The following is a 268,961-nucleotide window of genomic DNA, read 5'->3' on the forward strand; positions in this document are numbered from 1 at the left end:
AGGCATGAGAACGGCTTGAACCCAGGAGGTGGAAGTTGCAGTGAGCTGAGATCGTGCCACTGCGCTCCAGCCTGGGCAACAGAGTGAGACTATGTCTCAAATAATAAATAAATAAATAAGTTGTGACTATGTGAGGGTGAGCTGAAAGCATGACAAAATTTATTATTACATTGATTTAAAGAAAACTGTCCTTAGAAAGGTGAGAGAGGAACTGAAGGGTTAACAGTGTAGACTACAGAACCAGGAAATGACCTGCCAGCAAGTCTTTTATGTGTGTGTGTTCTTTTCTATTTCTTTCTGTTTATTCCTCTTAGAGTTTGTTCTCTTATGCCTGTGGAAACCTCCTATATGCCAGTTTCCATGCGCTGGAGGAACCTGGATTCTCCCCTTCTTAAAAGTACCTCTTTCTTCTCCTCCTCCTTCACCTCCTCCTTCTCCTCCTCCTCCTCCTCTTCCTCCTCCTCCTCTTCCTCCTCCCTGAGGCCCTAAAGACAAGGTGGCCTTGGCTGCTGTACCAAAAGGAGGACGATTCAGAGGCTGTGAGGTTAAGGGATCACTTTTGGGGGATTGGAAGAAATCTCCATTATGAGGTTAAGGTACCTATGGGAGACTACCTGAGACAGGGTGCCAGTGATGCCCACTGGCCTCAATAAGACACCAGGGATGCCTGAGTGCAATGGTCAATATTGGTTTTGTGCACAGTAAGGAAAATTTAGAGCGTAAATGGTTAATCTGCTACTACAGAGTTAAGTAGAGTCTTCTAAAGCTCTGTATCTTCCTTATTTTCTTCTCTGCCAGCTTTGGATCTGCTGTTATTAAGTTGCTGGTGCTGAAATAACACTTATTATTTATGGTCTAACTGAAATGGCAATACTGGAAACTTGTCTGAAGCTGAAGAAAAAAATGAAAAAGAAGTTTTTACAATCAAAACTACCATGAAAACTGCTTTGCCCAAAATTTTGGTCCACAGCTTTCACTGAATTACTTATCAGGGCAAACAAAGTTCAGCCATGTGAACAGGTTCCAATTTTGTTAGAAATAATTTGGATGCAGCTATCTTTATACAATGGTGAGTTTGTATTGCTATCTCATGGCTAAAATTCTGAGGTAAAAGCTTTTGGATGTTTGTGTGTTGTGTGCGCATGTGACAAAAACAAGCAATGGGGAAAGGAGTCCCTATTTAATAAATGGTGTTGGGACAACTGGCTAGTCATATGAAGAAAGTTGAAACTAGAGCCCCTCCTTATACTATATACAAAAATCAACTCAAGATGGATTAAAGACTTAAATGTAAAAACCCAAACTATAAAAACCCTAGAAGAAAATCTAGGCAATACCATTCAGGACATGGGTACAAGCAAAGATTTCATGACAAAGATGCCAAAAGCAGTAGCAACAAAAGCAAAAATTGACAAATGGAATCTAATTAAACTAAAGAGCTTCTGTACAGCAAAAGAAACTATCATTAGAGTGAACAGACAACCTACAGCATGGGAGAAAAATTTTTGCAATATATCCATCTGCCAAAGGTCTAATATCCAGCGTCTACAAGGAACTTAAACAAATTTACAGGAAAAAAAACAAACAACGCCATTAAAAAGTGGGCAAAGGACATGGACAGACACTTCTCAAAAGAAGACATTTATGTAGGCAACGAACATTTTTTAAAACAAAAGCTCAACACCACTGATCATTAGAGAAATGCACATGAAAACCACAATGAGACAGCATCTCACACCAGTCAGAATAGCTATTACTTAAGGGTCATAAAACAACCGATGATAGCAAGGTTGTGAAGAAAAATGAACACTTTTATACTGTTGGTTGGAGTGTAAATTAGTTCTACCATTTTGGAAGACAGTGTGGTGATTCCTCAAAGACCTAGGGGAAGAAATACCATCTGACCCAGCACTCTTATTACTAGGTATATACCCAGAGGAATATAAATCATTCTATTATAAAGATACACGTGCATGTTCATTGCAAAATAGCAAAACCATGGAATCAACCTAAATGCCCATCAATGACAGACTTGATAAAGCAAATGTGGTACGTATACACCAAGGAATAACATGCAGCCATAAAAAGGATCAAGATCATGTCTTTTGCAGGGACCTGGATGGAACCAGAAGCCATTATCCTCAGCAAATTAATGCAGGAACAGAAAAGCAAATACCACATGTTCTCACTTATAAGTGGGAGCTGAATGATGAGAACACACGGACACATGGTGGGGAACAATACACACTGAGGCCTGTTGCAGGGTGTGGAGTGAGAGGGAGAGCATTGGGAAGAATAGCTAATGCCTGCTGGGCTTAATACCTACGGGATGGAATGATCTGTGCAGCAAACCACTATGGCACACATCTATGTAACAAACCTACACATCCTGACATGTAACCCTGACTTTAAAATAAAAGTTGGAAATAAAAAAAAACCCCTAAACATATACCTACTACATAATCCAGTGATTTCATTTTTAAGTATTTACCCAAGAGAAATAAAAACATATGGCCACATATGAAAACAACAACAACAAAAAACTTGTACATGAATGTTCTTAGCAGCTATAGTCATAATAGCCAAAAATCTGGAAACAGCCCAGGTGTCAATCAATAAGAGAAAAAATAACCAAAGTATGGTAGGTTCATGCGATGGAACACTCAGCAAAAAAGGAACAAACTGCCTATACATGCAATAAAATGGATGAATATAGAAAAACATGCTGAGTGAAAGAAGAGTTACACAAAGAATGTATGCTGTGTCATTCCATTCATGCTAATTCTACAACAAGCAAAATTAATGCGTGGTGAAAATAAATTGGTGGTTGCCTCTAATGAGACAGAGTTGGAGACTGATTGATGAGCAGCAGGAGGGAATTTTGGGATTGACAATATGGTTTTGTATATTAATAGAGATTTGAGTTACACAGGTGTACATATTTTCCAAAACTCATTGAATAATATTCTTAAGACTTGTATGTTTTGATGTATGTAAATTTGACCTCACAATAGAAAAGAAAGAATCCTTAAAAAAAATGAAAGAACTAAGTACATATAAATGGGAAAAGTGCTTGTAGACAAACTTTTCACATCATTTAAAATCTTATAATTATTTTGAATTGAATAATGAATACTCATTAGATGTTGGGGTGTTTTCCAATTAAAAATGGGTTATAATATGAAAAAAACATGTTTCTAAAAATTATAGAATGGTTTCAGCTATAAAATGCTAACATCTGATAAACAGTTCAAGATTTATTGCTTCCTGAGTTTTCACTAAAATTTAAGTTTACTAAAAGTAAGAATTGCAATAATATATAACTCTGTAACTTGTATTTATATTGAGAAAACAGTAATTTTATGTAGTTTGGAGGTTATTTAAAAGTTATTTATTTTAAAAGGTAGAAAGGAACGAGTAAGAGAGAGAAAGAGAGAGAGATAAAAGATCTGTAGACATAAAGATATATTTTTGGTAAGAAAAGAAAATAATTTTATATAAGAAAAGGATTTCATGTGGTAAAGTTTTGTCCTAAAATAAAATGACCAATTATTTTAAAAGAGGTATTATAGAACAAATCAAAAGGTCCAAGCATGTCATAGATGGTCTGTAAAAGTCATGATCAAGTCTGTGGAAGAAAATTTATAAAAGGAATTTTGTATATGATTAAGTTGGCTATAATTAATAAGAAATTATTCGTAAGTATTTCTGAGATCGGTGCCCTATGTTAAAACAAGGTTTCTTGATGGTATTACTTTTTTTTTTTTTTTTTAAGACAGAGTCTCGCTCTGTCACCCAGGCTGGAGTGCAGTGGTGTGATCTCGGCTCACTGCAACCTCCACCTCCTGGGTTCAAGAAATTCTCTGCCTCAGCCTCCCGAGTATCTGGGATTACAGGTGCCCACCACCAGGCCAGCTAATTTTTTGTGTGTTTTTAGTAGAGACAGGGCTTTCACCACATTGGCTAGGCTGGTCTTGAACTCCTGACCTCGTGATCTACCTGCCTTGGCCTCCCAAAGTGCTGGGATTACAGGTGTGAGCCACCTCTCTTGGCCCCTTTATGGTGTTAATTTACTATTAATGAAATTGTAAGAGTTTTTTATTTTTAATTCTATAATCTTTGACCTATAGCTCCCTTATTCTCAGTGGCCTCTGCAGGCAACACACTCCCTCCTTACCAATCACCTTCAGATTCCTCTCAGGGACCTAGCCCAACCACTACCTGGAGCAGGACATTTACCAGTCTTACTCTATGATGCCCCTTCCAGCAGGTCCCCAGTGGGGAAAGAGATGTTTGCTGTACATTTTCCCTTCACAACTTCAGAGCTTTATAACTGAAAGTCTCATTCTAAAGGACTAAGGGAAGATCTGAGGGGTTTCAAAACCTCATTCAGAATAGTTTTGGACCCATGACCTCAACTGGGCAGATGTTCAATCCCTTTTGATATTCTCCTCAGTGAAACAGAAAAATACCTCTGCCCTCAAAAGGGTAAGGGAGGAAGTGGACCAATCCCATAGAGAAGAGACAAACAATCCTATTTTAGCTCTCAGAGCACAGTGGACATTAGACATATACTCCAAAAAGTAAAATTAGGGCTCGATGCTCTCATCTCAAGACTAGTAGACCTGGCCAGTAAGGTGTCCAACAACTGGGATAGGGAGAAAGAACATAAAGAAGACAGACAGGACAAATGGCAAGCCCACTACTGGCTGTTACTCTCAAGTGCCAGCCGGAAAACTCACAGGATACCTATCCATAAAGTACCACAACTGAAGTGAGTGATCCCTGGTCCCCTAACTAACAGAAAGGATCCTAAAGACCTAAGGGACTAGGACAAAACCAACATGCCCTCTATAAGGGGGAGGATCACTGGAAAAGGGATTGTCTCCTTTATGTCTGAAGGGAGGGGGAAGAGGGTAGGTCCTACCAGGTGCCTCACAGAGGCAGATGGTCCAAGTAGAAAAAAAAGATTGACAGGTCCTGGGTACTCCTCAATTGGCCCTCCAGGTGTCCGTCCTGCTAGGAGCCCAGGCTGACACTGGGCATGGGGAACAAGCCTGTCGACTTCTTGGTCAACATAGGGGGCCACCTACTTGGTTTTGAACACCCCCAAGGATAAGGTTACCCACCAAAATTGCCTATGGAAATGTGAGGGAAGGCAAAAGATAGCCCCTTTATTGAGATCCTAAAATATAAACTAGATCAAATGAGACGCACTAAAAGGGATGGCCCCAATGATTAAAGAGCTTAGAAAACAGGGACTTCTGAGGGCCTGTCAATCCCCTTGCAATACTCCTATCCTACTTGTTAAGAAATCAAATGGAAAATACCAATTAGTGTAAGACTTAAGGACAATTAGTGAGGTCACAGAAAACATAAACCCAGTGTACCTAACCCTTATACTGTATGGTCCACTCTGCCTCCAAGTTGCACATGGTACTCAGACCTGGATCTAAAAGATGACTTTTTCTGCATCCCGCTGGCCACAGACTCCCAGCCCCTCTTCACTTTCAAATGGCAGGATCCTCAGACAGGCAGGAAACAGCAACTAACTTTGACTGTGTTGACCCAGGTGTTCAAAAACTCCCCCAAAATATCTGGAGAGTCCCTAGCCATGAAGCTGGAGGATCTGATGGCAGAATGTGATCAAGCATTCAAAAAGCTGAAAACCCAGCTCACGAGGGACCCAGAATTAGCCCTACCTGACTTAAGCAAACCTTTCCACGTTTACATTCATGAGAGGGGAAGAACTGCCCTAGGAATACATATTTAAAGATTGGACCCACTGACCTGGGTGATGATGTACTTTTCCAAGCAGCTGGACTCAGTTGCTAAGGGATGGCCACCTTGCCTTTGGTTGGGAATGGTCATGGCCATCCTTCCAAAAGAGACCGAAAAGTTAACTGTCTGGACTCCCCACCATACCCAGACTCTCCTAAAAGAAAGGGGGCAGAAGGACTGTCCCAAGGCAGGGCTCTCCAGTTACAGGTAATGCTTATTGATGACCCCCACATAACTTTGAAGGTGTGTAACAGCTTGAACCCTGCCACCCTCCTTCCATCTGAAGATGGCTACCTATCTCATAACTGCTTAGGGGTGACGGTGACATGTACTCCAGTAGCCCAGACCTTAAAAGTGAGCCTACTGAAAATGTGGAAGTCAAATGGTTCACCGATAGGAGCAGCAATCTGCAAGAGGTACAGAGAAGGGCAGGATGTGCTATGTTCTCTCCCACTGAAGTTATACAAGCCAGTGCTTTCTTGCCAGGATGCTCTTCACAGAAAGCAGAGCTTGTTGCTCTAACCCAGGCATTAGAGTTGGGTGAAGGGAAGGTCCTCACCATATACATTGATTCCAGGCACGTGTATTTCATTTTACACCCACATGGGGTTATTTGGAAGGAAAGGGACAGGTTAAACTCATAATAAACAGGTAGTGCCATCATTTTAAGATTATTGGAAGCTGGAAGAAAACCAGCCTACATGGCAATAGTCCATTGCTGCAGTCACCAGAAATGGGACGTTGAGGTAATTAAAGAAAATAATAAATCCAACCTAGCATCAAAGCAGGCAGCTTTAGGGAAGGTCACATTTCAAATGCCACTTTTGCCTTTCTTCTTGGGTCCTGCTCTTTTAACCCCCGTTTTCTCTCAAAAGGAATGGAAAAAGGCCACCAAATGGGCTTATACCAAGAATCCTGACCATCCAGGATGGCTAATAAACCGTCGTGGACAATTTCTTTTCCTAAAAACAGTTGCACTGCAGGCCATTAAAAAAGTTCACTCTAACACCCACTTTGGTGAGAAAATCCTTTATAACCGGTTTTGTGAAAGCATGACTGTCCCAAACTTCAGGGAGTCAATCAAAAAGGTGGTTGGGACTCATCCCACCTGCTATGTTAATAACCCCTGATACCCACCCCATGGGGGGATAGCAGGGGTGAGAGGAACTCAGAAGGCTCCTCAGCTGGTTCAGTTCCAAGGTAGATGTCCAGGGGAAGATGAGAAAGTTGATTTCATAGTTATGCCCAGAGCCTTGGGAAACTTTAAATACCTCCTGATCTTCATTGACACCTTTTCAGGGTGGGTAGAAACCTTTGCCACCTGCAGTGACCCTGCACATCAGGTGGCAAAGGTGCTACTAAAGAAAGTTGTTCCAAGATTTGGGCTGCCTCAGTCAATCCAACTGAGGGACCAGCATTCATATCTTCCATTACTGAAGCTACTTCTCAAAGCCTAGAAACAAGATGGCACCCACATGCTACCTGGAGACCACAGTCTTCAGGTAAGCAATGAGTAGGTGTAGCAATTTCTGTCAAGACTATTATTCCTATATGATGGTTGAGTATTTCCTTTTCTTTTTTTTTTTTTTTTTGAGACGGAGTCTCGCTCTGTCGCCCAGGCTGGAGTGCAGTGGCCGGATCTCAGCTCACTGCAAGCTCCACCTCCGGGGTTCACGCCATTCTCCTGCCTCAGCCTCCCGAGTAGCTGGGACTACAGGCGCCCGCCACCGCACCCGGCTAGTTTGTTGTATTTTTTTAGTAGAGACGGGGTTTCACCGTGTTAGCCAGGATGGTCTTGATCTCCTGACCTCGTGATCCACCCATCTCGGCCTCCCAAAGTGCTGGGATTACAGGCGTGAGCCACCGCGCCTGGCCCAAGTATTTCCTTTTCTACATGGTTGATGTGCTATGATCTCATGTAAACCTCACAAGGTAGCCTCTGTTGTTATTTCTCCATTTTACAGAAGAGGAAACTGAGACTACAAAGCTTCGGTAACTTGTCCCACTCAATATGATTAGAATGGGGCAGGCAGAGGGTTAGGATTAGAAGTGTGCATCTAACCTCCGAGGGTGGAAATTTCCAATCAGTTATGTCACAAACATTTATAAAATAGGCATGTCCCAAGAATGGTACAAGTAATGCACTCAAACCTTACAGTAACCCCGTAACAGGGGTACTAACATCAGTCCCATTTTACAGATGAGGAAACTGAGGCACAGAATAGTTAAGGAAATAACCCAAGATTCACAGCTTTTAGTGGCAGAGGCAATATTTGTGACCAGGCAGTTAAACCCCAGAGTCTGGGCTTTCAGCTTCACCAGGCTGGCATTTTCAGCTGGGAGGCATCAGAGTGGACAGGAGGGTTGGGTCTCTGCTCTGTGCCCCTTCCTTTGCAGAACCATCCTTCCTCTGCTCCAGGGGTTTTCAGCCTTGGCTCTACTGACATTTAGGGTCGGTTCATTCTGTGTCCTGGGGGTGGGGGCACTGTCGTGTGCATTATAGGGTATTGAGCAGCTTCCACCCATGAGATGCTGGTAGCATCACCCCTTCAGTTATGACAACCAGAAATGTTTCCAGACATTGCCACATGTCCCCTGGAGGGCAAATCGTTCAATCCCATTTGAGAACCACAGACTTACTCCACAATTTCATTGTTTCGTTTTAGGGAGCGTCTGGGACCTTCCAGTGGGAAGGGCTAGGCATGCAGCTCAGGCTGGGCCAATAAGAGTCCTACATCCCCCAGCTGTGGATTGGTTCAGCAGTAGACATGTGACCCATCATGGACCAATCGAAATATTCCCCAATCCTTCCTTATTTGCTTTATCTAAGTGTGTCCCACTGATGGTTTATTAGTTGCAAGGAGAGAAGCCAGAAAGTAATCAGTGGGTAAATCAGGCAACCACCTTGACTAGGTGGATCGAAACTAGCATCACCAGTGATGGCACATGGATCTCTTGTAGGTTAAAATGTGAGGTCCTGAGAGAACGCAGAATCCCTTATGTGGTATTCCAGGAACGACTGCATAAACTGAACCTAATTCATAGGAAAATGGCCCCCCAAACCCCAAAGTGTGTCAGAGTGTGACCTAGAAGCCAAAGAAAGGCTGAGGAGGTTTTCCAGATTAAAGGAGGCTACTTTACAACTGCTAAACACTGGCCTGGTCCTAGCCCTAGAAAGGATCCTGTACTGGAGAAAAAAAGAATGTTTAAATGGAGGGTATTCAGCAAGTTGATAAAATTAGAATATTGACAGATTTGATAAAAGCATTGTGTCAGTGTTAAATGTGCAAAGGTTGTAATAACACCTCAGTTATGTAAGAGAAAATAATTATTCTTAGGTGACACAGACTGAAGTATTTAGAGGTGAGCTTTGTGATGTGTGAAATCTATGCTCAGTGGTTATAAAAATAATGTATTTGGTTTATATAGAATAGTATGCAAATGACAAAACAAATAGGAGAAATGTTACCAAATCAGTGAAGATGGGTGATCTCTGTACTATTCTTGCAACGTTCCCATGAGCTTTAAATTATTTCCCAATATTTGTTTTATTGTTTCATTCCTGTAATGAAGAGTCCCCAATTAACAGATGCTTAAATATGACAGATATTTCTCATGTAAAAGCCTGGATAAGTAGTCAAGAATCATCAGACACAAGCTCTTATCTCATTACTCTGACATCTTCAATATATGGTTTCCATCTTTTGATCCAAGATGGCTACTCCAGTTCCTACCATTGTATCTACATTCCAGCCTGTGGGGAAGGGGGAGGAGAGAGTAGAAGGCTGGTTGTGACCTGGAAATGACACACACCTTTACTGTGCTCATCTCATGGACCAGACATTACTCACACGCCTACATCTAGCTGCAAGGGAAGCTGAGAAAATATTTACTTCTTCTAAATAGCCACATAACCAGTCAACATTTAGTAAGAGCAGGAGAATGTATATTAGGAGATATATTGCTACTGCCTTCCTCCCCATACATACTTCTGTGGTCGGAATGTTTGTGTCCCCACAAAATTCATATGTTGATGTTCAAACCCCAATCCAATAGTATTAAGATGTGGGCCCTTTAGGGGGAGATTAGGTCATGAGGACTAAGCCCTCATGAATGAGATTAGTGCCCTTATAAAAGATGTGCAAGGGAGCTACCTAGCCTCTTTTGCCATGTGAGGATGCAGCAAGAAGTCATCATCTTTGAAGCAGAAAGCAAGCCCTCATCAGACTCCATATTTGCTGGCACCTTGATCTTGGACTTCCCAGCCTCCAGAACTGTAAGCAATAAATTTCTGTTGTTTATAAATTCCCCAGTCTAAGAAATTTTGTTATGGCAGCCCAAATATACACATCTTCTTGGTTCCATGAGGGCAGGGACCATGTCTGATTTGCCCCCCACAGAATCCCAAATGCCCCAAACAGTACCTGACACTTACAAATGGCCCATCAATTATTGAGTGAATGAAGGTGGCTTGAGAGTTCAGAGTCAGAGAAATTTTAGGAAGACCTTGCATGGAGATGAGACCTCATGGTTCTTGAATAAAGGCAAAATATGGTTATAAACCAAAATGAAAGTTGACCTCTCTCACAGTGATCCCTGAAGACTAACCCTTCAGGATGACAGGCAAATGACCTATGTATTTCTTTATGTGCTTCCTCATGATGGGATGGGGGAAAAAAGAGAATAAAGAACTTAAATCAGAATTTTTTGAGAAAGTGAGTTCCCATTTGTATCATGTTATGATTATACAGATAGAAACTTTCCATCTGTTCAGCTGTGATAGGACAGATTCCCTTGAAAGGAAGTATTCTTGAGTATGGAATGGTCATCAATATCTCTGACAGGGCAACAGCAACAAAAAACATCTAGGCCAGGCACGGTGGCCCATGCCTGTAATCCCAGGATTTTGGGAGACCAGGGCAAGAGGGTCACTTAAGCCCTGGGAACCATATTGAGCTCCTGTCTCTACAAAAAATTAAAAAATTGGCTGGGTGTGGTGGCACCTGCCTGTGGATCCCAGCTGCATAGGAAGGTGAGGCCAGAGGATCACTCAAGCCCAGGAGGTCGAGGCTGCAGTGAGCTGTGTTTGTGCCACTGCACTTCAGGCTGGGCAACAGAGTGAGACCCGGTCTCAAGAAATAAATAAGAAAGAATGAAAATTAAAAAGAAACCACATCTGTGCTAGGATTCTCTGCTTGCAAGCAACATAAATTCATTCAAGTTAATTTAAGGGGGAAACTGAATCTTACTGGAATAATATTGTATGGCTTAAAATAGTGAGTAAAGAGTTAATAATCAGTCCTTCTAGTAGGACAGCAATCAGAGAAGACTCGTTAATCTCATTGGGGGAAATAATAGACTGTCTCTTCTCAGTGTGGCCATAAGAATGACTGGGCTTTGAACACCTTCAATCCATGTATTGCTCTGCTGAAGATTCAAATTCTTGGGTAAGGAAGTCTGATTGGTCTACCCCAAACCACATAATTATCCCTTTGCTGGCATGAGGGAGGGGCAGAGATGGTGATCAGAAGGAATGGGGTCAGGATAGTTCACCAAAACCATGCAGTGTGCTGTTATTTAGTGGGTGCTGGGCATACAGAAGAGCTATCCTGGACAATTCACCCTTTGGCTTTGTGGAAGAAACAATGCAATTATCCTGGGGAACCTTCTTGAACTACTTTGGTTCGAGAGTAGTCTCCCCAGATTTTTTCTGTACTCCTTGTTGCTGTATATGGTATGTAAGTGGTACGAGGCATGCAGTAAGTTGGCAGACATTCGTGAGAGGCTGGCGGGCAGGAAAAGAAAAATCTAAGCCCAGGATGAATCTCTATTCCATAAGGCTAGAAAACTGCCCTCTCTGTGGTTAAAAGGGACTGGTATGATCAATCTGCTGTCTGGCTGGTGGGGAGATATGGTACCAGTCCTGGCTTCTTTCTCACTCCTGCCTTTCTAGGGGAGGAGTGACTTAAACTCGAGAGCTGGCTAGCCTGCAGACAGCATATATTCATTGCTCTTCACCCTGCAATGTTCTGATCCCCAACAATTAGTGTTTAGATTCAACATCCATTAATCCTTGAGAGGTTTGTCAAAAAGTGGATTAACCATGTAAAAGAAACCCAAGGGCAGGCAGTTCAGCCAGACTCCATAAGGCACTGGGGTGGGTGAGGCACCAGGAACCAGGATTCCCTTTGGCTTTATGGCCTATTTCCTTCCAGGTCTGTTTGTTCATGAGTATACCCAGCCCCAACCCGTATGACCACCTAGGTAGCCCTCACTCTCTTTTGAGTCTGACTGAACACCAGGAACCTATGGGCACCAATCAACTGACACGAGGGAGAGGTCAAGTCTAACAGAATAAGCATAGCAGTAGGGAAGTTAGTTATCCCTTCAACTGGGTGTGGGGTGGAGGAAGGAATTGCCCCAGAGTATAAGGACTGGTCAAACAACCCCTAACGACACCTACTTCATTCCCTTCCTTTACAGCCTTTTGTAACGCATTATTTAGGGAATCCATCCTTAAAAAGTCCCGACCCTCCCACCCTGACCTATGCTGATGCCCCTTGTCACAGAATGACCATGGAAGCTGTGACCAAAATAGTCAGATGCCACAAGAGATAAAGTTCTAAGAACATGAAAGAATGCAGGACTCTGTCAAACCCTAGTTAGAATTAGTGGCAAGTACATTTTTATATCTTAAGAGCATAATCCAATCATGTGACATGAAGGACATGAATACAATCATCTCCTCTGACTTATGGAATCGGGGACACAGCAGTCGCAAATTGGGTATGGTGCCACCCACTGTGGTCGTCAACAGCGTTCCAGTTAGCAAGTTGGTTGAAAAGCTCTGATCACTATGGAATCACAGCCATGTTTAAAAATTACTATCAGGGATGACAACCTGCTGAATTGCATGGGATGTTTCTGGTGGGGAAGTCAGGTTAAAGTATGGTTAATGAACTTGGGGGAAAACCGGTACCAAAATGACCCACTCAGGATAATTACCTTTTAACCTCAGGCAAGAGTCAGGAATAAACACCTGAGATTATATAATATAGTATTAACACTTTTATGTTAAGGGTTTATTATTTTCTGTGATTTTTTTTATGTTTGAGACAATCTCACATTTCCAATTAAAAATGCCCACTCAAGTAACTAAGATGTACTTGTGCTCATTATCAAGTTTAAAAACATTGTTGGAACGTATGTTTTAGTTTCATAAGGGCAGTTACAAATGTGACATCAGACAGTATTTTTAAATCCCTTAGAAGTAATCATTGAAATAGATAATACTTAAAAATAGAATAAGATTTGTAAACCAAAACTTTTAGGCTTAAGGAGGGACTAAGTTTTTGGATTTATAACTCTAACAAAAGAACATATTTAACAACCCCAAACACAAAACAGACAAAAGAGACTGGCAAATATTTATTTTTAACTTTATTTTTATTGTTGACACTATTACAGATAGATAGAACGACCACAACCATATTAACAAACCAAAAACCTGTGCACAGAAACAAGATGAAGAAAATATATCAAGATGTTAACCACAGTCTTTGGATGGTGAAATCATGGGTGAGGTTCTCTTCTACATTTCTGTAACTTCGAAGTTTCTATAATGAACACATATTTCATATATAATGGAAATATATGTAATAAAGGCGGACTACCAAAACACTAGAATGATGAAGACCTTTCAAGAAAACCGAGACAAAATAACCATAATCCCACAACAACTACACAACTATTTCTTGTTTTCCATCTTTCTTCCCATCTTTGACACTTATGCATACTTATCATTAACACCCTAATAATCACAGACTAGTGCACAGATCAAGATGTTAACAGTAATTGTTGTTGGGTGTTGGGAATATGAGTGAATTTTCTTTACTGAATTTCCAAACTTTTCTATGAGTATGTATTATATTTGTAATGGAAAAATACATACATAAAATTTATTACCAAGACACCAAAGATTATTTAAGGAATTTGAGACAAAATATTTAACCAAGTTCCCACAACGACAACACTATTTTAGCTATTTTCCACATCTTTTCATTTTAGACTTTATGCACACATATTTAACAGTGTTATAATCACAAACTTGTGCACTGAAACAAGACGGAGGAAATAGATCAAGATGTTAGCAGTAGTTGTTGGGTGTTGGGAATATAGGTAATTTTTAAAAATAATTTACTGTATTTTCTAATTTTTCCTCTGGGTATGTATTATGCACACAATGGAGACATACATAATACACTGTTATCAGGACATTATTATAGGGAACATTTGAAAAAATTAAGGTGAAAGTATTTAACCATAATTCCACAAAGGTAACGTAACAAGCTATTTTGAATATACATTTTGACACAGTTATAATCATAAACCTGTGCACAGAAACAAGCATAAACAAGATAGAGGAGACTATATCTGTCTTTGGATGGTGGGAATATGATTTTTTTTCCTCCACTTTTCTGTAATTTCCAAGTGTGTGATAATGAGTTCAAATTATGTTCACAATGGAAATGTGATCATAAACTTTTTAGTAACACTACCATAAAGAACATTCAAGAAATTTAAGAAAATAATGCTCAACTATAAGCCTACAACACCACCACAACAGCTTTTGACTATAAGCATATATTTTTAAACAGTTATAACTGTAGTATAAATATACTTTCATGTCCTGCTCTCTCCACTTAATATTCTGTAAATATATTTCCACGTTGCTACATAACTCGTGATTATCATTTTTAAACAGCTGCATTAAGTGTCCACAGATAGGTTGAAGCAATCATTCTCTTGTTTACCATTTGTTACTACCTTTTCACTAACTTAAGGTTGGAACGGACACCCTTACTTATGGCAAGGTGCTTTCTGAAAAGGGTCTACCACTGCCAACAATGTTAACACCAAGTAACGAACCCACAAAGTTCACCCCGACATCAACATTGATTCTCGTTTCAAGAGTCCTCTTCCCATGTAGTACACCTCACTGCCCCTCAGCTTTCCCGATGTCCGTTCCAACCTCAGGTCTTCCTATGCAGCTAGCTCTCACCTATACCATACCATCAAAGGCTCCTTTTCCAAACTGCTCAGGACACCCCACTCAATTCCTTCTCAGCAACCTGGACTTCCACAGTTCTTGCCTCTGGTGTTTTCTTCTGTCTGTCTCCTCTCCCCTCCTAGATCTGGTGATATATTAGGACTCCCTTCTTTGGCTTACTCATTTCTGCTTCTAGCTCTCTGCTCTACAATCTTCCTAAATGTTGACACTCCCTGCATCTTTGACATACTTCCAAGCCCTAATCCTGCAGATCCAGAAGAGTAAGATTCAGACACATTTCCCCCAGTGGGTATTTTAATTTTGCTTGTTCAAATGATCTACACTTACATTTTGCAAATCTTTTTTTTTTTAATTTTTTAAATTTTAAATTTTTTTTTCCAGCCAACTCAAGGCCAAAAAAAAAAAAAAAAAAAAAATCTCTTAATATAGTTATTATGCAAGGGTAGGGGAAGCAAAGGAGCACAGGTAGTCCACAGAATAGGACACAGGAAACCTCAAGCTGTGAGGTCAATTTGTGATTAAAAGGAATACTAAGATTAGATGAACGCGACACTCAGAAATACTCTAGGAGAGCCGAAAAAGAAGGAACAGATGTTAACAAAACAAATTAAGGCTGCTGGGGAACCTGAGTCCATGTTAAGCTTGGGTTGACTGTAAAGAAAGCAATTTTTTTTTTTTTTAATGCAAGTTAGACATGGAGTTAGAGGGTCAGATAAATAACGAAGAGAATTAAGTTAGCGATAGAAAGATCTAAGGATACTAGCTCCTGGGCACCTAGGGTGCAAACTGACTTGTGGCAGCATAGGCTGGTGCTGCAAAGGGGACCCAAGCCATGTTGCTACTTGTCACTTAAGGCAGGAAGCGCACAAAGGAAGTGATGAAAGGTCATTAGCCTGCATCATTATTTACAGCATGAGAGCCTCTCCTACGGTTCTCAACCTTCATTAGGCACTACTGTGATCTAGTGATGGTTGTAACCCATTCTTTAAAGGCAAAGATGTAAGATTTACAGGGAAAAGCTTCGGGTTTTATCAATTCACTATCATCAAACACATACTGAGTTGGTTTAAAAAAAAAAAAAATCCAGAAAACAAACTTGTAATATTTTTGCATGACAACCACTTCAACAAACGTAACGATGTGGGAACCAATCAATTTGGGTCACAAAAAGTCAATCCGTATATTGTAAAGCCTTACACAGTATTAGGTTCCAAAGTGATGGTGCAGATGAAATGGCTGCAGAAAGAAGCTAAAGTACTTCTCTTTTCAAACAGCAAAGAGTAAAAGACATGTTATCTATCATGCCCACACCTTCACAAGACTGTTCAAGGGTAAGAAACAAAACAATTACTCGAAAAAGATACTGACAGGGTTCAAATAATGCACAATAAATCTTTCTTGGGATCTAAGACACTTACAAATATATTCAAATTTGTTGCTCTCTTCCTCCTCCAAAAAAAAAAAAAAAAAAAAAAAAAATTCAGAGTACCAGGTAAGGTACCTCTGTAAACTGTAACTGTATATCATATTAAATCCAAATCTATGTGATCACTGTTCTGCCATAATTTGCTATTTTATATACACCTCAGGAAACACTATATATACATTACACAAGTGTCATTTACAGTTGGTTTGGGCAACCTTTGTAGTATGGAATACTCATAGGGTTTTCTCAATCTGGTTACTTGGAAAGGTAAGATGTGTGCTGTGGCTTTCCCACATGCAGACACTGTCATCTGAAGGGGAAAGCTTAAGACTGGAATCTCCACATTCATTCTCTTTTCAATATGAGTTTGGAGATGTTAAGTCAGGTGTGTAACACACTAAGGTTAAGTCTCCTACTGACATTATCATGGATTGGTTTGAATTCTCTGTGGTTTGGTAAGGGTCAAGTCCTAGGTGAAGGTTTTCTAACCTTTACCCCATGCCCTCAGCCAGTATGGGTATTCTGGTGTCTGGCGAGGGACAGGCGGTCACTAAAGAGCTGCCCACAGACGTCACATTTGAAGTACTTCTCATCAGCTTGATTGGCACCACCTGTGCTGGTGCTGGCATGTTCGATGTAGCCTGAGCACTCCCCAAAGGCATTTGCAGGCTCAAATATGATCATGCTGGCATGAGTTTTCAGGTGCTCACCGAATGCTGTGCTGGAAGTGAAGGTTTCTGTGCATTCATGGCAATCATAGTATGGTTCTTCTACCTGAATCTCTTCATCTTCAGCTTCTTCTGGGTCTTCAATTCCCACACCGTCAGGCTCGTCGGCATCTCCCTCTGGCTCTTCAGCTCTTTCTTCTGGGTCTTCAATCCCTGCACCATCTGGTTCATCGGCATCCCCATTTGGCTGCTCGGCCTCTCCATTCGGCTGTTCAGCCTCTCCATTGGGCTCTGCAGCCTCTCCATCTGGCCCTTCAGCCTCTCCGTTTGGCTCAGCCGCCTCCACCTCTGGCTCGGCAGCCTCCACTTCCGGCTCGGCAGCCTCCACTTCTGGCTCGGCAGCCTCTACATTTGACCCCTGAATCCTCAGAACTACTTGTGGAACGTGGACATTGGCTTCAACTTCCTGGGCTGCTGCTGCTGCGGCTGCAGCTGCTGCTTCATCATCATCATCATCATCTTCCAGATGAAGCTCCTTATGTTTAGTGAGGACTGTGCTATGAATAAAGGACTTTCCACAATCCTTGCATTCATAGAATGGTATAGCTCCTTTGAGGGGCTCAGTAAGAAATGAGGTGTGAGTATAGGTGGTCCCATACTCATAAGGCTCATTCTTATGAAGAGTTACATGATCTGCAAGTTCTGCTGGGTTGATGAAAGCCTCTCCACAGATTGCACATTCAAAGACTCTCTCTTCGGTCTGACTTCTCTGAAACTCAGTGAGGGCTAAGCCTGGAATGATAGCTTCCTCAGCCATCTGGCTCTGCTCCAGTAAATCATCTTCCCTGTGAAGTCTCATATGCTCATTAAGGGCAGAGCTATGAATGAAGCCTTGTCCACACAAAAGGCATCGAATGGCCGACCCAGCAAGAGCAGGATTCCTCTCTGCGGCACGATTCCTCCGTGGCTTCATGGGCAAGAGGGCAATAAAACCATCATCACACCCCTTCATGGAATACAACTGGTCTTGTTCATGGATTCTCTGATGCTCGAAAAGGAATGAGCTATGAATAAAAGATTCCCCACACTTTGGACATTCATACAGCTGCTCTCCAGTGTAATCTCTCTGATACTCGCTGACGGAATGGGTGTGAATTACAGAATGTGTGTACTCCCGACTGTCAACCAGGCACTTCCTGCTGTGGACTTTCTGATGGTCTGTGAGGTCTGTGAGATCCACAAAGCCCAGGCCACAGTCCTCACATTCATAGATTGCGTTATCAGGGTCATCCTTCTGCAGGTCTTCCATGTCTGAGCCTTGAATGACAGGGTCTTCAATTGTCTCCTGACCATGGGTCTCCTCGCCGTAGGTCTCCTCGCCGTGGGTCTCCTCGCTATAGGTCTCCTCCCCACGGATCTTCTCACCTTGAGACTCCTTACCATGAGACTTCTCTTGGTCATAGATTTTCTGGTATGTGTTCAGGTCTTTGCTGGTAGCAAAAAATTGTCTGAATTCCTTAAATTTGTTCCACGCTTGCTCTTTAGCATACTGCTCTTGGGCATAACTTGTTTGAGGGTCAGTAGGGGCCAGGCTGCGAATGACAGACCATTCGTAGTTTCTGCTTCCAGAGGGCTTCTCTCTATCATGAATCTTCTGGTGCTCAGTGAGGTCAGAGATACGCCCAAAGCACTCCCCACACTCCTGACATTCATAGAGCATCCCTCGAGGGCGAAATGTTTGTTCACCAAAAGGTAGAGAGTGAATTACAGAGGTCTCATTGCTCCTATGCTCAATGTATTTCTTTTTAGCACGAGCCTTCTGGTATTCACGGACATTTGAGCTGGGAACAGAGAATTCACCATCCTTCTTAAATTCACCAGATCCCTCTCCAGGAACACTTTTCTGAGGTCTGGCATGGGATACACTCTGTATGACAGAGTCTCCATAGTTGTGATCCTTACTGCCCCCTTCACAAGGGTTCTCTCTGGCAGGAATCTTCTGTCGCTTATCATTAAGGTCTGAGATATAAATGGAGCATTCTCCCTTCTCATTAGATTCCACCAATTCATTTCCACTGTGACTTCTTGGAGGTTTGGAAGTCACTAAGCTATGGATAACAGACCTACTGTATTCCCTTCCTTCAGACGTGTTCCCTCCAGCACGAACTCTCTGATGGTTGATAGCATCGAAGCTCTGAATAGTAGACTCTGCCGTTACTTTTGGTTTACTGGGCCCCGCTACACTGTGACTTTTCTGAGCTTCCACAGAGGCTAAGCTATGAATAACAGACCTCTCATATGATTTCCTTTCATAGACATTTTCCTTAGTGGGAATCTTCTGGTTTTCATAGGGGTTAGAGCTAATGGTGAATGCCTTCTCATCCTCATCACTTTCAGGAGGTCGTGTTATAGTATGACTCTTCTGAGATTCAGTGAAGGGTCCACTATGAATGACAGATTTCTCGTACCCTCTGCCTTCAAAGAGGTTCTTTCGAGAATGAATTTTCTGATGCTCACTGAGCTCTGAGCTTTGCATGAAGGCATCCCGGCCATCTGTAAAGTCATAGAGCTTCTCCTTATTGTAAGTCTTCTGACGCCTTTTAAGGGACTGACCAGGAATAAAGGTTTCCTCACATACCTTACCCTTATTTTCAAATGGGTTCCCTCTAGTATGGATTTTCTGATGTTCTTTCAGGGATGAGCTATGAAGGAAAGTCTCCCCACACACCTTACATTCGTACATTTTCTCTTTACCATACATTTTCTGAAACTCATTAAGGGTTGGGCTGGGCCTAAAGGTTTCCCCGCGCTCACGATCACGTTCACGCTCATTATCTTTGTCATCCCCAAAGTGGATTTTCTGGTGCTCAATCAGGGCAGAACTATGAAGGAAGGTTTCCTTACACACCCTGCACTCATAGAATTTGTCTTTGCCATATATTTTCTGAAGCTCACTAAAGGTTGGGCTAGGCATGAAGGCCTCCTCACACTCCTGATTCTTACATTCCACAGGATATTCTCTAGCATGAATTTTCCGATGTTCAGCCAAGGCGGCACTCTTATTGAAGGTCTCTCCACAGTCCTTACATTCAAAACGTTTCCCTCCAACCTGACTTTTCTGAACTTCACTGACAGCCACACTGTGAATAAAGGACTCACCATACTCATAGAGGTTCTCTCTAGTATGCATGATCTGGTGCTCAACAAATTCTGAGATGACACTGAACGACCTCCCACACTCATCACATACATATGGCATTGCCCCAAAATCAATTGGCTGCGACTCAGTAAACGACGGGGAGCTGAGGCTGCTCAGGTTGCTCATGCTCACGGCTTTTCTCATCTCACTACCACATTCAAAGGGCTTCTTCCTGGGACAGCCTTTTTGATCATGAATCGAGCCCTTCCCATCCGTGTCAAAATGATAGCGCCTCTTTCTTTCCAGAACTCTCTTTCTGGAAACAAGGGTTGAATTAAACCTAAAGCCTCCCCTAAATGCATTCCCTTCATAAACCCTCTGCTGGATCACTGACTCCCTCTTGTGCAATGAAACGTCCTTCCAGTTAGCATCTGACATTCTGGGGAATCTCTGTGACTGGTCGCTTGACTCCCTTGCTCTTCCCGATTTGGAACTGCGCGACACATCCTTGATGAATTTTTCCATTATCACTCCGTGGGAAGACTCATCTTCACAAATCCCCCGCCGGTGGGTTGATTTTTTGGCTTCAGGCATAGTTTTTAGACCTGGAAAGAAACCCTAAATGTAAATACTCCCTAGTCCCCACAGGAAGGACAGTGGGACTTGGAGGGGTGCACCCTTCTGTGATGTTTACGAATGCAAAGTGTAGAAGGTTCCTTGATAGCATCTTACTGGCTGTGTGGCTCCTCTGTGGGATGTGACTCCTGCTTACCTCGACTGGTGCTTGGGTAGGCACTTCTCTTGGATCTTGATGAGTGGCCCTGCGTCATGTGGGAGTGGCCATCGTCTTCAGCAAGCTGCACTCCTGGTCACAAGGACAATATGGTGCCTCAAATTCAAGTTGAGGACCAAGACTCATCCCCATAAATTGATCTTCATCTTTCACTGAGCCTCTAAATATGAGGTGGCCCACATCTGATTCCTTGGATGTCAGAAGACATTTGCTGTCTCATTTCCCTACTATCTATTCCCTAATCCATTGTAATCTGCAAGTAATTCTTCTGACTCCACTCAGAAATGTGCACAAAGACCTCACATGTCCCTGAAATCAGTGCATTGTCTTTTAGTCTTCACCTTCTTGTAACCACTTTTTTTTTTTTTTTTTTTTGAGACGGAGTCTCGCTCTGTCACCCAGGCTGGGGTGCAGTGGCCAGATCTCAGCTCACTGCAAGCTCCACCTCCCAGGTTTACGCCATTCTCCTGCCTCAGCCTCCCAAGTAGCTGGGACCACAGGCGCCCGCCACCTCGCCCGGCTAGTATTTTGTATTTTTTAGTAGAGACGGGGTTTCACCATGTTAGCCAGGATGGTCTCAATCTCCTGACCTCGTGATCCGCCCGTCTCAGCCTCCCAAAGTGCTGGGATTACAGGCTTGAGCCACCGTGCCCGGCCCTTGTAACCACTTTTTAAGTCCTCTTTTTCACTGGCCTTCTTCCTCTTACCTCACGACTGCTCTTCCTCCACCCGCTCCCTCGAGGCCCCATGGCCTTATAGACCTGCAGGACAGCCAACTGCCCACTACCAACTTAGGCTAGATGTCTTCCAGGAAAGTCCACATGGGAACTCAGGATTCCATCCTGAATGTCTACTTAAAAACCTCCAGTGCTACCGCTCTGGAAAAAGGTATCAACTCTTGTGGCAAGAAGCATCTCCCTGCTTGTCCCCACCCTGTACAATATATCTTTACCCAAAGCCAGAGGCATTTCTTAAAAATACACATTTCATCATTTACTCCCTCATTTGAAATCTTTCATAGATTTCTTACTACCCTTGAAGTCCAAATATATTAATGTGTCGGACTCTAACATCCAGCTTAAAAAGGAGCAAGATGACAAAATGCTCCAATGACTGGACTGGGAGTGACTGAGAAGCAGCTGCTTACCCAGGGAGAGCAGCTTCCTGTAGTTTTCCATGTTGTCCTGGATTGTGTTGTGAGGTTTCCTGTCCTCAGTGAGGTCTACCACATTTTGGTATGATTCAGCATCCTAAAACAGCAAACACAGACCTCTCAATGGAGTCTGTCCCCACCGATATCCAAAGACAGAATAATGTTGGCGACATGGGAGCTACATATATGAAGTTATATAGTAAGTGCTCACGGTATTGGGGTTCTGAGTGATCCAAGTCAAGTGTTACTAGGGGCCTACGTCGTACCTACCTTGGTGCTACACTCTGAGGCAGATCCCAAAGACGCATGACACATATTCCTTGCCCTCATGCAGCTTATAATTTGGTTGGAGAGAAAAGACTCATGAAACAATTAGAGAACAATAAACAATAAATTGGGGTACAGATAATAAGTGCTAAACGGGTTTTGTAGAGGGACAGTTCAGGATGGGCCTGAACAGTGTGCAAAGGTTTGTGGAGGGCAGGTGGGGCCTTAAGTAGTGGGTAAGGTTATGATACATAGAGAAAGGGATTGGTGGGAAAACTTAAACAGACTAAATATCAAACAGGCATGGAGTACTCAGGGAACAGAAAGAAGACACACACATTCAGGCAGACATCTGGTCAGGATGTGACTTAAACCTCCCTCCTGGTTTCTCCATGGCATAGCACGGCTATACTGAGGGAGTTTCCAGTTTGCAGAATTTCCAAATAACCCAGGAATAACTGTAAGCCCTGAGGGCATTTTTATAATTGCCTTTTCTGTTTTAATGGACATTTACCTAAAAAGGAATTTAAAAATTCCTCGAATTACTCAGGAGAACCTTCTACCAGGATCCTAAAGGACCTTTGCTTATTGCCAGAGGGCCGACTAGAACACTACTGGTTTCAGGGAGTCATGGTTCCAGGAAGAATGGCACTGAGGCTGGAGAGAGACTTGAGGAGGGAGACGGTGCTATGGGAAGCCCACAGGCTTTGGAGCTGGACAGAGATCTGGGTCAAAGGAGGATCGCACCAATTATGAGCTGTGCAACCTTGGGAACAGAAATCTTTTTGAACCTTTCTTTCAGGTTCTTCACCTGTAAAATGGGGAGAAGTGCATTTATCTGCTTTGCAATACTGTGGGTGAGGATTTTCGGCAATGTGATGTGTTGCTTAAATATTAAGAAAAATTATGTAAAGGAAATACATATGTTTTGATATTAAATCCACCATAGTTCTATTGCTGGGAAAAGGCATGGAGCAACATGAAAAATGTAGCAAAAAAGAGGGTTTGCTGAATAAGGTATATATCAAGAAAACAAAGAGGTACGGGCATCTGGGTTTAAGAGGGAAGCCTTATTTATGCACTGCCTGTGTCCTGCCACAAAAAAGCAAAAACAACGACAAAAACTAAGTAGGGCAAGGAAACAAAGTAGAGCTTCACAGATAAAATTCTTTTCTCACATGAAAGAAAAAGCACACTTTGGTTTGAAATTAAAATCTAGGCAAGTAGGCAGCCCTACATTGGTTGTTCACTTTGTGTTTGTAATCAACAATGACATCTTAATGTATACAAACTGCAATCAAGTTCAACGGAAGAGATGCTGTTCTGAAAACAATGCTAGTATGGCACAATGTAATTTTCACAACATGATCCATACATGTGAACAATTAAGAGATTTACACATGATGCTAAAAGATGAGAGAATTTTCTGTTTTGTACACCTCCAAAACGTAATTTGTCATTTGCTGCTGGGGTTACTACTATACTGCATCAGTAGGAATCAGTAGCTTCCAGACTTTTGATTATGCAGACATGGGGCTTGGATGCCAATTCTTCACAGATTGTCAAGGAAGGGCATTTAAAAAGCAAAACAAGACAAAGCCCAACTACCAGGATACCAATGGCCAGGCCCACACATGCCTGCAGCCTTCTTCCTGTATCCCAGTCACTTGGCCCTTTGTTTAGTTCCTATCCCACAACTTTAGCTGAGCTCTCCCTAATGCCTGGGGTCCCCTCCCACAACACCTGACCCAGTCTGCTCCTTGCTCTAGACGGCAACTGTTAATGCCTCCAAGACATTTCCCTTCAATCCAAATCAAGGCCCTTGTTACAATTTCTTGTTAACTCTCTATTTTTCCTTGAGGGCACTGAGAACGATTAGCAGTTATATACAACATTTATGTCAATATTTATTTGTGCAACTGTCAAAAGCTTCTCAGGGCAGGGCCCCTCTCTGTGTTGCTCACTGCTGTGCCCCCCAGGGCCTAGGCCTGCTATCTGACATGGGGCAGGCACTGATACATAAAGGAAAGCAAGGTTCAGCCCAATGGCTCCTCCCTTCTTTGAGTCCAGTCAGTGCTGGGGTCTTCCTCCACACTCCACCATGTCTAAGTGACCCCTTTCCTCCTTCCTAAAAAACAAGCTCAAGTCCCACCTTTTTTTTCCCTTCATGAATCTCCCTGGCACATGCTGCCTCTTCAACCACAACTGCCATAACATTTAATGGTATGCCTACCATGTGCCAGGTACTTTATGTATGTGTATGAGTGACTTTTCACAGCAGCTCTGGGAGCAATCACCATACTCATTTTACAGATGAGGAAACGGAAATTCAGCTTAGTTGAGTAAATGGCCCAAGGCCAGCTAGCAAGTGGCAGAGCCAGGCTTTGAACCCAGCTCTTGTCAGCTCCAGAGCCTTTGCTCTCCCTGGCCAGTCTACTCTGCAGACCCACAGCTTTCCTGGCTCCCTCTTGAGGACCAGAAACATCTCCAGAGTCACTCTGCTTCCCCGGCCCTGTAGGGAACGGCAATGTGACCAACCTACCAAGTGACACACATGCTGAGGGGCAGTAGCTCCTCTGACCACATGAACGACACCGACAGCCAGCAGCAGCCTGGGCTACTTGTCACCTATGGGATGGGCCTGGGCTCTTCCTGGAGGGCTGGGGCTGTCACCCCAGGTGGGACTCTAGGGGCAGATAAATAAACACACCATCCGAGGAAAGAAAGGCATCTCTGCCACGAAATGAAGATGGCCTTTCTAGAAAGAGAGGAAACCTGAGCATACCTGAGATCGGGACTCGTAAGCCCTGGAGTCCCTGTCATCATCTCTTTCCATTTCAAAGCTTGTTTTCGCCATCACAGGAAGGGAAAGATCCCGCTGAGGCATCCCTGGGAAGAGAAAAGGCATCAACAAGAAGCAGGGCCCAGTCCATCCTGCAGGTCCCAGGTTTGTCCTACTCAACTGTGAAGCCGGCTGGGGTGTGAGTGTATAACAGCAAGTGCCTTTCTCTTCTCTGTACTCTGTGGCAGCCTCTGAGGAGTCCCATAAAACCAGTGGCCCTACAAAAACCCAGACCCAGAGCAGGGCCAGGGACCCTGCCTCATCCTTCTGCTCCCAGTCTCGCAGGTGGTTCAGATTGTGCCCAAGCTGTGTGGGTCCAGTGCAGTGTCCACTAGCCTCATCCTTCGGGCACAACCTCTGGGTCTCCCCAGCTGCAATGTGTGACAGGGAGATGGCATCAAGAGACCGTCCCACAGGGTCATGTCTCTGAACAATGCCTAATGTGTTGTGAACCATCACTAAATGTCACTCACTCCTGATATCCTTCTCCTGATCAATTTTAGGGGTGCCCTGCTGCCCAGAGCAGTGCTCTTCAAGTCCAGGAAGAAGAGGAAATGATTTCCAGCAGTATGGACACCAACACCACATTGGTGTGATGATTGATTCCCTTTCAAATCTCAGGCCTGGTGCTCAGATGTGGCACTGCACTTTCCTAACACTGCAAGAAGTCATTGCAGACATTCCTAGTTAACAACATTGTTAAAATGTGTTTTTCATTCTGCTTTCTGCCTATGGCACTTTATACTAGTTTTCAATTTTTTTTTTTTTTTTTTTTTGGAGACGGAGTCTCGCTCTATTGCTCAGGCTGGAGTGCAGTGGTGTGATCTCGGCTCACTGCAAACTCCACCTCCTGGGTTCACGCCATTCTCCTGCCTCAGCCTCCTGGGTAGCTGGGACTACAGGGGCCCGCCACTGCGCCCAGCTAATTTTTTTGTATTTTTTGTAGAGACGGCGTTTCACCATGTTAGCCAGGATGGTCTTGATCTCCTGACCTCGTGATCTGCCTGCCTCAGCCTCCCAAAGTGCTGGGATTACAGGCGTGAGCCACTGCGCCTGGCCTAGTTTTCAATTTTTAGAGTAGCATAATCTTTCATATAGAAACTTCTAGCTTTTTTTAAAAAATGCACCAGCTTAAGAACACTGAGCAAATAGTTCAGATGGCAACAGGTCTATGTGGTGAAACCTGTGCTGGTGTCACTGAGTGGAACTTCACAAATAGGAGGCTCAGACTAAACTTTTGGGGAAGCAGAATATACTCCAAATGGAGCAGCAGAAACTTTTGAGGCCCTGGCACTTTCCCCTTCAACCTATGCACAGCACATGCTCTATATCTCCTACTGAGAAAGAAAGTGGTTAAGACTCACTGCTTCTTGGGTTCCTGGTGTAGGACCAGCGGTCTCGTGGCTCCATGTCTCTGCTTCTGCCCCTCCGGTCCCAGTCCCGGTCACCTGAGCGGGTGAGACATTCCAGTGGTTAACAAAGCACTTCGACACACCTGTTTTCCCTGCATGTGCACAAACACCCCTCTGGAAAGAGATGCTACCCTCTTCCCACAAGGAATGTATCCAAAACAGAGAGCTCCAGATTCCCAGGCTCATCTGGCCCCTTCTTTATCATATACCCACAACATGGTTTCTGCAGGCTTTGCGCAAGTGGGGCTTGCTTCCAAGCAAGTTCCAAAGCTCAGTCCAGTAGCTAACCCCCACTTCAAACTCTTTGCTGGCTTCCCACTTCCTAAGGGGCTGAGTCCACATTCAGGAGAATGGATTGCAGACCGTCTACTGTCTGGCAGCCAATCTTAAAGTGCATGTCATTCTACCACAAAAAAACACAAAACCCAAGAAAACAACACACACACCCTCCCTGAAAGCAGTGCTCCCTATAAAAGCTCACTGAAGCATCTTTAATGAACCTTCCTGGGGAGGCTGGGGTACAGCTGGAAGCAGCCTGTTGCAAATTCCAAATAGCTTTAAATATTTTATCGTTGAATAAAATGAAACTAAGTATTTAAGGTGTCTGTTTAGATATAAAAATATCTCATTATGCCATCAATTACTTTACCCTCTCCTCAGATCTCTGAGTGAAGCTGACCACCTGGGGATGGCGGGGCATCTTCATGGAGGCCCCGACCCACCGTGTCTCCACCTGGAAGCATCTGGCAGCGCCTGCCCACAGCTGACCCAGGGGATGAGTACTCACCACTGAAAGAACGGACTGAGTGAGGTGGTGAGGACTCTCCTCTGTCCCGGGCCATGTCGTCGTCACTGGTCATGTCACTGCTGTTGTCGTCTGAGAGGACACCCATCACCTGGTTACTATCGACCTGGTTACTATCTCTGGCCCATATTCTCACAGTAGTTCCCCCCAATCCCTGAGCTGCATCTCCCTGTCACACACACACACGGTTGGAGTGACCTGATCCTAACATTGTTGAGCTCAAAACCCTTTAGTGGCTTCCAACCACTCCTGACATACTAAAAACTGTGGGCTGTGAGCACCCCGACCTCACCCCCAGACACAAAAAGCCAGAAGGCAATCTCCTAGCATGCCACACCAAAAGGGCAGGAGCCGTAAGACGTTTTCTCCCTTCCACAGAGGTGTCTCCTTTCCCTCTCCCGACTCAGGATGGTGGTTCTGCGCCAGGGCAGTTTTGGCTGCCAGGGGATACCTGGGCATGTGCGGGGACAATTGTGGTGGTCACACCCAGAAAATCATGATGCGGTTCAATTCCACAGTACACGGGACACCCCCACCGCTGCCCAGGACGGAGAACAATCCAGCCCAGACCATGTTGGAAGTGTGGAGGCTGAGAGCCGCAGGGCGCGCCTGAGGCCTGCACTGACCACCATCACCCCATGGAGACTCTTACCTTCCGGTTGGTACATCTCCTTGTAATTCTCCAGCAGAGTGATGAGTTTCTCACAGTTCTCTGGCTTTTTTGCTCGCACCCAAGGCTTGAGCTTTTCAGGGATGATGGTCAGGCACTGCTCAAGGACCAAGGGCTCGATGGTCTCCTTAGTGCGAGTCTCCGGCTGCAACCAATCAAGGCAGAGGTTTCGGAGTTTGACCAGGGTCTTCCGAGGCCCAACAAATTCCACGTAGATTATGTTCCGAAACCTCTGATGAAAAAACTGAGAGTCAGTTGGACCTTCTCCTATGACGACATCCGGCTCCTTAGTCAAGTCACTGTCTAGCTCATACAGATTTGGGGCCCAGGACTTCTTAGGTGTGGTGGCAGACAAGTGCTTTGGAGGCAGCGTTTCTCTAAGTAAAATTTTCACTGGAGGAACCAAACATGAGTCAACGGGAAAGACGCGGCAGCCCCTGACCGTCAGTGCTCAGGGACCTGTAGATCGTAAGGAGATATACACATGTCCCAGAAGTTGAGGACCAGGCAGCAGTGAAGGCCACCCTACCAGGGGCATCAACAATGCTTTGGGATATGGGAGTCGCCAGGAAATAGACAAACAACTGCACAAAGTTGGCCTCAGCACAGCACTTAAAAGCACGACCCCTGGGCTTCACATAGACCTACTCTTGAGGAGTTAGGTCTGCTACTAACTTGTTAGGTGACTGTGGGCAACTTGTCTAATGCCCTAGAGTCTGTCTCTGTAATCTGAGAAATGAGAATAACAGCACCTCCATCCCCTTCAGAATTGTGAAGCTGAAATAAACTAAGATACCTAAAAAGACTTAACTGCCCAATGCAAGGCACAAGAGAAGTGTTCAAGGCCCTAGCCAGTACTACAATCAGATGTCAGCACATTTATTAGCAAAAATGAAAAGGGAAGTAGGAGCTGGGGCAAATCCTCCCCTAACATTTCTTCCCTTAACACAATCATTAAAACACAGTATACAACATGTAAAAAATGGAAGACCACTCAAAAATATTAAAAGTACTCAACTCTAAGTAACATGACATTATTCGCTCAGACAGTGACAAGTGACCACTGAGCCTCTTGATGCTACTGCATGTTCTTTTGCCCTTCATCAATCTCATCAAAGATCTCATCTGTCTAAAAGAATCGGCTTTCTGTTTTGACATTCCTTTCTTACTGTTTCTTTACCTAGTTCATTTATTTCCTTGTCTTTATTTTATTATCTGCCTCCTTCCATTTTTTAAACTTTTGAGATTGGATATAAACGTAAAGATTTTCAATCTCTCCTCTTTTTTACGTAACCAAGTAAAGCTATACGTTTCCCTTAAAGCATTTTTGCTATCATTTACGTTTTATTACGTATTTTTATGACTTGTCAGCACAACTGGTGCAACTAAGTAGGGCAATATGGGAAAGAAATCGAGGTCTGGGAGCATAAACTACCTACTGGCTTTACTTCCAGAGAAGAAAAAAAAAACATATGCAACAAAAATTTTCTCCCTTTGTTTTAAAAGGAAAGCAAGTTTAAATTTTTTAATTTAAAAAAGTCTAAAGGAAAACTGAAGGTGTTTCCATTATTCAGAGTCTCAATTAGACATTATCACTTGGAAATTAATGTGGTAACTGAGGTAAACTCATGTTTACTCGTCTCAGTGATGGGCTCCCACTTCCCTCACTATGCAAACTGCCTTCCCGCGCTCTCTCTTGTAAGTTATCCCATGGAGCTTGGGCACCATCCAGTGCAAATGCCTTGATCCTGAAGACCTTAGCGACTGGACTATATTCCCTTGCTGCCCTTCTCCATAGGACTGAGACACCACAGACAGCACAACATAGATAATGCTCTGCTGGGCAGAAGAATCCCAAAGCAAGGGAAGGCAGCAGGCCAGAGAGTCCAGGCTCCAGATGATTGGTGTGACATTTCAGACATGGTCTCTCTAACCCAGGAAAGGCCAAGAGCAGAGGTCTGTGCCTGTGAGGGAGACAGGCAAGGACACACGGCCCAACTCTGCTACGTGGCAGACAGGCTCAGGAGAACACTCTGGTACCTGAGATGATACTAGCCCTCATCCTCAGGCAACAAAACAGCCTCAGATGATATGTAATCACCTGTCTGGGAACAGGATCCTTTCTGGAACTTCAGACCAAGCAGTTATCCACAGGAAGAGAGTCAAAACACAGGTACCTGCAGACGTTTTAAAGGAAGAAATACATAGACTAAGAATATGAAAGACATATAGAAGGAGTGTCAGAGAATTAACTCCCCAGATGACTGGGGACTCAAATAGCACTGGGGTGATGCCTTCTATACCTTCAGGGAAAGGTCATTCCCATGCTATACCAACCATGCCAGACAGGAGAAATAAAACGCTTTCAAACTGTCTTTATGAAACCAGAACAAGTCAAAAACGCAAGGCAAAGATATCACTAAGAAACCACGAACTAAACTCACGAAAGCAGAAATAAAAGTCTTAATGCTGCTATTTTTGAACATTATTCTATGGAGTTCTACCCAATTACAATAAGACAAGAAAAACACATCTGAGGCACAAAGAGATAAAACTAACATTCCCTTACGTAAGATCTATATACGTATATATGCTTCTATATTATGTGAATTTCTCTCCCCAAAAGACATGAATTGAAGCATAAAGTATTCTAGGTAAAAGCTATATATCAGAATGGTAGACTTATAGAGTTCAACAGGAAATCAACATTTTTTTTTTTTGAAGAAAATACAAATAGCTGAATCTGACTCAAGAAGCAGAGAAAAATATGACCACTAGGGAAGAAATCTAAAAAGCTGAAATAATGTAAAGAGCAACTTCCCAAATAAACTTTCTGTGAATAAAATATTTACCATGCTATAAAAACCATTCCAGAGCACAGAAAAGAGATGGAGGACTTCCTACAATTAATTATGTGACCACTTGAATGCCCACATGAATCTTGTCACAAGGTGGATGCCAACTTCTGTGCCAAAACAACAACAACAACAACAAAAAAACACATTGCTTTTCCTCAAGAAATTCAGGATTAGAGTAAACATACACAATCTTCATTTAACATGCTCAAGATTTTCAGACCAGGCCAATAGAACTTGGCCCTCGGTTAACAGAGCCATTGAAAAATTGAAGTTATTTTTTTAACAGAAAAACCTAAAAAAAAAAAAAAAAATCAGACCTGAGCAACTTCCCACCATGGCAGCAGAAATTCATTTGGGAGTAAAGAAAGGGCTTTGGAAACAAAACAATCAATCATAAAGCTGGGCAACATATGTTTGTATGCGCGGGAAGACATAGGCACTCATATACTGCTTGTGGCAATGCAGATTTTAACAAAATTAGAAGTGCACATATCCTCCCTCTCCTATAAATTCTACTTCTACGCATTTACCTCAGAGATATGTAATGGCCTATGTGCAAGAATATATTCACTGAAGTGTTGTTAATAGACAAGATATGTTATGTTCATACAATGAATTACTGTAAAACCCTTTAAAACAAGGCAACCTTAAATAAATGAATATGAGATGATCTCTAACATAGTTAAGTGCAAAACCGGACACAGTGCTGTATATAGCATTCCAGGAAACTAAAAACAGATGTGCTTACACAGACGGTTTCTAGAAGGATATATAAGATGTATATAGCATTCTAAGAAACTAAAAACAGATGTACTTACACAGATGGTTTCTAGAAGGATATATAAAATGTATATAGCATTCCAAGAAACTAAAAACAGATGTGCTTACACAGACGGTTTCTAGAAGGATATATAAGAGACTATTAATGATGACTAATAGCAGTTGCCTCTGGGTAAGGGAACTAGGGGCCAGGAAAGGGAGGGCAACTTACTTTTTCACTGTATATTCTCCCTTTGTTTTTTGTTTTTATTTTTATTTTACCATGAGCATGTATTACCTAGTCAAAAAAATAAATTCAAAGTTAAAACAATAAACAAAACTATTAGTAGAGGCCTTTAGAGGTTGTGCTACCCACGGAGTGGGTGCAGGCAGCCGTAACATCTTTACACTGGTGCCGAGCCCAGGCTCTTCTCCCCTCCCCTCCCCTTCACCATCCATCCGCAGCTTGAATCCATGGTCATACCCTAACCTGGCCATTTGCAGGGGACATGAGAAAGTCAATTTAGAAAACCCCAAAGAATCAACTTTGAAACCTCTTAGATCCAATAAATACTTATGATATTGCAGTTGCAATCTGAATATACCCCTCAATTATACCCATCAACTGTCAGTACATAAATACAATGCCATCCCCTATCTTGGCAATTCCACTTCTGAAATCTAACTCACAGACCCATCTGCCCATGTGCACAAAGACATACGGTTCAAAAGTGTGTTCACAGAAGCACTGTTTACAACAGCAGAGAACAGGAACAGTCAGGTAAATGCTCAAGCATAATTCCAGTGGCAGAGACCACTGAAAGGCCACCACGTGGGACACAGGAAAATAAAGATGGGCCCAACTTTTCTGCACTATAAAAACCAAAGTAAAAACAAAGCAAAAAGTGAGGGGGAAAGTATTTTATAACATAGATGACAGTTAATATTTGAAATGTAAAAGGTTTTTGGCATTAGGGAAAATAGCCCAATATGAAAATAAACAACACTAATACACAGAGTTCATAAAATTAGTGATAATAAAGGCCGCTTACTTAACATCAGAAATCAAAGAAATGTAAAATATTACAATAAACATTTTCTTGACCTGTCGAATGGGCACATGTTTAAAAGATGAAAATTTTTGCTAGTGAGGGTGTAGAGAAGCTGGCTGGTGCAGGCATGAACCACATTTCTGGACCCCATTTTGGCCACTGTTTAAAGCTACTAAAAAAACCACCTACTTCTTTTGAACCAGCAATTCTCCATTTAAGAACAAATATAGCCAAGTAGATAAAATGTTAATAAGAAAAAAAAAAAAAGCTAAAACGTCAGCTGCAGCTGGGTGCGGTGGCTCACGCCTGTAATCCCAGCACTTTGGGAGGCTGAGGCGGGTGGATCACCTGAGGTCAGGAGTTCGAGAACAGCCTGGCCAACATGGTGAAACCCCGTCTCTACTAAAAATACAAAAATTAGCTGGGCGTGGTGGCAGTAATCCCAGCTACTCGGGAGGCTGAGGCAGGAGAATCACTTGGACCCAGGAGGTGGAGGTTGCAGTGAGCCAAAATTGCACCATTGCGCTCCAGCCTGCACAACAGAGCTAGACTCCATCTCAAAAAACAACAACAACAACAACAACAACAAACAAAGTCAGCTGCACACTATGTTTTAACCTTTGTATGTACAGCTAATTTCTGGTTTGTAAAAGGTAAAACCTCGAGCACAAAATAATGGCAGGTAACACATTTTATACATGGAATGGTGGGAAGGGACGAGCACGACTGACAGGGAAACAAACGTGTTCTGTTGTGTTACTGCTATGTAACCACAGTCCTAACACAAGTCACATTAGAGCAACCCAGAGCCAAAGGCAGGAAGAGGAAGTGCTGGTCAGCCTTCTCCTGCAGGGCCACCTGACACAAGGTGGGCCATATGCAATTAGGTTAGCTGCCTTCCTGGCCGCGTGACCCAACCCTTAGCTTTGGATTCACCCCATCCTCTACTTGCCGCCCAAAGGGCAACTAGCAATGGGGCCAGATGCTGAATTTGCACCTGCCAGGGCCACATACTTACCTTACCCTGCCTGGGGAAGATCAGATCCCAGGTGACCTTCTGTGACAGCGAGTCTGGCCATCAAAAGCATAACTGCTCTACCCACTCGGCCCCCACTTCCCCAGGCCAGCTTCTCCATGGCAACAGCCACGCCTACCACTGAAGAAAACAGAAGATATGTGTTTGCAGGTGCTGAGAGGAAGAAAGGTCTAAAGGCTTGTCTGATGCTATCAAATGAAACATTAAGGCTGAGGAGTTAGTCTGCCCGAGGATGGCCTAAACGGGCCATCAGTAAAAATGTAGCCTATTAATCAGAGCTGTGCTTGAAAATGTATGAATCCAACAGAACAACAGAGCACCTGTATTTATACCCCACTGCAAGGCCCCATGGGCAAGGACTCTGCTACCTTTTTCATCTCTGTATTTTTATAGGTGTTCAATAAACATTTGCACATAGATGCAAAAACATTTGATAAACCCAATCTAACAAAGTCCAAATAATAGCCCATGATCTTGAAAGGCTATTCCAGGAATACAAGGAGGATGTCCCATAAGGGTAAACTGTTATACAAAGGATGAAAGGGGAAGGGGAGCCCATGAGCAGTATTTCAAGTTAAAAAAATTTGCAAACTTCAACAGCCTTTCCTCATAAGTTCTTAGCAGAGTAAACGCAGGAGACCATCTAAGCATAATACTTATCTCAAAGAAATGCAAACAAGCATGTTATTAAACCCTAAAGGTGTTCCTCTGGAAGTGGGGACAAGGAAGGGACAGCTACATCACAACTACAATTTAACATGACTCTGGAAGTCCTAGCTAGTGCAACTGAAGAAAAAAGTATAAATATGGGGACAGCATTATTTTGAACTACAAAACCTTATGAGTAAATACAGCAAGAGAAATAATTCCCATTAATAGCAAAACAAATAAATAAATCTCCATAAATCAGTTTAACAAAGTTATCTGCAACTTCAAACAAAATTTCAAAAGTTTACAGAGGAACACAAAAATTAGCCAGGGGTGGTGGCATGCGCCTGTAATCCAAACTACTCGAGAGGTTGATGCAGGGGGAGCCCTGGGAGCAGGAGGGTGCAGTGGGCTAAGATCATGCCCCTGCATTCCAGCCTGGGTGACAGAACTAGACCACATCACCAAAAAAAAAAAAAAAAATTACAGAAGGGCAATAAGTCTGAAATAAATACATGAAGACATGTGTATCACATTTTAAAAGTTCCTTTTTATTTTGAGGTGGGGAGTTTTGACAAACCGATAATCCAGTTCTTCTGGAAGAATACATGTACACGAATATCAAGACAACCGTGCATAAGGCCTATATGGAGTGGGAGGTGGTTTGTCTGTAAAATGACTCCAACACATGAAAATAAAGTGTTTTTTCCCACAAGGATATAAGCACAAGGACAAATATACCACTGGGACATAACAGAGTCCAGAATTCAACTGTGTGAAAGTCTATAGACACATGGGGACTTAATGTATAATAAAGGACTGGAAAATGACTCCTTATTTAAATACAAACTAGGAACTTTCTTACAACTACATGGCAAAGGGTAACTTTAACAAAAAGGCCATGACAGGACCGCTGACACTTCAGTGTTTGGTTACTCAAGCATGCATTTCTAGAATTAGAGTTGGCCTTTGACGTTAGGAAAGGCCAATATAACCACTGCTGGCACAGAGCATCCCCTAAGAAATTAGGTATTTCAACTACACATTTCTGGAAAGCTAAGGCCACTAGGGCCAATGACAAACATACTTTGTTCTAAGTAAGTTACTGCACCCAAAAAACCAGCATCCCTCCTGAGTTTTCATTAAACAAGGAATGAAAACAAAGTATTTAGCAAAATGTTACATAACCATTAAGTCGTGTTGTCAAGAAATGTTACAGCTTTATTTTCTGATTATAAAAATAAAACACAGCACTACATTCAGGTTTTGACAAACCTGAATTGCAAATATGGTGAATTGCAAAACATTCACCATAGAAACTGCAAGCCACACCTTCTGATTAAGTTTGTTGCTATTAATAAATCTTAAAATCTATACATATGTTGTTCTTACTGCAAACATTCCCACTTATGTGTACACAGAGAATGATAGTGTCCACACAATGGAATATAATGCAATTTTCAGAAAGCAAAGCTATAGATGGAGACCTTGAGTGTGAAATGTTTGATAAATGGCATGATCTCATGTATGTAAAAAAGAGTTAAACATATGGTAGTACATACAAACTAAACTACATACAAACTAAACTGGAAGAAAACTCACATACACTTGTACTGACTATTTATAAAATAGGGGAAATCTATCGGAATAAATGATTAACAATAACAAGTCTCTGTTTCTTTTTCCAGCTCTATTTAAAATGTTATTTTAACTTCCCAATCAGGAAAAAAACTAAATATAAAAATGAAGTAAATTCAATGACTGTTTCCTAGGGGGTTTGTTTTCCTTCCTGCCCAGCTTGTTGCAGCACATCAGGCCCTCCCCTTTCCCTGCTGGGGTCCCCATAATACAATCTCCCTCTGACCCTTAAGCACTCCCACCGAGGGTACCCTGTGGTCACCATCTGTACCTCCCCTCTCCAGTGACTGTACCATGGAGGGGCTAGTAGGCATTAGGCTCCACACCCAAATCCTCACTTCACTGACAGCTGTCTAGCCATCATATGGCTCAAGACTGAACTCTGGCCACAGGGCAAATCCATCTCCTTCCTGACTTGAAGGTGGGCTCCCACACACCCCTCATTACTAAAGCTTCCACATCTCCCTCTGCTCTCTCTTCAGAGCAGGACTCAGTGTTAAGTAGTAGCCAACTGCAGTTAGCAGCACACAAGGGCTAGCTGACTCTGGGCCAGGGGACAAAGAAAGGTCACCAACTTCAAGGGGAGGGAGGAGAGGCGCCAAGTGATGGGGCCACTGATAGAGGATCCCTCTACACAGCCAGGCAGGAAGAGTGCTTCTGGGAATCTCGCATTCTTTGATCTCCAAAGGATCTGTTCTTTAGATATCTACACATGAAACCTCTCTGTATACAGAATAAGCTTGGCGCTGCCTGCTGTAAGACAGCACTGCCAATTGAAGTCTGGATGGTGGTACTGATGCCATTCTTTGGATATTTTATGACACTTTACTTCTATTCCATTAAAATGAGTAGAAATTAAAAGCATGGATCTCACAATTAATATAATACATAATAAAGATGAAACTCATCAGGCATCCTTGCCATTAAGTCGGGGAAGATCTATGGCTTTAATCAGAGAAATGATGGGTCAGTGTTCAACTGAGCAGGGAAGAGCTTAATTAAAGAACACATCATGCACTAGAAAGCATCTGGGACCATGTGTGAGAAGAAATCCTGTGACTCCAGTTTGGCCTCAGGCTCCCACATCCCATCTGACGCAGGAGAAAATCCACCAAGTCTCCTTCAGTCTCATTTCCATTTACTTACTTTGGTCCCTCACCATAGTACACCTTGATTCAGCCCCCTAACTCGTTCTACCTACCTCATTAAAAGGGGGCTGGAATTGAGAACTTTAAAGTCAGGAACCGAGGAGGTTACTCTCTTCGTCTCTCAGGGACAGCGTGGTGTGTGGTCGCCTCTCTCTTCTTGTTTGCTCCATTCTCCTGCCTCTCTCTGCAGACCGACATTCTCTACTTCAGCATGCACATGGAGTAAGATGCTATCCCAGCCCAGGCCTACCTCACCTCCCAGTTTAAATGCCTGACACGCAAGTGTCTTTTCATCCAAATTCTCAGTATGAAAGTGCATGCTACAGCCTGATTCCTTCTAGGGCAGTGGTTCTCAAACTCAGACGTGCAGAAGAGTTGCCTAGGGTGCTTATGAAACACGAAGCTACGTTTCCAGGTGGGATGACTCAGGAGGTCTGTGGTTCCCCAGGAAAGAAGCATTCCTACCACCACTCCAGGAGCTGTTCTTTGAGAACCACTGCTCTAAGGTATCCAGTCTGGTCCCATCACCTATGAATAAGGTACATGTGGGACACAGGGGCTTTAGAGGGAACAATTTTATATGGGAGCAAGGAGTAAATGACCACCAACTCCATCTCAAAGGCCACAACCTCCACCCTCTGGTCTGTTGGCTGGCTTCTCTCAGATAATCTCAACATCCTGGGCTTACTTCTACCACATTAAGCTTAGCACTTACCACACTGCAGCAAAATCTCCTTGTCGTTGTCCATCCTTGAGAGATTTCCCCAAAAGTTTAGAAAAAGAGGAAATAATATCTAAGAGTTCAGTCTTACGACCAGCACAAAATGGTTCGAGACAAATAAAGCTACTTTAAAGAGACAAAATGTCTTCCAGAACAGTATGAAATTATTTGACTATATTCTAATAACAATAATTGGCTGATCTTATTTTTTTTAAGGGGAGGGAGTACTAAAAAGTAGGCCACAAAGCATGGTCCATCCAACCATCCACAGGATAGTGAACAACTCTCATCAGACCTAACTCGAATGGAGTTTGGGGAGGGCAAGGATGTTAGATAAGGGGCTTGTGGTGTCTTGGTAACCCTAAGCAAGGGTTTCACTGTGACTACATGGCTGCACCAGGCTGTGTTACAAACCAGTGCTATGAAAGCTCACCCACATCCTCTTGGTTCTGATTCCACACTCACCAAGCAACCTTCTCACTATGGCTGTGTTTCCCATGTAGGTCTGCCCACAGGGAGAGAATCTGCTGATCATACACACTGCTGAGTACCTGGGTCCCTGCTACTGTTGATCTCCTACCATAAATTAATAAACCAGAATTGTGGGAAAAAGAACCTCCTGTTACAAGCCATGTTAGTACGGGTTTAAGTCTCTCGAGCTTAGTTAAATGTGGATCTACCAACATGAGCTCTCAGGCAAAGTAGGTTTCCAAGTCTCCACAGGGTTAAGCACCATAATGGATATCTTGAGCATTCACTGAGGCCAGGAATACACCAACCCATCCCAAGGGCCCACCTGGTCATGTTAGCTTCTCCCCAAGCAGTATTCCACCACCACCTTAGCCACCTATTTTGGTAAACACATCCTTACTCTTCTTGTGATGGGAGTAGTTTCCACTCAGTAGACACTGAGGCCAGGGATTATGCCTCTCACTTCTAGAGACTCCAAGCCTGGCATGATCCTGTCCTGGATCAGGCCCAGCATCAATGCTTGCTAACAAATAAATAGACAACCCCTGGCTATGTGCTTGCTTCCCTGTACCATGTGACTCACTGTGTCTGCTCTGAATCAGTCCGCAGGCCATGAACAGAGAAAGTGAGTCTTGTGGAGTCTCCCTCCTATCACCTCTCAAATAATCTACCCACTTCGCTCCTCCCTGTGATATGACCACAAGCCAAGCCACCATCTCTCACCCAGGCCCAAGGTGGCCTCCTCACACCCACTGCGTCCACCCTCCCCTTCTGCACCCTGTAACCAGATGATCTTTTTAAAACCACAAATCTGATTATGATACTCCCATGGTTAAAAGGGCTTCCTGATGCACTTTAGGTCAAGCCCAGTTACTTACCACGATTACAAGTCTTTTCACAATGAAGCCGCAACTTACCTTCTTCCTACCTCAGTCAGATGCCACTTAATGACTCCCTTGCTCTAGGAATCCTGGATTTTCAGTTCCTCTCTCTCTGCATCTCTCAAGAACATCCCTGTCCCCTCTGCTGAGGCTACTCTCCCCATGACACACACCATTCACACTCCTTCAGGGCTCAGCTTTAATGTTCTTGACCATCTCCGGGAGGCCCCTATGTGGCCTCTCCAAGATTAAGTCGGCTGTTGCTAGCAGATGTTCTCTTGCAAAAGTATAAATCAAACAATTATGTTTTCCACAGCTTTAATTCCCAAATAGACTAAAAACTCTGTGAAAACACTTCCTTTCCCCCATGGGGGCTATGTCCCAGTACCTGGCACAAAGTACACACTTGGTCAATATTCACAGACGAGTGGATGAATCTCTCATGCTTCTTTAATCACCAGGTAAGAGAAAAAGAGTAGGCCTGAAGCAGTAGCTGAGTATGAGAAAAAGAGGGAGAATATTGAAATGGATGGTGTGAGGCCAAGGAGAATTTCTAGGGAATACAAAATCCACCAGAAGAGTCTGGGTATTCTCAGAGGGCACAAATGGTGCTGGGGTGGCTATGTGGAACACGTGTGCAGTAGGAAAGTGTCAGAGTAAGGAAGTGCGGTGGTCACTTCAAAGATGGATGTGGCACTGTGAGGAGGAAATTCAACTCACCTGGACCCAGTCACCTAGCGTTTGGACCTAGTCCCTCTTCCTCTCGCCAGTTGTCTCCAAGAAGGATGGAAGATCAAGAAGGCAAAGCTGTAGAGGAAAAGAAAATGTGATTCACCATGTTTATTTTGCAGTTGCTGGGTTCCTCAGGGGGGAACAACAGCACAACAGTTCCACATTTATCTTCTATGATGGCACAGGTCAAACGAGACCATAAATAGCATCCCATCCAGGATGAATGGCCATGGGTATAGCCCCCTTAGGCCATGTCACACCCTGGGATGTACTCATAGACTTTCTCCAACAAGGGTACATCAAAAGCATTCAAGTCAGTTTCTGGGGTGTCTTACAACCTTCCCTGCGGCTCTAGATTAAGGAATCAATTCAAGAACCCCATTTATGGCGCTGGCCATCCCTATGTTAGGACTGCTATCCTATCATTATTATTACGTAATGATACTCTTAATCATGTGAAATATTTTAGGGTTTATCAACATGCTCTCAGTGGACTAGTAGGACATAGTTCAAGTCCCACTGCACCTCAGAGTATGTGTTCAATCAATTAGAGGTCGCTGGGGGAAGGACCTTCATGATTACGGGGCTGGTTTATATTCCAAGAGTCAGGTGAGCATATTTTGGTGAGGTTAAAGAGCTTATTAAAAACTATTCAAAGGATGGGTGCAGTGACTCACGCCTGTAATCAGCACTTTGGGAGGCCAAGGCGGGCAGATCACCTGAGGTCAGGAGTTCGAGACCATCCTGGCCAACATGGTGAAACCCCTGCTCTACTAAAAATTTAAAATTAGCTGGGCAGGGTGGTGCGCGTCTGTATTCCCAGCTACTCAAGAGAGGTTGAGGTGGGAGAATCACTTGAACCCGGGAGGCAGAGGCTGCAGCAAGCCGAGATCGCGCTACCGCACTACTTGCCTGGGTGACAGGGCGAGACTTTGTCTGAAAAAAAAAAAAAAAAGAAAAGAAATGATGACAGGCTAGGAAGGCGTCATATGTGTCACTTTCCCTACCTCAAATAAAACAAAAGGGCTAACTTAAGATCTCCTTGGGTGGAGCCAGGGCTAGGTAAGTGAGCTCTAGGACTCTGTAGGAGAGCTAGGGCTGGGAGGTCCCCACCCAAACTAAGCTTTGGAAGCTGTGCAGCCCTCTAGCGGCTCTGCTCATGAACAGTTTCTCCCAAGGACCCACCCTACCTTTGGGGCAGCCCCTTCAAACACACCCCCACCTGCCCAGGGCAGCCTCCTAGTTCCAAGGCACTGCCCCTCCCTTCAGGACCACCTGCAGCCCTGAATTTTTCCAGCTCCACTTGTAGGATTTTGAGAGAAAATCCTTCACCACCAGAGTCTCCAAATCACCTAGACCCCAAATCTTAACCCACAGTGCACCTCCTCCATTTTCTCACTTAAAATCCCACCCTTCCCCAAATCTTTTAAAACTTCTGAGTTTGGCCTTGGACCTCACTGTCCCAAGGCTGCGCAGCTGAACTCGCCGGCTTCCCGAGGCCTGACTTTGGCGCCCCCTGGAGGAACTACGGCGCCACCAGCCATGAAGGCGCGCTGCCCAAGACGGTAGGGGCAGGGCTCAGCTGGCGGGGCAGGGCTCAGCTGGCACGCCAGTGCAGCCCGCGGTCACTCAGGAAGGCTCCCGCGCAGGCCCTACCCCGAGCCGGCAAAGATGGCACAGAATGAATGAACTAGGCTCTACGGCCCCGCCTACCTTGAAATCCCCTCAGCCCCCTCCAACAGCCCTGCTGTCACTCAAGATGGCGCCTGCGCAGTACGCTTCTGCTGCCCCCGCCAACGTCCCACACACACGGTACTAGGGTGGGCGGGGCTCACGCCCACTCCTACAGCCAACACAGTTGTCATTCAAAAATGGCGCCTCTGCAGTGCACCCGTCACACTGAATGAAGGCTGCTCCATCAGACAAGACACACATGCTATGGCCCCCCCTCAATCACTCAAGACAAAGCAGCTCCTCCCTCAGGCCCGCACCTGCAGCCAGCCTGTCATTCAGGATGGTACCTGCACAGTACACCTTGGCTGCCACCTAATGGCCAGCCACGATGATGCCACAGGGTGGGCGGGGCCATGCAGCCCCCGGGTCACTCCTCTGCACCGGGCCCTACAGCCAACCCAGCAGTCATTCAAACCAGTGCCTGTGTAACTGCCCTCACGTGCCCCACTGTAGCCAAACACTGCGCCAGAGTGGACCAGGCTCGGCAGCTCCCAGTCACTGAGACAGCCCTCCCTCATGCCCGCCCTCGGGCCGACCCAGGTGTCACTCAAGATGGCGCCTGCGCAATCAACCTCGGGCGCCCCCCTGCGGCTAGCACAGACAGTACCGTGGAAGCGGCGGGGGGCAGTGGAGGTAGGGGTGCTCTCAGCCCTATCAGTCCCGAAGAACGGTCCTGGGCCCCCGCCCCTAGCCCTGCCAGCAGGGCGCCTGCGCAACCCGCCACGCAGCTCCCCCGCCAAGCCGCCCCCAGACACAAAATGGAGCCACACACATCCTGAAGTGAACAAAGTCTTGGTCAGACAACAACAGGGGAAGGGGTGAGCCTCTGCCACCGTTAGCCAAAAACACAGCCAGCACGCTGACAACCGTCGCCGTGTCCTTGAGGACAAATGGCTCCGCGGCCGCTACGGCAAACTCTCTAGGCAGGTCTCCTGGCTCCCCCAGATGCGGGGACCCAGCCAGTCCCACTGGCAGAACAGCTCGGCGACCAGCACACACAACCCAACGGGCGTGGCACTCCACAGCTTTCCACCACCGCAGAGAAGGCAGCACAGCAGCCGCGGCCCCGCCCCTCCCTGTGGACAACCCCACACCTAGGCGGCAAACCGCAGCCACCCCCATCAACAATGGCGCCCGGGTGGGCGGGGCTTGAGACCATCATGCCCATGCCACCCGCAGCCACTTCAGCCTTGCCCGGCCACATCTGCCGCCAACCAATCTGGGCAACACCTGCACAGCAAACCTCAGCTGCCCCCATCAAAGATGGTGCCCAGGCGGGCGGGCCTTGCCTCGCCCAACCAACCAGGACAGTGCCTGTGCAACAAATCTCAGGCGCTTCCATTAAAGATGGCGCCCAGGTGGGTGGGGCTTGAACAAACCACTAGGTCCAATGCCACCCTGTCACTTCAGCCTTGCCCCGCCCCATCTGCCACCAACCAATCAGAGCACCTGCGCAGTAAACCCAAGCAGCCCCCATCAAACATGGCACCTAGGTGGGCGGGGCCTGAGCAGATCTTCACATCCAATGCTACCCAGCACTTCAGCCTTGTCCCGCCCCATGTGTCACTAACCAACCAGGGCGGCACCTGCGCAATAAACCTCAGCAGCCCCCATCAAACATGGCATCTAGGTGGGAGGGGCCTGAGATCGTCACATCCAATGCTACCCAGTCACTTCAGCCTTGCCCCGCCCCATCTGCTACCAACCAACCAGGGCGGCGCCTGCACAGCAAACCTCATCAGCCCCCATCAAACATGGCATCTAGGTGGGCGGGGCCTGAGATCTTCACATCCAATGCTACCCAGTCACTTCAGCCTTGCCCCGCCCCATGTGCCACCAACCAACCAGGGCGGCGCCTGCGCGGCAAACCTCAACAGCCCCCATCAAACATGGCACCTAGGTGGGCGGGACCTGAGATCGTCACATCCAATGTTATCCAGTCACTTCAGCCTTGCCCCACCCCATCTCCTACCAACCAACCAGCGCAGCGCCTGCGCAGCAAACCTCAACAGCCCCCATCAAACATGGCGTCCGAGAGAGTGGGGCCCGCAGCCCCCATCAAACATGGCGTCCAAGCGGGTGGGGCGTGAACAGATCGTCACATCCAATGCTACCCAGTCACTTCAACCTTGCCCCGCCCCATGTGCCACCAACCAACCAGGGAATCGCCTGCGCAGCAAACCTCAGCAGCCCTCATCAAACATGGCGTCCAACTGGGCGGGGCCTGAGCGGATGATTACATCTAATGCTACCCAGTCACTTCAGCCTTGCCCCGCCCCATTTGCTGCCAATCAACAGGAACAGCGCCTGCTCGGCAAACCTCAACCACCCTTATAAAAGATGGCACCCAGTGGGTGGGGCTGCAACAGACCATTACAGCCAATGCAACCCAGTCATTTCAGCTTTGCCTCGCCCCATCTGCCGCCAACCAACCAGAACAGCGCCTGCGCGGCAAATCTCAGCCACCCTCAGAAAAGATGTCACCCAGTGGGTGGGGCTTGAGCAGACAATTACATCCAACGCCACCCACAGTCACTTTAGCCTTGCCCCGCCCCATCTGCCGCCAACCAACCAGGGCAGCGCTTGCGCCGCAAGCTTCAGCCGCCCTCCTTTAAGATAGCGCCCGAGAGGGCGGGGAAAGAAAACCCCTCACAGGCAGGACAGCCCTCAGCCCCGCCACCTTGGCGGCCTTCGCCCCTCCCACCACCACTGCGGCAAACAGGCCCCGCCCCCAGAGGGTAGCCGGGCACGCCAGCGCCGTGAGGCCGATGAGAGCCCGCAGGAAGGGGCATTCTTGCAGCCCCCAGACCCAGTCCAGGCAGCCCAGGGCTCCCGAGAGCCGCACTCCACCGCGGCAACAGGGATGGCACTGGTGTCCACCTTGCTGGACTCGCCGTGACAGAGCCCCTGGCTGTCTGCCCTAATGCCCCCGGGTTGCTGCGGTGGACCCCGGCCAGTCAGGAAGGCGCGGAGGACCCGCAGCAGCCCCTTAGACCCCGGCCCGCAAGATGGCGGCACCAACGCAGCAGCCCAGGCTGCGCCCACCCCTGCCCCAAAAACGCACCAACCATCCACAGCCCGGCCGCCACTGTGCCCACTCCCGGACTGGGCAGTGGGCGGCCATGTACCAGGTCCGCCGGACCGCCCTGCCACAAGGGTCGCTGGCTTGCCGCGGGGGTCTTGGGCTTGCGGCAAGACGGCCACTCCGGCACAGCACCGTCGTTACACCAAGGTCCGGCGGACAGGAGGTGCACCGGGCGGCCGAGGGCGCACTCACCTCACCTCAGTGCAGCGCAGCCTCGGGCGCGAACAGCCGCCTAGCGCACCCACATGGCGCCTGGCGCCCGGCGGCGCCACCAGCCCAGGGTGGACATCTCTCGCGCCTCCCAAACCTCTCCACCCGCAGCTCCCAGGCTTCTGCACCGAGGTGCCGCTCGACGCCTCCTTGTCAGGGCTTCTCTGCAGAGGCGGGGCTTCTGTGCTAGCCAATCAGCAGCCTCGCCGCCCTCTCCGGGCCCCCTCACCACGGCCCTGTGGTGTGCCAATCAGGCTGCGGTTGCCACAGCAACGGCTTGGCGCGAAGGCTGGGGGCTGACGTCAGGGAGTGGCCGTGAGGGACCCCAAAGCCGGGTCTGGAAAAGGGGGGTGGGTTGGGTGGTGGGGGTGCAGCCCCCAAACAAAGAAATGGGGGTCGAAATGGAGGAAACCCTACTGAGATGCTCAAATGTAAAACCGCCGGAGAATAAAGGGACAAATGTACACAACTGTCTAAATGAAAAAAATGAAAATCCTGGCCGCAAAAACATATACATTAACGTCTAAAGACCAACAGGGAAGACAAGACTTCTCCGCCTGGGACACATGAAAGACAGCGAGCTAATTTCCTTAATAAATGAAGAGCTCTTGGAAACCAACGAGATAAAGACTAAACCAAGCCAGAAAAAATGGGCAAAGGGGACAAAACTGGCAATTCTCAAGAAAATCCAAACGGCTGGCCGACCTGCGAAGGAAACATCACGACCTATTTGCATAAAGAAATGCAAACCTGAAACACCGGGCACGTGCGGTTTATGGGAGCGGGCAGTCTCACACACTACTGACTTGTTTCCCACCAGCCGTCAATACAGACCTTCCACTGCGTGAGCCCACTACATTGCCATTTAGTAAAACAGCGAGAAAATGAGAGATAAAAATAATGAGGTAGAGTTGGATGGGATTATTAAGGACCGAATTCTCAATAGATTTAGTGAAATATACAAGTTACTGAAGTTTGTAGAAACGAACTGGTAAGTAAGTGTTTTCTCATATATTTGTTTTTTAAGGATAAACCCAACTACAGGTAAAACTGCTGGAAGGGTAGGCAAGAAATTGTTAATGGGTTACTTCTAGGGACAAGGAATGTGGGGTGGAAGAGGGATTCTTCCCTTCTGCCATCCATACTGTGAATTTCCTTGGCAGAAATACTTATCTCTTCTCTGGCAGTAAAATCAATGAATTACTAAAAGTTCACTAATATACTCTTTGGTCCAACTATTCCACTTTCAAGGAACTAAAAAAGCAAAGGAAATACAGAGATATACAGAAGATTCTATACAGAGATATTCACGGAGCATCATTTTTATCACCAAAACTGTGCTCCATAGAAAAGAATTAAACTGTATTCTGGTAAATTTACACACAGCGATTTTAAGTGGCTAATAAAAATGCTGTATGATTTTAACTTTAAAGGAAAAAATCTGCAAGATGTGGTTAATTACCAAAAGGTGTTTACCTAAGGAGCACACAGACTTTAATACCCCAAATTAAACTTTGATTATACTCAAGGAGTTATCAGTGATTGCTTGCTACACTGAGAAGCTGCTTTACGTGTTTTAGATTCCCTAGACCATCAACAGTCTCTTTTCGCCCGGCAGTGCAACATAAACATAATATACGAATGAAAACACTGTGTTTATGAAAATACACATTCAAAACAAGTTCCCAGCAGGAAGACTGAAGGTGACTGTGGCAGTACCCTGACTTAGGTTAGAGATTTTCAAATCTGGCTCACCTGGAGAGCCGTTAAACAATGCGGGTTCCCAGTGTCCCACAGAGATCTTTGTTTTTCAGGTTCCCAAGGGATCCTAATGTCTGGTTTAGGTTTTGTAGGTGATTTTAACATATTTTAAGGATTCCGTCATCCCCCTCTCTCCTCAAAGGCCTCTATCTGCAATACCAGTTTCTCTCTGGATCCTGAATCGTTAATTTCCACCAGACACCACATGCTCTCAGAGCTCCTGCAGTTACCACTCCTTTGCTCAGCACCTCTTGGCCCTGAAAATGCCTCCTGATAGAGCAGTCTACTGTCGCTGACTCAATGGTCTTACCATACATTCTCTCCTGCTAACATATATGCCCCAAAGGCTTCCATCCCTTCCAAACCCACTGAAATTGCTTGACAAATTTCAGCAATTCCTTATGTGACCAAGAAACTTGCTCTTAATCTCACTTTATCTCTCAGTAATACTCAACATCCTCATTAAAACAAGCAAACAAAAACAAAATCGCACGCTATCTTATTTTTGGTGACAATTACATGGTCCTGGTTTCCGCCCCCCTATCAGTGGTCTCTTCTCAGTCATAAATGGCTTCTGCTCTGCTCACCATCTATACACTGGAGGGTCTTGCCTCAGAACTTAGTCACTAGTCTTCTCCATCAATGTCCACTCCCTAGGTAACAACCCTTCCCTCCTCACCTAGTCACATAATTTAAATGCCACCTGCATACCAATGGTTTCCAAATTCCAATCCTCTGTCACAGGACGGTCCACAAAAGTGCAGTCTTTTGCTTGGAAACTGACTGATCCCCTTAGATGTCTATCAGGTAACTCAAAGCATTTCAAACAAATATTAATTTCCCCTTTCCCCATTTCTATAAACAGTACCAGTTGCTGAAGCCAAAAACAAAAACCAACAAAAATAAAAACAAACAAACAAAAAAGCCTCACGATTGTTCTCGTTCCTTTTTTCCTTACCACCAGCATCCAATTTATCAGCAAGTCTTGCTGACCCTATCTAAGGCAAATCCCAAATTTGTCCCATGATTTCCCTTTCCATGGTAGTCCTAAGGAACATTATCTTCCTACAAAAACCCTTCTTCCATTCCAAACCCTTCCTCCAGTATTAAGGGTGATCTTGCAAAGCAAAAAAGATGTCATGTTTCAGCTTGAATGACCTCCTGCCCCCCATCCCAACTGCATTTAAAGTCCAAAAGCCCAAAATTAGAAGAGCCAACATTATCTTTTGTCTTAGAGGACAATTAAATAGGTGCTGTAAAATTTCACAATCTTTTCCTTCAATGCCTAATTTAAGAAATTCTTCCCCACACTGATGTCATAAAGATACTCAAATAGCTGTGCATTTTAGTTTTCTTTATGGTTATTTTTGCCTATGTTCTGTGTTAGGGATCTAATTTTCCCCTGACTTTGTATCATATTTCTGTATATGAGCAGGTCTGTGCTTGAACTCTCTATCTCTGTGCATTAAGGCACCATATTATTACAGCTTTACAGTATCTCGGTATCTGAAAGGGTGACTGCCCTGCCTTGTTTTTCAAAGTGTCTGGCCCTACCTTGTCTTTCAAAATTATCTGACTCTTAGCCCACCATCTTTCAAATGATTTTTAGAAGCAGCTTTTAAAGTCTGATGATCTATCCTATTGAGATTCTGACATTTTATTAAATCCACACAGCAATTTAGAGAAACTGAAAACGTTATATCAAGATCTCTCATCTTTGACCATCCTCTATATCAGTATTTACTCGTATCTCTTATGGCCATCAACGATACACTGTAATTTTTTTTTCCTATAAAGGCCTTATTTGACTTTAGGAGGTCCTTTTTTCCCCCCATTAATTGTATAATTGGTTATTTAATAGTTTCAGAATTACAAAAAAGTTGCAAAGATAGTACAAAACTTCCCCACCCCATTTTCCCTGATGTTAATACCTTCCGTAACCTTGCTACTTTGTCAAAAAGAAGAGATAATTAGCAGAAAACAAACTACAGACTTTATTTTGATTTCACCCATTTTTCCATTACTATCTTCCTTCTGTTCCAGGATCTCAGTCTGGACACAGCATTACACTTAGTGATTAAATCTCCTTAGGCTCCCCAAGGCTGTGACAGCTTCTCAGTATTTTGTAGAATACTCAGTTTGTTTGATATTTTCTCACAACTTGATTTGGGTTATGAATTTTTAAGAAGAGTATCTGCTATTGCCTTTTTTTTTTTTTTTTTTTTTTTTTGAGACATAGTCCGGCTCTGTCACCCAAGCTAGCAATGCAATGGCTCAATCTCAGCTCACTGCAACTTCCACCTCCCGGGTTCAAACAATTCTCCTGCCTCAGCCTCCTGAGTAACTGGGATTACAGGCATGTGCCATCATGCTCGGCTAATTTTTGTATTTTTAGTAGAGACAGAGTTTCACTATGTTGGCCAGGCTGGTCTCGAACTCCTGACCTTGTGATCAGCCTACCCTGCCCTCCCAAAGTGCTGGGATTACATGCATAAGCCACTGCACCTGGCCTGCTATTGCTTTTTATATGCTGACTTTGGATCCAGTGAACTTGTTGATTTTTTTTTTTCTACAGAAAAAAATGTTCCTATATCTTTAAAATATTAACATGCTAATTAATGACTTCATTTTTACTTTCATTGACAATCGTATCTCACTTCATTAACATAATGCATTGGCTAGGACTTCTGGGGTGATATTGAACAAGTTTTGTCCTATATTTGAAAGGGGATACTCATCTTTACTAAGAAGTAAAAACGTTCATTGCAAACTTGTTTTGTACAGTCTCTTTATTGGGGGTTAAGGAAATTCCCTTAAGTTCTAGGTTTTAAAATTTTTATCATAAGTTTAATTTTATATAATGACTTCTCTGCATCCACTGGGAAGATTATATTATTTAACATCATCTGATGATATGGTGAATAAAGCAGGTTTTATGTTGAAAACTGTATTCCTAAACCCTGCTTGATCTTGATTATGAGGATCTGATTAATATACACATGCAGCTGGGTACTACTGAGTTATACTTTTCCATTACACTATCCTTGTCTGGTTTTGCTACCAAGGTTATAACAGCCTTATAGAATGATTTGGATTGTTATCCTACTTCTTATATTCTCTACCATAGTTTATAATCTCCTCTCCATTGAGAATTATGCCCCTTTTTCTATTACTAATATTATTAATCTATCCATGGTTTCTCCATCAGTTTTGCTAAAGATTTGCCAGTTCTGTCTTTTGAAAATGACTTGATTTTGTTGACTATGTTCTTCCTTCTTTTCCATGTAATTAATTTCCGTTCTTTTTCTAGTTCTTTCTTGTTCAGTTCTGTATTTCACTGTTTCCGTTTCCATTAGATTTCCTCTTTGCGACATGAAGAAATGTGTTTAGGGGTCAAAGATCTTGGGGGAAAAAAACTATCTTTTGAATACAGATTTCCAAATTAACTGCATTATACTCATATAGTATGGCCCATATGCTACTATTTCACATTTGTCAAAGCATCCTTGGTGACCTTAAGATATGGTAAATTTTAATTGTTCAATATATTAGAAAAGAATGAGTATTCTCTAATTGTTAGGTATCAATTTCTATTTATGTTCATAGGATCAACTTGTTAACTGTGTTCAGATTTTTAGTATTCTTGGTAATTTTTTGTCTGCCTGATCTATCTGTTCTAGATATAATAAAATCTCCCAATATTCCTATGGTTTTTATCCACCACTCGTTATAATTAATAGTTTTTGCTTTATATATATTTCAAGGCTATGTTTTTAGGTGCAAACAAGGCCATGACTCTGTTGAGAAACACAGGAAAGTTAATCTGTTTACATTTTTAATTATTGATGTATTTGTTTAATATGCTTTTTGTCACTTATTTTCTCCTTTCCTGCATTCTACGGAATTGATCAAGTTTTGTTTTCCTTCTGCTTATTTGGGAGGTTTCAATTATATTTATTACTTCACTGTCTATCTTTAAGTTCCTAATTTCTACACAAGCATATATATTTTAACAGACTATAAAGTACTAAAGCAAACATGCTGGCACATGTCAGCAATTCACTGGATTTCCCATTCCCACCTTCATTAATATTGTCTAGAATTTTAATTATACCTTTTTTATAAACAAAGGAAAACCATTTTTACAGTTAATGATTAATTATATTTACTGGCTTAGTTCAAGAATTGATTCACTCATTCTTGTTTCTTGAATCTCAGTTCTCGTTCCTCTAGGTTTACTTTTTCTCATTGCAATAAATCCTTAAATGTATCTTTCAGGAAGTGTATAAGGTAGTCTATTTGTATTTCTAAAAATGTCTTTATAAGACATTTTTGAATGACATTTTAGCCAGGTATGGAATTCTTAGGTAACCTTTATCTTCTCTCCTAAGATATTATTCCATTCTCTTCTAACAAACCTGATGAGGAGGTCTGCATCAACATAACGTTCCTTTATAATAACACCTAGTTTTCGCCCCGGTAGCTTTCAGAATAGATGTTATGTATAGATTTTTGTTTATCCTGCTCAGGATTTATGTGAAAACGAAGGTCTTTCTTCCACTCTGGAGAATTCTTGGGCTAGTGTGTCTTTAAATATAACTTTTCTGCCATTCCATTTCTACTCTTTTCAACCTATAAAGTATAATGACCCATCTTAATCCATCCTCCATTTGTCTCAATCTTTCTATTTTTCACATTGTTTTCTGTGCTGAGTAACTCCTCTTTTTAACGGCATCTGGTAATAGCATTTCCCCAGATGTTTTAAATACAATAACTACATTTTCTGTTCTATAATTTCTAATTGGTACCTTTTTTTAATATCTACCTTTCTCAAATGGATGAACATTTCATGGACACTATTCTTTATTGCTTCAAAAATCGTAAAGTCACACTAACACTATTTTGAATTGCATTTTGAAAGGACTGAATTCATGTCTCGATTGCTGGTTTTGCTGTCTTGTTCATTTTAAGATTTCCTAACTTTAACCCAGTGCTTTGCAAGTTTAGTTTCTAAGTGTTTTTCCTATGGGTTATCCTTTCCCCTCCTCTCTGAACTTTTCTTCCCTCCACGTCTTTTTGACTGTCTCTACCTCACCCATGAGAAGCATAGTCCAGAGACAATCATGTATTGTCAACTGGGGATTTTGTGCCATGTGAAAAAAGGGGCGTATTAGTCACTGAGCAAGATTAAAGCTTAGGCTGGATCCTCTCTGCATGGCTCTGTTTTTTCACGCCCCTGCCACCACTCGTAAGTAAAAAACCTGGGTAACCATCACTGATTTTTGTTGTTGTTGTTTTTCCAGGTTCCTTTTATGTCAGGAGAGTCCCAATCTGGTGCCTGTTTGCCACAATGAGCCTGGGACCTCAATATGCATGGGGTGCTTCTGGACTTCATTACCCAAGAGCAGTCAGATTCCTAATTTCCTCTGCCTTTTTCAAGATCATTAGTTCAGAAGGTTTATGTTTTCAATTCCACATATCCTTGCATTTTGCTGTTCAAGTTTTGACCCATATGGATATCTTAAATATTCCTATTATTGCAAGTTTATATTAAAAGGAGGGTAAATTGTGAACTCACAAACTCATAGCATCATAGTACCATCTCAATCAAAAGTATTATCTTCTATGAACTACAACAGTTTTCACTTGTTTCCCAAGTGTGGAGTGGAGTTTGCCTGAGGCTGTATGACCTGTGATATCATGACAAATTGAAGGCCGAAGCAGATGAGAATCCAGCTGTTTTGTATTAAGTCAGATGCTAAGGAGATTTACAAAGATCTGAAACAATGCCCTTCTTCTCAGTAACCTTTGGTTTTGAAAATTGTTATTTTTCATTAAAAATGTTGCTTCCATTAACCTGTAAGTTTACTACTGTTATTTTAAATAAAATACACATTTTAAATATTTAATTTTTTCTTAAGATATAATTGATAAAAATTGTATATATTTATAGTGTACAACATGGTGTTTCAATATACATATACATTGAAAAAGGATATCAAGCTAATTAACATATCACCTCACATATTACTTTTGTGTGTGAAGAACACTTAAGATCTACCCTGTTAGCAATTTTCAAGTATATATTAACTATAGTCACTATACTGTACAACAGATCACCAGGACTTTTTAATCCCATCTAACCGAAACTTTGCATCCTTTGGCCAACATCAGCTCATCTTCTCTGGCCCCTGACAACCACCACTCTACTCTCTACTTGTATGAGTTCAACTTTTTTAGATTCCACATATAAATGAGATCATGCAGTGTTTGTCTTACCATTATGTCCTCCAGGTTTACCCATGTTGTCATAAGTGACAGCATTTCCTTTTTAAAGGCTGAAAAAGTATGCCATTATACATAGATACATTTTATTTATCCATTCATCAATCCATGGACAGTTAGGTTGATTCCACATCTTGGCTAATGTGAATAATGCTGCAATGAACATGGAAATATATACTGATTTTCTTTAGATATATAACCAGAAGTGAGATTGCTGGGTCATACAGTAGTTTTAATTTTTTAAATGAATTTCCATACTGTTTTCCATAATGGCAATATTAATTAATGTTTCCACCAACAATGTACACAGGTTCCTTTTCTCCATATCTTTGCCAACACTTGAAGCTTTTTAGTTTTGATTCAATCCCTTCTATTTTTTGCTTTTTCTGCCTGTGCTTTTAAAGTCTTATCCAAAAATCATTGGTCAGACCAATGACAAGAAGTTTCTTCCGTTATGCTTTCTCCCAGTAGTTTTACAGTTTCAGGTCTTAAGTCTTTAATCCATTTTGAGTTGAGTTTGTAATATGGGGTGTCTAATTTCATTCCTTTATATATGGATATCTAGTTTTCCCCACTCACTTATTTAAAAAAAAAAAAAAAAAAAAAAAAGTCCTTTCCCTGTTGTGTGTTTTTGACACTTTTGTCAAAGATTGACTGACTATAAATTACGGATATATTTCTGGCTATTTTGTTCTACTGGTCTCTATGTCTGGTTTTATGCCAGTATCATGCTGTTTTTATTACTGTAGCTTTATACTCAATTTTGAAATCAGGTAGTGTGATGCCTCTCCAGTTTTGTTCTTTTTGTTGAAAGTTTCCTTGGTTATTTGGGGTATTCTATGGTTTCATATGAGTTTTAGGAGTATTTTTCTATTTCTGTGAAAAATCACATTGGAATTTTTAAAGGAAATTGCACTGAATCTACACATCACTTTTGGTAGTATGGAGATTTTAACAATATTTTCCAATCCATGAACACCAGATATTTTCCTTTTTGTGTCTTCAACTTCTTTCATCGAAGTCTTATAGTTTTCAGTGAACAGGTCCTTCATCTTTCTGGTTAAATTTATTCCTAAATAATTTGATGGTATTGTGAATGGAATTGTTTCCTTGATTACTTTTTTGGATAGTTTATTGGTAGTAGTACCTGGAAACAATATTGGTTTTAACTGCAACTTTACTGAATTTATTAGTTTAACAAGTTTTTGGCGGCATCTTTAGGGTCTTTTATATATAAGACCACATCATCAGCAAAGACAATTTCACTTCTTCTGTTCGAATTTGTAGGCCTTCTGTTTTTCCTTATCTTGCTCCTGATCTTAAAGGAAAACGTCTCTGCCTTCTACCACTGATAATGATGTTAGCTGTGGGCCTGTCATATATGACCTTTAATATTTTGAGGTACGTTCCTTCTATACATAATTTGTTGAGTTTTTATCATGAAAGGAAGTTGAATTTTGTCAGATGCTTTTCTGCATCAGTTGAAATTATCACGATTTCTATGGTTCATTTTGTTAATGTGGTGTATCACATTTACTTATTTGTGTACATTGAACCATCCTTATATCCCAGTGATTAATCTCACTTAACCATAGTGTATGATCCTTTCAATGAGCTGTTAAATTTAGTTTGCTAGTTATTTTGTTAAGGATTTTTGCATGTATGTTCATCAGAGATATTGGCCTGTAATTTTCTATTTTTGTAGTGTCTCTGCCTGGCTGTGGTATCAGGGTAATGCTGACCTCATAAAATGAGTTTAAAAGTTTTCCCTCCTCTTTAATTTTTGGAAGAGCTTGAGATGGCTGTGTGTTAATTCTTCCTTAAATATTTGGTAGAATTCACCAGTGAAGCAATCACGTATCAGGCTTTTCTTTGTTGGGAGGTTTTTGATTATAGATTCAATCTCCTTACTCTTTATTGATCTGCTCAGAACTTCTATTTCTTCATGATTCAGTCTTGGTAGGTTGCATGTTTCTAATAATTTTTTCACTTCTAGGTTATCCAATTTGTCGGTGCATACTTGTTCATAGTAGTATCTTATGATCCTTTGTATTTCTGTGGTATCAGTTGTAATGTCTCCTCTTCCATTTATAATTTTGAGTCTTCCTTTTTTCTTAGCCTAGCTAAAGGTTTGTCAATTTTATTTTTTCAAAAAAACAGATTTCACTATTACGATCATAGTTTTGTTGATCTTTTCTATTGTTTTTCTATTCTCTATTTTGTTTATTTCTGCTCTGATCTTTATCTTTCCTTCTTTCTCTAGATTTTGGTCTTAATTTGTTCATCTTTTTCTAGTTTCTTGAGGTGCAAAGTTAGGTTCTTTGAGATCTTTGTTTTTCTTAATATAGTATTTAACACTATAAACTTCCCTTTTAGAATTGCTTTCTCTGCATCCCAAGTTCTGGCATGTTGTGTTTCCATTTTCATTTGTCTCAAAATATTTTTTATTTCCCTTATGATTTTTTCTTTGACCTACTGGTTGTTCAGGAGTGAGTGTGTTAATTTCCACATATGTGTTGTTTTCCAATATTCTTCATTATTGATTTCTAGTTTCATACTGTTATAGTCAGAAAAGATACTTCATATAGATATCAATCTTCTTAAATTTGTTAAGGCTTGTTTTGTGGCCTAATATATGATTTGTCCTGGAGAATGTTCCTTGTGTGCTTGAAAAGAATGTATATTCTTCTGCAGTTAGATGGAATGTTCTGTATATGTGTCAGGTCCATTTGGCCTACAGTATTGTTCAAATCTACTCTATCCTTATTGTTTTCTGTTTGGATAATTTACACATTACTAAAAATGAGGTACTGATGTGGTTTCGCTCTGTGTCCCCAACCAAATTTCATCTTGTGGCTCCTACAATTTCCATGTGTTGTGGGAGGGAGATAGTTGAATCATGGGAGCAGGTCTTTTCTGTGCTGTTTTCATGATGGTAAATAAGTCTCACAAGATTTGATGGTTTTGAAAATGGTAGTTTCCCTGCACAAGTTCTCTTTGCCTGCCGCCATCCACATAAGACTTGACTTGTTCCTCCTTGCCTTCTGCCATGATTGTGAGGCCTCCCCAGCCACGTGGAACTGTAAGTCCATTAAACCTCTTTTTCTTCCCAGTCTTGGGTATGTCTTTATCAGCAGCTTGAATACAGACTAATACAATAAATTGGTACCAGTAGAGTGGGGCATTGCTGAAGAGATACCCAAAGATGTGAAAGCAACTTTGGAACTGGGTTAACAGGCAGAGGTTGGAATTGTTTGGAGGGATCAGAAGAAGACGGGAAAATGTGGGCAAGTTTGGAACTTCCTAGAGACTTGTTGAATGGCTTTGACAGAAATGCTGGTAAGTGATATGAACAATAAGGTCCAGGCTAAGGTGGTCTCAGATGGAGATGAGGAACATGTTGGGAACTGGAGCAAAGGTGACTCTTCTTACATTTTAGCAAAGAGACTGGCAGAATTTTTCCCCTGCCCCAGAGATCTGTAGAACTTTGAACTTGAAAGAGATGATTTAGAGTATCTGGTGGAAGAAATTTCTAAGCAGCAAAGCATTCAAGAGGTGACTTGGGTGCTGTTAAAGGCATTCAATTTTATAAGGGAAGCAGAGCATAAAAGTTCAAAAAATTTGCAGCCTGACAACACAATAGAAAATAAAATCCCATTTTCTGAGAAGAAATTCAAGCCTGCTGCAGAAATGTGCATAAGTAAGGAGGAGCCGAATTTTAATCCCCAAGACAAGGGGGAAAATGTCTCCAGGGCATATCAGAGGTCATCACAGCAGCTCCTCCCATCACAGGCCTGGAAGCGTAGGAAGAAAAAATGGTTTTGTGGGCTGGGCCCAGGGTCCCTGTGCTATGTGCAGCCTAGGGACTTGGTGTCCTGCATCCCAGCTGCTCCAGCCATGACTAAAAGGGGCCAAGGTACAGCTTGGCCCATGGCTTCAGAGGGTGCAAGTCCCAAGCCTTGGCAGCTTCCACGTAGTGTTGAGCCTGTGGGTGCACAGAAGTCAAGAACTGAGGTTTGGGAACCTCCACCTAGATTTCAAAGGATGTATGGAAACACCTGAATGTCCAGGCAGAAGTTTGCTGCAGGGTTGGGGCTCTCATGAAGAACCTCTGCTAGGGCAGTGCAGATGGGAAATGTGGGGTCGGAGCCCCCATACAGAGTCCCTACTGGGGCACTGCCTAGTGGAGCTGTGAGAAGAGGGCCACCATCCTGCAGACCCTGGTATGGCAGATCCACCTACAGCTTGCACTGTGCACCTGGAAAAGCTGCAGACACTCAATGCCAGCCCATGAAAGCAGCCAGGAAAGAGGCTATACCCTGGCAAAGCCACAGGGGCAGAGCTGCCCAAGACCATGGGAACCCACCTCTTACATCAGCATGACCTGAATGTGAGACATGGAGTCAAAGAAGACCATTTTGGAGATTTAAGATTTGATTGCCCAGCTGGATTTTGGACTTGCATGGGTCCTGCAGCCCCTTTGTTTTAGCCAATTTCTCCCATTTGGAACAGCTCTATTTACCCAATACCTGTACTCCCATTGTATCTAGGAAGTAACTTATTTTTGATTTTACAGGCTCATAGGCAGAAGTGACTTGCCTTGTCTCAGATGAGACTTTGGACTGTGGACTTCTGAGTTAATCCTGATATGAGTTAAGACTTTGGGGGACTTTGGCATGATTGGTTTTGAAATGTGAAAACATGAGATTTGGGAGGGGCCATGGGAGGAATGATGTGGTTTGGCTCTGTGTCCCCATCCAAATCTCATCTTGTGGATCCCATAATTCCCACATGTTGTGGGAGGGACTCAGTGGGAGATAGCTGAATCATGGGGGCGGGTCTTTCCCATGCTGTTCTCATAATGGTGCACAAGTCTTATGAGATCTGATGGCTTTGAAAATGGTAGTTTCCCTGCACAAGCTCTCTCTTTGCTTGGCGCCATCCATGTAAGACTTAACTTGCTCCTCCTTGCCTTCTGCCATGACTGTGAGGCCCCCCAGCCATGTGGAACAGTAAGTCCATTAAACCTCTTTTTCTTCCCAGTCTTGGGTATGTCTTTATCAGCAGTATGAAATCAGACTAATGCAAGTACTGAAGTCCTCTGACTTTACTTCTAGCTTTGTTTTATTTTTTGTTTTGTTTTGTTTTTTGAGATAGAGTCTCGCTCTGTAGCACAGGCTGGAGTGCAGTGGTGTGATCTCAGCTCACTGCAACCTCTGCCTCCCAGGTCCCGTTTAAGCAATTCTCTTGCCTCAGCCTCCCAAGTAGCTGGAATTACAGGCACGTGCCACCATGCCCAGGTAATTTTTGTATTTTTAGTAGGGATGGTGTTCTACCATGTTGGCCAGACTGGTCTTGAACTCCTGACCTCATGATCTGCCACCTCGGCCTCCCAAAGTGCTGGGATTACAGGTGTGAGCCACCATGCCTGGCCATATTTCTAGTTTTTAAAATATCTAAAACTATGCATATCAATAGGTATAAGCTACGTAAGCAAAAGTTCTTTAGGGTACTCATTTTCATGAGTGTAAGTAGGTTTTGAGACCAAAAAGCTTGAGAATCTCTGGTCTACAATAAATCTGTAATAGTCTGGGTTATTTGAGCAGATTGGATGGAAATCTGTCTTTTTCACTACTATGATCTCAAGGCCTAGCACAAAGCTTAGTACACAGAAGTCTCTCGATAAGTGCTTATTCAGCTATTGTTTCAGCAAATATTTGAGTGCCTACTATCTTATTAGGTTGGTGCAAAAGTAATAGTGGTTTTTGCAATTACTTTTAATATAAGACCCAATGCTAGGTCAAGTTCATGGTTCATTGTAAATCAATCTGAAATGGCCCCTGCCATAACTTATTTATTTAATATGTCTTTGGAGTTTCAGTCCAGCTGGGAGGAGACATTCAACAAACCTTTGAAGATTATGGTAAATGATTTAAACAAACAAACAAACAAAAACCAGGATGCCGAGATGAGGATGGTTGTGTTTGTATGGTAGATACAGAATGGTCAGGGATCTCTGAGGAAGAGAAACTAAGACTAAATTTTGAAAAAGCCAGCCTGGGGAAGAGGAAGGGAAGAACATTTCAAAAAGACAAAACAGGCAGGGCGTGGTGACTCACACCTGTAATCCCAGCACTTTGGGAGGCTGAGGTGGAAGATCATCCGAGGTCAGGAGCTTGAGACCAGCCTGGCCAACATGGTGAAACCCCATCTCTACCAAAAACACATAAATTAGCCAGGCATGGTAGTGCATACCTGTAATCCCAGCTACTACTCAGGAAGCTGAGGTAGGAGAATCGCTTGAACCCAGGAGGTGGAAGTTGCAGTGAGCCAAGATCGTGCCACTGAACTCCAGCCTGGGCAACAGAGAGAGACTCCATCTCAAAAAAAAAAAAAGAAAAGAAAAAAAAAGAAAAAAACAGCAATATACAAAGACAATAAAGGAAAAAAACAGAAAAGACATCAGAGTGGCTAGAGGATAATGAGGGGTGTAAAATGAGGTTGTACAGGTATTCAAAAGCCAGCTCTTTAGGAACTGTAGATTAAGAGGAAGAGCTTGAACTTAATCCTAAATGTAATGGCGGCCATTAAAGATTTTTAAATAAGACCTGACACCGTGCATTTTAAGATGATTCATGTTGCTCTGTGGAAAACTAGGGGACTGGAGATACTTAACAGAGGAGGCAAGAAGACCAGTTAAGGGGTAGCAAAGGATGGCAGGGCTCTGAACTAGTATGGTGGCAGTAGAGACAGGGAGAAGTGAACAAATACAAGATATACTTTGGAAACAATAGAGACAGATCTTGCTGATGATCTGTGTATGTGTGGCAAAGAAAAAAGAATCAGGAATGAGTTCCACATTTCTGGTTTGGACAACTGGGTGCACAGAAGTGTTATTTGGTGAGTATCTGAGACACAGGTTTCAGGGGAAGAGCACAATATCAAGAGCTATGTGGGACATGTAATATTTAAAATGCTTACACTAAAGCAAGTAGAGACACTGAGCAGGGATTCTGGAGAGGTCTCTGCTAGAGCTCTAAAGTCCTCCACACATAGCTGATTTGTTACATGAATAGTCAGATTAAAATAAACACTACTTTACAAGATAAAGAAACCAGTTCTTCAGTATTTAGAACTCGTGTGTATATATTCAGTGCTGCTGGATAAATATCTTCATATTCAAATTTGTACACCGTTCCTCAGTAATGCAAATCTAACAAATTTTCCTTAAGGAAAACTTTTATTTTTTTAACTCTCTCAAGTAGGAGTTTCAGGACAATATAAAGCCAAACATTCATATTAAAGTAACCAACCCTTTCACAGAAAGTACTACTAAGTTCAAATATTAAAAGAACAGCTCCTAAAAGCAATGAATTACATACAGGATTTGAGACAGGCAAAAGCCCACTCCCATCATGAATCAGATATGATAAAGGGAAAATATGTCAAGTCTGGCAGACAGCATTAAGGTTCAGAACTAAAGTTCAGCTTATATGTCCCTGTCCAAAAGGGCACTGGGCACCATTTCTCATAAGAAGCTAAAACATTCAGAAATCAAGCTATAACATGGTAACCAAAGTAGTACACGTAGAAAACGCAGGGTTACTCATCCGCTTTTTGCTCAAGTTGGTTTACCAGCCAGAAAGCTCTAACCCTGAACTGGCAAAATGGTAGACGTTCATTTATCCGACCACCTAATAAACAGGTAATGAGTATCAACTACATTCAGACACTAGAGACACAGTGATAAACAATGGAGACATAGTCTTCTGCCGTCATGGGGCTTATAGCTCACTGATGAAGCCAAACAATCAAATAAGTATATAAATAACATAAGTAACAAGCAATAAATGTGATGAAACAAACATTGTACTATAACACATATATCAGAGAGCCTGACCCAGTCTAGGTAGTAAGGAAAGACATTCTATGCCTAATTAACAGTGTGCACAAGGGTTATGAGGCTGCAGGAATACAGAAACCTGTGTAGCTAGAATACAGAATGGCATAAGATAAAGGCTACAGAAGCAGAGAAGAGTCAGACCTTGTAAGACCCTGTAGGCCATTTAATGACTGGAGATCCCAGACAACCCACAACTGTAGCACACTACAAGAATTTCTCCCAGGTGAGATCGGCACTCACATCTCAACCACGTCCCCTGAAAAACAGCATGATTTCCACACATACTCACATGTCAATGCCTGAGAACATGACCAGAATGATAAGGAGAGCTACTCTGGCTTCCACAATGCAGATCATCGTGCAGATAGAGAAAATGCATTTTTATCTGGTTGGTTTTTAAGGCCCATCATGAGATAAACCTAAGAAGAATGGAGAAAAAGGCAATAATTGATATAAACGTAAAACATGAATCAGAAAGCAGAAAAACAGCTGGAGGTAAGAGATACAGATTTAACAGTCTAACAATAAGTAAAATGTTCACAAAGAGGAGACTGGATGAATAAATTATGGCACATACATTTAACAGAAAAATCTACAATGATAAAAAAGCAAGCAAAAAATCTTATGGAACAACCGCCAAGATACACTGTTAAATGAAAAGCCAAGGTGTTAAACAGTAAACACAGTATACTTCATTTATTAAATAAAAAGAGAAACACACTGTATACATATTTGCTTCTATATGCATGGAATAACACTGGAAAGATATTCACAAAACTATTGACGTTGGTTATCTTTTTTTTTTTTCTTTTTCTGACTCAAACACATCTGAGACACTGGTTATGTACAGAGAGGGAAACTGATGGCTAGAAGATGGGATGTGGGGAGCAGGAATTTTCTCCTTTTTGAATTTCAAACCACACAAATATATTACCTATTAAAAGTTTTAAAAAGTTAATATTCAGTATGATTTTAGATGAGTACTTATGAAAATTTTAATGAAAAGGAACATTTTCAAGGAAAATAAAAATTAGCAAACTGACTGCCAAAGGAATGGGGGGGAAAAAAGGTAAGAAAAGCCTTCTTACAAAGAATCCTGTATGTTAAAACTTTCTAGTACATTTTAATAATCTAGCCCCTACAGGCTCCATGAGATAAAACTAATATTTATTGAATATTTCCTATGTGCTATATACTGCATCAAGCATTACATGTATTTGCAGCTCATCCTCACAATTCCTGAGATAGGTGACCTCATCACCTCTATTTTACATATAAGGAAACTGAAGCATACCCAGTAAGTAACTCCAGAAGTCAGACTCTGCAACCACTATCCTACATTAATTCTGTATTAATAAGCTGGAAAACTTTAAAGAAATGCATCATTTTCTAGGGAAACAGAAATTACTTGAAATCTATTTGACCGGCAGTGTTCTTCCAATGCCTAAGGAACAAATTATTCTTAGTCTGCACAGATAGTTCCCAGGACATTAAGAAGAAAAAGACAAGTGCTTGCCAATTCATTGAACTAAATTAGAAGAGTGGCTTTCAAGAACATATTTCTTACAATGAAAATGTGTTACAAGAATAGCTATCTTGTATGGGACACTCACCCTGTGCCAGGCACTGGAGTAAGTGCTTTATAAAAGATCTGGGTGCCACTTAGAAAACAATCTGGCAGTTCTTCAAAATGTTAGAGTTACCACATGACCCAGTAATTCTACTAGTAGGTAGAAAACTTGCACATGTTCACACAAAACCTTGCACATCAATGTTCTTAACACCATTATTCATAATATAGTCAAAAAGGGGAAAAAACCCAAACGGTCATTAGCTGAATGGATAAATTATGTATATCCAAACAACAGAATATTATTTGGCAATAGAAAAGAACAACGTTCTAATACATGCTACAGCATAGATGAACTTTGAAAACAGTATGCTAAGTAAAAAAAGTCAGTCACAAAAGCTCACATCTTGTATGATTCCATTTATATGAAATGTCCAGAACAGGCAAATCTATAGACAGAAAATAGGTGAATGGTTCCCTACGGTTGGAGGAAGAAGGGAATGAGGAGTGAAGGTTTTTTTTTAGGGTAATGAAAATGTTCTCAGATTGATGGCAGTGATGGCCATACAGCTCTGAATATACTAAATACCACTGAACTGTATACACTGTAAACAGGTGAATTGTAAGGCAGATGAATTATATCTTGATAAGGCTGTTATTAAAAATATGTATCTAGGTGTATTGTCCCAACAACCTTAATGAAACTGAAACTAATATACTTATTTTGTAGATGAGAAATCTGCAGCTCAGAGAGGATGCTATCTACTCACGGTCATAATCTAAGTAGTTGAGAAAGCCAGAATTCAAATATGAGTTTTTCTGTCTATATTGCTTACTATCTCCCAACACAATCCTATGCAAATACACTGAAAATCTTCAATAAATGGCCCCCTTTTTTCTTAGAAAACAAACTTATGACTAACAGGTTCATGAAGGCAGCCTCCTAAGAACAAATAATTCATATATAGTTGAAAATCCTAAATCCAAAAAAATCAGAAATCCCAAACATTTCTGGTGTCAAGCATTTCAGATAAGGAATACTCAACCTATAATGCTATTAAGCATTTCAAACCTAAAGTAAGAGGGAAGCTGTCCATTTAAGAAGCTAGCAGATGGCTTCCAAGTGCATCTGAATTCAAGAGTGCCCCGGAGAATAATAAAAATAATAGCTATAATTTATTAAACTTTTACAGTGGGTAAGGCCTGGCACCAAGCACTTTATGTGAATTATTATGTTTAATTATCATAACAACTTAATAAGGTAGATGCTATTATCATCCAGGTTTTACAGATGAGAGGCAAGCCTTAAGAGGTATCTTTTCCCAGGTTACAAGCTAAAGGGTGGCAGAGCTAGAAATCAAGCCCAAATCTGTTAGATTCCTGAGCCTCGGCCCTCAACCACCACTAGGTACATTTCTAGGCTATTACATTTGAAAGCCATAATGAAATGGATCATTCTTGAAAGGAAGGGAGATAATAAAAACTTGGCAAATGTCAGGGGAGTACTTTCCTCAAAAAGTTCTCCAAGCCTTTGCCATTTATAGGCAACTTTCTTCACATTTCCAAAGAACAAATAATTGTTATGCTTTATAAATTGTGTAATTTCCGCAAAAAGAGACAAAAGTGTTTCATTTGAAGAAAGCACACGGATTTTCAACCCCAAATGTACCTTATTTTGACATAAGAATGTGTATGTACCAGGAATGTGTCTGAGCACTTTGTAATTGTTAGCTTCTTAAATCTTCATGACAACTATCTAAGGTAGGTACTATTAATAATCCCTATTTTACAGATGAGGAAGGGGAGGCACAGAGAGGGTAGATGACTGGCACAAAGTCACATGGCTAGAAAGTGGCCAGGATTAAAAACCAAGTCATCTAGCTCTACTCTCCAGCACTTAAATCTACACAACCAACTCTCAAAAAAGAATATGCTATAGCTAATATATGAGTCACTGGACTCCTAGCACTGTGGATTATCACACTGACTCCCTTCATATGTATTATTCCAACTGACAACCAAAAAGGTAGGTAAGTTTACTGCCTATTGTAAGATGAAGACCATGAGGCTGAGTGATGTGCTAATTTGCCCAAATACACCCAATTAACACATATCAGACCCAAAATTGTATTAAACCCATGTCTTTCTGACTCTACATCACACCACTAGTCACTATGTCATGAAATACTATGGTAGGGGTCAGCAAACTACAGCAAGCAGGCCAAGTCCAGTCTGCTGTATTTTTATACAGTTCACACAGCCTACACACAAAAATTCGGTTGAATCAAAAATAGATGGGCCGGGCGCAGTGGCTCACGCCTGTAATCCCAGCATTTTGGGAGGCCGAGGTGGGTGGATCACAAGGTCAGGAGATCGAGACCATCCTGGCTAAGATGGTGAAACACTGTCTCTACTAAAAATACAAAAAATTAGCCAGGCGTGGTGGCTCACACCTATAGTCCCAGGTATTCATGAGGCTGAGGCAGGAGAATCACATGAACCTGGGAGGCGGAGGTTGCAGTGAGCGGACATGGCGCCACTGCACTGCAACCTGGGCTACAGAGCGAGACTCCGTCTCCAAAAAAAAAAAAAAAAAAATTGATGGCTGGAAAAAAAGTATTTCATGAGAAAATTAAATGAAACCTAAATTTCAATGTTCATAAATAACACTGGCTGTATTTTATTGGACCCAGACACACCCATTTATTTACAGCCGCTTTCACACTACAAGGACAGAGCTGAGTAATTTTGACAAGACATCAGTATATCGCACAAAGCCTGAAATATTTGCTGTTTGGCTCTTTACAGAAAAGATTTGCTGACCCTCTTTGTTATCATATTTAAAACTCTTATTAAAATGGAGGAGTAGTACACAGAAAGTACCGTCCCCCCCTCCACCCCCTCCCCGGGAAAAAGCAAGAGAAAGCATGGCCTCAAAAGGTGACTGGAGTAGGAATGGAAACTAACCTCCAACTTTCAAGGAACAAATAATGTCTCCGTTCCATAAAGTGTTCCAAGGCCTAGAAAACAGTGGAGGGCTTCCCAGTTCATTTTAATTAACTGGTTCACAGAGGTTTACAATCCCTAAGCTGTTTTAATTGGAAAGAACTCTGCAGAATGGAAATAACAACAGCTGGCAGTTATGGAACTTTCCCTATGCTGCCAGGTGCTGTGGTTAAGTAGAAGATTTCTATTTAATCTTCCTGACAACCAGGAAGGTAGGGTGCCATTGTTTTCCAATTCCACGGATGAAACTGGGTCCTCGGGATGTTAAACAAATTGCCCAATGCTCCACATAGAGCTCAGCATTCTAACCCTCATTTCTGCCCTCCAGAGATTAGTCTTAACACCACACCATTTACTTTTATCTAATACATCTGCAAATATAAGGAAATACATAATTTACTGAAAATATATAAAGTACCAAAAGTAACTATCAAAATAATCTTGGTGAGCTGTATAAATTTCCTACCAACTCCCAGGAAGCAAATAAATATGTGCCACAAATTGATCTGGGTCATAAGAAAACAGACTTAGCAAGTTTTAATACCCTAGCCCACTGGGTTGCAATAGCACTCATCTCTAACTCATCACCATTAAAAAAAACAAAAAACACACCATTAAAAATAAAAAAACCATGCAAAATAATGATAGCTAACATTTTTAGCTGAACTATGTGCCAGACACTAAACATTTCCCATGCAATAACTCATTTAAACTAGGAATAAGTATCCCCTGTAGACTAAGACCATAAGGAGGTTGAACGGTTGTCCAAAATCACACAAGCAAGAGGGCCTGGATCCAAATCCAAGCTAGCAAGGGAACAAACCCGGCATCCGTAACAGACTTTCAGCTAATAAGTCTGAAAATCCTAATTATACATGCTCAATCCAGGGAAAAAAGAAATTGACAAAACTCAGTCAAACTTAAGGGGATAAAGGGGTGCGTGGTATACCTACAGCTTTCAAACAATGTCAACAGTCTCCACGATTCACTCAGCAAAGCAGTTCTGAACCAAAACTATCTTCCTCTAAAAGAGGCAAGACCAAACTCCACATAAACGTTACAGTATGGATGAACTTCAGAAGTGTTATGCTAAAGGTAAGAAGCCAGCCGCAAAAGATCATAAATTGTACAATTCAGTTTTCATGGAACGTCCAGAAAAGGGAAATCTCAAGAGGCATCAAGTGGATTAGTGCTTGCCTGGGGCCGATCCTCAAATGGGCTCGAGGGAACTGGGGATGGTGGGATTGGTTGACGTAAACATTCTAAAAGTGGACTGCGGTGATGGCTGTACAACTCACAAATTTACTAAAAAATACTCAGTTGTGTACTGCGTACATTTTGACGTAAACTGCATCTCCACAAAACTGTCTAAAAGAGGCTGGGTACCCCAGCTACCGCTTCTTGTCGAAAGCCATTTCCTATACTCCGTGCTAGCCGTCTCACAGGTTTTTTCCCAGTCAAATCAATGCTAATAATCGGACATAGCAAGTTCTGAGAAACGCTAGCGTAGAATGGGCCCCAGACTTCAGCAGCCGTTCCGGGAAGTTGCTCGCCTTTCTCGAAGCCTCTAGCGGCGAAGCTGGAAGCCGTTGGTGGGGACCGGCAGAGAAGAGACCACGTCTGGCGAATGAGGCCTGTGATGGTCAGGTCACCTGGGTAACGCCTCATCACGACGGGCTGGGTCTCAGCGCGAGGCCTGCAGCCTGGCGCAGACTGGAAGCCCCAGCACTTCCGTCTGGAGGACATCGGAGGTATCTCCCCGAGAGGGGAAGTCTGTGTGTCGAAGAGGCGCGGGGCGCGAGCCCACGAACCTGGCTGACCTCAGGAAGACGCCGAGCCTCCAGCCCTCAGCGGCCCAGTTGCGCCAGAGTCCCAGGCCCTCTGCGCATGCACCCCACCCGCCTTCGAATCTCGCCCGTTCACCGTCGTGGTTTGTTCTCCCGGTTGCTCTGAAGGAGTTGGTCAGTAGAACCATGACCTCCATTGACTATGTCCTCAGAGTCGCAGCTCTCTTCAGTCGAGCTCCGGTCACAGAGGACTGTTGTGGTGAGACCCAGGCGGAAGCATTTCCGGTCAACGAGGCCGCGGGTATTGCGCATGCGCGCCGTGCAGGGCCGTGAGCAAGGACGCCTGGGGAAACCGTGTGTGAGGTGACACACGCCCTGCCCTCAGGGAGCTCACGGCCGACTGGGAAACAGGAGAACGCGTCAAACGGGTCAAACGTGGGACGTCTGTCAGCTATACCCAAAGGTCTGTGATAGAGCTTGGAGAAATCTGCATTTGGACACGTTATTTTTACATTGTGATCTAGACAGTGAGGTAATCTTTTAAAAAACAAGTTTTAGAATTCTATTAAGTTTCAATTTTAGAATTATATTTCATTATATTTTTAATATTTTGAAATATTTTGAAATTTCATAATATTTTTGTTTTTTTCGGTTTTTTTGAGACAGGGAGGTCTCGCTCTATCAACCAGGCTGGAGTGTAGTAGTGTGATCACGGCTTCACTTAGCCTCAACTTCCCAGGCTCAAGTGATCCTCCCTCCTCAGTCTCCTGAGTAGCTGGGACTACAGGCAAGCGCCATTGCGCGCAGCTAATGTTTTATTTTATTTTATTTTTTGTATTTGTGTAGAAATGGAGTTTCACCATGTTGCCCAGCCTGATCTCAAACTCCTGGGCTCAAGTGATCCGTCTGCCTCGGCCTCCAAGATTTCGTTATGTTGTGGGGAAAAGATGCATGATTCTATGACCAGAATGAAAGCTCTGAGAGAGCAGCCAGTGATGAGTGTAGGTGCTGTATCCTCTGTGCCTTGCATGGTAATTGGCATGGAACGGATGCTCCTCGAGTATTTCTCAAATGACTGACTGGAGTCTTTGAAAAAGGCACCCTGAGTTACTGTTAACGGATAGATTCGCTAATAATTAGCTACTGTTAAACGAATAGATTAGCTAATAACAAGCAGCTTTTGATTTGTCTCAGAGTGACCTAGTGTGAAAAGTAGGGTTGCCAGATTTAGTAAATAAAAAATACAGGATAACCCTGTCAAATGTGATTTTCAGATAAACTAAACAAATAATTTGTTAGCATAAGTTCTGTCCCGTTTGGATACGCTGGGTGTCCTATATTTTATTTAGCAACTTAGAAGACATGTTAAGGTGGGGAGGAAAAATGATTGTGTGCCTCTTAGAAAAAGAACTGGAGGAGAAAAGAATTTGTATATAAGTACTTCCAAACAATTCTAAAGCAGGTCAGAAAACTACACTTGAGAAACTGTGTTTTATAAAGTGTGTGGTAAGTGTTATATTTACATCATCTTAACTGAAACCTCCTACACGGTAGGGTGATTATTTTTATTTTATAAGTGCAGAAAGAAGCTCAGAGATAGGAGTTTACTTGTCCAAGTTCTAATATTTTCACTGTCACCCCAAAAAATATGTATTATGGCCTCTTGGTGGCTCACGCCTGTAATCCTAGCACTTTGGGAGGCTGAGACAGGCAGATTGCCTGAGCTCAGGAGTTTGAGACCAGCCTGGCCAACATGGTGAAACCCTGCCACTACTAAAAGTACAAACCATTAGCCAGGTGTGGTGACACTACCCTGTAGTCCCAGCTACTTGGGAGGCTGAGGCAGGATGATCACTTGAACCCGGGAGGGGGTGGTTGCAGGGAGCAGAGATCACACCACTTCACTCCAGCCTGGGTAACAGAGTGAGTCTCTGTGCCAAAAAAATAAATACATAAATAAAATAATTATTATTTATTGAGAACTGACTGTGTGCTGCTGGTCTCGGATTTCTATTCCATATAATCTGCTTCCAGAGCTGGAAAATTCCAGTGTCTGACCATTCCTCAGCCTCCCTCCCCTTCCCCACTCCAGCTGCAGTTTCTATGGTAACAAACTGAACCTGCCTCTGTAGCTAACAAGAGCTAAGGGTTTTTGAAAGGGAATAAGCCAGAACAATTGACGTCAGCCTACCCTGGCTGGGGGATGGGAAGGACTGCTCGAAGCCCTAAAGCCTTCTATTCCTTCATCAATGGTTTATGCAAGAATTTTGTCTGTGTCAACATCTGTCCTTGGATGGAGTCTCTGCAAAAGAACAAAAGCTGTCTACGTAAACCTCTGCAGACCCCATGAATTCATAAGTTTTCACTTCAGAAACTGCTTCAAACACTGGTGACATAAACTTTATGCATACTTACCATTTATTGAAATGTATTTAGTCATTATTCAACTAATAATGATTGGGGGCACTTCTGCATCTCAAACAGTGCTAGATCCCAAAGATGTAATTACTATCAAAACAGACACAGTTGGCCGGGCACAGTGGCTCACAACTGTAATCCCAGCAATTTGGGAGGCCGAGGTGGGCGGGTCACAAGGTCAGGAGATCAAGACCATCCTGGCTAACATGGTGAAACCCTGTCTCTACTAAAAATACAAAAAATTAGCCAGGCGTAGTGGTGGGTGCCTGTAGTCCCAGCTAGTCGGGAGGCTGAAGCAGGAGAATGGTGTGAACCTGGGAGGTGGAGCTTGCAGTGAGCCGAGATCGCGCCACTGCACTCCAGCCTGGGGGACAGAGCGAGACTCCGTCTCAAAAAAAAAAAAAAAAAGGAAAAAAAACAAACAAACCAGAGTCTCTATTTTCCTGTTTCTTAGAATTCAGTGGAAGAGACATTTGTTTATTCTTCAATATACTCTGAGGTCCCATATGTGTGAGACATGTATTAGGGACTCACAGATGAGTTCAAAACAAATCGTTGAGCTGCATGGAAATGATCCTGGTGGGATTGAGGTCAGACATTAAATAGATAATCACAAAACAGCAAATATTTACTGAGCAGCTACTGTGGTGCCAGGCACTATTTTAGGCAAGGGGATGACAGCAGGGAACAAAATAGACTTGGTATCTGTTCTCATGGAACTTACATTCTGATGGAAAGAGAGGGAAAATATATAAATGAATTCATTTGCTTTTAGTTAGAAGAAAAAGGATATTAAACTCAAATTGACTTAAAAAGAAGAATTTATTGGCCTAAGTAACTGAAAATGCCAGAGATATAATTGATCTCATCAGATATAATTGATCTCATCAACAATTTATGTTGTTGCAGATCTCTGTAATTTTTCTGCCCAACACGCCTTCCACAGGCTTCCTGCCACAGAAGCCTTCTTTCCTACGGAGAACTGGTTAGCCTCTGACCTAGGCCTGGTCACTTCGTGCTGTTGCTATGCCCACAGTGATTGGTTCAGGAATGGGTGCATGACTCCAATGGGCCAGTCAGAGACTTACTTACCTGGGACTTTTCCTTGGGAATTATGAGAAATAACATTCCCTTTGCTGGGATGCTAAACTGGTCTGAAGTGTGTCTGGCCTATAGCCATCTTTTTTGCCTATCTGAATAAATCAAGAAAGAGCATCCCACTGTGTGTTTTAAGCTTCTACTAGATAATGCATGTAATGTGCTCAGCACATAGTAAATTCTCAATAAATGTTAGCCAGCGTTGTTAGTGATTTACAAAGGAATGAGTGAGAAGAAATTATTTGCAGGAACTGAAAGATTGTGGATTTGTTAACTGCTTCAAAATGAAGGTAAATCAGGAGAGTTTTTGGAGAGCATGGAATGAAAACATGGAGGTCCACAGTATAGAGGAATGTTTCCTCTGAGCCACAGCGAGGTTTTATGAGCTCTCCAGGGTTCACTGAAGAATATACTTGCCTGGATTCAAAATGCTTGGACCAACCCATTCAGACATTCACTGACCCCTTCCCTGGGTAAGATTCTGTAGAAGAGAAGGTGCACAAGGCATGATCATAGCCATTAAGGACCTTGTACTCAACTAGGGTAGCAGAGAAGTGAAGAACCAGTAACAGTAAGGCCAGAGGAGTATGGGGCAAGCTTCAGATCCACATTCATTTACATAAGAAATACACAGGAACGTATATAACATGTCAGGCATGGTGCGAGGTATAAGAGATACTGTATTGAACTAAATTGATGCCTTTTGTATTGGAACTTATAATCAAGTGCAGTGGTTAGCAAAACTTCAGGAACAGACCAGACAATGACTATTTTAGGCTTGTGGGCTGTACAGTCTCTGTCGTAACTCTGCAGCTCTACCATTTTGTGTAAAACCTGCCATAGACAATATGTACATGAATGAACATGGCTATGTTCCACATTATTTTGGGACGCTGAAATTTGAATTTCAGATGATTTTGTCACATCAACAATATTCTTCTTTGGATTTGTTTTCAACCATTTAAAAATACTAAAACCATTATTAGCTCTTGAGCCATACAAAAACAGGCCGTGAGGCCAGGTGTAGTTGCTCATGCCTATAACCCCAGCACTTTATGAGGCCAAGGCAGCAGGATCGCTTGAGCCCAGGAGTTCCAGACCAGCCTGTGCAACATAGGGAGACCCTGTCTCTACTAAAAATGGAAAAATTAGCTAGGCATGGTGGCACATGTCTATAATCCTAGCACTTTGGGAGGCCAAGGGGATAGGATCACTTTAGCCCAGGAGTTCAAGATCAGCTTGTGCAACGTATCAAAACTTCATCTCTACATAAGTATTTTTAAAAGTTAACCAGGTATGGTGGCATAAGCCTGTAAGCAACTAGCAAGGCAAAAGCAACAGGATCCTTTGAGCACAGGAAGTCAAGGCTGCAGTGAACTATGATTGTATCACTGCTCTTCAGCCTTGGCAACAGAGCAAGACTCTGTCTCTTTTTTTTTTTTTTTTTTTTTGAGACGGAGTCTTGCTCTGTCACCCAGGCTGGAGTGCAGTGGCCGGATCTCAGCTCACTGCAAGCTCCGCCTCCCGGGTTTACGCCGTTCTCCTGCCTCAGCCTCCCGAGTAGCTGGGACTACAGGCGCCCGCCACCTCGCCCGGCTAGTTTTTTTGTATTTTTTAGTAGAGACGGGGTTTCACTGTGTTAGCCGGGATCGTCTCTCGATCTCCTGGCCTCGTGATCCGCCCGTCTCGGCCTCCCAAAGTGCTGGGATTACAGGCTTGAGCCACCGCGCCCGGCCGACTCTGTCTCTTAAAAAAAAAAAAAACAAGAAAAAAAAAAAAAACAGGCAGTGGGCAGAGCGTGGTAGTTCATGTCTGTAATCCCAGCATTTTGGGAGGCCCAGGCGGGCTGATCATTTGAAGTCAGGACTTTGAGACCAGTCTGACCAACATGGTGAAACCCTGTCTCTACTAAATACAAAAAAATTAGCTGGGCATGGTGGCTCTTGCCTGTAATCCCAGCTGCTTGGGAGGCTGAGGCAGGAGAATCGCTTGAACTTGGGAGGCAGAGGTTGCAGTGAGTCGAGATTGCACCACTGTACTCCAGCCTGGACGACAGAGCAAGACTCCGTCTCAAAAAAAAAAAAAAAAACAAAAAACCACACACACACACACACAAGAAAACAAAAAACAAAAACTACATCAGACTCTTTCTAGGGATTAGGAATGTATTGGTTAAAAACCAGGTGAGGCAATTGTCTCTGGAGATGATGTCTTGAAATTAAAACATGAATGGAAACCCAGTGTGGTCTACCCATACAATGGAATATTGTCCAGCCTTAAAAAGGAAGAAAACTCGGACACTTGTTACAACATCGATGAGCATTATGATGTTATGTGAGGTGAAAGAAGCCAGTCACAAAAGGACAAGTACTGTATGATTCCACATGAGGTACTTAGAGTAGTCAAATTAATAGAGATAGAAAGTAGAATGGTAAGTGCCAGGGACTGAGCTGCAGGAAATGGGGAGCTGTTGTTTAATGGGTTCAAAGTTTCAGTTTTTCAAGTTGAAAGAGTTCTGGGGCTGGATGGTGGTGATGGTTGCACAAAGATGTGAGTGTATTTAATGTCACTGAACTTGAGGATTAAGCTCTGATTTTTTTTATCTTGCCCAAATTCCTATCTAAGGGGTCTGGAAAGTCACGCCCTACAAACTATAAATTCTCATCAGATAGGTTTTGTTTAACCCTATATATCGTAACGTACTTTCTCATCTGACTCTGGCATAACGAAGAAGAAAGTCAAAATATTTTACTCCAAACATGTTTCTTTGCCATATTTTGAAATGGCCATTGAAAGCTGCCCTTTGTGGGAGAAAATTCGCATCTGTAAAGAATCTCTAAAAACATAGCTAGATCTTTTTCTTCTAGGCCCTCCCAATCCTGAGGAGATTAACTAAGACTCTAGCACCTTTTAAAGGTCTGAATATGAAACATTTGTCATCTATTGTCTCTAAGGGCAGCCACTATAAGGCTTCAGAAGAACCTTGGGGCTGGGCGTAGTGGCTCACGCCTGTAATTCCAGCACTTTGGGAGGCCGAGGCAGGCGGATCACCTGAGGTCGGGAGTTCGAGACCAGCCTGACCAACATGGAGAAACCCCGTCTCTACTAAAAACACAAAAATTAGCTGGGTGTGGTAGCACATGCCTGTAATCCCAGCTACTTGAGGGGCTGAGGCAGGAGAATCACTTGAACTTGGGAGGCAGAGGTTGCGATGAGCCAAGGTCACACCATTGCACTCCAGCCTGGGCAACAAGAGCCAAACTCCATAAAAAAAAAAAAAAAAAAAAAAAAAAAAAAAAAAAAAAAAAAAAAAACTTGTCCACAATCTTGTATCTTAACCTGAACATTTTATTTCTGTAGATTCCAGGTATTTAGACAAAGTCAACCAGAAAATATTTAAATTTACCTGTAGCCTGGAAGCCACCCCCCCATCTCATGCCTCCCTAAAATGTGTAAAACCAAGCCGCACCCCGACCACCTTGAGCACATGTTCTCAGGACCTCCTGGGGGCTGTGTCACGGGTCATGGTCACTCAGATTTGGCTGAGAATAAATCTCTTCAACTATTTCATAGTGTTTGACTCTTTGTGTAGACAAACCGTACACTTAAAAATGGTTAAGACAGGGCCAGGCACGGTGGCTCATGCCTGGAATCCCAGCACTTTGAGAGACTGAGGCAGGAGGATCACTTGAGCCCAGGAGTTCAAGACCAGCCTGGGCAACATAGTGAGGCCCCAACTCTACAGAAAATTGAAACCAGAGCCAATTATGATGGTGTGTGCCTCTCTAGTCCCAGCTACAGTCAGAGGCCACGAGAAGATTGCTTGAGCACAGGAGTTTGAGGCTACAGTGAGCTATGAGCATACCACTGAACTCCAGCCTGAGTAACAGAGGGAGATCCTGTCTCCAACACTTTTTAAAAGCAAGGGTTAAGATGGTAAATTTTATGTTACATATATATATATATATATATATATTTTTTTTTTTTTTTTTTTTTTGAGACAGAGTCTTGCTCTGTTGCCCAGGCTGGAGTGCAGTGGCGTAATCTCAGCTCACTGCAACCTCCACCTCCCGGGTTTAAGCAATTCTCCTGTCTCAGCCTCCCAAGTAGCTGGGATTACAGGCACTCACCACCACACCTGGCTAATTTTTGTATTTTTAGTAGAGACGGTGTTTCACAATGTTGGCCAGGCTGGTCTTGAACTTCTGACCTCAGGTGACCTGCCCACCTTTGCCTCCCAAAGTGCTGGATTATAGGCATGAGCCACTGTGCCCAGCCTGTGTTATATATCTTTTGCCACAGTTAAAAATAATTTTTAAACATTAACACATAAATAAGCCGGGCATAATGGCTCACACCTGTAATCCCAGCACTTTGGGAGGTCGAGATAGATAGATCACCTGAAGTCAGGAGTTCGAGACCAGCCCATTCAACATGGTGAAACCCCATCTCTACTAAAAATACAAAACTTTAGCCAGGTGTGGTGGCGGGTGCCTGTAATCCCAGCTACTCGGGAGGCTGAGACAGGAGAATCGCTTGAACCTGGGAGGCGGAGGTTGCAGCGAGCCAAGATCGCGCCATTGCACTCCAGCCTGGGCAACAAGAGCAAAACTCTGTCTCAAAACAAAAAACAAAAAACGGGAAAAAAAACCACATAAATAAATGACACCTACCTTGTAAGCTCATCCTCCATGCCAGGAACACATTTTTGCCTCTTGGCTTCCCAAGGAGTATATTACCCCAGAGTTTCAGAGATATACACATTCATGTCCTCACCTAAGCTAATTCCATTCCAGTCCAACTCTTCCAGTTTTAAATGGCCCCCTTGTAGGAACACCCACATCACTCATCTGGGAATATCATGATTTGGCAATTTAAAGAGCTCTAGGCAAAGACACTGTAGAGATTTTACCCGCTGGTGTGGCTTGGAATGCTGCCTGTGGTGGCTCAGTGCTGTGCTCAACTTGGCAGAACCAGAGTGATGTTTCACAGAGTCCGCTTTCTGTTACGGTTCTTGGCTGGGCTTGGCCACCAGAGGTGTTTGCCTGGGATGGAGAACGCATGGGTGGAGTGGCAGCTGTGTGTGCTTTGTGTGTGTGTGTGTGTGTGTGTTTAGAGGTTACAGTAGAACCAGGTGCTGTATGTGTGTGTGTGTGTTTAGAGGTTACAGTTGGACGAGGTGCTGTGTGTGTGTGTGTGTGTGTGTGTGTAGAGGTTACAGTTGGACCAGGTGCTATGCAGCTCATGCATGTCCCTGCCAGCTGCCAGCTCACTGTGTATGTGTGTATGTATGGGGGTGTGTGTGTTTAGAGGCTACAGTTGGACCAGGTGCTCTGTGTGTGTGTGTGTGTGTGTGTGTGTGTGTGTGTTTAGAGGTTACAGTTGGACCAGGTGCTATGCAGCTCATGCATGTCCCTGCCAGCTGCCAGCTCACTGTGTATGTGTGTATGTGTGGGGGTGTATGTGTTTAGAGGTTACAGTTGGACCAGGTGCCGTGTGTGTGTGTGGGGGCGGGGGGTGTGTGTTTAGAGGCTACAGTTGGACCAGGTGCTGTGTGGGTGGGTGGGTGTGTTTAGAGGTTACAGTTGGACCAGGTGCCATGTGTGTGTATGTGTGTGGGGGGGAGGTGTGTGTGTTTAGAGGTTACAGTTGGACCAGGTACCGTGTGTGTGTGTGTGTAGGGGGGTGTGTGTGTTTAGAGGTTACAGTTGGACCAGGTACTGTGCAGCTCATGCATGTCCCTGCTAGCTACCGGCTCACCTTGTGGCCCGTGGGGACATTCCTGGCTCCCACTGAAACTGCCTTTGCAAAAATTATATCAGTGAGAAAATGTTGGCAGTGGAGGAGATCTGATCTAGCCAACCCTCCTCTTGCCTTTAGTTTTCAAGTTACCTTAATTATCACTGGGCTTAGGCTGAGCTAACTTTGAGAGGCATTTAGGTTATAGTTTAAGTAATAACAGCCCTTCTCCAAAACTCGACCACCTTTGTAAAGCTAATGAGAGACCACCAGAGTAGGGGAGGGGAGAAGACTGAATTCTGCTAAGGTGTAGACTTAAAGATTGCCAGCCATTATTCTGGAGGTCCTGCAGGTAACATTGCTATTGTGGACTGGCCTTTTGACGTATCTTTTCAGGTTTTTTGCATGTCTGACACCCCTGGCTCCACCTAGACCCATCCACAATGGCTCCTGTGGCCATACCCAGAACCAACTCAATGTAAGAGGATGGTTTCAACTCCCTATGATTTCACCTCTGACCCAACTAATCAGCAGCAACCACCCATTGCATAACCACCCCCGCCCCTTATCCCAAACTACTTTTGAAAAACCCCCAACCTACAAACCTTTGATGAGACTGATTTGAGTAATAACTCCATCTTTTGTATGGTGCGGCTGGCCTCACATTAATTAAATTGTTTCTTTACTGCAATACCATGATCTTTATTTGTGCAGCAGATGGGAAGAAACTTTTGGGTGGTTACACCACTAGCTTCTCCTGGGCTGTTTGCATGTTTTTAGCTCACACTGAAGGACTCCAGGGTCTCCTGCAAAATGCCGCATCCTCACAGGCCATGAGAGACTGATGGAGGTTCCAATTCATCTCCATGGGTGCTGGCAAGACCTCCCAGATCCATTTGCACTTGTTCTTCTTCGCTTTCCTTTCTCAACGGCAGCACCAGCGCCAAACACAGGCTCCAGGGCTAAGCTCGACTGCTGAGCCACCTCCCACAGTTGCAGAAGGTTAAGTCCCTATTTTAAAGCAAAAGCAGAAGAAATCCTAGTGCCACATCACTCCTAGTGATTCCAGCACCTTAGATTGGACCCTGTGCAGATCTGCCATCTTTTTCTCAATGTCTCCTGTTCCTCTAGTCCGGGTCCCTCTTCCAGCCTCTGGTCACGCATGAATCCTGCTTTCACTGGACATTTCCACTTTGGTCTGGTTCCAGTTGGTCTCAGTCCTTCGACTCCAAACTCTGAATTGTTTCTTTTTCAGTGTTAATCAGATGTGCTCAGGGTGCCAGCACCCACCCACTCACCAGGTCAGAAGACTGGGGACATCTCGGGTCCTTCTGCCCCCTCAAATCCATCACTTGCATCTCCAACAGAAGCCTTGGTTTGTCCACACCTGTCTCCCACTGCCTCCTTCCCCATGCCACCTTCCTTAGCTACCAAGCTTCTGTTATCTCTTCCCTCTTCAAGAATGACCATTTCCTTGTATCTGCTTCCTCACTGCCCCTTTCCCATATGTTCATCACATACAGCCAAGGTCACCTTTCCAAAAAACATACTGGTCATGGGTACATTGGGTTGCCTGGGAAGAACCAGACCCCAGCAGGAAGCTGCAGAAACTGTCAAGGCAGGCAGGACACAGACCTCCTCTGTCTCCACTCTGAGTAGGGGCAAGGAGGGGGGCCATAGAAGGTGAGTCAGGATGCTGCCAGGGGAGGCTGTATCTGCTCATCCCCCTCTTTCTCCTCTGCCTCTCTAGAGACTTCATAGTTCTCAGGGTGGGCAGCAAGGGGAGAAGGCCCCGAGATGCTCGTGACCCTGACCTGCTTGGTCAGCCTTTCTTCCCTCTCCAGAATTGCCTTTTTTCTTCTCAGAGGGTGGAGGCCATTGGCTTTGCCTGAAATTCTTTGCTTGCTGAACAAACCTGTTCCCTGTCAGTCGCCCCAGGCAGAGATAAAGCTGGAGTTCTTAAGTGCTCCTGTCTGCCCCAAGTTCAGCCAATCCGTTTCCTGTGGCTGCCAATTTTACCTCCTTTTTCTTTTTTCGTTTTTATTTCTTTATTTTATTTTTATTTTTTTTGCGACGGAGTCTCACTCTTTCACCCAGGCTGGAGTGCAGTGGCCCAATCTCAGCTCACTGCAAGCTCCGCCTCCCTGGTTCAAGCGATTCTCCTGCCTCAGCCTCCCAAGTAGCTGGGACTACAGGTGCCTGCCACCATGCCCAGCTAATTTTTATATTTTTAGTAGAGATGGGGTTTGACTATGTTAGCCAGGCTGGTCTCAAACTCCTGATCTTGTGATCCGCCCGCCTCAGCCTCCCAAAGTGCTGGGATTCCAGGCGTGAGCCACCACGCCTGGTGCAAAAACGCTTCTTCTTGTCCCTTCGTAGACCCTCTATCCTCATTGTCCTGGCCCCACCTTCTTCCAGCTCTCCTTCTTCTGCTTGCAGGTACTAAAGCTGAAAGCGTGCACACCCTTTGACCCCGCCATTCTTATTCAGGGAGCCCAGATGACCACTCCCCAGATGTGCACCCAGCGAGGAACAATACTAATTCCCCATATGTATGGAGTGCCCACATTAGGCCAGTCACACGCCCTGTCCAGGAATGCACCTAGACGAACAATTTATATCTCCTTCACGTTTCCCAGAGCTCACAGTCTCGTGGGGGCCCCAATTGCCAAAAACGTGGAGAATAAGCAAGTTCTCCCAAGCTTAGGAGAAGATAGATTAGTCAGCAGCCAGGGAAACAGGGAGCTATCAGAATCAGTTTTAAGGTCGTACAACTGACCCATGGCAGCCCGCCTCAGTGAACGCGCCTTTGCAGGCCAAACAATCATTTGGTTGGAGGGACTCCCTCTGATACACACGTCTGTGAGTGCCAGCCAGTCCACAAGGGTCCCACTCGAGAGATCACCGTCCTGCAGATGATGTCAACCCTTTGATGTCTATGGAAGCCCCACAACCTCTGAACTTCACATTGCCCCGACACCCTCCATCAAACCAGACCGTTCTGCCCAGAGACTGCCGGTTTAGCATAGCTCTCCCTTCCTTATTATGGTAAGAAATCGATTCAGCATTGTTCTTTTATTTCAGATATTGAATTGTGTTAGCTCGGGCTGCTGTGACAAAGGACCACAGACGGAGTAGCTTAAACAACAGAAATGTATTTTCTGACGGTTCTGTAGGCAAAAAGTCCAAGATCCAGGTGTTGCTGGAGTTGGTTCCTGCTGAGGCCTCTCTTTGGCTGATACCCGGCTGCCTTTGCCCCATGTCCTTACAGGGTTGTTCCTCTGTGTGTGTCTGTGTCCTGGTCTCCTCTTCTTAAAAGGATAGCAGCATATGGATTAGGATTCACCCGAATGACCACATTTTATTTCCCTCTTTAAAGACCCTATCATCGGCCAGGCACAGTGGCTCACGCCTGTAATCTCAGCACTTTGGGAGGCCGAGATGGGCGGATCACCTGAGGCCAGGAGTTCGAGACCAGCCTGGCCAACATGGTAGAAGCCCGTCTCTACTAAAAATACTAAAATTAGCCGGGTGTGGTGTTGGGCGCCTGTAATCCCAGTTACTCAGGAGGCTGAGGCAGGAGAATCGCTTGAACCCGGGAGGTGGAGGTTGCAGTGAGCCGAGATCGTGCCACTGCACTCCAGCCTGAGTGACAAGAGCAAAACTACATATCAAAATAATAATAATAATAATAATAATAACAACAACAACAACAACCCTGTCTCCAAATACAGCCACATTCTGAAAAACTGGGGGTTAGAACTTTCAATATATGAAGGTGGGGGTGGGAGGTGTGCCACAATTCAGGCCATAATGGAACACTAGTATCATTGTGCTTTGGCAAAGTAAATACGCCACCTTTATGGTTACAGATGACTCCTGCATTGGTAGGCTTTCTATGCTTTCCCGGGAAGATGTTTCTTTCCTCCACTGTGAGAGTTGAAGTCCTTACACCTGGCTTTTGGGCACATGCCGTGTGTTCTCTGTAGGACCTGAATCTGTCCCATGTGAATCCTCCGCGTTCTGGGTTTCCCACACACTGCTTGCCTGACCCTCCCGCCTAGGGTAGTAGCTACTGGTAAGATTTAATGTTCTTGAGCAAAGACAGTGGAGAATATTGAACCGATGGGTAAATCGTGCTCTGGCCTTCGCCTTGGGATGCTGTTAGCTCCAGGGACTTGGGGTCATGTCTTCCTAGCGTCCTGTCCTCCTAGTTAGAACATGGAGAACCACCCTGTGCATCCACAAGCTGAGAACAAGCTCTCTGCCCCAGCAGAGGCCTGGTGGGGGTCCCAGGTTGTTCAAATCCAGGCAGGCTGGTAGCAGGTGCCCTCGTCCCCCCTGGCAACTGGGGAATGGAGGGCACTCCCGGCTCTCACCTCCAGGAGAGATTGGTTCTTACAGCCGCCTCCCCAGCTCGCCTCCTGGGGCCCCACTTCCCCAGAGGAGAGTAGAGATGGCCTCATGCTGTTCCCAGGCCTGTCCTACTTGAGCTGGTCTTCCTGCTTTGTAAGGATTTGATTTCTTGTTTTCAGATGATAACCTTGGCTGGTCACTCACCTCAAAAGTCTCTGGAGATCCAAAGTCCCACCTGCATGTCTTGGGGAAAGGAAGTGCCTGGGAAGACTCAGGGATGCACTCAGTGCTCTCCACATCCAGGCTCCACATCCCACCACCCAGAGAATCCTGTCTCTCATGCCTCAAAATAGCTCCTTCTCCAGACCAGTTCTTGTCATTTCCTCTGAGCCTGGTGGCAAATGCCTGTAATCTCAGCTACTCAGGAGGCTGAGACAGGAGGATCGCTTGAACCCGGGAGGTAGAGGTTGTAGTGAGCTGAGATCAAGCCATTGCACTCCAGCCTGGTAACAAAAGCAAGGATCTGTCTCAACAACAACAAAAAAGTTTAAGATGGTAAATTTTATGTTACCTGTATTATTCCACCATTAAAAAACAAAACGGGCTGTGTCTCTGCTGTCATGCTCTTGTTTTTCTGCACTTCTTGGAGGCTGCGCTTTTAGTAGCCAGACTTCAAGCTGTGGACCTCTTGGCTTGAAACACTTCCCCCTTGCCATTCCTTCCTGTTCTGCCTGCACTTTTCAGGACACTTCCTCCCAGGAGACCTCTGACGCCTCCCTCCCATCCCCTTCAGAATAGGGGTAGCCCCAGTGGTGGCTTCCCCAGCCTCATGAGATCCAATTTTGTTCATCTCTTCCCAACTGCACGTTCGGTGATATCACATTGTTAGCTTGAAGTCAACCACAGCGGGAATATTTGCACCATGGAAATGGGCAGACTCTACAGAGCATGGTTTTGTTCCCCTGAGAGCTAGTTGTTAAACATTTACCAGCCCACCATGGAATGGTCACCTCTTCCGTGCTGCTCAAACATCCTGTCCTCTCTGATGTGGTGTTTGTCTTCCCTGTTAGACGATAAGCTTCACCAAGGCGGGGGCCAGGCCTGTAGCTGGTGAGTGGTGGAACCAGGGTTTGGAGGCTCAGGGGATACAGGTTGAATATCCCTTATCCAAAATGCTTGAGACCAGAAGTGTTTCAGATTTCAGATTTTTTCAGATTTTGGAACATTTGCATTTATATAATGAGATATATCTTGGGGATATAACCTGAATCTCTACATGAAATTTATTTATTTATTTATTTTTGAGACGGAGTCGTTTTGCTCTGTCTCCCAGGCTGGAGTGCAGTGGCGCGATCTCAGTTCACTGGAACCTCCACCTCCCAGGTTCAAGCGATTCTCCTGCCTCAGCCTCCCGAGTAGCTGGGATTACAGGCACCCACCACCATGCCCGGCTAATTTTTTTTTTAATTTTTAGTGGAGATGGATTTCGTCATGTTGGCCAGACTGGTTTCAAACTCCTGATCTCAGGTGATCTGCCCGCCTTGGACTCCCAAAGTGCTGGGTTTACAGGTATGAGTCACCATGCTCGGCCTTATTTATGTTTCATAGGCATCTTATACACATAGACCGGAGGTAATTTTATGCAATAATTTTAATAATTTTATGCATGAAAACAAAGTTTTGACTGTTTTTTTGACTGTAACCCTTTGCAATTTTCCACTTGTGGCATCATGCTGGCACTCAAGAAGTTTCAGATTTTGGAGTATTTCTGATTTCAGATTTTCCCGTTAGATATGCTCAACCTGTAATGGCCACCCTAATTTCAGTCTGTCTCCCTGGAAATCAACAAGACAATAATAATGATAGAAATAATAGTCAGCCAGGCGCGGTGGCTCATGCTGTAATTTCAGCACTTTGGGAGGCCAAGGCGGGCAGATCACAAGGTCAGGAGTTCAAAACCAGCCTGGCCAACACGGTGAAACCCTGTCTCTACTAAAAATACAAAAGTCAGCTGGGCGTGGTGGCACATGCCTGTAGCCCCAGCTACTCTGGAGGCTGAGGCAGGAGAATCGCTTGAACCTGGGAGGTGGATGTTGCAGTGAGCTAAGATCATGACACTGCACTCCAGCCTGGGCGACAAAGTGAGACTCTTAAAAAAAAAAAAAAAGAAAGAAAGAAAAGAAATAATAGTCATAGCTGTTACTATGAATTGCAGCATTCCTGTATTCCTGTGGACCTTTTACCTTTACGAAAACCTTACCCTAGCTCAGAGTCACCTCCTCCCACCTCTCCACTGGCTTATTCAGCCACACAGGGTTTCTTTCTCCCTCTCCAACATTTTTCTCTCCATTGTCTTCTCACTTCTCGGTATGTTATTCCCTCAGATCTTTGCTTGACTGATCATTTAGGCTTCCTTCAACTTAAATGTCACTTCCTTGAAGGGAACTTTTCTGAGACCTGAGCCGAAATAGCCTCGGTCACCCTCCAGCAATGTCTGTCGTGCTGTAGGTGGCCTCATCCCCGTAATTAACCCCCACTCTTTCGCGTGGACAACTTGTGTCTCCTCAAAGTTATTTATAAAGCAATATACAAACCAGCTTCACCTTCCCTTCTCTTTACCCTCTGAAGTCCTTCCTGTGTAGAAACTCCTGAGGAAACAGCAAGTTCCCCAGTTTTATGATCTTCGTTAATTATTTTATTGTGGTAAAAACCACATAACATAAAATTTACCATCCTAATTATTTTAAGTGTAGAATTTAGTAATGTTAAGTATTTTCACGTTATTGTGAAACAGGTCTCCAGAACTCTTTCATCTTGCAAATCGGAAACTCTTTAACCATGAAAAAGCAACTCCCCATTGCTTCCTACCCCAGTCCCTGGTAACCACCATTTTACTTTTTGTTTTTATGAATTTGATTCGTAAGTAACTTTGTATAAGTGAGATAATGACATTTATCTTTTTGTGACTGCCTTATTTCACTTAGCATAATGTCCTCAGGGTTCAGTCCTGTTATCTCACAACACTTCCTTTTTTATCGTGAATAATAATGTTCCGTTGTATGCACATACCACATTCCCATTGTCCATTTATCTGTTGATGGGCATTTGGTCTGCTTCAACCTCTTGGCTATTGTGAATAGTGCTGTTAGGAACATGGCTGTACACATGTCTCTTTGAGTCCATGTTTTCTTTTGGGTAAATACCTGGAATTGGAATTGCTGGATCATAAGGTAATTCTACTTTTAATTTTTTTAGGAACTGCCATACCATTTTCCAAAGTGACTGTACCACTTTTATATTCCCACCAATGGTGCCCCAGGGTTCCAATTTCTCCACATTGCCGCCTTTTTTTTTTTTTTTTTTTTCGAGACAGAGTCTTGCTGTATCACCCAGGCTGGAGTGCAATGGCCGGATCTTGGCTCACTAGAACCTCCACCTCCTGTGTTCAAGGGATTCTCCTGCCTCAGCCTCTTGAATAGCTGGGATTACAGGCACCCACTACCACGAATAGCTAATTTTTTGTATTTTTACTAGAGATGGGGTTTCACCATGTTGGCCAGGCTGGTCTCGAACTCCTGACCTCATGATCCGCCCACCTCGGCTTCCAGAGTGCTGCGATTACAGGCGGCTTAAATACTTTCCTTTTTTTTTTTTTTTTTTTTGGATAGTAGCCATCCCGATAGGTATGAGTTGGTATCTCATTGTGGTTTTGAATTGCTTTTCTTTAATGGTTAATAATGGACATGTGCTTGTTTGTCATTTGTATATCTTCTTTGGAGACATGTCTATTCAAGCTCTTTGCCCATTTTTGAATTGTGTTATTTGATTTTTTTTGTTAAGTTGTTGTAGTTCTGTATATATTTTCTTTTTTTTTTTTTTTTTTGAGACGGAGTCTCGCTTTGTCGCCCAGGCTGGAGTGCAGTGGCCGGATCTCAGCGCACTGCAAGCTCCACCTCCCTGGTTTACGCCATTCTCCTGCCTCAGCCTCCCGAGTAGCTGGGACTACAGGCGCCCACCACCTCGCCCGGCTAGTTTTTTGTATTTTTAGTAGAGACGGGGTTTCACCATATTAGCCAGGATGATCTCGATCTCCTGACCTCGTGATCCGCCCGTCTCGGCCTCCCAAAGTGCTGGGATTACAGGCTTGAGCCACCGCGCCCGGCCTATATTTTCAATATTAACCACATATCAGATGTATCATTTGCAAATATTTTCTCTTATTCCATAGGCTGTCTTTGCATTCTGTCAATTGTTGAGTTATTTAAGGCACAAACATTTTACATCTGATATAGTCCCATTTGCCTATTTTCACTTTTGTTGCCTGTGCTTGGTGTCAGATCCTAAAGCATGTCATTGCCTAACCCCATTTATTTTAAAAATTTTCTTGTCGGGCACGGTGGCTCACGCCTGCCATCCCAGCACTTTGGGAGGCTGAGGTGGGTGGATCACCTGAGATCAAGAGTTCAAGACCAGCCTGGCCAACATAGCAAAACCCTGTCTCTACTAAAAATTTAAAAATTAGCTATTCGTGGTAGTGGGTGCCTGTAATCCCAGCTATTCAAGAGGCTGAGGCAGGAGAATCCCTTGAACACAGGAGGTGGACGTTCTAGTGAGCCAAGATCCGGCCATTGCACTCCAGCCTGGGTGACAGAGTGAGATTCTGTCTCGGGAAAAAAAAAAAAAAAAAAATTCTTGATTCTGTTTGTCAGTTTCCACACCCCATTCCATCCACTCCAGGAGAAAACAGACATGTCTCCGGCTCCCCTGGACTTCCTAGAATTTAACACAGTGCCCAGGGCACAAACATGAAACATACTTGTTGAATGAGTGGATTCTCTGTTGCTGATGTCTAACAGAATATTATTATTTATGGCTTACACCTGACTGTCCCTAGGCAAGGTCTCTGAATTCTTCTGGTCGGCACCAGAAGGGAGGGACGAAGCTTCCAGAGGAGACCTGCCTGCCACTGTCCTGTGATGGGGCACCTACGGGACAGGCAGACCTTGTCTCTTGGTCCCTCAGAGGGCTGGCTCTGTACTGGGGCTGGGAATCTCCCTGATCTTTGATTTGCAGGGTGAATGGGGTGGAACCTTCTGCTTCTCCCTCCATTCCCCCTCCTCTGGTGTGCAGGAAGCTGAGGCCTTCTAGGCGACTGGGGATACTGAGGCTGAGGGAGGTAGGGAGGAGTTAGGAGGTTTTTGATTCTCACTTGAATCCTTCCCACTGCAGCTGGAAATGGGGTTTTTGGGTCACCTGCCCCAGCAGGGGATGGGAGTGTAGGCGGGGTCTGCATCTGCAACCCCCTCCTGAATGTGGAAACCTTAATGGGGCCAACACCTCCCCCGTTGCTGGATATGGAAGCAATGATTCTTTCTCCCCTTTCCAGCTCTGCACTCCCTGTACCCCACTGGGATAGAAATCCCGTCTCTTGGTGTCAGGCAGGGGTCTCAGGCTACCCCTCCTCTGCTGGGGTGGAAGATGGAGAGGTCAAAGGAGCAAACCTCCTTCCTGAGCCTTGCAAGGGCCTCCGGCCCGGCAGCCAGAGGGATTAAGGACAAGAGGCTCCTGGCGTCCCTGAGTCTGGTGTGGCAGCCCAGGAGCCTCCCAGGAGAGCCGGAGTAGGCCAGAGGGCTGGAGGCTCCCAAATCAATCAGAGGTCTGAAGGTCGCTGGAGCTGTGACCTTCAAATTAAGATACTTGTAACCCAGGAGGCTGGCACATCCCCACGGGGGATGGAGCACACAGTTTAAGAGAATCCATCTCCCAGAGAGGTGCCCTAGGGCCCCCCTTTGCCATGACCCTGCTAACACTTTACAGATGAATAGCATATACCTCTCTCTCACCCCCTAATCTTATCGCGGTGAATTACCCTGGGGTGAAAGAAAAGCCTCTGGATCTCAAACCTGGAATCGCTTTGAAATACTGCTGTCCCCAACAGCTCCCCTTATAGAGGCCCTGGGTTGCCTTTGAGGTGCGTATTTGGCAAGGTTGAAAGCAGGAGGGAGTGAAAAATGCCTGCATTTGCTTCTGAGGTGCTAAAGGAAAAAAACGGCTCAATGACACGGGCAGACTTTAATTTTATTTGGGAAAAAACGGCTCAGTGACAATGGGCGGACTCTATTTGGGATCACCGCAGTGGGTACGGGGACTGCTGCCACAGGGGCTTGCGGTTGGTAACAGAGGTTGGGTTAATTCCCGAATACAGCAGGGAAAGTGGGAATTCACAGCCAAGGAGCAGGGTCGGGAGCGGTGGCTAGAAAATTACTAAGAGGAAACTTCAGAGATAAGGGCGATGCTGGTTAAACTGACCTTTCAGGATTCCTGCTGAAGGCAGTCCCGGGTGACAGGAGGAATCCAGTCAGATATCAAAGGGGATGAGATGTCAACAGTGGAGGGTTCCTGCTAAACTCACTTAGCAGGGTTCTTCCCTGAAACTGGGTCTTAGATGGGCCTAGCACAAGATTCAGGAGCCTGTCTAAAGTGTGGCCAAGCCTGGGCATGGTGGCTCACGCCTATAATCCCAGCACTTTGGGAGGCCGAGGTGGGCAGATTGCCTGAGGTCAGGAGTTTGAGACCAGCCTGGCCAACATGGTGAAACCCCATCTCTACTAAAAATACAAAAATTAGCCCGGCATGGTGGTGGGTGCCTGTAATCCCAGCTACTCAGGAGGCTGAGGCAGGAGAATGGCTTCAACCTGGGAGGTGGAGGTTGCAGTGAGCTGAGATCACACCATTGCACTCCAGCCTGGGCGACAGAGCAAGATTCTGTTTCAAAAACAAAACAAAACAAAACAAACAAAATAACATATGGCCAAGCAAAGAATCTTTGTCAGCAGATCAATGTCCATGTGTCAAGTCAAAGGAATACACTGCAGATAATATAGTATCTTCTGTTTTTCTGAATGTTGATTTGGATGTGTAGGAGAAAGGCTTTCACCAGCTGTGGCTGAAGGGTGGTTGTGTATTGCAACTCTGTCTTCGACATTCAATAAATACTGAATTCACTGTCAGTCAGTCAATGACTTGTTGGCTAGTCTCTTGCTAGTTTATCCCTAACAAGCCTTACTTCACTCAGGTAAACTGCAGTGAGGACTGTGTTGTTGATTCTCTGGCAAGGGATGGAAATCTACAATAAATTTATTATAGATTGTCTCTTTACTTACTTGTCATAAATAAGATTATTACATAATTATTGCATTACATATTTAATTATATGTTATGGATAAGATTATTGTAATACAATAGTAATAACCTGTAATAAATGAGAAATGTACCCCTTTTGTAAGCCCTGCACTTACTTGTCCGATACCTTTCCTCTTGAATTTCATGGAATACTGTCTCATTCCAGCAATAAGTAACATTCACAGAAGATACAGGCATGACCTAAGTGTTCTCACAAAACATTTTCAGAGTGTTCTCACAATAACCCTTCGACTAGATACTTTCAGAGATCCTTTTCATCTTCCACATAGGGAGAGATAATTTGTCTAACAGCTGCTGAATAAACAGATCCAAGATTTGAACCCTCATAGTTTGGTTGGGAGTCTGAGTTCTTTCGTTTCTTTTTTGTGTGTTTGTTTAGACAGGCTCTTGCCGTGTTGCCCAGGATGGAGTGCGGTGGCACAACCACGACTCACTGACACCTTGACCTCCTGGGCTCAAACAGTCTTCCCTTCTCAGCCTCCCAAGTCTCAGCACACCCGGGACTACAGGTATGCATCGCCACGCCCAGCTAATTTTAAATTTTTTGTTAGAGATGGGTACTTCCTATGTTGCTTAGGCTGACCTTGAACTCCTGGGCTGAAGTGATCCTCCCACCTCAGTGCCTTCCAAAGTGTTGGGATTACAGGCCTGAGCCACCGTGCTTGGCCAACCCACATTTCATTCGGCTCCTTCACCATTTCTCTTCTCCCCCTTAGAACTAACTCTATAGCCCCATCTCTACTTTTGTATTTCTGTCTCTCTCTTAACCTCATTCCAATCAAGCTTTCATCTATACCATTTTACTAAAAGGCCACCAATAATCTCCACATTGACAAATCCAGTAATTGAGTTCCAGCTGTCATTAAGACTTGACAATTTGTCATCTCTCCTCCTCCTCTCTTCTTCTTCTCCTTCTTCTTCCCTCCTCCTCCTCCTCCTCCTCCTCTTCCTCCTCCTCCTCCTTCTTCTTCTTCTTCTTCTTTCTTCTTCTTCTTCTTCTTTCTTTGAGACAGAGTCTCACTCTATTGCCTAGGCTGGAGTGCAGTGGTACGATCTTGGCTCACTGCAACCTCCACATCCCGGGTTCAAGTGATTCTCCTGCCTCGGCCTCCCAAGTAGCTAGGATTACAGGCACCCACCACCAAGCCCAGCTAATTTTTGTATTTTTAGTAGAGACAGGGTTTCACCATGTTGGCTGGTCTCAAACTCCCAACCTCAGGTAATCCACCCGCCTTGGCCTCCCAAAGTGCTGGGATTACAGGCGTGAGCCACTGCACCTGCCCCACCCCATCCTTCTTAGAAGACTCAAGTCCACACTGAATTGGGTTCACCAGACCTCCCTGACAATTCTCTCTTCTGGCTTTCTTCCTACCTCCCCCATTGCTGGATATAGAAGCAATGATACTTTCTCCCTTTCCAGCTCTGCACTCCCTGTACCCCACTGGGATAGAAATCCCGTCTCTTGGTGTCAGGCAGGGGTCTCAGGCTACCCCTCCTCTGCTGGGGTGGAAGACGGAGAGGTGAAAGGAGTAAGCCTCCTTCCTGGCCCTGGCAAGGGCCTCCAGCCCGGCAGCCAGAGGGATTAAGGACCAAAGGCTCCTGATGTCCCTGAGTCTGACCAGATTGTAGTAGCCAGCCTCCACGGTGGCCCCCGATAATCCTCACTCCCTAGTAGTGCTCATAGACTTGTAGTCTCTTCTGACACTGACCCAGAGCTGGTTCATGACCAGCGGAGGCTGAGGGAGGTGGGAAGGGAAGATCTAGGAAGTTTTGGGTTCTCTCTTGAACCCTTCCCACTGCAGCTGGAAACAGTAGAATATGGAGGAAGTGATAGAACATGTACACCCATAGCAGCATTATACCCAATAACCGAAACACAGACATGATCCAATGTCCATTGACAGGTGCATGGCCTTACTTAGATCCTGTGGCCATCCCTGGACAAATCACTGAGACCAAGAGGACGTGCTGATCTCCTGGGCTAGACCTGTTCCTTTTCCCTTTCCTGGAGTCAGGAGGGTGGGCTTGGCCCTGCCGGAACCATATGAAAAGAGAGCTGAGGCAGGAGTCTCAGAAGAAGCCCAGTGAAAACTTGGCAGGCAAAATGGCACATGGGGCTGGGAACATGGTAGCTATGGTAAGAAAAGCAAGGGACGCGCATGTGTTCTGATAGTGAGATACGCGCATCAGCTGAATTCACATCCACGTTTGTGTTTTCCCTCTTCTCTCATTCACATCCACGTTTGTGTTTTCCCTCTTCTCTCACATATGTCTAGCACAGTAGCAAATATTTTTGCCTGCTTCTTTCTAGTCAATATTCAGCAAATGAGGCTAATCTTAGCTCACTCTTATTTGAGGCTTTCGAAACATGAGACACAATTTTGTGTATTTTGCATAGATTTTCTTACTTTACCCTGACCACAATCCTATAAGGCCATATGTTTTTATTTTTATGTTTTATTTTATTTTTAGGTTTTAGAGACGGGGGTCTGGCTCTGTTGCCCATGCTGGAGCGCAGGTGTGATCACAGCTTACTGCAGCCTTGAATTCCTGGGTTCAAGTGATCCTCCAACTACAGGTGTGTGCTAACATACCTGGCTAATTTTAAAAAATATTTGTAGAGACAGGGTCTTGCCCAGCCTGGTCTTGAACTCCTGGCCTCGAGCTTCTGGCCTCAAGCAATCCTCCCATCTCAGCCTCCCTAAGTGCTGGGATTACAGGCATGAGTCACCTAACATGAGTCACCCAGCAGGTCATACATTTCAATCATCATTTTCACTTCACTGATGAAAGAAACTGAGGTGCAGAAATTAAATAACTTGTTTACAGGCACACAGAAGTTAATTATGGAGCTGTAATTGGAATTGAGGCAGTACGATTCCAGATCCCATCCCTTAACTGCCGTAGTCTGTGCTGTGTCTCTGGAATTCAATTCATTTTGAAGATAACTCTCATCCAGCAATGCATGATGATGTGGAAATATCTCCTCAGAAGTAACTCCCTTTGACCGGCGCAGTGGCTCACGCCTGTAATCCCAGCACTTTGGGAGGCCAAGGCGGGCAGATCACGAGGTCAGGAGACCAAGAGCAGCCTGGCCAACATGGTGAAACTCGTCTCTATTAAAAATACAAAAATCAGCTGAGTGTGGTGGTGCGTGCCTGTAATCCCAGCTACTCTGGAGGCTGAGGCAGGAGAATCACTTAAACCAGGGAGTTGTGGGTTGCAGTGAACAGAGATCACGCCACTGCACTTCAGCCTGGTGATAGAGTGAGACTCTGTCTCAAAAAAAAAAAAAAAAAGCAGTTCCCTTAAATGGTACCAATTTGCACGTTAGAATCCATTTGTTCAGTGTGTACGAAGCTCGTGACTTTAATGGTGGTTCCCTCTGGGTGGTCCTAGAAGACTATCCTGGTTGCGAAAGAAAGAAGTCCCGTTTGCTTCACCTCATACCCCATGACCACCCCCAGCCATCAGGGTTTTCAGCCAGCAGTCATGGCCACTCCATGGAGCGGCTGGGGCACCGCTGGTCTCAGACGGTTGAGGATGACAGAAACAACTCGAACTGGTTTCGGCAAAGGGGTGGACTTTTTGGTTCAGGTAACCAAATCTCAGGGAGGGAAGGGGTGTAGTTGTCCTCGGGGTGATGGAATGCAGCCAGAAGCTGTCTCAGCACCATTTGAGTCTGCATGTTGGCAGCGACCTGTCACACAAGGCTTCCCCGTGAGGTCAGAATGGCGCTATTCTCAGGTTATCCATCTGCAAGGAGAAGACCTGCCTCCCTTGTCCTTGGCAGGCTCTTCACTGGCCTGGTTTGGGTCACGTGCCTACTCCCGTGGCCAAGGCACCCAGCAAACTACAATATGGGACCTTTGTGGGGATACGCGTGGAGGAGAAGCAAGTCCCTAAAATAAGGGCCAGGGTGAGTTTTCCCGCAGCAGCAGGGAGGAGCGCCACACAGGTGAAACCATTCATATCCACCTTGCGCACCACATCCTGTGCTGTGGGGTCTTAGGAACTCCTTCCTGGAAGAAATAGCTTGTGTGGCGGGGCCTTGAAGCTAAACAGGAGCTTGCTTAAAAGAGGAATGAGAGGGGCTGGGCGCGGTGGCTCACACCTGTAATCCCAGCACTTTGGGAGGATGAGGCGGGCGGATCATGAGGTCAGGAGTTCAAGACCAGCCTGGCCAACATGGTGAAACCCTATCTGTACTAAAAATACAAAAGAATTAACCGGGCATGGTGGCGCATGCCTGTAATCCCAGCTACTCGGGAGGCTGAGTCAGAAGAACTGCTTGTACCGGTACCCAGGAGGTGGAAGTTGCAGTGAGCAGAGATTGCGCCACTGTATTCCGGCCTGGGCTACAGAGCGAGACTCCTCCCCCCCACCACCAAAAAAAAAAAAAAGGAATGAGAGCAGCGAGCATTTGGCAGACATGTAGAAGTCTGTGGATGAGTAGTTTATTCTGACTGGCGCGTGGAGGCGTGGTGGTGGGGGTGGGTAAGGTGAAGCATGGCTACAGAGGAGGCCACAGAGAACTCCACGAGGCCTGAACGTGACTTCAAAGGTGCAGGTGTACCTTGGATGGGCACAATGGATATAAAGTTTTGCTCACCCAGTGTTCAGTTTTTTATAACAAAATCCCCTTTTCCTTTTGAAGAGCACCCTCTCCCACCCTCTCAGTCCACGGAGCCTATGTGGCCTCACTCTCCAGCTCCTGTGACCTCTACCTGGTCAATAGAAGTCACTGTTATTGGCTCAGGGATGGACATGTGACCCAATCTGGGCCAATGAGGGGCAGCCCTAGAGTTTTGCTAGAAGGATTGTGGACTATTCCTGCTAGGAAAATACGACCGATAGATCTCTAATACTACTTTTTTTTTTTTTTTTGAGACAGGGTCTCACTCTGTCACCCAGTCTGAGTACAGTGGTGCGATCTCGGCTCACTGCAACCTCCTCTCAGGTTCAAATTATGCTTGTGCCTCAGTCTCCCGAGTAGCTGGGATTACAGTAATGCACCACCATGCCTGGCTAATTTTTTTTGTATTTTTGATAGAGGTGAGGTTTTGCCATGTTGGCCAGGCTGGTCTTAAACTCCTGGCCTCAAGTGATCCGCCCTCTTCAGCCTCTCGAAGTGCTGAGATTACAGGCGTGAGCCACCGTGCCCAGCCTCTGATAAAAATGTTTGGGGGGTGGAGTCCAGGTATGCATGAAGCCAGCTACCCTGGACTTTTCAACTACATGAGTCAGTAAACAACTTTTATTGTTGTTTGTTTGATTTGGCTTTAGCAATCAGCGTTTCTGTCGCTTGTCATGGAAGAGATGTCTCTAAACAGGAGACTGATGGAGTTAGACTTGTGTTTTGGAAGGATGTCCTTCTTGGGATCGGAGAATGGTATGGAAAGAGCAAGCAAGAGTAGAGACAGCCAAGCAGTGAAGAATCAAGGGCAGGGGGTACTAGAGCTGTGTCACCTGGAGGATGCATCAGTGTGAGAGATGAGAAACGGACGCACAAAAATGGAAAACAAGAGAGATGTGAGGACTCGTGTATGGGCAGACGCTGATCTCCATGAGACATGGTGACTGTTTGGATATGGAGAATAGAGAAGAGGGATGAATCAGGGGTGACTTGACAAGGGCCCAGGAGAGGGGTTTTATCTGTCATGCCTATTTCAGATGTAAGTGACAGAAAAATAAACTCAAATTGGCTTAAACAAAATAAATAGGAATGTAATAGGCTCGACATCTGTCAAGTTCAAGGAGCTTCAAGTACAGTTGGATCCAGAACTTCTAATGATTTTATCAAGACATGACCTTTATGTCTGTGTTTCCTTTTTTTTTTTTTTTTCTTGAGACAGAGTTTCACTCTTGTTGCCCAGGCTGGAGTATAATGGTGCGATCTCAGCTCACCACAACCTCTGCCTTCCGGGTTCAAGGGATTCTCCTGCCTCAGCCTCCTGAGTACCAGGGATTACGGGTCCCACCACCGTGCCAAGCTGATTTTTTTGCATTTTTAGTAGAGACAAGGTTTCACCATTTTGGTTAGGCTAGTCTCAAGCTCCTGACCTCAGGGGATCCACCTGCTTCGGCTTCCCAAAGTGCTGGGATTATAGGCGTGAGCCACTGCGACCGGCCATGTCTGTGTTTCTGAGACCTGCTTTCCTCTGATCTGGTTTCATACTGCCACACAGTCTCCCCCCAGAAAGGTAAAGATGGCTGACAACATCTCAGCACCTGGGTGCTACCAGCTAAGAGACCCAGAGGAAACAGAGCACCTCTATCTCAGTGTTCCACCAAAGTTCCAGGCCCACCCATGAGTCAATTTCTGAAACACTGATTGGCCAGACCTGGGACATGTGTCTGTTCCCACATCAGGAAGTGATGTGATCTCCACTTACACTGCACAGGCTGAGAGTGGGGTTGGGCTGGATCCCCAAGGAAAATAGAAAGTGCTAGAATCAGAATAAAGGGGGAATAGATGTGGGGTGAGAAAACCAACAGAGGCTCACTTCAGTGTGCATGGGATACATTTCTGAGTAATATGGGAGGGTAGTTTTTGTCTAGGGATCTACAGAATGTGTGTTTGTGTGTTGGGGGTGGGGGTGGAGGGATGACTTTAAGGAGCCCAGCAGCATTGAGGATTGGTCTGGGACAGAGGCCCAGGGTTTGGAGACCTGGATTTGGCTGCTATTTTTTATTTTATTTTATTTTATTTTATTTTATTTTATTTTTTGAGACAGAGTTTTGCTCTTTCACCCAGGCTGGAGTGAAGTGGCGTAATCTTGGCTCACTGCAACCTCTGCCTCCTGGGTTCAAGTGATTCTCCTGCCTCAGCCTCCCCAGTAGCTGGGACTACAGATATCCGCCACCATGCCCTGCTAAATTTTGTATTTTTAGTAGAGACAGGGTTTCGCCATGTTGGCCAGGCTGGTCTTGAACTCCTGAGGTGATCCACCTGCCTTGGCCTCCCAGAGTGCTGGGATTACAGGCGTGAGCCACTGCTCCTGGCATTGGCTACTATTTTAGATAAGGCAGTTGGGAAAAGTCTCTTTGAGGAGATGACATTTAACCTGAGCCCCGCAGGGTGAAAAGAGCTTGTCTTCATCTTCTTGAGGGTGCAGGGGATGATTTAGACGTAGGAATTATCTTGGGATGATCAAAGAACAAACTGATGACGGGCGAGACAAGAACATGGTGCATAGTGGGGAGCCGGGAGGCAGGATCTTGTGGACTTAGTAAATTCCTCGTTGAACACTAGAATGGAAAGCCATGATAAAGTCTTAAGCAGAATCAGTAGAGTACTGTGTCACTCAAGCTTTGAGATTTACCAGGAGGACAGGTCATTCGTAAGCCTGCTCAAGAGAAGGGAAGGAGGAAGAAGAAGGGGGAATTTTCTCTGTCACCTTCCTGCCCTGTCGACGTAGTTTTCATATGTTGGATGTTTAACACAACCAACTAAGACTGGGGCCTGGTTTTTTGGTGCAGTGGCTCACACCTAGAATCCCAGCACTTTGAGAGGCCGAGGCGAAAGGCTTGAGTGCAGGAGTTCAACACTAGCCTGGGCAACACAGTGAGACCCAGTTTCTACAAAAAAAAAAAAAAAAAAGAAAAAGAAAAATAGAAAAATTAGCCAGGCATGGTGGTGCATGCCTATAGTCCCAGCAACTCAAGGAGCTGAGGTGGGATGAGGGCTTGAGCCCAGGAGGTCAAGGCTGCAGTGAGCCGTGATCACGCTGCTGCATCCCAGCTTGGCGACAGAGCAAGACCCTGTTTCACACACACGACACACACACAAAGATTGGTATGGTCACCCTTACTTTACTGATAAGAAACCTGCACACAGAGGAGCTAAACCGCCATCCCAAGGCCACGAAACTACCGAGTGTCTAAGCCAGGATATGTCTGAATATGAAGCCTCCTCTGAGTGCTGGGTCCTAGAAGCACTAAGCTTGGTTATGAACCTCATGAGCTCTACGTGGCTTCTCACCAACTCGGGTCCTGTTGAGCCTATTTTGCAAAGAAGGAGACCAAACGCCCTGGAGGTTTGCTCACCTGGCCTGAGTTACCTGGCCGTGGAAGACCCCTGGGCTCAAGTTCCCCGAGAGGCACGGGTTAAACCATGTGTCCTAGAACCTCAGCTTGCATCCCACCCTGGAATTTTCCTCTGAGTTGCAAAATCAGGCAAGCTGCCAAGCCATATATACATTGCCGGGTAGCCAGGCAACACTGTGCTTTTTCTGGGAAGGAGCACAATGTGGTCACTGTGCTGCCGACACCAGGTTCCAGATGGAAGAAAGACTTTAATCCCCGGCTTCACGGCTGTTTGGCACATTTCGCTCCTGAAAGCCGGCTTGGGCCAGTTTTCACTCTGACTCTCCAGTGAGGCCATTTTGTCTCATTCCATTTCTGATGTGTAAATGTTAATCCTTTACAAGTTGGTTTTAGTGGAGTAGGAAATGGCGGAAAAGGCTGGAGTGGATTCAGATGCAACAGGGATGGCACTTACACCTTTCGACGAAGAAGACGTGTGATTCCGCGATTTTGCAGTTGTGAATTATGCTGCTGTACGCATGTGTGTGAAAGTGTCTTTTTTGCGTAATGACTTCTTTTCCTCTGGGTAGATACCCAGTAGTGGGATTGCTGCATTAAATGGTAGTTCTACTTTGAGTTCTTTAAGGAATCTCCACACCGTTTTCCATGGTGGCTGTACTAGTTTACATTCCCACCAGCAGCGTAGAAGTATTCCCTGATCACAATGTCCACACTAACATCTACTGTTTTTGATTTTTTGATTATGGCCATTATTGCAGGAACAAGGGGGTATCGCACTGTGGTTTTGATTTGCATATCCCTGATCATTAGTGATGTTGAGCATTTTTTCATACGTTTGTTGGCCATTTGTAGATCTTCTTTTGAGAATTGTCTGTTCATGTCCTCAGCCCACTTTTTGAGGGGATTGTTTGTTTTTTTTGTTACTGATTTGTTTGAGTTCATTGTAGATTCTGGATATTAGTCCTTTGTCAAATGTATAGACTGAAGATTTTCTGCTACTCTGTGGGTTGTCTGTTTACTCTGCTGACTGTTCCTTTTGCCGTGCAAAAGCTCTTTAGTTTAATTAGGTCCCAGCTATTTATCTTTGTTTTTATTGCATTTGCTTTTGGGTTTTCGGTCATGAAATCCTTGCCTAAGCCAGTGACTAGAAAGGTTTTTCCAAAGTTATCTTCTAGAATTTTTATAGTTTCAGGTCTTAGATCAATCAACAAGTGGATAAACAAACTGTGGTGTATATAAACAATGGAATACTACTCAGCCATAAAAAGGAATGAATTAACAGCATTTGCAATGACCTGGATGAGATTGGAGACTGTTATTCTAAGTGAGGCAGCTCAGGAATGGAAAACTAAACACTGTGTGTTCTCACTGATACGTGCGGGCTAAGCTATGAGGGTGCAAAGGCATAAGAATGATACAATGGACTTTGGGGACTTAGGGGGAAGGGTGGCAGAGGGGCAAGGGATAAAAGACTACAAATATGGTGCGGTGCAAATATGGTGATGGGTGCACCAAAATCTCACAAATCACCACCAAAGAACTTACTCATGTAACCAAATACCACTTGTACCCCAATAAATAATAAAAAAGAAAAAATGTGTGAGCAAAATGATTAATAGGTAAATGATAGAAGAAAAAGAGAAGACCCATGAAGTTAGAAAGTGAAGGTGTCACTTCTTGAGTGATCAGGGAATGGAAGTCAGAACTACATAATGTCAAGTCTAACTCTCAGAGTGATCAAAAATGAAAATCCTGGGGCCGGGCGTGGTGGTTCATGACTGTAATCCCAGAACTTTGGGAGGTCGAGGCAGGCGGATCACGAGGTCAGGAGTTCGAGGCCAGCCTGTCCAATATGGTGAAACCCTGTCTCTACTAATAATACAAAAATTAGCCAGGCATGGTGGCAGGCGTCTGTCATCACAGCTACTTGGGAGGCTGAGGGAGGAGAATCACTTGAACGCGGGAGGCGGAGGTTGCAGTGAGCCGAGATCACTCCACTGCACTCCAGCCTGGGCGACAGAGTGAGACTCCTTCTCAAAAAAAAAAAAAAAAAAAAAATTCCTGATAAGGTCCGGGGTTGGTGAGGGTGTGTGGAGTAAGTGTGTGCTCTCATACATGGTAACGAGGGACATTTAGGGTATGACCTCTCAGAGGTGATTTTATGGGACTTGCCAACATTTGAATATGTATGACTCCCCCAGCACAGCAAATGTGTTTTCACTAATTAATCTTGCAGAAATACTCGGAGAAGTGCACATTTTAGTTGAGAGTTGCAAAATACTGGAGATTCTCTGTCTATCAATATAGAAATGGTAAAATAAATGGTGGTGCATCCATACCATTGAATCTTTTGCAGAAAAGCTTGGTGTAGAGATGTGTGTTTGGGCATAGGAGGTTGCCTTGCTGGGGACATCTGTTGGGTCAAATAGGGAAAAAAATTAAGTTAGTGAACAACATATAGAGTCTGAATTCAATTCTGTTGGAAGAGTATGTATGTATATATTTGTTTGTATTTACTTATATTTTTAAATACACCAAGAACATTTCTGGACTTTTTGTTTTTTATTTTTTTTGAGACTGGGTCTTGTTCTGTCACACAGGCTGGAGTGCAGTGGCACAATCACGGCCTCTGGTCTCAAGTGATCCTCCTACCTCAGCCGCTCCACCTGTGGAGTAGCTGGGACCTCAGGCGTGCACCACCACACCTGTTTTTTGTTTTTTTTTTTTAATGATGGAGTCTCACTATGTTGCCCAGGCTGGTGTCAAACTCCTGGGACCAAGCGATCCTCCTGCCTTGGCCTCTCAGCATGCTGGGATTGGAGGCGTAAGCAGCCATGCTCATCCAGAAAAATAAAATATGAATACTGGCCATCACTTTACGATTAAAAAGTTGTCAAAAATGCACTGTTGGTTCAAAAAACAACAAAGGGGCCGGGCGCAGTGGCTCACGCCTGTAATCCCAGCACTTTGGGAGGCCGAGGCGGGTGGATCACAAGGTCAGGAGATCGAGACCACGGTGAAACCCCGTCTCTACTAAAAATACAAAAAATTAGCCGGGCGCGGTGGCGGGCGCCTGTAGTCCCAGCTACTCAGGAGGCTGAGGCAGGAGAATGGCGTAAACCCAGGAGGCGGAGCTTGCAGTGGGCCGAGATCACGCCACTGCACTCCAGCCTGGGCGACAGAGCGAGACTCCGTCTCAAAAAACAAAAAACAAAAAACAAAACAAAACAAACAACAACAACAACAAAAAAAACAAAAAACAACAAAGGGCAAGTTGCCACACAGTACGTAGAATATTATTTTATGTCTATAGAAAAGAACACCATGTGTGAGCATGCGTGTGTACGCACAAACACTGATACTATATACACATCCTTTGTACAAAAATTCAGAGAAGGTAAAAGCAAGAAAACTTGCTAGTGATTGACCCTGTGGGATTGGGAAAATATTTTTGCTTTTTTGCTTTCTATATTTCTATATAATTTGAAGTTTCTCAAAGGTTGCATTTTTTTAATTTAAAAAAATTATTAAAAATACCTTTAAGAAACTACCATAGTCCTACTACCCTAACAGGAGTAATTTTAGCAATTTTCTATATGAATCTCTCCCTCTCTGTATATATTTTTCTTTTTCTATCCCCCCATCTATATACACACATACACACAAACCCCTATGTTTTATATGGTTATGTGTATATATATATATATTTGAGACAGAGTCTTGCTCTGTCACCTAGGCTGGAGTGCAGTGGTATGATCTCAGCTCAGTGCAACCTCCGCCTCCCGAGTACAAGCAATTCTCCTGCCTCAGCCTCCTAAGTATCTGGGATTACAGGTGCCTGCTACCACGCCCAGGTAGTTTTTTGTATTTTTAGTAGAGATGAGGATTCACCATGTTGGCCAGGATGGTCTCAAACTCCTGACCTCAAGTGATCTGCCCACCTTGGCCTCCCAAAGTGCTGGGATTACAGGCATGTGCCACCATGCCAGGCCATATATATATATATATATATAAAACAGGTTTGTATACACATAATAGCATGTGTATATATTATATTGTTAAAGAATATGTTATATACACATAGATACTAACACTAAATAGTATATGTATTAACATTATATAGGTACATACACATCCGTTATGTTAATTTTATATCCATATCCATAACAATGATAATAATAAATGTTTGGAGCCTTGCTATGTGGCAGGCAGTGTGCCCATGGGCCTCCTTGTGTGCTCCCGAGGAGAGCGGGTTTGTGGTCATAGCTGGAGGTTTGGGAAGGCACTTGAGAAGCTACCGGCTATTGCTGTTACCCAGGAGCCAGAGGCGTGTGGCTGGAACCAAACTGGAGACAAGAAGAGCTGAACAGATCCGAGAGAGATTCCCACCAGAAGTCAGGGCACGGCTCTGAAGAGGACTAGACAAAAGGGGAGAAAGACATTTCAAGTCAGAAGCAAGGAGACTTGGTTGCTGGCTGGATGAGGGGTAAGGGGACAGACAGCCACCTGATGACATCACCCCGTGATTAAGGAGAAAACACTGGAAAAGCTGTCCTGGGTCGGGGAAGGTGTGGAGAATCAGCCACTCTCACACCTGGTTGGATTGGGGTAGGGGGAGTGGATGAGGCCTGGGATTGGTGCAAAGTCCGAAAAGCAATTTGGTAATATTTATTAAAATAACTAACTCATATACACTTTGACACAATGGTTCCTCTTCTGAGTTTTCATATTGCACACACACTTGTCCAAAAGGACTTGTATACAAGGTTTCACTCTGCAGCATTGCTTGTAATTGCAAAAGATTGGAAACTCCTATAAGGAAAAATGGAATATCCAGCCATAAAAACTAGAAACAAGCTATATGTGAAGATGCTTTGTGATGTGCCGTTTCCTATCACAGAACACAACCTGTCCTTCCCCGACGAGGCTCCTGACCACATTTTCATCTCTGCCTCACTGCTGAGTGGAAAGTGGTACTTGGAGGTTTTATTGTATGTTTCTTTGACTATGGCTGAGGTTGACCTCAGGAACGTTACTTGCAATTGTTCTGATTGTTATCACTTTTTTTTTTTTTGAGACGGGGTCTCTCTCTGTCACCCAGGCTGGAGTGCAGTGGCATGATCTTGGCTCACTGCAACCTCTGCCTCCCAGGTTCACGCCATTCTCCTGAGTAAATGGGACTTCAGGCGTCCGCCACCACGCCTGGATAATTTTTGTATTTTTAGTAGAGACGAGCTTTCACCATGTTGGTCAGGCTGGTCTCGAACTCCTGAGCTCAGGTGATCCACTTGCTTTGGCCTCCCAAAGTGCTAGGATTATAGGTGTGAGCCACCGCACCCGACACTGTTATCACTATTTTAACGCTAACTTGTACACCACCAGGAGTTCCAGTGGCAGCTGGCTTTGTGACCAGTTTCTGTCTTTCACAGTCACCATAGTCTATGGATCCCTGGATATCTTTCTAGTCCCTGGCAATTTCTCTCTTCCAGTACCAATCCATAGGCATTCCATCTTGCTCAGGGTGAAAGCACCATCCAGTTAATTCCCCTTCTTGCAGGACTTGGCATTATAGCCCATAGGGGAACTGGAATTACCTCCTTAGTCTGTAGCCAGCTCTCAAAGGAAATAGCCAACGACATTGATGCCACGTCTTAAACCTTCACAATTGTGCAAGAACAAATAGACCCTCTAGCAGCTGTAGGCCTCAGACATCACTGAGGACTAGATATGTTAACAGCAGTCCAGGGAGGAATTTGTTTAGCCTGAAAAGTGTTCCTTTTGGGTAAGTCAATCGGGAAAAGTACAAGACAACATCAGACCCGGACGGATTCGCTGCCGGTAACGTACTTGGCCCACACTTTGCCCATAACAGCCTGGCCCAGGGCTGGGTGGTGGAGTGGACAGGCCTCGGGTGGCAAACTGCAGTGCTGGGAATCGGACCGGTGGGCCTGATTCCCGGAGGGCTGCCTTTGGGATTCTGAACACACCGCCAGGCACAAAGTGCTGGATGTTCGGTGTCTCGTTCACCTCTCACTGCCTTTTATGGATCTCAACGCGTGGCATCATGACAAGACCACGGCTGTGAGAATGACAGAAAGCACGGATCTCCGTATCACATGACTCCTGCGTAGAGGAAAATGGATCTGAGCTAAGGGCAGGTGAATTAGAAAGTTGGTGCAAATCAAGACAAAGCAGTTTCATTGTTAACACACGGCCCCGTTTCCAAAGGCAAAACAGCTCATCAGTCTACTGTGGGATCTTCCCCTAGGCTGAAAAGCCAAGTTTGATTCCAACAAATATATACATTGCAGTGTAATTAGGCAAGGGAACCGGGTTCTTGGAGCCACAAAGCCCCATGGTCAGTATCTGGGAGACAGCTACTTCCTGACTGTAAACAGATTTAAATACACCATCTGTTTTGCAGATATTTCTCAGAACCTGTTTTTAGTCAGTTTTTCTCTCCAGTTTTCGGATACTAACAATCTTGTTTTCTTTTTATGTTTTTTTAAAAATGACATAAACCAGGGTTGCTTTTATTTTCTTCATGTGCTTGGCTTGATTATTTGAAGCTGATTTATATACCTTCTTTTGTTCCATGAAAGTAAAAAGTGAACCTTTTTTTTTTCCTGTTTCTTTTGTCATCAAGGCACAAAGAATAAGAGCTTTCAAAATAGTCTTTGGTTTTGTCCTCAACTGTTAGAAGGTCACCGTTTTGTTTTTGCTTTTGTATTTCTATTTCTGATAGATAAATAGACATAGAAAAAATGATGTACAGAAGATGGCTAAATTGTGATAATATGCTCTTTAATTTCTGTTAACTTTGGATAATTCTAATAATGTTTCTTCTTGTTTTGAGGGTTTTTGCTGTGTGTGTGTGTCTGTTTGTTTCTGAGACAAAGTCTCTACAGACTGAAGGTTTGCTCTGTCACTCCCGGGAGGGCGGTGGTGCAGCCACACACAGCTCACTGCAGCCTCAACTTCCTGGGTTCCAGTGATTCTCTCACTTCAGCCTCCCAAGTAGCTGGGACTATAATCATGCACCACCATGACCAGTTAATTTTTTGCATTTCTTTGTAGAGACGGGGTTTTGCCACGTTGCCTCAGCTAGTCTTGAACTCCTGGGCTCAAGTGATCCACTGCTGGCCTCGGCCTCCCAAAGTGCGGGGATTTCAGGCTTGCACCACTGAGCCCAGCCTGGGCAAATTCTTATGTGGGGGTCATTTATTACCATGTCTGTTATGGGATCACCACTATTTGACAATTTAGGGCAGAAATGTCAGAAAATAGGAGACCTTGGAAGCTACCTCTTATTCGTGCTGTGAACTCTTGGGTGTGTGCTCACAAATTCCAAATGAGGATGGAATCAATTAGCTCAGTTTTGGGATGCCATTCGAAGCTGCTTTATAAAACTTGGAAAGTTGATTTAAAAGATATTTCTTTTTTATTGTTTTATTTTTAATTACAAAAGCAGATTTTTTTTGTATAAAGAAAATTAATTTCCCTTTCACATTCCAAACCGACGTTCAAAGATTTGCTGGTTTCTGCCTCCTTCTTTCTGCTTCTAGAGCTGCCTCATGATCCAAAGTGGTTTTTCTAATTATTTGCTTAAAAATGCTCTTAATCTTTTCTGCCTAACCAGCTTATTTTTAATTTTGCACACCCTTTCCCAGTCCTTACCCCCAAGCCCGTACGTCTTTGCCCAGTTGCTATTGGGGTGCACATACTTTTAGCAGCCTGTGCCATTTCACAGGCACCATGAGAAGGCGGGCGTTGGCCTCCTTCATTGATGCCATCAGTCACTTTTTATTACCTGCCTATGTTCCAGAACAGGTTTCCTCTATTTCCGGAAGATTAGAATCCTCTGTGTGTCAATCTGCCCTGCTAAATCAGTTCCACTCATAATCATCTGCTTAGAAATTTCTCCGGGGGGATTGGGTTGCAACCTCCACCACCATCTGACAGCTGTGACAACTCAGTACCCAACCTATGCTTTTCACTAAACGCTTCTTTAGGGGAAACCAAGGACCTCCCCCCAGCCCTGCCAAATTAACTCATGGAATACCCATTCGCCAAAAGCTAATTATCCAAATGATCACGTTTTTAAAACTTCCCAATTTGCTGGTTTATTCCAAGTTGTTTTTCTAAAACACCCACACACATGAGAAACATTTAATTTCACTTATTTAACAAATATTTGTGGGCTTTTTACTATACAAAAGGTACCAACCTAAGTGTTGGGGTTCAAGGAGTGAGTAAGAGAGCAAATGTTCTCATCCTCACGGAGCTCCCAGGCCGGTGGAGGAAACAGGCAAGAAGGACACAAATAAGTACGTAACACAGGTGGTCATGGAAACATGTAGAGCACCCTGAGGCAGCAAGAAGAGGTGGACATCAAATAGTAAAATAAAATATATGATGTAGTACTATATGGTAGATAGTATAATACTATGTGATGCAATATAATGTCCAATGTAATAATATAGTATAAAAATTACCATTTGCAGCCATGAAAAAGAATGAGTTCATGTCCTTTGCAGGGACATGGATGAACCTGAAAGCCATCATTCTCAGCAAACTAACACAGGAACAGAAAACCAAACACCGCATGTTCTCACTCAAGTGGAAGTTGAACAATGAGAACACATGGACACAGGGAGGGGAACATCACACACCGGGGCCTGTTGGGTGTAGGGGAAGGGGAGGGAGAGCATTAGGATAAATACTTAATGCATGCAGGGCTTAAACCTAGATGACAGGTTGATAGGTGCAGCAAACCACCATGGCCCGTGTATACCTATGGAACAAACCTGCACATTCTGCACATGTATCCCAGAACTTAAAGTAAAATTAAAAAAAAAAAAAAAAGATAGTTGACTCTTGAACAACGTGGGGAGTTAGGAGTGCTGAGTGCTGTACAGTTAAAAATCTACAGATAGGCTGGGGTGCAGTGGCTCACACCTGTGAATCCAGCACTTTGGAAGGCCAAAGTAGGTGGATCACTTGAGCCCAGGAGCCTGAGACCAGCCTGAACATAGCGAGACCCTGTCTTTACAAAAAACACAAAACAATTAGCCAGGCATGGTAGTGAGTGCCCATAGTCTCAGCTATTCAGGAGACTGAGGTAGGATAATTGCCTGAGCCTGAAAAGTCGAGGCTGCAGTGAGCTGAGATCCTCACACCACAGCGCTCCAGCCTGGGTGACAGGCAGAGTGAGACCTGTATCAAAAAAGAAAAAGGAAATTCATGGATAACTTTGGACTCTCCCCAGACTTAGCTACTAATAGCCTACTATAGACCAGAAGCCTTACCAATAACACAATCAATTAACACATATTTTGTATGTTACATGTATTATATACTATACTCCTGAAGTAAAGTAAGCCGCAGAAAAGAAGATGTTATTAAGATAATCATAATGAAGAAAAAATATGTTCACTATTCACTAAGTGGAAGTGGATCATCTTAAAAGTCTTCATCCTCGTCATCTTCCATTAAGTAGGCAGCGGAGAAGGAGGAAGAGGAGGGGTTGGTCTTGCTGTGGCAGGGGTGGCAGAGGCAAAGAAAATCTGTGTATAAGTGAACCCTCACATTTCAAACCGGTGTTGTTTGAGAGTCAACTGTATCGTATATAATGTAATATAATATGTAATATAGGCCGGGCGTGGTGGCTCACACCTGTAATCCCATCACATTGGGAGGCCAAAGTGGGTGGATTACTTGAGGTCGGAAGTTGGAGACCAGCCTGACCAATATGGAGAAAACCCGTCTCTACTAAAAATGCAAAAAATTAGCTGGGCGTGGTGGCGCATGCCTGTAATCTCAGCTACTTGAGAGGCTGAGGCAGGAGAATCGCTTGAACCCGGGAGGAGGAGGTTGCAGTGAGCTGAGATCATGCCATTACACTCCAGGCATGGGCAACAAGGGCGAACCTCTCCGTCTCAAAAAAAAAAAAAAAAAAAAAAAAAAATATATATATATATATATATATAAATACATATGATACAATGTGATATGTAATGTAGTACTATATAATACTATAATATGTAATAATATAGCATATAATAATATTGCTTGGGGAGTAGACTTTTAGTGTTCTTACCGCAAAAGCAAAAGTATGTGAGATAATGCATATGTTAACTAGCTCAATTTAGCCACTTCACAATGTATAGATTTTACAAAACACACACACAATAAGTACATCTAATTTTTATTTGTCCATTTAAAAATAAAATGTTAAAAGAAAAATATGCTATAAAACAGAACAGAATGTAATATCATCTAATATGTGACATGATGATATGGTATGGTCATGTGTTATGTAATGCAGTAATGTGTATGTAACATGGTTTACATACATGACCTGACCGGGCTCGGTGGCTCATGCCTGTAATCCCAGCACTTTGAGGGACCATGGCAGGCGGATCATGAGGTCAAGAGATCGAGACCATCCTGGCCAACATGGTGAAACCTGTCTCTACTAAAAATACAAAAATTAGCCAGGTGTGGTGGGGGCACCTGTAGTCCCAGCTATGCAGCTACTTGAGAGGCTGAGGCAGGAGAATTGCTTGAACCTGGGAGGCAGAGGTTGCAGTGAGCCGAGATCCTGCCACTGCACTTCAGCCTGGATTACAGAGGGGGACTCCATCTCAAAAATAAATAAATAAATAAATATAATACAATGACTTAATGTAATTTGTTGGGTGGTGGAAAAAGTAGAGCAGGTGGAGGGAATGGTGCAGAGGCAGCTGATGTGGATAATCAGGAAGGCTACTCCAGGCAGGGGATAACTGCCCCAAGACCCGAAGGATGCACTCATTCTACCACAGCAAGATTCTGGGGAAGTGCAGAGGGAACCGCAAGGGCACAGGCTCCCTGCAGAGGCACAGAACATGCTCAGGGAATGGAGGGAAGCTTGGTGTGGTTGGAATGGAATGAACAAAGGGGAGATGGGAGAAGGTAAGAGTAGGCTGAAGAAGAGCAATGGATCTCATGGGACCTCGTGGGTCCTCGCAGGCACAAGGGAGCCATCTGGGTCTTGTTCCCAGCATGATAAGACCCTTGAATCTTCTTCAACGTTGTGACGTCTGGCTTCTGGATCTGGTTGCCTCTGATCCTCAGTGTCCCTTGGTTTGCAGCCGCAGTGCTCCAAGTTCCACCTCCAACATCACAAGGCATGCTTCTCCCTGCGTCTCTGCGTGTCCTCTTCTCTTCTTATTGGGACATGAGTTATTGGATGTAGGACCTGCCCTAATCTGCTGTGACCTCATCTAAAATAATGATATCTGCAAAGACTCGATTTCCAAATGAGGCCACATTCTGGGTTCTGTGTGGACATGAATTTTGGGGGACCCTGTTCTACCTAGCACGGCTAGTAATTGGCATGGGCTGAATGGAGTGAGTGTGGGTAGAAATGGGAAAATGCTCATTGACATGGCAGGAAAACCCGGAGAGTTTGGGGTGTGCCAACCAAATGAGGAAAGATTTTAGTAGAGAGGACGAGGTCTAAGTTGTCATTTGTGGTCAACAATTGGATCCGATGAAGACTAAGAACTGGATTGTTTCTGGCAAAGTGGAGGATCCTGGTGAACTTGACAAGAGTAGGTCAGTTTGGGTTGGGAATGGAAGCCAAATACCCATGGGCTCAGGAGAGAGGGAGAGGAGAAAGTTGAGGGGAAGGAGCAGAGAGATGCCTTGGATGTGTTTTGCCTATAAAGGGGCAGTGGCTAGGGAGGAACTTAAGATCTAAAAAGAATTTGTTTTTTTTTTTTTTTTTTTTTTTGAGACGGAGTCTCGCTCTGTCGCCCAGGCTGGAGTGCAGTGGCCAGATCTCAGCTCACTGCAAGCTCCGCCTCCCGGGTTCCCACCATTCTCCTGCCTCAGCCTCCCGAGTAGCTGGGACTACAGGCGCCGCCACCTCGCCCGGCTAATTTTTTGTGTTTTTAGTAGAGACGGGTTTTCGCCGTGTTAGCCAGGATGGTCTCGATCTCCTGACCTTGTGATCCGCCCGTCTCGGCCTCCCAAAGTGCTGGGATTACAGGCTTGAGCCACCGCGCCCGGCCAAGAATTTGTTTTTTAAGATGGAAGACAACACAGTATGTGGGAATGTTGATGGGAAGATCTCATGCAGAGAAGAAAATGGATCAGTGGATGCCGGCAAGAGAAGATGACAAACTAACTTTCCGATGAGCCACAAGTGATGGGATGCACTGTTCAGGGGGAGGAGTTGGAAAGAGGATTTGCCAAATGGACAATTTGCCAAATTATGGATCCACTGTAAATGAATTTCTACTAAATATTTGTAAACATTACACAAAATCATGCCACCATGGGATGGTGTTAATGGACTTCAAGGGTAACTCTTCTCTTTCTTTTCTTTTCCTTTCCTTTCTTTCTCCCTCTCTCCCTCCCTTCCTTTCTTCCTTCTTTTCCCTCCCTCCCTCCCTCCCTTCCTTCCTTCCTTTCCCTCCCTTCCCCCCTTTCTCTCTTTCTTTCTTTTTTCTAAGACAGAGTCTTGCTCTGTTGCTCAGGTTGGAGTACAGTGGTATGATCATGGCTCCTGCAGCCTTCACCTTCTGGGCTCAGGCAATCCTCCCATCTCAGCCTCCCCAGTAGCTGGGACCACAGTTGCACACCACCACGCCCAGCAATTTTTTGTAGAGATGGGGTTTCTTCATGTTGCCCAGACTAGTCTTGAACTCCTGGGCTCAAGCAATCCTCCTGCCTCAGCTTCCCACAGTGCTGGGATTACAGGCATGAGTCACTGCACCCAGCCAAGTAATTTTTTTTCTTCGATGTTTTCGTTTCATTTTAGCTGAAATTAAACTTGGTTTCACTGCAGTTTTTGTTTCACTTTGGCAAATTTATCTCAGCTCTGTCGTTGATTTGCAAACCAGGCTCAAAGACAATCAGATTTAGGTGTAATTCTCATTATAGGCGCTGAGCATTTCTCAGATGTCTTACCCATGTTGAAAACATTTGTGTGATCACACTGGGTAACATATCGTTAAGAGAATTTCAAAAGACAGGAGTGAAAATGAGTTGGATAATAGAAACGTGTTCTACCTTTGGTAACATCCTTGACATTCAAGACCTACAGAGTACACTTGGAAACGTCCGGAAATTCTCATTTTAAGATATAAAAGTCCTCAGAACACGCTGAACTTCAGTTTGGCTACAGTGAAGCAGCTACAGCCAATGTAAATCTAAACTAAAATCTGCCAAAAAACGAAAGGAAAATTTCAAGTCAAATCATTCAAACAGCACAGACATTTCCAGGAACTCCCTTACAATTGGGATCTCTGTAACTGTCACAAGGAGTTAAAAGAAACATGCGTTTGACGCTGTTAACCAGATGCATCCAGTGAATTTGGCAGATCTGGTCATTCAGGGAATTAACCATCAGCAATAAATAAATAAATAAATAAACCAGTCATTTGAAGAACTGACTCTCAGGGAATTTATTTCGCGTTGATAACGTCTAAAAGTTACATGCATGGTTGTTGGTTTTATGATTATCTTTAATGCATTCCGATGTATCTTTATACATACGATCTTCTCCGTGCCTGACATATTTCACGGTAAGATAAAGAAATTCACATGGCTTATAAGGAACGGAGACTGCATTTGAATTCAAGTTGTTTAGAAAGAAATGGATGAGCATTGAAACCACATATTTGAATTTTTAAAAAGTCCAGCTGACAGATGTGGAATCGGCTCATCCCTCTGCTGTGGAAGTTTGCCCCAAGGTAAAAGCAAGCTTTGATTTCAATACCATATGCATCGCAGTGAAGTTGGGCAAATGAATGGTGTCTTCCATACACAGCACTACGTGTTTGGCATACGGAATCCCTCCCTTGCCCAGCGGTAAACAGACTTGAATACACCAACTGTTTGCAAGGAAGCTCTTTTTTTCCTTGTTTTTTTTTTTCTCTGTAATGTTGATGTTGTGACAACTTTATATTTTCTTTCTTTTTTAAAAACAGAAATCTGTGTTTGTGTTTACTTAGACCTGGGCTACCTTAGACGATTCTCAGGCTCATTTATACACTTTCATGTGCTCCCTCGAAAAATGTGATCGCTTTCTTTTTCTTCCGATTTTGGTTGCAAAGGCTGAGAACTCTCAGAGCAGAATTTTGTTTCAGTCTTAAATAAGGAGACGTTTCATGTTGTTCTCTGGTTTTTCAGATGGATGGACACAGAAAAGACAACTAATACCCTGAAATTGGTTAAAACTTAATTATTCCTTCTTAAAGTCTGATAATTATAACTCTCCAGTAACTTGATAATTCCAGTTCTGTTTTCCTGTTTAGAACCTCTACTTTCTTATTTGAGAAACATGTTTGAGGATGTTATCTCAGTATATATTTACTTATCTCAGTACACATTCCCTTGACCTTCTCGCTTATCATGACCGTTGAAATATTTTGGAATGTCAGTGTTAGAAAAGCAGGAAGAACATGGAAACTCCCCCTGTGTGCACGGTGGGCCCCTCTGTGAACTGCACCAAACAAATTCCGAATGAAGTGATGGAGAAAACCCCCGAAGAAAATTAGCAGTCTTTTTAATTCAAACCCAGTTGGCTCTAGGTAGATGTATTCCTATTCTAAACTTTTCTGTTTTAAAAAAAAATCAAAGTAAATATGCAGTGTGTCAACAGCTCTCTGGAGACCACCGTGTGCCCCTCCCGTTCCACAATGTAACTGTTAAATTTCTTTTGTGGGCTGGGTGCAGTGGCTCATGCCTGTAATCCCAACAGTTTGGGAGGCCGAGGCAGGCGGATCACCTGAGGTCAGGAGTTTGAGACCAGCCTGGCCGACATGGTGAAACCCTGTCTCGACTAAAAATACAATAATTAGCTGGATGTGGTGGCGGGCACCTATAATCCCACCTACTTGGGAGGTTGAGGCAGGAGAATCGCTCGAACCCAGGAGGGGGAGGTTGCAGTGAGCTGAGATTGGGCCATTGAACTCCAGCCTGGGCAACAAGAGTGAAACTCCCTCTCAAAAAAAAAAAAAAAAAAAAAGAAAAGAGAAAAAGAAAGGAGAAGAAGAAGAGGAAGAAGGAGGAGGAGGAGAAGGAGAAGGAGAAAGAAGAAGAGCTACCCTGACAGGAACGTCCACCTTGGAAGGTGACATGCTTTGGGTGAAAAGGAAAGTTAGTTTTATTTCAGAAGCGGCACCCCCGGGGAGGCCGTGAACAGTGGACACACGTTCCAAGACCACCTCTCCACGTGTGCCTCCGGATCAGGGAAATTAGGGGAGCTTAAACGACGGTCAAAGTGCTTTTGGGAAACGTGCACGGGTTCAGGCGGACAGTTAATCGCGGCTTCTTTGTCAATGTCCCTGGCCTTCTGCAGGAATGCTCGAGCTGTTCTTATCGGGGCGGTCAGCAAATTCCCAGGGCGGCTGGTCAGCGGCTCTCTTTTATCTCTGTTGAAGGCCCTGTTCTCTGGAGGCTGTTTTTAATAAAGAATCTACAAACTCGAGCAAAGCAAGGATTCTATGCAGGCAAGCAAGCTTTTCTCTAACACGAAGTCGGAACTGTGACACAACCTCGCTGCCTTCATCCTGTCCAACTTCCCACCTTTGAAAGCCTCCCCCGCTCCCCCATTGTTTAACAACCACAAAACCCTCTACACAGTTTTCCTCCCTGAGTCCTCCTGGTGATTCTGCACCTCCTGGGTCTTCTCCTTAACCCACCTGGGCTGATTCCTTCTCGAAACCTGACCTTTAAATACAGACATTTCTGAAGGACTCTGTCCAGGGCTCCTTCCCTTCCCTCTCCACAGCCTCTCCTTGGTGGATTTCACAGGCCCCTTGGCTTTATATGCCGTCCATATGCCCCAGACTCCCTGCTGTAGACTGAGTGTGCAGGCCCATTCCCCATTCTTGTGTTGAACTCTTACCTTCACTGTTTTCCACAATGGCTGAACTAATCTACACTCCCACCAACGGTCTGTAGGCATGCCCTTTTCTCGGCCACCTTGCCAGGATCTATTATTTTTTAATGTTTTCACTTTTTAGCAATAGCCATTCTGACTGGTGTGAGATAGTAGCTCATTGTGGTTTTGATTTGCATTTTTCTTAATGATCACTGATACTGAGCATATATATATATATATATATACACATATATATACTTCTTGACCCAGCAATCCCATTACCGGGTGTACGCCCAGAGGAATATAAATCATTCTATTGTAAAGACACGTGCACTCGTATGTTCATTGCAGCACTATTCATGGTGGCAAAGACATGGAATCAGCCTAAATGCTGGAAAGACATGGAATCAGCCTAAATCAACAGTAGATGGGATAAAGAAAACATGGTACATATATACATGGAATACTATGCAGCCATAAAAAGAGACAAAATCATGTCTTTCACAGGAATATGGATGGCCGTTAACCTTAGCAAAGTAACACGGGAACAGAAACCAAATACCACATGTTCTCACTTGTAAGCGGGAGCTAAGTGATGAGAACACATGGACACATAGAGGGGGAACAACACACACTGGGGCCTATGGTGGAGGATGGGAGAAGAAAGACAATCAGGAAAAAATAAATAATGGGTACTAGGCTTAATACTTGGGTGATGAAATAATCTGTACAACAAACTCCTGGGACGTGCATTTACCTATATCACAAACTGTACATGTACCCCAAACTTAAAAGTTAATAAAAAAGAGAAAGAAATGTTGCCCTCTAGGGTGATGGTGTTAGGAGGCGCCTTTCATGACCATCTAATCTAAGAGGATCTCCTGGGTTATTTGCTGTGTCTGCTTCTGTGGTTTGGCCTTCACCATATTAGTACAATTCTTACTTATTTTATTTACTGGCCTCTTTCCTGTTTTTTGTTTCTCTCTATGACATAATATGAAATGGCCGAGCCCAGTGGCTCACACCTGTAATCCCAGCACTTTAGGAGGCCGAGATGGGCAGATTGCCTGAGGTCAGGAGTTCAAGACCAGCTTAGGCAACATGGTGAAACCCCGTCTCTACTAAAACACAAAAAGAAAATCAGCCGGGCGTGGTGGCAGGCACCTGTAATCCCAGCTATGCAGGAGGCTGAGGCATGAGAATTGCTTGAACCTGGGAGGTGGAAGTTGCAGTGAGCCGAGACTGTGCCACTGCACTCCAGCCTGGGCAACAAAGTGAAACTCTGTCTCAAAAAAAAAAAACAAAAACATATTTGGTTTCTGCTCATGTTTCTGGCACACAGGTTAAAATTGAAAAGTGTCTTTTGTTTGCTAGTGGTGACTGCTTGCTAGGGGCTCCCGGAGAGCCTCAGGTTGGGGGTGGTTGCCAGGGGAATCAACCATGTGATTAGAGGGTTGGAACTTTCAGGCCGCTCCCCGCCACCTTGAGGAGTAAAGAGGAGAGGGGCTGAAGGTTGTTGATCACTAATGGCCAGGGATGTAATCGGTTGTTGATCACCAATGACTAGGGATGTAATCAATCATGCCTACATAAGGAAGCCTCCGTACACCCCAAAAAGGACAGGGTTTGGAGAGCTTCCAGGCTGCTGAACACGCAACGCAGACGTGCGGGTGGGGTGGTTCGCCCAGAGAGGACGTGGAAACGTCTCAGCCCGTACCTTCGTAACTGCAGCCTCATTTTCCTGATCCAGTTTCACTATTACTCTTATAGGACTTAACATATTAATCTCAGCCCTTTACTCTCTGTACATACGAATCACCACACAGCAAGGAATATTTACGTACCACATCAACAATATTAAATCCTCCTTCATGCAAGAAAATACCCCAATACTGATACACTGAACACCCCTTCTCCTATTATCCTTAAACCCCAAAATGATTTTGGGGTTTTATATGCTGTTGTTATGGTTTAACCAAAACATTAGATTGTGGATCTAATAATAGGCGTCTACAATTTCTTATCTGCTGAGAAAGTATGTAAGAACTGCTAACTCGTGCCCCGATAATCTAACAACATGGCTTTCTCCACTTTTAAAGGATTAGAGTTAACTGTTGGTCTGAGGAACCAAAAACATTGGTGCAACTCCAAATAAAAGTAATAAATACATTTTTGTCCCATAGTATAACACCCCTAATATCACTAATTTTACCAATTGCTGCTACCTTAACGTCTACTAAAGTGATTTGTATCCCAATTACGTAAAATCATTCATCACGTGCACCTTTGCCATTAGCCTCATCCCCACAACCATATTCATATGCACAAGCCAGGAAGCTGTCATCTCTTTATAACAAATGGATCATCTAAGGAATGTGGTTTCCTGAGTTCTGTGAGCCTCTGCAGCAATGATCACACCCAAGCAGGGCATCATGGGAACTTTGACTTATAGGCAGTAGGTCGAAAGTACGGGTCCCAACTGGGGACTTGCAGTTGGCTTCTGAAATGAGGGCAGACTTGGGCTGAGTTCTGACCTGTGGGATCTGACTCTAACTCCAGGTAGTATCAGAACTGAATTTAGGCTGGGTGTGGTAGCTCATGCCTGTATTGCTGGCATTTTGAGAGGCCAAGGCGGGAGGATTGCTTGAGCTCAGGAATTTGAAACCAACCTGGGCAAGAAGGTAAGACCCCGTCTCTACAGAGAATTTAAACTAAAAATTTAGTTTAATTTTTTTAAACTAAAAAAATTAGCCGAGTGTGGTAGCACATGCCTATAATTCCATCTACTTGGGAGGCTGAGGCAGAAGGATCCCTTGAGCCCAAGAGTTTGAGGCTGCAGTGAGCTGTGATGCTGCCACTGCACTCCAGCCTGGGGGACAGAATGAGACTCTGTCTCAAAAAAAAAAAAAAAATAAGAATGGAATTGAATTATGGGACACCCAGTTGATGTCTGCTGGAAAATATGAGTAGAAAAATAAAAAACCCACACGTTTGGTGTTAGAAGTGTTCTGTGCTGAGAGTGTAATAGGAGAATAAACAGTCGTACATGTTCCCTTCCTAGAAAGTTATTTCCCTGCACCGAGGGCCTATATCAACTAGGATAGGCTGATAGCACTGCGGTACAAACAATCCCCAAACTTCAGCGACTTAAATCACAGAGGTTGATTTCTTATTCACTCTATGTTCATCTTGGGTCAACAGAGAGCTCTCTTCATTATAGTCACTCAGGGTCCCAGGTTGTGGGCACATCCACCGTCTCAGTGTCTACTTTATGGAGGATCCAGCCTGCCACCCTAGACTTGCCAACCAGAGCATCTACCATGGTCTTTCCGTGTGGCTTGGGCTTCCTCACAGCATGGCGGCCTCAAGGTTGTCAAACTTGTTACATGGTGGCTGCAGATTCCGAGTATGAGCGTCCTGGTAAACAAGATGGGGATGCATGGATGTCTATGAAGCAACTCAGAGGTCACATAGCATTACTTCCTACCCTGTGGGTGAAGGTAGTCAGGAACCCACCCAGAGCAGGTGCAGAGACCCCACTTCTCCATGGGAGGAACGTCACATAGCATTACTTCCTACCCTGTGGGTGAAGGTAGTCAGGAGCCCACCCAGAGCGGGTGCAGAGACCCTACTTCTCCACGGGAGGAACGTCACATAGCATTACTTCCTACCCTGTGGGTGAAGGTAGTCAGGAGCCCACCCAGAGTAGGTGCGGAGACTCCACTTCTCCATGAGAGGAACGTCAAAGTCACATTATAGCAGAGAATACAGAATGAAAGATATTGTCGTGGTTGTTTTTGTAAAACCGTCTGCCGTGACCTCTGTCTCTCCTGCTCTCTCCCTCAGCTTCACTGGCCTTTTTTTTTTTTTTCTTTTCACTTCCTTAAATGCCCTAAGTGCTTTTTTACCTCCAGGCCTTTGCTCCTGCTGCTTGTTTTGTCTTGTGTTGTTTTTATCCGGGAGCACTTCTCCCCAACACCTAAAGCACTCAGATTCCTCATCCTCCTTCAGTCTTTTCATCATCGGAGAAGACTTCCCTGACAGCCATAGTTAGGCCTCTTTCTCCTGATATTATCTTTCTCGGGCACTGATTTGTTTCCATTGTAACACTTAGCATAATTTGTAACTTTTTAAAATTGATTATTTGCTTTTCTTTATTTCCAACACGCAGAAAAAAAAAATAGGGAATAATATAGTAAGCAAGGTGCCCAGATTTATCAAATCTTTACATTTTGCCATATTTGTTTCAGAGCATTTTTTAAAATTAGGCACAAAAGTAGGTGAAGGTCCTTGTGCTCTCCTTGAAATACCACCCAACTTCCTCCAACACCCACATTTGGAATCGATCATTCCCATGTCTGTTCTTCCTATATTGCTGCTAAAAATAACAAAGAGTGTTTTAACATGTTCCAAACCTGTGTGAGTGGCATTGTTCTGCAAGTAGGTTGTAATGTTCTACCCTTTTATTTTTAGCATTGTGTTATGTTGTGTGGCTCCGTTCACGGCAGGTGCAGCGCCATATTCCAATTTAGGAATTCACCCTGTTTTACACATCCGTCTCCTCCTGAGCACATTTAGGTTGGTTCTTGGTTTCACTAGTGCAAATGAAGCCACACACCCCCACAGCCTCGCACCGTCCCTGGCACGCAGTCGGCACTCAAATAAGATTTGTCACATACATGAATATCATCATGAACATTCTACTCCATATCTTTTTGCCCAGATGTGGGGAATTTCTCTAGGAAACATTTCCCAGCACAGAACTGCTGAGGGGTTGAGAATGTGCTTCTCCACCTGCCTCGATATTGTCAAATTACATTCTCAAGTGAAAGTCTCTTTATGTCTTTCTCTCATCAAAAAGAAATTTCCGGAATTCAGAAAACTCGTCTTTCTCCCCGCCCCCTGCCATATTTCTGGGTCTCACAGTGTTCTTGATGAGTAGAGTTGCCCAGTAAGATTTCTAGTCCTGTGTTGTCCAATATGGTATCCACCAGCCATATGCAGCTATTGAACCCTCAAAATGTGGCCAATGCCATATGTTGAAATAATATTTTGCATATATTGGGTTAAATGGAATAGATCATTAAAATTATCTTCCCCCTTTTTTGCATTTTTAAGTGTGACTACTAGAAAATTTAAAGTTACATATGTAGCTTGCATTACATTTCTATTGGACGTCTCTACAGTATGTATAAAGGAATGGATGAGTGTATTATTTTGACTCAACATTGGGATTAGAATATGTTTTTGAGGTCTTTAACCATGGAAGGTTTTGTCTCCCCGTGGGACATTGGGCCATGTCTACAGAAATTTGTGATTGTCACAGCTGGGAAGAGGACTGCTGTCAGCATTTGGTGGGTAGAGACCAGAGATGCGGCAGAACATTCTGCAATGCACAGGGTGGCCCCCCCAGCAAAGAATGATCTGCCCCTCGGTGTCCACAATGCACAGGCTGAGGCACTCTGGTCTATATCAAGGCTTATATTCTTATTCTTCTCCCATTAAATAGATCATGATTTTAAATGTTCTTTGAAAACCAAATTCATTTGTAAAGGAATACACTTACTTTTTTTTAACAGTAAAATGCTATCCCATCTTGGCCATTAATGTTCTTGTGCAGGCATTGTATATATATTTTTTTTCACATTTTCTTAATTCACATTGCAACGGTGCTCTACAGATGCGTGTGATTTTGTATGTATTTATGTAGACCAGAAGTGGGCTTGTATGTGTTTAATTCTTCTGTGTCTTTAGCTCTGAAGCCTTCCTAGTTCTCTGGACAGGCTGTGTCACCACATACCCGCTGTTAACTCATGGAAGTGTCTGTTTCTTCACCTCTTCAACCACCCTGGATATTTCATCATCAGATTTTTCATCTTTCTGAGTCTTGTGGAAATAGATTTCATCACATTTTGGTTGTTATACCAAGCTTTTGTTTTTGTTGTTGTTATTTTGTTGTTTGGTTTTTTTTTTTTTTTTTTTTTGAGACAGAGTCTTACTCTGTCACCCAGGCTGGAGTGCAGTGGCACAATCTCGGCTCACTGCAACCTCCGCCTCCTGGGTTCAAGTGATTCTCTTGCCTCAGTCTCCCAAGTTGCTGGATTACAGGTGCATACCACCACGCCCAGCTAATTTTTGTAGTTTTAGTAGAGGTGGGGTTTCACTGTGTTGGCCAGGCTGGTCTCGAACTCCTGACCTCAAGTGATTCACCCACCTTGGCCTCCCAAAGTGCTGGGATTAGAGGCGTGAGTCACTGCACCTGGCCTATATCTAGCTTTTGGAGCTCAAACATTATGGTGCATTTTTTTTTCAACATTTGTATTTTATTTTCTTTTAGTTTCTTTCATTTTGTGTGTGTGTGCGCCTGTGCATGTACACATTCTTTGTCTGCATTTCTATTTTGAAGTTCTTTTTTATTTTCCTTTGTGACCTATTGACACTCTTTGTGTAGTGCCTGACTTTCTTTGAATATATATTTTGTATTTTTACTCAGCTGTCCATCAAGTCTTATTCACAATGGGGTTTCCCCTGTAACCTAACTTTTTAGTATTTATGGAGATGGATTCAGTATTTTCTTTTATATCCACTGGCTTTTTAATTTTAATGGAAAATTTCCCACCATGTGATTATAGAAATATCCACCTATGTTATCTTATGGTGAGGTGAGCAAAAAAGTCCTCTACCTGCTCTGAGTACTTCCTTCTGTCCTCAACTCAAATGCATCCTCGGTGTCCATCAGCAACCAATTTCAGCTGCTAAAACCAAGATCTGGACCAAAACCGAACACAACAGAGGGTTCTGCCGGAGCTGATTATTTCTGAGAAAAAGCAAACGATCTCTGAAAACTAGCTGTTAGGATGTTTGGCTTGGTCCAGTTGCCAAACAAAACCCCAGGGCAACTACCCACCGTGGAATTTTCCCCTGATTAATAACCTACGAATGCCCGGCTTGAGTCCAAGCTCCATATACATTGACATCCAACTCAGGAAGGGAACAGTTTTCCCAGAAACAGCACAACATAGCCAGTATTTGGGAGACAACCATTTCTAAACCATAAAAAGGACTTCCTCGTAGCTCTCTGTTTATAGATGGTGTTCCTGGGTCACGGCCATAACTGGGTTTTCTCTGGTGTTCTGGGGCAAAACTCTTCTGTCCTCTTTTTGAGATGAGTTGAGTGTTCCAACTGTCCTTCATGGCCCCAGCCCACCGTTCTCTTTATGTAGGAAGGTTTTAGATGTTGGCACACGTTGACACCTACTTGCAGACAGGTTTGTTGAATTACATTACATAAACGTTGAAATAATAACTCAAACAGTGAGTACATTTTCACCCTTATTCCCCTGCACCTAGCTTTATAAATCTCTAAATACATGCATTCAGAGAATCTGTGTGCTTTTCCCAACAGCTATGTTGTGTAATGGTGAACATCATTATGCAAACACAGCTGCAAGGCAAGTCCCCTAGCTCCAGGCCTCAGACCAGACCTTCATTCCCAAGTCCCTTCTACGTGGAAATTCCGGAGTCCACCTGCTCGCAGATGCTCGGAAAGTACTGGCGGTGCATCTAAAGAGTAACAGGAACCCACGCCGATGTTCTAAGCAAGGATGGGATGTAGCCAGAGTTTCCTTTGATAAATCTACTCAGACTCCCGTGAGAAAAATTAAGTGAAGACCGAGAACGATGAAGGAGGAGCCCAATGCAGAGATAGATGGTTGCAGGACACAGGAGAGAGATGATGGAGACAGGGATGAGGTGGGGCAGTCAGGGAGAGGGAGAGATGCATCCACGAATAAAGTTTTATTGGAACACAGCCCCGTTCGTTCATTCTATATTGCATCCACGAATAAAGTTTTATTGGAACACAGCCCCGTTCATTCATTGTATATTGCATATGGCTGCCTTCACACGAAAGAGCAGCACTGAGTAATTGAGTCAGGTGCCGTATGGCCCACAAAGACTGATACTTACTACGTGCCTCTTTACAGGAACCTTTGCTCACACCTGGCAAAATTGCTCTGCATAATGATTCAGAAAAGCCTAATGATTCAGAAACTTGTGTTGACCCAGCTTCGAGGAAAATTCCACAGAGCTCACTTCCTACATAGCTGGCACTCTCTTGGGTCATCATCACCGGCAGGGTCCTGTGAGAACAGTGGAATTTATCCTAGGGGCAACAGGAATGGCCGCAAGAGTCAGCAGCGGGTGGCTTGACTCCTTGACCTGTATTTTCCTTCAGGGAGGAAGAGTAGTCAGAGTTGTTTTTGCAGTAACTTGAACAGGAGATCAACAGGGCAGGCTGATGAAAAACCGATTTCTGAGGCTGAACGGACAAGGCTTGGAAAATTGACTGGCTACAGGGCTGTGGAGGGGAATCTAGCATGGGTTTCATGTTTTTTTTTGTTTTTTTTTTTTTTCGAGACAGAGTCTAAGCTCTGTCATCCAGGTGGGAGTGCAGTGGCACAATCTTGGCCCACTGCAACCTCCACCTCCTGGTTCAAGTGATTCTCCTGCCTCAGCCACCTGAGTAGCTGGGATTACAGGTGCACGCCACCACATCTGGCTACTTTTTGTATTTTTAGTAGAGACAGGGTTTCACCATGTTGGCCAGGCTGATCTCAAACTCCTGACCTCAAGCGATTCACCTGCCTCGGCCTTCCAACGTGCTGGGATTACAGGTGTGAGCCACTGTGCCCAGCCAGGTTTCATGTTTTATGCAAGAGCAAATGAGGAACAACTCTTAAGCATGGGTGGTAGTCCTATCTCTGGGAAAAGAGACCCTGTGGATGTGGATGGACAAAGATTTTCTAGAAAGAGGATGAGTGAAGGGTGCTGACCTCCAATGGAGGAAAAACACAATTCCAAAAGGAAAGAAAGGCTGACCAGGCCTAGGCAGGGCATCTCTCCTTTCCTTTCCCCTCGGATTCCTTTAACGGGGAGGGCAGAGTCCCCAGGAAGCAACTCTTAGGGAGGAAGAAGGACAAAGTACCCAGGCAGCTTTCTAACCACTCACCGGACTCCACCTGTCCCCTGGGAGGAGTCCTCGTCTCCATCCCCTAAATGGAGAACAGAAAAACCTACGGCTAGGCTGGGCGCAGTGGCTCACACCTGTAACCTCAGCATTTTGGGAGGCTGAGGTGGGTGGATCACTTGAGGTCAGGAGTTCAAAACCACCCTGGCCAACATGGTGATACCCCACCTCTATTAAAAACACACAGGGCGTGGTGTTGGGCGCCTGTAGTCCCAGCTACATGGGAGGCTGAGGCAGGAGAATTGCTTGAACCTGGGAGACGGAGGTTGCAGTGAGCCGAGATCGCACCACTGCACTCCAGCCTGGGTGACAGAGCGAGACTTCATCAAAAACAACTAAAAATAAAATGACCGTATAATCCAACAATGCCATTGCTGGGGATACACCCAAAAGAATTGTAAGCCGAGTTTTGAAGAGAGATTTGCACACCTGCATTCACGACAGCAATATTCACAATAGCCAAATGGTAAAAGCAACCCAGTGTCCACTCATGGATCGATGGATAAACAAAGATGCGGTATAGCCATGCAATAGAATATTATTCAGCCTTCAAAAGGAAAATTCTGAAACATGCTACAATGTGGATGAACCTTGAGGACATTATGCTATGTGAAACAAATCAGTCACAAAAAGACAAATACTGTATGATTCCACTTACAGGAGGCACCTAGAGTAGTCAAATTCATAAAGACAGAGAGTGGAATGCTGGTTGCCAGGGGATGGGAGGAGGGAAAACAGGGAGTTGTAGTTTAATGGATACAACATTTCAGTTTTGCTAGAAAAGAGTTCTGAAGCTGAATGGTGGTGATGGTTGCACAACATTGTGAATGTCCTCAACACTCCTGAGTTACATATTTAAAAGTAGTTGTGATGGTAAATTTTAGGTTATGTGTATTTTACCACAATTTTTTTTTTTTTTTTTTTGACGGAGTCTCACTCCATCGCCTGGCCAGGCTGGAGTCCAGTGGCATGATCTTGGTTTGCTGCTGTCTCTGTCTCTCGGGTTCAAGTGATTCTCCTGCCTTGGCCTCCCAAGTAGCTGGGATTACTGGCATTCACCACCACACCCAGCTAATTTTTGTATTTTCAGTAGAGACGGGGTTTTGCCATGTTGACCTGGCTGGTCTCGAACTCCTGACCTCACGTGATCCACCCACCTCGGCCTCCCAAAGTACTGGGATCGCAGGTGTGAGCCACCATGCCCGGTCCAAGAATTGTTTTAAATGTTGAAAAAAAAAAAAAGAAAAAAAAAAGAACTGCATCCATGAGATGAACTGAAAACATCTGTTGCAATACACAAAGGCAGTCAACACTCTTAGATACTGTGGAAGCAGCTTTTTCTCTGCTGAAATTAAGGGAATGAGTGTCATGGAGAATTCTCAAAGATGTGTCGACGATTCTAACACGAGTTGTGGCATTTTGCCTCAAATTTAAGGACAGCTGCATCGTCAAACCCTGACCATTAATGTTTAGGGTGGGTTACAGTTGCCCAGTATTCTGGGGTTTGACTCTGTTGACTGACATCTCAGATAGATGGTTTTCAACAGGCAGAAGAGTTGTTTTTTTTTTTTTTTTTTTTAATCTCTTGTAGATTTTTCCATAATAACAAACCCAAGTAAGTCAGCATCCAACCAGTGACTGGCAAATTTAGTGCAAACTCTCCAATGCTCGTGCCACATTTGGCACCTGGCTTGGATTGATTTGCCACTGAGTTTTGTAAATATTTCCCTCAGCTTTTAATTCATTCTTTATAAACAATGTTGTTTAAATAAAGGATATTTGTTTTTCTCATTCTGACATTTTCTTTTCAACGTGCACTTGATGAGTATAATGTCCCCCATGAAATTTTTATTTGTAGAATAAATATTCTCTTTTGTCTGGTCTAGCACATTTTTATTTGAATAATGTATCATCTGAGTAAACATAGCCTTCTGTGCTCTCTAAAGTCTTCATCACGTGGGAGGGCCCTTAATATATTTATTCAGTTTAAAAACTTGTCTGATGTAAGTAATGTCATTCTGGTTGAAAAGCATTTACAAACAAAACAATGATATGCCAAGCTTTAGGGTTTACAAAGATTAACCTGGATCTCATAATAGATTATTTATTGTCATTGCATATTCAGCGGGGTTTTTTTTTCTGTAAATATTATTGAGATTACACTTTGGAAAAGAAAATAATACTAGTTTTTTTAGTGCTGAGTGAAATATTGCCCAGCTCAGCAGACCACAATGAAACCTCATGGTTCTTATCAAAATCAACAAATCTGTTGAAATGAATTTAATGCTGATGACTTTGTATGTGATTTGGTAAACTACAAAATGTGCTTTTAGTTGCTTTTTTATTTCTATTTTCTTTCTGCTTGTAATTTCTTATTTGGAGAAGTCTTGGTTCTTTTTTTTTTTTTTTTTTTTTTTTGAGACAGAGTCTCATTCTGTCAGCCAGGCTGGAATGCAGTGGCACAATCCTGGTTCACTGCAACCTCTGCCTTCCGGGCTCAAGCAATTCTCCTGCTTCAGCCTCCCAAGTAGCTAGGATAACAGGCGTGTGCCACCATGGCCAGCTAATTTTTGTATTTTTGGTAGAGACGGGGTTTCACCGTGTTGGCCAGGCTGGTCTTGAACTCTTGACCTCATGGTCCGCCCACCTCGGCCTCCCAAAGTGCTGGGATTACAGGTGTGAGCCACCGTGCCCAGCTGAGTCTTGGTTCTTACAATTAAAAAAAAAAGTCTTCTACAGCTGTTTTCATTTTCTATATCTTAATTTTTTTGATGGTCATAATTGTTTTTCTTATCATGACTTTGTTTGACAGCAATTTTGATTATTTCTATATTTTGAAGCTCCTACCATTCTTCTTTCAGACTGAAATTTAGCTTCCTAGGATACTTCCTTTTTGGCACATTTGAATTCTGATGTGATTCATAATTTTGAAAAAAAAAAAAAAAAGACCCAGAAAACAAATATCTGAAATTAGATCATACACAAATGCTTTTTGAAATTGCCGTGACATTGTGTTGGGTGGTGCTGAAAAATTGTGTGATTGGAGTACACTTTTGCGATCATGATTGATGAATTGATGGGTTGAACGAATGTGTACAGGAATTTAGTCATTGGAGCATCTGCTTCTTGTTCCACTCTTCAGCATCAGAGGGAAATTTTTATGTGACATTTTGCCTGGAAGCACCAGACTCCCTCAGGACCGGCCACCTTGTGACATCTTCATCAGCAGGTGTCAGTCTTTGTAGAACTCCACCAAGTTGGCCTCAAGTGAAACAGGGATGCAGCTAAACTCGAGATTATAGTTTTCCTGGGATGTTATCATCACAAACACCAAAGCAGTGAGTTCGTTGCTAACAGAGGGAGAATGTGCATCTTGACTAAGCATTAGTGGTTACCAAATCCTCTGCTTATGAATTTTAAACTTCTGATCTTCCGAACATTTTTGCACAAGCTAGCTCTGGCTTTGTGCATCTCAAACCTTGTTTCTCTCCCATGGCTCTGATACTTCTGGTGCCCTGAGCTGCAGGACTTATTCCTACTTGATACACACCTTTGTGTATTGATGTAGGGTTAGTACAGTAGGTAGGTAGGTAAAGAATTTCTGGAGCCTCCCTCCCTCCCTTCATTCCGACCTTTCCTGAGTCATATCATCCTAGAAAGATCTTCCCTGGCTTCGTCTAAAGCATGGCCTCTCATTTCATTCTCTCCCTGACAACCCTGATGTAGTTTTCATTTCAGGACTCACCACCCCAACATCCTCTTCTGTTTACAGCCCGCCTCCCCTGCTAGAACACAAGCTCTGAGAGGTGGAAGACCTCTTTTGTGGGTTTTGGCCAATCCCCAATCTCTAGCATGGTGTCTGGCACGTGATAGAGGTTCAACAAATACTTCAACAAATAATGAATAAAGTTAAATTTTTCCGAGTGCAATCATGGCTCCCCCTTCCTCTGCCAGGGCGGAGGCTGTGCCTGGTTTGCATGGCTTCTGCAGCTTCAGCTCCTTGTACTGAGTCTGGCGAATGACGGAGCTCAGTCCATTTTAATCGCATGAACAAATGCATGGATGTGTGGATGCTGGGATGGATGGATGACGCTCCGAGCATGGGAGCTTGCAGGGAATTGGTGATTTCCAGTAAGGTGTGCTAAGACTCCAGGAAGCCCATTGTCTCTTCATTTGCAAGGACCCTGTCTGATAATTCAGTTTTTCACACATCAATGCTGTGCATGAGGTGTTGACGGGGTGGCCGTCTACTGGGTCCTTCCCCCAGCCCATCCCATCCTCCAGACAGAGTATTTTGTTGTTAGTTACTCTGCTCTGTTCATCCCTCAAGAGCTCTTGCCCTCTGCCATTGCAGAGGCTGTCTCCATGGAAACTGTAGCCAGCGTTTCCATGGAGAAAGGGCCGCAGAATCTGGAATTTTCCAGGCTCTAAAGGTGTTTGCAAAAACATCTCTGCACACTCCAGACCTGGGCTGCCCAACATGGCAGCCACTGGCCACGGGTGGAGACTGACCATTTGAAATGTGGCCGGTCCCTGCAGAGACATGATGTCATGGCAAAGCACACAGTGAATTTTGAGGACTTGGTATAAAATAACACTATTTTATTGAAATATTGCTAATAATTTTTATATTGATTAGTTTCACCTATCTTATTATTTTTTTGAACAGTGGTTGCTAGAAAACTTAGATTTACTTACATGGTTCACATTTGTGGCTGAAATTTTATTTCTGTTGGGTGGCACTCTTCTAGAGTTTGCATAACTGAATACATGAATGAATTAATGACTTTTGATCGAACTGGGATCATTATCCATAAACCATCATTTTCTAGCTTTTCTTCTTAGATGATTTGTTTTTTAAACAGTTCATTAAGTATCTTAGTTGAAAGATTTTTTTGTTTTTGCTTTTTGTTTTTTGTTTTTTGTTTGAGACGGAGTCTCACTCTGTCAGCCTCTGTCAGCCAGGCTGGAGTGCAGTGTCGTGATCTCGGCTCACGACAACCTCTACCTCCCGGGTTCAAGTGAGTCTTCTGCCTCAGCCTCCCGAGTAACTGGGATTGCAGGCACGTGCCACCACGCCCGGCTAATTTTTGTATTTTTAGTAGAGATGGGGTTTCACTATTTTGGCCAGGCTGGTCTCGAACTCCTGACCTCAGGTGATCCACCAGCCTCAGCCTCCTAAAGTGCTGGGATTACAGGCGTGAGCCACCACGCCCGGCTGAAAGGTTTATAGATATAATTTTCAATATTGAATTAGGCTAGGAGTTCATTACAATGCTTTGAACAGGCATTAAAACACCTTTAATTTTTTTAAAAACGAACCACCTCCTCCTGAGTATAAGATGCTGCATTATACTGCAGATGACGTCTTGTACGTAGATTGTACCCATCGGCCTCCAACATCTTGCTGTCACTCATAGTGTCGTGATGGCTGCCATGTAGACAGGCAAATCTTCCTGATTTTCATGTTGACCAGATGCCCAGAAACAGGGTCGCAGAGTCAAAGGGTGTGTCTCTACACTCGGTGCTTTGATACCTGTGACTCAAATACTTACCAGAAAGACTGTGTCTGCCTCCCTTCCCACTGTCTTCTCGAGAGAGCTCTCTGGGGTCTTGCTAAAGATTAATCAATTAGATTTTAAATTGACAAGTAAAATGGTGTATGTTTATGGTGACGACATGACGTTTTTGAAATATGGATACATTGTGGAATGGTTACGTTGAGCTAATTGATATATGCCTTTCTACCTCCCATACTTTTTTATGGTGAGAACACTTAAAATCTACTTTTTTAGCAATTTTTACATTGTCACGAACTATAGTCACCATGTTGTACAGTAGACCTTGTGAGTTCTAGGGCCTCTTGTCTAGGGCAATAATCCCATGGTGAGCCTCCACCCTCATCATCTAATCCGCTCCCAAAGGTCCCACTTCCTAATACTACCTCACTGGTATATGTTAAATTGATATTTAACATATAAATTGTGGGGGGAGGTGGGGACGCAAACATTCCATCTATAGCAATCATCCTTCATTTGCTCCATCTCCTCTTGAGGGGTGTTCTGGATGCTCCCCAACCTGATTTTTTATTTTGGGGATCAGAGTCACTCTGAATGTCTCAGACAGTGCCTCACATGTCACGCTCACCTTATCAATACTTACTGATTGGTCGAAGGTTGCAATGGACAACCTTGTGTATGTTCCCTTGCCCACATGATGGAGAATTTCTTCAGGTGATATAGGTAGGGGTGGAGCCATGAGCCACGGAGAAAGCACAATTCTTTTTTTTTTTTTTTTTGAGGTGGAGTCTCTCTCTGTTGCCCAGGCTGGAGTGCAGTGGCTCAGTCTCAGCTCACTGCAACCTCCACCTCCCAGGTTCAAGCAATTCTGCTGCCTCAGCCTCCCAAGTAGCTGAGATTACAGGCGTGCACCACCACGCCCAGCTAATTTTTTGTATTTTTAGTAGAGATGGGTTTCACCCTGTTGGCCAGATTGGTCTCGAACTCTTGACCTCAAGGGATCTACCAGCCTCAGCCTCCTAAAGTGCAGGGATTACAGGCGTGAGCCACCATATTTGTTTTCAAATAGTGCAGAACGTCTTTCTAAAGAGGCATTTTCCTTGTTTTCTCTTGGCAGCTCTGTAAGCAAGGACCTGCTTTACTTTTGCTTTCTGCCATCTCCCTAGCACCTCACACCAAGTCTGATGCATACAAAGTTCTCTATTAGTCTGTCTCAAATATACATGAGTGAATGAATGAATTACTTTATGTTCCAAATTGGCATTGAAGTGGATAGACATGTATTTAGCCTGTCTTTCTCACAGACTATGTTATCATGACATTAAATGTTCCTCCAAAAATGTTTGTTTTGGGAAGAATTCGGTTTGTGCATCAAGATTACAGGATGAAAGGATACTCATTGTATACACTTGTTGCTAATTTCTTGCTAATGTAGACAAAGATGTGCTAACTCCTCTCCTTCCTGAATGTTTGCGAATGTCTGCAGACAGCAGATTCCCAGAAGTAGACTGGCTAAGTCAAAGCACACACACTTTTTAAATTTTGGCACCTATCCCCAAAGTTTGGTCACTAGCCTTTGAGAATGTGTATTTTCCTACAACCTTCCTTACTCTGATATTTTTCTTGTTTTCAATTTCATTAGTCTGAAATGACTTCTTTTTACTTTGAGTGTCTGTTTTGGAATGAGAAGCAGGGTGGGCTCACGCCTGTAATCTCAGCACTTTGGGAGGCCAAGGTGGGCAGATCACTTGAGCCCAGGAGTTTGAGATTAGCCTGGGCAACATGGTGAAGTCCCTCTCTACAAAAATATGTATATATTTTTTTTATTTTACTGGGGGGTGGTGGCACGTGCCTGTAGTCCCTGCTACTTGGGAGGCTGAGGTGGGAGAATTGCTGGACCACAGGAGGTCAAAGCTGCAGTGGGGCTGTGATCATGCCACTGCACACTCCAGCCTGGGCGAAGAGCGAGACTCAGTCTAAAAAAAAAAAAAGTAGTAGTAGGGTGGAATATCTCTTTTATGTTTATCGCACCTATAAATACTCTCTGGTAAATATTCTACTCGTATTCTTTGCCCATGTTTCTGTCTTGGTGTTCAACTTTTCCTGACTTTCTATACATTTATTTATGTATATAATTTCTATGTATCTCATATGTTTATATTAGTGATATAAAGTTCTGGATCATCATCTCTATTTTTACATATTTGACCTAGGCTTGCCATTTAAGTCTTGTTTATGGTGGACGTTTTCCCTACACACAACACACACATTTTCAATTTTTGTGAAGTATAGATTTATTATTTTACATTTGTTAACTTTTGTATCATGTTTAGTACATCTTTCTTCACCCTATAGCTTCAAAAGTATTCTCTTTGGTTTTCTTGCCATGACTGCAGAATGGAGGCCATGAGCCCACTTCCTTGCCCCAAGCACTGCCTTCCCTACTCAGACGGCACTCTAGGACTGGAATGTCCCACAGAGCAGCCACAAACCACAAGTGACTGTTAAGCACTTAATATGCGGCTTCTGTGAATTAAGCCATGCCACATAGTGGATTTCAAAGACTTAGTATTAAAAAAGAATGTAAAATATATTATTACAATTTTTCTATTGATTACATGTTGAAATGATAATGTTTTTGAAACATGGGGTTAAACAAAATATATTATTAAAATGAATCCCATCTATTTCTTTTAAAAGCTGATAGAAAATAAAAATAGTGAATTGTAATAAAGACTTCCAAAAAATAGAAATATCTGCCTGGGCACGGTGGCTCACGCCTGTAACCCCAGCACTTTGGGAGGCCGAGGTGGGTGGATCACGAGGTCAGGAGATCAAGACAATTCTGGCCAACGTGGTGAAACCCCGTCTCTACTAAAAATACAAAAATTAGCCAGGCGTTGCAGCGCACACCTGTAATCCCAGCTACTCGGGAGGCTGAGGCAGGAGAATCACTGGAATCCAAGGGGGGATGTTGCAGTGAGGCAAAATCACACAACTGCACTCCAGCCTGGGCAACAGAGCAAGACTCCGTCTCAAAAAACCAAAACAAACAAACAACAACAACAACAAAATATATATACACATATAACTAATAGAAAACTTAAAATGATAAAAATGGTTCACATCATAATCTATCAGATTAAAGTCCTTCAAGAAGACTTTGGTTACTGCAGGAAGAATTTGGGCTCAAATAAATAGAAGTTCAGATGGTAGAAATCTTTCTAACTGGAGACTCTTGGTCTTTGAGAAATAGTTTGAATGTCAACATCTCGCCCAGTTGCCAGATAAAACCTCGGTTCAACAACCCACCATGGAATTTTTCCCTGATTAACGAGCTAAATTCTGTACTGGAATCCAAGCAATATATATGTTGCCATCCAACTCAGGAAGACACTGGCTTTCTCGGAAAGAGCACAACCCACCCAGTGTTCTGGAGACCTCTGTTTCCAAACCATAAAAATATTAAATACTAGCCATCTGTTTTGCAGATCGTGTCCCTGATTTCCATCATTCGTCAGTTTCTTTTTCCTCCCTCTCATTTCCTGGGGTGAACATCCTGCCCCCTCATTTTCTGGGTTCCCATCATGAGGGTCTGTTAAGGGACCTGGCATGAAGCTGGTGGCTGTGTGTGATGCGTAATGCCAGCCTACTTCCACTGGACAAAATTCTGTTATACATTCAGAGCAAAACTAAACAAATGATAATTCACTTAAAATTTAATAACAGCTTTGTTGAGATAGTCACATACTCTACAATTCATCCATTTAAAGAATTTATAATTCAACGGGTTTTAGTGTAGTCACAGAGTTGTGAAATCATCACCATAATCAGATTTAGAACATTTAGGATTTTAGAATATCTAGATCACCCCCTATCAAAAAAATCCCATGCCCTTAGCCATAAGGGCATTTTCTCCCAATGTTCCCTAGCCCCAGGCAGTACATGAATCTGTAGATTTTAATTTTATTATTTTATTTTATTTTTATAGATACAGCACATCATGTATCTATAGATTTTTCTATTTTGAATCATATGATACATGACTTTTGGGTAAGGTTTTTTCACTTAGCTTAATGTTTTTGAGCTCATCCATGCTGTAACATGAATCAGTACTTAATTCTTGTTTATGGCCAAATAATATTTCATTGTATGGATGTGCCACATTTTATTTATGCATTTGTAAGTTAATAGACATTTGGGCTGTTTTCACTTTTTGGCTATTATGACTAATGCTGCTATGAACATTTGTATAGAAGTTTTGGTTTGTGTGGATGTATGTTTTCATTTCTTTGGGGTATCTATCTAGGAGTAGAATTATTGGGCCTCAGGATAATGCTATATTTAACCTTCTGAGGAACTGCTTTCCAAAACAGCTGGACCAGTTTACATCCCCACCAGCATTTATGAGGATTCCAATTTCTCTGTCCTCACCAACACTTGTTATAGTCTATGGTTTTTGACTATAGCCATCATAATGGGTGTAAAGTGACATCTCATTGTGGTTTTGATTCGCATTTCCTTAGTGGCTAATGATAGTGAATATCTTTTCATGTGCTTATTGGGCATTCATGTATCTTATTGCCATAGTATCCACTGAGAACCTTTGCTCCTTGGTCACCCTACAACCAGCCATTTTCAAAACAGCTGGTCTATCCATGATAGTTTGGATACTGAGTTTATGTGGGTACAGTGAAATCAGAAAAAAAAAAAAAAGATACAAGAGAATTTAGTCGGTAGCTGGAGAGAGCCTTGACAGGACTTTGGAGAGAGCCTTGACAGGACTTGCTAACGGACAACATTTGCAGTATCTGATCAGGTCAACTTTGAAGTTAACGGAGGCTGAAGTGCCGGAATCAATCCATCCCAGAATGGTTTCTAATTAAGGGTGCAATATAAGATCACTCTGGCTACAGGGAAGGAGGCAGAAGAAGGGAAAGGGAAAGGCAGGGAGATGCCAGGAGCTGGTCACTCACTAAATCTAGATAGAATTAGTTAATTCTTCCAATGTACTTTCATTAATTTATTTATAAATTATATACACAGAAAAATGTTAGGGGCAAAATAAAACAAGGAAAATTTTTCAGAGGATAAGATAAAAAATAAATGAAAATGGAAGCTCCAATAATTTATTTCCACACATGACCTCTTTTGAGACCTCAAAGGGGTCGCAGTATGCAATGAGGTTGGGCCAGGGTAATGACAGAAGATGGGAAGGGTCGGGGAGTTATGTGGGGTGAGTGGAATGGCTGAAGGTAGACTCTGGAGAAGGATTTGATCTAATGCGCTGATGCACTTGGTTTCTCATTGTTGGAAATGATGTGAGACCCATTAATGGCTGTAGTTGGGAAATGATTTGGAATGCTCAGGAGGGAGGTCTGGGCTGTTGGTGGAGGGGGAGAAAATCATGGAGAAGTGAGTTGGTGAGTGTGGCCAGGGGACTGGAGGAGACGTCAGTGGGGATAAAGAAAAGCCAAGAGCTAACACGGAGTCCCGAAAGCTCAACCTGGAGACCTGATATGACAGAAGAGCCCCCAGGCCTCGGTCTGCAGCTTTCTCTGAGAGCCTGAGATCTACCCAGCACCCTTTCAGCAATACTTCTTGTGGTTGCCAGCCACCGCTAGTTTCTCTTGATGCAACTAAGAATTCCAACGCAAACAAAAGGCAGCGGCTCACATGCCCTGCTGTGCTCCCCTCTCTGAGGACCTCATCCAAGAACATATTTTAAGATACACAGGACTCATTATCTAAGCATGGATGGAGAAAACTGCAGGCTTCAGCCCCCCCGCTTGCTGCCTCAGGAGCACTGATTTTCTGTGAAGGACAGATGCAGCCTCCAGCGGTTGCCATGGAAACCAAGGCTGCAGAGAATGTTTTCCAGTCTCTGGAGTCCGTTGTGTGTGGGTGGATGCAAGATCCCAGCCTGGCATACAGCAGGCAACTAATAAATGTCTGTAGAAGGACTAAATGATTGTCTCCTCCACTCCCACCACGCCTCGGCATTCTGTGCTAGAACAATAATCTTCTGGTGGGCCTGAAATCTGCGAAGTTGAAATTTTGTAAAAACTCCCTAGATTTTTTGAGTTATAATTTACATATAATATGATTTACCTATTTTAAATATACAGTTTGATGCATTTTGGTGGTTGTATACACTCATGAAGCCACCACCACAATCAATATACAGAACATTCAATTAGTCTAAAAAGTTTCTCGGCCAGGCAAGGTGGCTCACACCTGTAATCCCAATGCTTTGGAAGTCTGAGGTGGGAGGATTGTTTGAGGCTAGGTGTTCAAGACCAGCCTTGGCACAAAGCAAGACCTTGTCTTTACAAAAAAAAAAAAAAAATTAGCTGGGTGGGGTGACACCTGCCTGTAATTTCAGCTACTTGGGAGGCTGAGATGGAAGGATCACTTAAGTGTGGGAGGTCAAGGCTTCAGTGAGCTATGATCATGCCACTGCACTCCAGCCTAGGCTACAGAGCGAGACCCTGTCTCAAAAAAAATGTATAATATATATAATGTGTATATATATATATATATATAAATTTAAAAAACAAAAAGTTATTATATTAGTCTATTCTCACATTGGTATAAACAACTACCTGAGACTGGGTAATTTATAAAGAAAAGAGGTTTAATTGACTCACAGTTCCACCGGTTGTACAGGGAGCAGGGCTGGGGAGACCTCAAGAAACTTACAATCATGGCGGAAGACAAAGGGGGACCAGGCATGTTTTACGTGGCCAAGACAGGAGGAAGAGATGGGGGGAGGTGATACACAGTTTTAAACAACCAGATCTCGTGAGAACTCATTCATTATTATGAGAACAGCAAGGGGGACATTCCACGGCCATGATCCAATCACCTCCCACCAGTCCCCACCTCCAACAGTGAGGATTACAATTTGACATGAGATGTAGGGAGTGGGGTGGACACAGACCCAAACCGCAGCAGGTTTTTCTGTGCTAATTTGCCTTAGAGTCCTCCCCTCCCTCCATCCCAGCACCACACCATTCCAATCTACTTCCAGTCTCTATTGTTTTGTGACTTCCTAGAATTTCATGTAAATGGACTTATGCAATCTTTTGTTCAACTTTTTTCTCCTAATGTTTTGAGATACATCCATGTTGTTACATGTATTAAGATTTTACTGATTAATATTAATTATTAAATAATTATACTCTGTTCCTTTTATTGCTCAGTGGTATTCCATAATATGGATATATCAGTTCATCTATTTTCCTGTTGGTGGCTATTTAAACTGTTTCCAATTTGAGGGGCAGGGGACAGTTACAGCATTATACAGCTATCAACATCCCTTTCTAGCAACATTTTAAGATTTCTCCCAGGTATTTGCAAACCTAAAGTGTTGCACTTTTTTCACAAAAACAATAGACGTCCATGTGGATGTGGTGAAAAAGGATCTCTATACACTGCTGATGGGAATGTCAATTAGTACAACCTCTGTGGAAAGCACCATGGAGGTTTCCCAAGTAACTAAAAGCAGATCTGCCATTCCTTCCAGCAAGCCCATGACCGGGTATGTACCCAAAGGTGTCTCTCATATAAAAGAGACACCTGCATTCATATGTTTATTACAGCTAATTCACAATTGCAGAGATATGATATCAACCTAAGTGTCCATCCAACAGATGAGTGGATAAAGAAAATATGGTACATATACAGCATGGAACACTGCTCAGCCATTGAAAAAGAATGAAATCATGTCTTTTGCAACAATTTGGATGGAACTGAAGGCCCTTATTCTTTTTTTTCCCCCTGAGACAGGGTCTTGCTCTGTCACCCAGGCTGGAGTGCAGTGGTGTGATCTCAGCTCACTGCAACCTCCACCTCCCCGGTTCAATTGATTCTCTTGCCTCAGCCTCCCGAATAGCTGGGACTACAGGCGTGCACCACCACGCCCAGCTAATTTTTTGTAATTTTTAGTAGAGATAGGGTTTCACCATGTTGTCCAGGTTAGTCTCGAACTTCTTGACCTCATGTGATCCACTTGCCTTGGCCTCCTGCTGTGCTGGGATTACAGGCGTGAGCCCACCGCTAAAGGCCCTTATTCTAAGTGAAGTAACTCAGCAATGGAAAACCAAATACCACATGTTCTCACTTATAAGTGGGAGCTAAGCTGTGGGTACACAGAGGCAGACAGAGTGGTATAATGGACAGTGGAGACTCGGAAAGGCGGCAGGAAGGGAGAAAGGGAGGGATACAAAAACTATATATTGGGTACAATGTACATTACTTGGGTGATGGGTGCACTGAAAGCCCAGACACCACCACTATCCAATTCATCCATGTCATCAAAAATCACTGGTACTTATAAAGCTACTCAAATAAAAAGATTTTAAAAAAAGAAACATAGACTGGCACACACACAAAATAACGTCTTGTACTTTTTGTTTCGTTCTTGCCAATTGGATAGAAGGAAAATGGTCTCCCTGTTGACATGTCCAATTTTTGGATTACAAATGAGATGAAGAATCTGTCATCTTTCCTTGAATTGACTTCCTCTCTCTCTCTCTCTCTCTCTCTCTCTCTCTCTCTCTCGTGTTTTTTTTTTTCCCCCCGAAGCCTTGCTCTGTTGCCAGGCTGGAGTACAGCAGCGCGATCTCGGCTCACTGCAACCTCCACCTTCCGGGTTCACACCATTCTCCTGCCTCAGCCTCCCGAGTAGCTGGGACTACAGGCACCTGCCACCACACCAGGCTAATTTTTGTATTTTTAGTAGAGACAGGGTTTCACCGTGTTAGCTGGGATGGTCGCAATCTCTTGACCTCATGATCTGCCCACCTCGGCCTCCCAAAGTGTTGGGATTACAGGCGTGAGCCACCGTGCCTGGCCTCTTTTAGTTATTTTTAAATGTACAAATAAATTATTATTGACTGTAGTCACCCAGTTGTGCTATCAGATACTAGGTCTTATTCACCCTTTCTAACTATTTTTCTGTGCCCATTTACCGTCCCCACTTGCCCCCCAACCCCCAGCACATACTGCCTTGTGCTGAAGAAGAAGATGAGACCATTAGCCCCTTCCTGGCCCAAACACTGTCCCCTCATCATCCCCAGATGGAAGCTCCGAGACCTACAGGGAGGCTTTCAGCTCGCGGTGCTGCATGAGGAATTTGGACCAAATCCAAATAGAAAACGGGGTCAGAAGGGAATGACATTTCTAACTGAATAGCCACGGTCCCTGAGAAGAAGCAGTTACAATGTCAGCTGCCAGATAAGACGTCAGGTCAAGGACCCGCCGTGGAACGCACCCTTGGTTCCTAAGCCAAATGCCCAGCTGGAATCCCAGCAGTACACATGTTGCCTTCAGCAAGGGAATGATTTTCTCATAAACAGCACAGCCTGGCCAAGGTTCTGGAGACCTCTAAGCCATGGAAGTATTTTATTCTGGGCCAGGCGCCATGGTTCATGCCTGTAGTCCCAGCACTTTTGGGGGCCAAGGTGGTTGGATCGCTTGAGCCCTGGGCAACTTAGAAAGACCTCATTGCTACAAAAAAATACAAAAATTATCAGGGCTTGGTGGGACACCACTGTGGTCCCAGGGACTCTGGAAGCTGAGGCCAGAGGATCACTTGAGCCTGGTAGGTCAAGGCTGCCGTGAACTGAGATTGCACCCCTCACTCCAGACTGGGTAACGGGGAGACACTGTCTCTAAAAATATATATAAAATAATGAAACAAACAAATATTGTATCTGGTTGTCATTTTGCAGATTATATCCCCTGGTCCTGTCAGTCATCATTTTGGGACAGTTGTTGTTGTTGTTGTTGTTTGGGGGGTGGATGTAAAAATCTTTCTGCTTCATAATATTCCAGGCATCACTGATGCTCAGCCATAACGCCCCCCACCCCTGGATATGCTCATGGAACTAAATTTCCATCACTTGTTGGATTCCGTGAATTACCAAAATCAGTAAGAATGGACTCTTTTTTTTTTTTTTTAGGTATGTAAACTATTTATTAACAGACAAGGCTTACAGACTTACTTCTTCTTGGACACACCCACGGTGAGGCCACGGCGGCCAGTGGTCTTGGTGTGCTGGCCTCGGACACGAAGGCCCCAGAAGTGGCACAGCCCTCTATGGGCCCGAATCTTCTTCAGTCGCTCCAGGTCTTCACGGAGCTTGTTGTCCAGACCATTGGCTAGGACCTGGCTATATTTTCCATCCTTTACGTCCTTCTGTCTGTTCAAGAACCAGTCTGGGATCTTGTACTGGCGTGGGTTCTGCGTAAGCGTGATCACACGTTCCACCTCCTCCTCAGTGAGTTCTCCCGCCCTCTTGGCGAGGTCAATGTCTGCTTTCCTCAACACCACATGAGCATATCTTCCACCCACACCCTTAATGGCAGTGATGGCAAAGGCTGTTTTCCGCTGCCCGTCGATGTTGGTGTTGAGTACTCGCAAAATATGCTGGAACTTTTCAGGGATCACTAGAGACATGGCGGCAGCACAAGCGGGGGCATGTAGGCCTCCTGTGGAAGAGCAAGAATGGACTTTTAACACTTCCTCTTAGTCTGAATGAAGTTCACACACATCGCTGTCTTCACAAGGTTCGTCTGCCTTTTCCCATAAGAATTATGTCAACACGACCCCACAGCAAAGACCACATTGCTTCCTGTTATGGGCTGAAATGTGTGCCCCTGAACTCACGCTGGAGCCCTACCTTCCAGCACCTCAGAATGGGAGCATATTTGAAGATGGGGTCTTTACAGAGGTGATCCAGTTAGAACAAGATCATTAGTATCATCCGTGTCTCCTGATTCAATGTGGCTGGAGCAGCCGGGTGCGGTGGCTCACACCTGTAATCCCAGCACTTTGGGAGGCCAAGGCGGGCAGATCACCTGACGTCAGGAATTCGAGACCAGCCTGGCCACCATGGTGAAACCCTCTCTCTATTTAAAAGAACACAAAATTTAGCCAGGCGTGATAGTGGGCACCTGTAATCCCAGCTACTTGGGAGGCTGAGGCAGGAGAATCACTTGAACCTGGAAGGTGGAGGTTGCAGTGAGCTGAAATTGCACCACTGCACTCCAGCCTGGGTGACAGAGCAAGACTCCATCTCAAAAAATAAAATAAAATAAAATAAAATAATAAAAAAATAAAAAATAAAAATTGGCCAGAGCCCTGATCAGGAGAGGAGATGAGGACAGAGGCACATATAAAGTGATGTCCACGTAAGGACACTGGGAGAAGATGGCCATCTCTACACTGAGAAAAGAGGCCTAAAGAGAAACCAACCCTGCTGGCACCTTGATCTCAGACTTCCAGCCTCCAGAACGGTAAGAAAATAGATGTCTGTTGTTGAAGCCACCCCGTCTGTGATGTTCTCTTGTGGCAGTCCTGGCAGGTTAATGCACTTACCCAACCAGAGTGCCCCAAACCCTTCCCACGTAGCAATTCTGGAGCGTAGACAGTCTGTGGATCGTAGTAAGGAACTAGATCTTTATCTGACAGCGACATGAATCTATTGACATGTTTTAGCCCAGGCAGTGGGCACGGACGCCTTTTCTTTTAAGATAGTCCAAGTTGGCTGCACAATGGGTAAAAGCCAGGGCTGGTGCATGGCAGAGACACACACAGAGGAGACTCGAGGGACACAGGACAGAGAGGATGGGTGCCCAGATGAGGTGGGGCAGTGGGAATGACGGAGACAGACCTGGCTCAGGGGATGTCCAGGAGGCAGAACAGATGAGCCCTGGACACTGGTGGGATTCGGTGTGTGGCTCATTTCGTGTGTCCACCTGGCCAGGCTCTAATCCCCACGGGTTCCATCAAACCCTCATCCAGTTGTGGCTGTGAGGGTATTTTACAGATGGAGTTAACATCTGTGATAGCTGACTTTCGGTGAAGGAGATGATCCTGGATAATGTGGGTGGGCCTCATCTCATCAGTTGAAGGCCTTATGAGCAAAAACGGAGTTTTCCCTGAGGAAAAATAAATTCCACCTCAAGGTTGCAGCATTAACTCCTCCCTGAGTTTCCAGTCCATCGTCAGTCAGCCCCACGGATGCCACACCTCCCAGACTTCAAAATCGTGTGAGCCATTGCCTTACCATGAGTCTCTTAAAACAGTGGCTCCCAACCTTTTTGGCACCAGGTACCGGTTTTGTGGAAGACAATTCTTCCGCAGACCAGGGTGGGGAGATGACTTTAGGATGATTCAAGCACATTACATTTGTTACGCACTTTATTTCTATTATTATTACACTGTAATATGTAATGAAATAATTATACAACTCACCAGAATACAGAATTGGTGGGAGCTCTGAGCTCATTTTCCTGCATGCTCCCATCTGGGAATGATGCGAGTCAGTGACACATCTTCAGGCATTAGATTCTCATAAGGAGTGTGCAACCTGGATCCCTCGCACACACAGTTCACAACAGGGTTCGTGCTCCTATGAGAATCTAATGCGGCTGCTGATCCGACAGGAGGTGGAGCTCAGGTGGTGATGTGGGCAGTGGGGAGCGGCTGGAAATATAGATGAAACTTTGCTCACTCACTCGCTCACCCACCCACCCTCACCTCCTGCTGTGTGGCCCAGTTCCTAACAGGCCATAGACCAGTATGGGTCCATGGCCTGGGGGTTGGGGACCCCCGTCTTTAAAGACAAAAATTATATATATGATATATGTGATATATAGATATATATACACATGTGCGTGTATAGACCTATTATCAATATCCCACACACACAAATATACATATAAATATGCATGTATTTCCCCCACACGTATATACATATATCCCACACACATATGTATACATATAAATGTGCATATATTTCCCCATACACATATATACATGTATCCCTCACACACAAATATATATATAAAAATATGCATGTATTCCCCCACATATATACATGTATCCCCCCACACAAATATACATATAAATATGCATGTATTTCCACCCCAAACAACATGTATCCCCTCTAAACAAATATACATGTAAATATGCATGTATTTCCCCCACACATTAACATGTATCCCCCACACACAAATATACATATAAGTATGCATGTAATTCCCCCCACACATATATACATGTATCCCACACACAAATACGCACATAAATATGCATGTATTTCCCCCACATGTATATACATATATCCCACACACATATACACATATAAATATGCATGTATTTCCCCCACACGCATATATACATATAAATATGCATGTGTTCCCCCACATATATACATGTATCCCACACACAAATATACATATAAATATGCATGTATTTCCCCCCACACATAACATGTATCCCACACACACAAATATGCATATAAGTATGCATGTAATTCCCCACACACGTATACATGTATCCCACACACACAAATATACATATAAATATGCATGTATTTCCCCACACACATATAACATGTATCCCATGCACACAAATATGCATATAAGTATGCATGTAATTCCCCACACACATATACATGTATCCCACACACACAAATATACATATAAATATGCATATGTTTCCACCCACACATGTAACACGTATCCCACACACATAAATACACACATAAATATGCATGTATTTCCTCACCACACACATATATACATGTATCCCATACACACAAAGATACATATAAATATGCATGTTATATCCTACTTAGTCTGTTAGGGCTGCCATAACAAAGCTCCACGTACCAAGTGGCTGAAACAACAGAAATGTGTTTTTTCACAATTCTGGAGGTTGGAAGTTTGCGATCAGGTGTGAGCAGGGCTGGTTTCCTGGGAGGCCTTTCTATGTGGCGACCAGACGGCCGCCGTCCCTGTGTCCTCATACGGGCTTTCCTCGGTATATGTCTGTATCCACATTTCCTCTTCTTTTGAGGAAACTAGTCTTATTAGATCAAGGTCCATCCTGCTGACCTCGTTTTAGCTCAGGCGCCTCTGTGAAGACCCTATCCCCAAATACAGTCACATTCTGAGGTACTGGGGGTTAGGACATCAACATATGACTTTGGGGAGTCTGCAGTTCAGCCCATAGCACTACTGGTTTCGTTTCTCTGGTGATGGTTACAGAAACGGGCACCGTTTCTGCCTTAAGGAACTAAGTGGGCGACCTCCCTCCCTCAGAAAGGGAAGGATTTTTGAAAGCACAATGGGTTCAACTTAGCTGGGTAGAGACCTCCTAAGAAGAGGTAAGAGTCTTGTTCCGTCTCTGTAAAAGGAAAATGGTTTTCTAACGTGTTACTGTTCCAGAGAAAGACAAAACGCCCAACCTCCATTAGATCTGTCTCAGTGCGCCTCATTAATTCCCTAGAAAGAACTGCTGGAAGTTGAATTACTGGGTCAAAGAGGATAAAAGGTCCTCATGATTTGGTTATATTACTGAGTTTTGTTCCAAGTCAGGCAGCTTGGCCATAATCCCTGTTTATTTATCACTGCATTTCTGTTTAATCATTTTCACTGCACAGATAGCATATCAATTTTTACTTGGAAATTGAAACTATATATATTTTTACAATTTATCATCTTGTGTTTTCCCTCGTGACACTGTCCCCATGATGTAAAATGATCCAAAATTTTGACTGCATTGTCCAGAGGAAAGGCATTTGTTATTTTCTCTTAATCATTTTAGTACTGAGTTTTCATATGCTATTCTTGTGCTTTACAGTCTTGTTTCCAAGTACTTCGTTTTACAAACATGCTGTAATGTTTCCCTTCTATCTGCACCCTGCACCTTTGTGTACTGGGGCTCATTTTTTGCGGGGAGACAGGGTCTCAATCTATTGCCTAGGCTGATCCTGACTGCTGGCCTCAAACAATCTTCTTGCCTCAGCCTCCCAAATTTGGGGATTACAGGCATGAGCCACAGTGCCCAGCTTGAGCTACATTCTTTAAAAATCAATTCATTGCATTTGGCCTTAATGGGAAGACCAAAGCTAGATGTGTCATGAACTTGAAAACTACAGTATTGACAACCTGTTTACCAGAAAGATTCAGAAAACTTCCTCTCCCTCTATCAGTATCTCAAACCATCCCCACCTCAACTTTGCTTCCTGGTGGTAATTAGCAAATTCAAAGGCGGTGAACATGAAAGACACATGAAATGTTCATTGCTGTGGAGATACGGTATCACTAGTCATGTATTAATCCACCTACCATCATTCATCCATTCCACCCATCCACCCACTAGCCATCCATCCATTATCCATTCATCCATCCTCCATCCATTATCCATTCATCCATCCATCCATCTATCCATCCATCCTCCATCCATTATCCATCCACTCCATCCATCCATCCTGCATCTATGTACCCATCCACTCAACTACCCATCCATCCACCGTCCTCCAACTATCTACTATCCATCCATCCACCCATCAACAGAGGAGCCACAGAGGGAAGTACTGGAGCTGGTCAGGAAGCAGAGGGATAGAGGGGAAAATGTGGGCAGGAGCCTTTTTGTTATTTCCACGGGAGGGAATGGGTGAAGCAGGGTAGGCAGGCTTAGGACCGACTCCTCTGAGTAATTTAGCAGTTCTGGGGCACAGGCACTGTCCTGGTTGTCTGGTTCCCAGCCCCGGGTGATAAGGGCAGGCACACAGAGGCCCTGAGTGTGGGAGCCCAGTCGAGGGGGTGCTGGGTGTGGGCTCTGGATTGGGTAGTCTGCATGTGAAAGCCACGCTCTCGGGGGGGGTGTTATCATCTCTAGGAAATGTAAAGAATCAGAGTACAGAAATGTACACAGGCATGGCTGATGCACCGGGGAGCGGAATGGTTCAGCCCAGGCGAGGATGGGGCATCTTGGACAGACGCAGCTGGGTGTGGAGGCAGAACACTGTCAGAAAAGGCTTCTTCTCTCCTTAGCGGCCCTCACTTCAGCTTCTCAATCTTTAGTGTGCATTCCACTTCCCCTCTGGGTCTGATTTAGCAGGTCTGGGCGGTGCCTGTTATTCTGCATTTCCATTTTTTTTTTTCCTTGAGACAGAATCTCGCTCTGTCACCCAGCCTGGAGTGCAGTGGCGCGATCTCGGCTCACTGCAGCCTCTACCTCCCAGGTTCAAGTGATCCCCCTGCCTCAGCCTCCCAAGTAGCTGGAATTACAGGTGCCCGCCACCACGCCCTGCTAATTTTTGTATTTTTAGTAGAGACAGGGTTTCACCATGTTGGCCAGGCTGGTCTCAAACTCCTGATCTCAAGTGATCTGCCTGCCTCAGCCTCCCAAAGTGCTGGGATTACAGGCATGAGCCACCGCACCTGGCCATTTTGCATTTCTAGAAATTTCCTGGGTGTTGAGAATGACAAACTTTGCTGGTTTGCCTGAGATGCTCTCCATTTTAGCAGGGACTCAGGGAGCCCCCAGCCCTGGGCAAACCAGGATGGTTGGTGGCTCCACTGGTGGTGCCACTGGTACCGGTACTGGACCACACTTTGAGCAGAAATGTTCTGTTGGAGTCTGCCCGTCCCAAGGCAGGAGCTCAGAGAAAAAGGAGAACATTTTCACTCTGTTCCCAGCCCTGCTCGGCTTGGGCTGACCTTTCCTCCTGGTAAACATTGTGTTTTCTCCTTTACGCAACATGCTCTCAACCCACCTGAGGCCATGTCCAGTGTCTGGACATGCTTGGATTCTTTTCCCTCTGGACAGCTCCTGACCTTCTAGATACATTTCAACATGACCTCTGTCTCAGCTCCGGGCTCGCCAACCGTGCATGTGAAGGCATGTGCTGTCTCTCGGCTGCCCAAGGCATGGTCTTTGCATTCTGTCCGTAGCCTAAACAATAATTAACCATGCAATTGCCCTCCTTTCTGTTCATGATGGGCCCCAAACCCCTCTGTGTCAATTTACTCTGAATGTAAAGAATCAGAGTACAGATTCTTTTTACACTGGAGCCCATCGCTCTCTGCTCTCCACAAGGCAAAAGGGTGAAATTTTTTTCTATTATACTTTAAGTTCTAGGGTACGTGTGCACAAGTGCAGGTTTGTTACATATGTATACATGTGCCATGTTGGTGTGCTGCACCCATCAACTCGTCATTTACATTAGGTATATCTCCTAATGCTATCCCTCCCCGCTCTGCCCACCCCACAACAGGCCCTGGTGTGTGATGTTCCCAAAAAGGTGAAATATTTTAATAACATATTAAATGTGAGTGTGAAACATCTCACCGAAAAAAACACAGCAACAACCAATACATATAAACGACAAGACTGATGAACCTGACTCTATATGTACAGAAAACATTAACAGCTGGAAAAAATATACCACCAGGAAAAAAAAAAATTGACCAGAGAAACTGGCAAAAGCAGATATCACAGAGTTGAACTTTACAGGTTAATATATACAGTGTATTGAGAGGTAAAAAAGACAAAAGCGGAAGACCAAAAGCAAAGAGTGGACACAGGATGACAACAGGCTGCTAATAAAAGGGAACATTTAAATGTTTAGGGAAGATGAAAAGATATTCCACTTTATTTATAGTCTAATAAACTTGGCATCAAAAATCAAAATGAGGTATCGGTTTCTACCTCTCAGACAGAACAAGGTTGATAAAATAGCATATGGAGTGGGCAAGGTGTGGCATGGGGAAACGGGGTCATCTGCAGGCTGGCAGTGAAGGCACGATTGGCACATTTCTGTTACGTATTTTAGCAATAAATCTGCAAAAAAGTCAGTCAACAGAGTCCCTTCCAGCAGAACAAACGTAGGGAAGCTCCCTTCCTACTGGGCACTTCAGGTCAGTAATCGGAGAAAAGCAAACAAGCACGAAAGAAATAGAAGAGCAATTGGGCATTATCTAGAAAAGCTACAATCGGTGGCTCTCTATTGTGGGATGATTTTGCCCCCTCCACTCCAGGAAATATTCAGAAATATGTAGAGACATTTTTTACTGTCACATTTGGGGTGTGAGTAGGGAGTGAGCTACTCGCATCCAGTGGGTAGAGACCAGAGAGGCTGCTAAGCATCCTGCAATGCACAGCACAGCCCTCCCCAACAATAGTTACCAGCCCAAAATGTCAATTACATCAAACCTGAGGAGGTTGCTCTATTGCTCAGCAATTCTGCTCCAAGATATATGCCCCGGGGGAGCTCCCTCCATTCCCGCAAAGACCCGAGCATAATTGTGCTCATTGCAGTACTCACTCAGTGCAGATCTGTTGAATGTCAACTGTAGCCCAGTCACTTTGCGGTGATGGGGGATTTTTTTTTTTTTTTTTTTTTTTGAGACAGGGTCTTGCAATGTCACCCTGGGTGGAGTGCAGTGGTGCAATCCTGGCTCACAGCAGCCTCCACCTCTGAGCTCAAGTGATTCCCCCCACCTCAGCTTCCCAAGTACCTAAGATTACAGGCATGTGCCACCATGCCCGGCCAATTTTTGTCTATCTTTTTAGAGATGAGGTCTTGCTGTGTTGCTCAGGCTGGTCTCAAACTCCTGGGCTCAAGTATTCCTCCTGTTCTTGGCCTCCTGGAGTGCTGGGATTACAGGTGTGAGCCACTGCACCCAACCTATTCATGTTCTTTGTAGTGAAAAAAAGTGGGGTGGTGGGAGAGGAACAACAGAAATGTCTATTGACAAGATAGTGGATAAATAAATTGTGGTGTATTTGTAAAGTGGGCTGCCACACAGAAGGTTAAAGAATGCGAGGTACGTGTTTCCCTGTGGATAGAGCTCAACGGATGGGAGCAAGTTGTGTTGACAGAACACCCACCCTTTAGCCTGGCGTGGTGGGGCTTGCCTGTGCTCCCCGCTGCTCGGGACGCTGAGGTGGAAGCATCACTTGAGCCCAGGAGGTGGAGGCCACAGTGAGCCAGGATCGCATCACTGCACTCCTCCCTGCATGACAGAGTGAGACCCTATCTCAAACAAACAAACAAATTGACAAGAAAAGAAGGAAGGGAGGGAGGGAGGGAGGGGGAAGGAAGGAAGGAAGGAGAGAAAGAAAAAAGAAAAGAAAAGACAAGAAAGGAGGAAAGGAAAGGAGGAAAGGGAAGGAAAGGAAAGGAGAAAAGGAAAGGAAAGGAAAGGAAAGGAAGAAAGGAGGAAAGGAAAGGAAAGGAGGAAAGGGAAGGAAAGGAAAGGAGAAAAGGAAAGGAAAGGAAGAAAGGAAGAAAGGAGGAAAGGAAAGGAAAGGAAAAAGGAAAGGAAAAAGGAAGAAAGACACCCACCCTGTTACCAGCCACCCCTCCCAGATCCGTCTGTTGGGTTGCACTGATCCCTTGCAGGGAATCGTCGTGTTACTTTGTGAGTTCACAGCTCTGTGTTGTTACTCGGAGTTACTGTAATAATGCAATTCACGAGAAGCCCTGAATGAATGCAGTTGTGGCTACCATCAAATGTTGGCACACAGCGTTCAACCCCATCGAGAGGGGATGCATTTCTCAAGACATCTGTAGACAGGGATGGAGGGCTGGAAGAGTGAATGAAGTCATTCATTCTTTCAACAAACTAACGAACTTGAAGCACCTGAGGGGTGCTTGCCTGGCACTTTGAACTCCCTGCTTTCCACTCCCAAACACACACACACACACAAAAACACTGATATCAGAGCCTGGAAAATTCCAGTCTCCGCAGCTCCTTCTTCAGCCCTCCCCTTCCAGCCTCCAGCTGCTGTGTCCATGGTGACGGTCTGAGCAGGCCTAGGTTGCCGCCGAACGGTGATCGCTCTCGAAGGAAAACAACACCAAGGCACTGGGGGGATGAGAGGCAGCGGAGATGGTTCAAACCCTGGCCCCACAGCAGTGGCCTGTGCACGACTCATGTGTCCCTGAACATGCATCCTTGAGAGCTTTGCAAAAGATCACGAAATCGACCACGAGGGCCTCCCCGACCCCGTCAGGGATCATACATCTCTTTTAGGCACCAGTGACATTGGCATTAGCTTTTTTTCTACTTGTTCATGTATTCATATATTCAACAACGATGAACTGACTGTCCTGGGAGCTGTTAATACAAGAAAATAACAAATAAACAAACAAGAGGCACACTCTGGTCTGACAGAGACATTTGTTGCTTCAAAAAAGATTTTTTTCACTCATTCTGGATGGGCTTACGGAAGAGCCGTTGCATGCCAGGGCCATGCTGGACACAGGGGATGCATCACAAAGTGAGAGGGGTTGGGGGCAGAGAGAGAGAGAGAGAGAGAGAAAGGGAGGAAGGGAGGAAGGGAGGAAGAGAGGAAGGAAGGAAGGAGGGAGGGAGGGAAGGAAGGGAGGAAGGGAGGGAGGGAGGGAGGGAGGGAGGAAGGAAGTCAAACAAAATCCCTGCTTTCTGTTAAAGAACAAAGCATTCGATGAGACTTGTTAAAGCATGGGAAGGAACACGATTTAGGACCATAGTGATGGGCACAGACAGACTGCCACAAAGGGGTTTGCAGTGGGGGAGAGAAACAGGGCGCTCGGCTCTGAACGCAGCATGGGCAAGAGAGAATCTGTAGCCAAAGAGCAAGGTGGGGGTCAGTGGATGGAAAATTACTGAGAGGAACACCTGGGGTTTCCTCTGGCTGAGAACTGACCTAACAAGATGCTTGTTGAAGACAGGCTCAGGGTGAGTGGCCTGGGGGAGGTTGAGGATGACGGACACGAAAGAACCTGTCACCCCACAGGGCTTGTCGTCTAGTTGGGGAGAGACATGGTAAATCAGTATATACTTTTGTTTTCTTCTGTATCCTCACCGCCTAGCAGAATGCTTGGGATCTAGTAGGATCTTCACAATCATTTGTCAGATTGTGAATGAATGAGCAAATAAATGGGTTCTGTGGAGTTCACAATTCAAATTCTGGTGCCTTTATTCAAGTACCATGTTCACAGCATCCTTTCCCCGGAGAGTATCCATGGTTCCTTTCTCGGGTGGATGAGGAGTTGGCTGGATATTGGGCATCCTGGACAAAGATGCAACTGCCTTTGCAAAAACTGTATCAGTGAGAAAATTCTGACAGTGAAAGAGATCTGAGCTCATCCCCCTCCCATCTTGCCTTTCCCTTAATTATTCCTGGGCTCTTGGGCCAAGCTGACTTTGGAAGACATTTGGGCTATAGTGTAAAAGGATAATAGGCTTTGCCCAAAACTCACCTGCTTTTGTAAAGCTAATGGGAGGCTGGCCAGTGCAGTGGCTCATCCCAACGCTTTGGGAGGCTGAGGCAGGAGGATTGCTTGAGCCCAGGAGTTGGAGACCAGCTTGGGCAACATAGTAAGACTTTGTCTCTACAAAAAAATATAAAAATTAACCAGACATGGTGGTGCGCCCCTGTGGTCCCAGATACGCAGGAAGCTGAGGTGGGAGGATTGCTTGAGCCCAGGAGGTTGGAGGTTGCAGTGAGCTGAGATCACGCCACTGCACTGCAGCCTGAGCAACAGAGTGAGACCTTGTCATAAATAAATAAATGAAGCTAATAACAGGTCATCCGGTCTCACTGTGTTGCCCAAGCTGGTCTCTAACTCCTGGACTCAAGGAATCTTCCTGCCTCAGCTTCCCAAACTGCCGAGATTATAGGCATGAACCACTGCTCGCAGCCCCAGGCAGAAAATTCTTAAAGTAATATCTGACCATTCATCCCTCTTTCTTAAAAAACCTCAACCGGCCTGGCACGGTGCCTCATGCCTGTAATCCCAGCACTTTGGGAGGCCGAGGCGGGCGGATCACCTGAGATCAGGAGTTTGAGACCCACCTGGCCGACATGGTGAAACCCTGTCTCTACTAAAAATACAAAAATTAGCCGGGCATGGTGGTGGGCGCCTATAATCCCAGCTACTCAGGAGGCTGAGGCAGGACAATCACTTGAACCCGGGAGGCAGAAGTTGCAGTAAGCTGAGATGACACCACTGCATTCCAGCCTGGGCAACAGAGTGAAACTCTGTCTCAAAAAAAAAAAAGAAAAAGAAAAAAAAATACCTCAACATATTCCATTGCTCTTTAGATTAAAAACTTAATTCTTAATTAAGACCTACCGGAAGTTGCAGCTCCGGAATTCTCACATGGAAGGGACTTGGAGGGAAGTTTTAGGTCAGAGTGGAGGCCACTGTGGGGTTTGCTGTGTTCACAATGCCATTCATTTGAATCAATGCTGTCTGCTATGAAACGTGTACAAGAAAGTGAAGGCATGAAGAAACCAATGTCCAACTGGCATTGACTTCTTTTTATTTCAAATTAGTATAAGAAATAAGCCAAGAAGCACGTTAGGAAGCGGAGGATATGGTGGTTAATTTTAGATATCCACTTGGCCAGGCCGTGATGCCATGTGGTTTGATCAGGCACCAGTCTGGATGCTGGAGGTACTGTGTCGATGTAATTAACATTTACAGTCAGTTGACTTCAAGTAAAGATTAGCCTCCCTCGCTTTGATGGGCCTTAGGCAATCAGTTGGAGATGGATTGGTTTTCCCAAGAAGAAAGAATTCTGTCTCAAGACTTTAACATAAAAAACCTGCCTGAAGTTCCAGCTTGCTGGCCTGCCCTACAGATTTCAGACCCAGGCGTCAACATCCACTTTTCCCTCAGTTCCCAGCCTGCTTCCCTGCCCATCAGGCTTGCCGGGCCCAGCAACTGCAGGAGTTTATTCCCTAAAATAGATTCCTCCCCTCCCCTCCCCTCCCCTCCCCTCCCCTCTTCCCTCGCCTCCTCTCTTCCCTCCCTTCCCCTCTCCTCTCCTGTTCTTTCCTCTCCTCTCCTCCTGTCTTCTCCTCTCCTCTTCTCCTTTCTTCTCCTCTCCTCTCCTCCTCTCTTCTCCTGTCCTCTTCTCCCCTCTCCTCTCCTCTCCTCCTCTCCTTTCTCCTCTCCTCTACCCTCCTCTCCTTCCCTCCCCTCTCCTCTCCTCCTCTCTCCTCTTCTCCTCTCTCCTCATCTCCTCTCCTCCTCTCTTCTCCTCTCCTCACCTCTCCCCTCCCCTCTCTTCTCTTCTCTCTCTCCCATGTATGTCTCTCCTTCTCTCCATACTTCTCCATCTCCCTGTGTCTCTGTCCCTGTCCCTCCCTACCTTCGTCCGTATCTCTGTGACTCTGTCTTTCTATCCCCTCTCTGTCTCTCTGTCTCTCTGTCTTTCTCTCACACCCACACACACACACACACACACACACACACACACAGCTGGTTCTGCTTCTCTGAAGAATCCTAGCACAGAGGACCATTGTGCACACAAGCTGACAACATAGACACACCAACATCTGCTGCCTGCCAGGCCCTCAGGACAGGAGACCAGACCAGTCTGTAGATATCAAGGGAGTGAGACCCACCCCAAAATGTGAAGAAAATTGGTTAACAACCTGATACACGGACGTGGATGTCAGCAGAATGACTGGTAGTCAATATTCTTAAGCTCTTTGTATGGTTCGTAAACAAACATCTCTAAAGCTCGGTCCATATTGTGCTGTTTCTGAGAAAATGGTTCCTTCTTTGTACCCTGGGCTCTCGTGGAACATACCACGGTGAATTTTGAGCTGAAGCTTTGTTTGGGTCCTAGGCCAGATATGAGCATTGTAGCCACACATTTTAGGAGACTTCACCACCAAGAGCACGCCCGTGGCAATATCTGTCCCATCCAAACCCTCTTTGGCCCTCATCCCTCCCTTGGCATTGGTGCTGTGGTCCCCGGATGGCTTAGAATCTATCAGAGGAGGAGAAGGGGGCACATCCTTAGGACAGGGAGACAGCTGGTGGCCTCGACTTCCCTCCCACACCAGGACACTCAGGAGAATAGTTTCATACTTTGGGTGGAGAAAGGCTTAGTAAGCACAATTCTTAAAACTTACAACCTCTAAAGAAAAGATGAATTAAACTGACTCCATAAGAGCTGAAAAAGGCCGGGTGCGGTGGCTCACACCTGCAATCCCAGCAATTTGGGAGGCCAAGGCGGGTGGATCACCTGAGGTCAGGAGTTCGAGACCAGCCTGACCAATATGGTGAAACCCTGTCTCTACCAAAAATACAAAAATTACCTGGGTGTGGTGGTGGGCAACTGTAGTCCCAGCTACTCAGGAAGATAAAGACAGGAGAATCGCTTGAACCCGGGAGGCGGAGGTTGCGGTGAGCCGAGATCATGCCACTGCACTCCAGCCTGGGCGACAGAGCGAGACTCTGTTGGGAAAAAAAACAAAAACAAACAAACAAAAAACAACAACAACAAAAAAAAAACAGCTGAAAAAGTAGGCACAGAAGAACAAAAATGTAAATTAGAAGAAACGATAAAAGATGGGTAAAACTATTTGCAACCTAATGAGACTCAAAGAATTTAAAATATGGGGTAACATAAACTTTAAAATCCATCAAAGGAGCAACAGGTAGGAATAGAAAAGCCTTAAAAGATAAAATAAAATGTGCCAAATAAGGAAAATTATGTTTTGACCTTTCTTATACTGCAAAAAAATGAACATGCAAACCAAACTGGGAAGCCATTCTTTCTATTGTCAGATGGACAATAAGGAAAACAGACAAGCAGAGTTGGCTGTGGAGTGAGAGTGGACGTCTTCTCAGGCTGCTGGGGAGAACGAGCTGCTGTGATCTTTCTGGCAAGCTCTTTTGGCAGTAGACATTGAAGTTTAATATCTGCATGCCCTTTGACCCAGCAAATCCACTTCTGGGAATCCACCTCCCCACAGACATACACAAAAGCCCACCCCACACATACACATACATGGTCATGGCAGCCTTGCCAGGGCACAGTCAGCTGAAAAGTCCATAGAATGTGCGTCTGGGTTGTGTGAAGCTCAACACTGAGGCAGAATTTTACAGTCCAAAGACATCAGCCCCTTGTTAGACAAATAAGCTGTGTTTTGAAGGTTATCGAATGTTAAGATGTATATTACATAAGCAAAAGCTGGATTAAAAAACAAAAACGCATCATTATCCAAGTCGGAGCAACTGTAATACATGTATGCATCCATTTATTTATTTAGCTTCTAAAAACCATTGATGCTGGGCGTGGTGGCTCATGCCTGTAATCCCAGTACTTTAGGGGGGTAGGTGTGCAAATCTCTTGAACCCAGGAGTTTGAGACCAGCCTGGGCAACATGGCGAAATCCCGTCTCTACAGGAAAAAAAAAAAAAAAATTAGCCGGGCATGGTGGCACTTGTCATCCCAGGTACTTGGGGAGGCTGCGGTGGGAGGATCACCTGAGCCCAGGAAGGTTGAGGCTGCAGTTGGAGGTTGAGGATCACCTGAGCCTGGGAGGTTGAGGCTCCAGTGAGCCATGGGGGCACCACTGCACTCCAGCCTGGGCGACAGAGTGAGACCCCGTCTCAATTAAACACACACACACACACACACACACACACACACACAAACAGAAAAACCATTGAACACTATGTGCCAGATATTCTATCAGGGAGAGAGGATGCAGTGGAGCTAAAAGAAAACAGAGTGTGCCTGCTTTCACACAACGTCCCTTTCACTGGGTGAAAACCACAGAAGTATATAAGTACACGACCATTGTGGAGAGCAATCTGCCGATATCTAAGAACGCTGACCCTGTGTGTTCCCCTATCGCCCAGAAATTCCAGTTTGAGATTTGTGCCCTAGAGAAACTCTCACACATAGGGAAGGGAGGCAACTTCAGAAATGTCCACTGTGACTTTCATTCATTTGGAGATACTGACTGGGCAGGAACTGTGGACTGGGCACTGCTCTGGGCTCTGGGGAGACCTAGCATTGCTTGTAACAGCCAGGAAAGCAGGAGGAGAGGTTACATCCCAAGTGCCTACCAACGTGAGAATGGGTGAATAAACGGAGTGGAAGATGAAGAGCAAGGGGAGACTGGGATCAAGTTGCGGAAGGATCAGTCGATAGAACAGTCCGGCCCAGACACTCTCAGAGACCTGGTTGACGTGCTTTGTGGACCACTCGAGTCTCTGAAATTATTTCTGTTCTCTCCTTTTTTCCCAGTTTTTAAAACTGTGGTAAAACACACATAAGCAGGCCGGGTGCAGTGACTCATACCTGTAATCCCAGCATTTTGGGAAGGAGAGGCAGGAGGATCATTTGGGCCCAGGAGTTCAAGACCAGCCTGGGCAACATAGTGAGACCGTATCTCTAAACAAAAAAAATTTTTTTAATTAGCCAGGCAGGGTGGCACGTGCCTGTAGTCCCAGCTACTCAGAAGGCTGAGGCAGGAGGATTGATTAAGCCCGGGAGTTTGAGGCTGCAGTGAGCTATGATCACACCACACACTCCAGCTTGGGCAACACAGCAAGACCTTGTCTCAAAAAAAAAAAAAAAAATATATATATATATATATAAAATATAAACTTTGCCATTTTAACCATTTATTAGTGTACAATTCAGTGGTATTAAATACATTTATAATGTTGTGCTACCATCACCACCATCCATCCCCAGAGCTTCTTTCATCTGTAAAAATGGAAGCTCTGTCCCTGTTAAACACTAACTCCCCCGTCCCCCTTCCCCAGCCTCTGGCAACCACTGTTCTGCTTTCTATCTCTATGTTATTTGCCTACTCCAGGTACCTCACAGAAGTGAAATCCTACAGGATTTGCCCGTTTTTTTTTTTGTTGTTGTTGTTGTTGTTTTGTGGCAGGGACTCACTCTGTCACCCAGGCTGGAGTACAGTGGTGCAATCTTGGCTCACTGCAACCTCCACTTCCCAGGTGCAAGCGATTCTCCCACCTCAGCCTCCTGAGTAGCTGGAATTACAGGCACGCGCCACCATGCCTGGCTAATTTTTGTATTTTTAGTAGAGATGGGGTTTCCCAAGTTGGCCAGGCTGGTCTCAAACTCCTGACCTCGGGTGATCTGCCCGTCTCAGCCTCCCAACGTGCTGGGATAAGAAGCGTGAACTACCGCGCCCAGGCGGATTTTCCCTTGTGTGACTGGCTTATTTCACTTAGCCTAATGTCCTCAAGCTTCATCCACGTTGCAGCATGTGTCAGAACTTCTTTCCTTTTTAAGGCTGAATAATAGCCCTCTTTCCATTTGCCCATCGTTCGTTCGCGGACACGGGGGCTGTTGCCACGTTTTAGCAGTTGTGACTATGACTGCTGCAGGTGGGGGCAGAGCGGTCTCTCTGAGACTCTGGTTTCAACTCTTGGGGGTACGTGGTGACTCCAGTTTTAATTTTTTCCTGCTCTCCTTTCTCCTTGTGCCTTCAGATGGAGTCATTTTGGATTCAACTAGGATAACTCATCTGAGCAGGTGGACTGACTGTGTGTGGCTCCCACGGGCACAGCCACAAGGAGAAAGTTCTCTTGGCTCAGATAGAGGTGGGGAGGGGGTGCAGAGCCGTTCGTTTCCTTGGAAGACTTGCAGGAAGCACCTGCGTTGCACTAGGCGGGCATTTTGATCTCAACACAGTTCCAACTCCAGACCTGGACATTGGCAGCCTCCTGGGCCTTCACTCTGGTTCCTCGGCCCCTCCCCTCCTCTTTGGCTATGGTTTCCTTGGCAACAGCCTTGGCCGGGGCCTGCCTGGGGCCTGCATACCAGAGGACAGTGCTTGAGGGAAAACATATAACAACCGCCCAGCTTCCGAAGACCGAGACCGGCTGGGGAGGCGTGGACTTGCGGGGCAGGGGTCTCACACGGCAGCTCTGACTCCCCCATCCCCCGTCGCTGGGTCAGTCTGACCCTGTTAGCTCTTTCTTGTGAATCCTGAGAGGTGGTCCCCGCAGAAGCAAAAGCCTCCTGAAAGAGCCGGTGATGTCAGTCTCAGCTTTTCAACACCCCTTGGTTCATTCCACACATCCACTGAGCGCCACTGAGTACCTGACGCTGGTCCTGAAAACAGGGGCGCCATGTTGGGGTGTTCTCAGCCTGAGGCTTTCACATCCCAGACGTTGGCCCACCAGAAACACGCATTGAATCCCTCGACCAATATGGACTGAGGGCTCAGCACGCGAGGGTGGGTGCCACAGGAACCAGCCCTAGGCAGAGATCCCGGCCTCCTTGGGGCTTCCATTCTGGTGGGCAGTACACATGGTGAGCACAGAGCACATCAAGTCACAGCACGATGAGCGTGGCCAAGAAACATCAATCAGGCGGAGAGTGACCGGGGCAGGCTGTTTTAGCTAGGCGTCCGGGAGGGCCTGGAGACCATGATGAGAAGGGAGGGAAGGGAGCGGAGGGACAAGCATTCCAGGAGAGGAGCCAGCAAGGCCAAGAGCCTGGAGGTGGGAGTTTGTGGGGACGTGCTTGTGTGTGTGTGAGGGCATCCAGTGGCCCCTGGCAGCAAGGGCTCACAGGAGGGGAGGGCTGAGTCAGCAAGGGGCAAAGGGCATCCTTCTCCTCCTCCTCCTCTTCCTCCTCTCTCTCTTCCTCCCCCTCCCTTCCTCCTCATTTTCCTACTCCACATCCTAATCTTTCTCCCCTTCCCCCTTTTCCTCCTCCCCTCCTCTTCCTCCTCCTTCTCCTCCCCCTCCTCCTCATTTTCCTTCACCTCCTCCTAATCTTCTTCCCCCTTCTGCCCCCTTCCTCCTCCTGATCTTCCTCTTCCTCCTCTCTCTCCTCCTTTGCTCTTCCTCCTCCTTCTCTTCTTATTCTTCCCCCTCTTCCTTTTCTTCCTCTTCCTCCTCTTCCTCCTTCTCCTCCCTCTTCATCCTCTTCTTTGTCCTCTCCTTTCTCTAAAAAACCTTTTAACTTGCCTGGCCAGCATGGTGAAAACCTGTCTTTACTGAAACTACAAAAATACAAAAATTAACTGGGCGTGTTGTCGGGCGCCTGTAATCCCAGCTACTCGGGAGGCTGAGGCAAGAGAATCGCTTGAACCCGGGAGGCAGAGTTTGCGGTGAGCCAGGTTCACTCCACTGCACTCTAACCTGGGTGACAGAGAGAGACTCTGTCTCGAAACAATAAATATAAATAAATAAATAAATAAATAATCTTTTAAAATGTAATAAGCATTCTTAGCACTCTAACTCTAACTGCCATGGTTTTCACACTCCTGAACTACAGTATGATTCCATTAGCAGGTAGCACATTTTGTGTATGCTTATATGCATATTTACAAGGCCGAGAAAATAAACAGCAAAATAAAAATATAATTACTTCCAGACTGAGTATGAAGTAAAAACTGGTCTTTTAAATTCAAAACCTTAACACCTTTTATTCTCTTGGATCCAATAATTCTACATCCAATCTTTTTATCTTTTTCGTTCCTCTCTGAGGATTTCATATGACGTGGTCAGGTTAGTGTATAAGGCTGTCGTACCACCTTTCTGTAGAACAGTGAAATCCTGACAACCTTATTCTCTCTTCCCAGAGAGACACCGTGACTTAATAAAAAAATTCTTGGCCGGGTACAGTGGCTCACGCCTGTAATCCCAGTACTTTGGGAGGCCGAGGTGGGTGGATCACGAAGTCAGGAGTTCAAGACCAGCCTAACGAACATAGTGAAACCCCGTCTCTACCAAAAATAAAAAAAATTAGCGGGGCGTGGTGGCAGGCACCTGTAATGCCAGCTACTCGGGAAGCTGAGGCAGGAGAATTGCCTGAACCCAGGAGGTGGAGGTTGCAATGAGCCAAGATCGTGCCATTGTGCACTTCAGCCGGGGCGACAGTGTGAGACTCCGTCTCAAAAAAAAAAAAAAAATATATATATATATATATATATGTATTCTTTCATAGAAGGAACTTCCAGAAAACCAACACCCAGTGTACATTTAAATATTCCTCCCAGCTGGGCACAGAGGCTCATACCTGTAACCCCAGCACTTTGGGAGGCCAAGGTGGGCGGATCACCTGACGTCAGGAGTTCAAGACCAGCCTGGCCAACATGGTGAAATCCGATCTCTACTAAATTCAAAAAATTAGTCAGGTGTGGTGGCGGGCGCCTGTCATCCCAGCTACTCAGGAGGCTGAGGCAGGAGAATCGCTTGAACCTGGGAGGCAGAGGTTGCAGTGAGCTGAGATAGAGCCACTGCACTCCAGACTGGGCAACAAGAGTGAAACTCTGCCTCAAAAACAAACAAACAAAATATATGTATATTCGTCTTCTCAGGGAAAGAAGCCCCCCCTACCCAGTTCCCTGAGACAGAAACTGGGGAATCCCTGACTCTCGCTATCACGCCTTGGACATCCGGCCCCCAGGGCTGCCAGGTGCTTCTCCAGGTGGCGCCTGAGTCAGCTGAGACTCAGGAGTGTGGTTCTCCTTCTGCCCGCCCTGCATGCTCTTCCCCTCCAGGACCCACTTCTCGCCACCTGCACCCACTATGCTTGACTTTCATCAATTGTCCACACAACACAGACTGGAATTTCTTACAGGAAAATCTGAACCGTGGCCCTCCCTTGCCTAAAACACCTCAAAGAATTCCCTTTGCATTTTGTAGAAATACTCAAATTCTTCTCAAGATTCACAAGCTGTTGGAGCTGTAAAATTTCTACGTGGGAGGGAGTTAGAGTAGCAATTGAGTCAGAATAGGGATGCTTGGAGGCTTGCCTTGAAGCTGTGTTTGCAAAACGTTGTCACTAGTTGTGGAAGGAAGGGAGGGAGGGAGGGAGGGAGGGAGGGAGGGAGGGAGGGAGGAAGGAAGGAAGGAAGGAAGGAAGGAAGGAAGGAAGGAAGGAAGGAAGGAAGGAAGGATAAAATAAAGTAAAAAAAGAAAAGGAAGGAAGGAAGGAAAGGAGGTGGAAGGAGAGAAAACGGGGCTCCTTTTTCAGTGTGTTTCTGTGGGTACACACACAGAAAGCGAGGTTATGAAATCATAAAGGTTATTCTTACATGTTATATCTCACTTATTATACATATGTTATACATTTCATTTATTTTAATCCTCATTCATTTTTACTTTAATTCAACACTCTGTAGAATTTTGGAAATGGATTTGCAAGGCCCTCGTAAAGTCACTTAGTACAGGAACTAAAACCAATAGAAATTAGAGCCAAGGTTTTTAACCGCGGGAAAGGAGAGAGAAACTCGTTTGCAGCCGGAGCCAGGGACATAATGTAGGAAACAGACACCTAGTATTAAATATGTTTATGAACATATTGAAAATGAACATGCCCAGAGTCCTGGCCACGTTTGACTCTTTCCGAGAAAGCCCATCCCCTTCCTGAGTGAGAAGGCGAGAGAGAGAGATTGAGAGAGACTTTGGGCTTCACCCTGGTATTCGGGTCGTTAATCAGGACAATTTCCAAGTAGGCTGACTTATCTGGCACTTGGCTGCGTGTTGACATTCTTACAGCCTCGTCCAAAAAGCCGTGAGACTCCGCGAGAAACTTCCCTCTCATGGGAACCCTCCTTTCCGTTCAAGTCTGGCCCAGATTCCTCTGTGAACAACTGGAGCCAGGACCCTGCCGAACAGAGTTTCTCTGTGAGCACAAAGGGCACTCGCTGTCGCCTTTTCTCAGCTTGGTGTGAGAGGGTGTAAGTGTTCTTATCTTCACTGACAGGTAAGACATTCCATTTTTAAAATGTAAAAAGCACTCTCAGCATGCTGACTGCCACGGTTTTCACACTCCTACACTACAGTATCATTCCAACAGCACGTACATTTTGTGTGTGCCTATATGCATATTTATAAGGCCGAGAAAATAAATAGCAAAATAAAAATATGATGACTTCCAGACTGAATAGGAAGTAAAAACTGATATTTTAAATTAAAAGCCTTAACACCTTTTATTCTCTTGGATCCAGTAATTCTACATCCAATCAAGCAGGAAAGAAAAAGTACATGCACCTTACCACATAGAGACAATGAGGTACCACCTCGGGGACCCCTTGGCATGGCTACTGTCAAAACAAACTACAACAGACAAACCCAGAACATAGCAAGCGTTGGTGAGGGTGTGGAGAACCTGGAACCCTGTGCCTGGCAGGTGGGACTGCAAGATGGGGCAGCCATATGGAAAGCTTCTGAGAGGGTGTTCCTAAAGCAGAAAGATTCCATTGCTTGGTCAACATCCACAGAGGTCTCACCTCACTTGTAATCCAAAAACTGGATGCCAGACCAGGTGTGGTGGCTCATACCTGTAATCCCAGCACTTTGGGTGGGAGGCTGAGGCAGGCAGATTGCTTAAGCAGAGGAGTTGGAGACCAGCCTGGGCAATATAGTGAAGCCCCCATTGCTACAAAAATTACAAAACTTAGCCGGGCATGATGGTGCTCCCCTGTGGTCCCAGCTACTTAGGAGGCTGAGGTGGGAGGATCGGGCTTGGAGTTTGAGACTGCAGTGAGCCAAGATTGTACCACTGCACTCCAGCCTGGGCAACTGAGTGAGACCCTATCTCAAAAAAAAAAAAAAAAAAGAAAGAAAGAAAGAAAAGAAAAGAAAACAGGATGCCCAAACCGAATTGAACCACAGTTTCCACTGTATCTGATGGGTGAAGATGAAAATGCAGTTGGCAGGGGCTGGGGCAGGCACGTGTGTGACATACCCCGTCTGTTCAGCATTTGGGGGAATGAGTTCAGAGTTTAAAATATATTCACTCTTTGACCCAGCGGTTCTGCCTCTGGAATTCGCAGGACCCCTGGTCCCTGCCTTGTGGTCATTACAGCGATGTTTATGAGGCGACTCATTAAAAGAGGGGATGTCGTAGCTGGCAGTCAACAGAAGAAAGCACTTTTGTATAAACGTGTATTTCTTCAGCATCCTGAATGCCATGGGTCGGGGTCGCCAGGGGCACCCCCAAGTTTCATGACTCACTAGAAGGAGTCACAGCAAAAGAATGAAAAGCAAAGTCAGCAAGGGGGAAAGGCACCGAGAGACCTCTTCCCGGGAGTCACCCAGGAGGCGCCAATTCCTCCAGCAAGGAGTTACAACGACACCTGTGAAATGTCATCTGCTGTGGAACTCGTTAGAGACTCGATGCCCGGGGCACTTACTGGCGGCTGGTCACACAGGCACCTACTGCCTGGCATGTACCAGAATTCCAGATGCCCAGTAGGAAGGCAACTATTTAGCATAAACCATGCTATCTGCATCAACAGTGTAGACACAGTGAGACACAGGCCAAGGGCCAACCTGCTACATAAACTCTTTCACTGCCCACCTTAACAGCAAGATAAACCAGGATAAAGACTTATGTATAGACTTATATCCCAACGCTGAGCAAAAATATTCCATTTACTCATTTTTTTCTTCACAGTCTAGTGATGCTTGATGATGGTAACATGAAGAAGAGCAAACATAGTGGATGCCCCTGCCTTCCTGAAACCTCCTTTAATTACTTATTATTTATTTATTTATTTATTTATTTATTTATTTATTTAGAAACAGAGTCTCGCTCTGTCACCAGGCTGGAGTGCAGTGGGGCAATCTCAGCTCACTGCAACCTCTGCCTCCCAGGTTCAAGCGATTCTCCCTCCTCAGCCACCTGAGTAGCTGGGACTACAGGCGCCTGCCACCTCGCCTGGCTAATTTTTGTATTTTTAGTAGAGACGGGGTTTCACCATGTTGGCCAGGATGGTCTCGATCTCTTGACCTTGTGATCCATCCACCTCAGTCTCCCAACGTGCTGGGGGTGACAGATGTGAGCCACCGTGCCCCGCGTGAAACTTCCCTTTTAAAACAAATAAACTACAACTTGGGAGAGCAGTTTGGTCCCATCTAGAAAATGTTCTGGTTTGAAAACGCACATGCCCAGAATCCTGGCCACATTTCACTCTTTCCGAGAAAGCCACTCCCTCCTTGAGTTAGAAGACGAGAGGGAGAAATTGAGAGAGACTTTGGGCTTCACTCTGGCATTCGGGCCATTAATCAGGAAAATTCCAAGTAGGTTATAAATCTGTGCTTTTCCTCTCCCCGAGCAACTCCATTCCTAGAAGTTTCACCAGAGCAAAGTCTCCCACCTTTGGGTGAAGGAGAGAAGTACACGTAGCAAGCACCAGCTCTGTGCTGTTTCAGGGTTGTTTGTAACAGCAGAAAATCCTGGGGCCGTGGACAGGAGAAGAGAGGAGTGGATGGTGCTGTGTTCCCCTAGTGGGATACGCTGTAGCCATTTAAATGGACGACTGAGCACCGTGTGCACCTGCACGGATAAGCGTCAAGGCAGCGATGATGTTCGAGGATGACAAGTCTCAATGCTGCGCAGCTGGTCTCACTCACCACCCAGTCACTCTCTGCCTCAGTCGACTCAGGCTGGGTCTCAGTCTGTTTGTGCTAACAAAATACCACCGCGTGGGTAATTTATGAAGAACAGGGATTTATTTCTCAGTTCTAGAGGCTGGAAGTCCCAGATCAAGGTGCCAGTGGTTCAGTCCCTGGTGGGGGCTCCCCTTCTGGCTTGTGGATGGCCTCTTTCTCCCTGTGTCCTCACGTGGTGGGAGAGACGTAGTGTCTGGAGGTCTCGCTTCCCCTTCTCATAGAGACATGAACCCTATTATGGGCCCTAACCTGGCGGCCTCATCTAAATCTAATCATTGGCCAGGCATGGTGGCTCACGCCTATAATCCCAGCACTTTGGGAGGCCAAGGTGGGTGGATCACCTGAGGTCTGGAGTTCGAGACTGGCCTGGTTGAGATGGGGAAACCCTATCTCTACTAAAAATACAAAAATTAGCCAGGCGTGATGGCGGGTGCCTGTAATCCCAGCTACTCAGGAGGATGAGGCAGGAGAATCACTTGAACCCGGGAGGTGGAGGTTGCAGTGAGCTGAGATCATGCCACTGCACTCCAGCCTGGGCAACAGAGCAAGACTCTGAAAATAAAAAAAAATAAAAAAAGAAAAAAAGAGGAGGAGGAGGAAGAGGAGAAGGAGAAAAATCTAATCACCTCCCAAAGGCCCTGCTTCCAAGCACCATCACACTGGGGCTTTGGGCTTCAATGTATGATTTTGGGGGGTGCACAAATGCAATCCATAGCACTATTTTCCTCATTGTATGAAGAACTGAAATTGTTTCCTGACAGCTTTGCAATTTGTGTTTTGAGCTTTATCCACCAAAATCTACCTGGCAAGGAGAGCTAGGTGCATGCCATTCTCCCTAGAATCGAACACTGATCAGTTCTGGTTTTGCCTTGCAAGGAAGAAACATTCCTTATGACACAGAGAGTGGGGGTAGGGATGGGAAACATGTTTTGTTCTTTTCCTGAGCTCATATTGTGTCCCTTGTGTGCCGGGACATTTTCAAACCCACGTTTTCAAACCCACGCACGCTCACCTCTGGAGCCTGGACATCGCCCAGCCCTGAGCCTCTCTCCGCAGCCCCTTCCCAGCTCCCACACAAGCTGCAGTTTCCATGGCAACAGGCAGAGCCGGCCTTTGTCCTTGGAGCCTCCCGGTGAGAGGTCTTTAGGGAAAACAGGCTGGAGCAATGGACAACAAAATTAAACAGCATGGGGCCCGAGGCGTGTTCTTGCCTGTAATTAAACTGCACCCTCGGACATTTGTAGAATGCCGTAAATTGGCTGTACCCTGCTCAGCATTCCAAGTCGCCTGCAAGCATCATAATCAACCATTATCTGCTGTCGTCATCTGTTTCTTCATCTGTCCATGCATTAACAATTGATTTTACCCCAACAAGAATAGCAGACATGCTTCTAGAAAACAGAGATCTTGCAGAGGTTTCTAACGGGGGCCATTTTGCTTACAAAGAGGCATTTGGAAATACTTTCAGTTGGCACAACTGGAAGGGGTGGGCTCTATTGGCATTGAGTGAGTAGAGGCCAGGGATGCTGCTAAACATCCCATAACGTACAGAAGAGCCAACCCCTCCCCACCCCGACACACACGGAGGAATGCTCTGGCCCCACAAGTCAGGAGTGCCCTGGCTGAGGAACCCTGGGATACAGTGATTTGCAAGAACCCACAATGAAAACCCTTGAGGCATGTATGCTCTAGGGAAGAAGACAGCTCATGAAATATAACGCATGTCCATAATGAAGAATCAGAGATAGTAGGAGAGAAAGCAACTGGGACGAAGATGATGGAGCAGCCAGGGCCGTCTTCTCCCAGGCTGTGATAAGTGAAGAGAGACGAGTAAGAGGAGGAAGCAGATAGGGGAAAGAACACTGGGGAGCAGGCACAGCAGGTGCCAAGGCCCTGGGGTAGAAACACACAGAGTGCATTCTGGGAAGGATGAGGAGACCAAGATGGCTGAAGACCTGTTAGGGAGAGTCAGGGTGAGAAAGAAGGGATGTTGGATCAAGAAGGTCCTTGTAGGTGGTAAGGACTTGGGATTTATAATTTAGCTGTTAAAATTATGAATTAAGAACATCATCAATATTAACTGACCGTTGACTCCATGCCGGGCTTTCTGTAGAGCAGAGATTCCTAGGACCTGGATGCCGGCTTAGCTAATGGGAGAGAGTGGAGGAGGTCAAACAAACAGTCACGTAGAGATAAACTTCAAAGAGAACAAATACTTTGTCCAGGGACACTCTGGGCTGTGTGACCACTAGGGCAGGGGTGGACATGAAAGGAGGCTGCAATTAGGGCACTAGCCAGGGAGAGAGGCAGCGGTGGACATGTTTTCGATAGTGGAACTGTTAACGAGATGGATTTTTGTATTTTTAGAATCAGCAGTTTCAAATTTGGGATGGGGCCAGGGGTTGCCAGTAGATACACCATCAACATTATCATTACAATCATCACTTATTTTTATTTTATTTATTTATTTATTAGAGGCAGGGTCTCTCTCTGTCACCCAGGCTGGAGTGCAGGGCTGTGATCATAGCTCACTGCAGCCTCGAACTCCTGGGCTCAAGGCACCCTCCCAGCTCATCGAGACTATGATAATGAAGTAATTAATATGTATTATGCTTGTTCTGCACTTAGCTTTCTACTGAATGCCTGTGGCATGGCATATCTGCAGGGCAGATGTGATCACCTTCCCATGTTCCTGAGGCCTCTGAGGCACAGAGAGGGAAGGGGTGGCCTCCTCTCATCCCGTCTCACCGTGGAATCAGACTAGCCTGGACAGAATCCATCACAGCACGGCCACCTAATCTTCTGAGCCACGGCTTCCTCATTTGTAAAAAACAAAGAAGACCTCGCTCCCAGGGTCGGCGTGAGAATTAAATGAACAAAGGAAGAATGGCCACACAGCAAGCTCAATAAACAACAGCACAGAACACTCGCTCATCAAGATAAGCAATATTTTCATGCGGTATTTGAAAATAAGAAACATTCATGTAAAAAAAAAAAACTATGATAAACAAAATACTAAAAATTTAAATAAAGACAGGACCCTATGAGACTGTGCAGAGCTACATCAGACCCTGAGGCAAAAGGCAAAGTGCATATGACTCTAGGCATGTTGTGACTTTTTTTTTTTTTTTTTGAGACGAAATCTCTGTCGCCAGGCTGGAGTGCAGTGGCGCGATCTCGGCTCACTGCAAACTCCGCCTCCCTGATTCAGGTGTTTCTCCTGCCTCAGCCTCCCTGTTATGTATTTTTTAATGGTTAATTATTTTCCAGAAATAGATTTTGGAAATATTATTGATGAGCCTGCTTCCACTGAGGCCAGGAAAATAAAATTATAATAAATTCTATTTTTAATACATAAAATTAACATAAGATAATGTGAGTTTAATATAGCTATTTTTCCTTGTTTTCAACATTTTTAAAACTAATATTCTGTGGGGGAGGAGAATGAACCATTAAGTAATTACAGGCTGCGTGAGATAGCTCACACCTGTAATACCAGCACGTTGGAAGACAGGTGGGTGGATTACTTGAGACCAGGAGTTCAAGACCAGACTAAGCAAGATAGAAGGACTCTATCTCCACAAAAAATAAAAAAAAATTAGCCAGACACGGTGTTGCACGTCTGTGGTCCCAGCTACTTTGGAAGCTGAAATGGGAGGATTGCTTGAGGCCAGGAGATCAAGGCTGAAGCGAGCTTCAAGAACAAATATTTGCTCAGGGACTTCTCTGGGCTGCGTGGCCACTAGGCCGAGAGTGGGCTGTGGACATGATAGGAGGCTACGATTAGGGTACTAGCCAAGGACAGAGGCAGGAAAAGGTGAATTTTGGATGGTAACACTATTAACTGAGTCACTGCGGTACTCCAGCCTGGGCAACAGAACGAAACCCAGCCTCTACCAAAAAAAAAAAAAAAAAAAAAATTGCGCAAACACACATATATACGGAATCACTTTTTTTTTTTTTTTTTTTTTGGCCTCAGGCTTCAGTACGGCTCAGCACACACTGGGTTTTATTTAAATTTTGGTTATTGGTTCATCCATTATGGAGGGTTGCTTTCTGCCTTCATTTTGGTTTTCAAAACCATTGTGTTAAATAGTATTTATCTTAAACAAAATTAACCATAGTCACCATCTGGTACAATCCCTGGAACATATTCCTCCTTCATGACTGAAATTTTGTGTCTTTGGACCAACATCTCCCGTCCCTGAGCCCCTCATCTTTCTTGATGACTGTGTACCTCCGTAAGCCTCTCCCTAATCCCCAGGTCTGCCTTTGAGGATATGACCTTTGAGCTGAAACGTGAAGATTGGGAAAGAAGCAGCCATGGGGACTGTGGGGAAAGGAAATTCCAATTAGAGGAAAGGCAAGAGTGAAGGTCTTGGGACAGGAAAAAATTTTCAGGGACAGTGAGGACAGCATGGCCGGGGGTGGTGGGTAACGAAAGCAGCAGACAGGGGCCAGGTTGCCACCGACCTTGTGGGCCAACCGCAGGTAGCTTTTCTTTCCATCCGTGTGTTCTAGAGCCGCCGATCTAGGCTCAGTTGGCATGGAAGGTGGGTGGGAGAATGACATTATCTGACGCATTTGGAGAAGGTCTGGAGCTTGATTTTTTTGGAGGATAGACTTATCAGGGGGACAGGAGTGACCCTCATCGTCAAGATGTCATAGTTATCTAGGGAGAGGTGTTGGTACCTGGATGAAGGTGAACAGAAGTGGATTGAATCTCATTATGTCATGAGCATGAGAAGAACACATTATGACGTCTATGTTTTGAGTTTGGGCTCTTGGGTGGAGGGTGGTGCCTTTTTTAGAGACTGGGGAGACTTGGGGGTGAGGAGTAGAATTTTGAGGTGGACTGACAATTTTGATGTGAACGCATTGGCTGAAGATGCCAATTTGACATCCATGGAGAGATGTCAAGGAGGCAGGAGTTCGATCAAACATCAAGGCTGGAGATATAAATTCGCTTAGAGATGGTTTTGGTAAAAGTGGTACTGGACCCGGGCACCGTAGCTCATGCCTGTCATCCCAGCACTTTGGGAGGCTGAGGTGGGTAAATCACTTGAGGTCAGGAGTTCGAGACCAGCCTGGCCAACATGGTGGAACCGCTTCTCTACTAAAAGTACAAAAATTCCCCAGGCATAGTGGCACACGCCTATAATCCAAGCTACTCGGGAGGTTGAGGCAGGAGAATTGCTTGAACCTGGGAGGCAGAGGTTGCAGTGAGCTGAGACTGCACCACTGTACTCCAGCCTGGGCAACAGAGCAAGACTCCATCTCAAAAACAAAAAAATGGTATTGGAGGAGGTCAGGACAGGAGAGAGTAGAGGTGATGTGCTGGGTGCTACTGGAGCCTGCTGGGCCAAGAGGACAGCAGAGAGCAATAGGGTCAAAGCTGGGCAGGGCTCAGCCCCTGAAGGACCTTTTAGGCCACTGTAGGGATCCCAGATTTTATCCTGAGGGCAGTGGAAGAGTTTTAAGTAGGGAAAGAAAAATGTCATGACCAAATCTGCCTTTTATAAAAATCACAGTGAGTTCTGAGTATGGAACGCATGGAGGATGGCAAGCTTCAAAGCAGGAAGATTCTTTATTAGTTAGTAAAAGAAGTTAATCAGAGAAGGGAGAGAAGATGCTGGCCAGAAATGGAGACAGAGCCCTGGGGGCAGAGAAGCTTGACATAGAGAGGGTCTTAGATGGCAGGAATATTGATGATGGGGACGGAAGTAGATGTGAAGAGGACAGGATGGGAGAGGTCCTTCTGACTGGTATTTCTGCCGAAGGAGTTAAAAAAAAAAAGTAATCAGGCCGGGCGTGTTGGCTCAGCACTTTGGGAGACCAAGGTGGGCGGATCACCTGAGGTCAGGAGTTTGAGACCAGCCTGACCAACATAGAAAAACCCCATCTCTACTAAAGATACAAAATTAGCTGAGTGTGGTGGCGCGTGCCTGTAATCCCAGCTACTCAGGAGGCTGAGGCAGGAGAATCGCTTGAATCCGGGAGGCAGAGGTTGCGGTGAACCAAGAACACACCATTGCACTCCAGCCTGGGCAACAAGAGCAAAACTCCATCTCAATAATAATTAATAATAATAATAATAATAATAATGTTATCACTGAGACAAAGGTCAACATGGTACCTGTGCCCACTCTCCCATGAAACATTCTCCTGATTCAAGGGCCAAATGCCTGCTGGAGACCAAGTTCCACCTTCCTCAGCACCGAACTCATGGAGCAGGTGTCCTCAGAACGGGACCTGTCCCGAAGCCTCACATTGCTAAACCCCAGAAAATATTAGTTTTGCCAGCCCAATAGATAACATCAGGGGATTCTGTTTTTTGCATGTTTTCTCCTCAAGAGTCCAGGGAGAAGCCACTGAGTCTGCTCCTGATCTGAACCTCTAAGGTATCGCCAGGCCTGGTGTCCTAAACATCAGCCCACGAGGAAATCAGCCCTGGGCCCTGTGCCACGAACACAACGTCATGTCCTGTATCCCCAAAACATGTCAAAGTCTCATGAATACACGCATCCTCTGTGCTTCCCTCCCCCGAACCACCCTCATCTTCCCTTCTAGATCCTTACTGCCACGCACGCATGCAGTCTCATGAAAAAGGGGAATACTGTGACCGCCCCTGTTTCCAGACGGATATTTGGCCTCTTTTCAAATGTACGTTTTCAGTTGACACTTTCAGAGTTTGTTGATTTGTGAGTTCAGGGCCCTCTCCGCCCTGCAGAGAGCACGGCAATTCCTGGACCTGGGGGCGTGTGTGAAGGGGAACATTGTCAACGCGAGGACAGAGAAGAAAGCCGCTCATTTGGATGTGTCAGAGCGGTGGGGAGTGGGGCTTCCAGCCCCTGGCATCTCAGCCCTATCCTTCCTTCCTGCACGGTGCTTCTCACAAACAGCAGGGGCTTGTGTTACTTGGAGTCGACGGCCTCGTTCACGACACTCTCACAGAATAGCGCCCGTCTGTGCTCAGCACAGTCCCGTAAAGCAGGATTCCCCAAACACGTCCATAGGTCACTGTAAATCATTTAGAAGAATCTAAAGTGCGAATTTTGTAAACTGAAGCTATGTGCATGTATACATATGTGTGTCTTTGTGTGTATAATATATACACATTAATAGTGATTATTATTATTTGCAATACGCAGCATTGCATAATAGATGAGATTAATGCAGATGCCACTCCAAGCCAGATCTCCTGGCCTCATCAGTCATCAGCTTACCTCTGTAGGGAAGAGAAAGTTTCTTTTTGGCAGTGGTTGGTTGGTTGGTTTTGAGACAGGGTCTTATCCTGTGGCACATGTTGGAATGCAGTGGTGCCATCACTGAAGCCTCGACCTCCTGGGCTCAAGTGATTGTCTCACCTCAGTCTCCCAAGTAGCTGGGACTACAGAAACACACCACTACACCCAGTTAATGTTTGTATTTTTCCTAGAGATGGGGTTTCGCCATATTGCCTAGGCTGGTCTGTAACTCCTGAGCTCAAGCGATCTGCCTGCCTCGGCCTCCCAAAGTGCTGGGATTACAGGAATGGGCCACCTGTAAAAGTGCCTGGCCTCTTTTTCCTCACCAGTTGCTAGCTTCGTGACTGAGGTCCCTGTAACACAAGACAGATTAACCAAAAAAAAAAGCATACAGATTTATTTACTTTAAGTTTTATGTGACACAGGGGCCTTCCATAAGGAAATAAAGACCCAAAGAAACAGGGAAACGTGTGTATTTGATGCTAGGTTTGATGAAGAAGTGGATGGCTGTGGAGAAGTAGTAGTCGACAAAGGCAGTGTGCTCTCATGCTACAAGAGTGGAGGGAGCTTTTCAAGGCCTGTTTGTTCAGATTCGTGTCTTCAGAGACAAGGACTCTCCTCTCCTCCGGGTACAGGGAGAGCATGCTGGAATGACGGTCTTACGATTGCTTCAGAGAGAAGGACGAGGAAAGCCGAGAGAGATTTTTCTGCTCGTGCTGTTTTCTCAAATGCCAACATGCCGTATTTGAGGGTACCATGTCCTGAGCCCCACCATCTCCTAGGCGGGAATTCAGGATTTTGGTGTTTGCCCCGCTAGCAATGGGAACCCAACAGGAAGGGAATTCCAAGTGTGAGAAGTCCAGCCAAAGCCCAGGGGATTCCAGGGACCTCTCGTAAAGGCAGGACCAAGGGATTCACCAGGTTGGCCAGGCTGCTCTCAAACTCCTGACCTCAGGTGATTCACCCGCCTTGGCCTCCCAGAGTGCTGGGATTACAGGTGTGAGCCACCGTGCCCGGCCTGAAATGCATTTTATAGCCTATAAGAGTGTCTCATTTCAAGCACAGACCACAGGCCTGGTATACAGTAGGTGCTTACTATAGCCTTGTCGATCTGAATTCTACTAGCTCCTCTCAACAGTTCTGTAAAGGTCCTCTGTTGACCTCTGTTACAACACTTGGATCCAGGAGATGCTGGTGGCCGGTACGGGGTGGAGGCCACGACCTCAGACGGATGGGCCACCCTCAGGAGAGGTCCTGTAGGCCACCTCGTAGGACTCCATGACAGACGTTAAGCATGGAGCCTGGAGAGGAGGACCCCAGGTGGAGGCCTTGGTCCTGCCTTTACGAATGGGTAGAAGGGGCTTCCCTCTCCTGGGACAGGAGTCTTGCTCAATCTCACTCACATGGACGCTCTAGGAAGAAGGAGTCCACCCTTCCCACAAAGAAAAGAAAGATGGCTGGGCCTGGTGGCTCACGCCTGTAATCCCAGTACTGAGGGAGGCCGAGGTGGGAGGATCACCTGAGGTCAGGAGTTCGAGACGAGCCTGGCCAACATGGTGAAACCACATCTCTACTAAAAATACAAAAATTAGCCGGGCGTGGTGGTGGGGGCCTGTAATTCTCCTGTCTCAGCCTCCCACGTAGCTGGGATTACAGGCGCCCACCACCACCCCCAGCTAATTTTTGTATTTTTAGTAGAGACGGGGTTTCACCAGGTTGGCCAGGCTGCTCTCAAACTCCTGACCTCAGGAGATTCACCCGCCTCAGCCTCCCAAAGTGCTAGGATTACAGGTGTGAGCTACCGTGCCTGGCCTAAAATACATTTTATAGCCTATAAGAGTATCTCATTTCAAGCACAGACCACAGGCCTGGTATGCAGTAGGTGCTTACTATAACCTTGTGGATGTGAATTCTATCAGCTTCTCTCAACAGTTGTATAGAGCAAGAACAACGGGTGTTCAGGACTCTAAGCCTCCACACAAATTATCCGGACGTCCCCTTCCAGCAAGGCTGCTGTTCCCGCCCCTCCGGAAAAACATTCTGTAACTACCACTGATTATGGGCCATGAGAAGGACTGGGAGTTTTATTCTGAGAAAATAATCATAACTGATTGCAGAGTGAGGCACGGGAGACGGATGCTCTGATTTTCCTTTGAAAAGGATCAGGGCCTTTTGAAAAGCAATTGAGGACTTTGAAGGGCAGACATTCTCTGGTCGCAGGGTTGTTTGCGCAGCGGGGCCTTCAGGACGAGATGGATGGGAAGTGTGGGCTGCGGGGCAAGGCCGAGCCAGGCTGACATCGCGGAAAGCAGAGAGCTGATGAATGGAGGCTGGCTCTCTTCCTTGAGACCGGGATCGTATTTTCAAGTGTTTGGGTGGGCAGAGGCGTTTTAGAGGGAGAGAACGCCAAACATAACCAGTCCATGGGCAGAGAAAAAGGTTCCAGAAAGGGAGGAATAACAAGCTCACACACACAGAGCTGGGCTTGGTGCCCAGACGCCTCTCCCGCCCTGGACCCTTAGTTGTCTTTTATTTTTTATTTATTTTTTTTGAGACAAAGTCTTGCTCTGTTGCTCAGGCTGGAGTAGTGGTGCAATCACAGCTCACTGCAGCCTCTGCTGCCCAGGCTTGAGCGATCCTCCCACCTCAGCCTCCTGCGTAGCCGGGACCGCAGACACATGCTGCCACACCCGGTTAACTCTTTTGCATTTTGTTGGTGGACACATGGTCTCACCATGTCACCCAGAGTGGTCTCTAACTCCTGGACTCAAAAGTGATCCTCTTGCCTTGGCCTCACAAAGAGCTGGGGTACAGGTGTGAGTCACCCACAGGCCCTCTATTGTCTCATCCATCTCGTCCTGAAGGACCCGCTGCGCAAACAACCCTATGACCAGAGAACATCTGTCCTTGAAATTCCGCAGTTGTTCTTCAAAAGTCCCTGATCCTTTTCAAAGGAAAATCGAAGCATCCGCCTCCCGTGCCTAACTCTGCAATCAGTTATGATTATTTTCTCAGAATAAAACTCCCAGTCCTTCTCATGGCCCATAATCAGTAGTAGCTACAGAATGTTTTTCTGGAGGGGCTTGGAACAGCAGCCTTGCTGGAAAGGGACGTCCAGAGAATTGGTATGGAAGCTTAGAGTCCTGAACACCCGTTGTTCTTGCTTCATAGAACCGTTGAGAAGAGCTGATAGAATTCAGATCGACAAGGCTGTAGTAAGCACCTCCTGTATACTAGGTGGGAATGTAAAATGATGCAGCTACTGTGCAAAACAGTTGGCAGTTCCTAAAAAATTAAGTAGAGAATTGCCATATGACCCAGGAACCCTGCCTCTGCATATAGACCCCAAACAGCTGGCAGCAAGGACTCAGACTGATATGTGTACACCCATGTCCACAACAGCGTCATTTACAAGAGCCAAAAGGTGGGGGCAACTCAAATGTCCATCCATGGACGAAGAGAAACAAAATGTGGTCTGTACACAGCAGAATGTACAGGCATCCCTCATCAGAGAATCTAAAATCCTTAACGCTCCAAAGTCTGAAAACTTTTGAGTGCAGACGTGCAGCTCAAAGCTCATGCTCAAAGGAAATGCTCCTTGAAGCGTTTTGGATTTTGGATTTTCAGATTAGGGATGTTCCACCAGTAAGAATAAATGTAAATAATCTGGCCAGGGGCGGTGGCTCACGCCTGTAATCCCAGCACTTTGGGAGGCCGAGGTGGGTGGATCACTTGAGGTCAGGGGTTTGAGACCAGCCTGGCCAACATAGTGAAACCCTGTCTCTACTAAAAATACAAAAATTAGCTGGGCGTGGTGGCGCACGCCTGTAATCCCAGCTACTCAGGAGGCTGAGGCAGGAGAATCACTTGAACCAGGGAGGTGGTGGTTGCAGTGAGCCAAGATCGCACCACTGCACTCTAGCCTGGGCGACAGAGCGAGGCCAACGCCATCTCAAAATAAATAAATAAATGTAAATAATCTGAAACCTGAAAAAATCTGAAATCCAAAACACTCCTGGCCCTGAACATTTTAAATAAGGGATACTCAACCTGTAGTTCAGCTGTAAAAAGGAAGGAAATTCTGACCCATGCTACGGCGTGGGGGAACCTCGAGGACATCATGCTACCTTAAATAAGGCAGTCACAAAAATACAAAGACTATATGATCCCAGTTATATGAGGTCCTCGAGGACATCATGCTACCTTAAATAAGGCAGTCACAAAAATACAAAGACTATATGATCCCAGTTATATGAGGTCCTCGAGGACATCATGCTACCTTAAACAAGGCAGTCACAAAAATGCAAAGACTATATGATCCCAGTTGTATGAAGTCCCTAGAGGAGGCAGCTTCACAGAGACAGAAAGAAGGTGGCATGGTGGCGGCCAGGGGCTTGGGGGAGAGGGGATGGAGAGTTTGTGTTTGATGGATACAGAGTTTCAGCTGGGAAAATGAAGGCGTTCTGGGGAATGGATTCACTCACCCATGTGAATGTATTTAACCCCACAGAACTCTACACTTCAAAATGGTTCATTTTACGTTACATATATTTTACCATAATGAAAAAGTTTTAAAAAATGATGTGCATGAACCAGTGGTGAGGTCTCTGCAGTGTTAATCGTCTTCATCTCCGCTTCCCTGTAGGTCTGACATCAGTAGCGCTTCCATTTCCACTCAGCAACATTTACCTGGTTTTTCATCGCAGAGGGTTTAGGTTGTTGCCATGGAAACTGCAAGACTGGGAAAGGGGAGGGGGCTGCGAGGGAGCAAGGAGAGAGCTTGGAGACTGGAATTTTCCAGGCTCTGAGCTCACACTGTATGCTTCCTCTGTGATAAGTCGCCGAGTAGAAATGCGGGTCTTTGTCCACAATAGCGTGGTCGCTCTTCCTTCCTCAGTGTGCCTCTGTCATAGAGGTGATACACGCACAGCAGTCAGCCCAGTGCCAAATCTCCTAAGAGCCAGGTTTTTCCACGGGCCCCCTCTAGATTGACACTTGCCTACAGACCTTGGGAAAGAGATTCTCATTTCTTTTTTTTTTTTTTTTTTTACTTTTATTTTAGGTTCAGGGGTACATGTGCTGGTTTGTTATAGAAGTAAATTATACTTCGTGTGTCGTGGGGGCTTGGTGTACAGATAGTTTCATCACCCAGGTAATGAGCATCGTACCTGACAGGTAGCTGTTTAACCCACTCCCTCCTCCCATCTTCCAACCTCAAACAGGCCCTGATATCTTCTGTTCCCTTCTCTGTGTCCGTACGTACTCACTGTTTAGCCCTCGCGTATAAGTGAGAACATGTGGTGTTTGGTTTTCTGTGTCTGTGTTAGTTCGATAAGGATAATGACCTCCAGTTCTATCCATGCTACTGCAAAGGACACAATCTCTTTTTCATGGCTGTGTAGTATTCCATGGTGTATACATACCACATTTTCTTTCTCCAATCCACCATTGATGGGCATCTAAGTTGATTCCATGTCTTTGCTATTGTTAATAGTACTGTGATGAACCTGCACGTGTACGTGTCTTTATGATGGAATGATTTATATTCCTTTGGGTATATACCACGTAATGGGATTGCTGGGCCAAATAGTACTTCCGTTTTAATTTCTTTGAGAAATCTCCAAACTGTTTTCCACAATGGCTGAACTAATTTACATTCCCACCAGCAGTGTGTAAGTGCTCCTTTTTCTCCCCAGCCTCACCAGCGTCTGTTATTTTTTGACTTTTTTTAATAATAGTCACTCTGACTGGAGTGAGATGGTGTGTCATTGTGGCTTTGATTTGCATCTAACAAACAACCCCGTTCAGAAGTGCCTAAAGGATATGAACAGATATTTTTCAAAAGAAGACACACAGAGCCGGGCGCGGTGGCTCAGGCCTGTAATCCCAGCACTCTGGGAGGCTGAGGCAGGAGTTCAAGACCAGCCTGGCCAACATGATGAAACCCCGTCTCTACTAAAAATACAAAATTAGCCGGGCATGGTGGTGGGCCCCTGTAATCCCAGATACTCAGGAGGCTGAAGCAGGAGAATCACTTGGAATCACTTGAACCCGGGACACGGAGGTTGCAGTGAGCCGAGATCCTGCCATTGCACTCCAGCCTGGGCAAAAAGAGCAAAACTTCATCTCAAAAAAAAAAAAAAGAAGAAGAAGACACACTTATGACCAACAAGCACATGAAAAAGACATCCTTGTTCAAGGTAGATTTTCTCCAGTTATTTTCTTTGAGTTTGAAAGTCTTTAGAAAAGGAGCAAAACCATTTCCACTCTCCTCCTTAGCATGTTGACTTCTAAAAACAGGCTTTGTGCCACTGAAACGTGAGTCAAGTACAGTTTTTGACTAATTGCCTACTAGTTGGCTTATATAACGGTAACTCTAACTGTGGACCAGCAACAATAACAAAAAAAGCACTTGCTGAGCATAATGGCTCACACTTACAATCCCAGGTCTTTAGGAGGCCGAGACAGGCAGATTGCTAGAGCTCCAGAGTTTGAGACCAGCCCGGGCAACATGGTGAAACCCTGTCTTTACAAAAAAAAAATGCAAAAAAAAAAACTAACCAGGCATAGTGGCACGCACCTGTAGTCCCAGCTACTTAGGAGGCTGAGGTGGGAGGATGGCTTGAACCCAGGAGACAGGTTGCAGTGAGCTGAGATTGTGTGATCATCCTCCAGTGCAGGTAACACGGTGAGAGCCTGTTTCGAAAAAACAAAAAGGAATTATTTATTCAACCAGCCCCTTGATGTATGAGTTACCCATTGCTCTACAACCAATCATCTGAACTGAGTGGTGGAAACCACACCTATTAACTGAGACTCTGTAGGTCTCATGAGGCTGGAGTCAAGACCTCAGCTGGGCAGTTCCTTTCAGGAGCTCAGAGTCCTCCTCCAAGTTCACCATGTTGTTGGCAGAATTCAGGCATTTAAGGTTGTAGGACTGAGGTCCCACATTTTTGCAGTAGTTTTCTGCTGTGTGGCATCCTCGCAACATGGCGGTTCGCTTCGTCATGTGCTGATCATTGCCTTTAAAAAAATCATTTGTAGCCTGCACAATGGTTTACACCTGCAGTCCCACAAACTCCCACATAGGCTGAGGTTGGAGGAGGGCTTGAGCCCAGGAGTTCTAGGTTGCTGTGAGCTGTGATCGCATCTGTGAATAGCCATTGCACTATAGCCTGGCCAACATAGTGAGACCTCTGCTTCAAAATGATTACTTAAATAATTAAAAAACCGTTTGTGGAGATTCTTTTTGGTACAGGATGAAGTTGCTTTTTCATGGTGGAATTTGCATTGACTTCTGCCATGGACCTGTGGGCACTGAGATGGGGCCACTCTAGACAAAATTCAGGGCATGGGTTTTCTTGGTCTCCCCAAAGTCCACATATCCAAGTTTCAAATCTGAGAAAGGAGTGATCTATGGCCCTATATGTACAACCTTTTTAAGTTTTTCCATTTCTTTTTTTCCCGTTCCCCTAAGGGCAACGCTAATTTTCCTGCCATGCTCTGGGATTTTAAGAGGAGTGTGTGTGCCTGTGAGTCGTGGGTTTATTTCTGGTTCTCAGTTATGCTGAAGGTCTGGCCTTTTGGGGTCCCCAGGCAATGAGTGAAGCTCTCCTCAAGGACTGGCACGTTAGTGGCTCCATGTCACCTCTGATCCTCTAACCTGACTGGTCACTATAGTCGAGCCCTAATAATCTGGTATCACCATGTCCCCTGTGACAGAAGCCTTTTAGGCCCTCCAGAATTGTACTTCCTCCTCTGGCCCCAAGAATTTTCTCGGAACTTCTTTGTCATCTCTTTATTGTTTTAAAATTATTTTATTTGTATTTTGTCCAAAATTTTAAAGGGTTGTTTAAAAACTATTTATAATTTTTTAAAAGGGTTTTAAAACCCCTAATTTTTTTAAAGGGTTGTTGGTCCAATTGGTGTAGGCTGCCATTTTCCAAAACGGAACTCTCTGTTTTGATTTGTTTTTTGTTTTGTTTTGTTTTGGTGGCTTGGTCTCATCCCATCTTCATACCTTAGCTATTTCTTTCCTTCCTTCCTTCCTTCCTTCCTTCCTTCCTTCCTTCCTTCCTTCCTTTCTTCCTTTAAGACAGGGTTTCTCACTGCAGCCTTGAACTTCCAGGCTCAAGTGATCCTCCTACCTCAACCTCTCACATAGCTGGGACTACCAGCACGCACCACCACACCCAGCTAATTTTGTCAAAATGTTTTGTAGAGAAGCAGTCTTGCTATGTTGCCCAGGCTGGTCTCAAACTCCTGGGCTCAAGTGATCCTCCCTTCTTGGCCTCCCAAACTACTGGGATTATAGGAGTGAGCCATTGCACTTGGCCCTTAGTTCTTATACAGGTTTTGTGTCAACTTTTAAGTAAAATCAGATTTATTGGCAACTAAGTGACAAACCAGCAACTGATTTATTCACCAATTCCCATGCAGTCAAAAATCTGTGTATCACTTTGTTTCCCCCTAACTTTAATTACTGGTAGCCTATGGTTAACTGGACACGTTACTGATAACATAGACGATTAATACATATTTCATATGTTACATGTGTTATGCACTGTATTCTTACAATAAAGTAAGCTAGAGAAAAAATATTATTAAAATCATAAGGAAGAGAAAATACGTTTACTATTCATTATGTGGAAGTGGACCATCTTAAACCTCTTCATTCTCCTCATCTTTTGTTAAGTAGGCTTCGGAGAAGCAAGAAGGGGAGGTGTTGATTTTGCTGTCTCAGGGGTGGCAGAGGCAAAGAAAATCTGCATATAAGTGACCTACACGTTTTAAACCGGTGGTGTTCAAAGGTCAACATGGAGTTCTGATAAGTAAGGAAGGGGTCGTAGGTGGGGGAAGGCCCAAGGTGGGGAAGAACAACGAACAGTTGTTCTGAGAGATGGCTAATCACAAACAAGCCATGGGCACAATGACCTCTCTCCTCAAGTAGCCCCGTCAAGCATGACCTCATATTCTGCAGGTAGTCCCAGCAACACAACCTTGTAAAACTTCCCCGCAGCCCCCGCCTCTTTGCAGATAGACCCTTCCTTCTGTGCTGTGCTGCCCATTGCAATCTTGCAATGCATTTTCATTCTTTCTCTAATACATCTGTCTTTCTTTACCTACGGCTGTCTTGGTAAATTCCTTTACCACCTACGACACTGTCCCTGGACAGTCGCTACCTGTGACCGTCAACTGCAATTCAAAACTCAAAGAGGGTGCCTTTTTTAAAAAAAGACTCCATCAGTGTTGGTCTTGTAGTGAGCCTGCACTTCTTCTTCAGGACAATGGGGAGGCAGAGGGTGATTTTCAAGGTGTGGGAAATGGTGGCCATGAGGGAAGTTTCCTTTTCTAAGTAGCATTTGGATTTTTTCCTGTGAAATGAATGGAAGGCTGTCATATTGGAGAAGGGAGCGGTGTTGTATGTCTTTTTTTTGTTTCTCTAGACCCATTCATTGTTTGCCCTTCTCCACCCTGTTCTGAGCCCAGCATGCTAATCCATAGAGACCCCATCTGTGGGCGACTGGCCTCCAGCTGGGTTCAGCCAATGGAGCTGGGGCCCATCAGGAGATCAGAAGGAGAGAAGAGCATGAGAAGGAAATGCCTGCTCACGTGGAGGTCCCTCCCTTTGCCTTAGCAGCTATGTCTGTTCTCCTCCTGGTTTCCAGGTGGCCATCCCACATTCTGTCTCTCTCCAGGAGCTACCACCTTCCCTCCACCCTTTGGGGGCTCCAGCCTGGGGTGGGGGCTCCTCTGCTGCTACACCCCTGGGGGTGCCCTCATACTCCACCCACACCTTTATAAATAGTCCCTTTTGAAAATAAACTCTCTTCCAGCTGATTTTGAAATATGCCATCTGATTCTTTTCTTTTCTTATTGTAACAAAATATACATAATATCCACAATTTTGACCATTTTTCAGGGTACAATTCAGTGGCATTAGGTACAGTCACATCACTGTGCAACCATCACCTCCATCCATCTCCAAAACTTTTTCATCCTCCCAAATGGAAACTCTGTCCCTGTTAAACACTCACTCCCCATTCCCCCTCCCCCATATCTTGGCAACCACCTTTCTACTTTCCCTCTATGAATTCAGCAACTCCAGATACCTCGTTTCAGCAGAATCATAAGATGTTTGATTTTTGGTGTGTCTGGTTTACGCCACTTGGCATAGTGTCCTCAAGGTTCCTGACTGACACAGGAGCCTAATTTCTGGCCAATGTCCTTCTCCAGGGGAGGACGGCAGCTATTGGATCTAGAATAGACTATGGATGAAGAGAACTAGAATGACTTAAGATTGATCCGGATGGTGGGAGATGCTCAAAACTTTGGTGAGAACAAGAAGGAAAGCACAGAGAGGAGGAATACTCTAACTGAAGCTGGTGCACTCTGAAGACAAGAGTCACAATGTGAGCATAGCGCCTGCCCTGCCAAATGCTCTCCTGATTCATGAATAAAATGCCCAGCTAAGCCCAAGAGCTATGAACTGAACCATCAATCAGAGGGACTTAATGGTTTTCTTGGAAGCAGCTCAGCATAGCCAATGATGTTGAGACACCCATTTCCAATATATTAAAAGGCGTCAAATGTTCGCAGCCTTTTTGGCACATAGTGTCTCTGGAACATTCTTTAACAAGCTGTCTGCTAATGTTAAGAACATCTGATCTTGTTCTCACGGTTTGAGGCATAGTGGCCACAGTTGGGAACGGCCATCACTGTGCCTGGCTCAGCAAACATCACCTCGGGTGGTGCCACAGCTGGTTCTCACATTTCAAGTCTACGAAACCCTATCTCACCACTTGTGTGAAAATAGCTCCCTACCCCAATCCTCCACGTTAATTTGGGACTTAACTTTTCTCACCCTCTGACATTTTTTTCCTGTTTCTGTCACTAGAATGAAGCCTGTGGGAGGGCATGGGCTCACCAGAATCTCGTGTGTAGCAGGATGCCTAGGACAGAGTGGGCTTGCTAAATACTTGTTAAAGGAGTGAATGAATGTTTGGAATGAATGAATGACTCTCCTAATTGCCTAAGTCCTGGAGGAGTAGAGATGGTGCCTGTTTTAACTTCCCTTTTATCCTGCATGCTTAGAACAGCATCTGATGCACAACTGGTGTCTGTTGACTGACAATGAGTGAACGAGGAAACGAGTAATGTTTAGACCACAGGAGACTGCAGTAGAGTAGTGGGTCCCGGAGACGTCCACAGGGCCAGTGGGGCCGCTTCCTCCATCCCGCTTCCATTCTGCAATGCTCCTTTGTATTTGAACATAAACGAAGTAGGGGCGAGGGACTGCAGGCTGGAGAGCCTCCCCTGGTCCTTTCATCCCCTCCCACCCCAGGCTGGGTTAACGACAGCGGCCCCATCTTGGTCCTCGGGGCTCTTGTTTCTTAGCAACCCAGGCAAACTCTATCTGTTACCATGGAAACTGCACCCAGGATGAGGAAGTGGAGGTGGCTGAAAATCAGTAGAGAGAACCTCAGAGGATGGAATATTCTGGAATCTTGTATCAGACCGAGTGCGCACTTAAAAGGTTTAGCTTAGAACCCACTCGTTTCTCATTTATTTTTGTGAATAAATAAAATGGTGCATTTTATTTATGTTTCCATCTCTTTGAGGCGTGAGTCACTGCACCTGACCTATTTTTTATTTTTTATTTTTGAGACAGGGTCTTGCTCTGTCACCCAGGCTGGAGTGCAGTGGCATGATCATAGCTCACTGCAGTCTCAGCCTCCTGGGCTCAAGTGATCCTTACGCCTCAGCCTCCTGAGTAGCTGGGACTACAGGCAGACGCCACCACTCCTGGCTAATTTTTAAAGTTTTAGTCGAGATGGGGTCTTGCTATGTTGCTCAGGCTAGTCTCAAACTCCTGGCCTCAAGCAATCCTCCCGCCTTGGCCTCCATAAATGCTGGGTCACCTCCATAAGTGCTTGCCACCGTGCCCAACCTACTAATTTCGTTTCTGAGGACCCCATCCTCATGACCTAATCACCTCCAAAGCCTCCACTGCTAAACACCATCGCACTTGGAGTTAAGGCTTTGACACGTGAATTTTGGGGGCACATTCAGACCATAGCAAGCCCTTAGCTTGGGATCCGTGCTCAATACGTGTTAATGATTTTGAACTTCATTAACAGGAAAATAAGAGAAGAGGCGATGAAGGCAGCTGTCACTGGTCACTGTGCTGGGATCTGCCCAGCCAAGGGGCTTAATCACTCGTCGGAGAGAAAAGTGAGTGGGGGACTCCCACTTCCTGGGGCTCAGTCCTTTATTCTTTCAATAAACGCTTCATACAAGTCTACTGTGTGACAGGTAATGGTTAAGAACCGACTCCAAAGACTGGAAAATTCCAGTTTTCGGGGCCCTCCCAGCCCCTTCCTCAGCTCCCCCAACCTTTCCGCCCTCTAACTGCAGTTTCCATGGTGATAGTCTGAGCCTCCCTCTGTTGCTATGGGTAGATAAATGGTCAAGAGAGGGAGCAGGTCACATAGGTTGATTAATCTCCCTGAGAGATGGTGGTGGGCATGGGAGGGGAGGGGAAGGAGGGAGGGAGAGAGACCCAAGGGGCTCAAGTCTGCAATCCCCCATCTATCATTCATGCACAGCCTTTGTGTGCCTTTGAATAGGGGTTTGCAGAAGAGGAGAAATGTGCCTGTGGAGAGAATATTTAAAATGTATTCTCTGGACTGGGCAAGGTGGTTCATGCCTGTAATCCCAGCACTTTGGGAGGCCGAGGCAGGTGGATCACCTGAGGTCAGGAGTTCAAGACCAGCCTGGTCAACATGGTGAAACCCCGTCTCTACTAAAAATACAAAAATTATTTTGTATTTTTACCAGGTGCCCTGGTAAATTATTTTGTATTTTTCCCAGGTGCCGGGGGCGGTGGTGGGCATCTGTAATCCCAGCTACTAGGGAGGCTGAGGCAGGAGAATTGCTTGAACTGGGAAGCGGAGGTTGCAGTGAGCCAAGATCGCACCACTACACTCCAGCCTGGGTGACAGAGTGAGATCCTGCCTCAAAAGATAAATAAGTAATAAATAAAATATATAAAATAAAATAAATAAAAAATAAAATGTATTCTCTTAGCAACTTGAAAACATACAATACATTGTGTGAGGTGATGGCTGTGTTAATTAGCTTGGGTTCATCCTTCCACAATGCACACATAAATTAAAACATCACATTGTACTCCATAAATATGCACCATAATTATTTACCTATTAAAAATGATTTTTTAAAATGATCACACATACATTAAAAAAAAAAATTTATGTGAGGGTCTCCACAGAGTCAGTTGGATATCACAGATCTCCTGCATCTTCTGGTAGTAACAGCTTTATCTATCCTCAGAATTCAAGTTATTTGATAAACATTGACTGAGACTTTCTGCAGGTCAAGCCCTTGTCCGTGGGCAGAAAATAAATGTCTGGCAAATGGAGCCGAGCCTGCCTTCCTGTGCTCTGTTTGTGTGGGAGGTGGATCCATTCATTCCAAAAGTTTGATCATTTATTTTTAAAAGATGTTGATTCTCTTCTAGGAGGCAGATATCAAGCCAGACATTGGGGAGACAGCAAAGAATAAGACAGGCCTTGCAAGGGCTGCCTTGCAGCAAAGGAGACAGAAAATGAACTCACATATTTCACATATTGTACCATCAGAAAGTCCATTAGGCCTATGAAGAAAAATACAGCAGGGAATCCAAAGATATTAACACGGCAGGACTGCTTCAATTGCAGGAAGGACTGCTTTAGATGCATGCTAAGGAAGTGGTGATGCCTGAGCAGAAAGTTGAGTGAGGGAGAGAGTCACATTCTCAGGACTCTCCGGGGTAGGAGGATGAGGGCAGATGGGAGTGCAAAGGCCCTGAGGCAGGAACAGGCAAAGCGGGTGCAAGGAATTCCATGGCAAGGAATTCTTTGCAACAGAACTTAAAACAGAACTACCATTCCACCCAGCAATCCCATTATTGGGCATATATCCAAAGGAATACAAATTGTTCTACCACACAGACACATGCGTGTGTACGTTCATCACAGAAGTACTCACAATAGCAAAGACATGGAGTCAACCTAGGGGCCCATCAGTGGTGGACTGGATAAAGAAAATATGGTACCTGTGCAGCATGGAATACTATGCAGCCATGAAAAAGAATGAAATCATGGCCTTCGCAGCAACATAGATGGTGCTGGAGGCCATTATCCCAAGCAAATTAACAGAGGAACAGAAAATCAAACACCACTTGTTCTCACTTATAAGTGGGAACTAAACATGGGGTACGCATGGACATAAAGATTAGAAAAATAGACACTGTGGACTACTAGAGGGAGTAGGGAGGGGGTAAGGATGGAAAAACCATCTATTAGGTACTATGCTCAGTGCCTGAGTGATGGGTTCAGTCATACCCCAAACCTCGGCGTCATGCAATATACGCATGTAATAGACCTGCACATGCTTGTTTTTCTGATTTTTTTCCTCGATGTATCTATCATTCTATGACAGTTTATCTCATTCATGTGACTATCATCATATCTGAATAGAGAACTGTTCTGTCACCACATAAACAAACAAAACATAAAAACAGGCTGGGTGTGGTGGCTCACACCTGTAACCCCAGCACTTTGGGAGGCCGAGGTGGGTGGACCACCTGAGGTCAGGAGATCGAGACCATCCTGGCCAACATAGTGAAACCCCGTTACTACTAAAAGTACAAAAAATTAGCCGGGCGTGGTGGAGGGCACCTGTAGTCCCAGCTACTCGGGAGACTGAGGCAGGAGAATGGCATGAACCCGGGAGGCGGAGATTGCAGTGAGCCGAGATCGCGCTGCTGTACTCCAGCCTGGGCGACAGAGCGAGACTCCGTCTCAAAATAAAATAAAATAAAATAATTAAAAATAAATAAATAAGTACATAAATAAGGAGAGAAAAAAATGGGGCCGGGCACGATGCCTCATGCCTGTAATCCCAGCACTTTGGGAGGTCGAGGCGGGTGGATCACGAGGTCGGGAGATCGAGACCATCCTGGCTAACATGGTGAAACCCCGTCTCTACTAAAAATACAAAAAAATTAGCCAAGCATGATGGCAGGTGCCTGTAGTCCCAGCTATTCGGGAGGCTGAGGCAGGAGAATGGCGTGAACCCGGAAGGGGGAGGTTGCAGTGAGCTGAGATCACACCACTGCACTCCAGCCTGGGCGACAGAGTGAGACTCTGTCTCAAAAAAAAAAAAAAAAAAAAGAAAAGAAAAGAAAAATGGATTAGTGCCCTTATAAAGACAGCCTGGATAGATAATCCGTGTCTCTACCATGTGAGGACGCAGTAAAAGGATGATCATGACCTACAAACCAGAAAGAAGCCCTCACCAGAACCAGACCATGCTGGCACCCTGATCTCAGAATTCCAGCCTCCGAAACTGTGAGGAGTAAACTTCTGTTGTTGATAAGCCATCCAGTCTGTGGCATTCTGTTATGGCAGCAGCCCAAACAGACTAAGAGCTTTCACAGATTTTCTCAGTCATTCCACCAACCCTATGGCGTATGCTATAATTATCCCCATTTAACAGATGAGGAAACTGAGGCTTGGTCGGGTGGTCCAAGGTCAGACAGCTTGAGAACGGCAACTCCTGGAGCCAGATCCAGGATGGTGGCATCCAGGGCAGAGGATGAGAACTGGAGGCCACGGGGAGAGCTTCGGTAGATTCTAGATGGGGGAGAGGAGCGGTGGCAGTCGGTGCGGCAGGGCAAGCCCTGACTGACCTCCCTTGGATGCCTCAGTCTGCTTCTGCCTGCTGCTTGCTCTCTCATTTCATCCTCTATAAAATAGGATGCAGCAGCTACACCACTTTTTTTTTTTTTTCTTTTTTAGACAGGGTCTTACTCTGTCGCTCAGGCTGGAGTGCAGTGGCGCAATCTCTGCTCACTGCAAGCTCCGCTTCCTGGGCTCATGTGATCCTCCTGGCTCATCCTCCTGAGTAGCTGGGACTACAGGTGTGCACCACCACACCACACCACACCACACCAGCCTAATCTTTTCTTTCCTTCTTTCTTTCCTTTTTTTTTTTTTTTTTTTTTTTTGTAGACTCAGGGTTTCACCGTTGTTGCCTACATTGGTCTCAAAATCCCAGGCTCAAGCAATTCACTGGACTTGGCCTCCCAAAGTGCTGGGATTACAGGCATGAGCTACCACCCTTGGCCAGCGATACCACTTCCATACAGAAGTGTATTTCTTGCAAGGTTTACAGGAGTATATTTGTTGCAAGGTTTGCAAAAGTGTATTACAGACGTGTATTTGTTGCAAAGTGTGCAGAAGTGTATTCACTGCGAGGGGTTCCAGGAGTGCTTTTGTTTCCTAGCGCTTCTGTGATGAAGCAACAGAAATGTATTCTGTCATCGTTCTGGAGGCCAGAAGTCTGAAATCAAGTTCTTGGCAGGGTTGGTTTCTCCTGAGGACATTGAGGGAGACTCTTTTCATTTCATGCTTTCCCCCTAGCTTCTGATAGTTTACTGGCTTGTAGATATATCATCCCAATCCCCCATCTTTACAGTATGCCTGCGTTCACCTGGCTGTTTTCTCCTAAAGGCATCTGTCCTGTGTGATCAGGGGCGCAGCCTACTACAGGAGGATCTCATTGTAACTAAGTGTATGAGCAGTGACCCTGTTTTCACATTCTGAGGTGCTAGGGGTCAGGACTTTGACATATGTTTTTGTGGGATATGAAATCCAACCCGTAACGGGGAGGTAGAGTGTGCACTAGTGTTTATCACTGTTTGCAGCACTGTAAACGCTCCATGAAAGCTCCACGCTAGGCTCAGAAGGGCCCTGAGGACACCACAATTATACACATTCATTTGTTTTTATTTTGTGATCCTGATGAAGGAGCTGGACACCCTTGCCCCAGCCTCCGGTGTCGTCTGCCCAGATGGAAGGATGGGAAGAGTGTGGACATGAAGGTTGAGTCTCAGAAAAGGTAGAACCCAGGCCAGGCACGGTGGCTCATGCCCCTGTAATCCCAGCACTTTGGGAGGCCGAGGTGGGCAGATCATCTGAGGTCAGGAGTTCAAGACCAGCCCGGCCAACATGGTGAAACCCCATCTCTACTAAAAAACAAAAATTAGCTGGGCGTGGTGGTGGGCACCTCTAGTCCCAGCTACTTGGGAGGCTGAAGCAGGAGAATCACTTGAACTGGGAGATGGAGGTTGCAGTGAGCCGAGATCTCACCACTGCACTCCAGTCTGGGTGACAGAGCAAGACTCCATCTCAAAAAAAGAAGAAAGAAGAGAAGAGAAGAGAGAAAGAAATAGAAAGGAAGAAAGGAAGGAAAGAAGGAAGGAAGGAAGGGAGGGAGGGAGGGAGGAAAGAAAAGAAAGAAAGAGAAAGAAAGAAAGAGAGAAAGAAAGAAAGAGAGAGGGAGGGAGGGAGGGAAAAGAAGGAAGGAAGGAAAGGAAAGGAAAGGAGAGAAAGGAAAGGAAAAGAAAGGAGAGAAAGGAAAGGAAAGAAAGAAAGAAAAGGGAGAGAACCCAGGTGAGACACAGGACATGTGTGGTGACCAGATTTGCCCAGCAGTGTCCTAATTCCCCACCCAGCCTTTGGCGCACAGGGACTTTGGCAGAAGGATTGGAGGTATGAAGTGGGAAAAGGACCCCAAGATGGGGCTGTTGTAACTGGCTATGAAAAGGCAGTGGGTGGTGATGGAGGGACTGGAGATAAGTGGAATAAATGAGAGGTTCATGGGGAGAGGGTGGACGGAGGAAGTGGAATAAATGAGAGGTTCATGGGGAGAGGGTGGACGGAGGAAGTGGAATAATGGAGAGGTTCACAGGGAGACGGTGGGTGTAGGAAGTTGAATAATGGAGAGGTTCACAGGGAGACGGTGGACAGAGGAAGTGGAATAATGGAGAGGTTCACAGGGAGACGGTGGACGGAGGAAGTGGAATAATGGGGAGGTTCACAGGGAGACGGTGGGTGTAGGAAGTTGAATAATGGAGAGGTTCATAGGGAGATGGTGGACGTAGAAGAGATAGAGTCAATGGGGAGTATTATGGGTTGCAGCGGATCCCCCAAAGACAAGTTGGCATCCTGTCCCCTGGTACCTGTGAATGTGACCTCCATTGAAAATAAGGTCTTTAGGGGAGGCAGCCACGTTAACATCAAGTCAGTTGGATGGGTTTTAACCTGACATGACTGATATCCTCATAAGAAGAGGAGAGGACCCAGACACAGAAGGAAGACCATGTTAGATGGAGGCAGAGATTGGAGTGATGTGGCCACATGCCAAGGGGCACTGGGAACTGCCAGGTGCTAGAAGACACCAGAAAGGATTCTCTCTTCAAGCCCTCACAGGGGGCATAGACTCGCAATGCCTTGGTTTCACAGTCTGAGATTCCAGGACTGTGAGAGAACAAATGTCCATTGTCTTAAGGTGTCTGGTCTGTGATGCTTTGTTATGAGAGCTGCAGAAAACACATGTGGGTGGGCGTCCAGGAGAAGGAGCGTAGGATTCTCCCAGCGGACGGAGTGGTCAGAGAACAGGTTACATTAGGTGGCAAAGGGAATTAAGGATACAGGTGGGAGTAAGGTTGCTGATCAATAGCCCTTAAAATCGGGAGATGATCCTGGATTATCCAGGTGGAACCACTGTCATCACAAAAGTTTGTTTAAAAGGCGTTAAAGAAGCCAGAGGGATGGATGTGAGAAGGACTCAGCCAACCACGCTGGCCTTGAAGAGGGAGGCAGGAGCCCTGAGCCAGGGAATGTGAGAGGGGCGGTCCCCACAAGCTGGAAAAGGCAGGGAGGCGATTCTCCCCCCACACCGCAACCTGCAGAAGGAATGCAGCTCTGTGGACACCCTGATTTTAGCCCAGTGAGACCCAGGTGGGATTTCTGACCTCCAGGACTGTAGGATAGTGAAGGGGTATTGTTTTTAATGTCCGAGTCTGTGGCGATTTGTTCCAGCTATGACAGGAAGCCCACGGCAGTGTAAGCAATGCTGTGTGGTTTCCAAAACTGGGTCAGAAAGAGGGTAAAACCACGTCCTGGGAATGTTCCTTTGCAGCTGGGATAAGACGTCCAGCTGGACAGAAGTGGCCTCGCAGGAAAGGCTGTTTGGGAGGACCACCCAGAAGTAGAGATGCCGGGTTTCTGGCCATCCCAGTGTCCAGTGCCCACCTCCTCCCAGGCTGGGCATGACATGTGGGCACAGACACCTTCAAAAGGACTCAGCCCTGAGCGTCATCACTGACCGCAGTCACTGGAGAGGGCCTGAGTGAGAACAGAGTAGCTGAGCTCAGCCACAACCAAGAAACCGAGAGAGAATAGCAGATGGTGACTACTGCCTTAAGCCAGGGTGCGAAAAGGGCTGGCTGCTTTTTTTGCCATTTAAATTTTTATTTTATTTTACTTTTTTACTTTAATTTTAATTTTTATTTTTTTTTTGAGACAGAATTTTGCTCTTGTGTCCCAGACTAGAGTGCAGTGGCGCAATCTCGGCTCACTGCAGCCTCCGCCTCCCAGGTTCAAGCGATTCTCCTGCCGCAGCCTCCCAAGTAGCTGGGATTACAGCCGCTCCCCACCATGCCTGGCTAAGTTTTGTATTTTTAGTAGAGACGGGGTTTCACCACGTTGATCAGGCTGGTCTCGAACTCCTGACCTCAGGTGATCTGCCCGTTTCAGCCTCCAAAAGTGCTGGGATTATAGGCGTGAGACACTGCACCCAACCTAAAATTTTATTTTTAATTGACGAATTGAAACTGAAGGGTTAATTTGACAGGGTCTGCCAGCCCAGCTTGCTTTCAGGCATTTGTTTTCTGTTATTTTTTTGTTCCTCTTTCCACAAAGCTGAAGGCCACACCACTGACTGCTCAGATTTAACCTTCACTGGCGGTTGGATAGATAACACTTACTGTCACCATGGTGATGGCTGCTTCTGTTGTTGTTCAGGAATCAAGTTCAAACCGGTTGAGACCACCAGCCCTCCAACTGGACCCCTAGGGGCAAACGCCTAAGAGATGGCCAGGCTTTTTTGTCTGTTTTTTGTTTTTTTAAATTTTTATTTCAGTAGCGTTTGGGGTACAGGTGGGTTTTTTTTACATGCATCAATTATATAGTGGTGAATTCTGAGATTTTAGTGCACCTGTCACCCAAGTCGTGTACATTGCACCTAATGTGTAGTTTTTTATCCCTAGCCCCATTCCCACCCTCTTCCTCCTGAGTTTCTTTCTTTCTCCTTCCTTCTTTCCTTGTTTCCTTGTTTCCTTCTTTCCTTCCTTCCTTCCTTCCTTCTTTCTCCTTCCTTCTTTCCTTCCTTCCTTCCTTCTTTCTCCTTCCTTCCTTCTTTCCTTCCTTCTTTCCTTCTTCTTTCCTTCTTTCTTTCCTTCCTTCTTTCCTTCTTCTTTCCTTCTTTCCTTCCTTCCTTCTTTCTCTTTCCTTCCTTCTTTCTTTCCTTCCTTCCTTCTTTCCTTCTTCTTTCCTTCTTTCCTTCCTTCCTTCCTTCTTTCTCCTTCCTTCTTTCCTTCCTTCCTTCTTTCTTTCTTTCCTTCCTTCTTTCTTTCTTTCTCTTTTTTATTGAGACATAAAAAATTGACACTGCCCAGGCTGGAGTGCAGTGGCGCAATCTTGGCTCACTGCAACTTCTGCCTCCTGGGTTCAAGCGATTCTCCTGCCCCAGCCTCCAGAGTAGCCGGGATTATAAGCACACACCACACGCCTGGTTCATTTTGTATTTTTATTTTTAGTAGAGACAGGGCTTCATCATGTTGGCCAGGCTAGTCTCAAACTCCTGACCTCAGGTGATTCACCTGCTTTGGCCTCCCAAAGTGCTGGGATTACAGGCGTGAGCCACCACGTCCGGCCTCCTGAGTCTCTAAAGCCCATTCCATCACTCTGCATGCCTTTGCAGACTCCTAGCTTAGCTCCCACTTACAAGAGACAACGTGCACTTTTTGGTTTTCCACGACGTGGGGAAAGGGAGTGTGAATACACCGCTGGAGAGATGGCCTTCTGACCTCAGAGGCCAAAAACTCCACCCTCAGATCATGCCAGCACCGCCATTTCCAGTACACGTGTCCTGTAAAATGCCGTGAAGCCCGACGATGCTTCTGCAGTACGCACCTGTCACTTCATTTTCTCCACTGTCAATCACCTTCCCGCACACCTCAGGCCACTCCACTCCCCCAACCCATACATCTCCCGAAGCCTCACCTTCAGGAAGGCAGGTCTGAGAGATGTTCTCCCACCTCCTTCCTTGGTGCTCTTGCAAATAAATCTTTTATCTTTTGCAAAGCCTGTGTCAGTGATTGATTTACTGTGTGCGCACAGAGGGGACCTGGACCTGACTGGTAACAGAATAAAACGTGTGTGTGTGTGTGTGTGTATGTGTGTGGTACAATATGATGTTCTGATCCAGGTATACATTGTGGAATGGTTATATCAAGCTAATTATCCATCACCTCACCTACTTACCATTTTTGTGATGAGAACATTTAAAATCTACTCGTAGCAATTTTAAAATATTCAATACAGGCCGGGTGCAGTGGCTCACGCCTGTAATCCCGGCACTTTGGGAGGCTGAGGTGGGCAGATCACCAGAGGTCAGGAGTTCAAGACTAGCCTGGCCAATATAGTGATACCCCGTCTTTATTAAAAATACAAAAATTAGCCAGGCATCGTGGCGGACACCTGTAGTCCCAGCTATTGGGAGGATGAGGCATGAGAATTGCTTGAACTCGGGAGGCGGAGGCTGCAGTGAGCCAAGATGGTGCCACTGCACTCCAGCCTGGGCGACAGAGCAAGACTCCATCTCGATTTAAAAAAAAAAAAAAAAGGGTTAATCAAAGGGTAAGTTTCACTTAGACAGGAGAAGTAAGTTTTAGTGATCTATCGTACAGCATAGTAGCTGTAGTGAATAATAACGTATCATATATTTTAAAACTAGAATAGTAGATTTTAAATGTTTTCACCACAAGAAATGATAAGTAGGTGAAGTGATGGATGTGTTAATTAGCTTGATTTAATCATTCCACAATGTGCACATACATACATCACATTGTACCCAATAAATACATACAATTATTATGTGTCACTTTAAACATTTTGAAACCGAATCTAAAATGCTGTGGAACATTTTTCCCTAACAGTAGTCATCAATTGGTATTACTCAAATGTCTGTATTAAATATCTCGTTCATTTGCTGTTTTTCCCTTTTTTTTTTTTTTTTTTTTTTTGGTTGAGGTCATGGATTTTTAAGATGTATATTATTTGAGGCACCATGATAAAAAAAAATGCTGTTTACTAAATTATGGCAAAAGTTTTAAAATCTAAAAAATATGCCTTAGAATAAATGAGATCCATTAGTCTCTTCCACGAACACCTGTTGCTTGTTTCTTTGTTCCTTGTCTAGAACATTATTCTGTGGTGTTGGTGATGTCTTTGTTTGGCAAATCCATCCCGGACTCACTTCAGGGCCTGCAGTTCAGTGGGAACTCGCAGGTGGCCGCGGTTCAGTGGGAGCTCGCAGGTGGCCGCGGTTCAGTGGGAGCTCGCAGGTGGCCGCAGTTTAGTGGGAACTCACAGGTAACTGTCTCAAAAAAAAAAACTCACAGGTGACTGAGGTAATTCGAATTTCAGATAAACAACAAATACTTTTTGTGAGATTGCATAGTTTACTGCCCATTGCCCATTGCCAAGGATGAATAGAGTTGATGCCTAAAGGTATGCAAAAATTTTATGCTACCAATATTTACGTAAGTATTTTGCCAAAAGAAACAACAAATTCTTGAATTAATTTCTGAAGAGTCTACTTACACAGGCATGAAAACTTATTTTAAATGTCTTCAGAGTATAGGAATACAATAATTTAAGAATAATTTTACCACAAGAGAAGGTATAAATGTATCAAACAATTTCCTTGCATAGAGTAATAGCATTTTAAAAATACATAACATTTTTAAAACAAAGATTGTCTTAAGTGGCAACCCAATTATGATAATTGAGAGATAAATCTGTAATAAATTAACTCATAAATAATTTTTGAACACAGAATGCTGATTTTCTTTTTATCACTCTTTTTTTTCACAAAAAAGAAATTTCTTTACATTTTCCCATCACTGACAATTTATATACTTTGGAATGAGCCTGTTTAAAAAAACAAAAACAAAGAATATTTGCTATGAATCAAATCCGAGTAACCTGGAAAAAAATCTGAAAACTTGTAATCAATATATTTTTACTTCTACAATTTTAGACTATGGTAAAAACCTTATGCATTCTGTAAGAGGTATCTTGTCCATTCCTACAAGAAATGATGGTTACCTTTGGATAAACACAAAATACCTCTCATAGCAGTTAAGATACAGTCTAATATTATATATTATGAAAAGTAGGACGCATGGTAAGCAAAGCAAGTACAGTTCTTTTTCAAACCTCAGACAAGCTGAACAAAAGCTTTTAACCTCACAGTAATGAAGGACAGGCATCAATTTCATAAAGCGTTAGATGATTGTGACAAGCAAAGACTTGTGCGGTTTTTTTGTTTCATTTAAGACTGTAGTGCAATATTAAAGTTTAAAGTTTGTTCAAAATGACAGATCATCTGGAAACTAAATTGTAGCAATTGACATCTTTTAGCTGGAAGCATTTAGCAAAAATCAGGCTTGCTTGTTTTCAGTTGAAAATGTCAAGATTAACAGCCGTGGAGACATAGGATGAAAATGGAGGTCAGCGTGCCCTCAGGATGTGTCTTTATGAGCAATTGTTCAAGATTAAAAGAAAATTTGTGCTAGAAAACCAGATCTGTTGTGTTTTTCTCGGACTAAAAATACTACATCCTCAATTTATAAGCTTCCTGTACAGGCTGGAAAACCCTGATGGGCTGAAGCCCTCCCCTGCCTCATCTGCTCCTCTCCCTTTGCATCCCATTGAAGATCTCAGGCCCTCCTGTAGGATGGAGCAGGAGTCAGGCTAGACATGTCCCTATCATCCCCCACCCCCACCCACTGAACCCTGGAACATCAGGCGGGGCACGGTGGTTCACGCCTATCATCCCAGCACTTTGGGAGGCTGAGGAGGGAGGATCACCTGAGGTCAGGAGTTCGAGACCAGCCTGGCCAACATGGCACAACCCCGTCTCTACTAAAAATACAAAAATTAGCCAGGCATGGTGGTGTGCACCTGTAATCCCAGCTACTCGGGAGGCTGAGGCAGGAGAATCACTTGAACCCGGGAGGCAGAGGTGACAGTGAACTGAGATCACGCCACTGCACCCCAGCCTGGGCAACAGAGGGGACTCTGTCTCAAGAAAGAAAAGAATAATTTTAAATTATAATTTAAAAAATTATGTTATAAGCATGTCACAGAACATTAACTGTCCTGGTACTGAGTAAGCACTTAAGAAACATTTGCCACTATTATTAATACTGTTCTTGCCACTCCTTAAAGTCACCAGATTTAGCAAATAAACGTACAGACTGCCCAGTAAAATTTCTTTTTTTTTCTCTTTTTTTTGGTTTGAGACGGAGTCTCGCTCTGTCTCCCAGGGTGGAGTGCAGTGGTGCAATCTCAGTTCACTGCAACCTTCACCTTCCAGGTTCAAGCGATTCTCCTGCCTTAGCCTCCCGAGTAGCTGGGACTACAGGTGCCCACCACCATGCTCAGCTAATTTTTGTATTTTTAGCAGAGATGGGATTTCACCACATTGGCCAGGCTGGACTTGAACTCCTGACCTCAGGCGATCCAGCCTCCTCAGTCTCCCAAAGTGCTGGGGTTACAGGCATGAGCCACCGGACCTGGCTGTGCCCAGTTAAATTTGAATTTCAGATGAACAACACATACTTTTCTTGAGATTGCATAATTTACTGCCTGTTGCTAAGATGGACGCATAGACTTGACGCTTAAAGGTATGCAAAATTTTTACAGTACCAATATTTACATAAGTATTTGTCAAAAGCAACAACAAATTATTGAATTAATTTCTGAAGAGTCTACCTACACAGGCACGAACCTTATTTTAAATGTCTTCAGAGTATAGGAATACAACAATTTAAGAATAAAAATTTTACAAGAGAAGTTATAAATACATCAAACAATTTCCTTGCACAGAGTAATAACACTTTAAAAACACACAAAATTTTTAAAACGAAGATTGTCTTAAGTGACAATCTAATTATGATAATTAGATAAGTCTGTAATAAATTAATTCATACTTTTTTAAAACAGAGTGCTGATTTTCCTTTTTATCATGGGTTTTTTTTTTTTTTTTCACATAAAAGAAATTTCTTTACATTTTCCCATCATTGACAATTTATATACTTGGGAATGAGTTTGTTTAAAAAAACGAAAACAAAGAATATTTGCTATGAATCAAATCTGAGTAATCTAGAAAAAAAATCTGAAAACTTGTAATTAGTATATTTTTACTTCTATGATTTTAGACTATGGTAAAGACCTTACGCATTCTGTAAGAGGTATCTTGTCCATTCCTACAAGAAATGATGGTTACCTTTGGATAAACACAAAATACCTCTCACAGCAGTTCAGATACAGTCTAATATTATATATTATGAAAAGTAGGAAGTATGGTAAGCAAAGCAAGTACAGTTCTTTTTCAAACCTCAGACAAGCTGAACAAAAGCTTTTAACCTCACATTAATGAAGGACAGGCATCAATTTCATAAAGCTTTAGATGATTGTGACAAGCAAAGACTTGTGCGGTTTTTTTGTTTCATTTAAGAATGTAGTGCAATATTAAAGTTTAAAGTTTGTTCAAAATGACAGATCATCTGGAAACTAAATTGTAGCAATTGACATCTTTTAGCTGGAAACATTTAGCAAAAATCAGGCTTGCTTGTTTTCAGTTGAAAATGTCAAGATTAACAGCCGTGGAGACATTGGATGAAAATGGAGGTCAGCGTGCCCTCAGGATGTGTCTTTATGAGCAATTGTTCAAGATTAAAAGAAAATTTATGCTAGAAAATTATGTTTTCATCGGACTAAAAATACTACACAGATTGGGCACAATTACCTAGCAGTTTGGGAGGCTGAGGCGGGCAGGTCACTTTAGGCCAGGAGTTTGAGACCAGCCTGACCAATATGGTGAAACCCCATCTCTACTAAAAATGCAAAAATTAGCCGGGCGTGGTGGTGCATGCCTGTAATCCGAGCTACTGGGGAGGTTGAGGCAGGAGAATTGCTTGAACCCAGGAGGTGGAGGTTGTGGTGAACTGAGATCATGTGTCTGCACTTCAACCTGACGACAGCGAGACTTCATGTCAAAAAAAACAAAAGGCCGGGCGCGGTGGCTCAAGCCTGTAATCCTAGCACTTTGGGAGGCCGAGACGGGCGGATCACAAGGTCAGCAGATCGAGACCATCCTGGTTAACACGGTGAAACCCCGTCTCTACTAAAAAATACAAAAAACTAGCCGGGCGAGGTGGCAGGTGCCTGTAGTCCCAGCTACTCGGGAGGCTGAGCCAGGAGAATGGCGTAAACCCGGGAGGCGGAGCTTGCAGTGAGCTGAGATCTGGCCACTGCACTCCAGCCTGGGCGACAGAGCTAGACTCCGACTCAAAAAAAAAAAAAAAAAAAAAAAAAACGGCCGGGCACCTGTAATCCCAAGCCTGTAATCCCAGCACTTTGGGAGGCCGAGACGGGCGGATCACGAGGTCAGGAGATCGAGACCATCCTGGCTAACACGGTGAAACCCCATCTCTACTAAAAAATACAAAAAACTAGCCGGGTGAGGTGGCGGGCGCCTGTAGTCCCAGCTACTCAGGAGGCTGAGGCAGGAGAATGGCGTGAACCTGGGAGGCGGAGATTGCAGTGAGCTGAGATCTGGCCACTGCACTCCAGCCTGGGTAACAGAGAGAGAGTCCGTCTCAAAAACAAAAAACAAATAAACAAACAAAAAAAAAACTACCACCTCAATTTATAAGCTTCCTGTACAGGCTGGAAGATCCTGCTGTGCTACATCCCTCCCCTGCCCCATCTGCTCCTCTCCATCTCTGCATGGTTCCTTTGCATCGCATTGAAGATCTCAGGCCCTCCTGTAGGATGGAGCAGGAAAGATTCAGGCTAGACATGTACCCATCAACCCCCACCCCATCCACTGAACCCTGGAACTATGAGCAGAAACCACACTGCTCCTTCCCCAGCAGAGGTTTCCTGCTGCTATGTGGCCAAAAGAGAGTGGGGAGGAATTCTCAGGACACCCAGAGCTGGTACAGTCCAACCTGGCTGCAGGGAGGGAACCCTGGCCCACACCTGCCCTGCCGGGGTGAGTGTGTAGAGGTGGGTGAGAAGGAGGTGGTCCAAGTCCTCCCTGATTCAAGAAAACACTGAAGTTCCCCTGCAATGAGCTTAGTAGAATTCAAAGACCTACCTGTGACAACAGAGACTCAGAGTACTCTGAGAAGCTCTTCATTCATTCATTCATTCATTCATTCATTCATTCATTCATTCATGCCAATGATATTTACCTTGCTAGGCACTGGGAGTACACCGGTGAAGACAGGAGAAGTGTCCTGCCCTCATGGGGCTTCTATTTCAGCAGATGAGAAGCCGACCAGAACAAAAATCAATCAAGAGTCATTGCTAATAGCAGTCACTCCCTACACACCATCTGACATGCAAAGTAAGTTGGCATGATAGTGGTTGGGGGCGCGGTGGGGAGAATTTCTCTGAGGAGGTGACATTTCAGCAAACCTTTGAATATCAAGAATGACTTATCAGGAAGAATCCAGCCCTGGGGAAATCCAGAGAGATCCAGACGGGGAGTCAGGAAGAATCCAGCCCTGGGGAAATCCAGAGAGATCCAGACGGGGAGTCAGGAAGAATCCAGCCCTGGGAAATCCAGAGAGATCGAGACGAGGAGTCAGGAAGAATCCAGCCCTGGGGAAATCCAGAGAGATCCAGACGGGGAGTCAGGAAGAATCCAGCCCTGGGGAAATCCAGAGAGATCGACACAGGGGAGGGAAATGACAAACTGCCAAGGTTCTGAGGTGGGAACAAGCAGGCACATCCAAAGGACTGGACGAAGGCCAGTGCCTCTGGGGAGCAGGGTTACGTGGGGAGTGTCAAGGCCGGAGCTGGAGAGATTGACTGGAGTCTGGTAGGCACTATGTGTGTTTACTGACTGCACTAGCAAGTTTGTTTTTTGTGTTTTTTTTGGTTTTTTTTTTTTTTGAGACGGAGTTTCTCTCTTGTCGCCCAGTTTGGAGTGCAGTGGCGCGATCTCATCTCACTGCAACCTCTGCCTCCCAGGTTCAAGTGACTCTCCTGCCGCAGCCTCCCGAGTAGCTGGGATTACAGGTGTGAGACACCGTGCCCTGCCCTTTTTTTTTCTTTAATCAAGATCCCTGTCCCACAAGACTCCCGTGGGAACATGGGCTGTATGAATTCTCCAGGGGCTAACACAGCAAAGCACTACATGCTGGGAAGCTTCAGCAGCACGGATTTGCTTTCTCACAGTTCTGGAGGCTGGAAGTTCAAGGACAAGGCGTAGCAGTGTTGGTTTCTCCTGAGGCCTCCCTTCCTGGCTTGTGCACAGGGTCGTCCCTCGGTGTGTGTCTCTGTCCTAATCTCCTCTTATAAGGACACACACCTGTTGAAAGAGGGCCCACACATACGTCCTCATTTTAAGGTAATCACCTCTTTAAAAACCCTGTCCCAAATACAACCTTATTCTGAGATACTGAGGGTCAGGGCTTCAACATACAGATTCCTTTTGAGGAAGTAGGACACTATTCGGCCCATAACAAGGACAGAGCTGGCTTGCGTTTGACCATCATTGCGTTCTGCGTACCTTGAACCTTCCTTGCAGAAGGCAAGGACTCCAGCAACACATGGAGTGGGTGGGTGGAGAGACGAGATAATACTGATTTCAGTACCACTCAAAGGGCAATGTGACCGCCAACCGTTTGCAGAGGCGTGCGCAACTGTAATTCTTACCCTCTGCAGACCTTGGCTCGGGGCGTGTGTCAGTGTGCCCGGAAGAGGCGCCCGTGTCCCCGGCTGAGGCACAGCAGGCCTGAGTCTCTCAATCCTTCTCTGCCATCCATCCATCCTGTCCTCCCCTGGGGAGCACCTACCTGGTGGGACCACTGAGGCGGGCTCGGTCTGTCACCAGGGAAACCGCAGTAGGGTGCGGAAGGCAAGGGGGATGAGGAATGAACAGAGGACCAGGGAAACCGCAGCAGGGTGTGGAAGGTGAGGGGGTTGAAGAATGAACAGAGGAAGTCCCCAAAACCAGACTTGGAGGGTGGGGACTCAGAACCTCAGCTTGGCACACAGTAGGTACTTAATAAATGTTTGTTGAAAAAAGAAGTACCTTTCAAAGCATTACCTGTCCCAAGTGTGTCTGGACTGAAACAAGAACGTCCTTGGTTGCAAAGCAAAACGCTCTGTGACCAGCTTGTACGGACGAAGGGAGAACGGAGATCTTGTTTGTTCTCTGCCAATCGAAATTTATTAGTGAAAGTAAGACTTTAAAACCTCAGCACTAAGTGGTTTTGGCATTGACTGAGTGCCCAGCAGCTGTTTGAACCACGTGGATGTGCTCGTTTGATTCTTAGAGTCACGATGTGTGTGCATTCTGGGAGGCCGGAGGGGAAGTTTCCAGAAATTGTAAGAAGGGAATGGTGAAATAGATGGGTTAGGAACAGAGGCAACACCTCGGCTGAGTTTGAGGCCATGGTCCCTGGCTCTGGAGTTCGGCGTCCAGCCAGGATGCTGGACTGCAGAATCTTCTAGCCTTCTCCTAGACCCATTTCTAGTGGTTTTGTTTTGTTTGTTTTTCTTTCTTTCTTTTTCTTTTTTTTTTTTTTTTTTTTTTTTGAGACGGAGTCTCGCTCTGTCACCGAGGCTGGAGTGCGGTGGCGCAATCTTAGCTCACTGCAAGCTCCGCCTCCCGGGTTCAAGCGATTCTCCTGCCTCAGCCTCCCGAGTAGCTGGGATTACAGGCAACCGCCACCATGTCCGGCTAATTTTTGTATTTTTTTTAGTAGAGATGGAGTTTCACCATATTGGTCAGGCTGGTCTCGAACTCCTGACCTCAGGTGATCCGCCCACCTCAGCCTTCCAAATTGCTGGGATCACATGCATGAACCACTGTGCCCGGCCTCATTTCTAGTGTTTTAAATGCTGATACTACACAGTACCTCTTATTCTTTATGTGTCCTAGGTGGGTGTTCATAGGTACATACCGTAAAACAAAATAAAAAATAAATATCATGAAATTAAAAATCATACAACAAATCATAAACTAAAAATAACATTAATAATAAGAAGAAGACCCATGTGTGTAGAGGGGGCAAAGCCTTCCCACAGGATCCTTGCTCATTTCTTTCTCCCACGTGACCCCAGATGAGCCTCACTTCTCTGAGTCTGTTTCCACTTCTGATGCAGACAATGACGCTGCGTGTCCCACCCTACAGGGCGGCTGGAGAAAGGAAATGAATCCGTGTGTGTGGAAACGCTTGGGATAGTGGCAACACATGCTCCTTATGACATCGTGTCAGAGAGGCCTGTGCACATCAAGCTTACCCAAATCTTCACTCCTGTTTTCAGCACAGCTGCCCAAACCTCAAGACGGTCCTTCCTTCCCCTCCTCCTCTTGCAGCCCCTGCATTCCATCCCTGACTCTTCCACCAGCTGCAGCAGGAAGGATTCGGGCCGTACACATGAAGGAACAAGGCTACCCCTGGAGCCAAGGCCACCCCTCTCCCACCCCGCTCTCCCACCCCATGTAGCTGTCACGGCCGCAGATCAGGGGGAGCGTGTCCCGGGTCGCTGCACACTCTGCTGCCTAGGGACTGGGGTCATTTCTGAGCAAACATCTTTCTCCACAGGGCCTGAGATTCAGGGTCGTGGGGGACCTGGTCTGAATCCTTCCCGGGCAGGGCTCACCGGCGGAACTCAGATGGAAACTGTAGGGTGCTGTCAGCAGGGGTGTGCTGGAGCCAGCTTCTACTGGACGACAGGAGCCAACGCGTCAACTCGCAGGAAGTTTGTGAGATGTTGAAGCACATCCTTTAGTGAACGGGACATTCCATGCACTTTCAAAATTAAATAAATGATGTAAAGAACAAAGGTAAGAAACACCCAAAACATATGCTTTCCTAGTTATTTAACTACATTTTCCTAGCATCTGTGTTTGGGGGTGATTGACATCCATTGTGTCTGCAGTCGATGCGCGGGCTGCTGACCTCCCACCTCCACGCCCAGTGCGCGGGCCGGCTCCTGCAGCTGCCCACGTTGGGGAGGCATTTGCACCATGGAAGCTGGCAAACACCAGGGGGCCTGCCACCCCGGCCTCCAGAGCTGGCTGTCCAGCATTCACCATCTCCCCATTGGCTGCAGGGATCCGATTCTTTCCTCTTTCAGGTTAAGTGCTTGATTAGGAAGCCCTCCTGCAGGCTGCTCTGTCTGCAGGCATCAGGGGTACGACGGTGAGCAGAACTGCAAAGAGCCTGTCTTTCGGCATCTTCCATTTTGTGAGAATAGAAAGAAAGTAAACACAAAACTCGACCCAGGAAGAAGATAATTTCAGAAGATTCTAAGTTCAAGAAAGAAACAGAGTGAGGTGATACTAACAGGGGCACATGTTACTTTCAAGAGGAGGCCAGGAAGGCTTCCTGGAGGAGGCGAACGCACCGTAGCACTCACTCCCAAGGGGTCCGAAGTACCCAGTGGTAGGAAGATCTGGGGAAGAAGGTTGTGGGCAGGTGCAAAGTCAGGAAGAAGCCTGAGGTGTCCAGAAAACACAGCGGCACATAACGAGTGGTGGGGAGAGAGATAAGAGGGGATGCTGCTGGGTGCTCGCAGAGGCTGCGTTACAGACAGGCCCTGGAGATGGGAGTGAGGAGACTTGATGGCTTGATATTGTTTGATAGCACTGACAGCTACTGGAGGGTGATGACTCGGGAACTTCCATCACCAATAAGCATTTCTTTGAAAAAATGACTCTGACTCTCCAAATATATATATATATATATATATATATATATATATATATATAATTTAACAAAGTTTTGCTAGCATCTATGTTTGGGGATTATTGACATCTATTTATCTATCTATTTGGAGGATCAGAGTAATTTTTTAAAGAAGTGTCTATATATAATGTATATAAATAAATAATATATAAATAAATACCTATATATAGAGAGAAATTAATTACATATTTTTTATATTTTTATTTATGTATTTCATTTAAAATATACATTTTTAAATATATATGTTTTGTTTTGTTTTGTTTGAGAGAGTCTTGCTCTGTCACCAAGGCTGGAGTGCAGTGGCACCATCTCCGCTCACTGCAACCTCCACCTCCCAGGTTCAAGAGGTTCTTCTGCCTCAGCCTCCCAAGTAACTGGGATTACAGGTGCCTGCCACCATGCCCAGCTTTTTTTTTTTTTTTTTTTTTTTTTTTAGTAGAGACAGGATTTCACCATGTTGGCCAGGCTGGTCTCGAACTCCTGACCTCAGGTGATCCACCCATCTCAGCCTCCCAAAGTGCTGGGATTACAGGCATGAGCCACCACGCCCGGCTGAACCCACCTTGGGAACTTTGTGAGTGTCTTGCCCTAAGTGCCTGTCAGCTGGGGCACTTCTGTGCCCTACAAATGTTCCTCAAACTGAAATTCTTTAAACAATGCAGGTAGAATCCCACGCAATGGCATAAAGCATTGAAAACTATTTCACTTGTGTTACTCCAGAAATTTGCATTGCTTTTTATTTTCCGTAACGTGAAGGTAGGTGTGCTAGTTCCTCGGGGCTGGGGCATTAAGATGAATTGTGTGGCCCCTGCTTCCAACACAGCTGCCACCCTGGGCTTCTCCACTGGGCACGCTGTGGGCGCCTGCTGCTTGCAAACTGTGATAAGGAAGGAGCTGTTTATTCTCAGATCCTTAGGGATCCATTAAGGGTTCCGCAGGAGAAAGACAGAACTTCCCTTTCGGATGATGAAAGATGAGGATGTCACAGGTGGTGACTCAAACAACAGTTGAGAGGCAAAGGGGTCTGAACCCATCTGCAAATAAATATCATTTGAATGAATGAATGAGTGTATCCAAGGGCGAAGCTGGGACAGAAGTCACAGTGAACCACCGACAGGAGGACAGTGGTGGAACCCTTCCTGCGCTGTAAAGGTAGAGTTGAGTTACTGTGGTCTAGACTGTAGGGAATCCCTTTTGCCACATCAGGTGACACTCACTGGCTCTGGATACGAAGATGTGGATATCACGGGGGGGCATCATTCAGCCCACCACAAATGGATGAATAGAGAGGCTAATGAATGGAAGGATAGTAGGTGAAAGGATGGATAGTAGAGTAGATGGATGAATAGTAAGGTGGATAATTGAATGGAAGAGTGAGTGGATAGATGGGTAGAGAGATTGATGGGTGGTGGGTGGATGATTCCTGTGATCCCTGCCTCGCTTCTCAGCTCAGCTACTCTGACGTCCATCACTCTGACCTGTCCCCCCACAGAAACTCTCACTTAGCACAGACCTCAGAAGCAGGCTCTGGCGGTCACCATGGAAACACGATTGGATGAGGAAGGTAGGATTGGATGAGCTGAGGAGTGGGCAGAAAGACTCTCAGATGGTGGAAATTTCCAGACTCTGGAGTGAAATTGAGGTGCATAAAAGGGACTATTGGGAGGGGCAAGAGTGAGACCATGGAGGAGGACACGGCAATCATCCAGGAATCATGGTGATGGGGGTCACTAGGGTTGTGCAGCAGACACTGAAAGAAAAAGAAATGGTTCCTGACGAAGGAGGGGGAAACAGCAGGAACAGATAGGAAAGGCATTTCTGACTGGAGACCTTATATACGTTACAAAACTACAAACATACCTTTAAATGCTGGGCACAGTGTCTCACGCCTCCAATCCCTGCACTTTAGGAGGCTGGGGGGGGGAGGACCACTTGAAGCAGGAGTTCGATACCAGCCTGGACTACAAAGTGAGATCCCATTTCTACAAAAAAATAAAATAAAATAAAAATTAGCTGGGCTCAGCCGGGTGGAGTGGCACATGCCTGTGGTCCCAGCTACTCAAGAGGCTGAAGTGGGAGGCTCGCTTGAGCCCAGTTGGGGGCTGCAATGAGCTATGATTGTGCCACTGCACTCCAGCCTGGGCGACAGAGTGAGACCCTGTCTCAAAAATGCACACACACACACACTTAAAAACAAAAGGTTGAAAATGAAACACATAGTGAAATAAAAGTTCTGATAGTATCCTCCCAATTGCTCCACCTCACTTTAGAGTCAGGTGAGGGAGGATGGTAGCAGAGGCTGCAACGTGGTGGCTGAGACATCACTCTCAGCATGTCACCCTGAGGTCTCCCTGGGAGGGTGTGGAGAAAACAGAGTGCCCAGGACAGAGCCTGGGAAACCTCACCGGGAAGGTGGAGCATAACGAGGAAAGCATTGCTCAACCTTTCTGTGTCACTGAAGTGTGTACACAATTAGCCCATCTGCTGCTCACCCTCCTCATTCACCAACCCCTATTCCAAGAAATTTAAATGCCCAAGATAGGACTTCCCACCAGTGGGAGGTGTCGGCAGCCAAAACACAGGAGTAACTCCAGAATCCAGGGAGTTTGTATGAAATAAAACTCACCTATAACAAAAAGAGACAAGTATCTCTTCAATCTCTACCATCCCTCCACCCACCGACCCATCCATCCACCCATCCATGTATCCACACTTCCATCTAATGCACACAACTATCCAAATATCCATCCATTCAGCCACCCATGCAACAACCCACCTAAAGTATTCATCCTGTCATTCTTCCAACTCTCACCATCCACCCATCACTTCATACATCCATCCACCCACCACCCATCAATCTACATACCCCCATCCATTCACCCTTCCATCCAATCATGTACCTTACACCTATCCATCCACCCATCATTCCATACATCCATCTACCCACCACCCATCAATCTGTATCCCATCTATCCATTCACCCTTCCATCCAATCATCCACCCTACACCTGTCCATCCACCCATCATTCCATACATCCATCTACCCACCACCCATCAATCTGTGTATTCATCTATCCATTCACCCTTCCATCCAATCATCTACCCTACACCTATCCATCCACCCATCATTCCATACATCCATCTACCCATCACCCATCAATCTGTATCCCATCTATCCATTCACTCTTCCATCCAATCATCTACCCTAAACCTATCCATCCACCCATCATTCCATACATCCATCTACCCATCACCCATCAATCTGTATCCCATCTATCCATTCACTCTTCCATCCAATCATCTACCCTACACCTATCCATCCACCCATCATTCCATACATCCATCCACCCACCACCCATCGATCTGTATCCCATCTATCCATTCACTCTTCCATCCAAGCATCCACCTTACTAATAATCTATCTACTCTACTATCCATCCTTCCACCCACCATCCTTCCATCCATTAACCTATCTACTCATCCATCTGTGGTGGGCTGAATGATGGCCCCCCACATCTTAGTTTCCAGAATCTGTGAGTGAATGGATAGTGTCACCTGATGTGGCAAAAGGGATTCCCTGCAGTCTAGGTTACAGCAACTAAACTCTGCCTTTATAGTACAAAAGTGGTCCTAGACAAAACACAAACGATGGATGTGCCTGTGTTCCAGCACAACTGTATTGTACAAAAACAAGCAGGCCATAGTTTGACAATCAGCCATCTTGTTCTGAATGATCAGACCCCTACTTCACTTCCGACAAATCTCTGTCCACTTTTTCCCTTTCTCCCTCCACCGTGACCACACTGGCTTCCTCGGTGGTCCTCAGGCTGGGCAGCCAACAGCCTCACGGCTTTTCAAGGCATACATTCTTCTGTCTGGACTGTTTTTCTTCTTGATATTCCCATCACTGCTCCCTTCCTCCATTGAAATTGACATATCACCACCTCCAAGAAGGCATCCTTGACTCCCAATCTAAAATCCCCCACCCCGCTCTTTGAATCTGACTTATTGTTCCTGATAACACTCACCACCACCTGAAATCTTACCTACGTTCCCATGTATCACCCCTGCTGGAACAGTCATGTCCCAGTATGTGAATATGCCTGTTGAGTTCTCTGCTGCACCCACCACGCTTGGCCAGGGGGTACCACTAAGTATGCCCTCAGTAAACACCAGGGGAAAGCCAGGATGGATGGATGCATACATGAGGGCATGAACAGCCCTCGGCTCCAGGAGGGCAGAGACCTGGCTCCTTTCTTCACATTATTTCACTCTCCGTGTCTAGAGCGATGTCTGGAGGGATGAGGGGGGGCACAATCGATATGTCTGACTGAGTAAGGACGTCAAATGCTGCTGCTTAGAAGATGTTTGGGATTTCTGTCCACATCCACAGTGGCCCCTGAAGCCAATTTTCTGCGTTTTGTGGAGACGCTGCTGCTGCTGACGCATTTCGATGTGTGCAAAATACGCACATGAACCGCCGATGCAGACACTTTTGACGTCTGTCCCTCTGCCCTGTTCCCCGCGCGCTCAGCGCTCCCACCTTCTTGCGAATGGTGCAGGAGCTCAGGTTGTTGCCATGGAAACCCCAGCTGGAAGGGGGGAGGCAAGTGCGTGGGGAAGGTGTCGAAAGATCTGCAGAGGATGGAATTTTCCAGGCCCTGCAGTAGGATGTGAGTTCCATGTTGAAGGCCTGGACCAATCCTCTGGCCTCACCCACATCTCTGCTGACCTCAGGACTCTCTGTGTCCATAGCCCCCTTTGGGTCTCCTTATACTCTTTGGCAGTCTGGAGTTCTGGGTCTATTTCTCCTGTGAATCCCTTAGAAAGGCCCTCTGCTCCTTGCATCTCTCTCTCTCTCTCTCTCTCTCTCTTTCTCTCCTCTCCTCTCCTTTCCACTTCTTCTTCCTTTTTTTTTTTTTTTTGAGACAGAATTGCATTCTTGTCACCCAGGCTGGCACGATCTCTGCTCTCTGCAACCTCCACCTCCCAGGTTCAAGCAGTTCTCCTGCCTCAGCCTCCCAAGTAGCAGGGACTACAGGCGCCCACCACCGTGCCCCGCTAACTTCTTTTTATTTTTAGTAGAGATGGGGTTTCACCATATTGGCCAGACTGCTCTCAAACTCCTGACCTCAGGTAATCCACCCAGAGTGCACCCTCACCCTCCCAAAGTGCTGGGATTACAGGCGTGAGCCACTGCACCCGGCCCTCCTCTCTTCTTTCTCTCTCTCTCTTTTCCTCCTCTCTCTCCTCTCTCTCTCCTTCTCTTCTCTTGCCTCTCTCTCTCCCCCGTCTTTTCTCTCTCTTTCCTCTCCCCTCTTCTTTCTCTCTCTCTCTTCCCCTCTCTCTCTCCTCTCTCTCTTTCTCTTCTCTTGCCTCTCTCTCCCTCTCTCTCTCTCTCTCTCTCTCTCTTTCCCCTCTCTCCTCTCACTCTCTCTCACACATACTCCCTCGGACAAAGTAACAACCTGGATCACTCCAGTTCCCGCTGCCCCAGATCCTCATTTTTGTTTCAACTCTTATAATCAGTTCAGGGGGTCCAGGTGCGGGTTTGTTACGTGGGTATGTTGCGTGACGCTTAGGTCTGAGGGATAAATGGCCATCAGCACTGTACCCAACAGGTGGCTTCTCACCTCCGGCCCCCTCCCTCCCTCTCCCCTCTAGAAGTCCCTGGCGTTTATGGGTCCCATGGTTATGTCCATGAGTACCCAATATTTAGCTCCCGCTCGTAAGAGAGAACATGTCGTATTTGGTGTTCTGTTCCTGTGTTACTTTGCTGAGGACAGTGGGCAGCTCCTTGCTTTTAACCATAACCAGCAACTTGATTGGAATGAATTTCCAGCGGGGTCCCTCGTCATAGGAGGGCTTGTGGTACCTTCTGGGAAACATTCCTGCATGCCTGTCTGTCCCATGTCTGCCAAAGTTGAGTCCACTCCATGATCTTAAAAATTATATATTATGTGTAGTTTAATAAACAATATTATAGCACTTACTCTGTACCATTCAGTCACTGAGGCTTATTTGAGGCTTATTTGAGGTATGTTCCAATATTATCTCAATTTTCGTGTGAGGAAACGGAAGGACAGGAAAGTCAGTAAGCTGTGCACCTTCACCCAGCTGGTCAGCAGCAGATCTGAGGTTCAGCATCAGGCAGCAATCCTGCATAGTCTGTGCTTTAAGCCCAGGGCTGTGCGCTTGCTTGACACATCTCTGAGGGTGGCCCGTGCTCTGATGTCTGTTTCAGAGATGAGGCAGCTCAGGTCCCAGCCTATGACCTTAGAAACGAGTTAGTCATGCTGTGACTCCATTTCACTAAACTGTTTTAGTAATAACCTTTTCAACAGAGTCCTCAAGGAGGGTTAGCTAGTTATTTGTAAATTGCATGCTACTGCAGCAACATCACACACACACACACACACACACACACTCATGCACATATAAGAAATACATCATTTTTAAAGATAACATGTAAAAAATAGAAATAATTTTCTCACAATGTCCCACTTAGGACCCCATTGGTCCAGGCAAGAGGGAGTGGTGGCTTAAAACAGGTGGTGACAATGGAGATTGGGGAACTGGGGATGATTTGAAACATGTGGGCGAGAGCTGACCTGTGCAAAATGTATCTTGGGATTCTTGACCTGTGGCTGATGGACCGGGTTTGCTGGTGATTCGATCAGCTCTGACTTGCACTGTCTGTACTGGATGCTGTCCCATGGGAGCAGCGGATGGGTGGATATCTGTTTCTGGAGCTCATGAGGGAGTCCGGGCTGGGGATGGGGATTTGGGGACCCATCAATGCAGGGGGTCATTGGAGATCAGATCACAGTGCTGTGCACTGCATGACTCCAGGGGGCACCATCCAGGTGGCACCATCCAGGGGGTACCATCCAGGGGGCACCATCCAGGGGACACCATCCAGGGGCACCATCCAGGGGGCACCATCCAGGGGCACCATCCAGGGGGCACCATCCAGGGGATATTATCCAGGGGGCACCATCCAGGGAGCACCATCCAGGGGACACCATCCTTGAAGATGATGCTGTGAGTGGGATCTCATCAAGATTGCCCTGGGAGTGCATGGGGAGAAAGAGGAGCGTTCAGGACTTGATTAACTAATCAGAAAAATGAGTCACTCAACCTGCCCCAGGTCTTGGGAGCCCACCTCTTGCATGCGTGTGCCCTGGATGTGGAACATGGAGTCAAATAAGATGATTTTGGAGCTTTAAGATTTAGTGACTCCCCTACTGGGTTTTGGATTTCCATGGGGCCTGTGGCCACTTTCTTTTGGCCAATGTTTCCCTTTTGGAATGGGAATGTTTACCCAACACTTGTATCCCCATTGTATCTTAGAAGTAACTAACTTGTTTTTGATTTTACAGGCTAATAGGTGGGAGGAACTTGCCTTGTCTCAGATGAGACTTGGGACTCTGGCCTTTTGAGTGAATGAGTTAAGACTTTGGGGACTTTTGGGAAGGCATGATTGTATCTTGCAATGTGAGAAGGACATGAGATTTGGGGGACCAGGGGCAGAATGAAATGGCTCAGATCTGTGTCCCCACCAAATCTTGTGTCAAATTGTCATCCCCAGTATTGGAGGTGGGGCTTGGAGGGAGGTGATTGGATCATGAGGATGGATTTCTCATGAAGGGTTTAGCACCATCCCCTTGGGCTGTTCTCATGAAAGTGAGTTCTCACAAGATCTGGTCATTTAAAAGTGTGTAGCCACTCCCCACTCTCATTCCTGCTCTGGCCATGTGATGTGCCTGTTCCTGCTTCACCTTCCACTACGATTGTAAGCGTCCTGAGGCCTCCCCAGAAGCTGAGCAGATGCCAGCACCGTGCTTTCTGTACAGCCTGCAGAACTGTGAGCTAATTAAACTTCTTTTCTTTGTAAATTACCCAGTCTCGGGTATTTCCTCTTTTTTTTTTTTTTTTTTTTTTTTTTTTTTTGAGGGAGTTTCATTCTTGTTGCCCAGCCTGGAGTGCAATAGTGGCTCACTGCAACCTCCACCTCTTGGGTTCAAGCAATTCTCCTGCCTCAGCCTCCCGAGTAGCTGAGATTACAGGCATGTGCCACCATGCCCAGCTAATTTTGTATTTTTAGTAGAGACGGCGGTTTCTCCATGTTGGTCAGGCTGGTCTTGAACTCCTGACCTCAGATGATTGACCCGCCTCGGCCTCCCAAAGTGCTGGGATTATAGGCGTGAGCCACCGCGCCTGGCCTCAGGTATTTCTTTATAGCAATTTGAGAATGGACTAATACACAACCCCACAAGTGTTTTCATACAAAAAGGAGGCCATCTTTTGTAAAATTTCCATCCCAGGAAATAACCATCAATTATCCTTATAGATTCACTATTACTTCCAAATATCTGTGTGTGTATGTGTATGTGTGTGTGTATCCCAAAATCATAATATTCACATGGGGGTGGTGTAGACAGAAAACAGGGACTACCAGAATTCAAAATTAACCCTAACCCTTGGAGAAGAAAAAAGGTGTCTATTCTATTTGTAGTATTCATCCAACCAACCATCTGAACATTCATTTACACATCTACCCATACATCCACACATCTATTCATCTCACGGGGATCCATCTGCCCACTCACCCATCCCTCCACATAGTCATCCATCCATGAATCCATTCAGCCACCCATCCATTGATCCATCCACCCATCCATTCATCCAACAAAGAAAGAAAATATATCTCCAAGAAAAAAATTGTGAGCTCCATAATGATACATTTATTCATGTATTTATTCGCTAAATGTAAGCTGAAAGTCAATTCCCAGCCCCTCTCTGTATTCGCCTCCACCCACTCTCTTCCTTGCTCACTCCTCTTCAGACACTGTGGCCTCCTATGCTGTTCAAGCAGGACAAACATCTTCGTCTCCACGTGTTTCCAGGCACTATTCCCTCTGCCCAGAATGGTTACTTCCCTGGTAATCCAAAGTTTCCTGCCCTCCTTTCACTGCCACCTCCAGGAAGACCTCCTTGACTGGCTGCTCTGAAAGATCCCTCCTTCACTCCACATCTCACCTGCTTACACTTTGTAGAACTTATTGGGACCTGTTATTTTAAGTTAAACTTACAGACTGATGAACCCCCAAAGATAAAAGATTTATAAGGAGAGGGTTTGTCTTGGGTTCAACCCTATCCGTCACATTTAACTCAGTGCTGACCCATAGTGGGATATCAGTAAATACCTGCAGAACATACATATACTTTTTTTTTTCTTTTTCTTTTTGAGACTCTGTCTCACCCTGTCACCCAGGCTGGAGTGCTGTGGCATGATCTAGGTTCACTGCAACCTCCACCTCCAGGGTACAAATGATTCTCCTGCCTCAGCCTGTGAGTAGCTGTAATTACAGGCGCCCACCGCCACCCACTGCTGATTTTTGTATTTTTAGTAGACATGGGGTTTCACCATGTTGGCCAAGCTGATCTCGAGCTCCTGACCTCAGGTGATCCACCCGCCTCGGCCTCCCAAAGTGCTTATTTGATTACAGGCGGGAGCCACTGCGCCCGGCCCACATATACTTTTGAATGAAGAAAGGAATGAATGAATAATCTACCTGAGCACAGAGACTGAGCGTTTATTTATTTATATTTATTCTATGGTTTTGTTTTCCAGATGGAGATGGAGCGTGTAAAACAGAAAGTGGTTCCGTGGAGGCTGCCAGGTCTGCGCACCTGTCTCTTGATCTACAGGCACACACGGCGCCTACGGACTACATCAGTGCACGCCAGAACGTAAACTGCTTCTGTTGCTGGTGCTCAGAATAGATTCATGATTTTACTCTGAGTCCGTGGAGGCTCTCGCAGCCGCTTGTAAATTTGTTTTTCTCCTTCTGCAAAGGTGGGTGGCAATGACGCACTTGCACAAGATCCGCAGACGCACGGCTGAGGATGAGACAGCGCCAGACAGGCCGCGTCCCCTGTGATGCGAATCCGACGCCCCCCTGACCGCTGCCCTCCCACGCAGCACCCCGCGATCCGCGGGGACAGAGGCGGCGCAGGCTGCTGCCATGGGAACCGAAGCTGGAGGAGGGAGGTGGGGGATGCAGAAGGGCCTGACAGCCCCTTAGGGGCCCGAATGTCCACCCCTCTGCAGCCAGGTTGTACCCAGTCACCAGCCCAGCCTGGCACACAGTAGGCCTGCAACACAGAGGGGAAAGCCACAGTCTGCGCCCCCCGGATCACCCGGGGGAGGGGCTCCCTCCAGCATCCCGGGACCCGGCCTTCCTCGAATCCGTTTTCGGAAGGTGTTTCTGTCCCACGCCCCGCCTCGCGGGGTGGTGCGATGTGAGCCACGTACACTAAGCACCTCTTGGGCTTTGAGGAAAACAGACTGGGGCAGGCAGCAGTGCTGAGAACGGAGGCTGAGGCTTCTGCGGACCCCCCGGAAAAAACCGGAGTGGCTTGGATGGCTGAGGGTGAGGACGATGGACAGAGTGATACGAAAATTGTGGATGGAAGTAGCAGAAAAGACACATCCTGGCCACGCAGCGCCAGCCTGTCCTGTTCTGTTATCTGAATTTTGTTTGAACCCAGAGGAGCAGAAGCTGATCACTACTCAGCCTTGAGTGCCGCGTGCTAGTCCTGCCACACAGATGATCTCCATGCGTCCTCACAGCCCCCCACAGCTGAGTGCGGCATCCTAGTCACCACCACAGAGCGAATAAGGAAACTGAGTCTCAAGGAGGTGAAGGCACCTGCCCTAAATCAGAGGACTGGAAAACATGGAGCTGGATTTCACCCCAAATCGGACACCTTCAGAGCATAAACGTGGTGCACCCACATCATTAAAGCTTGAAGTTGAGTTGGATAATCCATTCAAACAGAAAGACACTTCAAATATTGTGGTGGCCCTTGGACCACTTCTCTTCTCCCTTTCCCTCTCCTCCCCTCTGTGCCCTTCTCCTCCACTCCTTTGCCTCTTCTTTCCCCTTCTCTCCTCATCCTCCCTTCTCCCTCCACCTCCCTCCCCTCTTCATCCCCTCATCTCCCTCCCCTTTCCCCCTCTCATCTCCTCTTCTCCCTCCACCTCCCTCCCCTCCTCATCCCTTCTTCTCTCTCCCCTCCCCTCCCCTCTCATTCCCTCATCATCCTCCCCTTACCTCCCTCTCATCCCCTCTTCTCCCTCCCCTTCCCTCCTCTCTCATCCCCTCATCTCCCTCTCCTTCCCTCACTCTTATCCCCTCTTCTCCCTCCCCTTCCCTCCGTCTCATCCCCTCTTCTCCTTCCTCTTCCCTCCCTCTCATCTCTTCTCCCCACCTTCCCTCAGTCTCAACCCCTCTTCTTCCCACCTTCCCTCCCTCTCATCCCCTCTTCTCCCTCCCGTTCCCTCCATCTCATCCCCTCTTCTCCCTCCCCTTCCCTCTGTCTCATCTCCTCTTCTACATCCACACTCCTTGGTGCTGTCATCCAGTCTCACAAGTTTAAATGACATCCATACACCGTTAACCACAAAATCTGTATCTGCAGAGTCCTGACACTCACCTGAATATTCTCTTTCCCCTTCCCAGTCCTGACGCTCACCTGAATCTGCTGCCTCCCCTTCCCAGTCCTGACACTCACCTGAATCTTCTCCCTCCCCTTCCCAGTCCTGACACTCACCTGAATCTTCTCCCTCCCCTCCCCGGTCCTGACACTCACCTGAATCTTCTCCCTCCCCTTCCCAGTCCTGACACTCACCTGAATCTGCTGCCTCTCCTTCCCAAGCATCTCACAGCTTTCCCAAACTCAACTAACATTCACCGAGTTTGTATATGCACCAAGCACTCTTCTAATTGTTTTACAGGCATTAACATATTTAATTCCTTCAACAGCTATAATACCCAGGATAAAAGCCGACTCCCCGACAAGGACCAAAGCAGCGGACACTCTTTAATTTGACCCTGGGAGGAGCTTGGTCAGGGAAGGCCGACGGCCAACGGGACTTGTCTTGAAGCTGCTGTTTGCTTCAAATTCTTAACAGGCAGTCTTTGCACCACTTGTGAGTGTGTGTGTGAGTGTGAGTGTGTGTGTGCGTGTTTTGGTCGCTCTATAACAAACACCCCAAGCTTAGCAACATAAAAAAGAAATTATTTTGTTATGCTTGCAGATTCAGAAAATGCAAGGTACGGATGGCTTCTTTCTAGTCCACTATATCTGGGGCTAGAATTAGGAAGGAAGGAAGTCAGTTAGGAAGATTCGATGACTGGGAATAGCCCAACATTTAGAGGGATGTAAAGTGAGGTTAGAAGGTACTAAAAAGTGAAGTCTGTACCGTTGCCTGTCGTATAAACTCTGGCTGTAGTTTTCAAGCTGGGATGACCTTATCCCTCAGTGGACACTGGCAACGTCTGGACAGTTTTGATTGTCACTACTGGGGAAAGGAATGCTTTCAGGGCATCTAATGGGTGGAGGCCAGGGATGGCCTTCAGTGCACAGGACAGCCCCTACCACACACACAACAAAGAATCATCCAGCTCCAAATGTCATGCTGTTGTTTGGAATTTTCTTCAGCAAGCATATCTGAAAACAGGTTTGTATCATGGCAAGGAATCGTGAAATGTGCTCACATAAGAGCCAGCTGTGCGCTGCACCCCTTTGCGAGCATGCAGGACAGGAATTCATTATGTGAGACAATGAGGAGAAGAGACAGCCAGTCCCAGGAAATTAAAGAAAAGTTGGCTCTCCGCAGCATCTAGGGACATAATCTGCAAAGCAGACAGCTGCAAGTTAAATGTTTGGATGGTTCAGCAATGGACAGTTCTGCACTGCTGGCCATGATGAGCTGTTTCCAAGAGCTACTCCCCTCGTGAGTTGCTTGGAGATGCATGTATTTCCTGGACCTCAGCTGAACCCTGGGTTTGTCTCTTGGAGGGAACAATCCGTGGTGGGTCAGTGAGCTGAGCTGGAGTCGTGACTGGACTGTCTTGACTTTCGAACTGCATCTTGTTAGACACCACGGGCTTCATGTTGTAACAGTCAGTATCTAGTCAGGCCTGTGCCAGGCGGGAGGGGCTCTCCCGACCCCACCAAGAACGTCAGGTGACCATCAGGTGATGGCCAGGGAGCTGTCACACTGCCTTTCTGAAATAATAACTGGTCACAGCCCGTGCTAGGTAAAAGCAGTTTCCCGATAGATAAAAACACCTGAGACTGGTGATCGGCAGCTTCCCAATAAGATATCAAGAGTTGGGCGAGTGGGCTGGAGCATGTCCATCGAGAGACAAAATGGTGGAGTTTAACTGGTATTTAACTGGTGTTTGACCTTCTAGGGCATTCTACCTGGAAGGGAAGAGCGCCTCCGGTGAGCATGCGTACAACTCCAGTAAATACGCTACACGTGCGGCCCCTCCCAAGTGCTAGCGGGCCACCGAGCATGGAGGCAGCTCAAGGTAAGAGAAGAGTCAAGGGAAATGGGATGCAAGATGCTGGGAGTATACCAGCATAAAAAACCCTAAGTCCACGGTCAACCCTGGCACTGGTCCTTCAAGCCACCCACTTGGGCCTCTTCCAAATGTACTTCCTTTCTTTTTGTTTTTTTGAGGGGGGGGACCCACAGGTCATTTTATTTAGGAGACCGTTTATTCTGCTTTTCTTTTGGCTACTTTTTTTAAATTTATTTCTGCTTAAAAAAAAAAAAACAGACACATATGCAGAGCATGCAGGTTTGTTACCTAGGTATATGTGTGCCATGGTGGTTTGCTGCACCTTACTGACTTGTCCTCTAAATTCTCTCCCCTCATCCCTCACCCCCCAAACGGGCCCTGGTGTGTGCTCTTCCCTCTCTGTGTCCACGTGTTCTCAATGTTCAACTCCCACTTATGAGTGAGAACATGCGGTGTTTGGTTTTCTGTTCCTGTGTTAGTTTGCTGAGGTTGATGGCTTCCAGCTTCCTTGCCTTTCATTCTTGCTCTAAAGCTTTTTAATGAACTTTCACTCCTGCTCTAAAACTTGCCTCACTCTCTCTTCTTCTGCCTTATGCCCCACAGTCAAATTCTTTCTTCTGAAGAGGCAGGAATCGAGGTTGCTGAGGACCCATAAGGATCCGCCTCTGATCACGTATTTTGGTGCTGGGTCACTTGGAGAATTTGCATCGCTAACAACATCAGAACATTCTCTCCATCTGAATCTTCTTTTTCATGCAAGACTAGACACATCCATTCTGTGAGGTGTGTTTTTGGAGAAAAAATTAATCAGTGATACTTGTTAAAGCATGGTAAGGAACACTTTCTCAGGACCATTGAGATAGGTATAGGGGCCACAGCAATGGGATTTCACACTGCGGCAGAGAAACTGGGCTTAACTCTGAATACAGCATGAGCAAGTGGGAATGTGTAGCCCAAGAGCAGGGTGGGTGTCAGCAGATAAAAAATTCTTGAGAGAAAATCAAGGTGGTAGCCCGGCTGTGTTCAGTGTTCTATGCTCAGTGTTCAAGAGATGCACTTTTCTGAATGGTGAAAAATGGTATGAGTCCAGTAAGATTGTTGGGGAATTCAGGCTAAACTCGCCTGTCAGAATTCTTGCTGAAGACAAGCCAGGTTGATCAGATGTTATGTAGGGGTTGATGGAAGCTGAGGAACCCGATCAGATATCGAGGAAAGCACAAACCTGAAGAAATAGACACTTCTGGGAACTTTACAACTGCAGGAGTACATGCAAATTGGATTCTCTGCAGAGACCCACCTACCAGGTTACAACAAAGTCACTGAACAGATGTGCACTGCATATATATATATATATATATATATATATAAAACTCAATTTTGTAAAGGTAGAGTCTCACTCCATCACTCCGGCTGGGGTACAGTGGCACACTCATGGCTCACTGCAGCCTCAACCTCCCAGGCTCAAGCAATCCTCCTGCCTCAGCCTTCCAAGTAGCTGGGACCACAGGCACACACCACCACACTCAGCTAATTTTTATTTTTGTTTTTATCGTTTTTGTAGAGACAGGGTTTCACCATGTTGCCCAGGCTGGTCTCAAACCCCTGGCTCAAGTGATCCTCCCACCTCAGCCTCCCAAATTGCAGGGATGACAGGCATGAGTCACAGTGCTTGACCTTATAATTATATATTTTTAGAGCTGTTGTAGGTTCACATCAAAATTAAGCAGAAGGTACAGAGAGTCCCCATAGCTCTGAACCACACATGCACAGCCTCCTCCACTGTCAGCATCTCCACTGGAGATGTAAATACAGACTGGATACCCCAGGTCCATTGGTTACAGTTGACCCACCTGCATTGACCCATTGCCCAGACTCCACAGATCACATGAGGGCTCACTCTTGGTTTGGTACATTCTGTGGGTTTGGACAGATGCATACTGACAAGCATCTACCATTGTCATATCATACAGGACTGTTTCACTGTCCTGAAATTCCTCTGTGCTTTGCCTATTCATCCCTCTCTCCGCTGCTTACCTCTGGCAACCACAGAACTTTTTACTGTTTCCATAGTTTTGCCTTTTCCAGAATGTCATGTAGTGGGAATCATACTAAATTAAATACACTCTTATGATCCAGCAGTCATGCTCTTTGGTATTTATCCAAGGGAGCTGAATACTTATTTCCAAACAAAAACCTCCACAATGAGGATTATAGCAACTTTAATCATAATTGCAAAGACTTGGAAGCAGCCAAGATGTCCTTCAGTCAGTGAATGGATAAACAAACTCTGTTCCCTCCAAACAACAGAATATTATTGAGGGCTAAAAAGAAATGAGCCATCAAGCCATGAAAAGACATGGAAGAGATTTAAATCCACATTGCTGAGTGAAAAAAGCTAATCAGAAAAGTCTTTATTTTTTCACTGGCAGCTTGATGTCCCATTGGAGAGGTACACCACTACTTATTTTTAAATCCCATTTGGGGATGACTTTTAAAATAAGACTTTGAGACAATTAATGGATAACTAATCTCTAGCTATGAAAGGTCTACTGCAGTGAAGAACTTTATTGGTGAATGTAAGAGTTAAAGAAAGAGGAAAGAAACACAAAAAGATGCTGAACAGTCAAAGACAGGTTTATTTTGGAGAATAAACCTGAGAGGGGCTTCTGATCGATTTCAGTGAGGTACATTCTCTCTCTTACAGATTAAAAGTATTTAAGGGTTCAGAGAGAGAGAACCTGTCACAGGTTTGGAATATTTGTGTGTGAGGGAGAAGTTTATTGTGGGGTTGGAATGCCTCTGGTTGGAGGTGAGGTTATCTCAGGGCTGACATCTCTCCAGTCAGAGGGGAGGTTACCTTGGGGCTGGCATGTCTCTGGTCGGGGAGAGGTTTATCTTATAGTCTGGATGTCTCTGGTCGGAGATGTCATTTGTGGTTTATGGTCATGCTGACCTTCACCATTAGGCTGATGCCCTTTGGATTTAGGAGATTTTTGATCAAGGTGAACTTTTAAATGGCAGTGCTTGTCCAAGATGGCGATGCTCCTGCTCTGTCAGTCAATATTTTAAATGTGTGCATAATCACACAGGTAGATCAGCCTGGGGCACTCAGAAAGATCACCATAGGCCTCTATAGGATGGATTTTTTAATGTTCCCTTCCTTTAAAAACATGTACTCGGCTTCCCGTAAGCCCTCTCTCAGAATATTTTACTTTTGTTGATGACTCACCACACCGATGGCATCTACTTAGGGCCATGATATTGGAGAGTCAGATTCTATACTGTATATATTTTTAAATGGCTCTTTATCCCTGGAACACACCGGAAACACCTGCCCACTCCTTGCTGTGGACTTCCAGCCTTCACACCAAGATAATAAATTTCTGTTGTTTCAGCCACTCAGTGTGTGGTAATTTATTTAAGGCAGCCCTAGCTTAAATAAAGTACTCATAACTCATTCATAACATCCCATTTTTTTCACATTTCTGCCAAGACTCCAATTAAGAATAAATAAATAAAGCTGTGCAAAGTAAGAGCATAACAAAACAATGGTTTCATCCTCATTCCTAGATTCCCTCCCCCAGTCTAGCTGCCCCGTCTGCTGCTGGAGCTCCCACCTGTTGCAAGACTCAGGGGAGGTGTGATGAGGGGACCCCTGGTGCTGCCATGGAAACCACACCAGGAATGGGGGAGAGGTGTGACTGGGAACAAGAGAGGGAAGCCCTCAGAGTGAGCTCTGGAAAGTGTCTGGGTAAGGTTGCCCCAAATTCCATCCTAGCACACAGTATCTGCTCAATAAATATTTAATGGAGCAAATTAATGAAATTCTGCAACCTTTCTTTTTTTTTTTTTTTTTTTTTTTTTTTTTTTTTTTTTTTGAGATGGAGCCTCACTCTATCACCTAGGCTGGAGTACAGTGGCATGATCTGGGCTCACTGCAACCTCTGCCTCCCGGATTCAAGCAATTCTCCTGCCTCAAACACCCGAGTAGCTGGGACTTCAGGTCCCCACCATCACGCCCAGCTAACTTTCGTATTTTTAGTAGAGACGGGGTTTCAACATGTTGGCCAGGCTCGTCTCGAACTCCTGCCCTCAAGTGATCTGCCTGCCTCGGCCTCCCAAAGTGTTGTGATTACAGGTGTGAGCCACCATGCCCAGCCTGAAATTTTGCAACATTGTCTACAGACTTCGAACACGGATGATCGTGGTTCCTGGGTCATGGGTTTACACGAGATTCTACTTGTGAAAGTGCATTAAGGTGGTTAAAAATTTGTTTTAAAATCTTTATTAAAATTTCTTGTCAAATAATTGTTTTGTTTAATAAAAATGTTCAAAGTTGTGAAAAAACGTGCTAACATTGTTAACAACACAGCCTCTGGCCCCTGCAAACACAGCCTTCCTCAAGCAGCTTCCCCCAGCTCCCCTCTCTGGCTCTCTTTCCCTTTGTCTCCTCATCTTGTTTCTGTCACCGTCATCCGTGTTTGAACTTACTTGGCTTATTTATTCGTTTTGCTTGTTCACTGGTTTTTTTGTGGTTCTCTGGGTGAACTGGTGAACTCCTGAGCACTGAGACCCCGCCTGTGTGTTTCCGGGATCTGAACAGTATTGGGTCATTACCAATGCTCAACGTACATGTTTTGAATAAATACACGATGTGTCAAAGGTGATTTCAAAGATGTATATTTCCTTTCACTGAACACTGTCACTTCTAGAATATACCCTGCAGGTATGCCCAAATAAATGCCACATATGATATGCATGTCGTTATTTTCTGCAGCTTTTCTAGACCAGAATAATGGAAATTACTTCATTGTCCATAGAAGGGCAGCTGGCTAAATAAATCTTAGTATCTTCACACTTTGGAAGATTCTGCTACAATAAAAGAGAATGAAGTTATTACCATATTGATAGAGAACAATGCCCAAGATGAATTGTCACGTGGAGAAAGACAAGTGCCAAATAGTACATACCATCACTTTGCAGAATGTGCATCAGAGTGTAATTATACACAGCAGTTTATGAATAACCCATTATGCAGAATAACATGTGCATAATAGATTGTGCCTGATAATATTTGCATACTATATTAGAACATTTTTGCATGCATACATATGTAAAACTTGACTCTGCGGCAAAACACTGGCATTAGAAACTGGCTTTAGAAAAATTGCCACTGGAGGTCGAGTGCGGTGGCTCACACCTGTAATCCCAGCACCTTGGGAGGCCAAGGAGGGTGGATCATGAGGTCAGGAGCTTGAGAACAGCCTGACCAACATAGTGAAATCCCATCTCTACTAAAATACAAAAATTAGCTGGGCATGGTGGTGCACACCTGTAGTCCCAGCTACTCAGGAGGCTGAGGCAGGAGAATCACTTGAACCTGGGAGGTGGAGGTTGGAGTGAGCCGAGATCGAGTCACTGCACTTCAGCCCGGGAGACAGAGTGAGACACCGTCTCAAAAAAAAAAAAAAAAAAAAAGAAAAGAAAAGAAAAATTGTCACTGGAAGGGAGAAGTGAAAGAACAAAACTCAGAGGTGGAAGAGAGAATTCTTTTTGTTCTGCTTAGCAATTTGTACTTTGTTTGAAATGAATACATAGATATGCAAGAGTAAAAACAACTATTTATGTGATACTAACAGTTCTATTAAAGTGCTATTTTATAAATGTCACCATAATCATTATCAAATGGGCTAGAGGTTAACATTTATAAGATATGTGCATTAAGGTGTTCCAAAATAGTATAACAGGATCTGGAAAGAAAAAGATTAATAAGTATAAGATTATTTACAGGTTTAATTAATGGAAAAAATAAGCAAACTTTTGAAAGCAATCATCAGTAAACAATTGGAAATGAAATTTTAAAAATACCAACCACATCTCTATCTAAAACTATGCAATATCTATTGCAAATCTAACAACATATACAGAAGGTGTGTACTCTAATAGAGCACACATCATTGCAAAGAGAAGTTAAATAAGACTTAAGTAAATAGACAGACATGTGATGTTCATTGATGAGCAGATCTGGCAATGTTAGGATGGCCAAGCCCCCAGGGTATCGTAATCCCAGTCAACTTCCCAGTGCCATATTTTGTAGAAATTGACCCACTGATTCTAGAGTCTATGTGGAATGACAAAGGATCTACAATTGGCCCCCCCAAAATTAGGAAAACCTAAAGAAAGAACAAAATTGGAGGATTTCATCTGATGTCAAGATTTTATAAAGCTACAATAATCAAGACAGTGAGGTATCAGCACATGGAGAAACATATATCAATAGAACAGAGTCCAGACACACATCCCTGGTCAATTGATTCTTGACAAAGGCCATGGAACTTGATGGGGAATGGAAAGTCTTTTCAACTAAGCATTCTGGAACACATATATAACTTAATTTAAGATGGGATTATATACCTAAACATTGAAATCTTCCAGAAGGAAATATAGAAAAATATCTTCATGACGTTGGAATAGGCAAATATTAGGAGACAAAAAAAAAAAATCTCACTATTAAACAGTCAGTAAATTGAATTACATTAAAAAAAATTCTATTCACCAAAATATTCCATTAAGGAATGAATATGCAATACACATGGTGGGGGATTATATTTACAATACATATGTCTGCAAAAGGACTTATAACCAGAATATGAAAAAAATGCCTAAGTCAATAGTAAAGGGACAATTCAATTAAAAATGAGTAAGAAACTCGAATTGGAACTTTACAAAAGAAAATATAGGCCAGATGTGGTAGCCTATAGCCTGCTATAAGAAAATAGCAGGCGGATCACCTGAGGTCAGGAGTTTGAGACCACCCTGGCCAACATGGCAAAATGCCATCTCTACTAAAAATACAAAAATTAGCTGGGCATGGTGGTGGGCACCTGGAATCCCAGTTAGTCAGGAGGCTGAGGAAGGAGAATCACTTGAACTCGAGAGGCAGAAGATGTAGTGAGTCAAGATCATGCCATTGCACTCCAGCCTGGGTGACAGAGCAAGACTCCATCTCAATTAAAAAAAAGAAAACAAGAAAAGAAAAGAAAATATGCAAATGGAAAATAAACACATGCAAAGATGTACAACATAATTAGCCGACAGAGAAATGGAAATTAAATCCAAAATAAGATAATATTTCACAATTACTAGGATGGTTAAAATACAAAAGACCGGGCCAGGTGCGGTGGCTCACACCTGTAATCCCGGCACTTTGGGAGGCTGAGGCGGGCGGATCACCAGGTCAGGAGATAGAGACAATCCTGGATAACAAGGTGAAACCCCGTCTGTACTAAAAATACAAAAAATTAGCCGGGTGTGGTAGTGGGCGCCTGTAGTCCCAGCTACTTGGGAGGCTGAGGCAGAAGAATGGCGTGAACCCACGAGGCGGAGCTTGCAGTGAGCCGAGATCGCGCCACTCACTCCAGCCTGGGCAACAAGCAAGACTCTGTCTCAAAAAAAAAAAAAAAAAGCAAAAAACTGAAACATTGAATATTGGTGAGAATGTGGAGTAATTGGAATTTTCACACATCACAGATGAAGGTATATAATGGTGAAACCATTGCAGACAGTCTGAGTATTTCTGAGAATATCAACTGTATAAATAACCTTTGACTGTCTCATTTCACTCCTAGGCATTTGCCTCAAAGAAATGAAAACCTATGTCCATAAAAAGAATTATAGGCCCGGCGAAGTGACTCATACCCGCAATCCCAGTACTTTGGAAGGCCAAGGTGGGAGGACTGCTTGAGCCCAGGAGTTTAAGACCAGCCTGGGCAACATAGCAAGACCCCATCTCTACAAAAAAATACATAAATTAGCCAGGCGTGGTGGTGCATGCCTGTAGTCCCAGCTACTCAGGAGACTGAGGTGGGACGATCGCTTGAGCGTGAGGAGATTAGGGCTGCAGTGAGCTGTGATCACACTACTGCACTCCAGCCTGGGTGACAGAGTGAGACCCTGTCTCACAAAAAAAGAAAGAAAGCTTAGGTCTGGGCATAGCTGTTCAGGGAGATGCTAGCCTAAGGCATCCAGGCCTCCTTTTACCTGGTTAATACAAGGACCCCACAATCTGTGCGTTTGAAAACCTCTCTGGGGGTCATCTCAGGAATCCCTGAATATGCCTGTATCCCTACATCTTGCTTTCAGTCAATCCCTCAACCCTCTCTGAGGATGTTTGAAGCACCCAGCCTCCCTTTCCAATAATACGATTAGCTTCGGGCTATGATATTTTAGGTACAGGAAGTGGCCTATGTCATCCTAATTCTGCACTGGTATAAGGAGTAAATATGGTCCTTAATCCCCGGAACATCCTGAGGAAAACTTATTCAGTTTATTGAGAAGAAAATCTAATATTTGATAAAGCAGCTGTTTAAAACCGTACATGATTTTCTCATCAATCTCTTTCCTGGGTTACTGAGTGGGCACGCATGTTCTTTCTTTCCCAGTAATTGCTATTTTACTGTGACATTCCGGTTTAAGACTTTGACATTTAAATGATAAATGTCGTGTCTTGAATCTCAGCACAAAAACACTTTTCTACGGAATTGCTAATAGCAGTCTTCATTTGCCGAGTCCCAACCTGAGCAGATCCTCACACGGCTGCACTATTCATGTAATTTGAGAAATGACTCAGTATCCCTGCGTCATGATTCTCCCCAAGGCACAACTCTCTAAAAGTGCCACGAGACAGAGTCTCTCTCCCCCTTTCCAACAAGGCGTCTTCCACAAGGGAAATAAATGTTCACCTTTCTTCTCTTTCAAATGTCAAAGAATTGTTTTCTCTTACAGCAAAGACTCATCCACAAGTTAAAATTAGTTATCCATTTTCTTATTGTGAAGTTTAAAATACGGGAAAAAAAAGTGCATGAAGTTCATTGGAACAGGTGAATACATGATGGCAACAACTTCCTGGGTTAAAAGAGACTAGGGTTCCCGGAACCCCCAACCCTTCCCATCTACAACCGCCTTCCTCCCTCTGCTGCCCCCATCCACCCCGCCAGCCCCCTGGACATAACCACTATTCTGACTTTTCTTTTTTTTTTTTTTCCACCAAGGCTGGAGTACAGTGGTGCAATCTCAGCTCTGCCTCCCACATTCAACCTATTCTCCTGCCTCCGCCTCCCGAGTAGCTGGGATCACAGGCACCCACCACTACGCCTGGCTAATTTTCATATTTTTAGTAGAGATGAGGTTTCACTGTGTTGGCCAGGCTGGTCTCAAACTCCTGACCTCAGGGGATCTGCCCACCTCGTCCTCCCAAAATGCTGGGATTACAGGCGTGAGCCACCACACCTGGCCTATTCTGACTTTTCTAATAATTTATTTTCTGGTCTTTATCCTTTCACTGCCTGGTTAAACCACTGTTTATTTTTGTTTGCAACATAGTAATCTTTGTATTTGTTAAAATGTTAGTAATGCTTGCTTTATTTTGTTTTGTTTTTCACTCCACATCTCCCTCTTCCCCACATTGATGGCTGGTTCTGTTTGGTTTTGTTTCCATCTACTGTGGGGATTTGAGGTTTTTTCCTTAACAATTTTAATTGTGGTAAAATACAGGTACCATAAAATGTACCATTTGAGGGCCAGGTGCAGTGGCTCACGCCTGTAATCCCAGCACTTTGGGAGGCCAAGGCAGGTGGATCACCTGAGGTCAGGAGTTCGAAACCAGCCTGGCAAATGTGACTACTAAACCCCATCTCTACTAAAAATACAAAAATTAGCCAGGCGTGTTGGTGCGCGCCTGTAATCCCAGCTACTCAGGAGGCTGAGGCAGGAGATTCGCTTGAACCCTGGGTGGGGCGGAGGTAGCAGTGAGCCAAGATCATGCCATTGCACTTCAGCCTGGGCAACAAGAGCAAAACTCCATCTCAAAACAAAACAAAACAAAACTGCAGCATTTGAACCATGTTAACATGCAGAGTTGAGTGATATTAGTCTATTCCCATTGTTGTGCAGCCATCACAACTGTCCATTTCCAGAACTTTCCATCATCCAAAACTGAAACTCTATAGCCCTTAAACAACTCCTCCCAGCCCCTGGCAGCCACCATTCTACTCTTTGTATGTATGAATCTGATGACTCAAGACACCTCGTGTAAGTGGAACCATGCAGTATTTGTCCTTCAGTGCCTGGCTTGTTTCACTGAGCGTCACGTCCTCAAGGTTCACCAAAGCTGCAGCGTGTGTCGGAGTTTCCTTCCTTTTGAAGGCTGAGTAATATTCCCCCGAACAGAGGGACCACACTTTGTTACCCACTCCCCTGTCAATGGACCCTTGGGCTGCTTCCGCCTCTTGCTACTGTGAACATGTGACTGCCCACAGCTTCGTTCCTAGGCATGCAGGAGTGAACGGCCAATACAGAGATATTAGTCACTATCCCCCTAATGAGGGCAGAAATAAAGGAGAAGATAAGTGAACGATAAGACAATGTCTCAGACACCCGCAAAGCTGACTAGAAAACTAAGATTTCTGGCCAGGCATGGTGGCTCATGCCTGTAATACTAGCACTTTGGGAGACCAAGGAGGGAGGATCACTTGAGCCCAGGAATTTGAAACCAGCCTGGGCAACATAGCAAGACACTGTCTCTACAAAAAACAAAAAATTAACCAGATGTGGTGGGCGCCTGTATTCCCAGCTACTCAGGAGGCTGAGGCGGGAGGATCACTTGAGCCTGGGGAGGTCGAGGTTGCAGTGAGCTGTGATGGCGTCACTGCACTCCAGCCTGGGCCACAGAGTGAGACCCTGTCTCAAAAAGGAAAAACAAAAGAAAAGAAAGAAAGAAAAAGAAATCGATTTCTGAGCCTGTAGAGGTTGCACACAATCTGGTTTTTCCCTTCCATAAAGTCCTTGTCCAAGGACACGATTTAACATACATAAATCACAGGCACTGGCAGTGGATAAAAACCCTTGGCCTCGAGTCCTTGTCTCCGCCTTTCTATCCCTCCAGCTGGGCCAATTTCTGGTCCATTATTTCAGGGCTCAATTTCAACCCCTCCCCAGCTCTCACGGCCATGGGGGATTGAGGTAAGCTCAGACTGCTGTCATGGAAACCAGTGTAATAGGGAGAAAAGGCAGAGCACTAAAGAATGCTGTACAATGTTACTAGTATTCGTATAAGCCAGATCTTAAATGGTATATATGAAAATGCTATTTGTTGTTAAAAAAAAAAATTATGGTTAGAAATAAATGCACATAAAGACACTCACACAAACAACAACTCTGGAAGGACATGCAAGAAAATTATTAATTGCGGCGGGGAGCAGCGGCTCACACCTGTAATCCCAGCACTTTGGGAGGTCGAAGAGGGTGGGTCACCTGAGGTCAGGAGTTCGAGACCAGCCTGACCAACATGGTGAAACCCAGTCTCTGCTAAAAACACAAAATTAGCTGGGCGTGATGGTGCATGTCTGTTATCCCAGCTACTTGGGAGGCTGAGGCAGGAGAATCACTTGGACCCAGGAGGTGGAGGTTGCAGTGAGCTGAGATCGCACCATTGCACTCCAACCTGGGTGATAGAACAAGACTCCATCTCAAAAAAACAAAACAAAACAAAACAAAGTAACTACAGGATTTTAACTAACTCAAGTTAGAGGTCTACTTTAAACCTTCAGCCAAAAATCCATTAAAAATTGATGAGAAGTTAGTATTTATAAGAGCTTCTATTAGAAAATTCTTCTATAAGATCTTCACAGAGGCAGGAAACAAATAATAATTGAGAGACAGGATTCTAAGGGGGTGCTATGATCTGAATGTCAGTGCCTCCTCCCACTGTTGCAACCCTAACCGACAAGGTGGAGGTGTTAGGAGGCGGGGGCCCCAAGGAAGTGATCAGGGCATGAGCGCCTTTGCCCCCCTACCATGCGAAGACACGGTGAGAAGAGGCCACCTGTGCACCTGGAAATGGGCCTTCAGCAGACACTGCCCCTGCCGGTGCCTTAAACTTGAACTTCCAGCCTCCAGAACTGTGAGAAATCAATGTCTGTTGCTTATAAGTCACTCAGACTATGGTATTTTGTTGTAGCAGCCCAAATGGGCTAAAACACAGGGTTTCAATACTAGGGCAATGATGGATAAACAACAATCACGTTCATAACACCCTGAAAATGAACACTTGTAAACAATGTGAGAAGGAACAAGTTTTGCCTCATCGCACGATGAACTATAACATTTCACAAGTCAACGAAAACAAGAAAAGTGCATACAGAGATGAACGGGTGATGCTTCTCACGAGGAATACAGACAGGAAAACCTTCTGCGCTTTTCCCAGTAATCTGAGAAATTCATGGGAAACACATGAAATCCAATTTTCTCCTAATGGATGGACGAACAGCAGAAAGGATGGAGCAATTAGGCATTGCCATGGAAACCTCATTGAGAAGGGGAAGGGGAGGAGCTGAGAAGAGGGGCAGAGAGCGCCCCTCACCCTCAGGCTCTGCAGCCAGACAGCGAAGGCCCAGCCAGGCTGCAGGGTAGATGCAGATGTATATGTGGGTGGATAATTAAAAGGAGGGACAGGCCAGGCATGGTGGCTCATGCCTGCAATCCCAGCACTTTGGGAGGACGAGGTGGGAGGATTGCTCGAGGCCAGAAGTTTGAGAGTAACCTGGGCAATGTAGCAAGACCCTTCGTCAACAAAAAACAATTAGCCAGGAGTGGTGGTGTGCACCTGCGGTCCCAGCTACTCAGAAGGCTGAGGCAAGAGGATTGCTTGAGCCTGGGAGGGTGAGGCTGCACTGAGCCATAACTGCACAAATGCACTCCAGCCTGGGCAACAGAGTGAGACCCTGTCAAAAAAAAGAGAGGGGAGGTGGCTTCTCAATTTGGGAGAACAATCTCTTCTAGCTCACTGGGTCATTGCAAGAACTGGATGTCGTTTGTAAAGCACGTGGCCCGTTTCTGGCGTGCATGTGCTGGGATTTCCACAGAGACAGGTAGAGGCGCAGCTAGGAGAATCCCCGGGATGTGGGGGAGGCTGGGCAGAGCACGGATTCCTGGGGCTTACCCCAGTTGAATGAAGATCTCTTGGTTAGAAAACTGCACTTCCTCTCACAATATTACAGAAGTCAATGTTAGCCTGCTATATGTATTTGTGTCCTTTTATTTTTTTTACTATTTATTATTAGCTGAAATATTCTTTTTATTTTTATTTATTATTATTATTATTTTGAGACAGAGTCTCGCTCTTGTCACCCAGGCTGGAGTGCAGTGGTGCAATCTTGGCTTATTGCAACCTCTGCCTCCTGGGTTCAAGCGATTTTGCTGCCTCAGCCTCCCAAGTAGCTGGCATTACAGGTGTGCACCACCACGCCCAGCTAATTTTTGTATTTTAGTAGAGATGGGGTTTCACCATGTTGGCCAGGCTGGTCTCGAACTCCTAACTTCAAGTGACCCGCCCCCATCGGCCTCCCAAAGTGCTGGGATTAAAGGCGTGAGCCGCCACACCTGGCCTATTCTTTTTTAAAAACAATTTTTGCTCTCCTGGTAACTGTGGTTCTCCATTCATCCCAGTGTGTTCCCTGAAAGCAGAGATCCTTCCCTCTTTTTCATTCCTTTCATTCACAGAAAATCACTGTCATGGGCTGAATTGTGAACCCTCCAAATTCATATTGAAGTCCTAAATCCCCAGTACCTCAGAATGAGACTTAATACTTAATAAACTCCCCTATATATATATCCTATTAGTTCTGTCCCTCTAGAGAACCCTGACTGATACACCCAGCCTTGCAGAATCCCCCTCACCTTCAACAGCAGCATTCTGCCCTGGGGGCTGGATATGCAGGCTGGCCTGTTCCTTTGCAACCATCCCAGCATCACAGAGGCCACGGTGGCTGCATGGACCTGTCACTCCTGACCTGTTCCTCCCTCGCCTCATCTTCCCTATCCTGCCTCTTGGGATGGGTCCACTTCCTGAACTCTCCAAATCCAACTTCCACACTCCATCTTCATTGCTGCCACCCTGGACCAGGGCACTGAGATCTCTCCCCTACGAGACCACAGCACCTTCCTCACGGGGCTCCCCACCTCCACACCAGGCCCTGGGTCCCCCACCTTCCCAACAGGAGCCAGAGGGAGAGCTTTAAGTTGTAAAACAGATGATGTTGCCTCTCCTTGCCATTTGGACTTACAACTTTCCAGTGGCCTCCAGTGAACCTACAATGAAATCCAAAATCCCCCGCATAACAACGTGTAGCAGAAGGAATTTGCAAACATCTAGAAAAATCACATGCACATGTTCCCTCTGGCCCAGAGGTGATTGGTCAATACTTATCTAAACTATGAACACACATAACCTTGAATTAAATACTGCAATTAAATTCTCAGAGTTCATCCAGAAGTCAGAGCAAGATTCGGCAACATAGCATCTGTGCAATAAGATGATTGTTCAGTGTACCAGACTATTATTATTATTGTAACAGAAACACAATAGAAACTCATCAGGAAACGTGTCAGTGAAATTATCGGAAATCTGCAAATGCAATGTTCTATGGACATAAAGAAGGATGAAAAATGTCTTTGTGTATTGATGATATAAGGTTCTCACCAAGATGTGGCGTTAAGTGATAAAAGCAAAGTAGCACAAGATACAATGCTGGGCTTCTTGCTGTGTTTTTAAAAGAGGAGAAGGGAGTGAGGATAAGTGTATATACTGGTGCTGATATATGTTCATAATAGCTCTGCAAGGAAACAGAACTGGAAATTGGATTTGTCGCTAGACTTTTGTGCAGACTTTTCTTCTAAAGAACCTGCTACTCAACTCAGCCATTGTGAAGGCAAAAGCAGTCACAGACAATTCGTAATGAATGGGCACGACTGTGTCCCAATAAAACTTTATTTACAAAGATCTGTGGAGCCAGATGTGGCCTGTGGAAAGAGTAGTTTTCTGATCCCTGGTCCAGAGAATGAAAACTCAGGATGGGGAGGATAGGTGAGGATTGAGATGGAAAAAGAAAGGTATCATCCCAAAATCAGTGTACAAAAATGAGTAGCATTTCTATACACCAGTAACGTTCTAGATGGAAGCCAAATCAAGAATACAATCGCATTTACCACGGCCACACCAAAAAAAAAAAATACCTATGAATATTTCTAACCAAGGAGGTGAAAGACCTCTACAAGAACCACAAAACAGTGCTGAAAGAAATCGATGATAACACAAGTAAATGGGAAAACATTACATGTTCATGGATAGGAAGAATCGTTATTTTTTAAGTGGCCATACTGCTCAAAACAAGTTTACAGATTCAATGCTATTCCCATCAAACTATCAACATCATTTTTCACATAATTAGAAAAAACTATTTTAAAATTCATATAGAACCAAAAAAGAGCCTGAATAGCCGAAACGATCTGAAGCAAAAAGAACGTAGCTGGAGGCATCACATTACCTGACTTTAAACTATACTACAAAATTAGAGTAACCAAAACACCATGGTACTGGTACAAAAAGAGACACATAGACCACAGAACAGAATACAGAGTGCTGAAATAAATCCACACACCTACAACCATCTGCTCTTTGACAAAGTCGACAAAAACAAGCAATGAGAAAAGGACTTCCCATTCAGTAAATGGCGCTGGGATAGCCATATGCAGAAAATTGAAACAAGTCACCTACCTGTCACCATATAAAAAACTAACTCCAGATGGATTCAAGGCTTAAATGTAAGATCTCAAACCGTAAAAGATCCTAAAAGGAGATACCATTCTTGATATTGGCCTTAGCGAAGAATTTACAGCTAAATCCTCAAAAGTAATTGCAACAACAACAGTCAAAAAAAAAAAAAAAAAAAAAAAAGAAATTGACAAGTGGACCTAATTAAACTGAAAATAAGAGAAACTATCAAGGGAATAAACAGACAACCTACAGAATGGGAGAAAATATCAAAAACCTGCGCATCTGACAATGGTCTAATACCCAGAATCCATAAGGAATTTAAGCAAATCAACAAGCAAGAACAAAATAATCCCATTAAAAGTAGGTAAAAGACATGAATACACACTTGCCAATAGAGGGCATTCAAGTGGCCAACAAACACAAGAAAAAATACCATCACTAATCATCAGAGAAATGCAAATCGAAACCACCATGGGATACCATCTCACACAAGTCAGAATAGCTGTTTTTAAAAAGTCAGAAAATAACAGATGCTGGTGAAGTTGTGGAGAAAAGGAGATATTTATACACTGCTGGGAGTATAAATTAGTCCAGTCACTGGAGATTTCTCAAAGAACTAAGAGCTGAACTACCATTTGACCTAGCATCCATTATTGACCTATAGCCATTATAGGATATAAACCCAAAAGAAAAATTATTCTACCAAAAAGACACATGCACCCAAATGTTCATCACAGCACTATTCGCAATAGCAAAGCGGACTATTCACAACAGCAAAAATGGTTCCTGTGAGTGGTGGATTGGATAAAGAACATGTGGGCCCAGTGCATGGCTCACACCTGTAATCCCGGCACTTTGGGAGGCCAAGGCAGGTGGATCACGAGGTCAGGAGTTCGAGACCAGCCTGACCAACATAGTGAAACCCCGTCTCTACTAAAAATACAAAAATTAGCCAGGCATGGTGGCAGGCACCTGTAGTCCCAGCTACTCAGGAGGCTGAGGCAGGAGAATCGCTTGAACCTGGGAGGCGGAAGTTGTGATGAGCCAAGATTGCACCACTGCACTCCAGCCTGGGCAACAGAATGAGATTCCATCTCAAAAAAAAAAAAAAAAAAAAGAAAGAAAGAAAAGAAAAGAACATGTGGTACATATACACCATGGAATACTACACAGCCATGAAAAAGAATGAAATTTTGTCCTTTGCAGCAACATGGATGCAGCTGGAGGCCTTGAGCTGCTGGCCCATCACACAAGCACAACCTGGCCTACCTGGTGCCCATTGATCCAACCTGAATACTCTTGAAAGCTTTTACCTGTTGTGGTGAGGGAGGTATTCTCAGGATTGGCCATGGAAGCTGCAGCTGAAGCAAGGGAGGGGAAGGGCTTGCAGAATAGTCCCCAAAATATATCATTAAGTAAAAAGTAGGCACCAAAGAGGATATATGAGATGTTCTCATTGGTTAAAACAAGAGGGGAGATTATGGTTTGGATATAGATGACTGGATAGACACATAGGTAGGCAGATAGATAGATAGATAGATAGATAGATAGATAGATAGATAGATAGATAGATAGACAGACAGACAGATAGATAGATAGATAGATATGGCAGATAGGTAGATAAGACATGAAAGATGAATAGATGGATAGATATATATGTAATAGATAAGATAGATGATTGAGAGATACTTGATAAACAGCTAGACAGATGACAGATAGGTAGATAAGATATATAGATGGATGATTGATGGATGAATAGACATATACACAATAGATACACAATAGATAGATGATATGTATTGATACTAATAGATTAATAATATAAAGTAAGAAAGAAAAAGATAGGGAGAGAGAAGGAAGGAAGGGAGGAAAGAATGAAGAGAAGGAGGAAGGAAGACAAGGAGGAAGAAAAGAGAGAAGGAAATGTGTGAAATGACAAATGGGAGAACTAGGAGGATGAGGGATCAAGACTGAGAGAAAAGTTCTTCTCTGCATCACCTTTGGAATTGTTTGAGCACGTATTACTTTTCAAAAAACAAATAACAAATTAAGATATGAAGTCTACAATCAAGACTGAACAGAAAATCAAGACTGAACAGTAAATACAGTCCTATCAACATCTACCCTCACACTTTCCACCACAACCAATTTCAGTTGGATTGGAAATGAACACCGGTGTGACCTCTGTGCCCAGGCTTTCCAAAATGTAACAGCAGAGTTAGATCACACAGAGGACATGATGACACAGGTAACAGCGAGCAGCTTTTGAAGGCTTCTTGAAACCACACCTCTGCTAAGTAATTTGCAAATATTATATTGATCAGCGTCAAAAAGGGAGCTGTGTTTACAATAACAGCAGCATTAACTGACCACTAACTATGTGCCAGGCACTCTCGTGACTTACATTTTTCTATAAATCTGTATTTTAGTTTATATATAATTAGATACTTTACATATAATTATATTTTTTAAATTTACATAAAATTATTTGAATCCTCACACAACGCCTGTGTGAGAGGAACTGTTTTTATCTTCAACACACAGATTTGGAAACTGATATTAAAGAAAATGCCCAAGACACCAGCTGAGAGGTGAAAAAGCCAAGATGCACACTCAAACTGTGTGACTGCAGTGCCTGGAGGGAGGAACTATGTTTCTTCTCTGTTTTTACACCACAGGGAACTGGAGCACAGAGAGGGGAAGGAAGCTTCTCCAGGATGCACAGCTTGTAGGGAATCACACTGGGTCTCACTTTAATACGCAGACACTAGTCACCCCACTCCGCTTCCTCCACATTTCTGTTGACCGACAAGGCCTGTTTACCTCCTGCGAAGGTGTCTTGAGTGTCCCCTGGCCCCCAACTTGACTGACCATCCCTCCCCCATCCTCTATCACCCACATCATGGCCTGAGGGCTGAACACAGGCTCACTGTGTCCCCTCAGCACTCTCCAGTGTTAGAAAGAGGCCCCTGAACCCACAAGGACCCCACCCACCAATCACCTCCTCTCTTTCCCCCTCCTCGTCCTGTCCATCACCATGTCCTGTTAGTTCCACTTCCAGAACACTCCAAATCCATTTATCTCAATGGCCAAAACTGACACCAGACCCCATCTCTCTCCCTCCAGTGACCCCAGAGCAACCACTTCAGGGCTCTCTCTAATTCCATGCTAGCCACTTTGTTATTTTCTTCATGTTACTTTCCACATGTGAGCAATGGGATAAAAATAACTAGTATTGAGTGTGTGTGTGTGTGCGCGCGTGTGTGTTCAATGAATGAAGATGTAAACCAAAAATAAGATTCTAAGCCCCCAACCATCTGAATGGACCCCTCCCACCCTCCCATCCACAGGGCATTCTAAAGTTAACCTGAAAAATTCGTTTAGGCTGTGATAGGAAGAGGGAACCAAACATGCCTCATCTACCCTCCTCCCTTTTGAAATTACTTACAGAACAGGCTTCTTACGTCTGATAAGAAACCTTTGCAATCTATTTTCTGAAAATAGAAAATGGGAACCCAACCAACTCATTGGTGGAGAGGAGGGCCCCCTTGAACTGACTTTTAAAAATATATAGTCATTCCATGTTCTGAGAAACAGCCCCAATGTCCTGGAATCTGATTGTTAATGGTCTCCAAGTGGCCTGGCTTGTACCCAGCCAGGACCTCTGCACCTGCTGTTCCCTTCCCCAGACACTTCACTTCTCCTCATTCAGTTTTCAGATCCAATATTCTCATCTCATTTCCAGAGCATCCTGTCTAAAAGATCACATTCTTTTATTTTAAATTCTTCACAGAGCAAATTCCTCTCTGAAATCATGTCTTTGTTAATTAATGTATTGTCTCTTTCTTCCCTGAGTTCAGGTGCTTGTCTGTATTTGGTCAGGCTCTGCCTTTGTGCCTAACCTTAGGCTTATCTCCCAACCTCGTTCTGCACCCCTGACTGTTTCTGATTTCTTCATCTTCTCACTATACTGTCCAGCAGAAGAGACCAACAGAACATACTTGTCGCATGAAATAATGAAAAGAACAAAAGTGAAATCTGAGAATAGACTTTAAAAAAAATTGGCAATCAAGAGATTCGAATCATGGAGATTGTCTTCTCCTGAGAAAACATGTGCTGTTTTTGCTGAAATCTTTCTCTTCTCTGGTTCCAGGAGAACTTGTCTGTACAATAGAAAATTAGTGAGAGGTTTTTTGGAGACCCTAAAATAGGGTGCAATAGCCAGACCCCAAGACGGTCCTCTCTGACCCTGGCCAACTGGTGTTCATTCCCTTGTGGTTCCCTCCCATGCTGAAGAGGGCCGTGCAACCAGTGAGATATGGCAGACATGGCTGTGTGACTTCTGAGGCTGGGTTGTAAGAGATCTTGTGGCTTCTGCCTTGCTTTCTCTTGGGTCACCTCCTCTAAGGGAAGCCGGCTACCATGCTGTGAGGATGTTCAAGCAGCCTTGTGGAGTAACCGAGGCCTCCTGCCAACAGTCAGAGCTGATTCGCCTGCTTTGTATGTTGGCCATCCTGGTAGTGGACTCTTTAGCCATAGCTAAGCTTTTAAATGACTGCAGCCCTGGCCCACATCCTAACCACAATGTTATAAGAGACCCTAAGACAGAACCTCCCAGCTAACTCACTTCCAAATTCCTGATCCACAGAAACTGAGATGATAAATGTCTGTTGTTGTTTTGAGCCACTAAGTTTTGAGGTGGTTTGTTACACAGCAGTGGGTAACTAATACATCAAGCTATGTCAGTAACCACCAACTTTGTTCTTCCAAGCCCACACAATTATCAGAGTCTGAAAAAAACCCTCTCAGTGGCCTATGACATGACCTCATGAGACCCGGCTCCTGCTACCTCTCTCCTTTGCTTTGTACCTTCTCCCACACAGGGTGGCGGTTGATTCCAGCCACTATGACTCTCCAGCACATTTGCTCAGGCTTGTTCCCTCTGCAGATTTGATTTTACTGTGCTCTCAGCCCGGAGTCTTTCCTGCAGTGAGCCTCATTTCCAGTTCTCTCACTCCTTCAGCACTTTCTGTTCAAATGCTCTCTCTCCAGAGACTTTCCTGACCTCCCTTCCTAAAATAGCTGCCTCCCTCCACCTTCTCTACCATCTCACCTTGCCTTGTTCCTCTTCCTAATGCCTGACACAGCACACATTTATTTTTGTTTATTATCTTTCTTCTCTTGTTGGATTGTAAGCTCCAAAAGGACTTGGCAATCACCTATTGGGTTTCCTGCTGATGTACAACCAACTGAACAGGGTGGGGCACCCTCAAAAATGATTGGTTGACACTATGGAAAACCGTAATGGAGATTCCTTAGAGAATTAAAAGCAGAACTACCATTCCATCCAGCAATCCCACTACTGGGTATCTACACAAAAGAAAAGAAGTCATTACATGAAAAAGACACTTGCACATACATGTTTACAGCAGTACAATTCACAGTTGCAAAGATATGGAACCAACCCAAGTACCCATTGACAAAAGAGTGGATAAGGAAAATGTGGTATAGACACACCATGGAACACTACTCAGCCATAAAAAGAAACAAAATGATGTCTTTTGCAGCAACTTGGATGGAGCTGGAGGTGATTATTCTAAGTGAAGTAACTGAAGAATGGAAAACTAAATATCATATGTTCTCCCTTGTAAGTGGGAGCTAAGCTATGAGGATTGAAAGGCATAAGAATGATGTAACGGACTTTGGGGACTCAGGGGGAAAGGCTGGGGAGGCAGTGAAGGATAAAAGACTACGTGTTAGGTACAGTGTAGTCAATGTACCACACTGTACAATTTCGATGGGTGCACCAAAATCTCAGCAATCACCAGTAAAGAACTTATCCATGTAGCCAAAATCCACCTGTACTCCAAAAACCATTGAAATGTAAAAACAAAACAAAAAAGAAATAATACTTAATGATTGGTTAAGTGGGGCATAGTGGCTCATGCTTGTGATCCCAACTACTCAGGATGCTGAGGCAGGAGGATCACTTGAGCCCAGGAGTGTGAGGCTGCAGTGAGCCATGATCACAACACTGCACTCCACCCTGGGTGACAGAATGAGACCTTGTCTCAAAAAATTAAAAAAATATATTGGTAATGTTGCAGATTTAAAATGGCCAAAAATCACTTTATGCTCCAGAAGGGATGTCTGTCTCCCATGTTTTCTGGCTCTGGCCTGGCTGTACAACTTGTTTGGCAACAGCATGTGGTAGAAACGGTAGCATGTGCCTGCCGTGGTGAGGCCCATGGCGCCTTGCAGCTTTCCTTTCCACACTCTTGGAATGCTGAGACCTCAGTGCTGTGAGGAAGCCTCGTCTCATTCACTGGCCCAGGAAGAGGGGAGTCCACACGCAGGGGAACCCAGACCCTGGTGGAGAGCCCACACAATTGCTGAATATATAAGGGACGGTGTCTCCTGTTCCTCCCACCGCACCCCATCCTCCAGCTGAACGAGGCCACACACGCGGGCCCAGGCAAAGACAGCATGGAACCACCAGCCGACCCATGTAGAAAGGAAGCACACTGATTTTCTGTATGCTCTCAACACTCCCGACACCAACTATGTGGGAGATTCTCTCACACCAACCAATTCTCCACTTGTCAGCAGACACGGACTGGGTATCCCACAAGTTAGCTCAATTATGACACTAACTACCCAAAATTAGTGCAGATTCCAATGATTACGGGCTCAATTCCACAAGACTGTCCCCACCCAACTTCAAATACCCTTCATAACTCCCCGGTTGTGACCTGTGCTTCTGACAAACCAGCTGTAAATTGGGAGTTCCAATTAGAACACAAGGACACAGGGAGTGGAACAACACACACTGGGGCCTATCGGGGGGTGGGGCCAGGGGAGGGAGAGCATTAGGACGAATACCTAATGCATGTGGGGCTTAAAACCTAGATGATGGGTTGATGGGTGCAGCAAATCTCCATGGCACATGTATACCAATGTAACAAACCTGTACGTTCTGCACATGTGTCCCAGAACTTAAAGCAAAACAAAAAATAAAACATTACAACTGCCTCCACCAAAAAAAACCTGGGGGTTCCCACGGCCCCCTCCTCAGGTTTGATAATTTGTGAGAACGGCTCACAGAACTCAGGGAAACACTTTCCTTACTATCAATGGTCCATAATAAAGGCTGCAACTCAGGAACAGCCCGATGGAAGAAGCTGAAGGAAAGGTGTGCAGAGAGGGTGTAGCGTTTCCCTGCTTTATCAGGTGTGCCACCCGTGTTCACCTACTGAAAACTCCCCAAATCCTTTTTAGGCTGTTATGGAGATTCCATTATGTAGGTGTGGTTGATTAAATCATTGCCCACTAGTGATCAATTCAACCTCCAGCCCTTTTGCCCTCCCTGGAGGTCAGGAGGTGGGGCTACAAATTCAACTCCTCCAATCAGATGGTTGGTTCCCCCGGCAACCAGTCCCCATCCTTTGGGGCTTTTCAAAAGCTACCTCATTAACATAAACTGAGATATAAGTGAAATAGGATTTGTTTTGAATAACAGAAAGGCACTCTTCTCACCTCTATCACTCCCAGGAAATTACAAGGGTTTTTGGAGAAACGTGGGATGAAGACATTTCTTATTATACCTTGATAGCACCCCATGGAAGGTGAGAAACAATGAGTTGTTTTACATGCCACTGCATTCTGGGGGCTGCTTGTTACACAGCGGTAGATAACTGATACATTCCATGAGTAAGTAGCTGCCTGACAGACTTTCCTTCATCTACCCTCGGCCGCTCCAATCCATCTGCACACTGAAGCCAGGACAACGTTGGAAAATACACATGCTGGTGTCACTGCCCAGCTCACTGGAAACAATGCAAAGGTACCTGTCACTTTGGAGATAAAAAGCAAGAGCCATAGATGATGAACCCTTACCTATTCCAGCCTCTCCTACTGTGCTGAGTCATATCATCCTCCCCTCTGCCTTCCAGACTCTCTGGGATGTGGCCAGTTCCCTAAGAGCTTCGTATGCCCTGCCACTGTAGGGTACTTGAACATGCTATTTGATACGGTTTGGCTCTGTGTCCCTACCCAAATTATAATCCCTGTGTGTCAAGGGCAAAACCAGGTGGTGAGAATCAGAACGTGAGGGTGGTTCCCCCATGCTGTTCTCGTGATAGTGAGTGAGTTTCATGAGATCTGGTGGTTTTATAAGTGCCTGGCATTTCCCCTGCTTGCACTCACTCCATCCTGCTGCCCTGTGAAGAGGTGCCTGCTTCTTCTTTGCCTTCCACCGTGATTGTAAGTTTCCTGAGTCCTCCCCAGCACTGTAGAGCTGTGAGTCAATTAAACCTCTTTCCTTTATAAATTACCCAATCTCAGGCAGTTCTTTATAGCAGTGTGAGAACAGACTAATACAGAATTCCTCCCCCTGGAATGCTGCCTCCCCACTCCCACTGCTAGGCAATGCCAACACAACCTTAAGACACCAACTTCAGGCCGGGCATGGTGGCTCAAGCCTGTAGTCCCAGCACTTTGGGAGGCCGAGACGGGTGGATCACGAGGTCAGGAGATCGAGACCATCCTGGCTAACATGGTGAAACCCCGTCTCTACTAAAAAATACAAAAAACTAGCCGGGCGAGGTGGTGGGCGCCTGTAGTCCCAGCTACTCGGGAGGCTGAGGCAGGAGAATGGCGTGAACCCGGGAGGTGGAGCTTGCAGTGAGCTGAGATCCGGCCACTGCACTCCAGCCTGGGTGACAGAGTGAGACTCCGTCTCAAAAAAAAAAAAAAAAAAAGACACCAACTTCAGTATCACCTCCACAGGAAAGCCCTTCTGTAATGCTGACATCTTATGTAACAATGGTCCACACACAAATATATTTTTAATTTCACACACACACATGCACACATGTACACACATAGTGAGACTCCAAAACAAAGGAAACTCTCTTCATTCTAATACATCCATGAGTGGAACTTCTCCAGTGAGCATTTATCGAGCAACAACCAGCTTCAGGACGCCATGAAGAGTCCTTAGGTCCTTATTATTTATTCTGAAAATAATGTTACGAAGTGATCAGTTCTCAAACGGTAGAGGAAAAACTTGTTAAAAACAGAATGTAGTCGTGGATTTGTCAAACAGATGGTTACTGTTAAATATTTTTTGGACAGAGTTGCCTCCAACATGTCTGTGCTGTGCTGTATCCAAGAAATCCTTCCCTTCCTCAATTACAGGGATGCGTGTCCTGCTTGGAATCCAATCTGGCCTTTGGCTCAACAGAAACTCCACAGACAGCAGGAGAGCTGAGGCTCCACTGTGGCCATGCAGCCTTGTGTGAAAATTCTAATGGTTTCTCCTCCCTTAGAAATGTTTCCACCATCTGTTTCCCCATAGCCAGGGGCCAGGATGGGTGAGGTGCTCAGATCAGGGCCAAAATCTAAGGAGGCAGGGTGCAAACATCAAGTAATCGAGGTAATTCATATTTTAATGTAATGTTTCTTTAACATTTCTGAATTAATGCAAAAAAAAAAAAAAAAAGACGATGCACAAAATACCAACATTTTAACTAAAGATGGGATCTGACGCAGCAGGTATTAGGAAAAGGGAGGGAAGTGAGTCCCATAAAATATTGCCTTAAAATACTATTTATAGGCCGGGTGCAGTGGCTCATGCCTGTAATCCCAACACTTCAGGAGGCTGAGGTGGGCGGATCACCTGAGGTCAGGAGTTCAAGACCAGCCTGGCCAACATGGTGAAACCCCGTCTTTATTAAAAATACAAAAATTAGCCAGGCATGATGGCGGGCACCTGTAATCCCAGCTACTTGGGAGGCTGAGGCAGGAGAATTGCTTGAACCCGGAAAACTGAGGTTGCAGTGAGCCACGATTGAGACACCGCACTCCAGCCTCGGTGACAGAGAGATACTCCGTCTCAAAAAGAATATACACACACACACACACACACACACACACACACACACACACACACACAATTTATCTTGAATATTGCAGTTTTCCACTGCCCTTTAAATTTTGCACCTGAGGCCAATGCCTCACTTGCCTGACCCTGGCCACACCCACATCATGTGAATTGCTCTTGAATCTCCTCTCCCTCTCCACGGCCACCACCCTAGTGTTTTCTATTGTATCTGGCTTGAATAACCACAGCCACCTCCTAACCATCCCCTCCATGTCCCAGTCTTGTCCAACTCATGAAATGTCACTACCACTTAAGGAGCCACTCAAGACAAAATTGAGGATTCATTTTTGCTTCACTCCTTTCCTCCGAAGCCTGAGTCCCACCCACCTGCAAGTCCTATTAATTCCACCTTCATCTCCTACTGTCTAGAAATCGCTAGACACCACCCACTCTTCCCTGTCCCACGCCGTCACCTGCGGCTCAGATTACTGCAACTGACTGCATGGATTTTCTCAGCTCCTTTCCGTCCTCTGCCCAGACTGTCCTGGAATATGAACAGATTGCACTGTGGGAATGCCATATCAGATGGTTCAGTGCTAAAGATAACTGTGTCTCACCATAATAATGTTATCCCCTTGCCAAGTCTTTCTATTTCATTCAAAGAGACGTTCCCCGTAGGTGCTGGTGTGCCTTCAACATTTCCGTCACACTTGCTAATTACTTTTTACACAAAGGAGAGCTTTGCCCAGATCATTGGCAGGCAATGGCATCTAACCAGGGTTTCTCAGTCTCAGCACTGTGGACATTTTGGGCGGAATAATTGTTCGGTGGGTGGGCAGGAGGGCCATCTTCTGCACTGTAAGCTGATGAACAGCACCCCTGGTCTCTACCCCCTGGATGGCAAGAGCGAGGCCCTCTTCCCTTCGTGTGACAACCAAAGTTGTCTCCAGACACTTCCAGGTGTCCCCCTGTAGACAAAGCCCCCCTGTTTGAGAACCACTAGTTTAGGCACACTTGTGCATGTTGTTGTTGTTGTTGTTGTTTTATCATTGTTCTTTCTTTCACACTGTCTTCCACTTACGGGAGGTGATGCTGGCTTTCTATGGATATTCATGATATCAAAACTTTAAAATGATTCTCACTCGGGTGTTTAAAGTTAATGTTATAGGCCAGGCGCAGTGGCTCATGCCTGTAATCCCAACACTTTGGGAGGCCGAGGCAGGTGGATCATTTGAGGTCAGGAGTTCGAGACCAGCCTGGACAACATGGTGAAACCCCATCTCTACCAAAAATACAAAAATTAGGTGGACCTGGTGGCACACACTTGTAGTCCCAACTACTCAGGAGACTGAGGCAGGAGAATCACCTGAACCCGGGAGGTGGAGGTTGCAGTGAGCTGAGATCACACCACTGCACTCCAACCTGGGTGATAGACCGAGACTTTGTCTCAAATAAATAAATAAATAAAAATAAAAGTTTATGTTATAGAACAATGGTAAATAGCACCTCATGGCCTAGTTCTTAACACAGACGGGGCAAAATTCCTGAAAAGTGAACAGACAGGTAACATCTATCCCACTGATCACTTCTCCCATTAAATGTCAAGTAAACTTTCTAAATTGCAAATCTGACCATGTCACTCTGCTATTCTAAACCCTGCTGCCCTCTGGAAAAAGTTGTTTTTTAAGCATACTTAATTCTTATTCTGAAGCACATTTAAAAGAGAATTGAAAATGAAAAATTTTGCTTAATTCTCAGTATACTCAGAGCTGCAATAATCTTTGGTTTCTTGGGAAGAGCATAAAATATTCATAAAGCCTATAATTATGTATTTGGCCCCTTTATCTAAGAGCTTCTTTCCATGGTAAGCAAAGTTCACAGGCATTTTCCCACCTATAGTCAGTTTATTGTAAGCACCCATCTTTGAATTATGAGTGATAAATATGACATCTCAGAAATCATCGGTAATATATTCCAGGTCAACCACCTAAAGGAGCCTTCACCTGGAAATTCCCAAACTAACAGTCCTTTATGATGTATACAGCCTATCTGTAATTTCCCATTCAAGCTTGTGTTTAGAATGGGCCAAATATCTGCACTACTTGCAGCTAGATGTGGCCATGCAACCAAGGTCTGGCCAACAGGATGAAAGCACATGTATAGAGTGTGGACTAAGAGAAACCTTAAAGGGAATACTGGGGACAGAATCTTTCTTTGCCTCACCTCTCCTCCTCTTAGCTAGAAGGCAGATACGCTGCCTGAATTCAGCCAGCTCTCTAGACAGTGAGGTAGAAGTCACCTGGTGAGTAATTCAGAGTAACAAGACAGCAGGAGCCTGGGTCCTGTGTTCATTAATTCCAGCTGCCATAACAAAATCACACGGACTGGGTGACTTAAACAACAAAAATGCATTTTCTTATAGTTCTGGAGGCTGTAAGTCCAAAATCATGGTGCTGGCAAATTCTGTTCCTGGTGAGGACTCTCTTCCTGGTTTGCAGATGGCCACCTTCTTACTGTGTCCTCACATAGCAGAGGTGGTGGGGTAGGGGAAGAGATCTGATCTGGTGTCCCTTTTCTTATGAAGATCCCAGTTATATTGAATTAAAAGTCCACCCTTATGACCTTATATAATCTTAATTACCTCTCTAAAAGCACTCTCTCCAAATACAGTCACATTGGGGGTTAGAACTTCAATGTGAGTTTTGGTCAAGGAGCACCATTGAGGTCATAGCAGCCTCTAACAGCATAGAACCCTGAATGAGACTCAAGATTTCTGCTACACAAGAGCAAGGGACGATTAAATCCCATTCAGTAATTAGGATCACCTCTCACTGACTCACATCCACACACACTCTAAGACACACAACTCCTACCCACATGCTGAGCATGGTAACCCCATTTCCTACTTTAACCTTTGGGGGAGCCTGGGGGGGATCATTCTTACCCACTGCCCAAAGTGGAGAAACAGAGGCCCCGAAAGAACAACTCTCTTGGCAGGGTCGGAGAGTGAGTCAGTGCTGCCAAATGCCTCATGTGTGCATTTCTGACAAGATACAGAGTAATCTGAGGATGGAGGAGGTATGAAGGTGAATGGCAACCTAGGCAAAGAACTGGGAAGAGATCGACGGAAATCTGTTCTTAAAATCCCCATGCGTATGTTTATTGCAGCATTATTTACCACAGCAAAGACATGGAATCCATCTAAATGCCCACCAGTGGTAGATTGGATAAAGAAAATGTGGTATCTACATAACATGGAATACGACACAGCCATAAAAAAAGAAGGAAAACATGTCTTTTGCTGTAACATGAAGGGAGCTGGAGGCCATTATCCTTAGCCAGTTAATGTAGGAACAGAAAATCAAATACTGCATGTTCTCACTTACAAGGGGGAGCTAAACAACAAGAACCCATAGATCCCAGGAAGGGCCGACCAGAGGGTGGAGGGTGGGAGGAGGGAGAGGATCAGAAAAGATACCTATCGGGTACTAGGCTTACTACCCTGAGTGACGAAGTTATCTGTACCCCAACCCCTGAAACACAGTTTACCTATGTAACAAACCTCCGCATGTATCCCTGAACCTAAAATAAATTAAAGAAAAAAAAAGAAAAAAAAAAGACCCCCAAGCCATTCTTGCTGCTGGAGTCTTCTGGACTTTGGGTTTTCGTTGTTGTTGTTGTCGTATTTTGTTAAAACATTCCTGTCCTTCTGAAAGGATACTTGGAGGCTTTATCTGGATTCCTAGGGTCCTCTATCCACAAAAAGTCGACTGAACCGCGTCTCTAATTTGGGGAAATGTGAGTGTGTGTCGTAAGACCCTCACGGTGGGCGGAATAATTTGCTATAGGGCAAGTTGAAGAGTGACCAAGGATGCCTCAAATAACGTCTCCCTTTTCATTACGTGGGAGCGCCTTTCCGAATTACACAGCCAGGGTGAATTATACGTTGACTCGTCATCTGTGACAAATTTCATGCAGCTCATGGCTATCAACAGCAGCGCCCTTCCCAACAGCTTGCAGCAGCTGCCGCTGGTCAAGGCGATCAGCTCGATCCCCGTCGCCTTCCATGAAGGACCACGGGCTGGTCAGAAGCAGTCTGACAGGTCACAGAGCCAGCCCAGCTGTTGGGGGGATTAGCTGTAAGGAAAGCTGATCCTGTGACAAACGCTCTAGGTATGTCCGCCCCTGGGAAACGTGACCTTCGAGGTTTGCATTATAGAACTTCGTTCGCTTCAAAAGATGGAGAACACTTTTGTTTTCTGAGTGCCTGGAGAATCATGATGCAGACAACTTTGGAGGTACCCAAAGAAACGGAACACAGAATCCCAATTACATGTAGGCCGCACACATGATAAACAACTGCAGGTTTGGGAATTGCTGGGCAAAGCTTCCTTTCGGCAGTTTGCTCAGAATATACTGCTGATGATTTCTGAGGTACTCTATCCATCATTCACAATCGCGTTGCGGTAAAATGCTTGCGGAGTGGACAATATCTGTGAACTCTGCTCCCCAAGGAGGAAAGCTGATAACTGCTGGAGCCAAAGATATCATCACAGGCTTTATCAATATCTCATTTTCTCCCCATGAAACCGATAAGCATTCGAAGCCCTGAGCGTGGTGAGAATTAAGCAAGATTGGCCTCTTTCTGATTCTTTCCACAGGGTAGTGGGGATTTGAAATGGGAGAATGATGTGGTCCTATCTGTTGTGTGGAAAGATTACCTTGGCTTTGCTTGTGAGAAGCGATGGATGAGGGGCAGTGTTGTGGAAAAAGTTTGAGAAGAATATACAGAGGTCAGCAAAATAGCATAACAAACCCCTTCTGCTCATTGTCTTCGGTTATCAGCTCATGGCCTAACCTGTTGTGTCTATACCCCCATCACACCACTGGCATTGTTTGTAAAGCAAATCCCAGACATGATACCATGTCCTCCATAAACATTTCCATATCTGTGTTTCTTAAAGACTTGCAGAAAGCTGACTTCTGAACCAAAGCAGAGCTTGCCCTTGGAAGGCCACTACCTGATACTGTCTATTGCTGGAAAAAGAGCAGCTTGCATAAGCATTTTTATGCACAAAACTGAAGCTATAGAATACACCAGGGAAATTCTGCTCATTGCTTGGGAATTATGCATTAGATATGCTATGATCTGGTTCTACAGGCATTTATTGATTATTGACTCTTTGCCAGGAACTGTTTGGGGCATGAGGACATGGTCCTGGCCCCTGAGATACTCACCGTCTAATGGAAGACACAGACCAAAAAACAAACAATACAACCAATGTCATGTGTGGTTTGTAATGGCAAAATGTATCCCATGCTGAATACTCCAGACTGGTGGAAAAATAATAATAAAACAAGAAGCAAGAACAGCAGCAGAATAGCTGGGGTTCACTGAGAACTTACTGTTCTCAGCACCCAAGACACAAAAACGACACATTAGAGAAGATGGTCATTGTTGGAAATTAGAGAAAAGCTGCTGGAAAAGAGGATTTAGAGATATAGTTGGAAGGACCACAACCAGCTTGCACATGTTTTTATGGTTTAGAAATGGCAACTCCAGGCCGGGTGCGGTGGCTCAAGCCTGTAATCCCAGCACTTTGGGAGGCCAAGACGGGCGGATCACGAGGTCAGGAGATCGAGACCATCCTGGCTAACACGGTGAAACCCCCTCTCTACTAAAAAATACAAAAAACTAGCTGGGCAAGGTGGCGGCGCCTGTAGTCCCAGCTACTCGGGAGGCTGAGGCAGGAGAATGGTGTAAACCCAGGAGGCGGAGCTTGCAGTGAGCTGAGATCTGGCCACTGCACTCCAGCCTGGGCAACAGAGTGAGACTCCATCTCAAAACAAAAAAAGGCAACTCCAGAATTATTATTTTTTTTTTGACAGTGTCTAGCTCTGTCACCCAGGCTGGAGTGCAGTGACACGATCTCGACTCACTGCAACCTCTGCCTCCCAAGTTTGAGCGATTCTTTTGCCTCAGCCTCCTGAGTAGCTGGGACTACAGGCACATGCTGCCACACCTGGCTAATTTTTTTTTTTTTTTGTATTTTTGGTAGAGATGGGATTTCACCATGTTGGTCAGGCTGGTCTCAAACTCCTGACCTCAGGTGATCTGTCCACCTCGGCCTCCCAAAGTACTAGATTACAGGCGTGAGCCACCGCGCCCAGCCCAGAATTCTGACTGCGTGGTTCTGAATCCAAAAAAACTGTTCCTGAGTCTACTATTGCTTTACCATCATCAGCTCTCCACTTAGAAATCAGAGGATCCGTGGGGCACAGTGGCTCATGCCTGTAATCCCAGCACTTTGGGAGGCCAAGCAGGGTTAGCACTGCCACCATCGTGTTCACGCACAGCAAGAAGGCTCAGCTGATGGTGACTGCATGTGACATGGATCCCAGCAAGTCGTCTGTCTTCCTACCTGCCCTGGGTCGTAAGATGGGAGTTCCTGACTGCATTAATGAGGGGAAAGCAAGACTGGGGTACTGAGTCCACAGTAAGACCGGCCCCACTGTCCCTTTCACGCCGGTTAACCTGGGAGACGAAGGAGCTTTGGCTAAGCTGGTGGAAGCTACCAGGACCAATGAAATTAATAGATATAATGAGATCTGTAGTCACTGGGGAGGCAACATCCTGGGTCCAAAATCGCTGGCTTGCATTGCCTGAGCTGGAAAAGGCAAAAGCTAAAGACTTGCACCAAACTGGGTTAAATGTGCACTGCTGAGTTTTCTGTGCATAACAATAATAAAAAAATTCTCCTTTAAAAATCCCAACCAGCTGCCTCCTAAGAGCTAGGCACTGGAGTGCCCACTGGGAATACAATCGCGAGCAATTCTCTAAAAAAAAAAAAAAATAGATACGGCCAGGTGCGGTGGCTCACACCTGTAGTCTCAGCACTTTGGGAGGCCGAGGCAGGTGGATCACCTGAGGTCAGGAGTTCGAGATCAGCCGACCAACATGGTGAAACCCCGTCTCTACTAACAATACAAAAAAATCAGTCGGGCGTAGTGGTGTGCACCTGTAATCCCAGCTACTCGGGAGGCTGAGGCAGGAGAATCACTTGAACCCAGGAGGTAGAGGTTGCAGTGAGCGGAGGTTGCGCCATTGCACTCCAGCCTGGGCAACAGAGCGAGACTCCATCTCAAAAACAAACAAAAAATTAGATGCCAATCTGTGAGTGCTTCGCATAAAATATCCCTGGAAACACACAAATGTGAAAATTTACATTGTGAAACCAAAAGGCAGTTATGGGGGGAAGAAGAAAAGCAGCTGTGGTCTGAAAGGGGATAAGCAGCCTCTTGACCACCCTGGCCTTGTGGGGTCTGGCCCCCCGGAGAATCACAGTGTTTGTGATATCAAGTGACTCTGTGGAGCTGTGGGTCCACAGCCACAATGCACTCACGCTTCACTCACCGGCAGAGGTATGTGTGAAAGGGAATTTGCAGGTGACTATTGCTCTTGGTAGACCTACCAGACTTTTATTTTTTGCTTTGGAGGGTTTCCATTTACCTGTCACAAGGGATATATATGTGGCTCTAGGCCACCTTCACTCCTGACACCAAGTGCAAGTTTCAGGGACCTCAGGCCACCCCCAATTTACTAAGCAGAAGAACTTGTGGAACTCAGAAAAGCTGTTATGCTCACGGTTATAGTCTACTGCACTGGAAGGATACAGATCAAAACCAGCTAATAGGGCTGGGTGCCGTGGCTCACGCCTGTAATCCCAGCACTTTGGAAGGCTAAGTCAGGTGGATCACTGAGGTCAGGAGTTCGAGACCAGCCTGGCCAACATGGTGACACCCTGTCTCTACTAAAAATACAAAAAATTAGCCGGGCGTGGTGGCGCATGCTTGTAATCCCAGCTACTCAGGAGGCTGAGGCAGGAGAATTGCTTGAACCCGGGAGGCGGAGGTTGTGGTGAGCCAAGATTGTACCACTGCACTCCAGCCTGGGCAACAAAAGCAAAACTCCGTCTCAAAAAAAAAAAAAAAGAATCAGCTCAGAAGAATCCTAATGTCAAAGAGACACATTCACGGACAGCGTATTCTGGTCCCCTACACAGGAAATGCACAGATCTTGAACACATCGGCAGGAGCAGGCTTCTCTTGTCTCCTGGTAGCATCATTACCCCCAACTGTCTTCACGCTCATTCACCAAAAATTATTTATTTCATCAATTCATCAATTTTTGCTTGTCAAAAATTGGATATGACATTGGCATGCATCCATGGGGTGCTGATTAATAATAATAATACAGTTTAATAAAATAATGGAAGGCCAGGCACAATGGCTCATCCCTGTAATCCTAGCACTTTGGGAGGCCAGGGTAGGCAGATCACGTCAGGTCAGGAGTGCAAGACTAGCCTAAGCAACTTGGTGAAACCCTGTCTCTACTAAAAATACAAACATTAGACAGGTGTGGTGGTACATGACTGTAATCCCAGCTACTTGGGAGGCTGAGGCAAAAAAAATCACTTCAATCTGGGAGGTGGAGGTTGCAATGGGCACAGATCGTGCCATTGCACTCCAGCCTGGGCAACAAGAATGAAACTCAGTCTCAAATAATAATAATAATAATAAATAAATACAAGATGGAATACTACACAGCTACGGAAAGCAACAAAGGAGTGCTTAAGTTCCAAAATGCCATGATCTCTAAAATACATTTTTGTAAAAAACCAAGATACAAAACGTGAATTTAATGTGCCAAATTGTATACCAAAGGGGGGAAATGTATAAGCACACCTCCTGTGTGTCCAAAGACACCTGTTTTGTTGCTTGTATCATTGGTTGCCTCCAGGGAGGGAAACCAGGTGACCACAAAACTGAGAAGAGAGTCTTCATGAAATCTCTTTCTGAACCTTTTAAATATATCACCTATTCAGAAAATGAATGGAACTGAATTTACAATAAAAATAGCACTACAACATAAAATAAAGCAGAAGGATCTGTTGTCCAGACGGACAGAGACAGGGAGAGGGAGTGAGGCCTGTGTCAGGCTGTGGATGCAATTGTTGCAATTGAGTTTTCTGGCGCCAGGCTCATGGGCGGAAGCCCCAGCTCCACAAGTTACTAGCTGTGTGCTCTGGTGAAAGTTACTTAACCTCTCTGGACCTGGGCCACCTCTGTAAATTAAGGATCATAAAATTACCCTCTTCATGTGGTTGTTAGGCAAATTAATGAATATGGTGAAATGCTTGAATACAGGGTCTGGCCCAGAGTAGATTGTGCAATACCTGGTAATCATTTCTACGGCTACTTTTCTCCATCCCATGCTGCTAATGACATCTGTATGATTAGCAGTGCTCTGCGCTGAGCCCTGAGGATGCTGGGGAGGTAGTGATGCTCAAGGAGAAACTCTCCATCCCACAGCATAGGAATGGCCATACATCCTAGTAGGGTGAGGACTCCAGGCCAGGCCACCGCAGAGGAAGGTGCCAGCCCCAATTAGGAGGATGTCTACATGATGTGTTGCCTGAGAAGAGTACACCAGCCTGTCTATGCCAAAGCCTGGTTCTACTCCATTCTGGATACTGGACTTCAGATAAGAAGTCATTGAACTACCCTGTGCCTCGGTTTCCCCATCTGGAACAACGGCATATTGAGAGGGACGACCTCGGAGAGCTGTTGTAAAGATCAAGTGAGATGGTCCTGTGAAACTCTCAGCACTGGCAGCTATTATTATTGCTGCCGCTGTTGTTAAGGAGTGGGGCCTTGAGGAGTGGGTAAGGATAAGGTGGGCACAGATAAGCATGGGTGGTACACCCGAGAAGCAAAGTTTAGTGTTTGGGGAAAGCAGAAAAGGGCTCGGCGAGTCGGTGTAGTCATTTTCTAGAGCTGCCATCACAAAGCGCCACACACCAGGTGGCTTCAACAACAGAAATCAAATTTCTCATGGCCCTGGCGGCTGGAAGTCTGAGATCCACGTGTCAGCCAGATTGGCTTCTCCTGAGGCCTCTCTCTTTGGCTTGCAGATGCCATCTTCGCCCTGGGTGCTCACGTGGTCGTCCCTCTGTGCGTGTCTGTATCCCAGTCTCTTCCTGTAAAGACGTCAATCGTATTGCATGAGGCCTACCAGCCTATCAACCTCATTTTACCTGAATTACCTCTTCAAAGACCCTATTTCAAAATACAGTCATATTTCGAGGGACTGGGAGGTGAGGACTTCAATATATGCCTCTTGGGGGACACAGCTTCACCTGTAACAGTCCCAAGCCCAGGGGGTGGGCCGGGCAGTGGCAAGAGGAGGCTGGAGGGTTTGGTAAAGGCTAGATCTGGGGGTCTATTTTAGACCACAGTCAGCGGCCTGGCTTCCACCCTGAGTGTGGTAGGAACCCTCATGGGTCACAGGAGGGCAGGGTCACACTCTGTGTCCAGGCAAGATGGCTCTGGCTGCCTGTGGACCCAACTGGATGCCAGAGGAGGCTGTGTGGAAATCCAGGCAAAGGCTGGAGATGGTGGGTCAGTGGGGTAGACAGGTCTGGGAGAAGGAGAGAGAGTTTGCTCCCATGCCACAGGCCATGTGGAGATCCCGGCAAAGGCTGGAGATGGTGGGTCAGTGGAGTAGACAGGTCTGGGCAGAGGAGAGAGAATTTGCACCATGCCATAGGCCATGTGGAGATCCAGGCAAAGGCTGGAGACACGGCTGGGTCAGTGGGGTAAACAGGTCTGGGCAGAGGAGAAAAAGTTTGCACCATGCCATAGGCCATGTGGAGATCCAGGCAAAGGCTGGAGACGGTGGGTCAGTGGGGTAGACAGGTCTAGGCCGAGGACAGAGAGTCTGCACCCATGCCATAGGCCGTGTGGAGATCCAGGCAAAGGCTGGAGACGGTGGGTCAGTGGGGTAAACAGGTCTGGGCGGAGGAGAGAGAGTCTGCACCCATGCCATAGGCCATGTGGAGATCCAGGCAAAGGCTGGAGATGGTGGGTCAGTGGGGTAGACAGGTCTGGGCGGAGGAGAAAAAGTTTGCACCATGCCATCAACGCATGAGCATCTTGGCTTCCACCTCCTCCACTAGCAACAAAGCTAGTCAAAGAGCTCGCAAGCCTGCCTCTCCCCTCCAATCCCTTTCTTCCTCCATGGAGAAGGGACTGAGTCTGACGCCGTTTCTTTCTCAAGCTCTGCCCGTGATTTCTTTCCTGTTGTAGATTTTAGACTAACTCTGTGGCGCCCTCTACTGACCAGGTGCGTCTCATCCAGAACGCTGTCCAGCCCCGTGAGGTCCAGTTCCGCGGTCTCAGGCCATTGTGCTACAGACGCTTGAAGAGGGGCTAGGAGGATTGAGGGGGGCTCCAAGGAAAAGCACACGCCGGATCTCAGAGACTTTGTTACCAAAAAGCACTGGAAAATATCCCGTTAACAGTGTTGTGCAATAGCTGCATGTTGATTACTTCACAGCATTTTGAATATATTGGGCTAAAAAAGATATAGTTTTTTTTTTTTTAGACGGAGTCTTGCTCTGTGCCCCCAGGCTGAAGTGCAATGGTGCAATCTCGGCTCACTGCAGCCTCTGCCTTCCTGGCTCCAGCGATTCTCCTGCCTTGAGCTCCTTGTATTTTTAGTAGAGATGGGGTTTCACCATGTTGGCCAGGCTGGTCTTGAACTCCTGACCTCAGGTGATCCTCCTGCCTTGGCCTCCCAAAGTGCTGGGATTACAGGTGTGAGCCACCGCACCCGGCCTCAGGTTAACTTTGGAATGCCCTTGGCTGAGGAAAGGGTCCATCAGTAGGTTGGGGGGCTTAGAAGTTTATTTTTTTGTTTGTTTACAATTTACAGAAATAACACTGGTTAGTGATTAGGTGTACATTGTGAGGACTCCACGATCTGTTTTTTTCTTGCCTGAATTCCTCTCTAGGTGGCTTATGGAGTCGCACTTTACAAACCATAAAATCTTGTTAAACAGGTTCTTTTATTAACGCTGTATCAGGTGGCTGACTTCCCACCCATCTCTGGTATAGCATTGTGTGACGGAGAGCAGACCCCCTTAACTTCAGCATTTCTTTCTACTGAGTTGCTTTAGACAAAGCAACTTTCAAATTGCCAACTAAGGAATCCTTGAGGCCAGGCTCAGTGGTTCACGCCTATAATCCCATCAGTTTGGGAAGCTGAGGCAGGCAGATTGCTTGAGCCCAGAAGTTTGAGGCCAGCCTGGGCAACACGAGACCGTCTCTACAAAAAGTAAAATAAAATTAGGCGGTGGTGGAGGTGCATGTCTGTGGTCCCAGCTACTTGGGAGGCTGAGCTGGGAGGATCAGTTAAGCCTGACAGGTCAAGGCTGCAGTGAGCCATGGTCATGCCACTGCACAACAGAGTGAGACCTGTGTCAAAACACACACACACACACACACACACACACACACACACACACCCCAAGAAACGTTTTCAGTATGTAGGAAGGAGTGAAACAAGAAAAGAATCCTTAAAACCCACTATGATTTGTAAGCCAAGATGTCCATGGGTTCAGGCCGAACTCGTGTAGACCCTCAGTGTATTGATTTATGAGTTTGCCTGCAATTCCTGACTCCTCGAAATGTGTAGAACCAAACTGGAACCCGACCACCTCAGGTGCGCCTCCTCAGGACCTCTGGAGACTGTGTAATCCCAGGCTTCGGTCACTCATCCTGGTTCACAATAAACCTCTTTAAACATTTGGCAGAATGTGGTGCTTACTGCCGACAATTGTCAAGCTATAGGTATGGGTGTTAGTGTCCCACTGGGGATCGTTTAAAGTGCAACTACCTATGGCAATAGCAAGCAGTTTCAAGAGATTCTCAAAGCCGGGAGGAGTGTGTGATTGCTGCGTCATTTTAATGCTTCTTGGGGCCCTGATCCTTTGAAAGCCCTTGCATTCCTCAGACAGAAGTTCTTTCCTTTCCTTAATCTCCAGCCCTGTCTCTACAGCTATATCCACTTCAATATCTATTATTATCTGTCTCCGTAAGTTGTCAACTCCAATGAGAACAAAGACTACATCTGTGTTGGATGCTGCCGCCTCGCACAAGGTCTGGCAAACAGGAGGCAATCAACAAATATTTGTTGGTATAATCAGTCAATCAAATGACTAATCTTCAGACAACAAAGGCTGTTTGTATCATCAGTGCTGGCGGCTGCCACAGAACAGAAACCTGTGATTTCCACACCTGTTGGCAAAGGCACACATGGCTGGTTTTTCTTCAGGGACATCATTTTAAATGTACACATTTTAAGTTTTAATATGCCCTAAGGATGCGCCCAACCTGAATCCCCGATGGGGTACAGCAGGCCTGCGTCCTCCGCCTGCTGGACTCCTCTCCCATTGCCCTGTGCTGGTCCTTAGCAGCCTTCGCTGGGGGTCTGAGATGCAGGCAGACTCTGCCTGTTGCCATGGAAACTGCATCCAAGAGATGGAGAGGAGGCCGAGAGGCACTCAGAGGATGGAACTTTCCAGGCTGCATGTGGGTTAGAATCCCAAGCTGCCATACAAATGAGTCCCCATAACTGTGTGTGTGTGTGTGTGAGAGAGAGAGAGAGTGTGAGGAGAGTGAATGAAAATACGGCCGGGCATGGTGAGTCACGCCTGTAATCTCAGCACTTTGGGAGGCCGAGGCAGGAGGATCACCTGAGGTCAGGAGTTCAAGACCAGCCTGGCCAACGTGGTGAAAACCCATCTCTACTAAAAATACAGGAATTAGCTGGGCATGGTGGTGGGGCCTGTAATCTCAGTTACTCGGGAGGCTGAGGCAGGATAATCTCTTGAACCTGGGAGGAAGAGGTTGCAGTGAGCCTAGATTACACCATTGCACCCCCAGCCTGGATGACAAGAGCAAAACTCTATCTCAAAAAAAATTTTTTTTTAATAAAAAATAAAATGGTGGGGAGGGCAACTGACACTACGATATGCTTAGAATTATTCATGAAGGAATGCGTAACAGATGTGGCTTCCGGGAGGGGTGTCGGCTGCCTTGGGGTGAGGGCATGATCTTTAATTTTCATTACACAATGTTTCCCCCCAAAATTATTTCAGTCGCAGAGTGAAAATCACATCTTAAAATGTAATTTTGACTCTGCGAATGTGTCACCACTTCAAAATGAAGGAAATCAAATCCAAAACAATATGGGTTGCTTTACTTCTCTCCGCAGAACTTATCAAAGCCTGTCATCCTATTACATATGGGGGCTCCCCGGGTGTTTTGTGTGGCAGCCCCATCTAAGCCAACCCTATTAAAGAGGCACTGCAGGTGTTTTCTTCCTCAGTACTGTCTCCTAGAACAATGCCAGCAGCTCGAAATAGATATAGCATTAATATATTCATAAAACTATCTATGTGAATCATCTATAGTGATCGAATTGATCTTTGTGCAAAAGTTAAATGGTTTAATGAACGAAGGAATAAAAGGGAGGACAGATATCATTTCTGTCACCGGTCGTTTCTGGCGAGCTGAGGTTTCTACCAGAGGCTGCAGAGACCCCACCCCACCCCGCATAGGCCTGTTTCCCTGCCCTGTTCCGTAAAGCCCCCTGTCTGAGGATGCATTTTAACTGCATCAAAGTCGTGAGTGGACTACGAATGCGCCCGCCCCCCACCCCATTCCCACCTGGTTCCTGGGAGGCTCAGCCCCCTCAGAGATCTCACCTGGCGACAGCTGTTGCCATGGAAACCGCGGGGCAGCGGAGGGGCTGCGCCAGTGCGGGAGGGATACGGGGCCTGGACTTTTCTAGGCTCAGGGCTTAGCCTGTGCCTGCCTGCGGGTTCAGATCCCAGGCCTCACCGCGGGGGCTCCGTAAAGACTTGGGGGCTGGGTACGCAGAAGAGGGGCTGGGGGAGGCCTCTTCTCCTCCACCCTGAACCCTCCATGGGCCTAGGGGCTAACCCAGGCTGGGTCCAAGGCAGGGTTTGCCAAGGGGGCCCTAAGCCCCCGCCCTCACTGCAGAATCACCCGCAAGGCGGATTAAACACGGGGCTCCCGGGCAACACCTTAGAAAAACGTTTCTGGAGTCTTTACGTGTGTCCTCACGCCAGTCATTTCTCTCTTATTTTCTCCAAATAACTTGCCTGGGCCTGAAATCCTTTTTTTTTTTTTTTTTTTTTAATTCCTTTATCTGTGGTTCCCCATCCTTGCTGAGTGTTGGGGAGTTTCCTGAGCAGAGCTGTGTCGGTCTTCATGGCTGCACTCTCACTGCCTTCAACAGACCTTGGCACAGGCAGGGCCTCAGTGCACACGACCTGACTGCAGTGAATGAATGAATGGATTCCGGCGTTCCTGTGCTCTTTTTTTTTTTTTTTTTTTTTTTTTTGAGATGGAGTCTTGCTCTGTCTCCCCTGCTGGAGTGCAGAGTCTCAATCTCGGCTCACTACAGCCTCCACCTCCCGGGTTCAAGCTGTTCTCCCACCTGTAGCTGGGATTACAGGCGCCTGCCACCATGCCTGGCTAATTTTTTTGTTTTTAGTAGAGATGGGGTTTCATCGTGTTGGCCAGGCTGGTCTCGAACTCCTGACCTCAAGTGATCCACCCGCCTCAGCCTCCGAAAGTGCTGGGATTGCAGATGTGAGCCACCGTGCTCTGCGTGGTGTTCTATCATAATTTCACAGGAGGAGGTTGGAATGGAGCCTATTTTCTGGTTTCTTTTGGCCACCAAGGGAGGTAAAATTAATCCTGACTCCTACCCACTTCTTCACCTTCCTCCCCGAAGGGAGGACTCAGGCTTCAGGTCAGGGATGGGGCACTCAGTGGAGATCTGGGTTATCACCGTGGGAGTGCAGGTGCTGGGCACACGCTCGCCTCTCTTACACCGGTGACACGGCCTGGATTTGGGTCTGGGCTGGGCCACCCATTAGCAGTGCATCTCAGGGCCAGTCACTTAACCACCCCATGCCTCAGTTTCCTCATCTGTAAAATGGGCATAACAATAATGTCCACCCTGTAGGGTCATTATGAGGACTGAGAGGGAAACACAGGTGAGCACACAACACGGAGCTCACACGGGATGGTTTTCAGTAAGAGGCAAAATACTTAGAGTTCATGGTTTTTCATTTCATCAACATATCTTCTTCATGTACATATACATTTCAATGATTCTAGATTGGGAGTGATTTTGTGCCCCAGGGGACATTTGGCAATGCCTGGAGGCATTTTTGGTTGTCACAATTGGGTGGGAGGCATTGACACTCGCATGTCATGGGTAGAAGCCAGGGTAGCTGCTCAACATCCCACAAATGCACAGCGCAGAGCCGTTACCAAGAGTCACCCAGCCCCACGTGCCAATAGTGCCGAGTTTGCGAATCCCTGGTATGTGTACATCACATTTATAACAGTCTAAAGCAGAGAGAAATAAAGAAATGTTACATGAGCCACACATATTTAAAGTTTTCTGGTATCTATGTTAATAAAGTTAAAAAGAAACAGGTAAAAATAATTTGAAGGCTGTATCTTGGCTGGGCGTGGTGGCTTATGACTGTAATCCCAGCACTTTGGGAGGCTGAGATGGGTGGATCAACCTGAGGTCAGGAGTTCGAGACCAGCCTAGTCAACATGGTGAAACCTTGTCTGTACTAAAAATACAAAAATTAGCTGGGCATAGTGGCGGGCACCTGTAATCCCAGCTACTCGGGAGGCTGAGGCAGGAGAATCACTTGAACTCAGGAGGCGAAGGTTGCAGAAAGCTGAGATCACGCCACTGCACTCCAGCCTGAGTGACAGAGCGAGACTCCATCTAAAAAAAAAAAAAAATCCACTTGTGGCTAGGTGCGGTGGCTCATGCCTATAATCCCAGCACTTTGGGAGGTTGAGGCAGGTGGATCATTTGAGGTTGAGTTCCAGACCAGCCTTACCAATATGGTAGTACCCATCTCTATTAAAAATTCAAAAATTAGCCAGCATGGCAGCATGCACCTGCAGTCCCAGCTGCTTGGGAGACTGAGACAGGAGAATTCCTCGAACCCAGGAGGCAGAGGTTGCAGTGAGTCGAGGCAACAGGGCAAGACTCGGTCTCAAAATAAATAAATAATAAAAATTAAAATTCACTTGTAACTGCTGCTAATCTGAGTGTGTAATCAGGGGAAGTCAAATCTGTGCTCTTAAGCTGTAATCCTCAAGCTTGGCCCAAATAAACTCTGAAATTAATTTTGCCTCATCTTCTTCCTTTTAGGTTGAAAGGATAGAGATAGGGATAGAGAGACACACACATGTGCATACGTATTTTACCATAATCTACTTGTACATAGATAGTATCATGCAGAACAAAATTTTCTGTAGTTTTGTCTTTTGACATCGGAAAGCACAGCTCTAAAAACTACTAAGAAAAAAATATATCAGGGTAAAAAGAAAAAGAGTGGCAGATTGTGACAGTGAATGGAATACTTTGCACAAAATATTTTCTTTCTGGACGTCCAGGTCGTAGCCAGGAATTGACATTTCGACAAGCCCCCGTCTGAACCAGGTGACCACCTTGGTGGTAGACCCCAGGCAGGCAGGCAGGGAGTCCTGGGATCCTCCCAACAGCCCTGCTAGCTAGGGATGGTGATCATACCCACTGCAGAAGAGTGGACCGAGACATCAGAGGGGAAAGCAATGACCAAAGATCAGATTGTGCCTCTCCATCTCTTCCCAAATAATAAATACAGGTGTTTATTGAACGCCTGCTCTGTGCCCACACAGGGCTTTCACATCCACTCATCGTGTGCTCAAGGGCATGGAAAATTCCAGCCTGCAAGCCTTGCTTGCCCCGTCCCGTCCCCCACACTGCAGTGGTTTCCATAGCAACAGTCTTGGTCGCAAACATCCCTTGAGCCCCCTGAAAGGAAGGAGGAGTAGTTGATGTTGGAATAGGCTGGGCTGAGGGTGGTGGGACGAGGGGAAGGATTGAATTCTGCGATTCCCACCCCACCCCGTGTTCCCAGTTCACTCAAGCCTTTAGGGTTCATTCAAGGTCTCCTCGAATGGGGTTTTCGTAGAAGAACAAAAAAGGACCTGGGCATGCAAGCAGCTGCTGGCTCAAAAAAAAAAACAAAAAAAAAACAAACAAAAAAAAAACAAATAGAAATCCCGGGTTCTCCATGGAGCAGCTGCCACAGACGCCTGTGACTCCCCCAGCACCTATGCCCACCTTTCAGCCACGCCTCATTCCTCCTTCAACACAAGTTGACAGAGAGCGTGTTATGTGCCAGGGACGATGTTAGGTGCTTGAGCACAATTTCAAAAACCTGCTATGACAAATAAAAACTGGTCTGTAAAAGACTCAAGTATCTCCCCCCTCAAAAAAACACAAATGCATGGGGCCCTCTTATTCTCACTTCAAAAGACGTGGGGCCCCTGTTTTCTGGCACCTGGGAACCCCAAACACCTGGAGGAACTAGGAGGAAATGAACGAAACCGAAGACTCAACCATCACCCAGGACCCAGTTTACATTACTTCTGAGATCGGCGGAGTGGGGGAAAGTGGCCGGTGGAGACTATTAGGGGAAACGCATTCAGAAATGAACTGCTGTCGATTGCAAGACGCCGTGATGATTCATCCCAACTCAAAAATCTCAGGACAGGTGCTTCCCAGTTGAACGTTTGATGGCTGGAGAGATTCTCAATAATTGCGCACGGCAGAAAAACAAGCAGATGGTCTGTGGAATGCGCAGCTTGAGCTAATGTTTGTTTCTTTTTTCTCTTCCATGAAACCGCATAGACTGTCAATGTTTTCTTCTAATGATTATGGGCCTTTTCACAGATTACTTTTTTCCAAAAGCATGCCCATCCTGGCTCTAAAATATCACGGTCCTCCATAGATGGTGGCAGTTTAGAGGGAAGAGTTTGTGCAGAAGGCCATGGAGAATAAACTTAAGGTGTTTGTCTTCAGAGAGAGTTTATGTCATTACTCCTAGCAGAATGAATACAGGCTGAAGAATTAAAAAAGAATGACAAAACCCCACACAGATAGGTGTTCTGAAATACAGGCCAGGTGCAGTGGTTCACACCTGTAATCTATGTATTTTGGGTGGCCCAGATGGGTGGATCACCTGAGCTCAGGAGTTGGAGACTAGCCTAGCCAACATGGTGAAACCTGTCTCTACCAAAAAGTACAAAAAAAAAAAAAAATTAGCCAAGCATCGTTGTGTGTGCCGGTAATCCCAGTTACTCAGGAGGCTGAGGCAGGAGAATCACTTGAACCTCGGAGGCAGAGGTTGCAGTGAGCAGAGATCATGCCACTGCACTCCAGCCTGGGCAACAGAGCGAGGACTCTGTCTCAAAAAAAAAAAAAAAAAAAAAAAAAAAAAGACAACAACAAAGAAAGAAAAAAAAAAGGGAGGGAGGGAGGGAGGGAGGAAAGGAAGGAAGGAAGGAAAAGAAAGAAAGAGAAAGAGAGAAAGAAAGAAAGAGAGAAAGAAAGGAAGGAAGGAAGGAAGGAAGGAAGGAAGGAAGGAAGGAAGGAAGGAAGGAAGGAAGGAAGGAAGGAAGGAAGGAAGAAAGAAAGATTGTTAGGGAAACAGGAGCACAGGAGAGCCAGAGTGACACCATTTTAAAATCAACTCCACCTTAAAACTAGCAAGGTACCTTCCTTGCCAGTCATGCGCCACAGTCCTCAGATGTTTACAGCTGATGGAGCAGTTAGCAGCTTAATAACACCTGCAAGACAAACGTCTACCACAACAAAATGTCCAGATGTCCTGATATCACATAACAGTATTTGCTTTTAAGATGATTAAATGGTGAGACCTGGGCTTTAAAAAAAAAAGATGATTATAGTTATGTTTTGATGCACTTTCACACTAAAATGCCAAGGATAGCTTTCTTTCCATCAGCAAAACATTTTGTCCCGCTGTCAGCCCACCCGCATGCAGACATAGCTCAGCCTTTAGACAAGGCTCCTACGTGAGAGTTTAAAACCAAGACGGCGAGTTCCTTCTCTTGTTTTCTGAGGATGCCCTGCCCTGTAACTGAGCAGCTTTCAATAAACAATCTCTGCTCACTGCATTCTTGAGGTTCACCTTGAACTCCTTCCCATAACAGATCCACGAACCCGTTCTTGGGGTCTGGATCAAGACCCCTTTCTCCAGCAGCAAAATCGCGCAGCATGTACTCTGTTGAGCCCAGGTGCCTTGCGCTCACAATCATGTTTGTGAAATCGATGCATGTGGCCGGGCGCGGTGACTCACCTGGCCTTGGGAGGCCAAGGCGGGCAGGTCACCTGAGGCCGGGAGTTCGAGACCAGCCTGACCAATATGGAGAAACCCCGTCTCTATTAAAAATACAAAATTAGCCAGGCGTGGTGGTGGACGTCTGTAATCCCAGCTACTCGGGAGGCTGAGGCAGGAGAATCGCTTGAACCCGGGAGGCAGAGGTTGCAGTGAGCAGAGATCGTGCCACTGCACTCCAGCCTGGGCGACAAGAGTGAAACTCCATCTCAAAACAAAAAAAAAAAAATAAATTGACGCACGTAAGCGTGTGTGCCTGTGGGATTGTTCCATGTCGTTGGGACCGTTTGCTTCATTGTTGTGTAATTTTCCCTGGCATGAATGTATTTTCCATGTATTTATGTGTTCTGTGTCACAGATACTCTTTTGAGGACTAGTGATCTCAAATCCACAGTGTTGATTTTTTACATTTTATACACCTGTGTCACGACCAGCTGATAAGGATACAGAACATCCCGGCACGCCACCAATTTCCACCTACCCCTCCCCGTGCTGTAGCCCTGTGCTCCCTCAGCCCCAGATGCAACGTTTTTCTGATTTCTGTCATCATTGATTGCTTTGCCTGTTCCAGGACTTCCTGCAAGTGGAAACATGCACTGTACATACACTATACGTATACGCACACATACGTTCTTACATGCATTTAGAATTAGTTTATGTGTACGTGGGGACACACGTGCATATATTTTTTATCTGCATGTATGATCACTGTGAATGTGACACGTGATCCATCTGTTACAGGCATGAGGTCAATGACTCAAACACCCACGGGCAGGCTTGCCGCACGTGTTGTGATTTTTACCATGTGAACTGCTCTTGCCAAAATCCTGAACTAAACAAAGAGATGTCTCCTCCTGATCTATTGCAGTATCGAAGTTTTGAGAAGTTCTGCATGTATTAAAGTTGGCAAAGAATCCTTTCTATGTGCATGCAAAGTGAATTGCTGATTATAACATAATGTAGCTGATTAGAAGCAGGGTTTTCACTTACACCCGTGTCTAGCAGGAGGCTGATGAGTTCCAGAGGACTCACGATGCTTGGCCGGGACAGATGGTTTCAAGGTTACAGAGCCCTCGCATCCAGGGATCCTGAGAGCTTCATGCACACCCCTAGTCTGTGTGGCAATCAAAGATACCTCCAGAGTTTTCAGAATCGCCCCATAGAGGAAGTGACATTTCCGTTAAGAACCACAATCTGCACCGGGAATGGCAAGCTTATCCTGTACAAGGTAACAAAGCAAACATTTAAGGTATTTGTCGCAACTACTTACCTCTGCCAGGGTAGGCCAAAAGCAGCCATAGATATGATGCAATCAAATGGTTGTGGACGTGTGCCCACATTGTGATATTTATGACATCAGGTGGCCATCAGATTTGGCCAGTGGGCAAGAGTTTGCTGACCCCTGCTCTAAAGGACTTTCAGGGGCTGGGGACGGTGGCTCACACCTGTAATCCCAGCACTTTGGGAGGCCGAGGTGGGTGGATCACCTGAGGTCAGGAGTTCAAGACCAGCCTGGGTAACATGGTGAAACTCCGTCTCTACTGAAAATACAAAATTGGCCGGGCATGGTGGTGGTCACCTGTAATCCCAGCTACTCGGGAAGCTGAGATAGGAGAATCGCTTGGACCCAGGAGGCAGAGGTTGCAGTGAGCCGAGATCGCACCACTGCACCCCAGCCTGGGCAACAGAACAAGACTCTGTCTGAAACAAATAAATAAAGTCCTTTTAGGGAATACAAGGGGGATGTATCCCAAGGGTGGAAGCCCTGCTCCGGTTTTCCAGGGTGGAAGGAGGTGGATCAGGAGTCTCTGCAGTGCCTCAGGCTGTGAAGCCTGACTTCAGGTGTTCACCAGTGCGTCCTGTTCTTTTGTGCAGCCCCAGCCTCGGTGTCACTGTGAAGGTATTTTTCAGATGAGATTCACATTTACAATCACTTAAATCAAGTAAATCAAGTAAGAGAGTGTGGCCTCCACAATGTAGTGGGCCTCATTCAGTCAGCTGAAGGCTGAAAGAGTGAAACCTATGGTTTCCTGGAAAGAAAGAAATTCTGCCTGAAGGCTGTAGTCACATAGAAATCCTATTGGTTCTGTTTCTCTGGAGAACCCTGACTGATGACACAGGCCTAAGTTAACAGTGATCTGGTCTTGGGCAGATAAATATAAATATGTACACCATATTTTTGAGAAATATGTAGGCAACAGGGGAAGATAAAGTTGACTCCACAGGACTTGCAGAGAGGGAAGTACGTGAAGAATTACTTGTAGGTTTTTGTCTCAAGCAACTAAATGGACCTTGACAACATTTGATGAGATGGGCCAGCCTGAAAGGCAAGAGAGAGAAATTGAGGTGGATCCTGTAACCATCTGCAGGGTATGTGATGGGGGCACTGGAAAAGGAGAAGGAGCAGGAGAGGAATTGGTGAGAGGCGACGTGGAAAGAATACAAGTACAGAGAGCTTGTGCTCAAGGAGAAAGAGCAGCTGGGATGTTTACCATCTCTCCAGCGGCCAGATGAAACCTCAGCTCTCGAGTCCGCAACGGAATTTTCCACCAAGCTAAAGGCCAGGAGGAATTCCAAGAATTATATACATCACCATGTAATTAAGGATGGGAAGGTTTTTCTCTTAGACACTAAATAATGTGGACAGTGTTGCAGAGACGTCTGTTTAAAATCACATTTCTCTAAATAGCCATCTGTTTCACAAATTATTCCTGGATTCGGTCCTCCGCAATTTTCAGTCAAATTTTGAGAGCTGACAACATTTAATTTTATAATCTGCAGGTTTCGTGTCTTTACAAGTTTTTAGCGTAGAGTCTGGCACACAATAAGGGCTCAGTGGAATTACTGTGAAATCCTGTTTCCTGACATAGTCAATAAAGGAACAAAACATTTCACATTACCTAATTTGTACTCTCTTCTTAAAAAATATAGAGATGTATTACCATTATATAAATTAAATTTATAAATTATAAATTTAAACATTATATATTATGCGACTTATATATTAAATATAAAAAGACATTAAATGTATTATATGTAAAAATGTACTGGGCATGGTGGATCATGTGTAATCTCAGCACTTCGGGAGGCTGAGGAGGGTGGAAGGCTTGAGCCCAGGAGTTTGAGAGCAGCCTGGCCGACACAGCAAGACCCCGTCTCTACAAAAAATACAAAAAGTAGCCAGGCGTGGTGGCACACACCTGTAGTCCCAGCTACTTGGGAGGCTGAGGCAGGAGAATGGTGTGAACCCGGGAGGCGGAGGTTGCAGTGAGCCGAGATCGCACCACTGCACTCCAGCCTGGGTGACAGAGCCAGACCCTGTCTCAAAAAAAAAAAAAAGCTGTATTGATAAAATTATATAAAGATATATTTAAATACATAATTAATTAACTGTGCATCTATACTTTTTATAAATGTATGAATATATTTGAACATTAAATTATAATTATGAATATAGATTTGCATCATACATTCTATTTATGTCTCCCTGGGCACATGTCTGTATGTGTGTATGTGGACACACGTCCATGAAGAGATTGGATGGGAAGAACTCAGGAGTCAGTTAACTCTGTCTGTGTCCTGTGCACCCGATGCAGCAATAAACGATTTATCAAAGGCATCGCATTTCCCAAAAACCTGCGAGGCAGGCGTGATTCTAGTGTCCATTTTACAGAGGAGGAGAGCCTAAGTTGCCCAGCAGTGAACACCCTCAGCCACTGCTCAGACAGCTCCCACTCGCCCCCCTGCATCTCCGCCTCCAGACACCGGGGTCTGCATCACTCTCCCTCACTCGGGATCTCATGCTGGCTCCCGGCTTGGATCACAAACGCTGATGGCTCAAAATCGCGTGTCTGGGTTGGAGAATCCACCTGTCTCCCTTAGCTCTGCACTGGCGTTGCCCAATTTAATAAATAAAAATACAGGTTGCCCCATTAAATGTGGATTTCAGATAAACAACAGAAAAGAATCAACTTTTATTTGAGAATCGACTTAGATTTGGAGAAAAGTTGCAAAGACACTAGAAGGTTTTCCTTGTTCCTGCACCGGCTTCCCCTGTTAGTAGCATCTTACGTTAATATGATTTGTCTCAGTATTAATGAACTGGCCAGGCACGGTGGCGCACGCCTGTAAGCCCAGCACTTTCAGAGGCTGAGGCAGATGGATCACTTGAGGTCAGGAGTTCGAGACCAGCCTGGCCAACATGGCAAAACCCCGTCTCTACCAAAAAATACAAAAATTAGCCAGGCTTGGTGGTAAGCACCTGTAGTCCCAGCTACGAGAATTGCTTGAACCCAAGAGGCGGAGGTTACAATGAGCCAGTGATTGTGCCATTGCACTCCAGACTGGGCAACGAGCGAGAGACCCTGACTCTAAAAAAATGTAAAAATAAAAATAAATAATTGCTAAGTGTGGTGGTTCATGCCTATCTATAATCCCAGCATTTTGGGAGGCAGAGGTGGGCAGATCACTTGAGCCCAGGAGTTCAAGACCAGCCTGGGCATCATGGTAAAAACGCTTCTCTACAAAAAAATACAAAAATTAGCTGGGTATGGTGGTGCGGGCCTGTGGTCCCAGCTACTTGGGAGGCTGAGGCAGGAGGATTGCTCAAGCTGGGGAGGCTGCAGTGAGCCAGGATAGTGCCACCGTACTCCAGCCTGAGCCACAGAGTGAGAGCCTGTCTCAATAGAAAAACAAATACACAATAAATACATAAAACGCCTCACGGCAGGGACACACACATGCTGGTTTGGGTTGGAGCCAGCCTGTGAACCCTAATTTGGGAGCCCGAGCTCTCGGCTGCTGCAGCACTGACTACCATTAAGGTAAAATAAAACTGATACACGGGCAGTGAGGGGAATTTGCTCTCCTGCCTCCCTCCCTCCCTAAGTTCACCTGCTGAGAAAAACGGTTTGCGATAAACCTGGAGCCACAGCTGTCTGCACGGTCAGATCGCGGGAGCGCAGTCCAGCCGCTGCAGCCACGTTCTCGCGGCGCCACCTGGTGGCCGTGGGCTGCCATCGCCGCTGGACGTCAGGGCCGCCCAGGCCCGGCGAGATGTCACCTCCTCTGAGGAGCCTTCCAGGATCGCACCGGGCACGCGCTCCACGCCTCGTTGTCTGTTCTTCAGAGCACTGACCACGATCACAAATCAGCTCGCTCGCTGTGTTTCCTGCCGGGTCGGTACCGCCATGATCCGCACGTAGGGGTCAAGGCTGAGATGGTATGAATGTGGACGTTATAACCCTGGCTCCCCCTCCCTCCCTATGCTGGGCTCCCCTCGATCCCCAGGCGGTGGGGTGTCCCTGGTTTTTCCTTTTTTAAGATTACAAATCTGGTCGGGCGCGTGGCTCAGGCCTGTAATCCCAGCACTTTGGGAAGTCGAGGTGGGTGTATCACTCGAGGTCAGGAGTTCGAGACCAGCCTGGCCAACATGGTGAAACCCCCATCTCTACTAAAAATACAAAAATTAGCCGGGCATGGTGGTGTGCTCCTGTAACCCCAGCTACTTGGGAGGCTGAGGCAGGAGAATCGCTTGAACACAGGAAGCAGAGGTTGCAGTGAGCCGAGATCTCCAGCCTGGGCAGTGGAGTGAGGCTTCCTCTCAAAAAAAAAAAAGAAGAAGAAGAAGAAGAAGAAGTTTAAATCAATTTAAATGTCACTGTCCACAGCAGCTGCGGATGGCACCAATGGCTCCCAGCTGGGGCTCGTGTATCATTGGCCAGGGCCTCATCAGACTCAGCTACTGCCCCACCCTTGTTAAATATTTTTAATATCTTCCTTGTCGGGCACCTCAGATGGATGAATGGAGGATGGGGCAGATGGGGGAGGGAGAAGGAAGAGGGAAGGGAAGGAGAGGGGTTTCAGCCAACATGCTGAAACCCTGACTCTACTAAATACCCCCTCCAAAAAAAAAAAATTAGCTGGGCGTGCCAGCAGGTGCCTGTAATCCTAGCTACTCAGGAGGCAGAGGCAAGAGAATTGCTTGAACCTGGGAGGTGGGGGTGTCAGTAAGCCGAGATCACACCACTGCACTCCAGCCTGGGCAACAGAGCGAGACTCTGTCTCAAAAAGAACAACAAAAAATTTGCTATTCTGGCCCTTTCCTGGGGGCATTTACTGAAAATATTTACCCACCCTTCTAGATACTTTGTATGCATTAACTTATTTCATCCTCACAGAGCATCTACGACGAAGATGCTGCTACTGTCCCATTTCAAAAGTGAGAAAAGTGAGTACAGAAGGTGAAGTCCATGGAGACCCAGCTGTGTGAGGCAGAGCCAGGATTTAGGCTCAGGAAGCCTGAACCTAGATTCTCGGGTGTTAACTGCTACACGAGGCTGCCTCTTTCTAAGCGTTTTTACCTGCGTTTCTCTCCACATGCTATTTTCTACCATAAATTGGCTTCCTTGAATGGAAGGGCCACGCTAATCCCACTGTCTCCACAGCTGTGACATCATGTCATGCTGACTCCTTTAACTTTATCAAACTCAGGTTCTAACCTTAACCACAGGCTCTCCTTCTGCCAAGCTGTCGGCTAAATCAAACCATCTTCTCTTATCTCCAACCTGCTCCTGCCTTCATGTCCCTTGTTTTCTTTTTAAAAATTAGTTATTTTTAGGCTGGGCACGGTGGTTCACGCCTGTAATCCCAGGACTTTGGGAGGCCGAGGAGGGCAGATCACCTGAGGTCAGGAGTTCGAGACCAGCTTGGCCAATGTGGTGAAACCACATCTCTACTAAAAATACAAAAATTAGCCAGGTGCACAGGCAGGTGCCTGTAATCCCAGCTACTCGGGAGGCTGAGGCAGGAGAATCGCTTGAACCTAGGAGGTTGCAGTGAACCAAGATTGTGCCACTGCACTCCAGCCTGGGCAACAGAGCAAGATTCTGTCTCAAAAAAACCATATATTTTTAATAGTAAGTAAGCATTTTTAATAGACAAGTAAGCATTGTATATATGTATTGTGTAAAACATGATGTTTTGAAATATGTGTCATGTCCCTTGTTTTTTGGAGAGAATCTTGCTTTATCACCCAGGATGGAGTGCACTGGAATGATCACAGTTCACTGCAGCCTTGATCTTCCGGGCTCTGGCAATCCTCCCACTTCAGCCTCCTGAATAGCTGAAACTACAGGTGTGCAGCACCACACCTGGCTAGTTTTTTAAAAATATTTTTTAGAGACAGGGTCTTGCTTTGTTGCCCAGGCTGATCTCAAACTCCTGGGCTCAAGCAATCCTCCTGCCTCGGCCTCCCAAAGTGCTGTGATTAGAGCTGTGAGCCACCATGCCCAGCCTGTGTTCCTTGTTTTCAACAGAAGAACATGGGGCAGACTCCGGACCTACTGCCCATGAGTTAGTCCTACTCTGCAAGGGGAAACACCATTCAGAAACAAAAAAAAGGAAAAGAAAAACTTGAGAACTTGTTCTCTGAGATGTAGCTTGAATGCCTCCTGGTTTATACATTCAGCTGAGTTGGGGATAGTGGCTTGAATTTGCTCTGCAGAAACAAAATTGGCCATAGAAACTTAACTTTACGTTCTTAATGATTAAAAAACTTTTCTTGGCTGGGCGCAGTGGCTCACGCCTGTAATCCCAGCACTTTGGGAGGTCAAGGCGGGTGGATCACCGGAGGTCAGGAGTTTGAGGACAGCCTGGCCAACATGCTGAAACCCCCGTCTCTACTAAAAATACAAAAATCAGCTGGGTGTGGTGGCGGATGCCTGTAATTCCAGCTGCTCGGAAGGCGGAGGCAGGAGAATCGCTTGAACCTGGGAGGCAAAGGTTGCAGTGAGCTGAGATTGCACCATTGCACTGTAGCCTGGATGACAGAGCAAGACTTCATCTCAAAAAGCAAAACAAAACAAAAACACCTTTTCTTTCTCCAGTTATTTTTTATTGTAGTAAAATTCACATAACAAAACTTACCATCTTAACCATTTTCAAGTGTACCTCTCAGGAATATTAAACACACTAATAATGTTGTATGGCCATCACCACCATCCATCTCTGGAACCCTTTTCATCTTGTAAAACTGAAACTCTGTACCCATTAAACACTGACCCTCCATTACCCTGGCCCCAGCCCCCAGCAAACATCATTGCACTTTCTGTCTCTATGAATTTGACTACTCCAGCTACCCCATCCATGTAAGTTGAACCACATAGTATTTGTCCTCTTGTGACTGGCTTATTTCACTTAGCATAATGTCTTAAAGTTCAGCCATGTTGGGCATGTATCAGAGTTTCCTTCCTATTTAAGGATAAATAATATTCCATTGTGTGGATGGACCATATTTTGCGATGGTGTCTTTCCTTGGCTTGTGGATGGTGTCTTCTCCTTGTGTCCTCATGTGTTCTTCCCTCTGTGTGTGTGTGCCGTAAACTCCTCTTGTAAGAACATCAGCCGGGCACAGTGGCTTATGCCTGTAATCCCAGCACTTTGGGGGACCGAGGCAGGTGGATCACCTGAGGTCAGGAGTTCAAGACCAGTTTGGCTAACACGGCAAAACCCCGTCTCTACTAAAAATACAAAAATTAGCCAGGTGTGGTGGCCCATGCCTACAATTCCAGCTACTCGGGAGGCTGAGGCAAGAAAATCGCTTGAACTGGGGAGGCGGAGGTTGCGGTGAGCCGAGATCACGCCATTGCCCTCCAGTGCCTGGGTGACAAGAATGAGACTCCATCTCAAAAAAAAAAAAAAAAAAAATCAGTCATATTGGATTAGGGTCTACCCTAATGGCCTTGGCTTGCCTTAATTGCCTGTCTAAAGAGCCTATTACCAAATACAGTCACATTTCTAGGTGCTGGGAGTTAAGACTTCAACATGAATTTGTGGGGACAAAATTGAGCCTGTAACAAGCTAATTACTTAATGTTTTGTGGGAGATGCCTCAACCTGTCCCAAACGAAGCTTACGACATCTTCCCCTCACCTGCTCACCTTCCAGAGTTGCCCATCTCCCCCAATGGCACCATTATCCACCTGGTTACACTGACCAGAGGCCAATGACGCCCTTCTCGTCACCCCTCCCATCGGTCACCACATCCTGCCGTTTGACACTGATCAACCTGCCCATTTCCCCCCATCTCCTCTGCTGCCACTGAAAACCAAGCCACCGCCGTCACCTCCTGGGCTGCGGAAAGTTCTAAATATCCTCATCCCTGCCCCAAACTGCCTCTCCTCACCCAGGGATCATTTGATGTGCCCACAGCAAGATTCAAACTCCTCCCAGCTCCTGAAACTGTCAAAGCTGGACTTGAATAGGGAGCAGAGCCGGCGTCCTGTCGGGGTGCTTGTGAGCTCACCAGTGCTCCTTCCCTCCACTGTCACTCTAAATCAGGGATACCCAGCTCTGGTACCCTCAGCATTTGGGGTTGGAGGATTCTTTGCTGGTTGTGGTGGGGTGGGGGTGGGGGGATTCTGTCCTGTGCATTGTAGGGTGTTGAGCGGCATCTCTGGTCTCACCAACTAGAGGCCAGGAGCAACCCCTCACCCAGCTGTGACCAAAGTGCCTCCAGACATTGCCAAAGGTCCACTGGTTAGGGAAAGAACCACCACTGGTTGAGACCCCTTCCACCACCCCACTCTAAATAATAATGATTTCTCCCCTTATGCGGAGAAATACTAAAGTCATCCACATAGGGAGGTGAGTTTAAAAGCCCATCAGGACATTTGCATTTTACTAAGCCATTCATGTCCCTGTGATTTATGAGAGAACAGTAACTGCACAAATGCCTCCTTCCACGATTTCATTATCTGCCTTGCAGGAGTGAGCCTGAGTTTCTGGAGCAGTTGCTACCTGCTGCCATTAGGTGGCGGTGGAAGTCAAGTCATAGAGTAGTTTGGGGCCTTTTGTTGTTGTTTTTGGTTTTGAGGGATTGTTTTGTGTTTTGTTTTGTTTTGTTTTGTTTTGTAGTTTTGCTGTCGCCAGGCTGGACAGCAGTAGCGCCATCTCGGCTCACTGCAACCTCTGCCTCCTGGGTTCAAGCGATTCTCCTGCCTCAGCCTCCCAAGCAGCTGGGATTACAGGGGCCTTCATCACGCCCAGCTAATTTTTGTATTTTTAGTAGAGACGGGGTTTCACCATGTTCGA

General features: G+C 45.2%; 2 protein-coding genes and 4 long non-coding RNA genes across 16 annotated transcripts; 4 read left to right on the plus strand and 2 right to left on the minus strand.

Annotated features, from left to right (window-relative positions):
* Positions 1–13,203: 13,203 nt before the first annotated feature.
* LOC105488112 (paternally expressed 3) lies at positions 13,204–61,352 on the minus strand. 10 transcript variants are annotated; one of them, XM_071088077.1, is made up of 10 exons: positions 61,238–61,352; positions 39,959–40,045; positions 30,128–30,203; positions 28,009–28,171; positions 27,339–27,428; positions 26,504–26,587; positions 25,083–25,186; positions 22,025–22,127; positions 20,857–20,949; positions 13,204–20,689 (listed from the first exon to the last, which is right to left on the minus strand). In XM_071088077.1, exons 4-10 carry the CDS (start codon positions 28,022–28,024, stop codon positions 16,782–16,784), a joined length of 4,398 nt encoding a protein of 1,465 aa, XP_070944178.1. In that variant the 5' UTR covers positions 28,025–28,171; positions 30,128–30,203; positions 39,959–40,045; positions 61,238–61,352; the 3' UTR covers positions 13,204–16,781. The 10 variants fall into 10 exon arrangements, with proteins under 10 accessions (XP_070944178.1, XP_011750189.2, XP_011750186.2 ...); XM_011751887.2 differs by lacking the exon at positions 61,238–61,352 and adding an exon at positions 44,982–45,116; XM_011751884.2 differs by lacking the exon at positions 61,238–61,352 and adding an exon at positions 44,982–45,116 and having other exon boundaries at positions 28,009–28,258.
* Positions 45,286–52,663, plus strand: LOC105488113 (uncharacterized). The gene is made up of 2 exons (XR_011617986.1): positions 45,286–45,990; positions 52,064–52,663. It is a non-coding gene; the product is annotated as an uncharacterized lncRNA (long non-coding RNA).
* Positions 61,353–66,461: 5,109 nt separating the features above from the next.
* LOC139360534 (uncharacterized) lies at positions 66,462–180,885 on the plus strand. 2 transcript variants are annotated; one of them, XR_011617982.1, is made up of 6 exons: positions 66,462–67,774; positions 88,505–88,634; positions 90,598–90,703; positions 136,570–137,905; positions 179,996–180,089; positions 180,729–180,885. It is a non-coding gene; the product is annotated as an uncharacterized lncRNA (long non-coding RNA). The 2 variants fall into 2 exon arrangements; XR_011617983.1 differs by lacking the exon at positions 90,598–90,703.
* Positions 136,608–139,158, minus strand: LOC105488114 (small ribosomal subunit protein uS13-like). Its single transcript, XM_071088079.1, has 2 exons — positions 138,867–139,158; positions 136,608–137,098 (listed from the first exon to the last, which is right to left on the minus strand). Exons 1-2 carry the CDS (start codon positions 138,916–138,918, stop codon positions 136,608–136,610), a joined length of 543 nt encoding a protein of 180 aa, XP_070944180.1. The 5' UTR covers positions 138,919–139,158.
* Positions 180,886–195,336: 14,451 nt separating the features above from the next.
* LOC139360535 (uncharacterized) lies at positions 195,337–209,572 on the plus strand. Its single transcript, XR_011617985.1, has 3 exons — positions 195,337–195,473; positions 198,688–198,929; positions 209,471–209,572. It is a non-coding gene; the product is annotated as an uncharacterized lncRNA (long non-coding RNA).
* Positions 209,573–209,641: 69 nt separating this feature from the next.
* Positions 209,642–217,085, plus strand: LOC105488117 (uncharacterized). Its single transcript, XR_011617984.1, has 3 exons — positions 209,642–213,224; positions 213,822–214,001; positions 216,789–217,085. It is a non-coding gene; the product is annotated as an uncharacterized lncRNA (long non-coding RNA).
* The last annotated feature ends 51,876 nt before the right edge of the window (positions 217,086–268,961 follow it).

This window comes from Macaca nemestrina, chromosome 20 (assembly GCF_043159975.1).
Source record: "Macaca nemestrina isolate mMacNem1 chromosome 20, mMacNem.hap1, whole genome shotgun sequence".
Lineage (NCBI taxonomy): Eukaryota > Metazoa > Chordata > Mammalia > Primates > Cercopithecidae > Macaca > Macaca nemestrina.

Excerpts from the sequence above, each read along its gene's own strand:
- LOC105488112 (XM_071088075.1), bottom strand. Across the intron at positions 25,187-26,503 it reads CACCAGGAACCCAAGAAGCA|GGATGCCTCAGCGGGATCTT; the intron begins GTGAGTCTTAAC and ends TTCTCTTCCCAG. Across the intron at positions 20,950-22,024 it reads CAGGAAGCTGCTCTCCCTGG|GAGTGCAGCTTGCTGAAGAC; the intron begins GTAAGCAGCTGC and ends CCTTGTGACCAG.
- LOC105488114 (XM_071088079.1), bottom strand. The coding sequence starts at position 138,918 with ATGGGAGCATGCAGGAAAATGAGCTCAGAGCTCCCACCAATTCTGTAT. Across the intron at positions 137,099-138,866 it reads CCCACCAATTCTGTATTCTG|GAGGCCTACATGCCCCCGCT; the intron begins GTGAGTTGTATA and ends GCTCTTCCACAG.